General features: G+C 41.4%; 1 protein-coding gene and 3 long non-coding RNA genes across 8 annotated transcripts; 2 read left to right on the top strand and 2 right to left on the bottom strand.

Moving 5' to 3' along the window:
* Nucleotides 1-72,945: 72,945 nt before the first annotated feature.
* Nucleotides 72,946-78,053, bottom strand: LOC138066293 (uncharacterized). Its single transcript, XR_011139578.1, has 3 exons — nucleotides 77,686-78,053; nucleotides 75,794-75,962; nucleotides 72,946-75,520 (listed from the first exon to the last, which is right to left on the bottom strand). It is a non-coding gene; the product is annotated as an uncharacterized lncRNA (long non-coding RNA).
* Nucleotides 78,054-83,460: 5,407 nt separating this feature from the next.
* LOC138066292 (uncharacterized) lies at nucleotides 83,461-86,629 on the bottom strand. Of its 2 annotated transcripts, none has more exons than XR_011139577.1 (3): nucleotides 85,976-86,629; nucleotides 84,679-84,765; nucleotides 83,461-84,116 (listed from the first exon to the last, which is right to left on the bottom strand). It is a non-coding gene; the product is annotated as an uncharacterized lncRNA (long non-coding RNA). The 2 variants fall into 2 exon arrangements; XR_011139576.1 differs by lacking the exon at nucleotides 85,976-86,629 and adding an exon at nucleotides 85,395-85,478.
* On the top strand, nucleotides 84,747-213,731 carry ZEB1 (zinc finger E-box binding homeobox 1). Of its 4 annotated transcripts, XM_068934429.1 has the most exons (10): nucleotides 117,352-117,372; nucleotides 177,975-178,041; nucleotides 186,735-186,935; nucleotides 192,854-192,916; nucleotides 194,659-194,820; nucleotides 198,056-198,258; nucleotides 204,704-204,809; nucleotides 206,292-208,102; nucleotides 209,612-209,792; nucleotides 211,270-213,731. In XM_068934429.1, exons 1-10 carry the CDS (start codon nucleotides 117,367-117,369, stop codon nucleotides 211,806-211,808), a joined length of 3,339 nt encoding a protein of 1,112 aa, XP_068790530.1. In that variant the 5' UTR covers nucleotides 117,352-117,366; the 3' UTR covers nucleotides 211,809-213,731. The 4 variants fall into 4 exon arrangements, with proteins under 4 accessions (XP_068790531.1, XP_068790533.1, XP_068790532.1 ...); XM_068934430.1 differs by lacking the exons at nucleotides 117,352-117,372; nucleotides 177,975-178,041 and adding an exon at nucleotides 84,747-84,956; XM_068934432.1 differs by lacking the exons at nucleotides 117,352-117,372; nucleotides 177,975-178,041 and adding an exon at nucleotides 85,951-85,971.
* A 46,544-nt stretch (nucleotides 213,732-260,275) lies between these two features.
* LOC138066291 (uncharacterized) lies at nucleotides 260,276-278,668 on the top strand. The gene is made up of 3 exons (XR_011139575.1): nucleotides 260,276-260,688; nucleotides 275,534-275,651; nucleotides 278,530-278,668. It is a non-coding gene; the product is annotated as an uncharacterized lncRNA (long non-coding RNA).
* The last annotated feature ends 9,690 nt before the right edge of the window (nucleotides 278,669-288,358 follow it).

Raw genomic sequence — 288,358 nt, 5'->3', positions numbered from 1 at the left:
TAGGCCACCCACAACACATTTGCCTCAACAGGCGAGAAAGATAACAACTGAATGGCCGGCCGTCCCTGGGAGGTTGGGGAGGGGCTGTCCATCCCAGCTGTCCACCCCAGCCCCTCAGGGTGCTCCTGCAGGGCGATGTCCCCTGGCTGTGCACATAGTGACTCACTAGGGGCAGGCATCGGTGGCTCTTTGGTGGCGATGGCCACTTGCAGAGCAGCTAGCTGTTAGGAAGTGGCTTTGGTTGGAGTGCAACTCTATGCCAGCATGTGCAAAACTGGAGACAAGCAAGTCGCACATAATGGGTACTGACAGAAACAGCATCATTACACTCACAGAGAGAAGGAGGCTTCAGTGTAAAGTCACGGGTGAAAAATAACCGTATTCAACAGAAAGCTGAGGCCTTGTTGGCTGACCATATGCCATTATCTGAAATGACCTAGTAAATCGCCTATAAGGATTTGGAGCTTATTTTTACAACTACAGTTATCTGATTTAAAATCAAACAGAAAGCTGGGAATGATTTATAGCTGCAAATACATTTTCTATGCCACAAAAATGTGCAGAGCAAAATCCAGAAGTAAATTTCTCATAGGTCAATCTGATAAAACAGAACAATCTGGCTTCAGGCAAAATGATTGCCAGAAGCTCAAGTACATATTAGGCAAAGTATCGCTATACTTTTTTTATATACTCTTCTCTAAGTAATCACAACTGATATTTGTTGGTGGCAAGGTACTTGGCTAGGCAGACCTCTGGTCTGGCGGTTAGGTTGTTCCTCTGAACTACTGATGAGAACAGGGTATATAGAAAGTAGTGAAATATATGAGCAGTGGTGTAGCTGGAACAGCATACTTCTTTGCTCTGCTAAGATGGAGTTGTCACTCACCGGCAGGAAATATTTCGTTTAAAGGCACAAAGCTAGTGATTCCAAAGGCACCACAAAAAATGTGCTTAAAAGGATACATGAAAGTCGACTGAGGGACTGAAAAATCTAAGAGAAGGCCAGGGATGTTTTATATTGGTCTTAAATAAACAGTGACATTGTGGGAAGTTAAATACGGTAGCATCTGCCAAAAATACTGTTCAAGCAAAAGAGCCTGTGTTGGTAGCAAAAGAAATATCATCCCCTTCTCTTCTTCCCTGGCATGAAGCAGGCATAGGTTTGTTTATGTTGGCTATATAAACTTTGTTGCTCCAAGAGAATTACTTTCAGTTCCTGAAATAGCCTCATTTGTAGATATTAGGATAAAAAAAGATGATCCCACGTAGCAACTTTGTTTCAGAGCGGCTGACTTCTCCGTTATTGGACATTGCAGTTAAGCTAATCTGGGTGTGTGACTGACCCAGATCTAGTACTGAATCAGTCATTTTCCAGGAGTCTCATATAGGCAGCGACCACAGGAGAATGAGAAATTTGAACAGAACATAGTATAAGCAAAACAAAAAGGTTTACAACCAACCTGAGAATATGAGACTGGTGGAGTATGATTTGTCCCTCGACTGAGTAAACACAGTAGCTGCACTTTACAGCTCTGACTTCAAGAGGTCATTCCTGCCTGACAGAGTACCAGCTTGTGCTTAATGTCCATTCAAAACCACTGTAATCTGAGCCTTAGCCAGCCCAATAAGCAGGTCACTAAGGAAAAATATCTTCAAAACACACAGAGATTTACATGCAGAAAGACAGCGCTCATGTGTCTAGAGAACCACAAAGGGCAGAAGAGGTGCAAAGAGTTTGCCTAATGCAAGTGCATTTGAACAATGACTGTGAATGTGCTTCTTAAATAAAGAACAATTGAACAAATCGCATTTTTTTTCTGTCTGGGAACTAATAGTGCAGTTGAGCCAGCCTCCTGCACGTGTCTGAGCTGGCCGTTTGCTGCAATGGAAGCATTACATTTAATAATGCTCAGGGATATCCCCATTCAGCTCTCTTCTGAATGCTGTCTTAAGTTTAATGTTAGTGTAATGATTCAAGCTGCACTCATACCTTTATGAATGTAATACGAAAGGGTTGGAAAAGAACTATTTATCTGTGAGATTCATTGCTATCAGATGAAACTATGATATTTACGTGATGTACGATAATAAAGAAAATTATTCTACTGAGCAGAGCTCAATGCTGGTAAGAATCATGCAAAAGGAGTCTTAATTTTTGGAACTCCTGTGAAACTCTGAAGAAATTTCTCATTTTAGTACCATAATGAACAATGTAAATATTTTAATTTTATTCCATTAAAGCCCGTCCACTCGCATTCAATCAATAAGCCCTTTTGTTTTTTTTTCCTCCAAGCATTTTATTCAGGTCGCACCTCAAAAATGAGCAATGAGAACATACAATTTAAACTTCTACATTAAATTACACAGGGGCTGAGCAGATTACGTGTGAGTTGGAAAATGCAAAAGATCTTTTCTCCCCTTAATCAGTCTGGTTATATTTTTCCATTGTTCTGACTTAGGGATGTGGAAGAAGCAAGCAGTATTTGTAGTGCAAAGTAAGTTTCACTTGCCATCCTTTATGTTTGCAAATGTAAGATGTTACGAAAACACCACAGGTTGAGATTTGTATTCTTGTGAAGATGAATCATTATGTTTCAAGTGTTTTTCACACTAGCAGAGTATAAAGAACTGAGCTTGATGGTTAATTTCTAATCACCTCCTTTATTATCCATTGCAGCCCAGTAAAAAAATTCTACTTCACCTCTCCTTTGGACTCTTTTCATTCTGGTCACTGTGTTTCTAAGGCTGCTATTTCCATACCTCAGCCTGCTTTTCTGAGCTGTTATGCTAGGCTCTAATGTGTGCTTCCGAATCCAGCATCAGAACCCCACTGTTCTGCAAAGCCCACAAGCTTCTAACATTTAGAAATATTACATTAAAGAAGGGAAGGATGCTTGTAATTGGATTTTTCTCAATGCAGTCAGTACATTTGGTGATGTACCTCCTTTTAGCATGTCTTCTTCTGGCATGATTCACATGAGAAAATGCAACTAACAAAATAAGTTGGTGAGACCTTGTCTAGAATAGCATGTCTAGCAGTAGCTCTCCAGGTCAAAGATGAATGAGAACAAGCACAGAAGGAGGTAGATGGTGGTGAATGGAAAGCCTACTTTGCACAAGACCAGAAGAGCTTGGCTTATTTATTGTAGCGAAACAAAAGCTGATATGGAATGTCGTTGCTCTCTATAAATACAGCAAGAGCTTAAACATCAAGGAAGGAAAAGATCTTTTGAAGATAAAGTACAGTGTTGGCAAAAGAACAAATGGGCATAAACTGCCCATGAATGCATTTTAACTGGAAACTGAAAGAAGTTCCCTAGCCAGTTGAGCAATCACGGCTGGAAAGAGCAGGCTTCCAGTACAAGTATGGGGGCACCGAAAGGGTTGTGAGATGGAGCGGAGCAGCTGATGAAAGGCATTGTGTGATGTGGTGCTGGAGCTGGCAGGGGACTGGGCTCGGAGACCCAGGGGGTCCCTTCCACTCCTATTTTCCTTTGTTTTAATTTTCCTTAAAGGTATTTGGAGATTCTGCATGGTGATGTCTCGCAGCTGGTAAAGGATACGGCTCAGAGAAGAAAAAGAAATAAGCAATATGTCTTAGCTCACCAGATGTATGTTATTACTTTATTCCCAATTCACAGGAAATGAACAATCATTTAGTACTGACAGGTACATACTGAAACTTACTATCTTTCTTTTAAACCTCAAAATAATGTACTACAGAAGTTTAGCATTAACCTTAGAGTAGACTGCACATTTTTGCCAAGGTTACTGTGATATCTTGTGAAGCCTTTTGGGGAAACAGAAGAAGAAGGAGTAAGGGGGCAGAAACAATATTAATTGCTGCCAGCGAGGCTGAAATGTTAAAAAAGTTCATAAAAAATCACCCAAAGCTCCTTCTGCATGTAGAGATACCTTAGTGAAAGGTCTCTTGTGAGCTGCAGAAGGTTAGGTATATCTGACTTTAATTAGGCTGCAATCCAAATTACCCCCTTAATAGACAATTAGACAACACAAAAGTGTTGGTAAAAGCAGCAAGTGCCTCACTGAATCAATGCACTAGAGTTTGTTAACTGCAAGAAGTAGGGTAGGTTACAGCTGTATAAGGAGAGGTCCTTAGAGATATAAGAAAAGGTCAAAATGTTTTGCATCTGTTTACTGTGATGATTCATCTTGGCTTTGCCTATAGCTTTTCAGTGTTCTCCTCCAAAGAGGTGAAGGTTATGTATGACATTAACTAAACAAAAAGTCAGGCCAGTACTTTCTAATATCAGTAGTGTGTTCGGCATGTCTTCCTCTAAAACCGAGAAGGGCTTTACTCCCAGAGGCAGGCAAGTATCCAGCTTCACCAACAGCCGGTGAGTCCACAGGAGTTTGAATAGCAGCTGAAAGCCAGCAGAGTGCTGCTTAGTGTACCAACATCCCATTTGGTCCTTTTCCACAGTGCAAGTAAATGACAGGCATTATGACTGGGAATCTTGGTACCCCCACCCAGCTCTTGAACTGGCAAGTCAGGGTGATTTCTAAAAAAGTAAATAGTTAGAAAGCTATCACCATTCAGGTTGAAGAGGACTTATGGAGGTCATCTTTTCCAACATCCTCTCAAAACCAGGGCTAATTTATGCAGCCAAATTTTGAATATCTCAAAGGACAAAGATACCACAACCTCTCGGGGCAGCCTGTTCCAGTGTTTAACTGTTCCTACTGTGAATTTTTTCCAGCTGGAATTTCCCTTTTTGATGCTTGTCTTACCTCTAATTCTTTTTCTGTGTGTCTTCAGGAAGAGTCAGCTTCATCTTCTCTGCAACGACACATTAGGTAACTGAAGACAGCAACAGGATTTGCACTTATTCTTCTCTTCTCCAGGCTCAACAAAGCCAGTTGTCTCAGCCCCTTCTCATATGCCGTGTGCTCTGGCCCCTGACCATCTTGGCAGCCTTCTGCTGAAGTGTCTCCAGTCAATGTCTCCCTTGTACCAGGGAGACCCGGATTTGGGCACATTATTTCATGAGGTCTCAGGAGTGCCAAGTAGAAGGGAGCAGTCACTTCCTTGGCCTGTGGACTTCAGTCTTGCTAATACAGCATAGCATGCAGCTGGCCATCATTGCCCCAGGGCATGCTGCTGACTCACGTTCAATGCGTCTGCGAGAGCTCCCGGCTCCTTTGCTGCTGAACCACTACCCAGCCAGTAAGCGCATGTGCTCAGCATCACAATGCTGCTGTTGCTCTACTGTCAAACTATAAGATCTGGACAGAATTCAGTGCATTGGACAAAGCAGCCTGTTTTCTATAACATCACTAATGTGATCAGCTTTCACTCTCGAGGCAGGATCATCTGCCAAAGACATTCAGATCTCTTTCTTCAAAACTCAGAAACTATCCTGACAAAGTCATCCTGATCTTAGCTCACGAATCCGTGCCTAACTCCCTAACATTGAAAGAAGGCTAAGCTGAGAGACCACATCCTTTCCTTTATGAATTCACTTTAGGTGAGCCAGGCTGAAAAAATTCAGGTAAGAAAGCTAACTTCACTTTTCACTTTCCATCGCTGTATTTGTCCCCTGTGTGTACTTACATTTATTTCACTAGCACCTATAAAATCTATTTTCCTCTTTTTATGTTGTGCTATGAGGGATATAAATGGACTAGCACCCTTTTTTTTAAGCATATGCACATTCTCATTTTCTTTTCAGGTTTTTCTAAAGAATATTCACATGGCTTTGACCGAGCTGAAGTCTTGAAAGTAACTGTAAGACTGAACTACCTGCAGGTAATTTTTAATACCCTCAGAGGAATGCAGTTAACTTCAACTCATCTCCAGTCTGAGTTGGTGCTTTTTGAAGTAGGTCTTCATGGGGTGAACAGGAAGACTATGAGGGTTTTATTATAGTTGGCTTCCTTTAGTGCATTAGCATTTATATTTTCCCAGTAGAAATCCCCAAATTGAAAATATAGAGGTGTCAGCTAGCACCACTTTAGTTAAGGTTGTGTCAACATTTCCTATAAATGTTGTTTTTCTAAGGTTTATAACTAGACCATAAAAATGTGCTCAGCACTGAAACTTGGCATAGAAAAGTCCAGCCTGGGAGAGAATTTTCACAATTAAAAATAAAAAGTCAGTTCAGCTGTTTTAACTAATATCCATGTAATTAAATGGAAATGAGTTAACTTAAAGATGCATTTTTCCTTCAGCATAATAATCAAAGCAAACTTCTATTTAAAAAGTAAATTCATCAAGGGATTAATGTTGTCTAGAAAAAGTCAAAATTACTGAGCTATTTCACACTAGGAAATAGTGACTACATCCACAAGTACTAGTTTGTATAAAACTCTTTGCTACACATAAGGAAATATTTTTTATAGGCGGGGCTAACTGTGCTACATAATATGGAGTTTGCCCAGTATTTCCTATTATGAAACCACATTTTCAGATTTTGCCAAACTTTAACCATTTGGGCTGATATTTTATACTGCAAATATATGCCTAGGGCTGAACTTTCAGAAAAATTTTAGTCAAAACAGCTTAACTGATTCTGAGAACGTGAATTAAGAAAATATTTTGTTTTTTTCATATTGCAAAAATTCTAACAAACTACTTTTCCAAAAGATCTCACTTCCCAGTGCTTTGCAGCAGTGACTTAAAACGCAGGAGAGGAGGCAAAGTGATCTTTTCTGTCACGATATACTTGTGCTAATGATCTGCTAGTGATCTGTCTTATTTCGGTCCTGTTACAGACCTAAATTTATTTCGAAATAAATCCATAGTTTGCCCATGCTCAGTAGAGACATTTTTATTTCAGCAGCAAATGTCTCCATACATGCCATCTTTAAGGAGCATGAACAGGCTTCTTAAGGCACCTAGAGCTGAAAAAATACTGTTCATCGGCACAGAGCTGCAGTTCATGCTTCATCCTCTGACAGCTCCTACTTGGGACCAACTTACGTGTGCACCATCTTTGGCAAGGGGCTGAGCATCCTCCAGCGCAAGGCAAAAGAAAGAGTGGATTTCTCCAGTTGCTCTAAGCAAAAGTAGGGAACAGTGCCTTTTCTGAAAGCAGTACTCTCGGTAACACCTGACATCCAACATCCAGTCTGTGTAAACAAGGAATTCTTCAGAACAACTGGAGAGGAGGAAAAAGTTTGTCCAAGCGAAAGGAAAAGCACATGTTATGATGAAGTATATGGTGATATCTGCAGAGCAGTGGGAGCAAGCAGAAGCAGTAACTGGCTCAGAATGGGACTTTACTTGCCAAAAAGTAAGAGAAGGAGGAGTGACTGGGGATCTGGACTGGTCAGTTAGGAAGACTGAGACTGGGAGCCAGGAACAGGATGGTGCTGGATGCTGTGAGACAACTGGGCAAGAAGCAAATACTCTTGCTTGAGAAGGCCCTGACTCTCCCTAACACTTCCCTTGCCTTGCCAGGCAAAGTCTCTGTGGCCTTTCCTCCTTCCCCAGGCCATTCCTTTCCAGTGTTGAAGCCCGGCCCCTGCCCCTGCTCCCTGGTGGAAGCGTGCCAGAGGGGATGGTGTCACCCCACTGTCCTCTACTTGGCTTATAAGCTCTGATCTATTGGGGTTAGGAATACAGAAGACAATACCACAAATGTGTTGGCTTCATCCCAAACCTGGACTCACCATGTTTTGTGTGTAGCACTTAGCACTTTCCTTTACTTTCCCTGAGATGGGAGCAGATGTTGCTACCTATAAGCCTGCCCCTTCTTTATCTCTAACTGTTGCAAAGCTGAAGGAAATGTCCCTAAAGAAATCTCTTAGCTCTAAATCCTGGGATGAAGGAGAGAGCAATTCAGATCCAGCCGGTATCCTTGAGACATGGCTTATATCTCTCACAGTCAGGCAAAACCAAACTTCTAGATACCTCCACATTTCAGGGAATGAGTTGTGGACTTTGAGTATTGAGACAAACAATGCTCAGGACTGCAGTTCAGCAGGTTGTAAATAGTGACTGTTAGAGCCTGCACTGGTAAATCCAAGAATTCACTGGCTGGATGGTTTTCTCCTTCCCTCTTGTGTTGCTTTAAAGATGCCAAAACTATGTTATGGTCTACTGTTAGCATCACTTCTTCATATAGGCAAGTGATGTTCCTGGAGTTACCTGCTATGTTCAGCAGAACTGGAGGAAGAGCCGCTCCATGCAGTTTTGAAGAGAGAGAGGATGAACTGAATGCAGAAAAGGGATGAGTGTTTAGAGAGCAGCCACCCTATAAAGGTGAAGTCCATATTATGGATAGTTTTAGAATCCTTGTTCCAGATGAAACACTAAAACTTGGTGTCCTAAATGTGTGTCTGAGCAAATAGCAGAGCAATGGCAGAGTGAAAGATCTAAGAAAACCCCTCTTTGGTGTTGAGCTCTACAGGATGGAAATACTGTATATCCCAATTAAATACAGCAAGGCTGTTTGAACTGCTATGCTTTAGAAAGCAAGTAGTGTATCACAGCAACACCTGAGGGTGCTGCTTTGATCTTGGCCTGTCAGCATTTCCGTTGTGAACTCTGTTTATTAGAGGTTGACTGCAAAAATTCCCTATATGCTGAAACTTCAGTGCAAAGCCTGTGCCAGTTACCAGTTAAGTGAATCAGGAGAAAAGAAGCTCATATAATAGTGCAGTACATTTACAGACTGTTTTTGTTTTAAAATCTGCAGCTTTTTTTTCTTTTCTGAAAACTAAAGTTTCTGTATTATCTCAAAAGTGTGCGAATCCATACTGCGTGCTGAAGAAAAACATCAAACATCTGAATTATTAAGAAAGGTGCTTGAATGGCTGAAAAACTTCTCATCAAATTTTCATCCACTCATTTTGTACAGTTTTCAGGACACAAATGAAGCACTCCTCATTCTGTCTTCCTGCTGGACTGTACAGTGGCTAAACCACATCTAACCAGCATAAAAGATTGGGTGGAGGAGAGAAAAGAAAGGAGGTGTCACATCCTCCATTATGAATAGCTAAAACACTAGCAGCCGTGCGGAGATGAACGTTCAAATCCTTCATGGGCCTGCTTTGGAGCAGGGGCCCGGGATCAGGTCCCTCAACAGCATACCCTAATCAGTAGGTCTCGCTCTCTGGGTCTCTCTCAGGCTTCCCTGCTGAAACTGCTCTACTTTGTATGAGCTAATTAAATATTCAGTGGATCCGAGTGAAAAGGACTCTGCAGCTTGAGGTGGGGGTGCTCATCCAGGAGGCCTGCGTCTAGTCCCCTCTCCAATGAATATTTAATCACTTCATACAAAGCGGAAGGGTTTCAAAAGGAATCCCTGAAATTTGTAGCTTGGCAGTTTGGGTATTTAACAGATGAGAGTCTTGGGTTGGAGCCCCTTTTCAATATTACGCAGGGAAAGGATTTAGAAGCAAAATCCTAAAAAGTGTTTTGACCACCAAACTCTTCTGGACACAACTTCATTGCAGCTATATGAGCTAATGCATTGGCCTGGCTTAGTTCCTCAGCTAAGTGGAAGGAGGAATATCCTTCCCACGCAGAATTAGATGTCCAATGTGTGTCTCGTGCCGGCTCGCTTAGGTAGTTCTTTGGTTGCTTTGCTAACATCTGAGCGCAATGCTTCTCTGCAGGCGACGTATAAGGGGCACCTGGAGCTCACTCGGGGCTCTGCATTGCATAAGGTGTGGAGGGGAGCTAAAACTTAAAACTGCAGTCCTGCAACAGCTAAGTCCCTCTGTGACTTTTGCTTTGGGGCGTTCACTTCGCGAGGTAGCTTTGCACCTACGTGGCAGATGTTTAGGTATTTCCTTTGACATCAGTGAGATTGCTTTTTTGCTTCAGGTAATGCAATACGTGCTGAAAAGACAGAGCCTGAGTGGCTCCTCTCAAGATCAGCATGGCAACATAATGTTGGCCAGCTTATGTTGCTGTTTCTTGGGCTGTACTTGTCGCTAGGAGAAGAGGATACTTCAGATGACCCGGCATCTTTCATCACTACAGTGATCATGGAAAAAGAAAGAAACATAATTGTAGAAGTTTGGCATCTTGTTCTGTGTTCACAGCAACCTTCCCTTTGTATTTTTTATAACTGTATAGGAAAAGATAGCTATATTATTATGAAGATTGAGTCAATTTATAACTATATCTACCTTTGTAATATATAGATACATACATATGCCTACATATATCTGTATCAATGGAAACTTTGCTGTCCTCTCCAAGCTTCCTATCAAACATTGCTATGGCTCATCTCACCCCTTCAGCAATTAGATTACAATTTTACTATGGACGAAACCATAGCCAGGGTTCAGAGATGCGCTTCACTTTCCCATCCCATCCCCACTTAGTGACACATTCGATATCAGGAGGACTCAGAGGCTGAAGCAGGACCCACATCCCTGTTCCGGTCTTCCTCTGAAGCAGTCTGGGCACATCAGCACTCCTTGTCAATTCTTGATTTTATGTTGAAGCTCAGCAAAAAACTATGGCAGATAGAAACATCAAGAATCAAACCTGGTGCAATCCAGTGATTCAAGCACTTTTCTTCACATTAAGGGTCTCCCTTCCTCCTGCAGCTGGGGGCCCTGCTCAGCCGCCGCAGGGCGCACACTGCTGCTCCTGCTGCCCACAGCACCCAACCCACCTGGGTTCACACCGCCGCCACAGGAGAGGTGCACGGGCCAGGGGCTGCGGCGGGCCACCGCCAGCCGTGGGAGCCGTGTGCCCGCTCCCTGCCCCCCCGAGCCGTTCAGCGCCCAGTGCCCTTCCCCAAGGCGGCCACGCTCCTGCTCCGGAAACGTGAAAGTCGGAGAGCTTCGTCATCTGCTTTTACCCTTCGTCTGTCAAATTAGAGTTTTAATGCGAGAAAGCTGCCTGGGCTTTTTGAGTGAAATTAGACCCTGCACTCTAAATAAGGTGAGCAGATGTCGCGGCTGAGCCGGGCAGCGCTGGTGTTGCGAGGTGAACCATCAGGACACCGAAACGCCCCGCGCTGCCAATCTCCCTCTGTGCAGATGGCCAACTTGGAAATCCCGCCCCGCCTCCATCGCGTGGGAGATGCCGATCTGCAAAATCTGCTGCAATCAGCAAAGGACAAAACCTCTGCCAAGTCACGTGCCTGGCGATAAAAGGGAGCGCGGGAGCGAGCGGCCCCGCAGAGGGCCCCTCGGCCACAATGGAAATCCTTTAGGGAGCCAGCGCCGAAACGCCTGACAAAGGCGCGCGCTGCCCCCAAACTCCAGCTGCTCCTTCAGCGCACAACAAGGGAGTGCAAATTTGGTTACTTTCATCTAAATCCGCTTAGGCAGTGTGACTGCAGGGAGTGGGTGTTCACCCTTTTGCTTCGCGCTCCCTTGCTTTGCCATCAATACGGTTAGTCTCACGGGCAGGGCGACAATTTATTGTAGGTTTATGTGGCCATTTCACGCTCTGACTTTAGAGAAACAAGCCACTCTTTCTGGAAAATGTGGTGGGGACGTAGCGATGCAGCAGGGAAGGAGGCAGCAGAGTGGCACAGGCAGAACTCTTCTTGCCTTCCTTGTGGTGTTTTGCCTGGAAGACACTGAACTTTTCATGTTCTGAAAAGCCAGATGAGCAGCACAAGTCATTAGTCACCCAGGTATTTACAGTGTTTTTCCTATTTCCTTTCTCCCATGGCCTCTGTGGTCAGCAGTATAAAATTCCTAGGCACTCCCACCTAAACACAAGTTTCCTGTTTATGCTTTCAGTGGCTTTTATGTTTAGCTGTTAAAACCCGTTGTCTAAAGTACCATAAAACAATATGAACGGAGACTGCAGGTGAGCAGGAAAAAAAAAAAAAAAAGGCAGTGTCAGAGCTCCGCGGACGTTCGCTGGATGGCGAAGCCGGGACAAAAGGGAACAAAGGAACAAAGGTAGCGGCTAGCAAGTGCGCGGCCCCTGCGCGTCGGCTGCCGCAGCCGCGCGGCCTCCCCGCCGCCGCTGCCTCTGCCGGCCGCTGAGCCGCTCAGCGCAGCTGAGCTGAAAGCAGCTGATATTAAAGAGGGAATTTATCAATGGCTAGGGACAGCGAAGCAAGTTTTGTGCTATTAAATAATCTGGAATAGCTGCACAGCTTTTTAAGTGTTTTCATTGCAGTTAGCACTCGTGCTGCTCCCCTTCGGTCTCTGTCAGCATTTATGCTATATAAGTTCCTCTTCTAATGTCAGAAATATCTGCTTTGTGCCAAAATCTAGCATAAAAGGTGTGACTAAGAACGATGCTGAAATTCTTTGCACCTGTAGGAATAGAAAGTCCCAGCTGATCATCCTATTTATCCCTGGAGCCAATGCAAATTTGTATTCTGCCGAAGATTTGTGGTCACACTACACGGTCATTTTAAAGTCATGCTGACATCAGTAACATTCAGTTTAAGATATTTTGTTGTGATTACATCAAGATAAAAATGCTGAAGACACAACATTTCACAGCAGTCACACCAGTTTTAGACAGCTCTTCCAGAGCCTGAAGGTAACTTAAAACAAAAAAACCCAGAAACATTAAAAGGTGGTATTACACATTAATCAATTCACTTCTGTCCCCCCCCCCCCACCCCCCAAATATGTCAATAACATTCTCATGGACTTTTATTGCAGTGGAAATTAAAATAAATGATCACAAAAATCTGAAATAAACTTAAATGTCCCAAATATTCATAATTAAAACTAATATGATTTCTGGGAAAACCTTTTATTCACAACAGTGTGATGTAAGGGCAAAGTGTCAATATTGTCTTTGAATTTTTTGGTTGATTTGGTTTAGCAAGGCACTTACAGCTATTTAAACATAGTTCTGTGTATTTAATTATATCATACATGATGTCATTTTTATTACAGACACCCTTGCCATTTAATTTATTTCAGACAGTAATTAGTAAAGAATAATTAAGCTTTCACTGCTATAACTGCTTTTCATGGTCCCGGTATCCTGTAAAGCAGGATACAGCAGGAGCAGCGGTTTAGGCTGCAAATGTTAATATTTATTTGCTTTCAGGTTACACTTGCTTTCAGGACCCTAACAACATGTTAAAGAATCTATGTATTCCCTTCACAGAGGTAAGTGTGAGCAAGGAATAGATCGACTGTGTTGATATTCACAACATACATAGGGAACTCTCATATATATATGTTAAATATGCATTATCTAAATATTATTTCTATATTACTCCTACATTGTAAGTTAATACATAATATTAGATATTAATATTTTATATATGTATGTGTGTGTGTATATAAGCATACACACACACACACACGCGCACGCAAAAACTAAAGGAGTTCTAAAATGTGCAGAATGGCCCATATACAACGTATGTAGCATCTTCCAGACAACTGCGCTGGTAACTCTCTCATATGAGTGACATGTCACCTCACAAACTTTTTGTTTTTAACGCACTTACTGATCACAGATATTCTTATTCCCAAATACTGTTAGATTTTCTGTGTATGATGCATAGGGCAGCAATGGTAGTTGTTAGCTCATGCTAAAGGTTTGTTCTTCTGCTGTCATAAGCCTAAAATTCAGCGCCCTAGCAGCCTCCCCACGGACATAATGCATGAGCTGAAGCTTCACATTCACCCCAGAATACTCTTCTGGAGATGTTTGGAAGCAAAGGCTACATCCGCATTAGAGTCGTGTCGACCGATAGGAGCCGATCAATAGGGCCAAATAGCTGATCCCAAGGAACTCTCATCTCTGCTGTGCGCAGCGGGGTTTACTTTATACTGATCCTATTTGGTTGCATGGACTGAACGCTCGGTTGTAGTTGGCATGCAGCAGGTGGGCTCCTGGAGCATATTTCCAAGTTTGTGTTTCATCTGAAGGGCATCAGGTTCAAGCCTTCCAGATCTGCTCCACAAGTCAAAACAGAGCTCCGTAAGTGGGAACAATTGAGAGATTTGCTTTGAAAGTGGACACCCGATCCAAAGTAAAACACTAAGGTAAATGCACCAAAAGTGTTCAAGTTTGGACTTTACTTCACAACGATCTTTTTCCAAACTTAGGCTTTTGATACTATCTTTATAACCCTGAGCAAATGAGTTTCTTCCCTGTCTTCCCTGCAGTGATTTCCATATGGCCCTCCTGGACCTACATATTCCCTAGAGGGACCTAGGGAATCCCTCCCTCCCTCCCATTGCATAGAGAGGTAAAAAAAAAAAAAAAAAACTATTTGAAAGCACCTCTCCTTGGCCTGGCCAACAATGTAAGACAAATGCGGAGTCTGCAGGCCACGCTAATTTGTAGATGTGATGAATCATTAAATAAAGAGAGACGGGAAAAGAAAAAGAGACAGGAAATCTTTGAAAAAGTCAACAAAAAGGAAATACTTTAACACAGTCTCGATTCAGCAAATCACTTGTGTTGTGTGCTTAACGACCCAGCGAGGCCGTCAGCACCTGGACTGGAGGTAGACAGGGAAGTGACTCACTGAAACGGGAATACAGAGGGGAAGCCACGGGAAAGCGGGTGTGGGAACTTTTGAAGGGAAAAGAGCGTCTCTTGGTGCATGGAAGGTTACAGACCTTCATGCCTGCAGAACAGGCCAGCTCTGGATAGTTCAGCTAATAATCCGGTGAGCGAGCAGCTCCGTATGCAGTAATACGTACAGCCGTCCAGCAGCACCATTCTGAGAGCAACTAAGAAAGGAGGAAGGGAAAAGGTTACTTTCAGAAAAGTAATCAGAAACCTTTATTTAATACTACAAGCAATAAAACTAGTCCTGTACTGAGGCAAAAGCACACCTGATAGAGTGTGATCTTTGCCTTGCTGTTAGTTCCCCAGCAAAAGCAAACAGGAGTTTCCTGCAGAGTGCATTTTGCTTCCTCTACAATTACAGGGCTGCTGCGCAGCAAGCAAGGACCCTTCCTGTGGCTGTCATCCACAGCTAGCAGTGACGATGTATGAGTATGTCCTTAAGTTCTCAGTCTCTTAAAAATATATGACCTTCCCTTTCTCCTGGCACAAAACTCCTAGTGCCAATAAAAATACAAAACGGGCATAAAAGAATGTGTTGTTTCTTTGTCAGGTTGCTAAAGACTGCGTTCCTGACAGCGCGGGCATCGAGGGGGCTCTCGGCAGAGCCCCCGTGGGAGCCAGGGCCGTCGCCGGGCTGGCGCTGCAGAGGCACCAGCCGGGCAGAGGAAGGGCAGAGCAGGAGAGCTGGGACGGCGCAGTCTCGGCGCGCCGGGTGCTCCCACGAACGGCCGCAGGGAAGAGGCGCCAGCAGGTCCCACTGATGGGGCTGTCAGCTGCGCTCCAAAGCGGCATCAGCTTGAACCAGGTCCTGGCTGGAAAGCAGGCAGTTGGGAGGGAAAGCAGCATCTTTTCTCTAACCTGTGTTCCCAGCTGGGCTAGGGGTTACCTCAGGCGAGAGGTTTGTGTGTGTAGGCAGGAAGGAGGTGAGGGGCAACTCTTAAGGAAAAGCCCAGCTAGCGCTGCAGTGAAGACAGACCCTGTACCCGCAGATGGGCTGCAGCTTCCCTCCAGAGACAGGCACCTTCATAAAGGGAGCATTCATCCGCTGCCTCCCGCGCCGCGCGATAATCCACAGCAACTCCAGAGATTTCCTCCCGCCTCGCTCCCTCACCGCAGCGCTGCTCCCCGCAGCCCCACAGCTGGAAGTTAGGCACTGGAATTAAAACATTGCTTTCAGTTCTACTCACTTCTAAAAACGGAATCACCGAGATGGGTCTGGACACAAATCTGATCTTCCCTAGAGATGCTTGAGCTGGGCCCATTTTTAGATGTAAAAAAAAAAAAAAGAATAAATACATGTTCCCTGTAGCACACAGACACACTCCCCTTTCCCTCCTGAATTTCCCAGATCTCCTGTTTTAAGAGGAAAATACAGATTTTTTTTGCTATTTGTTATGATTATGGCTACTATTTTCTTGTTTTGACTCAACCGTTACCATGGGTGGTCCAGCTCATACATGAAGCCTAACGTGTTCTAGCCCTGAACTACAGCTGCATCAGTCTTTTATAATGAGACACGAAGCCAGGTGAACAGAAATATGGAGCCCAGGCCAAGTTTGACTTCAGTTTGCAGAGAGTCACAAGCCTTTCAGAAGATCTGGCCCAATTTCTGCTTCCAGGTGGGAGTCAGACAAAACTCTGGCTTTGTCTTTTTTTTTTCCAGTACCCCAAAACAAAGCGTAACTCAGCTGTTGGAGGCAAGTTTGGCTCTGTCCCTATGACTTTAACAGGGAACAAATCCATGCAAACCAGAACTGCGCAAAATAGCTTCAAGAACCCCTGAAGCTAAGACTGCCGAGATTAATTCAGTGTCCCAGATTACTTCCCTAGTGTAAGCGTGCAGGGATTGCTGCCGGCCTGCTCCCATGAAGTCAGTAGGAGTTTTACAACATGTTCCATTGCTGCAGTCACTTTCCATTAGCCATGGGTGGCTTCTCCGCTGGCAGATAAGCTGCATCCCATGCTGGAGTCAGCCCAGCCGGCTCCATGCAGCTCAGCCGAGCAGGGCTCTCAGCTCGGCGCACGGAGTCAGCCGGCGGCTGGGCTGCACCTGAGCTGGCGAGGCCTCCGGGTGGCCGCGGTGCAGGCGCTGGACTTGGCTGGCTCTGCTGCGAAGACGAGAGAAACCTTCAGAGAGTCGGGAAGGGGGAGGGAAGGTGGCAGAAGGCAGCTGTAGGGTTGTGCGCAGGAAACAGTTGTAAGTCTTTGAAAAAACAGTTAGAGCTGAGATGTGTGTGCGAGAATTCACTGGCTTCACTGAGGCTGTTGGCTGCCCTGTTTTTTAACCGGAAGAAGAAGATCTCTGCTGCAAACTCTTCTCTGTGCTCATGAGTGCCTAGGCCCAGAGGAGCAGAGGAGTACTGCAGACTTGTACCTCCCAGAGGGCACCAGCCAGCCTTGGCCTGCCTTCGGTGGGGCGCTGCCCAGACACGGGACCTAGGCAGGCATTGCACCCCCTGCACCCGCTCCCAGCTTTTGGCAGAGTGCAGCCACGGAGGCGCCACTTCTGCGTGGGTCTTGTCTGCAGCCTCCTATTCGAAGCAGTTCAGCCTCGGCCAACTTCCTGTGCTTCTGCTGGCGGTTACCACCCAGTCCTGTTGGCCTGGGATTTTGGCTGTCTTGCACACGTTGCCTAGTTTACACAAATGCAGTAAACTCAGGTCTGAGCTCTCATTTGCAGTTCCAGAACAGAGAAAAGAATTGATTCAACAGGGATGAAACTTGCTCAAATGAGCAGTTTGTAGTTAGTCTCCTTCTGGTGAAGAAGGGAGGGAGAAAATGAAATGAAAAAAACATCTGTTGCCCAGGCTCAAGCTGATGCTAAACAGCTCTAATGTATACAGACCTGCCTTTATAGATGACACCTCATACACTACAGATCTGTATATATATGAACACACACAGCCACATGTTGCATGGCAAGTTATCTGTGGGATGCTGTCTTGGAGCTCTGTCAAGTCAAGGAAGGCTGCAACTACACATATTTCTGGAGCAATTTGGTGAAGAGATTTTATTGATAACTAATCCAAAGAAAAAATTGGTAGCAAATACTTGAAGTGTATATAGTGCAGGAGAGAAAAACAGCAGGGACAGAAAAATAAAAGGAGGAGTTCAACCTGTCAAAAGCATATAAAATAGGTCTCTTTAATCAACAGACTTTTTATTTCCAAGCAATGAAACTGTGTTCAGGAGCTCTGCACCTTCTAGCCTCAAGTCTCCTTGTTTTCAGTGAGTTTTTGGGTGGCTAGGGAGCTGTCTCTATCAGTACAGCACAGAGACGTCTTTAATGATTGCCACAAGCAGCCTTACCCCAGTCCCCCAACAATAACAGTTTAATATTTTCTCCCCTCCAGATTTTTATATCACACAAGATTTCCCAAAGGTGCATAACTGCTCTGAAAGATATAAACTCACTGCAAGCCAGTTTTCAAACGGGACCGACCTCAGAATGGCCTCGGCCAGGCCATCTTTTGCTGTACGCTATTTCGCTAAGCATATAGAAGCCCAGAATTGTCTCCCACTAAATTCAGAGCTGAAATGCCAGGTCTGCATAGAAGTCCATTTTAGGGCCTGATCTGGCACTTTCTGTCTATCAGTGACCAAGGGCAAGTGATGTTAGCTCCTTCTCAAATCAAAGGAGGTAAAAGTCTGCTCCAGCTGGTTCAAAGCAGAAAGAACAAACCACACTTAGCAGTGATTTACAAATACCTCTGGATCTTCAAGATGCCGCTCAGATCAGCTGCCTCCTCCCAACGCTGTGCGGGGTAGCACCCTCAGGGCTGTTCCCCTCCGGCTGCCCAGACCGGGGAGTGAGCTGTTGAGAGGCAGGAGGAAGGGTCTGGACATGCCCTGCAAGAGGGCACCTGTCAGCAGCGTGAGCCTTGCAAGGGCTTTTTCTAGTCAGTGCTCCACAAAGTTGCAAGAAATTGTGAAATTACCTGCAAGGAACCAGCTCACATTCATAATCAAAAATACCCAGAGGAAGACAGAGAAGTCCTTGAGGCTCTGTAGCAATCTCACCAGCACGTCCTGGGAGCATGTTCTGCAAAGTACTCTTGAGCTACAGAGCTCTTCTTCCTTCTGCATGGGGACAGGCAAATCCCAAGAACAAGAGTGAACCAAAAGTATTCCTGAATCACAGCAGTAAAAACCCCTCCTAACAAAACTGCCCCAAACTGAATAAGCGCGCAAAAGAAAGCTGCAAACCTTCAGAAACCTCATATGGCTGAGAATGCACAACGAATGTCAAATTTTTTGAACAGAAAAATGGAAATCACTCCAAGCTGAAAACTTCATGAAGGGTCAAGGGATAGACAGAATCCTTGTTCTCTCCTCCCAGATAAGTGTCTCCTTAATAAATGGCTCCCAGGGTATCAAAAGCAAGAGGCTGCACAAGTAACAGTCTGCTCAAGGTGTGTGGGATGAGAGGAAAAAGAGTCTCAGACACAGATACAGCAAGAGATTTGGCAGTGCATTGTATCAAGCAGAGTGAAAATTTCAGTTATCAGCAGTTTGGTCTAAACCCACTGTTTCACATGCAGGTTTTACAACCCCAAGCTTGTACAACAGATGTCACAAAACGTCCCCAGACATGTCTAAGAGATGATTCGCAGGCACCTCCTGCCTTCCTACACATTTTATGGATATAATCCATAATCCAAGAGTTTGATCTAAGGCATGTAAATGTTTGAACTAAATGCTTGATTTGGACCTGGCTCCCCATCCTGTCTTATTTCTGCTTGGATTTGTTGGGAATACAAACCTTCAGACTGTGGATGTGTCATCTATTTTGTTTCTACTGACTTTGGCATGTGAACATATCCTGCTTGTAAAGACGACAAGGCCAGCCCCCGCTGTGGCCAGCTGGATGTATCTCATAAGGGACTACCTCCTGTTGAAGTAAATTGTTTTTTTTCTCAAACAGAAGCCAGGAGTCTTCTATGATAAATTGTCAGAGATACTGGAATGCCTGAAATGTCAAAGAAAACAGGTTATCAGGGCACTGCTTGTTGGGTCTGGAGAGTAGTGACCTGCTAAATTAGTCCTCACTAATTATGGAGGACCCAGAACTTCATATTACACGTTCACACTAACTGTTAGGGATAAATTCGACAAAACCCACAAAAAGCAAATAAAATAAAATTAACTGTCAGCTATTTTGTATGCACGGATCTGCTGCAAGGGCTGGCTCTACATGGACCTCTTGCAGAACAAATAGCACACTGGAAACCAGGTAACTGTTGCTTTGGATATGGTAAGTGATAGCTACCTCTGAGCAGTCCTGCACAAAGTCTCCATGCCCAGAAATAACAGTGGCCATACTCAAGCCATTTGTCACTGCTATTTCTAAATCCTCAATTGCTTTTTCTTAGTAGAACCCACTGTTGTGCACTCCAAACCTGCATGTTTGACACCTCTGCCCATAAGGACGGTGCCTCTAAATTTTGGGGTGAACACAGCCCTGTTCTGAATGAGGTTTCGGAAGGGGTTAGTATAATCATTTTACATGACAAGGGGGGCCAGACCACTCCAACCAAGGATGTGGGGAGAGCCGAGAAAGGGCTGAAGTTTCAGGACAGTTAGTTAAACTCTGTGTGAGTTTACACGGCATTGAAAAAGGAGAAAGCTGCTCTGCCTTCATGTGGGTCTGAAAAGAGAGTAAGTGTAGAATAGCTACCGTAGTGCAGATCTACACCATATCTCCCTGTGCTTTCAGTTCCCCAAGTCCAGAGGAGTATGGCCACATGTCAAATGAACACTGTATTCAATATATTCACAGTCTCCTCTTGTTAATTTTTGTGCTAGACATAAAATGCAAATGGCCCAACAGTAATGGCCAGGAGAGAAGGTAGATGCTTGCGCCCATGTGCTCTTCAAGCCCATCATTGCTCTCTCGCGTGTCAGCTTCATTAGCAGTTAGAGGAGCTCAAGAAGGATCTGAGAGAGTGCAAAGGAGACAGATGAAATTTTACTTACAACATATTTGAACAATTATTTGTACAGCAATATGATTCACTTTTCATTCCTTGTAAATTCCTCCATGATGTACTCCTAGGAGTCCGTTATCTGTTCCAAAAACTTCAGCATCCTCTTTTTAATGAGTATCAGATGCATTTCTGTAATTTAGACTAGTTTATTCAAGTTTGGGCTGCTGCAACCCAGCTTTTAGAAATACGTTCTACATTCATTTGGGGAAAAAATGACACAGTAATCACAAGCACAAAAAGAACTGGGCCCACAGGTCCAGTGCCGTTTTTGGAGTAAGATGCTATTCATCCTAAATGCAGCAGAACAGAACCCTAAATGGTTTTGTTTCATCTGAAGGCAGATGGTGTCTGCCAGAGCTACATATGTTTCAACGTATGCCCATACTCTGAACTAGTCCTGTCATATTCTGATCTGCTCCACCCCAGCTCCTCTTTGTCTTCTTTTTCCTCTCCTTGGAGTGGAGGGGGTCAGTGCAATGGATCAGAGTCCTGGAAACCCAGATATGTCTAAAAACAAAGAAGCCTTTTTTGTCTGCCATTTTGTCTCTAAATTCCCCTTCTGCATTCTAGCCCCGCTGTGAATACAGACATATGTTTTTAAAGAGACACAGTTTTGTCTTGCTGATCGCAATGTAATTAGAAAGCTATTTGGCACATACAGGAACTTCTGTACTAATTTGGCACTATCTCATCCCGCTACCGGCAGCATCGGTTTTGCTCCCCTTTGGCGAGTCTCCTAGATGTCTTACAGCTCCTGGAAACATCAGCCATGCCTGTTCAGGGAATAACTCTGGCAGGATGCTGACACCTCGTGCGGTGCATCCAGCAGCAATATGGCTGTGTGATGTTGGCTCATTATCGGACTCCACCACTGTATCTTCTGATGGGGTATGGCATTATAAAGACAGGTGCATGGCTTGCATTATGAAAACCAGCATGACATTTCCCATTGACTCAGCTTCAATTACAAGGGTTTTATCTGTGTTATGCTTCAGAATGCAGTCCTATTTCAAATCCTCATCGGGTTTTTGCTGAGGAACTTGAAGGCAAAGGCAAGCGTTTTCCCCTCAGTTCTCTCCTGCTTTAATAAGAAAGGGCACATCCAACTCTCGAGTTACGATGTTTCAGATTTCAAAGGTCTCAGATATCCTTGTTGATCATGTGGGGAGATAGGTCCCTCAAACCTAACACAGTCTCCAGCAGTCCCTTATTGCTTATACTAGAAATGAAGAACCACATATTGCTGGTTCCTCTCTGGCAATTCTGGAACAGAAGAGATCATAACCTTTACAGAAGGATATTCTTATCATGGTAACTTGGCCACTATTTTCTTCTTGCTAATCAGATATTTCAGCTGTCCCACTAAATCAGAAACTCCATGACCTTCAAGTGAATACAAGTTCAAAAACTGAATTAATCCAGGATGCTAAAGCCTTCGCCTGTCCTTCTGCAGGGCTAAGCCCTCCTTCTTGGGGCTGTTGATCTTTGCTCCTAACAGGCCGCAATCTCCTAACCCCCAGCTTTAGCACACAAGAAGTCGGGGGCAAACAGAGGCTGCTCCCTGTATCTGGCCCTAAAAGTGAGCTAATATCAATTTCTCTGTTCTGTCACTGCTTCTCCACTGTCCTCTAGGGACCTGGCTACTATTCTCTGACACAAAGCGATACCCTTTCTGGTGAGTCTTCCCTTGTTGTTTGGTAAGATATTTGAGCTTCTTCCTGAGCCTTTCCTCTGGCTTCCTTAAAGAGTATGAGAACAGGGAGATGTAGTGCTACTCTGTCTTTCCCAGCTCTTCCCTCCTTCAAAGTCTCTCCTTGTTCTTATCGGCTGTTCGTACCTCCTCACACCATGGAAACACTCCTTGCAACTCCTGTCAGCTTCAGGAGCTATTCTCATTGCCATTACCAACATTTTACAAATCATGACCTATCAAAACCAGCACATGCAGATTTTGCTAGATTTCCTCTCTGCTTTTTTGAGACTTTTGGAGTTAGATGTTCAAGCTTTCTTCCACGGGTATGAAAGCTAGCAACTTACTTTCTTCTTTTAACGAAAACTTTGATTCTCACACAGCGTTATCACCGGTAGCGCAGGCCACAACAAAAGACAGGGGGATGAGATTCATAATAAAATGAGGAGCATCTTATAGCAAAGCGTACCTACTTGTGCTCCCCTGGCTTAAACAGAACCCAGCCCATTAGGCCAGGCCAGATCAGGCCCGTGCTGTCCTCAATGGAAAGCATTTTTGCTCTTAACATCATTTGCAGCCACTGCTACCTAGTGCAGCTGTAAGTGTTATTTGTGTAAATGGCTGGTTCTTTTCTAATCTCACAGAAGTCTTTGCACCCGTAATAACTTTCACCAGTGAATTCCACAGGTTTGTTATACCTCACTTTATAATGATTCCCTTTCTTAGCATTAAACGTGTTGCCTTTTAAATGTGATTGTCCCCTTTTCCTTTTCTAGGACAGGCTGAACAGGAGTGTCTGACTGGCAAAGATGCTGATCCTCTGTGCTCATGAAAATGTGGGAGGAATTAGGTCCTTCCCGCAGATTTGACTGTGTTCTCCAGAACCTAATCTTTCATTTAAAAAGCTAATGAAGTATTTAGCCCTTCTGGTTGCAAAGATAACCATGCTTCAGTTTGCATTTTGTGGAGGTTATCTTGCTGTGTCAAAGCCAGAGAAACTGCAACAAAACCACTGAGTTATGAGCTTCCTCTATTCATCTTAATAGCAAACTAACTGTAAAACAATATGTCAGGGACCACAGACCTGGAGACAGAAAACAACTTTTTGGCTGAAGAGAGGCTGACTTAGAGGTTGTCCAGCCTGGCTGGGGGTCCTCTGTGCCTCTGCCACTGCCTTCCTCCTCTCTGCTCTTCACTCTTCGCTGGCACCGCTCTCCTCCGCCTTCACCCCTCGGCTGGGTCTTGCATGGTTTCTTCATGAGTCCTGGCTGACACTGTTTCACTTTTCCATAGGGGTTTAATATGACATTAATTAGTAAATATGAGAGGCAAGATAGGCCGTGATCCCAGCTGGAAAATGGCAGAGGCAGAAATTCTGGCTGAAGCAATGGGAAATATCCTGAAAAAGAGAAGCAGGGCCAATGCTAATTACGAGGCTGAGCGCTGAGGCACCCCTTATGCCAGCTCAGATCTTTCCAGGCTCCTGACTTGTGGCTCATTGCCAGAGGGACTGACGGGCTTCTAGATGCAAGTGACCAACTTCATCGTCCTCAGACCATTTGCTCCCTTGGGAAAGGAGAATAATTCAGATATTCTTTTGACAAGATCACATTTTACATGCATTATCTAAAGTCACATGCAATAAGGAAGCTGAAGAGCCACCACTGTGTGTGCACATGTGGCTACATGTGCAGCCAAATCTACGTGCGAGGGTAGGTAAATTCTTATTCTCTTCTTAACGCATCCCCCACTTCAGCATCTCAGGCAAATTTTTTGCTACTGCTGCTTAGTATCTTCACTGAGCTGTTCACAGTAATGCTTAGTTCTTTTCCCCAGAGATTACAGTTAATTCAGAAGCCATCAGAGTGTCACAGTAGTTTAAATTATTTCTTTCAAATGCATTACCTTTTATTTCAAGTTCATCTGCTGTCATGTTAGGACAACCACTGGAGGTATTAGAGTTGTCTGGTGCTTCAAACAATCCTTTTCAGCTTTTCCTTTTCTGATCAAGCTTCTCTCAGCAGCATATTTTGACATGTCATTGTTCATCTAATTCTTAGAGTTATTAGTAAATGCAATGCTTAAGTGAATCCACAGAAACTATGATCACAGTCTTAAGACATACGAAGTAATTCTAAAAATCTCTAAAAAAATCCAGTGTGTATGTATGTTCCTTCTCTGAAAGGTCCTATTCATCTCCTCTCTGTCGTGAATAGATCTTCACAGTAACTGAATAAAATTGCTGTGTTGCATATGTGTACAACATAGGCACCCACCCATGGATAGATAAAAAATAGTCCTTATAGACATCCCTAGGGCACTTCACTCTTAATATTTTTTTACCTCAGGCTTCAGACATTTATTCCCACTGCCAGCTCGTCTCTTCACCAGTTGTTAAACCAGGACAAGACTTTACCTCACCTTCTTGTTAGCAGACTTCTTTCGGAGTCTCATGGGCAGAATTCTATCCAAAGCTTTTCAACACTCTAAATAAATTATATCCATCATCTCGCCTTAATGTACTATTTTTTTAACTCAAAGAATTCTAGGAGTTTAGAGAAGCACAATTTACTTTTACGTATGTCATGCTGATATGTCCTTATCAAATTATAAGGATTCTTGCATTTTATTACTCTAATGATTTTTTTCAATCTTCTACACACTGAAGTACCTGATTCACAGAATTATCCTTAGCTCCTCTTTTAAATATGGGCTCCATAGCGAGCGTTTCTGCTACCTTTATTAGTGCCTTAGCTTCTACTTAGCGTGAGAGAAAATTCTCTCTTTCAGCTTTTTAATCACTAACTGCCTTCAGATATTAAAATGATCTGGTCAACACTTGGAATTCACTCGGGTAGAGAAAACTGCTTATCTTGAAATGAGAGCTTTAAATATTTTTTTAGAAGATCATTTACACATAACTGTTTTACAAAAAATGTTCTCCACAGTGTTAACAAATCTTATTATAATAACTCACTGAGTGTTATGCACAGGCTATTGTATTGTGGCACAGTCATTTTCATAAACTGGTTATATTGGGAACATTATTGCAAACTGAGAAAAACAAAAGCTCTGTGGGAACTTTAACTACGTCGTCTAGAGTGTGCTGTACTTAGCTATGAGGACTATTATTAACCCAGTTACAGAAACAGTAACTTGAATAATGAATGAACTATTACTGCTTGCTGTAGGCTGTGAGATTTAAAAAGAAAAGTTGAAAGTGTTCACTGAGAGCAGTAGGAGAAAAATAAGGAAAAAAGAGGTCTGGTATTTTCTTCTGTCAAATAGTTAGTTTGTCTTCTAGGTTAGTTTTGCAAAGATATTAACATCTGAGGACAGTGACCTCCTTCCCAAAGACTATGATGAAAACTAGTCTATTCAGGGAACTGCACTTTCCAGAGGCTGGGAGGTGAGTTTGTGCTCAGACACCAAATTTTTCCCTCCTGCTGAAGTGGGCCCACTTCCCTCTTCCTGACTACTATCCCACACAACGCAAAGCTATCTTTTCTCCGTGCCTCCAAGAATGCTGCAGTTGGGCAGTGCCAAGGCAATCGCCAAGCAGTCCTGTACTCCACCTGCAATTTGAGTACCTACCTCCCAGAGAGATGCCCAATAGCACCAGAGTGTCAGAAATACAGGAACCTCTGCACCTCACTTAGTTCTGGGCAATGCAAATCATAGAGAGGACTCAGTGTTGTCATGAACTCTGACCCTCAGCTACTCACTCCGGGCTATTTCCAGTCACTTCTGGTTGAACTTTCATCACAATCATCACTTAGTATCATGGCCATCCTGGTTCTCTTTCTGGAACTCTGCAAAGGCTATATTTATTATTTAGTTCTATAAACTCCTTCACGTGCAGCTTACAAAAGAGGAGCAACGCCATTTGCACTATTTCCTACCATGCATAAATAAACTCTCATCAGAGGATTGTAGGTACTGATGTGTCCTCCCATCAGGAGACATGGTTGTTTGTGTATTTTGTACAGAGTAAATTGACTAACCCATTGGGGCAACAGCACCCTGCCCCAGCCATCTCCTGGGCAGAGAGGAAGGTGATCACAGAGGAAGTGGAAGACCTGCATCAGATCAGCTCCTGGTCTGATCTAGACAAAGGAGGTCTCCTACGTTGCGGGCTATAGCCCTGCCCAGGGCTACTCTGCTACAGAAATGGTTCTGTTTAGTGCAAAATATTTAAATTATCACTGAGACAATGTGAGAAGAACTTGCTAGCTCTCTGGTCAGATACCTCCTGAGACCTCATTTATCTTTTAACAAATGAAACTGAGAGCTCCATGGTGTACTTTAGGGATGTCTCTTTGGGCAGTTCTGTGAGGTTCTGGTCCTTTCAGAAGGAGAAGGGATTTGAGACTGGGTCTCCCAGGTCCCAGATGATGGCCAAGGTGACACAGGAGAGGAAGGAGAATGAAACCACCCCTTCCCCTTCTGGGTCCTTCCCTCCTTCCTTCCACCTAAAAAGAAAGAACCAAAGTGAAACTATTTGGGTGCTTCAGGCTGAACTCATAAATAGTTTCAGGACATTCAAAACCACATTTCCATGTAACTCCCTCTTCCCATAAAGATTCAGCTTCTCCCGCACTGCAGGTTTTATTTTCTGACTGATTATGGTGCACCAAGAACCCAGCCATAAGCTCACGTTGTCAACACTGCTTGGCCCTGGGTTCATCAGGAATAGCTCACCTCCACTGTTGGGCTGCCCATTAGCTAGCTTGCATTATTTCAAGATCCTTGTAAGCCCATCTAAACCCTACCTGCTTTTTACTTTTGCCATCTCCCTAGTCACATCATTAATATACATTTTAATTATTCCATTTTCTACCACTGTTATCTTCATTTACCCCAGCAGTTAAGCTTTTAACAGGGTGAAAATTAACCATTTATTCCCATTTGTTATTTTCCAGTTTGCTGAATTCACACATACCAGTTTTGCTTTGATATATCTGTTGGTTAGGAAGAAACCACAGGTACAGTCATCCAAGTAGAAGCCCTAGTGTGGACCTATTTATACTGATATTAAAGTGGCTGACAGTAGAATTTCTGCCTCTGCTGTCCACATGGTAATAAGCTAACCTGTTCACTTCTCAGTGGATTCACTGAATCTCTTGAAGGCAGACTGTTGCTAACACACTGAAACATTTTGTTTGTTTGTTTTTTATTTCTAGGGCTCCAAATGCTGCAAACACTCCCTAGAATCATTTCATGTTTACTGTATTTTTATCTGACGCAGTTTATGGTTCTTTCTTGTGGATTCACAAAGGAGAGTTTTCCATTTTCTGAAGAATATCTGGTTGGCTCAGATAACCTCTTCAGTATTTCTGTTTAGCCATCTGGCAGAGGGAGCTGCAGGAACCAGCACTGGATTGTGTGTTTATACACCGCCAAATCTAGCGCCTGTTTTTTTCAAAGTGAGAGCCCCGCTGCCCTGTCTGAGGGCCAGCCTTACTTCATAGTTATACTTGTGTAGCTCATTCATGTGATGAGGCTAAGATAAATAGTCATCAAACAGGATGTGTTGGAGAGCAACTCTAGATCAGATCAAATGTGCTTTGGAAAGCAAAGGACCTGCACTGCACATCCTTCCTTGGTAAGACCTCATTGCTTTGAAACTTCTGACTTTAATATACATTTTTACTGACTTCACTTGCCAGGTTTTTCTCCAGTCCCCACTCATTTTCTCTCCCAGAAAAGAATCCAGAGTTTATACAGTGACACAAAAGTCATTTAAAGCAAGCCTAGATTAATTTTTATATTGTAGTCATTCCAAGAAAGGGCATAGCTAATATTATGCCTGAGGATAAAACATATTTGGGCCTCTTTCATATTTTAATGAAAAGTATATTCCACTGAGTATTAACACTAAACAACATTACCTAGAGATATGTTAATAATAGTTTTGTAGCTAGCTGGAAGATTAAGATTTGACAATTCCCTCAGAAGCACAGCATTCTATGTAAATTCCTCTTAAACCTTGACAGCAATACTACAGAACTGATAATTTATTTATTTAAAAATGTCAGCAGGGTATGACCACCGAGATGAAACATCTCATTTTCAAGAACATCTTCAGGGATGATGGCAAATTACAGGCACTCACAGCAATGCACTTGGCATTAAAGAATACAGTGGATGATCAAGTATGACAAGTGGAGGACTTTTTTTATATAAACAGAACAATTAATTTTCTTAAAAGGTGGATAAATTGTGATAGAGTGGAATATTCTGTACTATGATGTTCTAGTCCAATGGCTCAGAATAACTAAAGAATCTTATTTGGTTTCTGCTTTAGAGAATTTAAACTCTGTCATCTTCACAACTCTGAGCTTGTGTTAGTTATAAAACAGGACCTAATTTTTCACTAGACAAAGAAATAATAACCTAATAAACAGCAAAATAGTTTTATGCAACTGGATTTTGTTCACTCCTCCCTCCCAGGGAAACTGTCCGGGAATTTCCTGCTGCTACTTTATATAAGATACTGCTGTGGACTTTATGTTTTCTTTCTTATATAATAAGTTCTTTTTTTATCATTTTATCATTCATTTTTCTTTGAGTCTTTTTTTTCACTTAAAAAACTCAGACTTTCCACTGTGCTACAAAAATGATCCTGTGATCAAAAATATATCATTGACATACATAAAGTTTCATTTGCTGAAATAAAAACAGGAACACTTTAATAAAAACATTCCGCTTTCCATCAGGGGATATCTCAACAATAAGCTGGGAATTACCCCATCAGTGAATATGCGTCCAAAGATCACAGAAGATATGGAAACATTTTAAGAGCTTAATGTAAGGTTTTTCTTATTAAGAATGGCAGGCTGTGCTTTTTTCATCCCTTTTGTCAGCATAGACTTTGTAGAAAGATGCCTTTTTACAAAAATTTAGATACAGAGGAAGAAGGGCACAGTGCTGCACAGCTCCCAGACGTAGACCCAGTCACCATATTTAGAGGCTCTAGGGCCAGACTCTACCCTGGTGTGGCTCAGCATGGCCCCGCTAACTTCAATGCCAGTTGGTATCAGCTGGCACTTTAGCTTTGAACACCTTAATGAAGCCTCCATAAGTACTATATAGTAAGTTACAGCTTAGAAGTATTTTTCGTGTTTCGCAGGTGCCTGACCGTGAGATACAAGTGCGGTGTCTACAGAGTAGATTGTACCTCCATTTGGCCATCGCAGTGACCCACTGCAGGCTGCCAGGCTACAGTCATTTTGCCTTCCTGACAGCTGGTTATTTGGGAGTATCTAAGCCTCCTCTCACATTTGGGGCTTGAAAGTTCCCTGCCTTGCTCCCTGCATAAACATTTTCCCCATGCAAAATGGGAAGCAATCATCCCGCTTGCTTACTCAGGTGTAGCTCTCCTGCGTTCAGGAACGCCATCCTGGATCTACAGGGGAAATGGTGCTGCAGCCCCCTCTGTGGCACCAGAATGACCAACAACATGTGTAAGATCTAGTAAAACTGCGTATGTATGCCAAGTGACACAACCAGCGATTCTGCAAAAGCTCCCGCATGCTCAAGTGTCACTGCTTCAATGGGAAACTATTTCTCATTGCTAAACTAACAAGGGCTCCATTGAAGGCAGTGACAGGTGCTGACTGCAGAGTGTCTGAGCACAGCACAGCACCACGGCATCTGCAACCTCTGCCGCGCAGCACTTGCCTCCCCTCTCCCGCCTCTATTCCTCCAGCCGTTTGTTACCGTACACTGCTAGACAGTCCAAAACCCCAGAATTAAAGTTATCCCAGCCCTCAGCTGCAGTATAAGTGACTCAAATGCTGGAACAAAAATCCGGCAAAGGCTCAAATTTGTCACGCTATAGGGATATTTTGTGCTGCTTTACTGGGGGAAAGTTTCCCCCTAGTCCTTTCCTTAAGTCTCCCCAGTACTACCTTCTGTAGGGGAGTTATTTAGTAGTAAAATCCATTTCTTTACGAGCTCTGCTCCCAGTTCCAAAAGAGGGGTCATGATTGAGGAAAGGAGATCACGACAATGTTTTTATAATCCGTCCAATGTCTTGCCCCTACCACTGGCCTCGGGACATTCAAAGCTACAGTAAGACAGTCTCAGGACTACTTTTACATGCACCAAGAATGGCACCAGGCTTTAAAATGGGTATGCATATAATATTTTCTTCCTTGTCTTGGGCTACGCTGGGTGCACCTTGGCCACTGCTGAGTTTTGGCCTGCAGCCTGTGGGGTACTGGTTTGGCAGGAACTCCTGCTATCTTCTCTGGTGAGCCCAAGATGATCATCTGCAACAATCCTTGCAAATAATATGATATAAAAGGCTGTGACTGTTTTGCGCCTCGTGCCCATGCTACAGTTAGATGAACATTGTGTGCTCTACCCAGTTCTCACTTTCTCTCACACCAAAACACACAGCACCAAGGGCTGTGAAAATGCTCTGCCAGGGCTTCTACCTTTGTTTCAAAGCAAAGGACAGGCAGGGACGGTGCCTGTGTGCCAGGGAGTGTGACAGAATCACAGAGCAAGGGCTGATTCCTCCACCAGGCAGCTGCACAAGCAGCTTCATCTATAGAACTGCTTTTCTGTGCTACATGTGCACATATGCAAAGGCTGTCTGTCTGTAAAATACAGCACTTTCAGCTCCTTCGGCTCCAATACGCAGTCAGTGTGATTCACAGTGGCAGGGGCTTTTTGTGTAAAACTATGTTTATTAAATTGACAGCAGAGCCTGCTCTGCTTCTGTTTCCAAATGCACTGCGGGAGTACCTGCAATGCTCAGCACCTGCACTTTCAACCAGGGGCAGACAGCAGAACATGTTTGTAGTTGCAGCAATTGCCTTGCTCTCCAGCTACTGCCCATGAGTCTCAAGCCTGCAGCTGGCAGTCCAGCCCGAGAAATGCGGGTGCTCAGCAGCCAGAGTGGAAACATTCACAACTGTGGCCTGCAGCTGCATCCCACGTCCTTCAGCAGGCTGGTGCACTAGGCTTAGAGACTGAGGCTTGAATGTGCAAGAGCCTGGGAATTCTTTCAGGACAAACATGTTAAAAGACTATATAGATCAGAAGTCTGTATCCTAATCAGAGTAAAATCCAAGAGGAGAGACCAGATGGGAAGAAGCTGTACAAAGCTGTACAAAGAACGGAAAGAGGACAGATATGCAGAGAGGAATAGAGGTAATCTGAGTACTACCAAAGGCAAACTGAGAATGATCTCACAGAGCTTTAAAGAGCAAAAAGTTCTTCTGCAGCATAAAACAAGGAAATAGAAGTGAGGCACTACGGAGTGAGGACAGAGCTGAGGTTGACCGTCTGTATTCTAGCACGATCCCAAACTGATCCAGACTTTGCCTCAGTTTCCCACAAGGGTGATGATCTCAGTCATGAGACCAAAAGACAGCTGATGGGAGCAAGAGCTGGATATCGTGGTGGAAACAAAACTCAAGGAGTTCAGTGCACTTGCTTCAGAGAAACTGGATGATCTCATCGCCGCATTCTGAAAAAAAACTGGCACAAAAAATGGCAAGACGGGTGCTTCAGAAGGAAAACAAAGTGCTCAGATTGAGTCTAGACTCATTAGTCTGTCTCAGTGGTATTCAGGGCTTAAAACAGATTCTGAAGAATATCATAATTAAAGATGTGAATGTGAAGGGAAAATGTGATAAAGCACAACAGGAGTGTTTTTAAGGTAGCTTCTGCCAGATTGCCTTTGACAAGACACCAAATTTGCCTAACAAAGAAAATGTTCCAGACAAGCTTTCTGGTCTTTAGTAGGATATTTTGCCATGGGTCACATGGAACTGGAAAAGCTGGGGTCAATTGAGAAAGTAAAAGGTGAGTAAGAAGCTGGCTTAGAGATAGGAGCGTGGAAGGAAAAGGAGGCGATGAGTAATCCTGCAAGAAGTATGTGGCTGGAGGGAGGTTACTAGGCGAGACTCCAAAGGCTTAGTATTTTGATAATGACCTTGTCAAAACCATTAGAACTGTGCTGATAAATTAGCTGGTGACCTAATGTGAGGGAATATCCTGAATACAAAAGAATAGCAGAATACCATACCAAAAAGAAGTGAATAACCCCAGGGGCTGAAGCAAAGGAAAGGGATGAAATCCTATTGTACGAAAGATGAAGTCACGCACTTGGGGTGTAAGTCCTCAAAAAATCTTCATACGGACCCAGTGCTAGCCTCAACTGAGGGCCTAACACAAGAGTTACCTAATTCTCATTGATATGAGCAGGATGGAGTCTCCAAAACACCCTTAAGCATATGGAGCATAAAGCAAACGGACAACAAAACCCAGTCCTTTTCCAACTTTTCTGAAAGACCTTTTTTATGTGCATGTTGCATGGGCAAAGCAAGAAGAGAGCACATGCGGCCCTGTGCTCCAGTGCAAATGGATGCCCCTGCAGCAGCAAAGCCTTCTGTGATGTCTTGCAATGTGCTGATGTCAAGCAGTTTCATTAAAGCCTCCTGTGGATCACAGCATCAAAGGCAGCTGAAGGAAGGACCAGTACGGCCACTGGAGCTGCATGTGCTGGCAGGGGCACAGCCATTGACTACCGATACACGGAAATAAGATAGTCTTGCACCACGCTCAGGCCAGGGAGCAGGCAGTGCGGGGTCATGGGAGACTTGAGGATGTTGGGTATTGCGAGGACTGTCTTGCCACAGGTTTCTCAACAGTCATTGCCTGGGAACAGGGGGTTTGGAACAGAGCAGATGGTCAACCTCAAGGGACAGGTTTTGGAGAAGAGCTCCCCCAAATCCCGCAATAAGAAATAGCAGTAGGTATTTTTCCTCTGAAGTGGATATAGCAGCCTTCATTGCTTGGCACTTTGTTTTTGCCAGTTTTCGCGTGCCATGGAGGGCATGAGCACAGATGATATTTTGTGGAGCAGTTTCTCTGGCCCTGCAGAGCCTCAAGGAGCCACTTAAAAACTCAGGTAGAGGCAGGCTCTGAATTTGTTCCATTGACATATTGCTCTGCCACCACATAGGCAAGCCATTGAATCCAGATCTAAGCAAACGCGTTTGCAAAATAACAAATGCATTTCCCAGAGCCAGAGTTACTTTGCATTAACTGAATGGAGGCAGTTTGGATTAACTTGGCTATAGATTCACTACAGAGCCAGAATTTGGGCTTTTGCACTAAATACGGTAGAAGGAAAAAGAACCTCATTTCTACTTCCTAATAGCCACTAGATAGTATTCTAAATAATCCTTATAGAGCATCTTTAATGAGTAAATCTGAATCTATAAGCATTGGATAAAGACATCTGAAGGATTAAAAAGATAAATGAATATGAAGTTCTAGTAAGGCATGTAAAGGGCCAGTTCCAAACAGAAATAAACTATTAAGGGATTTGTAAAAAGTCAGAAAATAAGCCAACAAAAAAATTCCTTGGTTCAGAAAAATAAATATAGTGGATGTTTTTCTGCTTTGAAGGAAAGAGCATCATAGCTCTATCCAATTTCCACATTTTAAGATCTCAAAATTACAGTCACATATGACTTCACAGGCATTACTGCTGCAATACCAGGACTTGCCTATGAAAAATGCACAGTGAGAGTTTCTCTGGAGAACAGGAATTCTGATGACATGATATCAGGAAGGAGCTTGGTAAAGACCCCAACCACATTTATAATACATGGGCTGAAATCATGGTTTAAATTTATTATTCAATTACAGCTTCAGGCTCTTGGAATTCACTGCTGCCAAGAAATATATATGACATTAAATTATGGAATATTTTGTTAAATATTTTAAGACATTTGAGTACTTGTAACATTTTATTTAAAAATATTATTCAGAGAACAGAAAACATTGCTCTTTCCTAATTAAAGGTGTGAGTCAGCAAAAACAATAAAATGCTTAGTCCACTGTTGGAGGAAACTCTGAAGATGGAGAGAAATCCCATTAGAAAGTCTCCTATTATCGTGGCAATGCCTGCCTGAGTGACATCTCAATGTATTTTTGCTGAGTTAAGCCTTACAAGCACCATCCACTTCTGGCATGAGATTTCATTTTACCATTAATTTATTTGATTTGTCAAGAGATTAATAGGCTCGTCAGATGTTAGTTAAAATTTCAGAGCACGCCATGAGGCTCTGTCAGCTAGAGGAAGGCTATATTAGCAGGGTAGTGGATGCTCTTTGAAGGGTGGAACGCCCTGAGACTCAGGTGGGACTGGCTGCTCTTTGTGGGAAGGGCCAAGTGGGCAGTTGGCAGCATCTTCTTGCAGCTCTGGCAGAAATCCTGCAGCTAAGCTCAGCAAAGAAGGAACCTAATAAATGAGAGATGATGATTCACAGAAAATAGTCCACCAGGGTTTGAGGGTTTTTTCTGCTTTACCTTTTTTTGGTGATCGCACAGTCAGGCCAGACTCCAGACCGCACCAGACCATATCAGGCCATGTATCTCTGGAGAAGATAAGAAAAGCAGCACACTAACAGTTTGATCTTTCACTCATAAGGTTGGGCCTGTACTTGCAGACCTCAGCAGTTGCAGGTTGGACAACTACACCCAGATGAGACAGATGTGCTCCTTGGTGCACTCATGATCTATTGCCCAGAGTGCTCAGAACCACCATTCTCTTTTGCCTTTTCCTTACTTGAAAACCAAGCTAGAGGGGGCTTGTGCGTATCCAGGTCTCACCCTCGAATACGATCAGGACACCAACAGGCCCAACAGGCTGTAGCTAGGCGTGGGAGATAGGAAATGCCCTTGATCCTGCAGTTTAGATGGAGCGCTGTGGAGCAGCCAAGACGATGCGCAGGATTACAAAAAGGTTTTCACTTTTAATCTACCTGTTTTAATTATTGGACGAACCATTAAAGCAGCATGGATGAGATTTTTCAAATGTTAATTTTAACGATTTGTGAGCATCCAAGTTCCTTCACTGCATTCAAGGACCTTTAAAGTGGCTATCTCTGATCTAAGCTCTCTTAACAGGAATCTAATCTTTAAATTGAGATCCCCTCTCAGTTGCAAATTTTTAATAAAATTTCTAAATGGCAACATTACTGTCATTAGTAATGAAGTAGATACAATTACTGCTAAGTGAACAGTCAATACATATTAATTGTGTCTCATTCAAACATGCAGGAAAATTACATTAGTTCCAGAACATATCCTGCAGAGAACAATCTCTCACTGCCAGAAGGCTAGATTCCCATGTTGTTCAAACCAATATGAGTAGAGGACTAACTTTACTAACTTCCGATAGACTTGACATGAAAATATTTTCAACGGCCTTCCCCAAACTGATGCTCTGACCCCTGTGGGTAGACAGGTCGATCCACAATGGAGCATTGTTATTGCAGTGCTCAGCATCCCACATCTCCTCTGCAGGTGCCCTAATGCACTCTGTAACCTGTCAGCCTGAGTCAGGCAACCAGGCAGACTTTAAAGCAAGAGATGATGGCCAGAACCCCTTTAGACAGAGATAGCATCTGAAACCAGATTTATCCTTTCTGTCAAGGCTTCCAACCACTAAAACATCACGTAAAATCAGGCGTCACAGGGCAACCCAACCACCTGATTTTCCTGAGGCTCAGCACCCTGCCCAGCTGGGTGCTGAGCCTCAGGAGAAGACTTCAGCCTCTGGACCCTGCTTGGGCAGAGACTCTTGACACGAAGCTCTCAGCCAGGCACTAACCTCTAGAGAGCAGTGGCACTAACCTCTAGAGAGCAGTGGCACCTCTACAAACTATTTTCTATTGCTTTGTTCTAGATTGCTCCCTCAGCAGCAGCCAGGATTTTCTAAGGACCTAACCCTCCTATACACTCTCCATATGTATAAGCAGGTTACGTAGGTATCTAACTCCTGCTTCAGCATCGTTTTCCTAGTCCCAAACACCTTATTTTAAAGAACTGCCTGAACTGGGGTCACCTAAAATGGCTTCAGTTGATATCGCCATAACACCTCACTGCACCACATAGCTTTTTGCATCACCTTCCTTGTGCTTCACCTTCCTTGGAGGAACTGAACTCAGCTCCTCCACCTGCTTTCAAGGATTGTTTGAACCAGAGCTATGTTCTTTAGTTGCAGTTACAGGTATCTCTTAATGCAATAAATGTCTGGTTTGTGTTCAAGATAGATAATCAGGTTTTGTGGAACAGTACGTAACTTCTCCCTGGGCTTCAGTTAATTCTCTCTTGAGCATGAGGGCCATGTGTCCTTGACAGATATGGTGATATCCTTCAATTTAACCATCCTTCTAGGAGATTTTCCAGAGTCCAGTGGTGTTGCTACTGTATAGATCTCCCAGTGAAAATAGCTGTTTCCTGAAGTTTGCTGCATCTTGAAGTATTTTACAAAATCCTTAAAGAAGCTGCTGCTGAAATTAAAGCTGCTAGAAGATTTGAAGCTGCTGGTAGGATTTGAAACGCACAATTCACTGGGAGTTTTGAGAGTCACTTGAGGCAAGCCTCTCTGAAGTGGATACAGTCATCGCTCTGGGTGAACATGTTTGTCTTGTCCCTGTTAGGAGCATCACGCTTTCCCCACCAACGCAGAGTCCCCTTACTCTAAAGAGGGATTCTCTGAACACCAGCTGCTTGTCCAAATGCTAATCCTTAAATTACTGAAGCAATTCTCTGAAGACTGTTATTTTTCTAATACATGTTAGAATATTATCCTGAATACTGTTGTTCTTTTTACTTATCCACAAAAACCTGCATGAGATTTTCCTATTTAGGGCATGATTCTGCACCTTTGAATTAAGTAGGAATTTTATTATTGAACTATATACATCTAAGATTTTTTGTACATAGTGCATAAAATAGGCCATTTGCAATATCCATGGCTTATACACATCATATGTTTTCCCTTTTTGGATGGGAGCTGCATGGCAGTGTTGTCAGAAGAGAAGTATTCCCCATTCTCTTTCTGTTTCTCTCTTACGCACACACGTTCGTAGTGCACATCCACTAAATTATACAGTAATAAATGAGAGTATAGAAATTGCCTAGAACTACAAAAATGTTGGATTGGGAACAGGCAAGAAGAGGTTCTGATTTGCTGAACACTGACCTTGAGTGCTACAGCGAATGAAGATGGACATGGAGCTTGCAGCAGGAGACGTGCAGTCTCTTTAGTGAACCTCATTCACTATAACAGAAGATATCCCGGATAACACATATCCCCAGAGCCATTTGGACCGAGATACAGATCTCTTCCTAGTACCAGAGTGGGATTTCTGTGCATTGACAACATCAATATCAGCACTACCAGCCACCATGCTTAATTTTTTCCCTTCTAAGGAGGTACTCCATTAGTATAAAGCCATATTTTGTTTCTGAAGAAGATCATTTTTTATCTTACAGTTTAAGCACTCAGCAGAATGTTTTCAGGGGATTGGAAAGTCCAGGATTTATCTGGAATGTGTGACTGCAGACAGAAGAGCTGACGGTAAGTGCACAGGACTAAGCAGACAGTTCCAGACATCAAGATCTTCCCTGTAAGCATGGGAGCTCTGCGGCTTTGATGTCATGGCTCTCATCATGCCCCACATTGTCGCTTTGCACCATGTCTTCCTTTCATAAGCTCTCTTGCCATCTTTGAACATCAAGGTTGACCTGACATGGAGTGATTTTGAACAGTCCTTGTAATTTCTCCATTAGGGGAATACCAACATCAGCACATTTCTCCACAAGGGATTTTCTTAGGCTTTTCATCAAAGACCATCCTAGCTATATGGCCAGACATCAGACTTGAGCTTCTCTGAATCAGAGCATCAGTAGAACATACAGAAATATGTCAGGGAGACTCTTCTGCTACCTTACCTGCATTGCTTTTCAAGATATTGTGACTCTTGATCGTTTGCAAGCAGAACTCTATACTTTTTGCCCTTCCATTTCATGAAAGTAAAGTAATGCCTCCCTTAATCCTGAAGATGTTCACATAATCTTCCAAATGTTGAAGATTATTTTGAAATGATAGCAGTAGTGGGAATTTTGTATGAGAAAGGGTTGTTCAGTTAGGTGAATTTACTTACTGCTTGAAGATTACACTGGTCAATGTGGTTGTTCCTCTGTAGGACTCACCAGGAGGAGGATGCTCCACACCCCCACTCTTTGAAAAACCACTACGCAATTCTAAAAGTGAATGTGTTGACTGCAGAGTGACCCATAATGATTCATAATTTTCTGGGAATAAGCAACCCAGGACGAGTAATAGGCATGGGCAAATACCTCAGGCACAACAGTTTTGCTAGTAGCCACCTGATGTTAAACACTTTCCGTCAGTCTTGAACCTAATTCAAACAATCCTGCTATGACCATGAAACCGCACTGACAAACGAGACGGTACGGTGTGAGTCCAAGGACACAGCTGTGCTTTACATGCTTTGTTACTGGAATTGAGTTGAAGATATTCCTGTCCTTTATTGATCTTCTCATTATCCTAATATGAAATTGTTTAACTAGTACAACGAATTTGTTAGAACAAATGATTTGAGTGAGGAGCATTCATAGCCCTTCTTAGCTGATGGGTAAAAGGCCTCCGCAGATTTTCCTATGAATGTACTGTTTAGTCATTTTTCTTTGAGCTTTTCCTGGTATCAGAAAATGGAAGTGTTTCCTGGGAAAAACAAGGCTCCTAAAGGGAAGTAACTATTACTTCAGCAACTGAAACCTTGGAACCATCCAAAAACGTTTTCAAAGGCTGAAGGGGTAGCCAGGCAATAGGCATTTTCAAATTACTGCTATCTACCTTAAATCATCCGGCCTCCAGAGCAGCTCTGTGTACTCCCAGCCTCAAGTTTTTGGCCTGAGGTGCAGGTTTCTTGGGCCTCCTGGAGTAACTCCAAATTCTAACCGAGCCGACAGTGCCAAGGCCTTAAGTGCTGCAGCCCTGCATCTATCACCGCACAGAGCAGAGGAAGAAAAGTGAGCTCGATCCTGCCAAGCAGACCACAAACGACTTGCTGAGCCCATTGTTGCTTTGTTTCCCTGAAAATAGGGGATCTGTTATTTTCCTGACTGTGCTTTGAGGTCGTATGTAACGTTGATTTGTTTTCAAACGTGAAAGGAAACCCGGGGTGCTCTGAAACTCTGGGGGCAGGAAGCTCGTGAAGCAAAAGGAAAATCTCACGCTCCCCCTCCTCGGCAGAGCTGGCGGCGGTCTGTGGCGGCAGGTGGCTCGCCACCCCGCTGCAAACAGAGCCGGCGTCCACAGCGTTTCAGGCGAGGCCAGTCTGGATTCTGTCTTCTTAGTGACCGAAACGACAACAGCAAGAAACACTACCTTTAGCTACGCTTTCCTCATGATCCTTTTCTTCACCCCACTCTCCACCTTTCCCTGCAATGTGTCAGTGGCACAGGCTTTGCCAGGCTGGATGTAGCCAAAGAGAATAAAAGCATTAGGGGCAGTAAATAAGTGCATGTTAAAAGTTAACACAGTCAGTCAAAAACCTCAGACATGGAACATTACCAATCTCTAAAAGTTATTACGCAGGAGCAAACTGCTGAGTGCATAAATATTTTATAGACCTTAAACTATTGAACACTTACTGGAGCTAGGATTTTATCTCTCTCAGCCTGGCTTGACAAAACAACTAGAAAAGGATCACAGCAAGAAAATAGACTGCAAACTGGTATGATGAAGGCCTGGAGTCTATCCAAAGAGCCCATTCTCCTCTCACACTGGTCATTGTTATCAGCATAATTCACTGACTTTAATGAAGTTACTCTTTATTCACACCCAAAATAAGTGGGAAAAGATTAAAGTTCTAAGGTTTTTACTAATCTTCGAAAGATGCAATGAGGAACATTTGAACTAAACATGTAAGATGATAACTAAGCACACCTTCCGTATGGTAAATAATCCCAATTCCTTTTTGCTGCAGATTTGGACTGTGAAAGATTTTTCATTTCATCATAAAACTGAAGGACTAGATCCAATATACTTTTTATTCAGCCTAGGCTTTAAAATTCTTCTCACAGATGCACAGGAAAATTCCCAGTGTTTTCCTGAAGGAATGAGTTACACTGTTAGTATAACCTTTTCCATCACCATAATAGCCTTATTTGCTGAGTAAGTTCTAAGAAATGTTGGGAAACATCCCAACGTGGCTTTCTACCTAATACGATCGAGCTTCTCCTAGTTGCGTAGAAAAACCCATACAGTTTCGTAGCTGAACAAACCAACGACAAAGCCACTGATCCTCTGCAAAATCTTTTTCTGCTCTTTTCTGAGTACCTCTGAACTAACTCCACTTACTGACTCCAGACAATTAAAATTTGTTCCCTGACTCAGGAACAGCTGCTAAAGTGCTTCTGCCTCCCACATGTAGCCCATGCTGGCTGCCCGTAGAAGCTGCATTCCTGGCAGGGCCGGGGTGCAGAGGGAATCGGCCGGCACGAGAAGGGCCCGGCGCTCTCTGGTTGCCCGGCAGGTGGAAGGTGGAGGCCCTTCAAATGGAAACACAACGTCGACCGCTTTCCAGAGAGCAGGCATGGCTCTCAGCCTGCTTGCAGAGTTTCCCTGGAAAAGTCTCTCTTTCTGGGAGGGAGGGGAAAAAAAAGCTCTGCCAGTCCCTTTTCCTTTAATCAGAAGTCCATTACTTTTTTCTGCCGTGACTGAAGCTTTCGCATGCTCTCAGCATAGAAGGAAGCTACAGTGTAGAAAATGGCCTGCCCTTAAACATAGGCTTCTATCTTTTGTTTCTTTCTTCCCCTGCCTTTTCTGTTTTTACTTTTGCTTTGTGTGCGTGTGTTTGTGTGTGCGCGCGCGTATGTGTGAGCCAGAAAGGTTTGTTTTCCTAGAATCACTCCATAAATGAGTTGACAAGATCTGACCCTGTGGTAGAAAAGCGAACTCTTCTACTAATCTACTAGAAAAGGATCTCATTCAAGTTGAAGGGAGGCTGATTTCTTGTTCCTGTTTTCACTGAATAGACAGATCATGTTTTCTAATGCAGTATACTGGAGCAGATTTTGCAGGAAAGGTTAAAAATATGGGTTTTTTTTTTAGAAAAAGTGCCCCTTCTTAAAAGTGCCCCTTTTAAGTCCTATCAGCCTTGGTCCTGTTGAGGAGAGGTGCCCAAGGAGAGCTGTGTGCCAGTGCTACCTGCAGAAACGCTGGGCAGAGTTAGAACTTCTGTGTACGCCAGTAGTGTAGCTTAGACACCATTACACTAAATTAGCCCCCCCCTTACTTCTTGGGCTCTCCTGACAAAAACAAAGTTTAATTTCTGTGATTTACATGCTGCTTTGACTTGGACCTTCTTTCAGCCTCTTGGCATATAAGATACATGCAATGTAAAACCATGTAAAATAAAGTAAATAAAGCTGGATTTAAGCAAACCTAAAAGGGATGGGACTTTCACTATTCTGCACAAGGTCTCAATTTGGCCATGGGTCTCTCAAAGAGGCCTGATGCCCCTGGCAAAGGGGAGAAGCTTCAGAGAGTACAGTATGATGAAGTCCCCTTCTCCATCGCTCCCCTCCCCAGGACATGATACCTCCTTGCCCTTATTGATAGCTCTAGCTCCATTGCCACTTCTACATTTCTTTGGTTCTTCCTCATTTCTTCGAAGGGAAAAGGGATAGCTTTTATATTCCTCACCTCTCATTTTTCTCTTTCCTTACCTCTACCCTTATGACAAGCCTGGAACAACACTTCTTTTATTATCACTAGCAAAAAAGATTTGAACATTTCTTTACTTATTACCAGTTTTTGGTGTTTTTTTCCTTCTTGTGTGTCTGTGAACCTGGATGAAGACTGAGACTACTTCATTTTGACTTTCTGCCTACCTAAGAGTCCTTTCCTTTTCTTATGCAATAGCACGGTATTGAAAACATTATTAAGAAATATTTTCTACTGAAAACAGAAAATTTTCTACAGAAAGTAGCAGAAATATTCTGTTAAATTTAGGTTTTGTTTTATTTTTAAAGATACTTTTACAAAAAGTAAATTTAGACTCTGGAAATTTCCTTCCAGTGTTTAATCAGTCCTTGGGAAATGCACTCACAGTAACTAATCTTTTGAAGCTGGCAAACCAGATCAAGCTCTATGTTAGATAAAGTTCGTTTCTCATACCTCCATCCAAAATAGTCAACACTGAAAGGCTGAGTTAGATATCTCCCAATTTCAGCAGTGGTAACAGGAGTCCCCTCAGTCTATGCATTTAGGTATATACATTTATCTTCCTGAACTTTTCAGAGCTCATAAAACTTTAGAGGTTCAATGTTGCATCATGCACAAATTTTAAATTTGGCTTGGCCCTATTTGTCCTGTCCAGGTTTTTCTTTGTGTCTAATTTTCCCTTCCTTCCTTCACTTCCTTCTTTGTTCAAGGACATCTGCTTGCTAATGTCTACATATCTGGGAGAGGGAGGGAATACCGTATTTCCTGTATGTCACCTCACATATGTTCAAGAAACATTCTACAAGATGCTGAAGTTCTCAAAAACCTCAGCCTTGGACTAGGAGAAATTTAACTTTAGCTAAGAATCCTGCTGAATTAAGCTCAAAAGTCCAAAATGTTGGAGGGAGTTCAGTCTTCTTCAGCATAGAGCCCTCCCTGTGTAGGGTACTGCTGTGAGAGGTGCTGCATGCCCACAACCTCCGACTCTGCCGCAGAGAGCTGATGGCACCAATCACATCACAAGATCCTTTTTACTATAGATCCTCTAAGTCACTCATTTTTTATACGAAAATATAAATAAAATATAAAACATACACCCTTAAGCATGCACAACACTCTCCCTCCTTGTGCATTATGCTACACTACCTGTTGAATAATATTCTGTTTTTATACAAAGCAGCATAAGGCTGGCTTACTTTTTTCCGCAAACTTAAATTCACGTACATTGTGGCATTCAGTAGTCTTACAGTTATATGTACTGCCATTTCAGTATCAGAACAGTTCAGTCTATCTTTATCAGCAAAGGCCAATGGTTTTGTTCCTAAATGCAACAATATGAATAAAAACAGCTTTACTTTCAGTGGTGCAGAGAACAAAATGCCTCTCCTGGGAGTCCCCTGGAGTGGAGATGTCCAGCAATACCAGGACTCAGGGAGTTTTAAGACTCTCTGTGTTCCCTGTTGGATGTCTCTTTCAAGACAGATGAATGCAAGTGGACTACAGATTCTAGCAAATGTTAACTAGTATTTAAGGCTTAATTTCTACTTTGCTGCCGAGCTGCAAGGCAACCGGCTGATAACTACTGTCTTGCTCACATATGGTCCTGCAGATAATTAACTGCCGTGGACGCTGCATGCAGAAAGCAGAAACAGAGCCCCTTAGTGCTGCATGTATAAAGGAAGATAAGAGCAATGGCTGGTTGAGTATGATGTCGAGGGGGCAGATGATGCCACAGGGAAGATAAAAGTGTGGGACGCAAGACCCAAAGGCCAAAACCCCATCCCCATTTTATGATTTCTGGGGACATCAAGAAAAGTGTCCTCATATCCAGGGCATGCCCCCAGGAGGCCCCCGGCCCCCTCCTTGCTGGCCAAGGCCGAGAGAACCTATCCTTGGGGTCAGTCCTGGTGGAAGGCCTCCCTGCCTGCCGTGCTACCACAGGGCAAGGTGGGATCCCAGGAGAAAACCTCCAGCTGTGCCCAGCGCTGGGGTGTGTGATCCCAATGCCTTTCCCACCCACCAAGCTTCCTGGGACTTGGCAAACACTCGGGTTTTTCTCCATTTCTTGTGTGGCGCTCCATAAAGCTTGGGGTTCTTCCAAGGGGAAAAACCTCCAAGATCCTTTCCAAGACCAATGAAGCTCTACTGATTTACAAAATTTTGGCAACAGGATTTGATTATTTATAATCGTAGACAAAAAGGATTGGACTAGACCCTACCAAAATGTATTGAATAACTTACATCGTGCTCTTTTTACTAAAGAAAATCTTCAGGGAAAAAGGATGAAGACACAGCCCAAAACGCATGGTAGCCTTGCTAAAATGGCTAATAAAGGTTTTTGGATTTGACTATACATGTCCTCATAAGATAAGGTAATAATGTGACTCAGATCAAGAGTATGAGGAGAAGAGAGCAGAGCAGAGGAGAGCAGAGCAGAGCAGAGGATGGAAAAAAAACATGCATAGGTGGACGGTGCAAATGGTAAGATATCTACTGAGAGTGCAATTAGTGAATAAATGAATTGTGACTTAAAACATAAATTGGAGCACTGACCTTTGGGAAATAAAGACTCTGGTGACTATTAGGTGACAAATACGGAACAGTTTGTTCTATATCTCAAGAAACTATACATAAAATGAGCTGAGCTGGAGTCCTTTGATTCAGTCTTTGTGGACTACCACAAACACACATTTTAGGGCTCATCAACTTACAAAGTGCCTAAGAAGTCTTCCTTTAGCTTTTATTTCTCTTGATGCATTTTCAAAGTATAGCCCGTGTACTTTTCACTCAATCCTTTAATACCAAGTTGTAGTACATAGTTTAAGAAACTTAATAGAAAATGAATATTACATGCTAATCTTGTGATCTTGCACTGCTTAGGAGGTTGGAAAAATGCTGTTGAACATATGCTTTTAAAGACTCCTAACTTGGCCAGATCAAAGCCAAGGATGTAGCTCATGAAGACACTCTTAAAAAGCTTTGTTGTCACTACAGCGTGTATTTTAAATGGACTGTAGTGCCCAGTAATCTACTTTCTGGTTCCCTTCCAGGCCTCTTCATTGCTATCTCCACTTGCTGCAGAGATCGAGTACTTCTGTATGTGGGAGGTACGGTGTAGCATGGATTTATCACGGAAAAACAGAGCACTCCTTATTGAAGAGACACTGCTAATGCCTCTGAAAGGCTACAGGGCCTGTTGGAGGGGAGCTAAATCATCCCGTGGTATTTATTTCAGCTGAAAGTTATGCATGCAAAATAGCCATAAAAAGGGTGGCTTGATGAATCTTTTCTGCACTGAACTTGCACTAGAGACTTTTTTTTCCTTTCCCTCTTAAGCGATCTGCTTTGGAATGGAAGTTAAGACTGGAATAACTGTGTGACTTGAACACGACCCGTTAGTGAAGACATCTGATGCTTAACTTCTTTCCCTGTCCTGCTCTCTCTCATATTCTCCTGGGGAAAGAATGACGAGTGGAAGGTTTTGGTTTCAGAGCCGCTGGCTGCATCCTTTGAGATTTCCGCTTGCACAACCCTCTGGAAGCGAATCAGCGATCCAGTAGCTTTCGGGCAGAGCAGAAGCCCTCTCCGCAGCTCAGCCTCCTGCTTCACGGCTGCTCCAGCCCCAGTGCTGCAGGGCCCGCACCAGCCAAGACCCCACAACAGGGTCATGGCTGCTGCTTCAGGAAATTTAGCTGAAACTGCAGAATGGTAACCGTTCAAGCATGCTCTATGAATTTTGTAAATACCCCTAACTTCCTTTACTTTGTGAGTAGCAATGGCAATTTTTGCTTCTAGAGTCTGTTACCTACGTCTGCAGGGCACATCCAAGGTCAGAGCCATGGGATCTGGATTACAAAATCAGAGAAAAAAGCCAAAGAGCAGTGCAACTGGAGGGTCTGGGCCAGAAGGCATCTTTGGAAGGCTCCCAGGTGCTGCTTTGACTGGTTCTTCCAACTCCCTGCACAGGCGGGAGGCAGAGGTAAACTCAGGAGAGAGGCAAGTGCTTCACTCCTGTGGGGCTTGAGGAGATGGGCCAGACACCAGGTGGGGAGGTGTGGAAATGAGAACCAGAAAGCTCTGAATTACTGGGAATTTTGAAAAGTGCCTCAGAAATGGGAGGTGCCCAGTTGCCGCCATGAAGAACCCAGGCTGCTGCTTGCCCAGATGAGCCATCACCTCACAGATGTGCAAAACGTGTGGAGCATGCAAACCCGACAGTGGGAGAGGCTGCACTGGCATCTGGTCACCCTCCACAAGCGAAACAGCAGTGCCCAGGGCATTGCTGTGGGCCCCAAATCTTGCAGAAGTTTGCCTTGGCCACCACAGACGTGCTCAGGGGAGGAGGCGCAGGGGCCACATTTTGACGGAGGTGTGAATTTGTAATCCTGGTGTTCTGCTGAAAGCTACGGGTACTTCTGGCGGATTCAGGGATGCACTCATGTACCCAGCAGCTGTGATAAACACAACAACATATGGTGGTCAAAGGGAGAGAAGGCAGAGAGAGAGAGAGGTGGGGAATGGTTGCCTACTTATCTCCCCTGTTCATGGAGTGCGTGTTTGTCTCCAGACTGGTGGATGCTCTTTCATCATTTTGACATCATGTCCATTATATCCTGTGTGAAGTGCTGCAAGTTTACAATCACCTGCACTCACATAGCCTGCCGAGCACGCTTTTGACTTCCTTGTGGGTGGAGCGATATGGGAAGAAGCATATGCTAGAGCCTCAGGCAGCCCAGCCAGGCCTTGAGCTTAACACAGGCGGTGTCCTGCCTGCCCTGCCACATGGTTGGTTTTCGTAGGAAGGCATCTTTTTGCCATTCATGCCTTGCTGCTTGAAGCACCCATGCAGCCCTGCTGCGCCGTCTGAAACAGTTGTTACATTTCAGCCCAGATGCTTCATTTCAGAGGCAAATGGTGTGATTCCTGTATACATTTGCTTTCTCAGTTTGTCAAGCACTTAAGTGCCTTTCATCTTGAAGTATCCTAAATGATAATATGCACTTATATAGCTCAAGCTCCTCTAATGAATGAGGTTCTTCATAAACACAAAGTAATTAGGCCTCACAACAGCCCAATGAGCGAGGAACAATTCTTCCCAGTTGCGCAGAGGCATAAGCTGAGGCTGCTTAGAGACAGGCAGCAAGAAAGCAGACACCTCCCGGGCTCGAGTTGCCAGCTGTACACACACCAGCACGACAGCCTTGTGTCCCACTAAACAGCAGAAAACCCCTTTCCCTCTCCCTGCAGCTCTTGTAAGCCCACCATGAGCTGACCTGGGGCCCAGTCAGAGTTTGCTTTTAGGATGTTCTCATTTGCATCCAGCTAATTTGCTTTTCATCAGGAGGAAGCCTGGTCCTGATGCAGCCCGGACCTGTGTTCCTACGTCTAGATGACCAGCTTCAGATACACATTTTTCAAGGAAATAAAAAAGGGGGGGGCTTTCGATTTAGTTGATTGAAAAACATCAAAACCATCACAAAAACATCACAACCAAAGAAAGAAAAAAAGTCCTAGGCTGGCCTGACTGCAGACTTCTTTTTCTATGGTGCTTTTTCTACCTTTCTCAGCACTGCTGTCATCTGTCACTGGCAGCTCTACTGTGGGAATTTCCTTTCTGATTTTTTTGTAGCACTTTCAGTGGTGTCACAATCAGGATTTGTATGTATCACAATTGTAGCTTTCAGCTAAAGGAAAGTACTTCTTCTGCAAGGTCTTTCTTTGTGTCTTCTATAGTCTCTGTTCCAAAGACATCATGAAAACTATTTTCTTGAATCAAAGAAATTGGCACAGTTTAAATGCATGCAGCTGTTACTTTTCCTCTGGTGGCTTCTCACACAGTTTTCAGATACTGCACTACCTTTTTGCGCATGATCTTCCTATCTCCTTGCTTCTGACACTTGTTTTTTACTGACCTGCAGTATTCAAGCCTCCTGCTGAAACACACAAAGACCCAACCACAGTCTTGTCTGCCTTCCCTCCCTTGACAAGCGTGAAGAAATAAACTTATACATTTCTCAATTTGCAAAGCCTCAGTGTTACCCCAGCCCAACCAGTGCAGCAGGAGTATGTTTGCCTTGCTGATTTAGCAGCAAAGCTAAGGCACCAGCGAGGCACTGAAGGAATCCTGTCCCCATTCATTTCCCACCTTCATTACATCTTTACAGCCTGGGTGCCTTTTGGGTGGCTTGCTCCCACCTATGCTCCTGCCTGCTCCCCTGCCCTACGGAAATAGTCACTCCCTTGCTATTTGAGAGCTCCTTGCTGCAGCTTTTAATTGAGTTTGGTCTTTTGGTCTTACGCCAGCTCCCTGCTTTGTCTCCTCCGCTCCAGGCTGGAGCTTTTCCGGCCCCCCAGCCCTGCACACTCTCTCTGTTCAGCTCCATGAGCCCTGGGACTGCCCTGGCCTTGGCCATGGCCCTAAGGGACACCAGGCCAGCTTTTCCCCTGCTCCCAGCACACACTCAGCAGCAAGCTTGCACTAATTCTTTTCTTCGCCTCCTTCTCCTTTATTTCCGTCTCTCTCCTGGGGTGGGGTCTGTCTTTCCTTATAGCAGATAGTGTGAGCAGAGAGAAACCAGACTCAAGGCAAAATTCCCATTAACTTTGGTGGGGGCAGGATTTCACTTCAAGTGTTTCATGTTCTGGGCACTGGACAACGACATGAAAGGACTCCACACTTGTAAAACCTGAACTGCTGCAGCCATCCGAGCCAAGCAAATACAGATGGAGTTCCCGGTGCCCCCTCTAACCCCTCGCCGCTGCCACGCATGCTCCTTCCAAGACCTGTGAAGGCCGTTAATCTCTCCCTCTAGCTGTTTATTGTCACCATGTTGCCAGCTCTTGCTGAGTGCCTAGTTACTTTTGCATAGCCTGAGCCAGGATCTGACTTTTACTACAGCCATGCTGCAGTATCTAGAGCTTTGTTGTCTTTCAGGTGTGCTCCCCTTCAATCCAGGCTTCCACATTTTGTTTCTGTTATTGTTGCTGATGGGGATTTACAAGCATCTCTGATTGCTTGTAGTCTGCTTGTGCCCTGTTGCTCCTCTGGCTTCCTCAGACACCTCATTTCTTCAGCATTCCTATGTCAAGTTTCTTAATGCCTGAGATCTTGCTATGTCTCCCTTGTTCTCTATGCTTGCCAGCTGCCTTCAGCTCATCTATCTTCAGTTTTGTCTCTACTGCTGCCCCAATTATCTAGCCCCATGTCCTGCTGCAGACTCTACCGTTTGCCTTTTGCCTGCTGGCTGCTCTTACACCCAGTCACAGGCTTGCGGCAGCTTCGTGCCCTCAGGTCCATTTCTTGTGGCAAGGTACCGGTTCGTCTCAGTCCCGTTGTGCCTGTAAGTCCTGTCATGCCCGCTGACATCCTGCCTGTCACTTGTCTTGTGGCTTGATTCTCCTACGCACCAGTCTCTTGCTGAACTAGTGTTTGGCTCCTGGGAGGGTTGCTGCAGTAGCATGGCGTTTCCAAGCTGAAATCTTTTCTTGTCTGTGCAGGTTTTGCTCCTGGCTCTTTACTGTTGTTCCTGCCTTTCACTTGTTTTGTAGGTACCCAGGGGAAGAAGTATTGTGCTCAGATTCCCATGTGGTACTGAATCACCTGAATTTTATGCAGTACATTGCAACCTATTGTCTGAGGATAGCGTGTCAAGCTCTGAGTGTGTACCTTGTGTTTCATGATCTCAGTTTATGCTTGAATGCCCTCTACGTAGTCAGACTCCTCTTCAGAAAGAGGAGTAACAAATTAATATGGCCATGTAGCTCCTGTCTTTAAGATGGTATGAGTCAGTTCTGACCCTTCTTTTGGGTTAAGATTTTCCTGAGCTGATCACTCAATGCATGCACATCTCAAACTGTTCGATGTGCATCAGCCGAGCTCCCTAGCCTGGCCAGCAGAGATACTCACTGGCTTGTCCATCTTCTGATGGCTGTCTGCTGGAACCACAGCTTCGCCTGTTGTCCATGTTCACGGATGGTTTCTTATCAGATAGTAGGGGTAATTTCTTCGATAGTGTCCCCTTGCAACTGTACATGAGCAGCCTACCTATCTGTAGCACCCTGGGTTCTTGAGGGCTTTGTCAGATGCCTAGCCATTCCCAACACATTGTCATCATATGTTAAATACTATTTCTTTTCCTCAGAGAAATGCATTTTGGATGTTGTTGTATGCCACAGGTACTGGCTTCCCAGAGCAGGACCTTATTTTCCACTGTAGTACGAGATCTGCACTTAGTTGCTTGGTGCTAAGTGTGTCATCAGTACTTCACCAGGATTCAGCTAAGTGTCTACTGACCAGGCTACCCACCTGCCCCACGCCCAAAGCTGAGCTAATAGGCCTCAAAGAAGCAGCCAGGAGAGGTTCTTCTCTGTCTCTGGCTCTTTTCCTGGGTTTGCTGGGACTCTGCTAGAAAATGCCCAGTGCTGCTGGATTTTGCTCTGCTTTCCTCCCAGGTGTAACAGACATCGAATGCAGGGATTAGCGTTGGGCTAAACCCAGTTCATCTTAATATTCCTCTTCTGACTCTTGCACTGAGGTGTCCAAGTGCAGTGACACGCTCCTGACTGCATCTGCTGGCACAGCAGCCTTGGCTGTAATGAGGATCGCACCCCGAGGCCTGGGAGCCGCAGGTGCGGTGTCAGTCCGTGCTGCACCACCTTCGAGCCCGGCTGGCTGCCTGGGGCACCACTGCCAGTGCCACTTGCCAGGAGCCACGCGCGGGGCCGGTGGGTGGCTGAACGGCTCGTCAGCGTCCGGAGGCCAAAGCCCTCCGCTGTGCAGCAAGTGGCAAACACTAGTCCACTGGCTATGAGGTAGCCTTTCCTCACTCATTAATACTTCTTCTCAGTATTTAGTTTGCCTGCTTTTGGCCAGTGGAGATGCTCTGCTTCCCTGAAGGCTTTCTCACCATCTGTTCTCTGCCAACTTTAGAGGATGGATGATGCCTGTTTCTGCAGACCTGCGTGTCCTTTTCCACAATTTCACCAAAACAAATGTCCTGCAGCCTGGGAGGCACCAGTGCGCCTTGTAGAGCAAGGGAAGGCTATTTGCAGCCTCAGCATGCAGCTTAGGCTCTCAGGAGACGGCTGTCCCAGGGACCTCCTCTCCCGCGGAGCTGCTTTGACACTGCCCAGCGATTGCCACAGCCGCTCTCCCAGCTCCTGGGTGCCAGGCACGCCAGCCTCCCGGTGACAACGACGCTGGCTCTCGATTTCTTAACCACCACCTGCATTTCCTATTAGCCTCAGAACAGCTTTATTGCGCAAACTGGCTCTTGGTCACTTTTCTCCGTCTACTCCTGCTGTTCGGCAGTGCCCAGCTTGGCTGGCCTCACGGGTAGCCACAATCATCAGGTGTTTCTGACGGCACTGGAGAGGGGCAGGCAGCTTTCCCCAGCACCCAGTGCCAACAGCTCCCTCTCCAGTGGCTTTTCCTTTTTTTCTTTTTTTTTTCTTCCTGGGATACCTGCTGCATCAGGATATAAAGGGGTCTTTTTTCTCCAGCCCTTTCACCTTTACTTAACAGCTAGGCATTAGCTTTTGGTTTCTTTGCTGCTTCCCACAGCAAATATCCTGGATCCATGATACTTAAAATCTCCATCTGTCTTCTCGCTGTTTCCTGGGGTCTTTTAGGATAAGACTACCTACTTGTTCTGCAGTTAATGTTGTTTTTGTTCCCCCCGCCCCGCCCCAAGACAGTTTTGAGGCATTTATTTACAGCTTAGAACTGTTTCTCGCAGTACTGACTCTGATAAACCAGAACAGCATATCTCATAAATGACCCTGTCATTAACTGGTGAATCTTTAATGGCTCAAAATTCACGTAGGATGCCAGATTTCTCATCTGCTTAGTGTATCTCTCTGTTTTCCTATTGGGCAGTCTCATCTGTCTGGGCTCCACTCTTGCTGTGTTTTAGGCCTTATACTGAAGTCTCGCTCACTTCTTGTTATTTCGTGTGTGCGTTCAGAGCAAGAGGTAGAGAAATAGAAAGAAAGAAAATTTTAAAAGCTTTACTTTCGGTTTATTATTTTCATGACTGTGGCCATGACTTAGCACATAGATTTAGTTCTTGCTCCCGCTTACCCCACACTCTAAGTATCTTTTGCCTGCAAAACCACCATTTATGTGTCCTGACTCTCTCCCTGCCTATTTATACTGTTTTATCTACTTCTGGAGTCTGTTCGTTAACCACATGACTAACAGCATGTTTCACGTATCAAGTACTGGGGCCAAAGCTGGGAAAACAGAGGGAATGATATACAAAGATTTGCACCTGTGGCTAACACACAGCCATGTGCACCCAGATTGACCTTTCAGTGCCTTCTTCAAAATATTCTGCCGTACAGGCTGTTTTCCTGCCTCCAGCTTCCGTGCAGGTTCGTATATCCAGAGCCAAGCTCAAGACCTCCTACCAGGATGACCTCCTGCCTAGAAATCCCTCATTTTATTAAACTGAATACCTCCAAGCTATTTGGGGTCTATTTCACAACTGGTTAACCAAAAACTCTAGGAGTTCCACTGTTTTCTCAGAAAAAAATGAAACTAAAAATGTTTCAGAGAGTGTTTTACTCATATACTGGTATAAGAGCAGAGGAGAGAAAGCAATAGATGGCCTGGTGCAATGGTAGAGTGGCAAGTCAGACATTTCTGATTTCTAGTTCATCCTCAGCGAAAAACAAATATCCTCGTACAAATTTCTTAATACCTAACAAGGATAATAATATATCCTTATTTTGGGTGGGAAATTCTGAGATTTCAGGAAGTTTGGCCTTGGTAAATATAATGCATTTTGTAAAGTGAAAACTATTTCCACTGCACGAATTGCACCATCTTGGCAATACAAGTGCTTATAGGTCCAGCTCAAAGTGTATTGCATGTCTGTTATTAGGGCAGAATCCCCTCTGGTATCTTGAACTAATAAAGTTCTGTCTGTCTTCTGCAATGAGGAGAAACCACAGCTTCTCATAAGCATATTTTGGAAAAGTAAATAAATAAGGAAGGAAGAAATTGTGGCCTCTAAGGGAGTTTTAAATTTTCAGTGAAGGAGAAGGCTGGATATAGAGATTATTTAATTTTAATTTTGTATTTTCTAAGTAGCAAAAAAAAAAAATCCAAAATTAAAATAAAAAGCATCAATAACTTAGAGAAAGAAACAAGCTTCTGACTTCCTTGAGACTGAAGGACTTGTATCAACATCTGGACCTGGGGCTTGAAAACTAGGTGGCTGAGGTCATTCCATCTTATAAACCCAGCATATGCACAGTATACACAGCATATGAACAAGTGCAAAGCCTAGAGTCACATAAACAGTATATTTCATTCCTGGACATTGAAATAACAAAAAGGGCAGAGTCAAAAGGCTCCTCTCAACATATACGCTTTAAATGTATGTGAAGGGCTCACGTGACACTGAAATAATAACACTGGGAACATGGAAAATGAGACTAAGCAATATTTATATTACCGTTTCTTTTTTACTGGGGTGAAGGGTTAAACGTGGTTAACGATAGGCTGATTGGGTCAAGAATATAGGCTCTATCACCTTTCCAAAACTCTCTGAACAAACAAAGTGAATAAAATGTTTTCATAGGATCAAATTCTCATTGTAACCTGAAGAAAACACATGTTTATGTGTTAAAGCAAGTAAGACTACTAGAATTCACTTGCTTTACAGTACAAGGGTCCACTGATACAAAAGCTTGAATTGAATTTTCCTTCAAATCTTTGAGATCCTTCTCTCCCATGCAAGGGGCATGTCTCACCCAGGAGGTCCAAATTACCCGCTATTGCACGGGGATTAATTGTGACAGCTGTGTATTTCACCTACAACTATATTAGCAAGAAGCCAGCTCTAGTCTAAATACGACAGTGGAGAGCAGTATATTGTCTGCTGAATAAGACGCATGTTATTTGGTTGAAATAAGCAATCACAGGAGGTATAAGGGCAGATTTACATGCAAAAAAGCTCTCCGCAGTCTAGAAAAAACAGGCGTCTGTCAAAACCAGGGATGTTTCCGAGAGCTGAGTCTGAATATGCCAGCTTAATGCTCTGCAACAGTCAGAAATACAGACAGCATGTAAGAGTTATTAGGAAAGAAACAGCAAAGTGAACAGAAAACAGTGCGCCGCTCCGTCAGCCCACTGCGCTCCTACACCTTAAATACTACACGCAGTTCTGGTTACCTTGTCTCATGTAGAGGAATTAAAATGGTTAGAAAGAGAGTGATGAAAATTGGAAGTACGGAACAGCTTTTATACAAGGGATCTACAGTGGCTAGGGCATTAAAGTTTAGAAAGGAGATAACTCCTCTTGCAAAGGGCTGTGATAGAGGTATGTGAAACTCTGAATGGTTTATGAAAAAAAAGAGATGATTAGTCATGATCTCTCACAGTAGAATTAGGACCAACCAACGTAATTATCCAACTGCAAGTTTAAAACAAAAAAAAAAGTCCTTTTTCTTGTGATTCATAATTAATCTCTGCCATTCATTGCCACAGGATATAGCCAAAAGCATAGCTGAGTTCAGAGAAGGAATTAAACACAGTCACAGAGGTGTCCATCTATGGGTGATAAACACAATACTCTACACTGATTTTCTTGCTGTAAGTCTTTAAAACACTAACAGTTATAAACTGAGAGGGTGCCAGGGATGACTCATGCTATAGTTGCCCCTTTCTGCTCTGGGCTCTAACATGGCTCTTAAGCACACTAGAGACAGGATAGTGGGCTAAATGGGCTGCTTCTTATTCAGTTTGCTCTTTTTTATGTTCTGAAGAAAGCTACAGATAGGTGGCCACCTCATATGCAATCATGTGAATGTCTTCATGGTCAAGATGTGACCAGACAGACTACAGCCATTGCCAGTCCGGAGGTGTGAGGAAGGAGGACAGAGGAAGAGGAGGGCAGGTGGTTTGCCCCTGTGCCACCAAGCCTCTTCACTACACGGTTACCCATGCTCCTTGCCAGGGCAGCAGTGCTACCCTTCCCATTCGCTGACATGCATTCAAACTCAGCTTAACTCATTCTGGTCTAAATAGAAGTGAATTCTGCTGATAGTATCTCTGGGAGATACACTTATTACCTTGGGGTAGCTGATGACCCAGACTTTTTCAAAGAACATGCCAATGATTTAGATGAGTCACATCACAAAGTGTCTGTTATTGTTTCACTGAACATTGCTACAAGGCAGTTTTTAGCTGAGGCTGCTTTTAAAATAAAAGTGACATATTTGCTCACTTCGACCTCAAAGCTTTTTGTCAACTTTGAAAATAATAATTGGAAGCTCTCTTCTTCCCTTCTTTGATCGATGCTTATTTGCTTTGCATAAAATCATTCATAAAACAGTGCTGTCTGTTGGCCGTGTTGAACCATGGTTCAGACAGCAGCTCCATAACAAACAAAACTGAGAAATCATGAACTAGAAAGCAAATGAAAGATCCTATGTAGGTAATGGATGAAGGTGTGCTACAAAACCATGCTAGCTTTTGATCCTGGTAAAGCCCTTAAAACTAGCTAGCTGACATGATCTTAAAGGTATGCCAGTCTGGATCTGCAGAGGATGTTAGGAAGTGAGACAGTATTTGTAAGATGAACTAATTTAGTTTACAGACACCATCTTCCCCACCCTCTAAATAGGGCCAAAGACAAAGTGGAAGAATTGGTTGGCTCAGGGGATTGTTCAGCTGCTCACTTACAGGGGCCTGGTAATAATCAAAAGCCGTTCTCATTGGAGGGCTCTTCACTGCTTTATTTGATGGCACATGCAAACACAAGTGTGCAAATGGCAGCAAGCACAGCCCAGATGGTGTCCTTTCTGGACGTCCTTCTGGATAAAACCAGAGATTTACCAGGCCCTGAAAGGCACGAAGCCTCCATGCCGGCAGCACTGGGTCTCTGGGCTGGAGCAGATGCGTCGTTGGGGGCCAGCGAGGAAAGACTGGGCCCCAGCTGCAGCCGCTCAGCAGAAAACTCTGTCTTCCAGAGCACACTTTCCAGCAATGTTACATGACCGCTAAGTCTAGAGAGGGAAAAGCCTCAGATACAAAAAGAAATATTGTCCAGTCAATCCATTTTCTTCAAAATGTCAAGCCATTTCCTTAGCTCATTTATTTAAGGAAAAATTTCCAAGAATGCTGATGACAGTTTTTTGTGCAGTTTGTCACTTGAGACCTATATTCTCACTCTTTGAATTTTGCCAGTCATTTTCAGGGTTTCAGCACCGAGAAAAACATCTCGTCTCCATAACCACAAACAAATAACATCACAACAAAGCAGGTATCTCTTCCAATTTCAAACTCAGTCTAACAGTTTATCAGAGCTTTTAATAAGATTTCTGAGAGATTTGTTTTTAGCCTTTGCTGCCATGAAAGCATTTTTTTATTTAGATTCACCAGTTCAGTATTTCTGCTAACATTACCTTTCAGTCAGGATCTGCTAGGTGCCTGCTTCTGCATCTTTTTCCTTCAGGGATGAAAATTGGTGGCAATCGTCGCTTTAGCTACATATGTTTTCCAAAATTGTACCATTTCAGAAGAAGTGGTCCCGTTTTTCAAATGTCAAGAATAAACATACTTGCTTAATATTTGCCCTGATTGTGCCCTTCACTGCTGAGAAATAAATAAATAAATAAATAAATAAATAAATAAATACAAGTGTAATCCCGCACTCAGGAGGTTGTACATCATTGTAATGCTCCTGAATTCTCTAAGTGTGCAATGTATAATTCTGGCTCGATGTTTTTCCTCCATTTAAAAAAAAAATTGGATAACATTTTTTTCTTTGCCCATTTTTCTCCCCAATTTCTTGTTGTGACAACTTGCATATTTTAATACTAAGATTTGTTTCATTCCCATTTCCTAATGTTCCCCAAAGACAGCAGAATGGTTTGACTATCAGCTAACATTAGTTTTAAAATTGAGTCCAAATATTTAATTGAATTGGTTGTGTCAGTGACTTAATTGCCTAATTGCTAGGGGGTTTATGCCTGTGATACAGACTGGCAGTGAATTTGGAAGATCAGTTATACTGCTGGAGACTGGAAATAATCTTCTTCCAAATGACATAAATAACTGAGCAATACGGCAAAATATGCCCTGAATGTACATCCAAATGCAGCCTTTGGCTTAAACAAGTCAGCATACCATATCTGTTTTTCTTTAAACTGAATTTTATAGAATGCTAGGTGTCTATTTGAGTTAAATATTAAGATGATGGTATTATTAACATTGCTATGTTGCATGCATGTCCTTAAAACCACATTCATGGTTTGTTTCCCAAGCATATTTTCATATTATTCGGACTAAAGATATGGGAGCAAACGATTCGTTTTTAAACACATGCAACCAATATCATGATCTTCAACCATCTGCAGTGCAGAAACACGAGAGAACCTGGAGGGCTGAGGCTTTTTAATTCCAAAAGGAAATGTCATAAGATGAGAGCAAATTAATCTTTGGAAACTTTACATCTAGTATCCTTGCCTTGGAGATGGTAAATAGCAAGAGGATTCTAGACAAAATCTCATTATTCTTTCTATTTTGATTTAAAGAAAGCATGTTCTTTACTGGTTAATAACAGCATCTCTCAGAGCCTATATATTATTACTGTTATATATTATATGCTGTAAATTGTTTTTATAATTGCCTCTTGGTGATTCTACATCACGTCTCTCTGGCAAAGTCAGCTAGTGCTCACTCCAGTCCTCAGCTGGAGCGGGGATTACAAGAGAGCCAAACCACGTTCGTGAAACGAGAGCAGAAAGACTCGGGCATGACACTGAATAAGAGCAGGGAGTAGATGCACTGAAGAAAAAGGTGCTGTGCTTGCTCTTCTAATCGCAGTCACAGTTTAACACAGTAACGTCCTCGGGAACGATAACTTTTGGGGCAAACGTTAAAGACGTAGACTTATCCGAGCTGTGTTCCAGTATCAGCACAAAGAAGAAAGGCTTGTGATAACACCAGGCGGTGTGGTGGAAAGGCTGAGCGGCGACTCGGAGTGAGGAACAGCTGTGAAAGAAACGTTTTGCGGCCCGGTCACCAAGGCGCCGCTGCCCTGACCTCCCCTCAGGGGCTCGCTCTGAGGAAGGCCACCTGGACTACGGGACTATAAAGTTATAAATTCTCAACAAGTCCAAGGGGAGGACATGGCAAATTTAGTTCCTAAACGTGAAACCTGATGACTTAACAGCTCTGCTGTTTATGGAGCCTTTTGCTCCGCGACCGCTAGGAAATCAAAGGCAGGCCCCGTCTGCCAGGGCCCCGCGCCGCTGCGGCCGTCGCAGAACGAAAGGGGGCCGCGCGCTCGGCCGGGCTCCCCCCCGGCACCCGGCACCCGGCGGAGGCGGGCGGCGCGCGCCCCTCTGCCGCCTTGCGCCCGCTGGGCGTCGCAGCGCAGTTACCCGCCTTGGTACGAGTAGAAATGAGGGAAGAATCAGCCCTGACACGTGCCGGAGCGGGCCGCGCTCGCGCTCTGGGAAAAAATGAAGGTATACACGTAAGTAAAAGCAGGCATCGTTCCTAACCATCGGAAGAAATCCTGAAGTTCTGGTTATGAAATGATCCAAAGTTGCTTCAAAGCTTAATTTACTTCTGCCCGCGCTGCAGTCAGAAGCAAACCCGATGCAGACCCCATCCGACGTGCTGCCCTTCGCGTTGCTCTTACTGCACGCGTGCAAAGCTTCACGAAACGTTTCAAGGCTTCGACACACTTGCGTTTTACTCACTTGGTGACCTTAAAAGTGAGAGGCAAGAGAAACGTATCAGGCATGCGGATACTTTGCAGGCCTCTCTGTGTAGGCCTACTCCTTCACCGAGAGCCTAAACAATTTTAACTTTAATATGGTCAAACAGATATTGCATTGTTCTCACATTTTGTAAAATAAATTCATTGCCAGACTGAGACCTTGTGTGCCAAGTTTCAGACTGGAGTGCATTTTACGGCTGAGTTATAAACCCCTGAAAGAAGAGGTTTATAACATAAATGCTGACACAGCCAGAGCTATAACAGAGTGAACGGTATTGCTATGATATCTTATTTACCTCTAGCAAGGGCAGCACATAAGGAAAGTTGAATCACATATTCAGGCTTTTACAGACCATTTCATCGGCAAAACTTATCTCAGATTTTATTTGGTAGGTTAAAACTGCTAAGTTTATGCACCGATTAAGGAAGAGTAGCAATAGTCTGTGTGATTCTATGCATCATAAGATTTGTAAATTTGTAGGTGATAAAGCTCTCCTGTAGTTATTTAAAAGTGAAAACTTATTAAACAGTATTTTATAGAAAAGGACAATCCCAAAAGAACAGAAAGCCACAGCACAGAATAAGCAGACCTGCAGCAGTTTATTACAAATGACTACAGCCATTACGAACGGGACATAGAGATGCTGCTTCTTTTTCGTGTTTGAATAATTTACAGCGCAAACCCCAGAAATACCTTGCTCTAACACGGCATCTGCATAACTGAACAGGAAAGCGTCGCATTGAGTTAGCAAGTTAAAAACAGTGGGACAATCATTCACAGGAAATCTGAAGAGAACAGCCTGGAAATTAGTGCCGCTGACTGCCAGTCTTTGCCACTGCACATACAACACGTGTGTTATGGGTGCAGAGGGTGCAGAATTTGCTTGATCCAGTTCTCTCTAGGTTGGTCCTGTGGAAGAACCAACACCTATGCTTTGGCATTTCAGTACCATGACCACTCTGATAATTCATTACAAATCTACGTTTGGCCAGCTGCAATACAATTCTGAGAAGCGGTTTTTCAGGTGTAGCTGTCAATTCTGGATGAAATACATTCAGCTTTGCAGAGCAGACAAGTAAGTCTACCCATGTAATGTGTAATTTTTTTTTTGTCCTTTATAAAACTGGAATGACTCTGAAATAATATTTCAAGACAAGATTTTGATATCCTTGCTCCAGTGTGCCTTGGCAGTCCCCACTTTCTGAATAGTCTCTCCAAGTTTAGTGGAATAGTTTCTCCAAGTTTCTTGGATAGAAGACACTATTTGTGGTGAATTTAGCTGGTCCTCTGCTGCAGGAATTCAGAGGCATGCTGTTATACTTTATAAAGGAAAAATTACAAAAATATGTCCAATGACAAGTGTATATTCTTTACAGTGTATCCAAGAAAAACTATTGCATACATTAAAGAATGTGTCTTTTTGGCATTTACTGAAATAAGAAGAGTCAAGAGTTTGTGGTTTCGGCTTTTTAAAAATCTTAGTATGATGAGACAGAGCAACAGTTTCTGAGCATTTCTGCTGTGCTTCCCAGTATCAGTTGCCTTCCTTGCTCCCATCGCCAACAGTTTTCTACAGCTTATGAGTGTTCACTTGAGCTCAATAATTACTGATAACCCTTGCACATTTCTGCCTCAGCCCCATTTTGCTTATGCACAGGAATCAAACTGAAAAAGCCAAACTTATTTTCTTTCTTGTAGCTTGTTTATTTCTCCACCTACAAAGCAAAAGCATTCTTTGCGCTGTAATTTAATGTCTGCCTCTTTTTCCGCCAAGGTTGGTTTGGTATTTCCTTTACAAACCTCAATTGTTGGCATTGAAAACTTGGCCATTTCAACTCTCCTGGACTAAAACTTGGCAAACAAATTGTCAGCTAGCATTTAAATTGCTTTACTAAAATGTCTTGCTTTTTATGAATAATCTGTGACCAGTTTTTTTCTCTGTAATCCCCACTACACTCCTAGGTCTCCTGAAGGTGAATCACTGGAAGCAATGGGCTTGAAACCGCTGCTGACTCCACTTACAGATACTTAAATCAAGTGGTTGCAGAGCCCAAACTCTGTACTAAATGCAGTTATGTTTTTGGCTGTCTACCGACCTATCTGCAGATAGACAGCCTTTCTTAGGCTTGTCCGTATCAGCGAAAAATCTCTCAGAAAAAGCTAAAAGTTGGATAGCCCTTAACAAAGTATGGATGGCAGAGAAGCAAGAAGGCACTAGTAACTCTGCCTTCATGTCAGGGCTGGGTTTGGTAGACCTGCAGAAGTGCTGAGGAGCATCACTCAGGCAGAGCACCAGGAGGAGTGACAACTGGTGGCGAGGAGGGATGGCTGGCGCAGAGGAGGCATCAGGGAGCCCGCACCTGATGCGTGCTCTCTGCCGGCCACTGCATGGCCCGTGGCATTGCAAGGCCAGTGGATGGCTCCTTGGCAGTCTATCGCTGGAGAGGAGGACTTAATTTGTTGTTTATCTTGGCAAAAAGATTATGACACTATTTTGCTTCCCTTCTCTTTTTCATTTTTTTCTCCCTCCCTCTAATAAAACCCATTGTAACATCACTGGCAGAGGCTGAACATCCCCTTTCACCCCCCCAAAGCTGGGGGGCTGTGGCAGCTCAGCGAGGATGGTGCTCTGGGGATATGGCAGAGAGACGGAGAGAGAAATGAGAATGATTGATGGGCTAGCTGGAAACACAGTTAGTTATGTGTCACCCCAGCACATGTGCAAGTTAGACCTTGGTAGAAAGGGAGACATATAAAGAAGAGTTTCTACTTGCACTAGTTTAGAGAAGCCTGTACCAGGTAACTGTGCCTAAAAATACTGCGACCATGGGGGAAATAAGCCAAGATCAAACGAAACGAAACCAAAGCCCAGGAGGGTGTTCACCCTAGCCTAAAGCAATAGCTCCCGACCTTAGAGTACAAAACCTACTGACTAGAGAAAGGGACAAATGAAAGGGGTCCTTGTTGTAGGGGCTGCTGAGAGTTGGGAGGTGGGAAAAGCTGTGTACAACTGTCCGAGCGGAGCGATGGGATAGAGAGAGGTTGTGCAAGAAGCTCCTGTACTCAGCCGCTGCGCTGCTCCCCAGCGCTGGCATGCCCTGCGTCCTGGGACCCTTAATTCACTCACACCTCTGGGCAGGGTCTGCAACAGCATTTCATTGGCAACCCCTTTATATTAGAGTTGAGCCCTCATTGCTACCAGTCAAGTCCTGATAGAAGGATTACATTTTTTATTTTGTTTGCCTTTTATGCCTGGAGAAATAGAGGTACTGGTTGCTCAGCCAGTCTGGCTTGGCATCCCCTACTAAACATGGGAGCTGAGCCTGGTATTTTAGCAAACATCCCCAAGATACCGTACTTGGCCTCATTGCTAGTGATTGAGGCCTAGCAGAGAAGTAACAACAACATTTCAGCCCTTTTTTTATTTGAAATAACAGTGATATCACAAAAAAGACTAGGTAACTGTAATACAGAAGCATATTTTAATGGGCTTTGTCTGAGGCTCAGGAAGTACAAACAATCTGAATATGATTCCCTTCCCCACCACTGCTCTCCCCTGTGAAGTAACAGCAGATGTTGGCCTTATGGTGGAGGAGTGTTCAAGGAAACACACCTGGGAGATGGCTCCTCCAGGGGAACACCCTTCCAGTGGGGCAGAGGGAGAGCCACCCTTGGCAAACAGGTGAACTCAGCTCTAGGCAATCGTTAGGCATATCTAAATGCTTGAATGAAGCAGAATATACTGCTTTTTCACTCCTGCAGGAAAAGCTATGAGTCATAGAAATATACTCGTTTTAACAAAGATTTAGCCCACCTCAAATCAATTAGCTCACAATGTAGACTAAAATTCAATGGTGACCATCATCTTTACTAAAAGCCCACAACCACTCTGAGGTTTTCTGAACAACTTGATTTGCTGAAGAATTAACAGAGACACTCCTCCTTCCGCCCACCAGGCTCAAAATATGCAACATGTACAGTCAAGCTGAACCTGTAAAATCAGGAAGTTTAAAAATAATGGACAAAAATGATCTGATTTGAGATGATTAAGTTAAATGAAATTTAAGAAATGCTTAATCTTGGTGAAAGTGTGTTTAACCTATTTACACATGACTACTGAATCCTTAATACACTGATTTCTAAAGGATGACAGAGATCAATCATCTTCTTTGTCAGTTGTATGGTAAGCACCATTAGGTTCAAGCCTCCGTCTAACACAGACCCTGAAAACTCTAAAATGTCTATGGAAGGAGAAAAACTTATGCTTAGCTCTTTAAGCTCTCTAAATCTTTAACCCATTTTGATAGTGACTATTCAGTGAAATAATAGTCATAACATATGACTATCCTGTAAAATATTTTTCTGATGTCAAGGTCATCACTGCATTTTCTTCAGAGAAATGCAACTGTTTCCTTTTTTAAAGCCACCAAAGAAGCCATCAGAAGAAATGATTTCTGCTCATCTTTCCTTAACCTTTCATGTCAAAATAACTTTGATATTAGGAATAAATTTACCTGAAAACCTCTTATTACATAAATATTTATTAGCAGGTTTTATCTTCTGAAAGCCTTCTCTGAAGCTTTGGGAACTGTTGATCCTTGGCTGAAGACGCTAGACGGAGTGAGCCATTAGTCAGACTGAAATCATAATTCCTGCTTTCCTGTACAGTGAATTCAAGGGAAAACATAATTCAACTTTCCAGCCATACTCTTTAGTAGTATGCAGTACTGATACTACAGTTCAGAGATGCACTCTGTAACTGAATGCAAAGTAAACCCACATCTACTTCGATGCTGGTGAGAGACAGTCCTGGCCTTTCCTGATGACTAGATGAAACCCTGCTACCTGAAACCTGTGTTGGCGCTGACCAGGTTGTCTTCCTGAGTGGGCACATCAGAAGAGCATCGCATCGACGGCGGAGTTCCCATGATGTGGCGAAACCCTCTGTCAAGAGCCAGCAGCCCGCAAGAGGAAGAAAATGAAAAGGTTTGGCCAAAAGCAGCAGATTTACCCACAGCCAGCTAGTAATTAAAACCTGATCCTAGGAAAGAGAAATAAAAGCCAGGAAAAATAAACCAAGTGCTTGTTTGTAAGAGAACCATGGATAGAATAGAGTGGAGTTGCTCACAGAGGCAAAGTTAAGGATGATAATATTCGGTTCTCTACCTTAGAAAGCTATGGAAAGGCAACTGCAAGTCCCATCCTGCCCAGCTCTGATTTTTCCTCCTACCTCACCGAGGCTATGCAGTCTGTGGGAGCTGGATTCATTTTGGAGGAGCAGGACAAACAGGAGAGCGACTTCCTTGCTGTGATCAGGTACAAGATTCCCAGGGAACTGTGGCAGAGACTACCTGATTCCTGGCAAATCCACTGACAGAGGTAACTGCATTTTTTCAAGGAAGGCCTCTTCCATAATTGCAAATTTTGGAGGGGAAGGAGATCTTAAGAGGCCTGTGGCTTAACTTCTGCACAGCAGCTCCATTTTTGGTCTGCTACCAATGATTCCTAGTCTGCTAGCAATGAAAGGTCGCTTGGGTCTATGGTGCACCTTAAGTTCTCCCTGACTGACATGGGAAAAACTATTCAGAGCCTAGTATGCCGGGATGGATGACATTATTTTTCTGAACCCAGTTGCAGCATGTACCCTTGGGATAGGTGGCATCGCATCTGACTCATCTTTTGGTAGGAAGTGCTGCTATGTGACCACAACTTAAATAAACTTGCATTCCTCAGTCATGACTGAGGGATAATGAGGAAAGTTCCCTCCTAGCCCTGCAAGCAGCTTCTGCAGGTGTTGGACATCTGGAATTCTCTCAGCCCCCAAGCCCTATTAACTACAGAGAAGAGAAAGGACTGAGTAGATTATGTGCTTTTACCAAGACAATTTGGGTGATACAAGAAATCCAGAGACCTTTATGATGAATAAACCTCAGGTTTGTAAATGCTAGCTATAATCATTGTTCACAACTTAAATGGCTTTTCTGTAAGTGTGTGCCACAAAGTCTTTGGTTCTTCATGAAGTGCACATAAGCTGAATAAATTACCTGGTCAGGACTGTCCACATAAAACACCCAAATGCACTCTCAGGCACATGAGTCATTTATTTTATCATATGTCAGAAACACAGAATATATGTATAAAGCCACATAACTCTGTAAAGATAACTTATGCTGAAATTTAACAAAGCATGTTATTTTTAGTAGTTGCAGATCACAAGTGGACATTTTACAGAGAAACCTACAAAAGTTGGTTGTACCTTCTGGTAGTAATTACCTCCCACAAATATGACTCACTTCTGCAGTTTAAATGCAATGGCTGAGTGTCCCAAAATCAACAGTTTTATAAATAAATCTCTGAATCACAGACTGAATGCCTGAAGTGTTTAAATATTTCTTACTGGTCTGGGAAGTAGTTTTCACTTAGGCTTTTACTTCAGAACAGATTCCCAGTGAGCAGTACTGATACTAAAAGTGAGTAAATACAGATAAAATGGGTAGGTTGCAGTGAGATCTATGTAAAGATCGCATAAACTAACTTTTTCCACTCTTTAGTAATTCTGTTAACATCAACCAGAGTTGCCAAGTTGGATGTGACTAGGAGTCAAGATGGAATTAATTTTCTTGCTTCACTGCATGCTCTTCTATAGAAAAATTATATTTGGAGCTGAGAGTGTCTTGCGGTATGCCTTTCCAAGAAGAATTGTGTGGGGTGGTTTTGGCCCTTCTGGGGAGGCATGCATATCACCTCGGTACAGAAATTCAAGCTATGTCGCTCGAGAACGCTAAGAAAAGGAGAGGCCTCCCCTCAGAAAGCCAACTCGCTCCATTCTACAGGGTTAAAGAAAAATATCAGAGTTTCAACTTCAGGTCACTGAACTGTAACGTGATTGTAAAAAAAACAATACTACCTTTACAAATATGACATGAGGTGCCTGAGGAGTTTTTCACCTATTCATGTGCAGGTGAATACATTAATGTTTGGTTCTTGACATTTCCCACAGAAGCGTTCCTGCAAAGGGTTAGGTACCGATGCCATCGTGTTACACGCACTGTCTTGCAGTGAGTCTGTCACACAGTCTAGAGAAGCCTCAAATCAAGCTGCGCGCTAGGGCTGCCCGCTCCACGAATGAGAACACAACTTCTCCTCTGGGCAGCAAGCGGCGTGCCCCAAGAGAGGGGCCGCACCGAGCATCCCCCGTCCCGGACGCTGCTGCTGAAAAGCGTTCAGCTCTTTCTGGGTTCGCTTCCTGCTCTGCGGCTGCTCTCGCTGCTGCTGCGGCTGGCAGGACGCAGGCAGACACATCGGCTCGGCGGCCGCCAAGGCTGCGGCTCCTGCCAGGGAGCCGGAGGGGCTGCCGGAGGCCGGCCGAGCTGGCAGCGCGCTGCGCGGCCCGGGAGCGCCGTGCCGGAGCTCGGCTCACGCCGCAGGGCCACCCTGGCTCACCGGCGCGCTCCAGGAGCGCCGGCTCGGCTCGGGCAGGAAGTTTGCTGATAGGGCTGTCTTGCTACAGCCATGCTGGCAGCCTTTCCTAATTTAGAAGCGGCGTAGAGCAGATTGAAGGGGGAAAAAAAAAAAGTGATTTTACCTGTAGGGCTTCACTCAAACAAAAAGAAGCTCTTCCAGCAAAAGTATGAATTTCTGTTGATGGTCTGGTGGGGATCTTTCTAGTTTAACAGCACATTAAACTTAGCTTTTCCCCAGTGAGAAAGGGGGGGAAAAAAATCATTCCCCTAGCTGATACTGTTTTACCAGCACAGCCTTTTAGAGTAGATGTGACCTAAATAATGCTAATCTGATCAGATGTAAAAGCAGAAATATTTATACATGTAATGTATTCACTAATAAGCTTGCAAAAACACCCAAGTGAGAAGAAGTGTAGATACACAGTTGAAAGCCATAAACCTTCCATCTTCATTTAATTACAAACTGTCAATTAATATTATTACTAAATCTGGAATTGCTGGTGAAAAGTTATACACTGTAAGTGACAGCACAGAACATGCAGTCCTTTTTATTTATATTTAATTAGAGAAAAAATTAAAGAGAAAATGAAAAAGGCAAGGGAAGAGAAAGCTAAAGAAACAGGAGCTGAACAAAAGAAGGGGATGAGAGGAGCAGGGACATTTCAGATGTCATCCTCTAGCAATTAATCAAAGATTTCTAAAAAGTTCAAGCTTAGAATCTGCAGCCTTATCTTAGTTTCTAAGTCTCAGTGTGATCTACAAAACAGCCCGCTTATGACAAAATGCATTCACCTCTTGGCTGACTCATCCTCAGACATTTGCCTTTCTTCTTTATTTATATTTCAGCTACTATGAAATCTACTGCTTCCTTCAAACCACCTTTGTGGAGACACATGTATCACTGTTCTTTCTGCTGCAGGACCACAAGAAGACCTGCTGTACCAGTCCTATAAGCAGAGTCTAACAACAAATCCTCCACCAGTGATTTTACTTTTTATATTTTCTTGGGAACAGGATGGGGAATTTATATTCTCTCAAATTACTTCCATCAGTTGCAAAGTCTGATAACTTAGGCTCAGAGTTATCCCATTTACATTTGTTTTATCTAGGAATAAATGTTCTGCTGATGCTAAGCAAGTAATCATTACAGCATATCACTACAGATATTATGAAACTGTATTTTTAAGCACTGTGCACAGCACCATGTAGTCAATTGCATGAAAAAACTACAATGATTCCCTGCATGTCGTGGTCTCTATACCTCAGACTGTAGCATGCGCTGCAGACTTCAGCAATGCCTGCCTTCCAGAACCTCTAAGCACCTACGCAACCTGCAAGCACACTGTAAGAGGATTTGAATTAATACAACTCAAGAAAAAAATACAGAATCTTGACTCTCCTAGTTCTACTTAGAATTTTCCATTATTACTTTACATAAAATATAAGCAAAATTTTTTTTTTACTGTGAGGGTGACTGAGCACTGGAAGAGGTTGCCTGAGAGGCTGTGGAAACTCCATTCTTGGAGATACTCAAAAGCCGTCTGGACAAAGCCCTGGGTCACCTGCTCTAGCTGACCATGCTTGAGCAGGGGGGTTGCACCAGATGTTCTTCAGAGGTGCCCTCCAGCCTCAGCCATTTTGTGATTATGGGATAAAATACCAGTGCCTAGAAGTAAATGATTAGACAATAAGGTGGCATCATCAACAGAGCATATTTTTTCAGAAAGAATCAGAAGGAAGGAGTGAAGTAATAGATATGAGCTGGCACTTAAAGGTAGAAAGAGCAAGATGAAGAGCTTCTGCTAACACAAGAATGAAATAGGAACGACAGAGGAGGGGAGAAAAACATTACTGTGCTAGGTGATCACAGGATTACCATGGCCTACCAGACAAACATGACCATAGGATGCAATCAGTAAAGTGCCAGGAGAGCCTAGGAAGGATTAAGGCCCTTGTACAGGGTGTTGCTGAAACCTTACCTGAAATTCTTTGAATAACTGGATCACTCAAGTTCAGGAAAGAAAAAGTCAAATTGAAACAGGTGCAGATGAAGATTATGAGGTTAAGCAGTTTATATTATGAGTAAACTCCCCTATGAGACTAAAAAACCTAGCTAGATAAAGCCAGAGGAGATATGGTTGCTTTCATTAAATCAGAGGGTAAATATTAGAAAAGGAGGAAAGCTTTTGGTGCTAAAGAAAGAAACTGTCACAAATCTAGAAATACAGTAGCAATGAAACACATGTGCAGAACTAACGAGGTTTGAAATCCCACATGAGTTTTTCTGAACAAGGTTTTCAGGCTGCACAGACGCATCAACCCTCTAAAAGCCAAGTCAGAAATCTTTGACCCTGTCTAGTTCACCCTACTGCAGGGTGCAGACAGGCCCCATTACTTGGGTCTAGAGGCACGGGATATGGAAAGAACAGGTGTTAGATATCCAGCGTCTGCTGTGACGGAACTCCCATCCTTTTCTATTCCTCCCCCTTAATCAGTCTTCCAGTCTTACAGAGTCTGAAGTCAAGGAGGCCTTTTCATAGCGTACCAATGCGACCCAGGTGCTGCTGAGACCCTCTTCCAGAGGCAAGCAGGGGTTCTCTTAAATAGCCCTGGCAAGGACTATTCATCCTGTCTCGCTTAATGATTCCAAGAGCAGGAGGTGAAGGGTGCATCAAATATAAACATCCCAAGCCCTAGCCCTTCAGGGAATAAGGGAAGCTCAAATGCTGCCTTTCCCGCTGCTACTGCAATTTTTTGTTGCTCTACCATCCCCTCCGTGACCAAAGAAGTTGCCAAAGGTCACATTTTCATGGGGGACTATGCGTTTCTGCACAGGTTGTGCCCTAGGCAGTTCAGCAGAGCACCCTGTGTCCTTACCTGCTCTTATTTTCCTGCAAAGAGGCCAGAGATAATCTGGTCCCTATTTTTGCTTTTGCTACAGTGTGCCAGAAAAGGAAGAACATTTTCTTCAGAGTGAAAACAAATTCAAAAGAGAAGAAACGTTTCCTGAGTCTACTGAGCTTTATGACTATAGTGAGCATACTATACATTTTTAGATGCTTAATGTAGATGCTCCAGGTCTTCCTTCTGATATATCTGCCTCTCCATTGCCATATGCAGAACTGGGTCTCTTAATCCCTTCTGCTTGGAGTCACACTGCCACAAAATGCTTAATGAGTGTAACTATCCCCAGCTTTGGCTGCAGTGAAGTAGGGTGGTGAGATGCCTGACTGACTGGGGCACCAGGCGTGCATATCACAGCAAAAACGGAATCCAAAGCGATGAAGAAAATGTAGTCTGATTAGTGCATCTGCAATATAAGAAATGGACAGTGATTGTCCTTTGTTTCTTTATTTGTGACTTTGCAATGTGGATTTTATTACGGCGTTCTGAACTCAGCAGATTTCCTCCCTGCAAACAGCGAAAACACTGATGTTCTATTTACAAAGAATTTCTGGGAAGCCTGTTGCACATACGTATCAACAACTACTTGGTTGGATGGTTTTTATTTAATAGGATTTTGAAAGGCACATGGGGAAAATTTCTACACTGGTACATTTAACTTCGAAATGTGTTGTGCCTGGAGGAATAAGCTTTTAGGAGTTATAATGCTTGTGCATCTCTATAGAGTGTCCTGGTGTAGGGATGTGTATTTGGGCTCTCGCTTTATCATAACCGCTGAGGCCTCTGGCTGGATTGTACCTTGCTGGAGATTTCAGTTTGTGTGCAAGCAAGCCTGCGTAGAGCTTCTGTTTGCTACAATTTTTTGCTCAAGGCCTTGAGTTTTATAATATTTTTCTGTGATGTTTGCTCTTTGGAACAATATCTACAATATGTTCACTTTCCTTTTGCTCCAAGCTCCAGCAATCACCCTAAAATGGTGTTACATAACATACCATATCTGGCCTTGAAAAGGACAGGTCAAGTGTTCTATATTTGGTTTGTGATCCTTATTTTAATGTAGGTCTTCTGAGGGGGATTTGAAAATAGATAATATCTCTACAATTTGAAAAACTCTCTTATGTCCTTTTATGGTATTTATTTTTAAGTAACTTATTTATTTCTTGATCACAGTAGGAGCCTTTCGGAGCTGACACATAGGAGCAACGCAGAGTATAAGCAAGATGTGCTATCTAGAATCTGCAAGGATGCAATGTATCCTGCACTCCTGGTTAAATGCACGGGAATTGCAGCTCTGGGGATCCCACAGGATTGGGTTACGCTGCAGTTTCTGGTGATGCACTCCCTTACAAGCAGCTTCTAAATTTGCTAGGATATAGTAGCAAGCTTGAACACACAAAAAGCACGCCACTGATATTCGGACGTTTTTTATTTCTAAATAATCTGGTATCTGATGCAATTCGCTTTAAATGGTACATCCTCAAATTACTGTTTTAAAAGCTTCCTTAAAAATCATAAGGGACTTTTCTGTTTCCCTGTTGAAATTTACAGCGGTCTTTTCAGTAAGGAAGAAACTACTCAAGGCCCCAAATCTAAAAAGTCTTTACACAGACTGTTAACCAAAATAAAGTCAAATTGACATGTGAAGTCTTTGCAGGAATCAGGCTTAGCTAACCATAAAAGAGAAGTTATAAAAACGGACTATACTGTCCGAAGCACAGAGCAAACCAAAAAAGGGAGACTATTCAGTAACTTATTTCAGTTTCACGAACTTGTAAGAGCATCGAGTACTAAGTTTCTCAGATAGCACTGTGACTTTCAGGTGGAAGTCAAGCCTTCAAGACAATTCCAAACAGGTTTCACAGGATATTTAAAAGTGCAGCATACCTTATTTATAACTAAAGTGTTTCTCTTGTTTCACTTTCAATGGAACTGATGGTTGAAATTGTTATAGGCTTAAAAAGTCTTTCAGCCTGGTTAAAAAGTTTTCATTCACAATGCAGAATGGAAAACATAATGCATCCATGACAAAGCAGGTAAATATGAATGGAAATTGCATACATGATATGTGTAAGGCAGCATAAGTGACACTGGGAAACAAGAGCGGGAACTGAAAGAGAAAAGACTAGGCAGTAGGCAGAAGAGGAAAGCAGACAAGAATAAGCACTTACAACCTGAGTCAACATTAACAAGAAAAGACTCCCTGAAGGGAAGAGGTCCCTTTCTCATGACTTCTCTGTTTATTGATTCAAATGGAAGAAGATAGATACCACATTGTGAACCTGTTTTCTAATTAGAGAACAAACTAAAAAAATATAATTAAAACATCTGATTTTAGGAATGCATGACAAACAACCTTATTGTTTTGACTATGACCTGTTTAGTCTGCTTTAAGCTTTTTAGAACCTAATATCAGAGGTTTTGGAACAGATGGAAAAAATAATGCCAACACAATTTTTTTTCCCCTTAAGCTAAGTAATAGGATACACAGTAGGTAGCTATCAAATAAGAGGTAGAAAAAATCCTTCGTTAGCTTCTATAACTTGCAAGCACCCTATACACTGTCATTTTTAGCTGCTAAAAATCAGTATTATGTCTTTAGTCTACAAAAAAAAAACCTTAGCTGATTTTAAGATTGGTCCAAAATGAAGAAACACAATTAAACTTGCACATCAAAAATGCCCCAGTTCTCATTGTTAATTCTACTATGTCCTATATAGGAGGAATGATTTCAGCACACTATAAATAATTTGAATATCCGTTGTCATTAGCCTTAACGTAGTCTTCAAAAAGGTTTTGACGCTCTGCTATATCCCTAGTCATGCTCACAGCTTGCAGCAATTACAAGTGAGTTGCATACATATTCCCTTTGTATTTTCTAAGTCCAGTGGAGCCACACAAACACGTCTGTCTGCACTGATCGCATGCTTTAGCTCACCGCAGGAAAAGCTCACAGGCTTGTTCTAAGCCTGAAGTTAAAAAAAAAGAAGACAGATACATCCAGGGCCTGATCCAATATCCACCAAAGTCTCTGAGAGTCTATACAGGGATTTCTTTCGGCTGTCAGTCAGGCCCCTTACTCTTTACTATATCATATACTCAGATCTAAAAGCTACTTCCAAGAGAGAAGTAGTATGTCTCGTTTAAAATCTGTTGATTTGTGAACTTATCTCCAAATACTCCCACAGGAAAACACTGATATATCATAACCCGGCACCTTAAGTGACTGACATACAGAGCACCCTGCAAAGGAAAACAAACAGATTTGCTCTCCTACCACGAAAATAAAAGATTGTCACTGTTGCTATAAATAACAACATGGAGGTCTTTTTATACATACATACATACATATATATATATATATATATAGTAGCAATGCAGATTTCACCCTTTTTTCTAGAAGGGTTTACTGATGACATAAAAACTAACAGAAGGAGGATATCTGGAAGGAAGCATGTATAATTAAGAGCAGAAGGGATTTCTACTTTGGTGGACCCTCTCACTGTAGCACATCAATAACATCCGTGTTTGGTGGCAACACGCTAGATACTAAAATGAGAGTTAATGGAGAATGGAACTAAAAATGTATAGTCATATACAGATAATTGATTGATTAGTTGATTGAGGTCCAGTGATCATGATCCATAAACTATGTCATCTTTGCACATCACATGTATTTTTATTGATATGATTAAAAATGTCAGGCCCCAAAGAGTATTTGGTAAGGCCTTCCAGAAACACACCTAGGAAGAAGTTAGTGAATCAGAGGGTCATGTTTTTACTCCTACAATGATGCTAAAGAAAAAATTTACTTGGAAGACGGATAAAAATCTACACCACTGAAATCTTGTCTATATTAGGGAATTTTACTGATAAGGCAAAATAATGTTCCACCAGCTAAGCCCCACTGAAGTTAAAATTGCTGGGAAGTTAAATATATACATATTTCTGCTGCCTTTCAGCACTTTACTGGTGGATCAATCAAAAGTGTTTCTCAGTAAGCTAATTCTGTCCCTGCCAGTGTGCTTTAGAGCATGTTCAAAGTAAATGGAATTTTTTTACGCATCCTTGTGCTAAATTTTAACAAATTTCTACTACGCATCAACTGAGATTTTTTGCAGAGACCAGAAAAGATATTCTGACAAGAGGGAAACTTCTTTCCCAAATTTTAAACAAGGAGATTAGAGCTTCTCTATATGGTCAAAATAACGCAATTTTGCTTAATGCCTTTATGGAAATTGATGAACAATTTGCTGAACTTCTCATTCTTTCTCTAATGCATTCCTTCCAGAAAAGTCAGACTGCAAGAGATATCCAGAAAAAAGAAACTTCTATCTAAACAGTTAAGATTTAAACCACCAGCTGAAATTATAGCCAACTCAAAACTGCCTCTTATAATGGAAATGTCAGACATCCTTACTTATAGGTCACCACCAGTTCTGCCTACAACAGAGTAATTTTTTTTTCACTCATAAAAATGAAAAGAGTTTAGGAAAAAAAAATCCACCTATTAAATCCAAAATCCAGGCTGTTCCTTCACTACCACTCTATCTTTGGGCTAGCCCTGCAGCTACAGAATTCCCACCCCACTTGTTTGCTGTGGTTACACAGTCCTGTGTTATTTCCACTATCTCACATACGGAGCCAAGAAGAACTTGGAAGATGAAAAGACTTTTACTTTCAAATATTTTCCTTTAGAAAGCAAAAAATTAAGTGTAATTCTATTAATGCATTGTGATTTTGGAGAGACTGCTAAAGTCAGGAAATTCCAAGTCAATGCTATATTATATGCATTGTGCAGATGTACCACTTTCTATTCCTCTTTTCCTTGTTAAATATAACCTGTTGTGTAGTACTTGTATTACAGAATGTGCAATGTGGTGGTTTCTGCAGCAATGCTGGAACCACCACCCAGAGGAGATTAGTTATATCTGAAAGCGGATAGACAAAGTGTAAAAAAATGGCTGAAATCAAGCCAGTTTATGCCAGAAAAATGAAGATCGTATTCTGTTGGACCTTAACTTCAATAGATTCAAAACACTGCTCATTTTTAGAGAATTTCCCGGGAACTCTCACTGATGTCATACCTCAAGTAGTTTTGTTTTTTGTAAAACTGTATCATAAAAATTAGTAACCAAAATTCGTAATCAAAATTCTAGTTCAAATATAGTTAAAACATATTGAAGTTTTCTTGTTCTTCTTCTGTCCTTCATTATTCTGGAACGCTGCATTCCAAAACACTAAGAAATATAAATTAAGCACATTTAAAAATGAAAAAAAAAAAAAGTTCTCAACCTACTAGAAGTGGTTTAAAGCTTATCCTAGATGTAGGCCGTCTTCCTCAATTATCAGCTGGTGCTTTCGCAGGTCTTCCAGTCTGATCTTGCTTCTTTGTTCTGCTCAATAGCAAGATAATGGGCGATTTCCCCAGCGTGCAGAGGTGCGGGAGAGGCAGAGGTGTCGCGGCCGGTCCTGCCTTAGCGGCCGCGAGTGAAGGGCAGAGGCGGCGGCAGGTAACGGCGTGGGAAAGTGCGCCGGCGGGAGCCGGGCACGGTCCCTAACCCAAACCCCAGGATGCGCTAATTAGTTCTTGAAGCTGTTGGCTGTCAAATGCAAATGAGAACAGTTTTCAGAAACTTCTGGTTTGTGGTTCCTTTAACCAAGCAGGAATTACACACTAGGAGGCAGTTTCTTTGCTTGCAATTTCAAGCCTGGTTTTAGCCAGCATTTTGCCAAAAAGCTCATTTGCTGCGTTTTCACCCCAAGTCGCACTTTTACTTCTTCTCTTGTTGGCTTTTGGGCTCTTGGGTTGCCTTTCTCTGCCTTTTCAAAAGACGCTTCACAAACCATCTGTGACACACAGTTGCACACATCTCTCCTTTCATCTACAGAGGTGACTCCAGACAATATTGTCTATGGTTAAGTTTTTGGTGATTAATTGTTTCAGCTGGGTCACTCCAAGAAAGGAACTTAACTGCTTTTTACTTTCACTGGCCTTAAATGAATGCAAATACAGGCTTTCAATGAATTTCATTGAATCGATCTCATAAGTATATAAAATGCTACAAAACAGGCATCCAAAAATAATCAGATGCTATGCATGGCAATTTAAGCAAGGAGAAATGGAGGTTACTCACCAGTAACACCCAGTTACAAGAGATGTGGCACTGATACTGTTTTTTAGTTAAGCCCACCACAAGCAGCTCTGTAGAGACTTGCTAATGATTAATAGGTCACTCTAAAACTCTTTCTCCACTAGAAATCCTTCTATTGCTATGCAAGCAATAGGGATGAAGCTGGATTTTGCCTGCAATTGCAGCTCTCAGGTACCGTGGGGTCATGGGTCTCTCCTTTCATTTTTCTGAATATTCGAAGGAAGAGACTATGAAAGCACTCCTGCCCTCTTGTTTCCTTCCATAACTTCCTCAGATCTTCAACTGTAATTAGGACTCCCAAGGGAGAATTTGTATTCACTTAATGCTGACTTGACTCTGCACAATGTGGTGAGGTACCAGCCAAACACCTCCTTCCATTCGTTGCAAAGAGCACTGCTTTCAGGTCACGGCTTCCTCTTCTCTTTTCTTTAAGTGCCTTCTCCACATTCTCACTCAGGGAACAGTTTGATAAGCAGCACTGTCAGGTGAGGGGGGACTATTCTTGGAGTGATGGATGTAGCACTGTCACAGCTGCTGACAATTGGTCAGATGTACTCTGTTGAGGAAAGATGTGGCTAGAGCGCTACAGAGCAGCCCTGAGAATTTCATAACAGAAAATGAGAGCAAGGAGATTGCCTCTATCCTTGCGCAATGTGATCTAATCCTTAATGAGAAAGGCGCAGGGACAATCCTGAAGCTCTTTTCAGCACATACCTTAACCCATCTAATCTTCATCAGGCACATGACAGCTCCTTCATGTTGTGCGTAACACTAACCCAGTAATTTCTTAGACTCTTTGACTCTCTTTAGACAGGAAGGTTATACTCACTTAGTGTCTAACGCAGGAGTTGAGCTTTCATCTTGTGCCACTTAGTATCTAGCTTCAGTATATCCTGATTCAATACGGGCAAGTTGAAATACTCCTTCCAGCACTGGAATGATGTTTTTCTTATAAAAGGACCCCAGATGGTCAGACATCAGAAAAGAGGTCTCTTAGCCTGAAATGGATAGAAATTTAAAAACGGGAGATTGCTAGTTTCTGAAATCAAATGGCATCTTCTAATGTGAAAGATGCAAAAATGACTGCTAAATGGTCATCTGAAACTTACGTGCTCAGGCTTCAGATTAGTGTCCTTTTACCGATCCCTACGTTTGCCTTTTGAGAGCTTATTTATAACTATTTGTAGGAAGTCTGGTGATACATTGCAGTCCAAGGAGCACTGGATCCTCACAAGGAAGCCTAAGCCTTCCCATGACTTTTAGGAAGTGATAGATCAGCACATTTACCTTCCATAAACTGCCTAGGAAAATACAGGGAAAGCCATACGGCCCAAGGAAGCATCTCCTAAAATTAGATACCACTTAACATAGTACCTAATCGTAACGCTACAGACCCTACATCTGTTGGAACTGGGCGTAGCATGAAATGTCAAATGCAGATTTAGATGCGAGTAGGACTGCAGAAGGGAAATTAGTGTCTTTGGCATCTTTTAGTACTGAGGAAGAAAGATATAGCTTCCTGATGAGTTTGCCGAGATTCTGATGGGGAGGAAGGAATTAAAGGTTTGGAGAAATCTGAATCTTTTTTCCAGCAGTAAAGTGGAATAACAGTATTGAAAACTTTTCCAGCTAGCCACTTCTGTATATTACTCCACCCTAGAGATTCAAAGATTTATACTCCTAGCTGGTAATTATCATTATAGTAGATGCTGTTTGAATAGAAACATCAAAATACATCCAGAAATACTCTTCTTGAATAAGGATTTTGCCATGTTGTGATTTTGGCTAGTTTCTCAAAGTGTTTAGGAAGCTAACTCTGATGAATCAGAAGTCTCTGACACGATGATGACCTCCCCTACATTGTATGTCGAATAAATCAAAATCAAAAGTAAGTATCTGCCTAGAATTTTCTTTTGTGAAAATTCTAAGATTGTCTTCATAGTGGGGTTCACATAGCTTGCATAATTGGGGAATATGTGGCCAGGGAGGAAAAAATATATTAATAAATCACTGAGTACGCAGCTGCTCAAGGCACAGAAAGGCATGGAGGTAAGGTAGACAGAACGATATGGGATCAAAATTAAAACTCTATGGCTGAAAAGGGAAGCACCAATATTTCCATTGTAATGCTGTCATCCCTAGGCTGAAAAGGGAAGCACCAATATTTCCATTGTAATGCTGTCATCCCTAGGATCTAGGTGTAGCTGCTGAAAACAACATTGACTATGCAAGTGGAAATGGTAACTTCTTCAGGCACTTCAAATAAACGGGAAAAAGACTGAGTCCTCAGATCCTGGTCCAGCGTAGTACTTTAATTTGAATTACTTCTGTTTTTAGTTTACTAATGCACCGGGACTTGAACTACAGTCTCTGCTGTGGTGGTAGAGAATCTCTTGGGGAGGGATGGGGCAGGCAGATGTTGGTATAACCAAGAGATTATGAATCCCAGCCAGATCCATGACTTTGTGACCTTCCTAATCTTTAAAAATAGCTTTATGCCCGTGTGTGTGTATATACAAACATATGCTACGTAATAACAGATCTACACTATGTTATATAAAATTGTTTTGCGTATTTTGTAATAATCTGAAATGCAAGAAAAGCTAGTGAAAGAAAGGTACTGAGCGCTTGCCAAGTAGCACATTAGAAGAAGCATCGAGTAGCAAGAGAAAGAACACACAGTTGAATTTACATAAAATATTTCTATTTCGGTTTAGTTACCTGTTTCGCTGTGGCCCATTTGGTGATCCCTGGTTGGTGGATGTTCTGTCTAGTGTGTTCTACGTACGCAGAATGGCTTGTTTGCTGAATTTGGCATTTAAGTCTGGGTAGTCTACGGGGATGGACAGGTCTGTCTGGTTGCTTTTTTTTTCTCCAGTTTTGCCCAAGTCAACAGAAAGGGTAATCCATCACTATACCACAGAAAAATGGCTGGGAAAACAGTGCCAAAAACGTTTCTTTAGGATTCATACCAGTAGACCTCAGTTTAGGGAGAATGGAGACCCAAGCAGTGTGCATGTTCTTAAAATGCAGTTTCAGATGCTGTAAAACTAATGAAGTACATTACTACTAAAGAGAAAATGTGATTGCAATTTAGTCTGACTCAGACTAAGACCACACTGTAGTTAAAACGTCTTGAAATAGACTTTGAAAAACAGATGTTGCATATAAGTTCCTTTTTTATAGGAGAAATTAACAAGTAGTTGCAAATATAATTTCTCAGACCTTCTGGGACAAACACTTAGGCAAGGAACAATGTTAAGATAAAAATGCCAAAGAACCTATAAATACGGTTTAGGAGCCGAGTAGTCCTTGTGAAATAATCATCAACTACAGATAAAGCAGTCTAAGGTTAAATATGCAAGTGAGTGCAGTAGTCCCGAATTCATGGTGAAGAATGCTATCCTAGTGAAGAGCTTTTGCACTTTGCAAATTAATCTCACACCTAAAATTAGCAATGAAACCCGTGAAATCCTTGTCATTATTTAGAATAGATGTCATTGCGTCAAAGTACTATTGTTAATAACGATTAAGCCATTTCTTCTGTCCTCTTCTTCAAGATGCTGCAATGATGAATCCAAATACAAGCATGCCTGGTTGCAGGAGCAAACCTCAAGCTTTTGAATAATACATCTTTGCAGAACAAGGTTTTTGCAGTTAACCTCTCCAAGCTAAGAATGCCTCTCCTTTTATAAACATTTGGCTGAATTACAAATATAAGATGAAAGAGCAAATTTTTTTTATGGCACAACAAATGCTTTTTTGGCATAAGGAACTGTGGGTTTTATGGCACATTATAGGAAAATCCAGAGAGCTGGTATTGCCTTATGAGAAAATGGTGCTCAAAAGCACTCAGCAAAAATGACACCAGTTGCAAGCCAGGCAACAAATTCTAGCATTTTTTACCCTCCAAAGCTGGGAGTAGAAGTTACAGCTAATTGCACAACACAGAGAGATGAAGAAAGTCAACTCCACAAACTCTTAACAACCTCATGACAGGAAAACACCTCATACTGGTCTGCTGTGGTCCTTTCCAATCCTATAGCAGCACCTGGACCTACACGGAGTGAAAAAATCCCTACCACACACAATCCATCCTTGCACTGAAATGCTCTTCCCTGATCCAGTAAACTAAACTCACAGACACTTTACGCTAGATTTTAAACAGCTCTATAATGCCAAGAAATTTGATCTGTGCACCCGACTTGCTATTATACTATTGTCCATTTCATACGATATGTTTGTATCTACCAGACAGATTCTTTTTATCGCCACATAGGAGAATCAGGCCAACTATGTTGAGTGCATCAATGCTTCAGCTCCCATCTCAGAAAACAATCATTACAGTATCTGTGTGTCTGCTTAGGTTTGCTGAGATCTCTTAAGCAAAATCAGATTTCTAGTTGTATTTATTTGTTTTGGTAGAAGCTTTTTTTTTTTTGGTTCTCCTTACACTAATTCTGTATATTCAGAATACAGACTGCAAGCTCCAAATCTATTACAGCTCAGACACAACAGCTTTCCTTTACGTGTTAACAAACATTTCCTGCAGAAGTGCTATGCACTTTACAGCAAGAAAAAACAAATGACAAACAAGAGATAACAAATGAATAACATCTAACATTAAAATACGTTCCAGCAATACAAAACAAACATAAATGAGAAGACTATGCAATGAAATAATTAAGAAATGAATTTGAAGTTGGGATTTAAAGAGCTGAGTGAGCCAGCTGTACAGATACTATAACGAAGAGAATAATTCCAAATGAGAGCCAAATGAGCGGTAGCACAATACTGGGAGAGAGCAAACAGCAAGAGGGGGTGGGGAATAGAACTAAATCAGAAACAGAATGCAAGTTACAGAAGGAAACAAACATGAACCATATGGAAAAATATTCACAACACATTAGTGTTTAATTAGATAATATAATGGATAAGGACACTTATGCAAAGTCATCATAAACAAAGATGAATGAAAATGTGCTACTAATAAAACCGGGTAATCTATCTGAACTACAACTGTAATTTGATCATCACAAACTCAGATGTAATTTAAAACGAAAAATAATATTTTGATATGGTATTTTGCTACTGTATTTAGTAGCAGGAAAAAAACTATCAAAGTAGATGCTCTCTACTGAATTTACAGTACCTTGAAAACAAACCCCAAAACACCACAACTATTTGCAATCTAACGCTTGTACACAGATTTACATTCCAATTTTATTTTGAACACCCAAAAGAGGCCTTTTGGATGAAGAATGTGGAATGGCCTTTTCAAATTTTTCCTTTACCAAAACGGGGGTGTGTGCGTGTGAAAGCTGCTTCCATATTTGCTTCTAAACCCCACAGAACACTTTCAAGACTAAAACTGGCATAAGAAAATCAGTTTGTAGGTCCTACTTTTTTTTTTTCATATATTTAACTTTATAAAGCCTACCCAAGTGACATAAAGTATTAGCATAGGTCAATTGCTCTCAAGAGAAAAACAATATGCAACAGGTAAGGCAAAAGGAGAACAAGAGAAACAAAATGGTTTTGAAAGCCTTTGTGATCTTCAAAAACACTTTTTCTTAGCAAGGAAGATTTCTGAAAGGAAAATACATATATGCAAGTCATTATAGCTAAATATAGGTATGTACACATTGATGCTTGATGGCAGTTAACATCCCTACACTTAGGATCTTTCAAGAGATACAGCTTTTTCAAGTTACATAAGATATATGACAATTTATCATCAGAAAACAAAGCTTCAAGTTTTCAATGAACAGATAAATTCATGGTAAAATACAGAGACAGAAGATACTGTAAGTTGAGAGTTCAATAGGATCATTTCTCCCAATAAATATTTACAAACTCTACTCTAAATAAATGTGCAAATTTCAAGGGGTTTTACCATTTTATGACACTGTATAACATTGCAGGGTACACCTTTCAAACTTATCAGATTCACTTGGAAGCAAAAATAGAAATCAAAAGACAATTTGGAAAGACACTAAAATGGTATGTTGATAGCTCTGAAATTCCATTTTTCAGAATTAGTTCTTCAGATATTTGCAGTCAAGCAGCATGCTTATGAGTCGTTGTTCTCCTGCTAATCTTCCAATAACAATTTCTATAGAGAAGCAAAAATATATCTCCAAAATAGAAAAAAATTGCCAATTAATACAAAAAGTAAATGTTAGGGAAATGAAATCCCCAAAAAAAGGATGGAAGTGAAAATAGTTTCACTAAAGGAAATTAGGAAAAAAAAACAGAAAATCTGCATAAACAAGAAACAATTCACTGAGTCATTCTCCACTGTAATTTTAAAGGGATTCAGCTTAGTGAATGAAAATCTAGAATACTCAAGAATGAAACTCATTTCATAAACATGCATAAGGAGTAGGCATACAAGTCGAGGACTGTTTATTTATATTTAATCATATATTGAAGAGATTATAAACTGAAATACAAGATACACGACCATTTTTAAAATGGCAAAAGCCATCTGCAATAATCATTAGCAGAAAACATTCCGGGATGATGTGGTTTTCCAGCATCCATACTCCAGTGTGAGTATTAAACTGTTTTAATTGCTATCTGCAGACAATGTAAATAAAGTTAAAAAAGATGAAGTACAGTAGATACACAATCTAACATGTCAACTACATTATGCCTATTTAAATAGCCTAAATTCCTACAGAAATTATGTCACTACAGACAAGGTAATTGTCATGGATAACCACTGCCTTAGAACTCTTCCTTTAAAGAAATATATTTCCAAAGCTGCCACGTTTAGGAGGATGCACAAAATATACCGTTCTTCCTAGATTTCACATGTTGCTGCAATAATTAATTTCTATTTCCTTGCTTTAAAAGTCAGACGGAAAGCTCTGCCCCACAGAGAAAATAGAATTTTTGATTCTTATTTTTGCAGCACAAAATATTTCAAATCACATACGTTGTATTCATATATTGCAGAACACTATAAAGATAGTAATAATGTTAATAAGTTGGTTTGCATCCAGATTAGAAGAATTTATTAGGCCAATGCTATATTTGACAGTGGCTGCATCCCTTATTATGATACTTTTTAGTACAGTAAATAAAAGGAACTTCTTACACAGAGATGCAAGGTGCCTAGGTGCATAGAATAAATATATCACAGTGCAAAAATCTATTTGCAAGTTGTGAATGAGAAGCTTTCCACAGGCATAGTGTCTGAGGTAATTGATAACTGATGCAAAACACTATCCTCTGCTTGGTTTGGTTTCTAGACCCCCTTAGTATCAAAGACAACATATACAGTGATTGCTTTGGTTTTCTCATTTAATCAAAACCATAGCAGTGCCGTGCTAGGAATCCTCCTGCCAGTTTCAGTTCTGCTCCTCAGAAACTAGTGGGCAGTAAGAGTTGCCACTGGTTTCTTCCAGCTGCACAGAAATCTCAAGAGACTAACACTCAAATAGAGGCTACAGCTACTTGGAAGAGAACAATAACAAACACCAGGAGACTGTTTCTCTCCTCATTCTCCTAGGAAACCCAGACTGCTCAAAATGAAGAGACAAGACTTTCTATCCAGAGGTGAAAAGTGACAAAACTGAATGAAAATAAGCTCTCTGAAAGTTACTTAAAGGGGAGTCTCAAAATTGTCTGTGCATGCAGGGGACAATTGTCATAAATCTCCTAATATATTTATAAGTCAATTATTTTTATTTTTGTGACTACATTCTAAAATATCACATTTTAAGGAACTGAAAATTAAGCATGAAAACCTGTACATGACATTTCGGTTAACACCTTAAGCACTCATTTGCAAGCAGTTTCACAGGCATGGATAACTGCTATATAAAAATTGGACAAACCAGGATGTTGATATTAAAGGAGATACAAGTAAGATTTTTGTCTCACATTTCACCATTTATGTTGCTTTCCACTTTGTAATTAAGTTACTTAAGAAAATTTTACTGACGAGTCTCATTTTTATCTCATAGTTGGTTTCACGTGTGGTTCTAAGCTACTATTGTATTTGGTTTAGCATCAGCTGGGAGTTCTGAACTCCAAAGAGTTGTACTAGTCCATGAGAACACTTCCACTGTTTGACTTGTTATCCTTCCTTAAAAAGTATCAGCTAGATCCTCATCAAATTGGGGAAGTCAACAGCAGATTTACACTGGCTAAAGAGATATATCTAAACACTGAACCTAAACTTACCCTGTTTTCAGAACTGTTACACAAATGATTGATACCTATAAAGACAGGCAGCAGCTGTGTTCATGTGAATACCCAAAACCATAACTCATGTATATTTTCCAGAATACAATTAATTAATTTTGAAAAAAACCCTTTAGATCTTTACCTAACTCTACATCCAACTCAAACCTATACTCCTTTTTCTAGGGCTCAAGCCACTATTTTTCTGGGATCAATCATGCAACTGTATCCTTTGAGCTTATGATTCAGTTATTTGCGTTAAGCATTTCCGATTTTACTGGTTTCCAAGGAAGCTTCAGCTGTAGGACAATTCTGCTAGTATTTTTAAAAGTTCATTTTCTAGACACGTGCTACGCTGTTTCTCTGAAATGAGATGACATATTACACTACGAGCATACAGCACATACAGAGAGACAACGTAGGACAGTTAAGGGCCCCAAATTTAGTAATGTTCATCAGTAATGTATTAAAAATATCATATTAACAGAAACATTCTCATTGACATTTGATTTATTTGGATAAAAGCATTTCCCAAAAGCAAGGAACTGGAAATGCTACAGAATTGTCCCAGGATAGGGAAAAACATGGATGTAAGAAAGACAAGGAACAAAAAGAAATTTAGTAAATTATTTTATTGCCTAGCTAAGTGAAATGCAAGAGTAAGTAAAAAGCACAAATGTCTGATGATAGATAAGAATTTAATATTTTTATTTTTAATACATTAAATATGTTTATTAAGCCCAAATAACATCCGGGCTGCCTGTTCATTAAAAAGCTATTATCTATAAAGAAAAGGGCTCCCTCCCCTCTTTAATTTTTAGAGCATGTAACTTTTTATACCTCTTCAGCTCTTCATAAAAGGAGTAGGTATCGTTTATGAAAACACAGGAACGACCGCTTCGGCGCAGGCTGGGAACAGCGGCACTCTCTTCCAGCGGTGTCTGTCTGCATTAGACCTGGAAGGTAGCACGAAGGTGAGGCACGCCGGTGGCCCGGCGCTCTCAGCCCCCCTCCCTCACGGGCTCCGCGGGGCGGTGACGCTGCAGCGCCCGAGGCACCGGCCCGGCCGGGGTAACGCAGCCCCCGCGCTGCTCGGCAGCAGGGGACCCCCCCCCGCCCTGCCCCGGGGCTGTGTGGAGGGGGGGCCGGGCCGCCCGCTCGTAGCCCCCTCGGCGGAGCCCGCTTTCAAACTCGCCAGCTGAGCGCTGCATGGAGCGCGCCCCCCGCGCTGCACCGGGGCTGCCGGTTCGCCCGTGCCGAGCAGGCTGTGGGGAAAGCGGCCCCGGCAGGCGGCGGGGGGGGAGGGCGGGGGGGTCCCTGCCGGGGCGGGGAGCGGCGCCCCCTCGGTCCCGGCCGCGGCCCCACGGCCGCCGGCGCGCAGAGGCAGGGGCGGGCCCGGGCTGCCCCCCCGCCGCCACCGCGGGGATCCCCCCCCCCCGCCGCCGCGGCGGTGGGGGGCGCTGCCCGGCCCCCGCCCCGGCCCCCGCCACCCCCGGCCGCGGCCGCCTCTGCCGGTACCTGCGGCCGCAACTTTTCCCTCGCCGCCGTTCAAACGTCCTGCCGTAAAGCGCCCGTCTCCCCTGGCAACAAGGTTCCGGCCGAGAACTAGGTGTAGGAAGGTGATGTAAAAGTAAAACCACCCAGTGTCGTAAACCAGGTCCGGGGGGGAGGGGATGGGAGGGAGGGGGGAGGGAGGGGGAGGAGGTGACTGGAGCATTTAGACACAAGCGAGAGGATCATGGCGGATGGCCCCAGGTGTAAGCGCAGGAAGCAGGCGAACCCGAGGCGCAATAACGGTCAGTCAGCCCGCCGGGCAGCGGCCCGCTCCGCGCCGGGGCGGCCCCGGGGCCGGGACGGGGGCCGGGCAGAGCTGTCTCGGGCGCGAAGGGGGGAGGTCGGGAGAACTAGAAAGTAATTTCCCTGCCGCTCCTCGCCGGGAGCCCGGCTCCCTCTGCACCGTTATATCCGCTACCTGGTGCCTCCCTCGCTCCCTGCCTCCCTCCTCCGCCTAGTGGTGCCTCCTCACTCCGCCGCCTGTCCGGGACCGTTACACGCTGCCTCCCCCACACGCCCTGCCGCGGCGCCGCCGCCGCCCGCCCCGGGCAGCCGGCTCGGGCCCCCCGGGCACGCTGGCGCCCGCCGGCCCGGGCGGGGACGCCGAGCCGCGCGGGGAGCGGCCGCGGGGGCTCCGCCGCCCGCCCGGCCTCGGCAGCCCAAACTCCGAAACTTGTTACCTGCGCGCCGCCGCCGCCGCCGCCGCGGCGGAGGGGAGCGGAGCGGAGCGGGGCCTCGCCGGCCGCGTCCCCCGGCGCGGGGGCGGGCTGCCGCGGCGGCGGCCGTGCCGCTCGCCCTGCCCGCAGCGCCTCTCCGCCCCGCGCCCGCCGGACTTCCCCGCGCTCGGCACCGAGCTGCCTCCTCTGCGCCCTCCCCGGGGCGCTCCGGGCGGCGGCGGCGGGGGGCGCAACTAGTTCCGCGGGAGGGGGCACAGGCGGGAAGCGCGGCGTGCCCGGGCGGGCACTGTTGCGTGCTGCAGTGGGTATCGATCCGGGCGGGCGTGGGGGACAGGCCCGGCGCCCGCCCCGGGCCGGCGGGAGGGGCGCCCCGCCGCCCGCTCGCCACTTTGGCGGCCGCCTTCCTGCCGCCGAGGCGCGGGCTGGGCTCGGCCGGAGCCGCCGGGCTGGGCCGGGCCGGGCCGGGCCGCCGAGCGCCGCCGGCCGCCGTGACGGCCCCGCGGGGAAGGGCGGGCTGCTCGCGGGCGGCGGGGTGGGAGCGCGAGCGGCGAAGTTTCTTCCCTTCCCTTTGGCTGCGGAGGTACCTGTTTGTATAATAATGGGTGGTAACGGTTTGGCCGGGGGCCCCCTCGCTGCTCCGTGTGCGCGTCTGTGAGACCAACTGCTGCAGTCTATATAAGGAATTACACTTACATTTCAGACTTAAGGGCTGGGTTTTGGGTACGTGTGTTACTTTAAGATGCGTTTGGAAGGTACATGGCGGGGGGAATAAACGCTCACAACACCCACTCTGTACTTATTTTCTGGAAAATGGAGAAGTAGTTTGGTTCTCGTAGCAACTCTTCGCAATAGGATGCAGAGCAGGAGATTTTGTAACCTTCCTTGGCAATTTTAGGTTTTATGTGGCATTTCCTGTGCAGGGTCACAGATAGGAAGGCTTACGCCTGCGATCCGAGATGTTTTCTTATGTAGTGAACTGTCTCTGAAATATATTTGAGTCACGATTAATGTTTCTGCTTGCTAGTTCTAACTGTTTGGGCATAAAGTGTTTATAAATAACGGCCTTTCCAGGGGCTGACGAGTTGATTTGATTGCTTGGAACTTACGAGGGTTTCTTTATTTTATTTTATTTTATTTTTGCTCTATGTATTTTGTAGCAATTACTTTTATTTATGCGATCACATTACTGATTCCTTGTTCTAGTGTAAATGTCTATATTTCGCTGGTGATTTGACTCTGTTAAAGGTAAGTTTGGAAAGTGCTTTTCTCTTTACCTTATTTAAAATGTTGATGATCGGAGAAAAGGGGCTTTTCTTATTGCTGACGACATGTGTGTGACATGTGAGTCTGAACCACCCAGTGTCTGTGCAGGAGCTGTAAACATGTTTACCTGCACAGGAAAGAAAATGGATTTTTCTCTTAAAGATCCGGTGATGTGAATATCTTACTCTTAAAACATATCAACAGATGACTTGAGAGAGAAATTTTCTGAAAACCTAGCTTTTGAAATCGACGGGAAAAAGAGATTCTCGATCGCTGCAGCAAATGGCAACTTGTGCAGGTAGAAAAAAAAGATGGTGTTTAGTTTTCTCCTGCATGCATGTCAGCCCCCTCCTGTCTGCTGCTTTCATTCTCAAGGGAGGGATTTATTTACCACGCTTGCTGTCAGTGTTTTTCCTTTGTGCTTAATATGAGAAAAATGGATTTTAGGCTGTTGAGCACAAAACGGTTTGTCTGCAGCGTGTATCACTCATGGAAAACAAAAGGTGTATAGGACGTGGTATCATTCCAGGTATCTTTCATCTTCATCACTTTTGGACCTCATTGTTGCACCCTTTATTATAAAAAGCCTTTGAGTCTGTATCAGCTATTTCTGCTACATAGAATGTATGTCTTGTTTTAGGCTGGTTTTGATTCTTTTCTTCCAGAATTAAAACCAACTTGAGTCATTGTGCATTGAAGCATCAGGATCGGTTAGATAATAGATCCTGGATAATAGAGATTTCTCAGCTGTGGGTTTATGTTCGGCTTGCAAATGTTTACTGAAGAAAATTGCTAGAAAAATGTTAACCCTTTAACCTTTAAAATAAATAGACAAGAGACTTATTTTTCTTCTATATCTCTAAATTTGCTTTACTCTTACAGATTAATATTTTCTGTTAATCAAAGATCAGCATACAGTAGATGCTTCAGCAACTGTCTTGCTCATAATATACACTAATTTTGTTCTATTCAAATTGCCTTTTTTTCCTCTGCTTTATACAGAGCGGGAGAGTATTACAGAGACACTATACTTGGCATCCAGTAAACCAGTTCCGTAGTACTGGGCTATGGCATCAAGTAAACTTTAATACTGTTGTTTGTATGTTGATAACCAACTTAACACAGCTATTCTTGTAGTGCAAACCTGTATTTCTTCCCTTCCCCCGCTTCCCCCCCCCCCCCCCCCCCATATCTGGAGCCAGAACTTATGGCTGCTATCCTGATAAATTAACTGTAGATTGAAAGGCAGTCTTAGGTTAACTCTAGAGCTGGTCCCTTTTCTACCTTCTTTATTGGCCGCTGTAGGAGACCAGCAGAAGAGTTGATTGGTGCTACCGTTTAAGCCTTCACTTGCAGGAAAATCTGGTACTTCAATTCATATATAAAGAAAACTATTCAAGGTCATCCTCCTATCCCTATTATTAGGTAATATATGAAGATGTCCAGTGCACTGATGGAGTTAGTGAAGTGTTAAGACAGTGACAACATTCTGATAAAGCAGAAAAATAGTGCTGTTAGGGAGTCTGTCTCTTCCCCTCTACCATTCTCCCTTCTTTTTTTGATAGAGGAAATGGGGAGGAGAAAAGAGGGATGGGGTCTTACTGGTCATATGCGTTCTCACACTATGCAAATTCCTTTTGAACTTAATAGCTTCTGTATCAGCAAACTTTTTTTTTTGTTGTTGTTGTTCCGTAATTATGGATTAGCTTTCAGGATCAGGATTAGTTGTTTTCTTAGTATTTCCTGTACATATTATTTGGTTGTCTTAGTTCTTATTAAACACAGCAAAACTAAAGATAACACATCTTGCTATTGAGCAATACTGTGAGTATTGTTCGCAAGTAAAACAAGCAAAATATTTAAAACTTCCTTAATTGGAAGGTCAAGAGACTATCAACTTGATATATCGACATTCTGAAAATATCTTAAATGTGCCTTCAGTTCTTCACATGCATTTTAAATGGTAAAAAGAAGAATGTATGAAAAGGAGTGACTGCTGCGTACTGTCAAATATGCGTGAGGAGATGGTAGGGGGTAGGGTGTGCCTCCCCCCCCCCCCCAGTAGTAAGAAGGTCATTACTAAAAAGTTATTTAGATTAATTTGTTTGAGTGCTGTTTAGTTACTTTACAATTGGATTTTCTCTCTTTAAAATTTTATTATATAATCATTTAATGTATACTCCTGCTACAAAGCTAAGGCCTGTAAGATTGCAAGTGCCTTCGAATAAACCAAAAGTATAGCGTATTTGTTAGCTCCAAGGTGTTAACTACTGGCAGGATATCAGGTGTTAGTGGCACTTGGGATATAACATTCCATGTCATGACTTTCTTCTCTTGTCCCCCTCCCTTTCTTTTTCACTAGGTTTCGTGTTTTTACTCCAGTATTAATTTAAATTTGCAATTTGGGAATTGAGGAATGTAGCTCAAGTTAAAATTCCAGGCACAGTGAGCAGGTCTACATGGACAACTGAGTTAACTGTTTGAATCCAAGTAAATCTTGTCTCTCATATAAGCCAGTAATGCTTGTTTTTTAATTTTAACCAATGAAATATAATGGGAGTACGTTCAAAAATATCATATTCTTTTCATTTTTCTCTCAGTAATCAGTGCTTCTTATTTTAATGGTTCTGAAGCAGGGTACTTTAAGATAATTAGCTACCAGAAACAGTCTGCCTTACTTATAGGACTTTGATAAATGTACTACTGAGAGGGTTGATGGAAAAATAGTGAGTAGATGAAACTTTTACTTGGAGTATGGGCTTCTGTGTCACAGAAGTCATTCAGAGGAATTTTCTTAGCATGGTATTAGTTAGAAGTCTGAGGACTGTACTTCAGTGAATTCAGCTCAGAACAAGAAACTTTCAAGAGAAAATCTATCGGGTACTTCTATTAAATCTTTCTGTTGACTTTTCTGGGTTTTGTAACAGGTCTTGTTAGGTACTTTGACTTTCTGTAACTGAAATCTTTTCCTTGGTAGAGCAAGGAGAAATGAATTCTGCGGCCTACACTTCAGTTATCTGTCCTCTTCCCAGTCATGAGTGGAGTGATGGTATTATCAGTTTATTCCTGTGGAAGTCTTACAGTGCGTGTAGGGGAGGCTTAAGGTAACTTAAAGTAAAAATATCTGTGCGCTGTCTTTCTTCATGTGGAAGCATTTGTTTTAATAGTATATAAAATGCCAGCAGGGGGAAGGTAGATGTTTTTAACATGCATAGGACTATATTGCTATGGTAAAGAAGTAAACTGAAGCTTCATAGAAGCTTTTTTTTTTTTTCCTGATTTTGAGCAACTCCTCTCTATTGCAAGAGAAACTGCTAGAACTATAGTATGTAGCCACATGGCTCTTAAGAATTTCTGCTTCTCAGTTCATTCTTATTTATCAAAAATATAAGCTCATTGCTTTCAACTCTGTAGCTGTTTTGAGTCACTTCAAAAACTGAAACAAGTTAATTGATTTTTACAAGCTGATTAGTACTGAATGTGTTATATTGACTGTAAATCCAATATTTAACAGCACATACTGCATCTCTGAAGGCTGTAGAAATTCTAGATGGGATAGGTTTCATGCAAATGCATAAAATGAGAGCCTGAGAAACAGACGAATTCTTGATTTACAGAGACTTTCCTACTTATTTTCAAATACAGCTCTATATGAACTTCCAAGTGCTTAATGTCAGTGAGGGGAGCCAAATTCTTGAAGTTCTGGTCCTACTTGAAAACGTACATTTTCAAAAGCTCTCACCGGTGAGGATCTTCCCAGTTATGGACAGATAAGCAGGACCTGGTTCACAGCTATGATCTCAAAACTTTGGTACTTCATCCTGGCAGCTATAATAGGCCTGGAATTTTCAAGAACTAAATTCCCAAGTGACTTACCCAAGGCCACATAGGAAGTCTATAGCAAGAACTGAATCTCAGTCCATTTTTAGTCTTCAGGACTTCCCTCTTATTTGATGTGATCGAGAGCCTTAAGGAACAGATTTGTCATTTAAGCAGTTATTATTCCTTTCAGTTGAAATGTTTTTAACTTGTTCGTATTTATTGTCGTGAAATACCTGTAGTTTCAGCAATCAGGCAGCAGTATGCAAAACTCAATACAATCAAACATGACTAAAGAGAAATTTAAGATAGTATCTTTGTTAGTGATATTTCCTGTCTTTAGTCAGGGTGGAAGTAATGATGAGCCAGAGAAGTAGAATTTTGTCTTTTAGTATTTTTTTTTTTTTTGTATTCCCAAAACTTAAGTGGAATAATGTGGAGGTAGACACAAGTAAAATAAGAGGAGAGAAGCTGTTCGTTAAGACCTACGCTGTTAACATGAAGATCCCCACTCTGATGTGTGAGATGTTTAAAAGGGACTGTTTTAGACTGGGCAGAGGCAATTTGACCAACCATTGGTTTTGCTGGGACAGTAATGGCTGAAGGAGAGCCTCGACGTATGGCTGGTATTTCTAACACTTGAAGATGGTTGCTAGGTAAATAAGAAAGCAGAACTCCTCCTTAAACAGAAATTCCCTAACAGCATGCAAATAAACGTCAGACTTAGAAGGTGTGCCAGCTTAGAAAAACACACGGCAAATCTAATTTTTACCTCTGCTGCTGTTTGTTGCAGGGGGCTGCTTCTGTTAGGACCCGGTAGCGTGGAAAGTGGCTTCTAGTGCAGGTGGTGACTCCTCCTACTTGAAGGAGTCTGAGAAGTGAGAGGCAAAGTGTGTGTGTAAAGAGATTACTACTACACGTTAGCTAGACTGCTATAGTTGCAAGACAGTGCAGTGGATAATTATGACAGAGACTGTTTCTTGTTTAGGGAATTGTTATTTGAAATCAAGAAAAAAAGGCACAGAGAGGAAAGGAATGCCTGTATAAATGGTCACCCGGAGAACATGTGCGGGAGGAAGGGAGAAAGGAATAAGGTATCAGGCCTTTAGTGAAAACTAGGCTACTTCCTTCCCTATGCCAAACACATCTTGGTGATCTTTCAGGGAAAGATGAATCTGGTCCCTGGTTGGCTGAGTGAGAGAGATCACAGGGGAAAGTAGTTTTGACCTCAGTTGGCCACTTTATGCCTTGACTAACTCAGAAAAGCCCCAACCCACCAATTCTAGCGTTTCAATTTCTGGAGCTCGTTGTCAGATGCACAGAAATATCTCATTGGCTTTTGCTTGCTTTTTTTGGCTATCCTATTTCTAGTGTATTATGTTTAAGTTATTGGAAAGAGTAACAGGAGTTTGATTATTTATAAACTGTTCACTGCTATATATTGTAGCTCTCTATCCTTGCTTGCTGTCCTCTTTTAAAGAAAGACTACAGTTATTTTAAGTTTTCCTTTTGTGTTGAGCTTCAGTTTGTTTATTTAATAATCTGCTTGGCCCTTCTTGTCTAGATTAGTAGAATTTCTCCGTGACAGCCCAGGAAGACAGAAAGCCCAATCAAGAAGAGTGAGGCTTGACTGATAAAATAGTGGCTGCAGTGAAATGCAGCACAGCTTTATAAATCTGTTTCAGTACTTCTGAGGAAAATGCTACCCACATCACCACATTATCTAAGCACCTTTCAGGTAGTAAAAATATATGTACTGAGTCTTATCTTCTGGTAACTGTGTCTGTACATCTGATTCTTTGCGTAAATGTCTTACGTGACAGCTTGCTTTCATGTGCTATGGAGATAGGTGGTAGAGCTGAAAGAGGAAACTTATTAAGTTTGAATCTTTACATATTGACCTGCTGGGCAGTGATTCAGATGTTCTAGATGGTTAGTGCTAAACATGTAAACCAAAGTTGGTGAAATTGTAGGTCTGTCCCAAAAGGAACCCCTGATGGGGGGGAGAGATGCTTTTTAATTTTGCCTCTCTTTACGTTTTTCTGATGTCATTAGTCTAACGTAACTGTATCTTTTATTTTAACATGCCTTTTTTCAGCTCAACAGAATATGCATTCTCATTTTTGAGATGTTAACGCTGTTCGAAAGTAGCGTTCCTCGGTTATCTCCTTTTCAGCTGTCATTCCCAGCTGTCACAATCTGCATCACATAAGGACTTTACCCCTGTTGCTGCAAAGCAGCGTGGTTAACAACTGCTGTCACCCAAAGTTTAAAACCTGAAAGTTGGTATACTTTGTTGCTTTCCCTGCAAACGTTTGCTTTCTGTGTGGTATCATCTCTCCTTCCTCTGCCTTCCATGTGTTCCACCTGCCCTACTTTTGAAAACCTACATAGGACAAATGGGTGTGTCTAATGGTGAATGTATTCTCCCTGAAGTGTTAGACTCCACCTATCATAATTGAACCCCCTATCTTGTGCTTAGATATCACTCTATTCTCTCCAGTTAGGATTTCTGAGTATGATTAGCAGTCCTTGAGTAGAAGGACATGTAAAACTAGTTCTCTAAACACTAAGAAAACCATATCTCATCATGGAAAAAACTTGTGTGAGGTGTATCAGAAGGAAGAGAAACAAAACTCTTCTTCCTTAATTGTCTCTTATTTACTTTCTTTAATATGTTTTTGGACTTGATGCAGATATCCTGCATCTTTGTGCAAGTTCTTGTGTTTTTTAGCTTGTCACAGGTCAAGCGTTAGAGCAGGAACATTGGAGGAGCTGGCAAGAGCGCTGGAGAGAAATGTCTCGTAAACCTGGCCTTTCACTGTGCTCCTGAGCAGCCACTTTCCTGGAATGAAGCGGTTATAAAAAAAAAAAAAAAAAAAAAAAAAAGTGATGTAATAGAGATAGGTATAAGTACTCTCCTTGTTAGGATCAAATGCTACTTGGGCCAGTGATACCAGATAGCACTTTCAGTTATTGTGATGTGAAATGTTTTTATTAGTTCAGCAAATATCTCTTTTCAAATTCCATCTGACAGACAGCTGACAGACACTGAGGGCAATTTTGTCTGTTCTGTTTTGTAGAGCCATTCGTCCACAGGGTATATATGGGAGAGAACAAAATGAAATCACAAAACATTGCAAATGTGGCATGATTGAAAAAGGCCTGGAGAAATCCATTTCATATGAAAAAAGTGCAAACTAAAGAGCAAAAACTTACAGCTTAATTACACAGCTGAGATTGCTTTTAACTAAACTGGTAGAGTTGACTTAAAGGAGCAGTTAAGAAAAAAAATTAAAAAAATTAACCCTTCCCACCACTCAAACTCAGTCTAATATGTTTTTATTTAATATCCAAAGACATTAGGGGGACAAGTTGTCCCTCTTTACCTATTCCTAAAAGCACTTGTATGTGAACACTTTTTCTCAGTGTCTTTAAGAATTTCTGTTCTTTCGGGTATATTTCAGATTTCTCTTCTTCCCACTCCCTATTCCATTTTATTCCTTCTCTTAAGCTCCTGCATGACATTTATGTAAGTGATGTAAGGTTTCAGCCTTGAAAGGAAGATACTGTTCAGAATCTGTAAGCTGTTTAATCTTCCATCCAGTGCGGCTGATGTCTTCCCATAGACTTTCCTCTATTACTATTATTTACCAAATGGCCATATTGGGAATTAAAGCAAAACAGAACTAGTGACAGGCTGCTAGATTCATTCTTATGTTACTGTTTACAGACCGAGATAAAATTGGCCCTGTAAAAAGAGTGAGATGGTAAATAAGGACTTTAAGGCATATTTGACATTTTAATGGCTGGTTTCTTTCCCTACTGTTGTCCCTTCCCTTCCCTTCCAAAGCATTTTCATTTGAAAAACTAAGGTGTGGTCATCAGGCATATCTGTTCTGGACTTCCAGTAATTTTTTGCTGACTGCTGAGCTACACCATAATTATATATGCCAGTGCTGCAAACGCAGTATTTTTTTCTTTTACCTTGGACATGTGGGAGAGAAAGATAAGGTTGCAGAGAACCACTAGGGATGGTGCGGTAAAAGTAGAGAAGTACTCCTCTTCTGTGAGTTTTGTCCTGAAGGGGGATTTCAGAACTTCTTTGCCTCAAAGGTATCTAGAAGACGCAGTTCTTGCCAACTTTAAGCTCTTGAATTGAGCAGATTTTTGAATGACTTGTTAAAATAATGTGTTTTTGAACTGTGAATGTTGAGAGTGAATTTGTGTTTACCTTAGGAATTCCTTTTGTAGATATATTTTTTTATATATCTTTGAAAATTATATTCTGCATCTTAAACTATAAGATTGACTTAAATACTCCCTGTAGTAATGCAAGGTAAACATCGGTGGTTCATAACAGTAGTAATACTAAATATACGGAGACTTAATTCCCTGTAAAAGACTATACTAACAACTTCAGCTCCTGTAGTAAGACTTACCTTGTCATTTTTCCAGATTTTTAAATTGAATAACGTATCATATTCCCAACACTCTTAATACGTCTCACAAAAAAACTGTGCCAGTATGACAGAATCGGGTATATATTGCAATCACAATGATGGGAAACTGTTTCTCTATAAAAGTGGAGAAAATACCTGAACAGAAATAAGAAGCAAAATTGGATTAGTTGTAGCATAGAAAAAGGAAATAGTTCCAGTGACATATAACGCAGTATGACATGACGTAGTTTGCCCTGTGTGATTAATCCTTGAGTGATCAGTCTGCGTAGCTGATAACAGTAGTTACATGATGAAGAGGGACTTCTGGAAAGGTGAACCAGCTTCAAACTTAAACGTGTGAGTCTAGCGGCAGATAAAAACTAGTAGTGTATTTTCTGTTTCTGTGAGCTAATCCAGTTCACACAAGAGTGACAATTTTAGCTTTCCAGTTGCAAAGGATACAAATAGACGTATTTGAATAAAAATCATGATGCTCAGCAGACGCTTATGATCCTGACAGGGAATTCAAGAAAGTGATGAAACTGAAAATTTGCCAAGTATCTTGTTCTAGTAGGTTACTGTTGCTTATATTTAGCCCTCATATTTCACCTTTCTAATTTCATCCAATATTTTTTAAAGCATTTTGAAGGTCGTATGTAGTAAATTCTCAAAATAAAAAGTCACAAACGTTGTCCTTGTAAGTAAGCTGATAACTTGTAAAGTGAAGCCTTTTAGGTTTGTGCCTTAAAAAAAAGCACTTTAGTGGAATGCCTGTTAAGTTTACATTAAGTCTACCCTGCCTAGTCACCTTTAAAGAATGGTTATGTCTTCCTTCTGCAGTCAAATGTCTGTGTATAACTCCTGTTGGTTCTTGGGCCTACTGTCAAAATATTTGGTAGCTGAAGCGTGTGTGGGGAAAGTGCATGTGTGCACGCATGCGCAACCACGTGTGCTGTTTTCCTGCCTTTTCCTTTTGTCTGTCAAGCTTCTGGCTGATAGCAGATTAGCCATCTGAATGTGGGCAGCAAAGAGTAATAGGCAGAGCAAAACGCCTGAGGCTTCTTGCATACAATAAAATGACTCAATTACAAAGCAAAAAATGACAAGCCTGCCATGTAGTATATCTGTACTGGGGAGATGGAGAGAATAGCCTTTGGTTTGTGATCATGTTAATGGCTGTAAAATAAACATTTTTTTTCCCAACTGTCACAAGTATCCCTTCGTGTTTTACAGACTAGTGCTGAAGATCCTTCTAAGAGAGTAATACCTATGAGCTAAGTGGATGATATACTTCTTGTTATTCCTTATTTGTATGTGCGTGTGGAGGGAGGAAGGGCATAGTATGACAGTTCAACTTCTTCTGCACCATGCAGGTGTGTCTCTTTGATTTTTATTTCTAGTGTTTTGATTAGTTAGAGGATTACATAATCTACTCTGCACAAGTGTGTTGGGTTTATTAAGTCTTTTGGAAGATGTGCTTATACCAATTTAAAGGAAACTGGGCCAGAAACATGGCTGGATGAGACAGGGGATCCAGATGTTGGAGGAGGATATAAAACATGAAGTTGTAGTAGCTGGGTAGAGCAGCAGCCCAAGTCTGTGTACAGAAGCACAGTAGCAGGAAAAATAGCTAGGATTCCTATCAAGGTTTTGACAGTGCTACTTAACCCCACTATAAAAATATGCTGTTTAAAAGGACTCTTGTTTTGTGTGCGGTTTTCTTTATCTATGAGCTGCTGTTGCGCTCCTTGCCTCCAGTTACAGGTCTCAGGAAGGGGATTTTCTTTATTCTGTGGCAAGCACACTGCCACAAAAAAAGGTGCTCTACGTTCATTTGCTCTAAACAGAGGGTCTTTCTGGATTGCATCTGCTCAGGAAATGAGAACAGTTTCTGACACCATTCTGGGCTTCCAAACTAACTAGCAAGTCGGCATACATCAGTATGTAGAAGATGGAGAAATTGTTAAAACTTTTGAAATTTGTCCTAAAATGTTTTACAGAAACTCTTTGCCTGGCACTTGTTTTAATCTTTGTCTTGACGATTGGACTCGTCTTTTTAGTACTTCCCTGTGGATAGAGTAATTTACCTGAGCTAACTCTGGTCATCTGCACTTTACTTGGGCAACTTAATATACAGTCTACAACTATAATAAATAAGATGGAAATATCACTTGAGTAATCTGTATTTTCCTCAATCTGTCTGCTTCTGCCTGGGCAAACTGTAGCTGTTCAGGAGGTGTACTTCCAAGTGCATATGGACTGTGTCCCTTGAAGATCTCCTTTTAGCTGCACTTGTATTTCCGTGCCAGCTCTTCCCCAATCTTACGGATCCCTTTTGTTTAAGGGGAGCCTTCCTCAAAATGTTTGTGCTTCTTTCTTCCCCTCTGCAAATGAAGTGCCTCTCACCCCCTAAAAAGATCCCAGAAACTCAACAAGGAATTAACTGAGATTAAATTTGGGATTGATTATTATTAATACAGGATCTATGAGGTCTTTTTCCTCTTCACTTCTCCACTTCCCCTGCACCATGGAATTGCTGTGATTTATACTGGGAAGTGACTAATTTTTGCAGTCGCAGGTGGAGGTAGTCACAAATAGGTTGTAAAGCTTTCAATGTAGGTAATGCAAAGACATTTGAGTAAAAATATGAAAGTCAACTTGGTTATGGGGGAAGGGAGTAATTACATATTTTACAAATTCTCCAGCATCTGTGATTTGATTGGCACTATTGAAAACAGCATATTGCACATAAATGTAACTGCCCTAAGCTGCTTTAATAAACACGAATAGAAATTCTTGAACTATTCCTGTCTTCCATATGATCTTGTAAATGCATACCTTGTAGAGAAAGGTGTTGCTGACCTGGACAGGCCTGGCCTGAAACTGCTACGATGATGTGCCATGAGGGTGGGTTGTTTTCAAGACAAATAGGGGAAAGTTAAAGAATACCGAACGCAAGGAACGGTAAAGCAGGTGAAAACTCACTTCACTTATCCAGGGGAAAACTAGGAAATATAGTTTTCATTATCTTAAAAGTATTTAGGTAGTAGAGGAAGAAGTTATTCTTTTGGCAGACTTGCTATCTGCCAAAACTATCTTCTCTTAAGTCTAAAAACTGGTATTTAGGCTAGAAGGAACTCTTGCTTAAACAGCTAATAGCAACAGTAGAGTAACTAATTAAAATACAGTGTCTGAGGAAAGTCTGCGGGTTTGAGAGGATCTGTTGAATAAACTTGTGTATGTGACATCATTCCAGTTATTCATAAAGAAGCCTTATGATAAGTTATACCCTATAGGAAAAACTTTATTGTTCTTGTTTCCTAAAGTTGCATGATTGCTCTTATCTGATGTAAGTAATACAATGTGTCAGTCCGTGTCATCTGAACAAACTGCAGTCTACTTCCAAACATCCTTTTTGGACAAATGCACTGCAACTAGAAAAGTTTGAGAGTTTTAACTGGGTCTTTGTCCATGCTACTTAACTAAATCATTATTTTTCAAATGAGTCCTGCTGAAGTACTTTAGTAAAGGAACAATAGTAAAATATCTTCCCAGTCCTAATAAATAGGATTACCTTTCAATTTGAACAGCTCTTGGGCTGATACTTAAAATCACTCTGTCACTTTTCAGCAGTTAAGTATTGATAGAGCAGCATTGGGATCCCAAGTTTAGGACAACATAATTATTAGATACAGAGCTCTGGGATGTCTGAGATGACATGATGGAGAAATGGGTTTAAAAGGTATCTAACTGAGAATATTTATCATTAGATTTAATTTGAAGTATAATGCATTTTAAAAGTTTCCATGAACAAATTGTATGCCTTTTACTCACTGTACTTTGAAAAGGGAGGCAAGATCTTAATATGTCCTGCGTAAAGTATGTAATGTATAAATTATCAAATTACAGAAGGCATTGTACAAGGGAAGGTGCAGCACTTGACACAAAATGAGATGTCTGGTATCCTTTCCTGTGGTTCCCCCCCATTCTCCTTTCCTGTACACGACATCTTTCTACTATTAGGTTTCTTTTTGTAAAGAAAAAAGCAAAAACAAACAGTCTTTTTTGTTTTATATATATATATATATATATTTTTTTTTTTTTTTTTTTTTTGTATTGCATGCAATCATAACTTGCTACTCTGTATTCCAGGACTACATGTGAAATCCTGATAGGCACACCTTACCTTGAGCTTTTACAAATGTAGTCTTGTTAATGCGTGGGAAAGTCTTAGGCTATATGGTGATCAGCTAGTGGCCTCTAGTTCAGTCCGTAACCATGCAATTATCTTAATTTGTCTACTGTTTTGCATGGGTAAAACACTTGCACGTGTTTGTACTGTAGAATTATTATGGTGCACTGTAGTTAGCCTGTGTGACTGAGATGGGGAAAGGTTGGGTACTTTCCCCACAGGCACCTGCCAACCGTACGTTAGTTCCAGACCTACTTCACAAACAGGTTGGTTGCAGGTTTGAGCCTACACTAGAAGAAATAGGTTTATTCTTATGTGAAATCTTGCCCACTACAAATGGAGGTGACTTTTTTTTAGGGATAAGTTTGACAAATAAAACTATCACCTCCTGGAGTAATATCTTTATTTTATTTACTGGAGTACAGGTGTACTCTTTCTTTTATGATCTCTCTGGGATGTGGGGTTATGTTGCCAAATACGTAGAGACAAAAAGAAAGTTTCGATGATGACCTAAAACAAGGAACTATTAGCAGACCTGTTAGCAGAGTTACTAATCTCTTAATTGTATTGATAACTGCAAGTACTAGATTAACCGTTTTATGAAAGAGAGACTGAGGCTTAAGAACTATAGTCAAGGAGATGATCAGATGTTATTGTGGCCTAATGGCAGTCTTGTCAGGACAGATAATTGTTCTGGTCAAGCTATCACTTATATTCTTTGTAGATAACAGACTGTACTGGCAGATGTCATTCATAATTAGGAATGATGGTATGGATCAACTTTTCCTAAATTCCAAATATTCTGTACCAGCCTGAAATCTTCCCCCCTGCCCCGTCTCCCACTTTGTTTTACAGAAATGAGAATTCTGAGAACTGTTTTTTGCTTTGAAAAATAAAATAGCATCTTTTGTAGTAGTTTGTTCTTTCTTGAGAATTCCACTGTGCAAGGAGTATTCAAAATCCTAGTTTACTTATTATCATTTTTGGTATTGATATTCATGTTATTCAGCTATATTATTTAAATCACTTCATGGTAGAATTACTCAAGTCCTTATGCTGGTGAAATGAGTGGATGAATAGTTGTTCTTTGGTACCACTGCAATACAAAAATAAAGTGCTAAAAATCAACTTTTTAAACACTTTATACTATCTGGAAAGCAGTTCCTAGATAGTTAATAAAGGAAGGGTGAACCCCATGCTACTACTCTAACCAGCTTTATGAGCTTAAAGTGGGAATTCAGTAAAGATTGTTAGAGGAAAAACTACAAGTAATACTGACTAGAGCATGCATGACACACCTTGGATGGGTCATATTCTTTTGAATGCTTGTCCATGTTGTCACTGGTTTGATGAAGACAGGAGTCACTGTTATGCCTTCCCTGATATTGTCCCCTTTCAGTTCTGGCTCCAAAGCCTCTAACATAGCATTCTGGGGAAATCAGGTCCCCTTTAGTTGCAGTTAAACAAGATGTTCAGGTGTAAGTGTCTGCTTACGTTACTTTTGGACATATGTTACATCCAAGGACCTAGTCTGTAACTTTTTTTCAATTTGGAGCACTCTAAGTTTTCTTCAGACTTGCAGGCTGAGAATGAATCTGGATCCCCCTTTTATTCCTGAAAGGTCTCTTCTGTTTTGGTTGAGGTATTAAATGTACAAGTCAGGTGATAAAAATTACGTTATCCTCTGACTTGTACATTCCAAATTTTTTGCATCTTTTCAATGTGCTGCTGGGCCTTTATGCAACCTGAGGACTCCAGTATCGTGAGATTTCTTTTCTGTGTATAGCAAGAAGGTTCTCTTAGATGTGCTTCAGAGGCAAATATTGCAAAGCCCCATATGTTTCTTCCTTATCCTTGAACTGAGTGGTTCTTATGAGATGCTAGAGGCACCAGTGCCATACTGCTGTCCCTCCTGGTTGCAGTACCAAACTGTCGTGCTGTCTCATCCAGCTGATTGAAAACTTAAAGGAATTAAGGGTCCAGATCTCTCTATCCTATAGCAGTGGCTTCTGGTAACTTGATTTAAGTCATACTTTGTGCTCTTTTGCCAGGAAGATGCTGCTTCCTATTAATAAAGCCATACCAGGTTTTGCAAAGAGACGACTTCTCTGAAGCTGAGGTATCTGCTGCCAGACTTGGCCAGAAACTTGAGATTTTAGCCATGATTCAGTTGCCTAAGTGTTCATGTTTACTGTTGTCTTACGCAGTGGATGGAATCCAAAGCCACATCACCTCTAGCTGCTGCTTTAAAAGGATGTGGCTTTCTTTTTCATAACTGTGTCATGAAGTACCTATGTCATGGGGATCCTTGTCTGATATCCAAGAGCATCTCAGATGGCATTGGACTCTTATGTCTAGCAACTTACTATGTTTCTCTCTATCATCTATATAAGTAAAATACTTATCAGGTGGTTAGAGTTACAGAAAAGTCTAATATTGTAAATTAATCTGTGCACAGACTAACCTACCCCATGCTGATGCAGACTTCAGGGGTTTTTTTTTGTTTTGTTTTGTGTTACTTTTCCCAAGTCTGGAAAGCCTATGTGAATTTGCAAAGCACATCAGTCGACCTTTTTCTCCATATGTTGTAGTCAGGAACTCTCTAATTTGGGTAACTTGCAAAGATTGAAAAGTAATCTGTCAGCAGGCTGATTGAATGAGAACAAGGAGCGTCAAGTTCTGTTTCGGAGGAAGCTTGTGTACAGTCTTTCAAATCCATTCGTATATCTTCTGAACTAGTATGTGCTTGCCATTAGATTTCCTTTTGATTCATAAGGGTATGCTAGAAAATTGGATAACACAGCCAAAAGTATCTTGATGTTACTGCCTTTAATGCCATTGATAACTTCTAGTCAATACCTGTGATGTTACTTTGTATCATGTTTTGTTCCTCTGTACTTTACCAGTTATTTTCTAATGAGTGTCAGATCATGTTCAGGATATTACAAAAGTCCCACCTACTCTGTCAAGGTATGCAAGTGAAAAGACTCATCATGTTGGTGCAGTTGCCTAGTAGTTTTAGAGCCAACCACAAAATTCAAAATACTCTGATGCCTGCCAGATAGTTCAGTAGTGAGCTTTGCTCCCGTTGGAGAGAAGTGAGGCCTGTCTTGCCTTTTGATTTCTGTGTTGTCATCCTAATAGGATAACATGAGGAAGAACAGGGTTTGTGGTGTATTTTGTTCCCCTCCTCCTCCCTCCATACCTCCTGTCACAAACCTTTTAGCATTGTGCCCTTACGTTTAATGTGTTTTTTTTTTGCCTTTTCCGCAAGTTGGACGCTCATGGAAAGCCTGTTACATATGGGTTTCCATTTAGGCATGAGGGCTCTGGAACAAAATAGTCAGTCCTCAGATGACATCAGTCTTCTATTTAAATTGGACTCCTCTTTATCCATGGGAAAGGGTGTAGATTAAAAAACCCTATTAGACATCTGGATGTTCACGAGGACCTAGTTCCTGAGCCAAAAAGAACATGCAGATTTTTGTGCTTCCTTGAGATGTTTTTCCCTATTTGTGAAATGGATAAAGACTGTGTTTTCTGCCCAAAAATTATTTAAATTGATGTCCGAGTATATTAAATGAGAGAACTCAATGCAACTAATTTGTATCAACTAATGGAGCACATCCCACTAAATACACGCAGTCTTGCTGCTTTCTTGAGGAGCAGCCGACTGTGGTTCTGTGCGTGTTGTTACCAAATTGTATGCCACGGTAGAAGCCTCAAGGAATAAAGGCTACTTTTTGGCAGATGCACTTAAAATGCCTCAGCGTAGGAGATAAGAATGGTGGTAAGAGAGGATGATGCCATATCATTCAGGTTTACAGAAGTCTGGATTGAGAAGCAAAGCTACAGCAACCTGTGTATTTGTCAACTACAGAAAACTAGCATCCTTATGTAAAATCACCTTCTGCAGTAAACTGAGGCTTGAGACTTATACTTAGTGAAGAGTCCGACTTACTGATAGTCTACTGGCAGCAATGTGCTGTATTGTATATAGTACATACAGGTATATATTCTTGGGGAAGCACTGTCTTACAAATGCTACTTTTTTTTAGTAAATAGACCTCTTCATCTGGAATAAAAACAAACAACTTGTTTGCTGCACTGTGGCCCGTTTTGGAGGGACGGTCTTGCAGCTTGCTGAATCGACAGCTGGGCTTACCACTGTGCCGCTCCTAGTTGTGAGCGCCCTTCACAAAGGCTTTAGAAGAATACATTTGTTTTCCTGTGCTGCTGTTATTTTTCAGCAGGTTTTCAGTTGCTACTCCCCCACTTTTTGTAGCTCTGAAGCTGTCCAGCCTGCTAGTGTTTTATGCTAGTTTCTAGCATGCTTGCTTCAAACATCCGTAATGAATGTTTGCAGAATCAAGCAATATTTGATAAACTGAGCAAATCAATGAGAAGTTATTAAATAAGGCTTTCTGAGCTCTTTGGTGTAGCAGAATGATTTAAATTTTTTTTTTTAATACTTGAATCAACTGACCAACCTTTAATTAGGCAGAAAAATATGTACTTTTAAAAGAGGGAAGCTATATAAATGCTTTATTCAGAGCTTCTCTCTATCAAATAATGACTTAACATTCTGCAGACAAATTATGTTAGCTGAGATCAAGACTCCTGCTAAAGAGCAAAACTATTTGACTTTTCTGAAGAGTGCCAGTTGTGCGGATTAAATATTTGTCCAGAAGCTATATTCTCGGAGTGAAGTTTTGCTGCACATGCTATGGAATATTCTTGGCTGGCACAAAATACATGTCAGTGTCTGCACTGTGTGTGTGTATGGTGGGGGGGTGGTGGGTTAAACTAGTTCATTCTAAATCTTAGCAAGCACCAACTGAAATGCTGCTAAGTGACCTTTGACATAGGGACCCATGAATGCCCCAAGTATGATTTCACTTTCAGCACGTTCTTTGTGAATCTGAATGCTTGTCAAATCAGATGTGTGTTTAGACCTTTTCACTGAATGTGCTTGGAGGGGGAGAACAAAGCCTGGGGTCAACTTGGCATAATCCCTGCGTTTATCTTTATTCTATTATAGTCGCTTGTGGGGGATGGAGTAACTATTCTTCCTGAGGTGAAAGTGCAAGTAGAGTGTAGGTAGGCTATCCGTCTTTTCTTCTAGACTTTCCCAACAGCCTAGCTGGTCTCTTGTGATTTGCTTACATTAATGTACGGCTGACTAGGCAGATTGCTGGTTGATCCATGTGATTTGCTATTCGTTCTATGCATCAGTGTTTTGTAGCTGCTGCACCTTCTGGCTGATGTAAACAAATGTGTATAGCTTGTCTTGGATAACGCGTGCAGAAATGGTTCTGTTACATATCACTTTGTTCTTGGCATTGGAAGTAGAGAGGGGAAATAATAGTATTTTTACACTACAAATGCTTTTGTTGCAATGTAAATGATCTTTTTTTTAAAGAGATGAACAACTTATATTTGTTGCATGATAGCTATGTGTTGCTGGCTTTTGCAGGCTCTTAGTCATACTCAAGCAAGGAGTGACCGAGTTTTTTATTACACATTCAAATTGGGAAAGCCTTTGTCTCTAAGGAAAGAGTAGTAGAGTTCTACTAAAATATTATATAGTTTTTGCAGTATTTTTAGACTTCACTCCTGTGCTAGATTCACTTCACAATAAAGGATTGTTTCTGTGTAGAGCTAGAGCAGTCTGAATCTGTAAACGAGCTATTGTGTGGTAAAGTACAAGTGGGTGGAGGAACTGTATGACAAAAGGCCTAGTTACCTTTACAGTTTGTTCGCTGTACCTCATACACTTTGTTTCAGAAGAAAAGCACTATTCAAAGACTTGAGTGCAAGGAGGCAGGCTTTCACGCAAGGCTTATGGGAAATTTCTCTCCAACTTGTGGGTTTTCAGCTTGTGTAGATTTACCCTGCAGGTTTGAAGCTTTGGCTGAAACAGTTCAGCACTTCTATATTTAAAAAAAAAAAAAAATACTCCTGGGGTGAGCGTTTCCTAATCTAACACTTTGACCAGTATTTTCCACCTTACATGTGCACTTGTTTGGGGTTTTTCTGTTTACTACTTAATCAAATTTCACAAAGTTTATTTCAGTGAAGAGGTGGGTTTCGGTTGTTTTTTTTAAGGGCTTCCAAATTAGGAAATAACTTTCCTTCATTAATTTTAGAGTTTTGAAGGAATATTGAACAACCTTTTTTTTTTGTTTGTTTTTGTTTCCTAACTGAAGAATCTAATAAGGTTGATTCTGAAAGCGTTAGTGTGTGTTTTATTTTTTTGAACTAGACTTTGAAACTTTTTTGTGTGTGTGCGCTAACTCTGCTGTTCCCTTCAGTTTCTTCTATGTAATTGGGTATGGTATCAGGGTACTTAAATGTGCTTCAGGAAAAAAAATGTCCTTTTGTCAGGTGAGTACTTAAAAACCTGTTCATTGTGCTTGAGAACAAACATGCTCCACTTGAAACATCCAATTTTCAGTTTGAAAACACTTTGGCAGCAATATTTGCAGGTGAGTGGGTTTTTTTGTTTTGTTTTATTTTTGGGGGGGGGGGGGGGGAGGCATTGTTCAAGTCCACCTAGGAAGATGTGTGCGCTGGGGAGTCTCTGACTCCCTATTCCTGTCCAAGTCTAGCTGTGCTAGCTGAAGAGATGAGGGGTTTCATTGGCCTGCTCTGCTCCTCTGCTGGATGTTAACGCCCGCAGCAGGCTACTGCCTCCATCCTGGGAGCAACTGAGTGAGGTCTCCAGCCTCACAGTGTACAGCCTGGCGTATAAACTGAAATCAGCAGGCCATAGCCCAGCACAGTAGTTTTAAACTGAAGAAACTGAGGACTGGAGCTGTGCCTTAGCTGTCCATACCATGAAGGCAGTAGCCTCTGGCAGAAGGGCGGAAGGGGCATCTGGGGTTAGTAAGCAGTCTGATGGGGTTTCAGAAGTAGCCTTCGTTCTTTGTTAGCTGCATCCTTTTGTTTTGTGCGTGCTGGAGAATTTTTCAGGCGCTCCAAGGGAGTACGTCTGGGGAACCTAGTCTAACGGTCACCTCCTGCTGGCTTAAGGAATAAATTTAGAGTCTCTGTTAAACAGTGTCAAAACAATTTTGGTTAGTATCTCAAGACAGGAATAGCGCTGTGGAATTTGGGGGAGTGGGAAGGAGGGGGGCTATGTGTTCACCCTCCCCCTTCCCATTGCAACCTGCCATTCTTTCTTTTCTTCGGATCTTACGTTTATGTACCTGAGGCTCACAAACATGCTTCCTCCTACAGACCGGAATATAGTGTCTTTGTTGCAGGCATGGCTGAGTTGGATAAACGTTAGTGATTGTAATGTTTAAAGCAAGAACTTGCATATTAAAACTCACTACTCTTGCAGGATGTAAACTAGCAAGCTACAGTATTTTTTTTATCTGGGTATTCTCAAGATTTGCTGTAATTTTTTCTATTTCACAGTGTAAATAAACTCAGAAAAACTCCACCATCATTTCATGAAACTGAAACATACTTTTCAGAGCTGTATGAACTCTTCTCTCCTAATCTTGGATACTTAATACTTCTAAATAATACCAGAAAGTTCTTTGCCTTTTAGTTCTGAGTAATACAAGCAGCAGTCAAGTGTTCTCTTTTGCAATATCAGTGCATTTTAAATTGCTAAATAAATCTCCCTTTCTTAAAATATCACATATACTGTTATTTAGTGGCAGATTTTCTCTTCTGCTTCTTCTATCAAGCTATAAAACTACATGCTATGTAAGAGTTTCTCTCCTCTTTGTTTCTTTTGTCCAAACTGTTCCAGTTTTGAGATGCCAAGGAAGGATTTCCGGTAGCTAATGCTCCCATGGCTAGTCCTTGTGACAGCCAAATCTAGGGTGCTCTCTAGTCTTTCACCTCAAGTGATGTGAAGGCAAGATTTGGAGAAGCAGTTCTACTGGCTGTGAAGAGAAAAGGCTGAACTGTAGGGGAGAAGGAATGCTAATGGGAACAAACTTGCTGTTACAGATCTAGTTTGTATATTCTGACCAACTAGTTAAGTAGTGTTTGTTTCCCTTCTTCCCCCCCCCCCTTCTTCTCCCCCCCCCCCCCAGCCAGATTTGCGTGGCAAAACATGCAGTAGAGAAGAAGCTAGGAAGTAAACTAGTGGGAGAGCAGGGAACAGTCTGTCAAATATTCTAACTATTAAGCAACACCTTCTCTAAGTGCTATGAATACTAAGGGAGTAAGAGCTCTCATTTTTAGAACTTCTACAATGCTAAAAATCCATCACAGAAACAACAGAACAGTATAGCGGTGTGCTATTGACGTAATTTAACAGTTGATCAGAAATGCCATTTACAGGGGCAGTTATATACTGTAGCAATACCAATAGTTGATAATTTGGGAATGTAAACCTCACATGTCTGATCATACATTCCTTTTACTGTCCTAAGCAGAAGTGTCTGGGGGAATAAATGTACTGTAATGTGCCTTGAAGGCTGTCTGATTCAGAATAGGTCGAACCGTAAAGACATGGGCAGAAGTGAATTCAAAGCCACAGTTCCTGCAGAATAGCTGACCAGAAGCCTGCTATGTCAGGGGTCTTTCAGCTCATTTGCCCCTGCGACTTGCCACATTGCGGGAACTTCTTTATTAATTTAGAAAGCCTGCCTGCCAAGACTTGCAATTTACAGAGGTAGAGCCTTTTTTTAATCTGTAGTGAAAACTGTATTTGTAGTAAGCCACTATATGCCTGCTATAATTTTAAGTTCTTAATGTAACTGCGTTGAACGTGTTAACGGCCTAATCTTAACATACGGCGACATGGTTGCAACCTCAGGTTTCCCTTTGTCTGGGGAATGGTGTTGATCGCTCTGCCATGTCTGGCTAGTGACAGGCCAAGTATTTTGTTCTGACTTGGAGTTTATACTAAATATTATCATGTGTTTGTATTGTAAAACACTCTTCCATTCCAAAAGTAGAACTAGGAAGTTATCTAACGTGTTGATTTAAGATGGAATTTGATCCTTTTTAAACAGCAACTATTGAAGACTATTAAAAGAGCTGACTGATGAGCTCTGCACTGCTATTGTGGAATTGTTTTGGGGTTATTACCCGTTTTTCCTTAGAGCCAGTATTCTCCCAATAGTTACTTAAGAGGGGGATACAGGACAATCAAAATAATCACAAATTTATCTACTCGGACTAAATAATGGGAAGGTTGCTACTGAGAATGATTTAATAAAGAAATAAATGAAGAAAATGCAATTCTATTAAATATAGGTTTATGGAAAACAGATCAACTTCTTGATGATGTCTTAGTAGAAGTGGGGAAATGATAACTTTTGTGAGGCTTTAAGAAGACAGAATATTTTATAATCAGTGTTGCATGCCTTACAGTTATTTCCAACAATACTTCTTTCAGATCCTCTTACAACTGCTTCTTGAGTTTATACTTTTATGTTCTAGTCCTTGATTAAAAATAACTCCTGGTCAAGTTTGCAGACAACCCAAAGACGGAAGAACTAATGAATTGTAGAGAGGGTTACATCAGTTACACTTGGAGAATCCTGATCACTGAGAAGGTTGGACACTGATGAACAGCTAAATGGGCCAACTGTTGGTGCCTCGGAGAACAAGACCGTAGCCTGTGCTTGTGGTCTTCTGTCCTGTTCTGATAAGGTGTGATGCCAAGGGGCTGAGAGAGACGGATGTTAGAATGTATAATTGTTGAGCATGTGGTCCCAGCATTATTTTTTGGCCAGTTACTGCCATCCTTGGCCTTGTAAACAAGTGGATCTGTGAAAGGTGCAGAATATGGAGGTTATACTCTGTCCCAGTTGTGAGATAATATAAATACAGATTAAGAACGTGTAGTCAACTTACAGCAATTCGGGGAAGTGGTGGTACCTTGTTCAGATGTCAAATACTGTAATGTCTGAGCATGCCCTAACTCAAATTCTCCTGGATTTTCTGGTGCAGGTTTTTTCTTTTTTAAAAAATTGACTATTTTCTTTCTCCTAAACTTTATTTTGTTTTCTAGCTTAAGTACAAGGTTGAACATGTTTGTGCAGAAGCTGGTGAGAAATGTGGCACATTTCTAATGCTAACTGATTAAAAAAGAGGAGTCCTTGTCAGCCCTTCCCTGTTCACTCAGCTCATGAATGAGGGATATTTTTCCTGAGCAGTTGTATGCTGAAAATCATTAGGATGCTTTGCTGCTTTTTTAAAAAGAACTTTTATAGAGCAGAATCGGTTCCTCCCTATGTATATCTAGAAACTGTTTGCTTTTCATGATAACTGAAACTTGAATTCCTAAACTATGTTTCATAGAACTAGTTCCCTGTCAGCAGACGTCCTTATACTGACTCTTATTTTCACATGAGAATCCTTGTTTGGAAAATGGGTTTTAACAGACCGCTCTCCGGCAGTTGCTTACAGCATATGTATGTTTGGCCTATCAACATACCTATGTACTTTGGCTTTATAAATTGTAGGGTTGGCTCACAGACTGAAGCACCTAAATTTAGATGCCAGCATGTGAGCTCATTGTTTATGCTCCCATTATAGTCGGTGGAGACCTAGTCAGACCTAATGAACTTGGAAGAGCTGTTCAGCTGACTAAACGTAGGTATCTACTTTAGGATGAGCAGAATAGTTCTTTAAACACCACTGGTTATAATAGGAACTTAGGCGGCTAGTTTATTTATAAATTCCTAAATCTAGGTGTTGTAATGCATGTGCTGTATTCCATCCTAATGCTCTCTTTATCTTCTGTCTCAAACAAATGACAGATTTTGAATAATTATTTAGTGTTCGTTCTGCTATTAAAACTCCTTTATGACTTCTCTGCTGTGTTACGTTCTCTTGAAAAAGATGATGGTTGAAATTACTGAATGATACAAACTATGCCTTGGACATGATCTGTCTCAACTCATTCTGCCACTAATGGTCTGATTTAAGCCTCTCTTAGTTCTCTGGGCCTCATAGACTAGTAACAGCTGGAAGGTAGGCATCCTTCTTTCCCCTTACCCCATGTACCTATAAAACATTGAGATGTTGATCTGCATCTGGAGATGCATCTGACTGAAATTGTTTATGCTATCTCTTAATGGAAAATAAAAATGAATGGGCTTCTTGCAATCAGTATGTTGTCTTGAAGTCTTGTTAGAAAATAGCAGTGAAAGTGTTCTCTTTATTTCATTTGACTATGCTATCAGAGTTGGTTGCAACTAGTTTTTAAACTTAAAATGTTGATTTCTGTTGATTAGTTTCCTTCCATCCACAGTATGTGTCAGTGGATGGAAAATGTTGGATGAAAGAGCTACCTGAAAGCACAGCTGGACCAAAAGTGTGTAATCCTGCATGAAAGAAGTATAGTCTGTCTTCACTTAAGATTTTGAGGTCTAGAAGACATTTTGAGAAGAACTTTGGTGAGGAAAACTTAGATTACTTTTCAGCTTATTTGTTTAAGGACCAGATGCTAGGATGCACTGGTCTCCTACTGAACTGATGGTCACAGCTGAAATTGGTCTGGGGGAGTTTCAGGGGTTGGGTTTTTATGGGGGGGAAGGTAATAAGAAAAGCTGCTTTGGAGTGAGAGATGTCACTATGAAGAAGTAGGAGTTTGTTAAATAGCAGTGAATTTTTCGGTGCAGTGGCCTTAAGTTCAATGTGGTTAGTGTAATTGATAGTTGTTTCAGGTCAAGGAAGAGTTAATTGTATAACTGAGTAACTTAGACACAGAAATGTCTTTTCTTACTCTCTCTTCCTTTCTTCATAGTATATTAATACTTCCTTTTTAAAGGTTTCTTCATCACCAAATACCATCTCCCTGGATATGCAGACAGCTTGAATTTTTACTATGACCTTAATATTGAGCGTATTTGCTAAACCACGGGGTACATTCTGTACTGAATTAGTTAAGTTGGGGGAGAAAAAATTGCAATCAAACACCTGAAGAATGGTGCTTACACAATTTAATGGCTTTAGTTAAGTGTCTTACTGTGCAAAGCTTCAGTCAAAATCCCTCCACGTTAATGTTCATATTGTAAAATGTTCTTCTTAGTCTTTGTGACTTCATTTATAGAGATGAAGAGACTTGTGACAGAACAGGAGTAAATTTTGTAACATTACAATAAACTAGTGGTCCAGTGAAATACGTACTAGATCTGTTGTAGGAATTCAGCTTGTAACAGTCTCTTGTAAAATCTAGATTCTGAGGTGACGTGATTGGATTGTTTGAACCGTTCCTTCAGAGGTAAACTAAAAGGGGACTCTGACTCCCTCCTCTCTCAAATGTCATGCTTTTTTGCAGTGTTTTGTGCAGCGGATGCTCATCATGTTGCATGAATGTATATCTTTGTCCTTCCTTCTCTTCCATCCTATAGCTGTATCAGAGTAGTGTCTGCCAACCTTCAAAAAGCAGTTTATATCTGGTGTTTGTTTTGTGGCTTTTATTTGAGAATTCTCTTGTGATTAAAATCATTGAGAAGCTAAATCTGTTTGCTTACTTGGCAGGACTATGTCAGAGCTTTTGAGTTTTCAGTGGCAATTTGGAGATACAAATGTAAAGAACTATAGTTTAATTTCATGGACCTAAACGATATCTTCTATCAGTCTAAACTGTTAAATTAGTTCTGTTGAAATTAAATCCCTTAAAATTATATGAAAAGATCAGTTCAAGTTACTACATTTTTTTCAGTAGTCTGAAAATGTGATGTTTGAATGAAAATGGCTTATGCAGTGTTCTCTTCTGGTCCTTTTATGTTAATGTAAATTTTAAGAAGCCTTTAAGAAATGTATTATTTCTTTTCTTTCAAAAACTATATTTGGAACAGCCGAAATGATCAATATCCTTTGGAAGAAAAATCAACATACTTGATAGATAGCATCTTACACTTAGTAAGTTTAGCTGTAAGAGAAACTGGTGACCTGAAAATAATTTATATAGCATAACTATATGAAATTATCTACCCAGAAGGAGTCTTCACTCACTAGAAGTTACTTTTCATTTTGACTTTTTTAGAATTTAGTTCTTGAATTGCTAGCTTCGACTAGAGTTTATAAACTCTACGTAGTCCTTGGAACTGTAATTGCTCACTCGGGTTAATATGTGCATACCTGGTTCTCAAAGATATTAAGGTTCATGGTGGCCTACTGAATATGAGCTTCCAGGACTGTGAGAATGACTGCTTGTTCGCATGAAAAAGCTAAGAAAATGGTGCTGCAGTTGCTGATGTCAAAAGTTACTCTTGCAATGTTCATAACAGCATCTCTTAAATCAGCTTAAAATGCCTTTTGAAACAGTAGGTTCCAGATTAACCAGAAACTGTCGCCTTCTGGAGTTAGTGGGTGAAAATTCTATTATCTGGGCTCTCTGGAGATCAGACTAGAAAATCATAATGACATTTTATTTTTAGAGGGGGAGCGGAGCACACCAGTCTTTCCACACAGGTGAATAAACTATGTTTGAGATTCAAAATTTCTGGTATTTGTGTTCTGAGAAACTTTTCCAAATAGTGATTTCTTAAGATAGCTTTAAAAAAACCAAACAAATAAACTAAATGATTGTTTTCTTAAAGATAGTGCGCATGTACTAGATCTCTACATTTGGAGAATACCTGCAGCCTTGGGTGTCAATGTCTTCATTTTGAGCAGACTGTTATCTGTTAAGAAGAGGGACCCTAATTTCAGTTTTCTTCCTTTCTTTTCTACATCCGTCTTTGTTGACAGGCAAATTGGGAAGTGAATTGGTAGCCATTTCCTAAACTGTTTCTGCTCATGAGTTGTGTGTTGTCTAACGTTGTAGGCGGCTGTCTGGATTTTTTAGGTTATATCAAGAGGGCAGCGAGTGAAACTTCTACTCATGTAGAATTGTATATGTAGAATATTTGAGTTAATTATCTGTTCAAATATTAGATCTCAGAATTTTGAATAAGAATCCTGGTCCTACTTTCCTCTATAGGCTAGAGAGCTGACAGATTCTCTGTCACGATGTCCGTCAGACTGCCCTCAGTCACTTGGAGACGCTCTTAGTCTACACACGGTATCTCCATTTTCTTAAAACCAAGTTGTAGTATTGGGATGAAAATGATCACTGTGTGCTTCTTGAGGCAATGTTTTACTGACTATTGGTTGTGTAAAAACTCAGAAAGGAGTGAGCGTAGTCTTAATGTCCCTCAGAAAAACCTCATGAGATGACTAAGATGTTTCTGAGCGTTTTCTGAAGCCAGGTAAATACATGGCATGCTGTTGATGGGGAGAGGAGGAATGCATTGCTAAAGCTGCAGCTGGTTTGTTGTTGTTGTTTTGGTGTTTTTTTTTGTTTTTTTTGCTGCTGCTTATTTAATGGAATAACTGATGTAGGTGATTGTTTGATTCTTGCCCATGTGTCAATACACCTTTTAAACCTCTGCAGCTATTGAGATAGGCTGCATTTGCACTTTTTATAGCATTGTGCATATCTAGTACTCTTTTTTTTTCAATTGGTTAGATACTGCATCTTCCAGAAGTGTAGAGTAGCAGTTGCTGTGCTTCAAACACATCAATAAGAAGAGAGGAGTATGCTGGTAGTCAGCATCCTTGCACCTCTGTATTTGCCAACTATATCGCAAAATGATGATAATGTGAAATCGTCATCTCTTCCACTTCCCCTCTTTAGTGCGCTATCTGTGGTCTGTTGCTAGTACAGTCAGCTGCCAATATAGTGGAGGTAACCAGTGGGATCAACTTCTGCAACGCAGTAGATCCAATATGTTTGTTTTGAGCTGGTCTTCTGAACGTGTGCATGCTTCAGCTATGTACCATGTGCATCAGCTTGTCTAACCTCCCTAGCCTTCTGGAGGCACAACCCAACCTGACTCTGTAACTGCACAGCTGGCGAACGGCACTGATCTTAGCCAGGATCAGCTTTGAAATGCTGCCAGCCCCAAGAAGCTGTCTGCTTTATGTACCATGAGGAGTTGTCTGAGGGACTTGACTTGGTGGCAGAGTTGCTAACAGTGATGCTGTATGAGAGTGCTCCCCACAGATCAACGAATGTCTGCTTTACTGGATGTGAAGTAGTAATGTTTCATAACTTTACTTAATAACATCCTTTTATAAATGAAATAGTTTTTAAGAGGGAGTGTTACCTCATGAGGGATATCCAGAGTAGTGTGATTCCATTTAATGAAGGAACATCAGCTTTTTGCAACTCTTCACCAAATTCTGCAGTCTCAATTGCTGGTTGCGCCTCCAGGAATTTTACTTTGCCACAAGAACCACAGTTATATTTCGCTTGGTTCAGGAAATCTAGTTCTTCTTTCTCAGTTTCACAGACTATTGAGATCTAGTCTGATTTACACAATATATGCCATAGGCTTTTCACAACTATATTTTGTTTAAACTGGAGTCCACCTCTTCAGAAATATAGAAATTCAAGTAAGATGCTTCTGAAGAGGGTTCTTTTAACTTTTCTGCTTAAAAAGAAGCAATTTCAACAGCATTAATCAAAAATATATTCAAATTCTGGATGTCAAAGTTTTTTATATATATGTGTGTGTGTGTGTGTTCTGTCCCCAGTATTGGCCCATAGATGACAGAAAAGATATTTGCGTGTTAATTAGACTTGCCACCCTTGTTTGGGGGTCTGGTTGTTCCAATGTGTTTTTGTTGCAAGAGCTTATAATAGTAGTTAAACTGTATACTAGCAATCTCTGCTGGTAAAACTTTGTAGCATTAAGCTGTTAATCACCTGTAATTTATTTATTTTTTGGCAGTGTTTTCTGGATCCTGAGCCATAACAACTTTGCAGTCTAGAATGCAAGCAAAGTGCCAGACATCGTTCAGAAAGTTCATGGGTATTAAAGCGAGAGGAAAAAGGGGAGAAAAGTTCTATTCTGATAAGAATCTCTTATCCTAACGCTTTTGACATCATCATAGATCCAGACCCCTTTGTAACTAGTATAAGAATCATAGAGCAAATACATAGGTTTTGCCCTGAGCTTACTATATGTGGGTATATAGGACTTTGGAAAAAGTCCCATAAAGAGTATGTCTATAGCCTTGACTTTCCAAAAACAAAACACAAAACCACCACCTTAAAATGTGGTTGGGACAACTGAAACAAACCACCAAGAAATCTAATGCAAACGTGTTTGAAAGTCTATTTTGCAACTCATTTCCATTGAAAATGTGTGGAATTTAGCTGGTGGTAAAAAGCTGTTCAGCCTCTGTTTCCAGGTTTCTGAATCTAGGTATTTGCAGTTAGAAATAAACGTCAGTGATAATAGTTTTGCTATTTCTGATTCCAGGTTACCACATGGTATTGTTGTTTTACCGAATATCTCGGCCAACTTTGTATTAGGTATAGGAGGAACTATTAAAGATTTCCTTTGTTATCCATGGAGATGAGTCAGAGAAGAGATCAGTTTGTGTTTTGATCTTTGCCTCTGTACTTGCCGTGATCCAAACCTGACAAGTGTTACCTTGTTGAGTTAGCAAGTTTGTTGGAACTGCAATGCAGCATACTAGTAAGTTGCATTTAAAATGACTAGAATTTTTGAAATGTTGTGATGCCCCTAAATCACTTTACTATATGAATACTTTGTGCTGTCTCCTTCCCCTCTTTCCGCTCTCCCCCTCTCCTGAGGGCAGGCAGAACCAGTAATTGTCTTCTATGAAACTGTGCACCTGACGAGTTTCAGCATAGGGGACTACTGCAGTGCTGATTACAATATGGAGAAAATTGGTATGGTTATATTTTTGCACTTCTGCAGAGTTTGGATACCTTTTCTGCATGCACAGAAGATATTGAAGGATTATGTTTTCAAGATGATACTAATCTGGACATAAGGGTCCCATTAGACCTTTTCTGCTCTTCCTCCACCTTCTTCCACCTCTAGAGTGTTAAGAGGGAGGAAATGGCTAGAAGCATAGCTAAGCTATTTCTGCTTTAACTGCTGTACTGTTCTCCCCTTGACATAAGGAGATGCTACTTAGCCTTATTTTTAATGGTGCTGGCTGCTGGAATGGACACTTCTGCAGTCCTTTTGTCTTTCTCTAAATGCTTTTAATGGAATATTTAGCAGCTTGTGACAAACCACTATGCAGAAATCTCTTTGGAAGCTTAGTTTCATTATTTTTGTTAGTTCATCTCAAAGCTTTCCCCTGTACGTAGCTACCCTTGGGATTGCTTAACCTATATCCCAAGCTGAGAGTCCTTTTCTACAAGTGACTACTTGCTCTTGTGTCAGGTGAGGAACCATCTCTTGTACAGAATCTCAGAACTAACTTTCGACACGATCAGCAAAGCAGAGAAACTATAGTATAGTCTCCTTGTCCAAATAGCATTATAGAGTCACTTGGATTAAGAGATTAAAAAAGGAGTAGGTAAATAGGTTGTAAATCCAGAATCTACTGCTGCATACTGAAATAGCTCATTTTTTAGCATTTATATTGCCATATGCATTATGATCTCAAGTCGATTTGTATTCTGAAGCTGTTAATGTATTACATTTAGTTCTATTCTTTCAAGCTTTAGGCCACAACTGTATTTAGACAAAAGCTTTGAGACACTACCACCTGTTCACAAGTTGCTTTATGAAACCAGTATTTCATATTTACATGTGTAGTCATTTAAGCAGATCTCTGTGCATCCTATTCTTGTAATGTGTTGTACTTAATTATTATGATGAATTTTGAATTCGGTCAGTATTCCTGTAGCTCATTCCATTTACTTCTTGTCTCTGTATTTGGTCATTTCTAGATGAATTTCCATATTTCCGTACTGCTGCAATACCTGCCCCAAATAGACACACCTACAGACTTCCCTAAATCGCAATTACCAAGAAAATCCATAATACTAAGTATGGTCATTTATTTTTCTTCTCCAAAGGTGTCTGGCTTAGAGATGAAAAAGTTCAAAGTTCATATCCTCTTACGGAAGTGGTTATTGTGAAGGAGGTGTTCTCTGACCTGTGTGAAACAAAATGGTTATTTTGGTTAAGCTCTTGGTGCAAACAGTTCTCTCTCATGATTGGCGTCTATTTTGTTAATATAGAGTTATTTTGTATGTTAAATGTTTTTGGATAAGATATTTCTGCTGTTACATGCAACTAATTTGCTTTAAATGCCCCCATTTAGAAGGGAAGAGTTTTGCTCAGTAAATGCACTGAATGGTGAAGTGCAGAAAGCTTGTCTCTGAAGATCTGCATGGTGGAAAGAAAGGATGGCTGGAACGTTGGCTTCGATTTCTCAACCCAGAGCTCTACTGTATTTGAGTCCAAGATGCTAGTGGACTAAAAACTCCTGGTTACAGCGATTTTTGACTATGCTGGTAAGAGGTGTGGCAGTGTGACCTATGACTGATACAGCTATGGCAGTAAAAGTTCCCTAAATGAACTCTTGAGTTTTTATGGACAAAACTTTGACTTTAGTGTAATAAATTTGGAGGTGCTAAGATAAACTAACAAGGAAAGGACAGTTCTACTAGTACTTCAGTGGACAATATGGCTCATCACTTTGCTGGCTATGTTGCCCTGACAAAACCTTTTGGTTATAAATCTTGCATTACAAAAAGTGGAACAGGGTTCTTAGCATAAAATACATGATTCCTTGTCCACGAGTTTGAAGGATAGCATAGTTTGACCTCACTTTCTGTGCTGCTCTGGGGGGGGGGAGGGGGGAACCCAAGCCAGCCTTGAATTCTAGTACTTGTCTAATGGGCTCCCTGAAAATAAGAATTAAAGGCTGCAGTTTGATTAAAACTTTTATTTTGGAAAACCAGGTTTTCTTCTCATGATCAATGAAATGTTAATTTCTATCCATTTAACTTTTGTTATGTCATGCCTATAACTTTAATAGCTGTATTTCAGTGTATATACACCAGCATATTTTGCTAAATTAAAATAATCGTCTTGAATCCGTCATGGTTGCGCTTCTGTATCTAGCTCTAGTTAGCTGTTAGCAGCATTTGGTTACTCATGAGAGGAAGGGCGTGGAGGAAATGTGATATAGCTTGACAAATGATCTGTAACCCTTTTAGGCTGAACCTGCCAGAACATACATGCATAGTCAGGGCCATATGCTGCTTGAAGATTATTTTATATATGAAAAGAGAAGAGCAGCGGCCATACGTAACTAATATAAGGTGGTTTGTGGAGCTGAGTAATAAAGGTGTTCCAGATCTGAAGCTTCAGGCTTCTGGAAACCTGCCTAGTAGCTAGAGAGCTGATATGACTTAAGATTTTACTTTGATTCAAAGGGAGAAAATCGATTCCAAGTTTCTTAAAACCTACTTAAGAAAAACAAGAAAAATTACCAGGAACTGTACTTTGCTAATTACAGGTTGTGGACATGGTGTTTTTCTAAGTGAATAGTAGGTGCTAAAACTAAAATTAAAACACTCACGCAGAAGTTGAGGAACTTTTTTACTGTTATTTATGACACCGTTTTTAAAGCTTGAGTGCGGGGAGAAACAGCTCTGAATGAGAAGCAGGTAAAAGTGTTGAAGTAAGATATTTGTTCCCCTGATACTTGGCCTGATTTTTGTTGTGTTCTTTTCCCCAATAAACTTCATAGTTTAATATTTGAGTATTGTGTCATTTGTTTTCAACTGGTAGCAAAATAAATTCAAGCCAAGCAGATTAATGCTCTTAGGCCTCCTCCTGTAAGATCTCCCGCCTCTGTGATGCATTGAAGAAACGATCCCAGGCATTATGGCAACATAAAAAACTTAAAGGAAAATATGTATATAATTATCATTAAACACTCTTTTGAGAGACTGAAGGCTTTATTAAAGTCTTAATTTTTCCTCTGGCAACGTTGTTTGCCATTGCGCTAGTCAAAGAGCAATGAAGTGGTTTACTTTATTAGGGTATGACCAAAAAAAAGCACTGTGACCAGAAGAATACTGGAAGAAGGAGCCATGTTTTCAAAAACATTCATTGCATGCATTTTACAACTGTTTCCTTTACACTTCTGGGCAGAAAACTTTTTCTTTAATTTTATAACTCTTGGCTTGTGGCAAGTTCATCCCCTACCAGCCAAAGTGGACCTTCTCCTCATCTCCTTCTGTGTCCTACATCTCCTTCTGTGAGTGAAGAGCAGCATGAAGATTTTCCAGTATTTAAGGGTAGATTCAGCCAGGAGTGGCCTTAAGTTAGGTTTCGGAGCTTCTGCACCTCTTCTGGGAAGGTGGGTTGTAGTGGGATCGGTGCCCAGGAAGTAAGTACAAAAGGAGACTTGTCAGACTTTTGTGTCCTGTGAGATGAGGTGCATTACTTTTATCTTCATTTAATGTGAAGTGTGGGGGCAAGGTGTGAAGGGGGATTCTAAGCACTTGTTTTACATAAAGTTATAAAATTCTGGAATTTAGCTCTGTGCAAATGAAGCATTATATAACAGCATAAAATATATTAATATAAGATTTTCAGCAAGTGTCTACAAATTTGAGATTTAGCACAACTAACACTTAGCATAGTCAGCTGTATTAAAGCAGCTGGGTTTGTATGATTCAAAATCTAAAAACTGACTGTTATGTTCAAGGGAGGCTCTTCCTGTGTGTCTGTACTTTAATTTTTTCATCTCTTAATCTTTTTTGTTGTTATTGTTTTGTTATATATGTGACTTGTGTATTTGAGATTGGCTCAGTATACTTAGGTTTGCAACAAGTTTTTATAAATGTTAATTCTTAACAATGTCTTCCTCTGCCTGCAAATATACTTTAAGCTTGGGCAATTTGTGGAGAAAATCACTCAAGTTTCCCAAAAGTGATTTTAATTCTCAGTTGCAGGCTGGGGTGGATCAGTCTGGCTGGAATTTCCATGCTGAATCTGTTTTGATAGCAAAGGTCAATGGATACATTTTCACTTGAAGAGAGTTTGGAGCTTGTCTTTGCTAGGTGTCCTGAAGAAGCAGTTTGTTAAGCTTCACTGCCTATCGAGTAGGATTTTATTGAATGGTTAGATTGTTTTGTATGTGAACTATAGCTTTTTATAACCTATTTAAAAATAATTAGTGTGACATACTTGTTGGAAGCAACATGTGAGTTTTGACTTTGAAGAAAACAAAAACAACAGAAAACCAGCAGGAACTAAACTGACTTGCATTAAACTTGAGTCCACTTCAGAAAAATTCACCTCTGAATCAGAAGTGCGAAAGCAACACCTTCTACTTTCCTCTGTTATTTCATTCATCCTTTTTTCTCAGTGGCAGCCAGTCACGTAAAATACATTATTACATTCTATCATGTGAGGGATGGGTATAGGAACCCATGTGCAAGAGGCAGAAGCACATACAGTGCATGTGCAGGCGTATTTCAGGGCAGAAGCGTATACAGTGCTGTCTCCTAACTCATGTCTAGAATAAAATCCTCATTCATACCTAAGGTCAAAGGCTTAAACTTTAAACAACAGATTGTTTTGTAAATCTTCCATACTTCTGTGTAAATGACTTAGATGCAATTTCTATAAAAAGGAGTTAAAAAGAAAATGGTATGATTTGTCATATTTAAACATATGATTAGGAATGATCCCTTTGTGCTGCATAATTCTCCTATGGAACGGAGAGGGTTTTTTGTTTGTTTTAAAAAAAACCTTTTGAAAACTTGTTAATTATTTGATAGGTAAATCATAACCAGGTCCCTGCAGAAAGAGCTTGGAAGAGAAGAGGAGAAAGGAAAGTATTTAAAAAGAAAAAAAAAAACAACTTCAAGTTATGCTGCTGTTTTGGACACACCATTCTTTAGTCAAAGATTTTCATAACATTTCATAACATCTGGTGACGCAAGGAGAGATTTAATATGGAGCAAAAAGTAAGGGAAATATTCTTACCAAACTGGAAACTAAACTGCATCACCTGTAGTTTCAGTTGCTATGTTGGCTTTTTATTTGTTATACTGACCAGTTCTGTGAGCCATGCATTACATTTTAGGAGCAGTATTAAAATATATACCTTTTGGTTTCATTATTTAGAAATGTCGTTCTTTCCTTTTGGGTGATCCTTTGCCTACTGAAAGCCTGAGTATTGTAGTATCAACATAAAGGATGCCTTACCTCTTCTTTTCCCTATGTCAATGCCTGTTAAGGACATGTAGTTGAGAACAGAGCTTTTTGAGAGGGTTTTAGGGCTTTCCTAAGCTATCTCTCTATACTAAATATTGAAGAGTCAATTCTAATCGCCAGTATTAGTGGGCAAGCCCAGTCTGCTTTATGTTCTAGAACGTGTAGTTGTGGCGCATACTGCCAAAAAGAAATCTTATTTCCTGTGACTGGGTGGCTAAGTGAAGAAAGTGATTGTTGAGCCACTCCAGCTACAAATCAGAGAACCTGTGGGGATGAAGAAAATGGACTCCATTATGTCTTGGTGTTCGTTTCTCAATGTGGTTCTGTCAAGAAATGAACATAACTTTGGGAAAAGTAAAGCTGTTTTTCCCTAATGTTGAGACTTGATTCTAATTTAATATGCAGCGCTTAGATCTATCTTCTGCTCCTATTTCATGTGAAGCACACAAATCATGATGTCATGGCATATAACTGTGAATTCTGTTTTGGATAAAATTCATTTTAAAGCGTTTATTTTGAAGATGTGATGAAGGATCACAATCTCACTGCTCTTCTCAAATCTGAAATGGTAAGTAAAAGACACTTGAAGTAGAGTACAAATATCTACATCTCTAAATAAGAGCCCTCCAGTGCCTAAGTATATCTTTCGTTTATGCAGATAAAAACACTGTGGATTACTGATTTATAGGTGTGGGACTAAATAAATTTATAATATCTTCCTAAAGTTAATTTCCATTTAGATCTTATCCTATTTCATGCTCTGTTGTATTGCAAAAGAAAAAAGCAGTAGTAGTATATATATATATATTTTTTTTTTTTTTTTAAATTCAAAGATTTACCAATAGAATGGTAGCATTTACCAAAAGCCAGTGAGTTTTTTGGCTTTTAAAATAGTGTCTTGCATGTATTGTTTCCTTGATGTCGCACTGGAGTCATGATGGATCTCTTTACGTAAGAGTACTGCTGTTACTCGTCGAACAGGGAGTTTTTACTGTGATCATTACTTTAGCATTGTAATATGGGGTAAGGCTCCCACTCCTCTTTTTTAAAGGTGTGAACAATAAGAAAACTTTAGTTGCCTGAAGTTCCTGACAATTTTCATGTTGTTATTCTTTTATCTTCCAGTTATCACATTGGGAATAGTGTTACATTCTCTCTGCTTTGGTTTGGGGGGGGGAGCTGGGGACTTTTGTGTGTCTTTCAGGAACTTCTCTATATTAGAGATCGACAGTACAGACAGCTGGCTTATTGCTCATGTGTTCTTTAGCAGGCAGATGGAGCAAAAAGCATGTCAGTCTTTTTGGCACTAATTCAGCTACACTTGCCCTCTGCACAAAGGACTTTTGTATTTTCCATTGCACTGAGGATCCTTGTATAGCAAAACAAATCATGACAGGAAAATTAAGTATATGGGGCATTTGTACCCCTTGTGACTCCTCACTAATGTAATCCTTCTGTTCAGCTTGTGATAGACTTCATGTTGATCTTTTGTTCTCTCCCAGGGAATATTGCAAGGCCTCATTTTGCATCTTATAACAAAACATAAGATCTGGAAGCCTAGTGGTCTAGAAGAGCGTGCTTCTTCCTGATGGATGCTGGGGATAAATGTACTTTTTAATATCTATGAACAAAACCATGCAATAGCATCCAAGAACTTGGAAGCAAGGGCAGTATGGGAAATTACATATGAGACTACTCACGTATAATAAAAAGGAGATCGTTCCTGTTAGATAGCAGCCTCTTATTTAGGTTACCCCAGGAAAATAGCTAGAAACTTTTTAAAGGTGTGGTTTTTTTTCCTCCTCTGGCTTCTGCTGTGTTTTAAACTCTCAAGACTAGTATCTTCAGGCTGACAAGGTAAATTTAAGATAGCATCACACCTTGAAAGTTGGGACTTCAACGTGTGGTCTTTTGTATGTTTGTTTATCATTTAAGATTAGAAATTGTGCCACAGATATGCAAGAAGTGGGTCAGTGTTCTCTGGTTACTATAGGAAAAAATTAAGGGAAGCGATGCAGTTCCAGGGTACTATCGACTATATCAAACTGAGATTGGAAGGCCGTTTGTTAGGCAAGATAAGCTCTTTTTGGCTGCCATTGCTGGATTCGTGTTGCGTTAGAAACCCTTAGCAGGGCCGTTGACTACTCACGCTTTGCTGAAAGCTTGCCGCTTTAGAGCTTAGAGCGGTGATTTCCGTGAAAGGCGCGGGATGCGTCCAGAAACACTTTTTCACCTGCTGAGTAGTTGCAGTGTTTTCTGAAGAAATGGCTTGGTTTAACGTTTCACAGGAGGTCATGAATAAGAAACCCAGAAGCAAATGCTTCTCTTTTTGCATGTTAACTACATCTTTGTCTCCTAAAATTTATCTACATGAATGCAGTGAGAGCAGAAATTTAGTTTAGGAACCTCCATCTGGCAGGCAAAAAAGCATCTTCAGACAACCGGAGTTAGGTTTTCTTGTTTGTTTTCCTTCTCATTTGGTTTTGAAATTCTCATTAGAAGAAAACTGATATCTAAAAACTCATTTATACTTAAACATAAGGTCTATATTTAAATATAAGATATAGACTTTTATCTAGACACCTCTTTGCATACCAGTTGCAGAAGTTAACCTGATAGTGATTTTGCCTTTCACTTACATTTCAAACTTGAGTTCTGGACCTGTAAGTTTTAGGACTGAATTTGGGAAACCATAATAGAGCAACTCTTTTATCTATTCTCTGCACAACTTGTGGCAGAAAGTGCATTCAAATTGTATAAATATACTAACCTGTTGAGAAAGGGAATGTTTTAAATGGATTTTGGTGTTGAATTACAGGGCCACAGGTGCATTGTTCCTAGTCGTCTAGAACTTCACCACTGTGGAAAGTGTCAGATATATTTTAATTGATCAGGTGAACTGTTCTTGCAGTACAGCTTAACTGAGTCTTTGGACTAAATCAACGTTTTTCTTTTGGTAAATAATTGAAATGTGCACACACATTCTGTTCATCAATTCTGTTGCATGCTTTTTACATCTCATGCAATGTAGAGTGCTCCGATATTTATTAAAGTAGTTTAATCCTGTTCAGAAAAACTAATTTAAATTGCATTTAAGAACTTGATCTTCTATGTCAGACTAAAACTAGACTTAACTTTTTCTTGGAGGAGTTGTTTTTGTTCCTCGCATGTTCCTACAGTCCAGCAGGTTTATGTGGAACTAAATAATTGTGAGCCTCGACTTTGAGGGGGGCTACCTGTAGCCTGAGGATGTTGTATATGAAGCTGTCCTTATGTATGGGGCTAGGGGTGGGGCTCTGTGTGCCCTTGTTTGGGAAGGGGTGGTATGGCTCTCACCTGTGTGTGTGCTCCTCTGTGCTACTTGTAATCCTTTCAGCTGACCAAGTTGTTGCTGCTCGTCAGTAAGCTGCTGAGGATGGAGAAAAACACTTTTATTTGTTAGCCTTTGCTTTGTGTCAGAAGCCTGTCTCTGAGTTGAGTTGGACAGCCACATACATGGGGAGTTTAGACTTCCAGTGGCGTACAACGCTCGTTCAGATATGCCAAGCCGAGCAGCTTTTGCATCATGAGCAAGCATATGTGGAAAAAAAAAAAGCCACCTCTCAGAAAATCCTCAGTTAAGTCACTTTTGCTCTCAAGTTGAAAGAAATAAGCTAGTTATCTATGAATTACCCTTTCTAATGTTGAAAACATACCCTATCCCTGAGCAACAAAAACTGCTGTAGTTTTGGAATGAAGCATGCCATGGCCAAATCAAATCTATAGATTAAATTGACCTTTTAAAGCCATGGTTTTGTGAAAGCATCAAATGTAGTGCATAGTCTGATCAGGAAGAGAACTTAAAGTGGGTTTTGTTTTCTTGTGCAATGCTGCCTCAGGGAATTGAAGGACGAGTGTTCTTTTAAATTGGTCTTAACCAAACCTAGCTTTGAGTAGCTTTGATCTACCTGGTGGAAGAAATGAATGCCTCTCTGATACTATATTTTTTATCAAGAAATTTCCCAAAGTGCAGAAGTTGCACTCAATTTAAGTAGCTGTAAAGAAGTCTGGCCTTTTTCTACTAACTGCTTCAGTATTTCCACACTGAATCTCACTGCTGTTTCTTGTAGTCCTTTTTCCACATCTTTTTTTCTTTGCTAATGTGAGTGTGGGTAAAGAACTTGCTGACAAAGTAAAACAGATGACTGTTTTTAACCTTGCTGGAACTGTCTAATTTGAAGGAGTTAAAGGTTTGGTGCATGTCCTTTTTAAAATGAGCAGTCGTTGTTGCCTCACAAATTATATATATACTTGCTCCCTTATTCTGTAGGAACAGCAGTGAGGAAACAGGAAGAATCCCTCTTCTGGAATAAAAATAAATCTTATCTTCTGCTTCATTTTTCTTAATATCTTTGACTTGTATGGTGTCACCAGATTCAAATAGAGTAGTTCTGTTAAGGTGTGTGGTTTGTTGGTTTGTTTTGCTGCCATTAAGCTCTTGTAATCGGTGACTGCAGTCTCATATCTTCTTCCTCTGAATGACTTTCCAGGAAAATGGTAGATGCTGTCTTTGGGGTTGCTTGGTGGTAAATGAAAAATGTATTTCTGTTTGGCCTTCACCTTTATTTAGAGTATTTCCTATTTTTAGTGACAAAGTTGTAATTTACGGAACAGTAGAGTCATGTAGGTACCTTGCTGTCCCTGAGTTTTGTCAGCAACTTCAGATTGCCTTCCAGCAGGCTGGTATTGGGCATTAAGTTACTATGGAAAATTCTATATGCTAATGATTATCTGCTGTCTGTATTTATCAAGACTGTACAGCCTGGGCAGTGTTTAGGATATTACTTACTGCTTTTGACTGCCATTTCCATAATCTTTAGAAGTATAAAGTAGCTTAATATGGACTCACTTGTTTGTTCTGTTATTAAACAGACATAGTCACCAGTTTCCTGCCTTAGTATAAATGATTAAGGATGTGGCAGGTGGTCTATTTGAGGTCAAGTTTAGGAACTTCCCCTAGAAATACTTAGCTCTTCTATGGCTTGATCCAAAGGTTTCGTTTAGCACTAGACATTTCCCCACATTAACTTGCATTTGGGTTAGTATCCTCCTAAGTAGCTCATTATCACTTTGACTGTACTGCTTTTCTGTTCCATGGGCTATGATAATAACAAATGTTATCACTGCAATTTGAAGAAGTAATATGGCCCAAATATCTTTCCATCGAGAGTCTCAGAAATAGATGGTAACTTCCTAACAGCACTTGGCTCCTGATACCTTTCTATGTGCTTATTTTTAATTTCAGATCAGGCTTCTTTTAGGAAAATGCTTTTAGGCAAACACAGAATTGGAAGCTGAAACTTGTCTTTGATGAACTGCTTTTTCTAGGCAACCTTTGATTCCCTCTCAGTGTAGAGGTATCCCTCTCTTAGGTTCTGAGCAAAATCCTAGGACTTGTTACAACTCTGACCTACTTAAGGAAGTGTATGTAAGAAACGGCAAAAATCTTCCTAGGCTATAGAGAAAATTCTAGCTGCGTGCTAGAACGTAGGTGTCCTGTTAGGTTCAACTCAAACTGTCATAAATTTAAGGGAAAATTAAGCTTTAAAAATATAGTATTTAAACAGCACAGTTGCTGTTTATTTAAGGGTGGTGATGGACTGGACCCATAGAGAGCAATCCCTCAAGCAGAGACATTTGGAAAATTGATTATACTTATTTTAAGCTTTTTGCCAAGGCTGTTCTTAATTTATTTTGTTTACCTAAAAAATCAAGGTTAAAAAAAGCACTTGAGCCACCAGGTTGTTTGGCAAATGAAAGGCAAAATGCAAATTCTGAAAGACAAAATTTGAATGATATTTTTTACTGGTATTAAATCCAGTTGTGTCACTCCAGAGATGTCTGATATAACAAGGACACAGAATTTATTAGAACACACATCAACTAATTCCCTGAATGCAGTTTCAGACAGAAGTCAAAACTACTTATATTCATGATTTGAGTAAATGCTGATTTGAAGTGAGTTTCTCTGAATATTATAGAAGTTTTACGAAGCACTGTATACCAAAAGTAGTGTTCTTGATGAAGAACTGTACATCAGTGGCCTAACTAAATATGGTTGTATGGGTAACTGTGGACACATTTCTAATTTAAATTGTTTGTTAGCAAAAAATACTTTTGGAAAGTACAAATTACAGTAGTTTCTGAACGCAGTGAATTTGACTTAGAAAGGCAGCTTTTGCCAATATAATTAAGGCTTTTACCAGCATCAATATAACTAAATCATAACTGTCAAGATATTAAATCTAGACCTTCATACCAAGACCACATCCAGAAGTGCTGTGACTTGAGCCATATGAAAATGGGCTTGTGTATAAATGCATGCCAAAGTTGTGTGTTAATAACCTCATCTCACACCATGCAAGGTGTCAGATAATGAGAGCCTACCCAAATTTCTGGAAGTAATGATGAACAGAAGTTCAGATACTAGTGCTATCAAATCTGGCAGCTATTAATCAGCTTTTAGTACATGTAAAGGTCATTAAAAGCTGAGCAGTGTAGTTGTTAAGAAAGTTACACAGAATAATCAGCTTATCCAAATTTCTCAAGCTGTAATAGTCTGTGCTTGTCAAGCTTTCAAGTACCGCCATGCTAGGCACTTCAGTGCAGGAAAGAAAAAGGCTTCCACGGTAGGCTGCACAGTCTCGCAGCAGAATCGCATTCATCTGAGGCGCTGCTAGCAAAGGTGTCTGCACAGGCCCCCTAGGCCTTCGTGTCCCCTGGCTCTTTGTTGTCCTTAAGACTCTTGCTTATGAAATTAATCAATGGTGGTGGTTGGCAGGGAAGATCTGAACTAGTAGCTCATGATTTTTCCACCAGTTGGTCTTCTGTTCGTAGAAGTTGCAGTTGCGTTTAGGAGTCTGCTTTTGAAATGCTGGATGAACAGTAGCCAAAATAAGTTTCCAGAAGGTAAGGGAGCTCTTATTGACACAAGAGGCAGAAAGTGTATGGGGTGCAGTGCCCATCTAGGATGGGAGCGGAGTTGTGAAGCAGGACGCATTAAGCCATGTTCCCTGTGCTGAGGGAGGGATGAGGGCTGCTGAACTTACTACGCTAATCTGTGTCCTACTGCGTAAAGGCTCTTCTTCACTTTGAGTTTTGGGAAGATAGCCCCACTAGTAAAATTAAAATAACATTCTGTAGATCTTGTGATGATGTTCCGTGAGGTAAGTTCGAAGAAAGAGAGGGCCTGATGTAAAGAAATGGTGATAAGGCTCCTTTTCTGGGGTAAGGGATGCTGTTGAGGAAGAAGCCTCCCAGCTAGTATTGATCTACTAGCTCTGTCTCTCCTTGTCCTTGCATATCCTCTTTCAGTGGTTCAAGCCTAATAACAGCCGCTTGGACTGAAAATGTGTTGTTTGTGATGATGCTAGAACCACGTACACTAGATCCATGTTGGCCGAATGGTGACTGTTTTGCACCATACTGAAAGTGTGAGAAATTTGAAATTTGACTCATGAAAGTGTAATGTTGGACTGCCATTCTGGTTACATGTGGAAATGATGTCAGATCTCTAACTGGATTATCCTGGGTGTTGTACCAAGAGGTCTGGTAACTGATAAGGTTATGTGTAAATGCCAGTAAGGGAGTCCTTCATGGTATTTAGCTAGTGCAGAAGAGCATGTGTTTTGCAGTCTGAAATAATTAACTGTTTTTGGATTTGGTAGCTCCATTTTAAATAGTGATGACCAGTGTCTCCTAATTTAGATGACATGCAGGAATGAGAGGGTAGAATGAAGGTTGATACTTAAATTTAGATACTGAAATTCAGACTGATATCTGACCTTTCTTTTGGGGGGAGGGGGGGAGGGAAGAAGGGTGAGAGTTTCTGTAAAACTGATACTGGATTCTCTACAAAACTTCCCTCATCTCAGTTGATACTTATCAAACACTGTGATATTTCTGTTGATACAAATGGGAGTTAGTATTTAACTTGGGATGCCCATTTGCGCATTTAGAAATATCTGCCCAGATATTAACTAAGTTGCATTGCTCACAGAGAAGTTAAGAAGTAACAGGATAAAAGGTAATTCCAACATTTAATCAATTCGGAATGGGTTTTTAATCTTCGTGTGTGGTATTTGTTGGCAGTTGGTGTCAAATTTTGGTCAACAAAGCTAAGTTGCCTAATGTACTTGGGGAAGTTGTTCAAAGGGAGGATTGTTTGGTTGCTGGAATATATATGTAATGCATGTTGCCTTTCACCATCCCTCTAAGCATCTTCTTGGTTTAGGATATCCACACCTTCTAACCATTCAGCCATTTCCATATGTGTTTGAGTGTCTTTTTACAGCTATTTAAAGCTAAGAGCATCGTGATGAGAACAGTGTCCCTCCTGAAGCCTGATGCATGAGTTTGACCCCTTAAAAAGCAGTTGCTCTTGCACACAGGAGTGTAGAGCTGCATTTTCATCACAGATAATAGTTGCAAATCAGCTTCACGACGAATATGTTACAAACTACAGAAAGTGTTTATATTTTAGTCAAAAATGTTAAAAATAGTGCAGAACAGAGTTTGGTATACTCCCTGAGCACTTGCACCCACAGTACACAAGCAAATGCTGTTGCCCTTCTATCACTTGAATGGAAAACAAGTTGAAATTACTCGAAACTCTTTACTTGAAAAAAGCATGACTAGTTTCCATTGTAACAGAATAACATAGAGCAATTGCAGTTGACTACACTTTACAAGGAGTGCTTTATTTTCAATGAAGCAAAGGAGATGGGTGATAAAACATAGCATGTAGTACCTATTTAAACTTCAAACACTTTATATTACTGCAATATGTTGTCCCACACCTTGTAAAGATACTTGTGTGGTTAGTTTTTTTTTCTTTTGCAGCATTTTTGAAAATCAGTGTCCTTTGTTACTCTTTAGCTGCCTGTGGTTATAATTTTTCCTCATCCTCACGTTTGTGCCTCTTTCAGCATAAGCTATTGCTCACCTAAAACCTTTCCAGATATTGTCTAACTAATGAGCAGCTGCACTAAACAAAACACAGATTTTTTTTAGAGCAACTCATAAAAGATAAGTTAAAAGAAGTGAAAGTTTAAAAAGTTATAATTATAATTACAAAGTTACAGTTATGCTTAAAAGTTACAATTAAATAGCTAAAAAGGAGTAATGAGATTTGGGTTAAGAATGAGGAGCAGGTTGAAAGAAAAATGGCACAGGTTCTTTTGCTTGTATACAGCTTCATTTTTCATTTTAAGGGGCGCAACAAGTTAATCAGAGGTCTAATGTAGATTTAACTGTTCAGTGCTTTTCTTCTCAGTTTGTATGAGTATTGCTAGCACAAACAAAGTGGGGTAAAGCTAGTGAGCCAAAATAAAACACTGAGTTCTCTTGGGTTTCAGTGAACTTATTCCTTTATGTAACAGTTGAAGACTATGACTGCATGTTGCTCTGAATCAGTGATGTAAGTCTGTATTAGGTACGTTCACTGTAGTACAACGAGGGATTTAAAAATCCTTTCAGACTATGAAATATATTTCTCAGTGTAAACTACCATCCCTTGTACTAGCCTGTTTTTGTGTGCTTGCTTCTTCCTCTTCAATGTGTAGAACAACAGGAGGAAGGAGGAGAAAAGGAAGTTAGATGCCTCTCGGTTGCTTAACAAGTTACAGCATGTCCTTGTAAACTATTTAAAGAGGCTCTGCTCTTGCAAGATGTGAGCAAGTGTCAATGCTGATGGAAACTGCTGCATCATGCTTTCTTCCGTGCATAAGCTGGGGCAACAGTTCTTAGGTTTGACTTTGTAAATGGTCGCTTGCCCCTGACTTCTGCAGGAGCAGGTTGCTGAATTTTTGCTTGTGGTGTTTTTCTGTGTATAATTGGGTGTCGCTTGGAATGGACCAGGTGTCTACTATGAACACGTAATCTTAGATAATCTTAAATTCAAATTGCCATCTACATATAGTGAGTTTTTAAAGCTTACTTATTTTTCACTAAACTTGTGAGCATTTTGTAATAAACTATTCTTCCATGAAACAGACTTGCACTCATGGTTAGCACACAGGAATATTTAAAATGCATAAACTAGTAGAAGTAAAGGTCTAAATTCAATGTCTATAGTGAGGCAGAAGTTTTTATTGCATATCTGTGGCTTAAGTGGTTCACAATTTAAATGACAGATGGTAATTAAAGGGGAATATTTGACTGGATTTTTATACGTTAACTGGGGATGCTCTGTAATGCTCTTGCCATACTGAGGTTGAAGTGTGTTGAAATAAAGTCATTCCAAGTCCAGCTCAAGGATGGCGTTAATTCCCATTATTCTGCTATGCAGGACAGCAATAAACGCTGCCAGTCCCCTCTATTTGGGAGGGACAAAAGGGTAGGGAAGAATGTAAGGCTGTTAGCGTATCTTTCCAGCTCTGTTTCAGATATTTATTGAGCCTGCTAACAGTTAAAAATTGGCCAGAGTCCCTATAAAAGAGAGGGATTGATTCCTTTTGTAACTCTTGTGCCGTTATGTAATGTTAAGCTACACAGAAGAGGGTCAGATAGCTGACTTTTATATAGTGCTGGTTATGATAAGTTTAATGCAATATCTTGTACTTAAAAACAAATGAAAACTCGAAAAGATTTTTTTTTAATCTTAAGCTTTTGTTAGTGTATATTATATCTGTTTTCATCTGTTCTTGGTGGTAGTCTGTTCCTGATACTACATTTTTGTCCTATAAAGGACCTAACACACGTACTAAAAATCATGGAAGACTTCTGGTGATGGAATTAAACAGTTCAACACTCAAGGCCTTGCTCAGATTCTTCTATCTTTTATCTTTAAATACTATGTCAATATGCCTTGATGCCCCTACTTACCTTTTGTATTTTCAATTGTTTCACAGCATACTCTAACATCCACTTCTAAATTTATATATTATGTGAGCCTATTTTGTGAGCCTAGTTATGTTACATAGAAACATTGTTTTTCAATTATTTGATCTTATTTTAATGACAAAAGCACCAATATTATTGTAGTCTGTGTCTTGCTGTGTAAGAAGAATTTCTCTTTTGATGCTATCCCATGGGAATAACATGAAAATAGGCATCATGTGAAGAGGGAGAAGAAGCCTTAGTTTTTCATATATAACTCTCTGCAAAAATGTACACAGCTCTTTGGCTAGCACTTCTGTGATTTAATTTTAGTAGGTATGATCAACAGAGCTGTTCTGTTTGGTCACCTGGAAAATCCTTGTAGTTCTAATTCTGAAATAAAGCCTACCATGTAAATTTCCAGTCTGCATAAAGGAGAAAAAATTGGGTACGTTCAGATGTTGATGGCTCACTTCAGCTGGATGGGCTCAAAAGGTTAGAGGGTTGGTGAGAGAAAAGCAGAAGAGGCTGAGAGTGAATTGCCTAGGTTGGCGAAATGTATTTCTGCTGGTCTTACTCAGTAGAATGCTTTTGTGTCGCAAGAAATGGAACGAGTGAGTCCATGTCATTCTTATCTTTAAAAAACAAAAACAAACAAAAAAAAACTTACTCCGAGAGGACATCTGCTTTCTTAGTAATGGTGTTGATGGTGTTTCAAACTATAACTTCACTTCTTTTTGCTTGGAGTCCAAAAATTCCTAATCCATTTTTGTTCTGAAAGTATTTTTATGCATTTTAGTGATGATGCTCACCTTGCTGACATGAAAGGTCTGCTCTAATTCCTGTAGATATGCTGTAATCCTTGATATACCTGCGCAGTGTAGCTTACCGGGGAAATGTTTTGTGGCCCCAAGGACTCTTTAGGTTGGATATTGAACACTTTAAGCCAGATAATAAACTGAAAAGGCTACATTTAAAAACCATAATTTCTCCATCATTTTTCATATTAACATTATTTTGATAGCTTCTCCTTTCTTGTCGAAATATCAGCCTTAGTTGGTAAAGTTTATGGATTGATAAAAGGCTTGGAACCAAGATCAATTTGGATTAAAATTCTTGGTTATTGGTTAGGGAGAACAATCAGTGAGGCTGGACCTTCTCCCATGTTACTGCCATACAAAAAATAAGCAATCCATCTTTCCTTAAGAACATTAGATAGTCAGTAGATTCTGACTGACTGCGTAGCAAAAAATATTTTTTTCATAAATATGCAGCAATGAGTGGTATCCTTGCCGTTTCACCACAGTGAAACATTCCTCTCTTTTGGAGAATGCCTGTAATCTATGTGAATGATGGTTTCTGATCTTCTCACTCTGATCTTCTGGTTTTCTACTGTCACTCTGGAGAGGTTTTTTTAAAAAAAAAAAAAAATGTGTAGTCTTGAGTCATGCTGCAAAGCTAGTGCAACAAATCATTCTATCCTTCTTCACAAAACAATTTGCAATCTAAGACAGACCTCTATACTGTGTTGCCAGTCTTTATATATATATATAAAAATATAAATATATATGTCTATAAAGAGAGAGAGGCGCCCTTAGGAAGGCTACCGTATTTCTAAGAAAATTTCAAATGAAGCTGTTGCTTAAAGAAAATTCTCAAATACTTTACTGTTCTTTGCTGGATTAAAGGTTCAAGAGATCTGTTTTTGTTTTCTCTTCTAGATAGCAAAGCAGGAGAACACATGAATAGAGCCATATTACTGAACATGAGACGATTTGAAATTTATAAATTTGAAAATAAAGATTTGAAAGTTATAAAGTTCACGTACAAATGTAGTAAATAGAATTGCCAGAAGGTTGCCTGTGCCAATTAAGCCAGAAGACCGTGAAGGAGAAGGACCATGAGCAACCTGTGTGATCGATTTCTTTTCTGATTAAAAAGGCTCCGTTCTTGTCTGGATTGGCTTCTGAGAGGTCTTAAACTTGGAGGTCTTAAACTTCTGAGAGGTCTTAAAATGGAGACTTTTCTGCTACAAGCTGTCTCTGTAAATATGTATATTTATATATTAAAAAAACTTTTTATTTCTCCATTTTGATCATTTCATCTGTAAGGTCTTGTAAGGCAATATCATTTTTCCTTAAGTCCTGTTTCATAATATGCAGCTTTTCAAAGTGTAGCTGTAAAGCATCAGCTTTCTGTAATCCCCTTCTGGCTGTAAGCTTCTTGTGAATGAAGGTTATGTGTATGGTGTGGGTCCGTGTGCATCATGTTGGCATGACTTAAAAGCATGGTACACTACTTAGACTTCTACCCACCACTTCTGCCTACTTTTATGCCTTTAAGAGCCACAGTAGTCTATGCTTGTTACAAAAATGGATACTAAAAAATGAACAGTGAAGTAGAAACCATGAATGTTTATGCTCAATATTGGAGACAGCACAAACTAGAAACAGATTTATATTGAGAAATCTTACCAGCATTACCAAAATCATCAATGGTGCACTAATTAGCTTCAATGTTAAGTCTAGGCAGTTGTAAGAACATTAAGTATCATAATATGCCAAATAAGATTGTATTTATTTATAGAAGAAAGATGCAGTCAGACTATTTCAGCTGTATTTGGGTAAACAGGTAGAGAAAGATCATTTTCCTTGGAAGGCTGAAAGACAGCTGAGGACAGGGCAGAAGAAAGACTGTTGAAAATACGTTTCTTGAGAGGTAGATTAGAAGATACGTATCCTGTGATTTGGTGTCTCTACAGGTGCATGTTTACATGAGTTGCTTTTTCTCACACGCACACACGTGTGTGCACACGGTTTCCTTGCTACTTACTTTTTCTTTCTTAATAAAGAGCACTAGAGTTCAAGCTTATCTGATCTTGAGTTAAATAAAATAAACCTCAGAAAAATGTCATTTTAGGGTATCCTACCGTATCTTTCTAAGTTTTAGCGGTAAGTATCATAAGAAACTGGCATTTGCATTCAGTGCACAGCTAAGCTATTGGTGACTGTGAGCTGGAGTTTCTTCTGGAGTTGTGCAAAGAGCATAGCTCTTGATGCTCTTTGTACTTCTTGAGATGGGAAAGTTACTGAGGGATCAACTTGCATCAGGGAATAATATTTTAGGATGTAATTTAAATGAGGATTAGAGATATTTAGCACTTCATCAGTCTTTTAACGTAGCACTACGAGCATCTTCATTTTCAAAAGATGGAAAGATACTGAAAAATAATCCATACTGTTTATCCCTTTATTCAAAGTAAGTTCACTATGGCTTGGGTTTTTTTCCCTTTTCTTTTTTTTTTTTTTCCTCCTCCCTCCTTTCGGATACTTGTTGCAATAGCCTGTACTTAAAATCTTTTTGTTTCTTTGTATCTTTGATTCATCCATTATAATGAAAGAATCTTGTTTTGTTACTGATGTTTATACCTTTTTGTCTAATCAGAGTCTTGACCTAATATTTTCCAGATTTACGTCAAAAAAAATCTTTTGTGCTGCGCTCCTTCTCCCCTCTTCCCCCCCCCCCCAAACTCAGTAGTGCTCTCTGTATCTTCGTTTTGCACATTAAAAAAAACACCGCATCCATGTGGATAAATTTAAAAAAAAAAAAAAAAAACCTTTTAAAGATGAATTCAGAACTCCCACACTCTGTGCCTGAGCCTTCTCTGTAAGCATAAAGGCTTCATCTGTGAAAGCACTGCAGGAGCTTGCTGTGCAGAATAGTCTTTGCTGGCCCACCCTTTTTGGATGTCTATTTTCTGGCAACCTGGCAGAAGGTATGGAACTCCTGTATAGCAAACGGTATGGCGAGGATAAATTATATTAAATTATTAAGGCTCCTCAAACTGCAAAGTCCTACTTACCTTCTGTTCCTTCAAAAGAAAGATAAATTTGAAGATTTTTTTCAAAACCACTGTTTTTTGAGAAGATGTGCCAAGGGGATATGTTCATAAAATTTATCTGTAGTGAAAAAGAACTCTAGTGCAATATAATTTTCTAAGCATGTTATCAGAGATGCTTACGTTTCTGCATTACCAAGTTGAAAGCCATTTCTTAGCCATAGAAGCAACTTGTCAATATATTGTCAAGGTGGTTTTTATGCTGATCACCTTATCTTCAACGAGCTGTTCTAGACATGTCAGATTAGAACTAAAATATCTCCTACATCACTTGTCAAGTAGTTTTTTGGGTAAACAGTATTTTAACCCTTCAAAGGCTGTAGTCTTTATCTTTACACTAAATCATGAGCAAAGTTTAGGCTATTCAATACAAGCAGTTTGTTGGGAGAAGGGAAAGGTGACTTATTTATTTTCAACCAGATTCAGAGCTCCAGAACTGCAAAAGGGTTCACATGCTTATTATACGGAGAAGGAAAAGTTGTTTGTGCAGGCTTTAGGTTGTTTTTTGTTAGTCAACAGCTTGCTTGAATGTAATTATCTTAAACATTTTGTGGCCTAGTTTCAGTTTTGTTTTGTTTTTTCCCTTTATTTGGTTTAGATGCAAGTTGTATTCACTGTTTAAAATTCTTAAAAATAAATAAAATGAACAACAAAAAACCTGATTCTTAAGGAAGTTTTAAGCTGTTTCCAACTGCAACTGTACAGTAATTGATCAGAAATTTGTCTGCCTTTGACCTACTTAGAGAATTGCACGGAAATATGCATGTGTGAGTCATTCCACAGCAGCCAGCTGTGCCACTGTATGGGTTTGCATCCGTGTTGAGCCATTTTGTAGCATGTCACTCTTGGGAACTTCTCCTTCTTGTGTTGGCCTCTTTCATTGCATACTGAGCAAATTATTTCTTCCTACAATTTATTTTTTTAATTTTTTCCCCAAATTTAGTATGTGGTTTAAAAATAAATATTTTGGTCTCAGCTGTCACTAGCGGCCTGGATTTTTTGCACCAAATACTACTTTTACCTTTGAGAAAAATTTGGTGATGAGACTTTCAGTTTTGATTCCATGAGCAGAGTGAAATGCGTAACAGCTAGGAATGGTAAACCTTAACAGCACATGTCTTGCCGTTATGTATAACCAGTGGCTGTCTTACTTTGAATCACGGAAGACTGTTTTATTTTTCTTGTCATGATAAGTGAAGCCTACAGACTAGAATTAAAGAACAAGCGCATCTTGTCCCGCTATGTGCAGCCTTATGATGCATTAAATACACAAATGTAGCAGTAAACGTTAGGATGGTTCTTGTCTGTGGCACTGCTTACGTATAAGTAAGGCAGTTTTTTAAGCTGATGTTTGTTAGGTGATTCAGCAACATCTAGAAGTTGCATCAGAAAAGCTTTTAAACTGATCAGGCTTTGGCTGAGCTCTAATATTAAAACATTAAAAGCTTACAAAAAACAAAACCCCAAAATCTTAATTTTTTTCCTAAGACTTCATCCTCTTGGAAATTCACTTAATACTGTTTGTGTAATAGTACAGTTTCAGGAGCTAAGCTATTAAGACCAATATCTAATGCAAGTTTACCTTATATGGGGTGCAGAAGTTTTGCTATCATGAATTAACAATTGCTGTGTTATAATGGAGAAGTCGCAGGTGTTTGTATGGTTCCTTTGAACTTCTGTAAAATCTTTTAATAAATATTGGGGTCTTGAATTCTGCAAAGAGAGCAGTGTATGCACTGTTTTATTTAAAATTTGTGTATTCTATTTTTCCTATAAATTCTTGCATCCTTGGTGTGGCAGACGCCAAATATATACGCCTTTATAAGAAGAGCTTGTACACACATAGTACCTGTATTTCAACTGTCACTTACATGTGTGGAATAAGAACACTTTTTATGGTAATTAAGTAATGTCCTGCCTTTTATTATTAAAGGTAAATTAAAAATTTGAATATCAGTGTTACACTTCAGTATGTTTCAATGACCTACATACTGCTCCCCACACAATTTTTTTGTAGAGACTGTAGACATTTAAAATAGGCAATTCAGAGGAAGTTAGAAAGGTCAGCTAGAGAATGGGACTTACCACTCTGTTGGTAAAGGATGCCGGAGTGTCAAAGATTCTTTCATACGTTTATGAAAATGCAGATTTCCTGTAGCAGATGGATGGGTTTTGGTTGTCTTAGCCAAATGTGTTTCTTCTCAAAGCATTTCTGACTTTATTTCCTACCCTTTCCCCTCCCTCCTATGCCCTTTTTGAAATTGTTCCAGATCTGTGGATGTAAAATACTTAACTGTATTGACTTGTTTTCAAACCTTGGTTAAAAACACCTTCGTAGAATGTTCAGTCACTACTACAGGTGCTTGGAAAAAGATCTCTTCGTTAATTCCGTGCAAGTTGAACGGGGGGAGGAGGGAGACCAGAGTAGAATGGGCCTGATAATTCTTCCTCTTCCATCAAATTCATCCAGAACAAATCATGAGAACTAACAACTTTGGTTTTTGTTTTTTTTTTTAACCACAACATTTTTATTTCTTTCTTGCTTTCAGGTTAAAGGCGAAAAGTAACTCTGCGCAGCTTCCAGGTCTTTAGATAGGAATCAACAGAGTTAAAGGAAACCATTATCAAAGAGACTAGGTGTTCTTGACAGTAGGTAGGAAGAGTAAACTAAATACATATGTATGCACATGCACTACAATGAGTAATAATACAAGTGGGACATGTTTTGTGTGACTGTTTTCAATGATATAACTCTACGTAGTTGTGTGGCTGCTAAATGAAAACAAAATATAAATGGGGAGGAGGAAGAGATATAGAAGTCAAAAGTAAGGGCTTTTTCTCATTCTGTTTTTTTATATAAAAGGAGCTGACCTGTTTCCCTGAGCTTGGAGACAAAATTTTCACAGAGGATTTGGAACATTTGGGAATGAGCAAAGGTTCAGTGCCAAACTCTTCAGGATATTTTATATCAAAAATTAAGGATCATAGAGTATGATCTTACTGTCTTAAGATGGTCAGGTGTCGTATGATTATAGGGCAAAATGTATAATTATTGCCTGTTTGTGAGCAAGAGGGGTCCTTTTGACTTTTTGTCAGCAGGAAGTCCCGGCTTATTTGTCCTGCTATCTCCACTGTTCCCTGGTTACTTAACGCCTGAAGTACAGCAAAGTTAACAAATGTTAACAAAATTAACATTTACTCTAATATCCTAAATTTCAGTTTACATTCTTGTATATTCTGTTTTTTTGATAGTGCTAAATACTACACATAGTCCTATCAAGATTAAGTAGCAGGTCTACAACAATCTTTCACTTTCTGTCCAGAAATACAGGATATAGCTAACTCTCTTGAGTGCATGAATCAGGTGCATTTAGGGGTTTTTTTTTTTGGTTTGGGCTCTTTTTTTTTTATGGTTTGGGAGAAGAATTGTAAGTAAATTGTTTCACCTATTAATACTATATCAAATGTCTTGTGGCCTAATTTCAAAACCTTAGAGCCGGGATCTTTTGATTACTTGTGCAGAAAGGCCACGAAATGGTTTTGTATAGGTGTTTGTGGCAAAGTCCTGGACCTACCCAAAAGTGCTGTTACCTTCTCATTTTTGTATTGGCTTGCTATTCTGAAGTGCAGCTGTGTCAGAATGAGGTATGCATTGATCTGCTACTAACTAGCTACTAAGACTTTTTTCTCCTTCAATCACAGGTGAATCTCTTTATTTTTCTCCCCTTCCCCCTCCCTCTAACCCCCCCCCCCCAAATAAAACTGATGCTTAGTAATTTCCAGTTAACCGTCTTTGACAGCCTTTCTGTTCTATCATTGCAATAGTTAGTGAACTCTTGAATGTCATGTTGGAAGAATACACAGTAAATTTAGATTAAAATATTAGTCTAAAATGAATAAATTCAATCTTTATGCTCATGAGAAAACAGGAAAAAAGATAACCCGAGTGGCAGGATTGTTCTAAAGCAAAGCACTTGGAGATATACAACACAGTTAATAAACTTTCAACTTTCGAGCTTGCCTTTTGATTTTTTTTATTTTTTATTTTTCAGAGCTACAACCCAGTTTTCATAGATGGAGAGTGCTTGTAATTTCCATTTAGACTGAGGTACCTGCTAGTATTTATCATCAAGCAGAATCAGCTTCCTTATTTAGTGACTTAGGTATAAGTTCAATAGACTTTCCTTTCAACAGCTCACATTTATAAATGCCCTAAACTAAAATGCCCATTTCAGAGGTGGGAGAAAAGAAGTAGTACAACTTGATAGAGTCAAATCAACCTGAAAAAGCTAATAGAATGATGTTCTCCTAACCTTTTTACTAGTTAAATTCTTTTCTTGGTTTGGAAATCATATTAATGTTCCCTGAATGATGAGCGTTTCCCGCTGCTAATATGCGATTGTTGAATGCTAGTAGTTCTGATAAAGAATACGGCTGCCGTCGATACTTCCCTGTCTTTGAGAATTCAGTACAGTATTAAAGTCTTCATGATTCAGACCAGATATTTGAAAATCTCAAATTCAGAGGTTCTTCAACTTCACTATATCCTGTCAAAATGGCTGTAAAATATTGGCTGTAAAATATTCATTTATATATGAATATTCATTTATATAATGCACATACATGTTTGTATAACAAACGTCAAGATTCTGAATAATTTTAGTGATGATTGCCTTAAAATTGCATTGAGGATCTTTTCCTGCTTGTTGAGGGTTTTGTCGTTTGTTTGTTTTAACCTACTGGCTTCAAGAAACCAAAGGAAGTAAGGAAACAATGAAATATTCATGGATAAGAAAACCTGAAAACAAAATTCTGTAAAAATAGCAGTAATACTGTTTTGTTGTTGTTGTTTTTAAATTTTAAAAAGTTTAAATAGAACTGAACCTAGCAGGCTATTTGAGTTACAATTTGTTGTCTCAGTCAGTGCTGCTGAGACATACACAACTGATTCTTGTTTTAAGACTACAGCAACTGTGAAGCATTTTTCTTTAATACAGTTGTCCCTAAAGATTTTTTTCATGTATACATGGACACTTACGTATCAGCCCTACTAGCTGACGTGACCTTATACTTTAACAGTACAGCCTGATACTTGTAGGATTCATGTTAAGCACAGACTTGCGATGTATTCATCTTGAAATCAGACATAAAGTTGTGTATGTGATAATGCAATTATTGTAGGGAGTTTATTCCTTTAAAAAATTAAATTTTAATCATTGTGGCTTTGCAACAGTCTGTGTTGTCCTGGATGATATTGAAAGGAGATGGTCCTTCTCATGGATATCTCATCTCAAAGTTAACTATAGTTGCATATCTCAGTAGGAGGCCTGACCCAAAAAAAAAGTATATTAAGATAGCTGAGTTACCATATGGAAAATGAACGAATAAGGTTTCCTAAATGACATGGGAATGAAACGTCTGAACTACCGACTGCAGCATATGTTGTATTGCCTAGAACTGCTTCAGCATGAGGCAACTGCAGAGTGATGTACGAGTGCCAGGGGAAGTCCAGGGGGCTTCAGACTGGCAGGTGGATGGAGAACTCTTGTTTTCTATGAAAGTCGAGGTGCAGGTGAACAAGGAGGATGCAGTTTGAACGAAGACCCTTGTTAAAGGCTCTTAAAACCTAATCCACGGTAAGATAAGAGAGGAAGGTCTTTGGGTAGATAAACTGGTTGAAAGTTGAGGGGAGTAGAAGAAGGGGGGTGGTGATAAATAGTTCTCTGCGTTTGGGTGAGTGCCCCTTATGGAATCTCTGCTATTCAATATACAGTTAATGGAACAAAGGATCTGGAAAAGACAGTGAATAGCAAAGTGATTAACTTCTGGTAAAGATACAAAGTTATTCAGGGTCATAGCAACAAGAGTGACTAGGAGCTGCAGAGAGATTTCATGCTAGAAAGACAAAAATGACAGATGAAATTCAGAGCATTTAAAAATTATAATACTGAAGCTGAGTACTTGCACTATTATAAAGGGCACTAGCTGATCTGTGAATCCAGATACATGCCTCAAAACAAGAGAGAGTTATCTCATCTTTGAGAGAGACTAAAATCTAACATGGTCAATACCATATCTCTCAACAGACCTTCGTATAATGAAGAAAGGTGAGCCAACTGCTGCAGCAGTTGATCAAAAAAAAAATTAGTACGTGTGGTAGTTACAACAAAACTTTTTTTTTATCTCCTTACAAATTAGGTACTGTTTTAAGCAATACCTATATGAGAAGAGGCATCGCAGTTTGAAAGAGGTGGAATGACAATCTGAAAATTGGAAAGGGCAAATAGACCACAAATACAGACAAAGACAGAAAGCAGAATTTGAAAACAGTTGGGCTTAGACCTAAGCAAAATTGAACTTTCAGGAAAGTTGGGTTTTTTTTTCCTCAACTTGAAACTAATTACTGCTACATTCGAACAGTTGATTGAGAGATCAAGTATGCAAAACCTATTTTCAAAAATATGAAATCAGCTCATGTAAGTTGTACAGCACTTGCCAGCACATCTGCTGGCAGTCTGAAAGCTTCTGTTAAGAGAAGTTCCATAAGCACAGAAAGTCAGAACTGTAGAATCAGAGGGAACTGGAATGAAATGTGGAAGAAACTCTGATGGGTAAACACTTCTCATAGTGTCTTGATATATGTTTTAAGCATCTATTTGGGGCAAATAATTCTTGATTGCTATGGCTGTGATTATTCTCCATCTCCAACAACATGGATACCATGGCACTAAGCCAAAATTGTAATTAGGCATCCAGAAAAGGTTTTTCTAGTTCAGTAGATCACATTTACAATATGATCATATCATATCATATAATATCATATCATATTTACAAATGATCATATTTACCAAATTACCTAAAGGGAAAATATCAACAGTATTTCATCCTATTGATGAAGACTGTAGCCAGCATAATCTAATTTAAAATGAGCATAATATAAAAAACAATGCAGAACAAGAAAGAACAATAAAAGGAAAAAAAATTACAATCTAAGAGGCAAATGGAATGCAAAAAGGAAGAAAAAAACCTCAAAGATAGTTGCACAGTTGCTGCTACCACAGAATTATTTGACTTGCAAGAAGAGCCAAAAAAAAAGATTAATTCACAGCTGAATCAAATTTTCCCCTTGAGATTACACATAACATAAAAATGGGAACAATGGATTTTTAAGCAGCTCTTCATCTGAGCCAGAGTACTGCTGACCCAGAGTCCATCTAGTTTCCATAAAAAGTTTTCTTTTTCAAGACCAGTAAAAGGTACACTTATCCTCTTCTTCAGATTTCCCATTTTTATTACCTCTTACATGAGAAGACTTTTTTTTTTCTCATTTCCTGTAGACAACTAGAGGAATGAGAATTTTTTGTTTCAAGTGAAGCATACCTACTCTACTCTAAATATGTACTGCAAGTTGTATTCCAGTCTAGATTTCTTTTTTAGGCTAGTTCAAACCTCTAAGACTAAGTCTTTCTAATGCAGTTCAAAAGAATGCGTGTAGCAAAGGAGAGAACCTGTCAGGAGTGCTGTTAATTTATATTTAGTCCCTCCAAATGATTGACAGGTGTTGAAGTTTATTTTGGACAAAGGGCTACTACGTTTTGCAGGGAGATTCAACCTTACTCATGCCCTAGATATGCATATAAAGTGAGTCACTATCACCTGTTCTTTATTCATAGTGTAGAGGTAGAGGACATGACCTATTCCCCATGTGGTATTAGCTTCTTCTCTGTTTTTGGCAGATCTGTGTGTATCCTAATCAAGGAACAAATGCTTGCATCCAACCAGAAAAGGATCGCTCTTCGAATCTGTGGCTTTTTTCCTGTAAAATTTTACTTACTAAACTTCAGCAGCAAAAGGTGCTTTTAATGTTTTAAGTGGGCTGCAAACAACTTACTCCTTTGGGTTTAATTGATTGTTGATATGCAAATCTTGTCAAATATAATTTGCTTTGAAAGAAACGTTGCACCAAATGGAGTACCTGGAGATTGTATTCTAGGACTTGAAAGCTATGTTCTATTAAAAAGGAAAAGAACCCCTGAAACAAGACCCCTCTAAATTCCTGTCCTTTGATATGCATACTTGTATGTTTTAAGCATCTTTGTTTGTTTGTTTGTTTAAGCGAGTATTCAGAACTTTAGAAATAGCAAAGTCCGCATTCAATTTTTATCCCACATTTTTTTCCCTCCATTTCGTCTTTCTCCCCCACAGATGCCTGTATTCTCTTGCATGTGTGTGTTTGCGTGTATGTATTATATATAATACATATATATATAATTACATACGTATATAATTACAGTAAATTTCATGGTTGCTTGTATTTTTCCACAGGGCTCCTGTCTCAGTGCAGATGTATGATGTCTATTTAATAGACAGCTAGCCACATCTGTTTTCTGCTGTATTGTTCAGTGTGTTGCCTTGTGTCTCACAGTATGCTGTTCAGCCCTGTTTTGAAATAAAAGTTACTTATTTTTTCATTGATGTTCCTCAGACTTCACAGGTCTTGTCTCTTTTCATGATGCTTCTTGGATATGAGATTGTAAAGAGGTTTTCCATCAATTTTGGGTGCCCTTTTTGCATCCTTAAACTTTTGGATACTTAAGCCTGCTTAACGCTACTTAAGCACAGAAATGCTGTATAATACCAAGAACAGCTCCTGCTGACTGTAACTGCAGCTGATTATTTAGTATCTGTTTGCTTTAGGGGCTCTATAAAATTAAGCTGAATTTCTGGAAAATGAGGAAAGTAGGATAAATAATAAAGTCTACGAAATTTGATTTGTATGGCCTGCTTGGCATTAACAGAGACTCTAGCAAAGCCGGGGTAGCATGCAGCTGCATCAGCAAAGAGACTACCTTGGTGTCATTCACAGCTAAAACATGTAAAACACAAGTTTCACAAATGAGCTGGAGGTACTAAAGTCACATGCAGACCCTTGTTCTTTCCCAATGGTGGTGCATCCTCTCCACTGAATAATAAATATAGTTTTGGCTGGCAGGGCCAAATAAATTGTGGTTTCATATTACTTTACTTTCATGTAGGTTGGGAGAAGTGGTTTTTGACAACCCTAGCTTGATATCTTTTCACTTTCATTTTCATTCTGTTAGCAGGTTTGGAACCCTAAAATCCCACAAAAAATGATATGTCTTGAGCTATCGCTACTAGTTACTTGGCTCTCCCCAGAACAGGAGTAGGAGTGTTTTCCTAGCAAGCTCTGCGTATGTGTTTGGTGAGAGAAAAGAAAGGTAAGGCTTAGGAATCAGGCTTTGGGGGGAAGTCTTTCTAGCAAACATAGATGCTCGTTTTCCTGCACCTCTGACCATGAAACTTTTCTTTCTGTCTTGCTTTAATTCCCTTCCACCCCATCACTGAATGCTTCACTTGGTCTTGTTCCGGATTACCCAATTGCATTATTCAGACTTCATGTATCAGTCACATTTCTCTTGCTCACTTTATGCCAGTATCTATGTAACGGAAACTTACCTGATGCTGCTCCTTTCCCTTGTTTTCTGACTAACGTTCTTTGCTTCCTTCCCTGGAAACCACCCCGCTCCTTTTTTTCTCCTTTTTGGATCTATTCCTTTTCATTCTCCCCTCTCCTCACATGTCTCTAGCAAAACTGGACAAAAACTACGTAAGATCTTTCTCCTTCCTGCTACCTTTTCAGCTCCAGCAATAGTTCCTCCTTATTCCTTTCCTTCTATTCCCAGTTTCCCGCCTTCTCAATGCCCCCTTTCTCACTCTTAAGCCAACTGCTTGCTAGTCCTTTATCTGCTGTTTTCTTACTGACTCCTAGTCAGTCTCCTCCTCTTCTGTCTTCCATCCTCTTTGCCCAAATGATTTGGCTTTTCACTGACCCTTTTTGCAGTTCCCACTCCTCTTGCCAAGTAGGTTCAAATTCCTCCTCTGCCAACTTCCTGCAGCTTCCCACTCACCAGATCTATTACAATCTACTTTCCTTTTCCTTACTTCACTCTTGCCATTTACATTCTAGTCACATTTTCCTTTCTATGTTGCCTAGGTGTCAGCACAGGGTAGTTGAAAGCACAGGGGAAGCTCATTTCTCTGTTGTATTTTCAGTGCTATCCTGACCAAAGGACTAAAACAGTGAGGAAAATGCATTTTTAAAAAGACCAGTTTTATCCTTGCAGTCAAGTTTTTAAAGGATAGAATTCTAAAACTTTTTCTAGTTAAATATTACCATGGCATTGCTCTTCCAGATCATATAATTGCAGAAAAGATAGTCAGCCTTTGGAGCAGTGTCTGCATACTGCATTACTGTTTGTGTACTATAGCTTGGAAACTTTGGAGAAAATGGAGCGCCATGGAATATGCTGTGAGGGTTTCCAGTTTTTAGTAATTTCAGCTGGTAAAGTCCAAGAAACCTACTGAGACTTGTTATGGGATGTTGCAGATCTCAGAAGTTTACATGGACTCAAACGAGGCAAGTTCCTTGAAAAAAATATTTAGGACTATTAAATGCAGGTGACAACTCCAAGTCGTAAAATCCCTAAACTACAGACTGCTGAAAGCTCAGCTGGTATCCAAGACAGCACTCTACTTGCTGCCTTCTTACCTGTGGTTCATAGTCATTAGATAGAGGATATTGGGTGGGATGGATCTTTGGTCTGACCCAGTACAACTATTTTTATGCCGTTGGTAAGTACAAAGTTCCTCTTCCCACGCTCCCTCACAAGTGTATTATCGGGACAAATTTTGGGGCAGAGACAGCAAAAAGCAAATTCCTGCCTTATAAATTGCATGCTGTAAACATATCAGGATCCCTATGCTAAATGTGGATGTGCCCAGCTTATCGCAGATGACGTTTCTGTGCACACGTGTGGATGTTTTCTGCTCAAATTCAAAAATATTTTTCCATAGCCACACTTATTGAAATGGTTGAAGCTGTTTTACGTCAGATAACCTCTGTGTTGAGTACTTGCCTCAAATTGAATTATACGTCAGAAATCTGTAACAGAGTTGGCTGATATTACTGTTATAAGCAACTGAAAATAGGGTATTTCAATAGCAACTTTGAGTACTGAGCAATCTTTAAATTTCTTTCTTCCTGCATAATCTTTAACAGGCAATCTTGAAGTAACAAGAAATGCCTTAGTTCCCCTGGTCTGTTAGAATAGGGAGCTATCCCACAACCATGATGACAAGGTAATTAAAGCTTCTCTTCTGCCTCTTGACCTCAGCTTTTCTTCTTGCACTCTTAATGGTGAGAGAGCGCAGTCCAACCAGTCAAACTAGTAAAGCCTGCTCTAGGACTTAGATTTTTAGTCTTGGAAAGAATTTCCTAAGACAAAAATTATTCATCAAAACTTTTACCTCTTTTTTCTTTCCCCCACAACTTAATCATCGGATCTGGTTATAAGGGCTATACAGAGTTAAACTAAGAATCTGAGTCTCCTGCTCTGATTCTCTGTAGGGTTTTTGAGTCTCCTCCTAAACAGGGGATAGGAACAGGACCTGGTCTGCATGTGCCTTCTGATTCATACTTTCTGTCTCCAGGCTCTGCAGATACGCCTGTAAGGTGCAAATCTTGCAAATCTTTTCAGCGTGGAGCATTCTGGCATGGACCTTTCTCCATCTTCTCCGAGCGCTCCAATATGGCTGGTAGCTCTTCACCACCAAAGCAAAAGATCTCCAGATCTCTCTGAGCTGTTGTTTTTCTAGCAAAACCTTTTCAGAACCTGGAAACTTTACAGAGCAACTGGGTCCCCCTTGATCCTCAAGAGGATGGGGGAATCTCCTATCTGAGCCCTTGCTGCATAGTCCCTGCTCCTGTGTGCAGACACAAATGCCCTCTATCCAAACATCCTTTCCATTAAAAGCCCACAAGGCCACAAGATCTCCTTCTGTCCCTGGCTAAGCTGGCTGTTCATATCCATCAGCAAGAAGTCGTCTTACATGCTGGTCTTGGCAATCATTGGGCCTGCTGCCCGTCTCTCACATCTCTGAGCTGAGCACCACTAGGCATCATCAACATCTCCTTGGACATCTTCAAGGAATAGGTGTTGTCAGGGCTGCTCTGCTTGGCATCTCTTTCCTGTTCTGATCTGTTTGTTGTTCCCCAATAGCAGTTGTATGGTTTTTTTTCTCTTCCCCCCCCCCCACTTTTCTCGTAGTCTTTCTGTGCACGGATGTGTGTGTGTCTTCCTTTTGCTGTCCCTTCCCAGGGCAAGCTGTTAGATTTTGTCAGGTTTGGGGTAATATTAAACCATAAAAGGTTGAAAAACAAGGTAGTAGCAACTAGCAAATGCTGAGGGAATTGCCTGAAAAAGGGAGAAACTTCTAATCATCTAAACAGCAAACTGTTCAAATTCAGCACTGCATGCCTCCAATAGCTTCCTGAATCAAAATGTCTACATATATAAATCTTTTTAGCCTAATTTTATGTATTTCAACTCCAAGGAATGTCTTCTGTATGATCCAGTATGCTATAATATGTCGCTCTGTGAAGTTTTCTCATCATCCCTGTGTAAAGGTGTTGTCACTTTATTTGCATCTTCCAATCTTTTCTCTGTATTTCACTTTGCTTTTTCTGAAATATTTGGTTGTGCTGGGAGAAAGAGAGATTTTGTAGTAGCAAAACAACAGTAATAACAGCTATTATGTGTAGTAGTAAATTATCTGAAAAGCTACCTCATTGTATAAGAGATACTAGCTGATAGTCTACCTGCATTGTCACACACTTCATAATTGTTTTGCTTCATATGAAAAAATAATACAGTGACTTTAGGTCTGTTTTCACTTACAGTTCTGTGAACATGAAACAGCCATTGTGAAATGCACTAAAAACATTCTCAAAGAATTAAGAGCTGAATGTTTGGATGCTTGTAAAGTTTTTCATTTTCTATATTAATGTGGGTGTGTGAAAGTTGATTTCCATGTCTAACCTTTTGTTTTAGAAATTTCTTTAACATAGTTTTGCTTTTTACCAAAAGACCAAATCAATACTTGAAAGGTATTTGATGTGGTTTTTACTGTGTACCTTTATTGGAATTACACTTACTTTGCCTAGGTTTCACTATGCATAAAACCAGTTTACCATTTCAGTGTACTGATTTTTAGGTTGTCTCCCTGCTCTCGCACACAATTGCATGTGTGTGTATAATATTTTTTTTATAATTATGGGTCTTTAAGTACCTAATTTCCATAAGTAAAACAGTTCTCCTATGATTGAGATAAACCAGTAACCTGTACCCAGAAAATACCTTATCAAAACTTAGTATCTTCCAGCTTTGATTAGATGTATAGGAATTGTTCCCCTTCTGGACTGCTCTGCCTTCTTGTTAAAACTGAACAACAAAACGTTATCTCTTTCAGGCTCTAGAAAAAAAATTGACATATATCTTGATGGTAGTAACTTAGGATTTCCTAATGTGATACACTTTTTGGCTAGGATTGGATGTGACAATTGGTGTTACAAAAAATCTTAAGGAAGCTGATTACTTGAGTTTGCCATTTACCAGTTTAATGCTGTTTTAAATTGGATATACCTGTAAAACTGAAATTGAATATATTTTGGTGCACTTAGAGAAAATATGGAACGTTTTTAACTGACTATTTTAGTGACTGATTGACTTAATCTGTTTTGTTGCTTGGAAAATTTGCTAATTTATATTTTTCTTAACACTGCTTATTTTTTCTTTTTTGCTCATCATTTAACCTGTAGAAACGGCTATTCCTTTCCCTCTGTTTTTTTGATGTTTAATATTATATGACCCTTTTAGATCCTTCTTGGCTTGTATGACGTTATACGACATAGACCACTTGGGCAAAAGGGGTTACAAGGATCCTGTTTGGTCTTGATTTTGGAACAGCTTTAACTTGTGAAAGTTGCAGCCTTACCCTGCCAGTGGCACTTTGATTTAAACATCACAAGTCTGGAAAACAGCAGGAAGCAGTTCCTAAAAATAGCTGTAAATATTTCCTGATCTTCTGAAGTATTAATTGACAAAAATCTATACTGCCCTCATCTGTTCTTTTGCTTTCAATCTGAAATATTCTGCTTAACTGGCTTTTCTTTGTAACAGGAGAATTCCGGACTCTGAGATTTCTAGCCACAGTTTAATCTTGGAACCAACATCTGACTAATATTTTTAAATGTGTTAAATGTATGCAGCACCTGTGTAGCACTTAATTTTGTTAAAGATGGGTTTTTTTGGTTACTTAATATTTGCCAAAACTTCATTTTTCACACCAGAGTTTATGCCACATATCCATGTTATTACGCATGTTTCAGTATTAAAAATTCTTGGAACTGTTTTCGGTCAAAATAGATGTAGCATCACCTTATCTTCGAAAATTCTTAAGGCTTCTTGCTGTGAAACAACTTGGCAGTTCAGTGGAGATCAAATGAAATTTGGGCAAATTGTTTGTCTTAAGCTCTGAAAGCAATAATCTGTAAGGTTTAATTAAGGATTTTCATTTATTTTTTAACTAGAAAAAGTCTCTAAAGAATCTGCCTGCACTTAAGAAGACTTTCTCATCGGTTGTCGTTGATCATAGCTCCTAAGTTTCTAAGCTCTCAATTCTGGTGTCAGGCATTACAGCAACTATTTCTCTGGTGTTTTCATTGAACCTTTCTCTCTTCTGACTCCCGAAAGACTCTGGGGCAGCCTGACTTGAGTGTAGAAGTATAAAGAGAAAGGAGGAGGATATGTTGTAAAAGGAAGGCAAAGATAAGATCAGGAAAGAAGGCACTAAACCGGCTAGGAAAATGCACTTCTGTGATGAAGCTTTCTTTGAAACTTGGGATCCTCAACTGCAATCTAAAAATGTATGCTGTTGTTAAGATGCAGTTGTCATCACTGAGTTGTGAATTAGGATATATTCCATGGAAGAGATTGATGGTACTAATCATAGTAGCTCTTGTAATTGAAGATGTCCGCCAAAATGATCATTTTCAGGTGTCTTTAGCATCTCTCATATCTCATCCATGAATGAAAAAACACCTGTCAAAATTCTGCTGACACTTAGACATGGATATGGTTCTATTTAATGTGATTTCCTTAGCTTCCTATAATCTTAGGATATTTTTTTAAAAAGAAAAATAATTAATAGTGGTTTCAAAAGTTGTCAAAACCTACCTGCAAAACCTTGATTGGGCTTAATTCAGCCCAATGATGCATATACTCCAGAAGAAAAAAGGCTTTGCATAGTATTTTTTTTTAAATATATTATTAAATTTTGTATGCCACTCAGGTTACTTTTGTGATTTTAAGACTACGTTAATTTGTTTGGTTTCTATGGGTTAAATTAAAAGCAGCTGTAAAGAGAAAACCTACTGCAAACTAAACTGGCAAAGATAAGGCTCTAAGGAAACAACCAAGGAGCAGGCTGCTTCTCCTTGCCTGGGTTGGTATCAGGTGAGCTTGGGTGCACAGGAGGAGCATAAACGTTGGCAAACGTTTTAAGGTATAAGAAGATCTTGTACACATAAAGCCTTGTCTTTTAAACTTCTGCTTTGGTTCACATACCTCTTGAGAAATTAATTAATAGCATCTTTTGAAGATGTCAATGCAAGATTATTTCGGGTTTCTGACTGAAAACTGTTGAGTGCCAAAATAAAACTGCCGACGTTATCAACACCATTGAGAAGAAAGGAAAGGTGCAACTTGGTGATTCAGTCTGAGAGCTGAGTTATTCTAGCCGTTATTCAAAGCAGCCAAGATCCAAGAAATCAGGCTGGTGACCAGCCGAAGGAGTATTGCATACATAATGGTATGTGAAGTATGGCCACTCCATACCTGGGTTAATAATTATGATGATGACCTTTAATTACAGTCATGTAATTTCCGTGGAATCTGTGCCTCTTTTAGTCCCAGCGAACAGAAATTGTTCTGGTAGTGAACGAGAGTTGTGTAGCTGCTGCTTAGATCACGCAGGCAGAAGCCCTACTGGTTACAGGAGTAACTAAATTTTGTTGAATTTTTGATTTAAGCATATATCTGGCTGTGAAAAATAACAAATACTTGTAAACTTTTGGGCCTAGGTGTCTCAGGTTGATCTTCCAAATTAGTGGGCACTTAGTTTTTTGAATCTAGTCTCAATTTCTCTGTAAAATGGAGACCATTGTTCCTATTGTCAGAGGGGTGTTATGAAGACTGTTGTTTAAGTGCACAGATACAGGAAGGGAGGGTGAGAAATTTTGCAATAGATGAAATGAGTGAGCGCTTGGAGTGATGCATGTGAAAAGAAAATTGAATAACTGCCTCTTGAGTGAGCATGGCCTCTCCTGTGCACTGAATGAGGCACAAGTCATGTGGAAAAATACCAGGTGATCATGTAAGTGAAATCTCCCTGTAGTAAAACGTACGGAGACTCGCGCTGGAATTGTACAGGTAGCCTTTGTTTTCCTGTCAGCTGACTTGACTATGCAATCTTCTTTGCTTTATTTCTATTTATTCCTGGATGTAATCTATACAACATTGTAGTTTTTATATTTTGAGTCCGCTCTTGTCTCTTCTGCAGGTCTCAATGTTTTTTTAGATAACGTTTACAGTGAAGTGGTACTCAGAATGCTCATTGTATAACATGCCATTGAGCCTCTGTCTGCCAGTGGCTTCCAACATTCAGTTTGCAGATCCCAAAACTTTTCCAGGGACAATGCAGACCACCGAATTATGGATTCAAGTTCTTTGAAATACTTGCTGCAATACTGTTAGCATAATTCTTAAAAATGTTATTGAGCTATAAAATAAAAATGAATGACTTTACTCCTTCTAATTGTCTCATTTCCATGCTATGAGCTTTGTTATACACCTTGTAAATTCCGCACTTGTAGAAACAGTTTTCTTTTGTTGAAAGCATTAATTTGTCCTGCAAAAAAGCTCAAAAAATCAATTTCTAAAGAGTTCTTAAGTAAAGACAAGAAATGAAGCATTGACCAAAAGAGAACCTATTTTAAATAAAGTGGAATTCAAATCCTTTTTTTAAACAAGAACTTAGATTTCCTTTAACTTTCTTTTCTTTTCTTTTCTTTTAATTTCATGAGCATGGTTTTGTGCTTTTCATCTCCCAAACTAGCAGTTATACCTTGTCACACTTTTAAAATTAGTAGTCTAGTACACTATCAAAATAAAAATACAGGTTTTGAGAGATAAAGCTTTCTTCTTCACAAACTAAAAATTGTTTAATACATTTCACTTTTAATTTTTGCTTTAAATTACTGTTTTCAACTTTTGAAATTTCAAATCCCTTCATGTCCTTTTGAGGTGGGCGTTATAAGACTTTCATGTAAATACAGCATTTTTGAAAGTACTGCATAAGTATAAATACATGATCATTTTTCTTTATAGCATAAATCTTGGCAATGTACATGCCTGCCTTTCAACTTCTGTACTTTATTCACCTGTCTGAGGTGGATCATTTCTACAAGTGCAGCTGACAAAGAAGGGCACAAATACTTATGCATCATTTTGTTGTTGAGACTCAGTCTCCTGATCTGCCTGAAGCACGGATGTCCTTGGCAAAATGCAGAATTACTGGATTTTAGTAATGCTCGTGCTCTACTATTTTTTGCTCCTTTAGTCTTGCCAGCTAACTTTTTTCAGTGTTGAAATAACTTCTCTGATACCAATGTACATTGTTACTCTTAGATACAGTCTTTGCACCGCTTGCTTTATCAGCTGAAGCTACTGTCATAACTGTCTTGCTGATGTGATGCTATCACATCTTAAGAGCTGTAGTGTGAAGGGTTTTGTTTTCCCTGTTGTTAAAAGTTTAAATATTTCTTGTTTTTTCTATTAACTGTGATTAAAGAATTATAGCTACTACCATGCTTTGTTTTCTAAATTTACAAGCACACCCATGCACATGTACTGCATATTCGGTGGGCGGCTTGCGCTACTAGTACAGGAGGTCCTCACATGAGGAGAGAACCTGTACTGGATCAGCCACCGCTAGAAAGAAGCTCCCTATCATGGAGTTACTATTCAAAGTTAGATGGAACAACAAAAGATCTAAAGCTTAGATTATGGTGGATAATACTTAGCTTGGAATAGTCTACTTGGCACCGTGTACAGAAGGCACGTTTCTGGGTGCTGATCTGTTAATTGCTCGTCACTTTGATTCTAGAGGAAAAGAGTATTTTTTGGCATTTCTTTTTAACGTTTGTAGAAATTTTCTGAAGTTGGAGAATACTCATTTTTAAGAGCTGAAGTTAATTTGTAAGCATTTCTTAAATAAAGCCTTAAATTCCACATAGTCCAATATAAAAATTACTTCTCCTTTGCCTTTTCACTTGCTCTTTCTTTAATCTCTTAAGACTAGTTTGTAGTTCATAGTTTAAAGTTGACTTTGTGTTATGGGGATTTTTTTTTTTCTTACTTTCACACCTGTCTGTCTGTCATTTGCTTAAATATGAATGTTTCAAAGTTGCTTTTATAAAACATTCTGAGTGAAGTTTTTCCGCATTTTACTTAGATACAGATTTTGGTGAAGTAACTTGTGGCGGGGACTGTTATGTAAGTACTTCATGAGAAAAATTCCACCAGAAAAAGTAAAAGATTGAGAGGTAAAGGATAGGTGAAGTAGACAGGGCTACCAAATTTGTACAGAACAAACTCTTAAGCTGCTAATCAGTAAAGTAAGCATAAATATATGTCTACAGAAGTGGCTTCCACACTTTTTTTTTTTTTTTCCGTCTGAGTCTGTCTGACACTGCCATCTCTATGCTGTCCTGGGATCTCCCGAGCTCCTCACTTCATTGGGAAAGCTGCCCACTTCCCCCTCTCACTTCTGGTTCTCGTGTCCCCGGCAGAAGCGGGGGTGCCGCGGCTTTCGACAGCCCCAGCCTCTGACCTTCGGCAGAACTGGCAGCAGTGCTGCCGCTCTCCTTTTGGCCTCTTACCCGCCACCTCCCTTGCACTGGGTACGCACCCACTGCAAAGAGAGGTCGTGGGCTCATTACCAGTTCCCTTTCTTGTTATTCAAAGGAGATGACTTACATATGGTAACATGGCTTTTAAAAAAGGAAGATAGGAGAAGTTGTCTCCCTCTGAAATGCATTTTTCCTATGTTCTGAAAATAAATGCAGCTTATCATTATACCCTTACAAGCCTGGACACAGTGTAAAAATAACAAGGAGGGAGCCTGGGAAGGTCTGCTCAGATGAAGTAGTTTCAAATGTGGTTGACTGTTTAAAAGCTAGCACTCCAGGTTTATGGTCTAAAATATTTAATCAGGTTTAACGAACAGATTTTTTTTTTTTTAATTGGTTGTTTGAGGCCCTGGCATAAGTGTGGAGGTGAATCTTTGCCTAAAGAAGCTGTTTTTATTTTGCGGTAGTTTGCTATTCAGAGCAATGTGTGGCACGGTCGGCATGTTTCATGTTCCTGGTGCGATCGCAACGTATGGATCCTAACAGGCTTGCTTACCCTGCTCAGTTGCTCTCTGGTAAACAATATATTAAATTCAGGAGTATTATGTTAGTTCCCTGATGTTTTTGTTACTAATGATAAGCTGTCTTCAGGGCATGAGATCATAACGGTTTCAAAAAAAAGGGGGATGCAAAAATCACCCTGTGATATGTTTTAGTCTTGTGCATTGAAGATAGTTGAAATATGGATCTGAGCATACATAAACTCTAAGATAAAGATTTGGAAAAAACTGTTTTGTGATATTCCCTCTCAACAGACCTACCAACTGCATGAGTGTGTAGCTAGTTCAGAATGACTTTAGAAAGCCAAGTGGACCTTTCCTTAGATACTTTCTGACAAGTGCCTCATCTTTTCAGATGATTGCCAAGAACCGCATTAAGCCATTCTGTCACTGAGCCTTTTTTCATCATTCTAATTCCTTTACTCAGCAGAGTAAACTGCAAATTCTCTTGGAAATACCCTGCTGGTAAACTGATAGACTGTTACTCTGTATGACAGGACAGCTGAACATGGCCAAACATGCACATGGGACTGCCCATTTTACTGGATGGCTTCCGAGTACCTCGGATTAGCTTGTTTCTATCGTAGAAGAACAAAAATCAGAATTGAAAATTAGGTCCCACCTTTTTGTTTCCTTGTACTTATCAGCAAGTAAAAGTTATTGTAAGATTAAATATATGCCTCAAAGTTATCATTTGGTTATCCTAATTTGGTTCCTCAGGGATTTGATACAGCATGCATTGTGCTTGATATGTGTATCTGACTTGAACAGTGTAGAAGACAGGAAAGGAAAGACAATGCTCTCTAAACCTAAAATGAATTTGAACAATTTTTAGTTAGTTGCAGCAGGGAACATTGAAAATAAGCAAAATAAATTTTAGAAAACAAGAAAATGAGATTAAGGCAATATTTCTGACTTAAGAAGAATCACTCTCCTTTGATGCCTGTGCTAACGAGTTTTTCAGCTGTCCTGCACCATGTTTTTCTGTTTGTGCCTCTTTGGCGTGTGTTACTATACACAAGTATTCCTGCAATCCTTGATGCAAAATGCAATAAGGAAGCAGTACAGACTTCCTGAAAAGAAATGTTGAGCGGTAATGATAGATGATGAAGAAAACTTTTTTACATGTGTGGGAAAACTGAAATTATAGTCACTGGTACTGTGCCATGCAAGTCTGTGTAATAGATCTGACTGTGATCTCACAGGTCAGACTTGGACCAAAGACTCACCTAAATTAAAACTTCCAAACATCTATTTTCTGTTTTTATTCTAGCTAGATATTAAAAATAAGATCTGTGTTACTGAAGAGTAATTTCACAGTTTGCTCATGTGTAGTAGGATGGTAAAACTAACATCTATGTGATCTTGTCAAAATGAGGAAAACTGGCTTTACAAAGAGCGTGATTTTTGTTTAGTGACATAATTTCTAAATACAAGTTTTGAAGCCTACATTCACAGTTCTACAACAGGAGCAAAGAAAAATGAGACAAATGTCTTTCTGTATTACATTCACACTAGGATGCTCAAACCTTCAATTTTAAACATGTTCTAGACTTTTTATTGCTTCTCCCACTTTCTTTTTTTGTTAACAGTCCCTTTGGCAGTTTAGGAACCCTAGCATACTGGTTAATATACTCATGAAAGATGATGGAGGACAAAACTGTGGACAAAATTAAGATTCTTCCTACAATAGCAACCCCATTTTTGAGAGAGATAGGAAAGGGAAAAAAAGATTGAGCACTCCTTTCATGTTGGTTTCATCTCTTTCAGACTGTGAGTTTATCTGAAGAGGAGGATTTGAAGTAGCAAATCTTGGCTTACCAGGAGAGCCCAGAGTACAGCACCTGCTGCATAGGAGCGGCTGCTGTTTGCTAGCTTTAGGAGTTCCCAGCTGACCTTTCTGGCTTTCTTTTTTTTTTTTTTTAAGCTTATTCTTTTAGATAGTTACAATTTTTTTTGTGTATTTCAGTCTGCCTGCACTACTGCTCTGAGTTGGTTTGAAGTAGATACTCAGTATCTCTGTGGCATCATACCTGAACTAATAAGCCAGGCTAAATAGCAAAATAGGTTTGCTTGGACTTGGCTTGGACTTGGCACAATACTACAACACCTAGGAGGTGTCTGGTCGGAAGCTGGCTTTATCAGGCCAAGTTGGAACGCAGGGAGATAGAGCTTGCATCTGCTTGCGAAATAGTCTGTAGTTCTTTTGTAGTTCTTAATACCTTAAATGAGGCAGGATTGCACTCCTGTGATGTTGTCCACCCTCGCACTTTCTGCAGCTGCACTCGGAATCTCTGTACAGTTAAGGGAAGTTCAGCTGTCTCTGCCCAAATATATTGAAGTTAGAATATTACAGTTAGTTTGGAGGTTACATATGGGAAGAATCACCTCTTTAGGAGATAGGTAGCTATGTTTAATAAATAGTTACCTATCAGAAGTACCGTAATGATGATAAACTCCAGCAAGTCAGAAAATCAAGGGTAAAACTGAAGCCATGTGGATTTTGTGCAATGTCAGTTACCTCAGCTTGCTCATACATATTGTTTACTTTCTGACTTCTGGGCACAAGTTCAAGTATAGCTTTACTCTAAAATGTGTCCGTTTCCTTCCAAGTGATTACGATGTATGTTCTTCCTTAGATGCTAGACAAGAGTCATCTGTGCTAATTGGTTCTCAGTCTTCTAGATGCTGAAGTCTGAGCTAGTCCTGCTACTCTTCGTTCCCCTTGCAGTCCTAGAGGGAAACAAGCACCCTCCTTTCTCCTGAAGTGGGCATCTGTGACAGTACAAGATGTCCACTGAAGGCACCTACTTTGCTCTAAAGGCTATCAAGGTGACCTTGGGTGGCTGTCTCAGATTCAGACATCTAAAGTTAGTTGGAAAAAAAATTGCACTCCTGTGATAAAAACTTTCTTATTATGGCCTGAAAAAAAGGTGTGGAGGAATTTGCTAATAGAACCTTTCCTCCCTCCTGCTCTCCTCCAATCTGCATTCCTAAGATCAGTCTTATCCCGCAAAGCTTGTTTTTTCGTCATCTACTTCTACTTTCTACAATATTCCTTACTGTTATATTCTGCTGTGATCTCTTCATCCTGACCTGGTTCTTCGTATAGTCACTCTAGGCTTGTTTCTTTTTTATTATTTTTATTATTATTTCCTTATCCTCCTACTTATTTCCTGAGATCCATATTTTCTGTGAATTCTAGGTCTTCTTCCTATGCACCATCACTTCTTGATCATTCTATATGTCCTGTACAAATTTCTACTAAACCCCAATCTTCCTGTTCTGTTCCCACAGTGATCCTAGTATGATATTTATCTTTGCCTTTGGGCTGTGTCTTTTGCTCTGTTATATGTTCTGTGGTCTCTGTTGGGTATGGGTCTCTGTATGGGTTCTGTTGCCTAAACACCTAGCTTTAGGAGTGGAGAGTTTCTCTCTTCTTTCTTCTTCTTGTCCTCGTATATAGTTTGCTTATATTTCTGTCTGTGTTACCTTCTTTCTGCTTCTATTTGTCACTGTGATAGAACTTCCTTTCTCCCCTCATTTTCCTTTCATTATTTTCCTGTCTCACACAACCTTTATTATTCCTTGTATCCTGTACATTTCTTTATCCTGTAAAAATTCGCATCTTCCTCTGATGCATAGATACACTCCTTAGATCTTTTCCCATATTCTGTTAGACATACGGTTGTACTAGATATGATGTAGTATAGTATATTATGCTCCTTAGACTTCAGCAACAGTTGCAAATTATGTCCAAATGGAGCTTGTTTCTTTATTATTTTTAAAAAGCTTTTATTTCTGGAGTAGGGACAACTTAATTGCTTTTGTGATCTCAAGTTAGAAGTGGATGGCAAAAACCCAGTCTTACTGGGTGCTTCTCAGCTATGTTTACTCAGCAAAGCTTTTCCTGAAAGGTTGTTTGTATCTCTGCTATAGATTAAATACCTTTTACTACAGAGAGGCATAAGAGAGGAATATGAACTTCTTACGAACAAGAATGGTAAACCTCAAATACTATAGAGGAAAATACTTCTAAAAAGTAAAACTTTGTTAATCAGCTTATCTCTTCAGAAGTACATTAAAAATGATAAACTGGTCTTAGTATCCTTCTGATTTCAGATGGTTCTTGAATGTTTTGTTCCGTTTATATCTCAAAATGAAAAAATGTGGATTAAATGTCCATTTACAGGAACCGTATTATCACAACATTCAGTAAGTATTTATTTATTTATATTAAAAGTACAGATGGTGAAATCAGAGGACATGCTTGCACTATTTTCCTCCTTGCGCAAGAGTTAGTAATTAAAAATCTGCCAGCTGCAGAGGTGCATCGGGGCATCTGTGAGAGATTTTTTCTGTATTATGGCTCTCCAAAATTGCAGTATCAACTTCTAAGATTCCTAAACTTGCCCCAGTTTTCTGAAATCCAGTGGTCTGTTACTCTTTGAGGGGAGTGGTTCTTATTTCTGGAGAAAAAAATATGCCTCAGATTTGCCTCAGGACTGAAAATCTTAAAGAAGAGAACAAGTTTACTCTGTTATAACAGTGTGAAATTCTTTGTTTGCATAGGTGCTGAAGAGGAAAATGAAACAACAAAACACTATTTTAGATGATATTTAACACTGATTCCTCTGATATCGTAACCAGTGGAGCAGGAGCACGCGCAGGTGTAACTGATAACATGCTTTGCCTCAGCCTGAGGATTGTCACTTTCCTGGGAGATGCAGATCTGTCCTAAAGTTTTAAGAGTTGCCTAGTCTATTTAATATATTCCATGTAATTTGCAATAGTACAATAAGTGTACCGAATGAGTTATAATAATGCAGGTAGGTGTTTAGCAAAGCATAGGTAAGTGTTACTGATGTTACAGACCCAGCTTGGCTTTACCTATGCTATCAGCAAATAAGATGACTGGGAAAAGTTTGAAGCAAGAAGAGTCAGAAGTGAGCAGCTTGCATATTTTATCTTAAATAGGTTAGGGTAATTTATTACCACTGCTTTATATACATAAAATATAATTTTATTTTAGTATGATAAAAAAAGAGCTCTGCTTTGGGGCAGTGCTCCTCTTTCACTGAACTCTTGTTCATGCGCAGATTCCTATTTTCTTGTGCCCCGAGATCTTTCTTGGAATAATACCTCTGAACTTCAGCTGAGTTAGATGAGATTTCATCTCTTATGGACTGCCCACCTGTTAGTTTTTAAAGTTTTTAAGGTGTAAGTATTGGTTTTCATTCTCATTTACGGTTCATATAGGCGTAGCCATTGTGCTACTTTCATCTGTGCATGTGTATCACAATCTTCTCTAGTTACTGTGTGGTGTTCATACTGAGTAATGTTCTTTTATCATGTGTGAGCTGGGTTTCTGTGGGGTGGGTTCTTTTAACTCTTTTGGTTCTTAGCTAAATTGCATTTTTTCTGTTTCCTTTTCCTCTCCTGCTTCCATTCAGGTCGCAGCTTGGTCGTTCAGAATGCCGACATAGCAAGGAGTGGTCTTGCTTGCAGGCTTCACAATAATACTGTGTTCCCTCTGCGTTAACCTAACCTGACTGTTAAATAGGTCACAACACTTTTTCCAAGGATGTTATGCACTTTATAAATACTGTTCTTTTATTGATACATATATTTTTTTTTCTAGATATATATGTTTCATAAAACTTGAGCTGCATTTTTCTTTTTACTCTTCATAAAGGTTGCCTCTGATACTAATGAATATAAATAACAGATATAGATTTATAGTGTTTTGTGCCTTTCTCTTTACCACTTTTTGTTGGTTTTGAGGCTCATCCTGCTCTAGGCCCCTTTGTATTTCCCGGCTGAACTCACTTTTTTGGTATTGGGAATATATATCAATTTTAATGGTACTAAAAGATCCGTGATCGTATGATATGACCAACTTTATTGGCGTAATCCTCTCATACTTCCCAGTGGAGTGCAACCAAGCGATCGCAGCTTTCTTGATCTGTGAGAGTAGTGCTGAGTAACTCTGTCCTGCAAGATCTTGGCAGTTTAAACTCGTCACTTCCTCAGTTCATTGTGCTTTGCGGATTTGAGCCACACTCTTTCAATATGTCAGGAATAAGTCAGTAAGTCATGATATTTTATTTTGCTTATTGGAACTTTGTTTTCTTTCATTGCTTCTCCGAAGTTGTGAAGCATCTGAAAGCAAACTAGTATGAGACTCAGAGTAACCACTGAAACTGCTAGAGGCAATAATTTTGGCTTCTAACAGTTAACTGGTTATAAATCTAGTTTTATACTGAATGAGAAGAAAGATTTCTATTTTATTGCAGACAGTTTGGTGAAGATGTCCTCTCAATATTAAGAAGAGCTTGAAAAAAATTTCCCAAAAATGTTCCCACGAGTAAGAAATCGTGTACTGAAAACTCATTATTTTTTAACTCTGTGTTTCTTCCATAAAACTCTGATTGTGAATGTATTTTAAACAAATATAAGAGGTTTGGGCATTACCAGCATAAGTAGTTAGGATGGGAGCACAGAAAAGTGTCTTCTGCCAAAAGAATGGAAAACCTGGAATGCTTTGCCAATGAAAGCGGAACAACAGAAGATGATGTACTTCAAGCATATAAGATGGGGAGCATTTTTGGAGAAAAAAATTGAAATTCTAATGCAAACATTCATCAGTTTTCCTGATGGAGGTTAAAAAAGAGGGCGATTAATTGAACCGAAAGGTATTAGAAATGCTTCCCTACATATTAGAAATACACTGTGGAACTCAAGATAGACAAAGGGCATACACTTCAGAAAAGGTATTTTTTCAAGCTTTGGGGCATGAACAAAACTTCAGTGCTGTCAAGGTTAAGAAGGAGCATTTCTTTGGGTATGCTGTAACTACTGGTTGGTGTGTTTCCTTTTTTAAAGCATTTAGTAGGAGCTATTGTGAGGGAGATGACACCAAACTAGATGAAAAAGTAGCGTGCCTAATGTGGAAATGGGCATGTTCCTGAGATGCCTGCTGACTTCAGAACCTTTGCAACTCCTGCGTTATCGGGAAACTGAAATAGCAAAGTTTTCTACCTAAGATCATGCCTGTCTTTTATATGTACAGCCACAATTTTATCCCTTTGCAAGTTAAGCTGCTGTAATATCCTTTATTCAAGACATGGAAATCCATCTAGAAGCTATAACTGTGTAGAATACAAAAACTGCCTTATAGTGGGACTAGACTGAGGGCACAATACCAATGCATCCTTTATACTCATTTCTAGTATGTATCGGGGTGTAGGTAAAGGTTTTAATAATTATGAAGTTCTTACTGATCTGATTGCTGTTTATCTGGGAGGTCACTCTTACTTCACGGTGGCAATGTGGATGGGATAGAAGACTCAGCACAGCTATGAGATTAGGCACAGAGGCCAGCAGATGCAGCTTCTGGATGCGGCCAACTTGGAGCATAATTGGAATGGACTTGTGCCTGCCTGTATCCATCCAAATATGTGAATGGTTAAGACTGACATTGTTATGTATATCATTTAGGTGTGTTGCTGGCCAGGAAGATTTAAGTGTGTATGCTACTCATGTGAAGTGTTACTTTTCTAAAAATCAAGTGCACAAAAGTCTGCAAACTGAATAGGAAAGCTGGTAACTTTGCTAATAGGAAATGCAAAAGAGGGGGATAAGCTCCATCCTCAAAATGTCTTTGAGCTAAATCTAAGAAATAAGTGAGTCTTAGATTGTAATAGGATTAAATACCTAGTAAAGGTTTGATGGGGAGATGGAGTTGGGGTTCCCGTTCCCCTAATCGTGGAACCTCTTTTCCAGAATGACCTGTCCGTTATAGAGCAATAAGTACTATTGATAATTAGGAAAATACAGCACAGTATTTCAGTACTAGTTTGTTTCTTGACTTTGGAAGACTGTATATAAATATCTACAAAGATGAATAGCGCTTTACAAAAACAAAAATTAATAGAAATGAGCTTTACAGTACCTACTGTAGTAACAACTTGGGACAATATCATTAAGATGGAAGCTATTTGGTTATTTTTTTCCCCTAATTCTTTCATCCTGTCGTTTCTCTCTAGTGCTAAATTCACCCCTTTAAATTGCTGTGAACTTATCATCTACATTTTCTATAATTTACTTATGACAAAAATGCAACATATATATTTATAGTTTTTAATCTCTTTTTTTCCTAAGCAAACCTGTAAAGATTAGATTAGATCATTATTTTGGCATATCCTTTTATCAAGTGTTCTTGAACTCAAGAAGAATTGGGGAAGGGGAAAAAAAAATAAGAACTAATTCCTACCTGTGTAATTTTTTCCTGGTTTTGCTTAATGTGTACATAAAGGTCTTACCATGAATCAGGGCTCTGCGTTTGGGCAAGCACAGAGGAGCTGTTTCATACTCATATAAAATCTTTGCATTAGATTTATTCGGGTAATGCATATATTGCATTAACTTTATTTATGTTACTATATATTTATAAATAATGCTTTTGGAGCTGGATTTTATGTGTGAGTTTTAATAGTCTGACTTCTTTGAAATCTCTGTTTGCAAACTACCACATAATTGGGCTGGTTTATTGATCTCACAGAGATTACGCGTCTGACACTGTTTGCACCAGTTAATAAAAGGTTTTGTTGGCTTTCTTTAAACGGAATATTTGAGAATGCACAGTGCTGTTATGCTGTAGAATTTAAATTGCTTATGTACTGGAATATTTACTACCCTCTTTGTTGTTTCATTTCAGAATGACCTTATTTAAAAATGTATGAGGCTATTTATAATCGACTCTGTGGCAGTGATTAAAGAGGTGTGAATAATAGCTTATTGGAAGTTGACAGCTCCTTGTTTGCTAAACCACTGTTAGAACATTTATGCTGCTCAGTTGTACCTCATTTTTCTGAGGGGAAGCTGCATTTTGACAAGTGCATAGAACAGGTATATGTGGCTGACATTTTTATTAAAAAACAAAAAAGAAAGCATTTGATTTGTATTTCTTTAACTACATAAGGTTAGTTAATTGCTTACTTTGTGTCTAATGATCTCGCTATAGTGTATTATTAAAATAAGAGTGAACAAATCCGTTTTTACTTGGCAAAAAACAGACATTGTTCTTCCCAAACAGAAATCGTTGCTCCCGACAACTTCAATCAAGCAGTCAGAAATCTGCCTTTATGATAAAAGTAATACTTTTCAGAGTGATCTCTGATATTTTTGATCTTAGGTGAGGGTTTTAAATAACGCTAGGATGGCAATCAGCTACCTCTTTCACTGCAGTTCAAAAACAAGATTCAAGGAAAAATGGACTATGGTTTATTTTAGTCACAAATCATGTCTAAGTAATTCAGTTTTGGTAACAACATGCGTAGATACCAATTAGCTTGTAGATAAATGTAGAGTATTTTCTGATTAATCTTATCCATACAGCTGATAAGCACAGATAGCTTCTTAAGCCTTATACTCCTCTACTACTATCATCTCATTTGACCTAGTGAACCCATTGTAAAGGTGAACAGTAATTAAAGCCCCTTACTCAGTCTTGTGTCTTGGTTTATGGGAGTAAGTGATTTCTTGTAGGTCTGTAGTCTCCATGGTGACAGTGTAAAACCTAAGACATTTAAAATGATTTTGGAGAGGATACATTAGAACTTTCAATGGCTTTCATATGCATCTTGAGTTTCTTGTAACACAAAATTGGTCGTTTTCATTCACCTTCTGCACTTTTTATCAGTAAGCTGAACATAATTTAAAAACTTACTGCGCACATCAGAACTGTTTATTCAAGCTGTTTAATATGTGGTGCAGAAATTTATCTTGTTCCATGTTTTCATACTGGTCTATTACTAAGAATATGTTACTAATAATACTGAACTATCATATTTAATGGAACAAATCACAGTAGCATTATAGAAAGAATTTATAGTTTTTACTAGATCCTTAACAAATTGTTAATAGAATAAGCCGCTACTAGCAAAATGCTGTCTATCATCACAGAATCACAGAATGGCCAAGGTTGGAAGGGACCTTTAGAGATCATCTAGTCCAATGCCCCTGCTCAAGCAGGGTCATCCAGAGCACATTGCACAGGATCACGTTCAGGCAGGATAGATCCGGGCGGGATATCATACAGGACAGCTCTTCTTAAGTGTTAGCTCATAATTTCATAGAATTTACCCCAGGTAGCACTAAAATGAGAGACTACAGAATTTGTATTCTGAGTGCCATTCTGAGTTAATGAACTGCTACAGGATCTAGTTATTAAATTGAGTTACTATAAAATTAGCCTACATTACTTCTGTTCTTAAGAAGTTAATTGTACTTTTGCAGAGTGGAGATGTTGTTTTCTAGGTGTATTCAGATTACAGCAATATATTCTTTCAGCTGTTCTAGCTGATTATGACACTCTTTGCTCAGCTTCCTCAAAATGCTGCTCTGTTGTAGCTGGCCCAAAATGAATGTCACATCCCACTCTTGAGTTGGTTATTTTGTGGCGTTGAGTGTTTCCATGTTAAGTAGTCAGTCAAAATGCCTAGGAATTCTTTTAGAGAAAGGAATCTGAATATAATGTGAGTTAAAGAAAAGTGTATCTAGCTCTGCAAAACACACAAAACTTCAATTAAAAAAAAATCTTTGGAATAACAAAATTCTGGAACTGCGTAAGTTTTTCTAACTACCTGGAATATAATAATGCTTTATATTGCATTTACATTATTTATTCACGGTTTATTCTCATATTAATTCTTTAAGATTACACTTTTTCATCTAAAAATATATTACCTGTACTTAACGTCCTAGGATGCGATTTTGGTACATACTCTTATGTCTTTTTTTCACTTTTTCAAGGTCCTTTTCTTTCCTGACCTCCTCTTGTATGTTTGACCTCACTTACTTCTGTGTTATTTCTGCATATGGTACTGCTGTCCTTTCAATACACCATTTAATGATGCTCAGCAGATATATTATAGTTTGATTAACTAGTGAGTGAATTTACCTCAAATTCTTCATGATCCTACCCAGCCTGAGAGTTTTGTGTCAAAAATCACGTCACTGAAAGGCATTCTGATTTTTCTATATTTATAGTTTATTATTGCTCAAAACTCCTAATCATAGATAATTTAAAATCAGTTTTGTGTTAAAAAAGCTCAGGTCCTTTTATAATTTTTAGCAGGTTTTAAATTGATGTGAATGGTAATACAGCATTTTAATAAGTCAAAGAAGAATTCTGGACTAAAGCCAACATGAGGAATGTTCACATGTGTTTCTCTGCACTGTGTAGTGATGTTGAGGTTGGAAAAATTTAATTACCCACTCTACTCCCTCTTATTTTTTTTTTTTCTTTCCTTACGGAATACTTGTGTGGCCTTGAGTTTTTTAATCAGCAGACCTCATAGGTGAGCCAGATGATGTATTGTTACAGTACCTTTTTACAGCTACTGGTTTCCGGAGCACAGTGATTACCTGCAGTGGCCAAAACTGGTTGCTTCCTATTAGAGTACAGTGGTCACCTAATTGGGCTAAATTTAGCTGGTAAAATGAAGTTGGTTTTTGCTTTTACACTGAGGAGTTTTCGAAGTCATGCAGTATTTAAACGATAATATATGTTAGGCATTGCTTTGTGCGTCTGTTCTTAATTTTTTGCTCATCATCTCCCTAGTTTCCTTATCCTCCAGAAGGAATCAATATGTCATTTATTACAGCTCGTAAAAAGATGGGTGTTCTGAAGGCAAGGTTAAATTTACTAATTCATATTTTTATGAAAGTATATGAAGGCTTTAAAAAAAAATGTAGGAAGAAATTTCCCTAGGAGTCTCTTTCCATTCTTTCCAATCCAGAACAGATGCCTCAAACTTTTCAACAGTGTCTGTAGTCATAAATATTTGTCCTAGTATTTCCCATTCTCAAACATCCAGGAGTTGAGAGAGGCTGTTGATATGACTTTGGATCCCAGAAGCAGTACAGATGTATTTGGTTATTGCTGATATTTACCATAATATTTCCAACTATTTTGTGAGACTTTTTACCAACCAACAATTCAAACTGGCTGTAATACGTTTGAGTTACACTGTGTGCTGTGAGGGAGGGCTAGGATGACTGTTGGACATGCAGTCTTTCCCATTAGATCCTTAGCGTGGTAAAGACTGATCTTTTTCCCTTTGCCTCTACTTTTCCCAGCAGTGTCATTTTTTTCATATTTTTAACCTTGCTCATCTCACTCTTCTAACCTTCATTTTGGCAGTTTATCTTTCGTGGGCCTATTGATTTCCCGTTCAGTGACTTTTTCTCCGTAGCCTACTCAGAAGCTCACTGGAGCCTCTTCTCTCTTCTACCCACTTCAAAATTATGTGCTTATGTAGTAATCCTCAGTACACTTGCTCTCCTCTAAAAGCGTTGTGGCATTCTAAAATCTCTATTCCCCTCCAGAAGTAGTCAGTGGATGACTTAGCCCCTTCCCTGATCTTGATCATTTTAGGAGATCATAATCATTTTAGGATCTTGATCATTTTAGGAGATCATAATCATTTTAGGAGATGCTGTCACCTGGTCCTACTTAAACAGGCTCGTAACCGTAAAGATGTCTCAGCTATTTGTGGGAGAAGCAGAGATACATCTTAAAAATGAGTGTGTGTATCTTATTGGAAAAGCTATCAGAGATGGGAAACATATTTCTCATATTTCAAAAACACCAAAAGTCAGACATGATCACATTTCAATGCTTCAGTCATCTTTCATGTCCAAGGCTTCCTTGTATTTTCCCCCTTAGGAGATAAAGGATGTTAAGCCTAGAGATGCTTGATATCTGAGATATCAGTTGGCAACTATCTGTTATTATGATTTAAAAATGGAGTAATTAGATTAAAGTTTCCTATATTTATTAGCATTGCTGTTATTTCCTTTATTCCTTCTTGTAGCATTTCAATGAAATGTAATTGGACTGATCTGACTGAGCACATGAGACTCTTAAAAATTAAAATCTCCTATAGAAAATAATGCATATAAAATTAAAGTATTATATATGCTAAAATAGCTACAGCATGCCTTTGTTGTCTTCAGCATCTCTCTGGCTTGTAATTTTAAGCAGGCAGCTCTTAGGGTATTTTTAAAATCCTGGCTGTGAAGCACTAAAAACAATTCACAAGGTGTTTGAAACTTTTTCTTTCTTCTTCAAATGTACTCTCTCTTCATAACCTGATCCAAACCCACGCAGTTTGTGTGGAATGTCTCTTGTCTTTGGACTGAGCTTCCTATTCACAGTGTGACAACCAAGAAAGGAGGGTACGATGGAGGAATCTACCCAAAAGAATATAATAGACATTTTTTTCATCATTCCATAGGTGAAAGAAGGTTCGGCTTCCTTTCAGGGCGTATTACTTGATTTCATTGTCTGATCTAAGTAATGGAATTCTTCCTTAGAATAGGACTCCAGCCTCAGAAAATGGTTCAGTGAAATAGATAGCACAGTCAAAGATCATATACAGTAAGCTTGAAGATGATTTGCCTTCTAAATAAAACAGGGTTTTTCTTTGTTTGTTTTGAGTTTTTTATTTCTTTTTTTTTTTTCTTAAGCCAAACACTCCTGTCTTGGTTTGTTAGTGTTCAACTGTTTCTGAAGTGGTCTTTTAACAAGCAGAAAGTCTTCATTACTTTCTTACTGTCTTTCACGTTCAGTTAAAAAGGGTGGCCGAATTAAATTTAAGACTGCCTGTACTGCAGATGAGCTAATTTATATGAATAAATGCAGGTTTGGATATTTCCCACTTTTTTTTTTGAAAATAATCTTTTTATTTAAGCTACACCTTAGTTGATCCTTTGTTAGATTCTTCTTATCACTGTTCTTTCACCTTACATACGAATTTCAATGTCAAATGGAACAGATAAGCTCCTTTAAATTAAAGTCTGAAAATATTTAACTTCATCCTTGTGTAGATGGTGAGAATTCAGGGATGTTGGACTGAATTGAATACAGTTATTCATCACCATTAGCAAGTCTTGGGACATATTTGCTGTGCAGTAAATTCTAATAGCACAGTTAGAATCTCTCAGTTATCTCTTACTCACTGATACTTTAAATCCTTTTTCATTTGCTATACCATTTTTTAGCATATTTGTTTGCAGTGAATGTTTTACAGTCTTTAATGTGTTGTATGTTGATCCTGTACAAACATAAGTGTATGCTTTCTTGGCAATTGAGTATATCATGGAGCTGCATGCCATAAAAAATAATGAAGAATATTCAATAAAGGGTTTTAGCATTTGGTTGTTAACTAGTATTCATTCAACTCATATTATAGTAATGTTATGCTAACTGAAGAAGATCAAAAAAAAAAAAAATTCAAAGCTCATTTCTCACTTCCATGATGTCATACCAACCCTTTTATTTAACACTTCAAATAATAATTATAATTCATCTTCAGTCTATGTCTTAAAAAAAAAAAAAAAGGCAACAGCAAACTAATCAACCATTTAGAAGTATTTTTGCCTATGTTTTTTTGTCACCTGTGTGACAGGTAAGACTAAAGAAAATCTGAAACATTACAAGGAGTAATTCACTTTGGATCTCATGAGGAAACAGACGTGTGACTGCAAAGCAAAGACACAGATGGCACTTCACCAAAGGCACAGTAGAGGCTGCTAGACAGAATAGCTTTTTATGAGCTCCATCACAAATTATAGAAATAGTTACTGTTGTTTTGTTCAATAAGGAAAGTTATTTCTCTTCTGATTGGAAAAAATGCTCTCATGGCAGGTACTTCTTTAATCAGTAGCTGGATGTTTATGTCCCATTAGATAAAAGTGTTGGGAATCCTTGCACTTGTGCCATTTATAATCCCTTGTTTCTCTACTAGTTTTCTGTGTGAATTTCTGTGCATTCTTGACAAGAATGGCAGGGTCCTGCACTTAATAACCCCAGAATAACCCCAGGCACCAGGACAGGTTGGGGGTTGACCTGCTGGAAAGCAGATCTGCAGATCTGCCCTGGTGGACAGCAAGTTGAGCATGAGCCAGCAGTGTGCCCTTGTGGCCAAGAAGGCCAAGGGTATCCTGGGGTGGGTGCATGAGGCAGAGTGTTGCCAGCAGGTCGAGGGAGGTGATCCGCCCCTCTACTCAGCCCTGGGGTGAAGCCTCAGCTGGAGTACTGTGTCCAGTTCTGGGCTCCCCAGTACAAGAGAGACATGGCACTCCTGGAGAGAGTCCAGCGGGGGGCTACAAAGATGATGAGGGGCCTGGAGCATCTCTCCTGTGAAGAAAAACTGCGAGAGCTGGGCCTGTTGAGCCTGGAGAAGAGAAGACTGAGAGGTGATCTGATCAACGTGTACAAGTATCTGAAGGGAGGGTGTCGAGAGCATGGGGCCAGTCTCTTCTCCGTCGTGCCCAGTGACAGGACAAGAGGCAACGGGCACAAACTGAACCACAGGAGGTTCCATCTGAACATGAGGAAAAACTCCTTTCCTGTGAGGGTGACTGAACACTGGACCAGGTTGCCCAGAGAGGCTGTGGGGTCTCCTTCCCTGGAGATATTCAAAAACGGTTTTGAATATCCCCCAGATCTGGAGGCGATCCGGGGAAATATGCTCTAGAAGACCCTGGTTGAGCAAGGGGGGGACTAGATGATCTCCAGAGGTCCCTTCCAACCTCAACCGTTCTGTGATTGTGTGGTCTCAAAGCTCTGTGCGAGCATGGTTTGGGAAGGAGAGGGGCAAGTAACAATGCGGGAGCAACACGGTCGGGACTGCCTACAGAAGGCAGTTTGTATTTAAATCTGTGGGGCCAAATGGCATGCACTATGGTGGCTGAAGAAGTTGACTGATAGGTATATCACCTATGAAAAACTGATAACTGAACTAACATAGCTACCCTCGAACCCCTCTGTAAGGCAAGTATTAGTAGGACCTGAGAAACTGTAGGCCAGTCAGCCTCTTTGCAGTCCCTGGGAAGATCACGGACAACATCATCTTGGAATCCATCCTTGTCCATGTGGACAAGGAGGTAATCAGGAATAGTTAGCATAGATTCAGCAAGGGCAATTCAAACTTGTCCAGCTGATTGTCTTCTATGACCGAAGGACTGCTATGTGGTGACTTTAGTACACTTTTCAGTGGAGTCTTGCAGCGTTTTCATTTGGAAACTAAAGAAATGAGGTAGGGACAAGCAGACGGTGAGGTGAGTTAAAAATTGTCCACACTACTGTGCTGAAAGCATAGTGATCTATGGTACAATGTCCAGGTAATCACCAGCTGTGGGTAAAGTACCCCTCAACTAGTATTGACATAATTCTGCTTTTAGCACAAAATTGGATCTGGTAAAGATGACCTGTGAGGGTCTCTTCCAGCCAGTGTTTCTGTAGTTCTGTTGTTTGAAGATAAAAACTTCTAATGGATTGGGAGGGAGGGAGGCTGTTGTTTGGGAGTCTTTCATTTTGTTTCATTTTAATTGTCTCTAGAACAGGAGTACTACCTTCAGGCAGCTAATGATCTTAGTCAAGTCATGGGACACCAGTGCAATAGAAAGTTTCATAGGTGTCGTGTGTGTATTGCTGCAGATCTGGTCTTGTACTGTTTCACAGTTGCTCAACGTAATTTCGCCTAGATGTTGAGCAAGTTGGGGAAGAGAATGGTTTTAGAGGAAGCCGAGAAGTTATCTGTCATGATTCTGGGAAGGAATCCACGTGAAGTGCCTGAAATCATATAACTTTGGGTTCCCTGCAACATCCCCCAGTCAGGATAATGAAACTCTGTGACTGGACATACCGTATGCTGTTGGCAGATTTACCAAGATAATATGCATATATAGCCCTTTAGCAAAGGAGATGACCTACGAGTGCTACCAGCGCCATAAGCGTATGCATTGGCCTTAAGCCTGTAGTGAGTCATTTCTAAAGTATTAAAAACATGTTTGAATTAAGATGGGTGGTTTAAAAAAATGCGGTAGTAGGGATCGTATATACACTCAATAGCACATAGTTTTAAGTAGGTGAATTTGCTACTGTGTAAGTAGTTCAGAGTTCAGAAAGAGATAACGTCATCATGTTACGTCTGCTCTAAAGTTTCTGGCTTTGCCAGGTATTGTCTTATTTATGAAGACTTTTTTTGAGAAATAGGCTATCATTCTTCAAGGGCAGCAGTGCTGATTTCTCAGGTCGTTATCCCACTCTATAAGGAACATGACAGTCTGAAATAGTTTGTTATGACACAGATAGTCTGAATAGTTCCTCTCTTGAAAAGTGAATGAGGTTTTTTTCATTTATGGCTTGTACCTAAATTTAATATTTTTTTTTATGTTGGTGTGCATTTGTGCACCTCTGTTCTTTGTAACCGAAGGATCTTGAATGTTTTCCTCTTCACTCTTGCAGTACTTTATCAGTGTTGTTTTGGATCTTCAGATCTCTCTGATAGGGAGCAGATGCATTGTCACAACATCAGCCCTCTGTGCAATCGTGGAAGTTCGTTGTCCTCTTATCATACCTTTTGGGTGAAACTGACTTATTCTGAAGGATGTTTTAAATGAAACGATGACATTTCATAAAAGATAGTTGAGTGATTGTACTTCAGTATGGAGCCTGAAGAGCTAGATTTTCCATTTGTCTGTGTTTTAAATATTCATCTCTGAGTCCAAAAATCTGAGTATGACTGCCTTTGCGGGTAGATTCAGCAGCTATGTGTTAACAATCTATGCAGAAGAATGTGGCAGTGTATATTCAGATTACAGTTTTTTTAAAGCCTTAAAAAAAGGACTTGCTGTTCAAAGCATCTATCAAAACTCGATCTGCTGGTCTGCGAAGAAAAAATAAGATCTTGATAAAATGTATTGTGGACTTACATTTGCAACCTCTTAAAGCAAAGCATGGCAAAAAAGCATTTCCCATATTCTTTTCAGCAATGTATATTTTCCTTATGGAATGCATCTTTTGAGTATTAAACTTTTTCTTGAGCTTCATATTGTTCCATTTAAACAGGATAAATGAGACCCTTCATAATCTCAGGTATCCACCTGTTTAAACAGAACACCAGGGAATGTCAGCCCTTGAAATCCAGTAAAATACTGTAAATCTTTTGCATATTTTTTGACTGTCTTTTTATTCATGCTCTTATACTGCGGTAGATTTCTGGAAATGATAGCTGTTCATTATGTTGCAAAATAATCTACACTTAGAATTTCAGTAGTGTTTTATTTGCTACTTAACACGAATAGGTTATATAAATGACCTATGATATAATATTTTAAAAGAATTGAAAATCAGTAATGTGAAAAATGTGTGACTGAAAAATCAGTATGGTAAAAAATACAGTAGATAATTAAAAATTGGAGATACTTGTAACTCGTCATACCACTCCCAGACACTAATTTTTTACTGCAAAGGTTTCGGTTGATTAGCTGCAAATTTAAACGCAAAAAAAGTGTACATATCATGTATAATATACTTAATAAACTCATGTTATTTAAGATGCAAAGCTACATTAAGAAAACTAGATTCTCCAAAATACATCCAAAAACCGTGCTCATATACATTTGAGTATTCTGCATCTCTTTGTATTCTTTATTTCCAGGAGAAGTAAATTAGGAGAGTTTGGCATAACAATTTGCCTCGATATTAACATAGTCTGTACAAATTGGTTATCCTTAATCCAACAATCAGGATCTGTATGTTGAAAATTGAAGTCTAGAACACCAGCAGAAATATTCTTCTGTTATTGTCAGAAATCAAAGTGAAAGACAAAATGTGGCTTGTTATCTTAAAAGACATTTTAAAAAAAAAATTCCTCTTCCTGTGTCCTGCGTTGATTGCTTATACCTATAAGTGGACCTGAATAGATTACTGACCATTATGCAACAAACTGACTTTCTTTCCATGTGGAGAGTACTACATTCAAGAGGTTAAAAAAAATTGTTATATATTTGTTTATGCAACAACTGTTTGAAGGTGGTACATGATTCAGCATTCTGTTAATTTAGGAATGAGTGAGAGGGTAAAGAAAAAGGTCAGAGCTTAATAAAAAGTGTGATTAATTACAGTGCTATCTCTTCAATGCTAACAAAAGTGTATACATGGTAGACTTTACTAATGTCACTTTATGACAGCTGCGTAACTTTGGGGGCAAGGGAGAATTGCCATAATAGGTTATTCCTATACATAAAATGTGGCATGTGCACTATCATTCTTCTGCCTTGTATCTAAGAGAATTATTTAAATTGCAAGAACTTTATGAGCCAAACTAATACTCCTGTATTGCAATTTTTTTATTATCTGTGAAGTGGATATTTATTGCATATAAACCTAGGTAGTGGTGATATATAAAATCACCAGTAATATCAAATGTATGTTTTTCTGTAAACCTTTAACCTATGTCTTCCCTGAAAAATTAACCTGAACTAATTTAACCTGAACTAATGCCACCAGTTTCAGGCCAATTCAAATAAGAGTGAATAGTCTGTAGTGTGGGTGTGCTTTATGCCTGCATAGCTCTTACAGTATTTCAACCTGACTGCAATCAAATAAATTCCCATAGCTGACCACATTCTCCCAAATGAGATACCTAGTACCAATTAATGATCAGGCAGTTTTTGTGACTCGTCTTGAACGTGATGACTTTTATCTACGTACAAGAGTTACTTTTTACTATAGTAATAAATTTACTTTTTTAAAAAAATCAGTCTCTGAGAAAATAATTCATAATCCTTGCCTTTAAAATACTTTTTTTTCTATTATTATTTTTCTATTTTTTTTTCCTATTAAACTTTGTTCTATATGTGAGGAGTTTCATAAAGGAAAAAATTTTCAAGCATCTTCAGTAGGAACTGTGTAGAAAGAGTATGGTCATCTAGAGGATTCTGGACATACTACAAAGTGGTACAATTACCAAGGGATAGATAATTTTTGAAAAGTAGAACAGACTATATGAGGACATAACTCATGGAAATATTCCCTGCTCTCATCCTCTCCTCAGTTTAGTTAATCGTTTCCAGTTTTTCAGTGACTGGAGGTACTAAAAAATGAAGTCTCGTCAGATATTTATACATCTCATGCTCAATTTTAATGATCACCATGCTCGGTTGCCTTCGAGGTAGTAACCATTGCTGCCCTCACACTGTACTTGGCTGTGAGGAACAATAGTCAAACATGAAGATTGAATTTCCTCTCTTCTGAATAAAATGATAGACTATAATACTAAGACTGGTCACCGAAAGGTAAACTTACCTGGGATAAAATAGGGCATGAGGGAATTTTTGCCTCTTTAATTTGGAGCTGAGAATGATTAGATCACTGTTCTCTACTCAGAATTGTTCCCCACAGTGTATTCTTTGAAAATTCAGATTTAAAAAAAAATCATAAACAGCAGGATTTTCTCTATTTCATATTTATGTTAGTATAATTTTACGGGAAACTTATGCCTGTTCTTTAAGAGAAGCATAATGCTCAGAGAACAGAAGGTTTAGTCAGAAGTTTCTGCTTGTAAATCACATGGATATCACCACTTCATATTTGATATTTATTTTATGCATATATATTCACAAATATAAATACCTGTAAAAACTTGCTTGTTGCATAGGATATTGTTTTCACCTGTAATGAATGAACTTTTTATGAGACTACCTGAGGGAGAGCATATAAAATGGGGAAGCTGAGAGGGAAAAGCGAAGCAAGGCCTCTCTCCTGCTGAATGTTTAAAGCAGCAGTGAAGTTATTGGGCACTGTTTTTTCTAGCAGATTACCGAAAAGAAAGAAAGAACAAAAATATCATGAGGGAGAAAAGATTTGATTCTTTCTGTTCATTGCTGTGAATTCTTGTGAATATCTTGGTTTTTTGACAGCAGGAGCTGACGTGGAATTATACACACAAAAGTAAATTCATATTTGTAGAAAGCATTGTATAACCCTGGGTTATACAATGGTGGTAGCTGGCAAAGGATGCATTTAATTTTCTCATACACCTTCGGCTGTCTTGTTTCTGCATGTTATTTTTTTTCCTGTTGGGATCATTTCTAATATTTCCAAACCTAAAAGCATCTTCTCATAATACCTTTTTTCAAATTGTGCTACCACTGAGAATTTTCTTATTTGCATGTAGAATTTGCAAGAATCCAGAGAATTTGGACAACAGCTAGCTTTTTCAACAGAAAAAAGGACCATCATTTACAAATCCAATAGAGAAATTACCATTGCAAGTCTTTCTGTCTCACTGAAAGACTGAAAGTCTTCCCTGTGTAAAGGTAAAATGCTCCCATTATTAGCTGGAAAGAGCTGCAGAGTAATGAAGATAAAATTCTCAAAGTAGCATGTTTTAAATGAAGTAGCCTTAATAAGGCTACTGAAGTAGCCTTAATAAGGGAAATATTTGAAAATCAGATTTTTTATATATAGTGGTATAAGTATATATTTCAGTATCTAAGTTTCGGCATCCCATCTGCATACATGTAGGAAAACGTGTGTGTGTACAGTGTCCGTTTGCTGTGAGCGTATAGCTCAGATGATGGACAGCTAGTTCAAACTGTAAGGTATGTGGGCTACCCTAAGAACGCCCATTGGGTGACCCGAACAGTCCTCTGAGAGGCCTCTTGTGGAGAGGTCTGCCTTCACAGTATTGGTAATCCTTCCTTCTGAGTGTGAAAACAGCATTCCCAGTTGAGCTTTTCTCATCGGCAGCCTCAGGGGTTATCTAAACATATATGATTGCCATGATCAGACCAGCTTGCTAGATAATACTTGGTAATGTTCAGTACTGCAAATGAGAACAACCGTGCATATGATCTTAAGACCAATATTTCAAGACACTGTAAGAAAAAAGGTTTTCACTCAAAATTTTGACAGTGTAAACGGAGGAGGTGGTATCATTCTTTCTTTTATTCAGCTATGCATAGTACTTATAGGGAACCTGTTGACAGTTTTCGTGCTCCATTGCCATGCACTCATCTTTAACCTCGCGCTATAGTGCAGAGTGATTCAGATACTCGCTGGCATGCATGTCTTCTGCACCGTCATTCTGCCATCTCCAAAGGCTCCTTTCAGGCTTTGGTTATGCTGCTACTGTGTTTGTTAGCAGTATAAATCTCGCCTATTTTTGAGGAGAACAGGATTCAATCTGTAGAATTTGCTACACAACCTTATCCAATTTCATCTCTAACATACAGCGGTTACTGGTTTAGGCTGGCATCTTTCACCATGAGCTCATGTTTGTATGGAAATACAATCTATAGCTTTCCTTTCAACTGCTGACTCAGGAGTCAGTCAAGAATTTGCTTGATACCTACAAAAAAGTAAATTGTGAAAGGCCATATGTGACCTGGTTGCCTGCAGTAGTGGGGGACTGGAGGAGATGGCCCAAGAGGTCCCTCACCTCTACAGATAGAGATTCTGGTGCCAGTTGCGTTCAATCAGTTTTACCATGGAATAGGCAGTGGAAAGTTTTATCCTTCAGACTCTGAAGGCAGGAACTGTACATTCCTTCCAGAGATGTTTGGCTGGAGGTACACATCCTTTAATGTCTTAATTCAGATCAGGGGTGGGTTTTTGAAGTGAATCTCTTGATTGTCCTTACTGTGCTTTGATTCATCAGGGAGCGTGTCTTTTGTTTAAACTAAATGAGAAGATACACTCTGGGAGCACTCCAAGTGTTCCAGCCACTAGTGAAAATGTAGTCCACAAGACCAGACTAGAGCTAGTTTTAATTAAGAGAGCACTCTGAAAGACAAAGAGTGCAAACATTAGGTCTTCAGCATCAACAGTTCCATCATATTTCTGCTTCTCTTTCACCATGCCACCTGCAGATACAGACGCAGCCTCGTTGTCCTTGCCATCAGGACCAGAGAGATTCTTGTGAATCCTTTACCATTGGTGAGATTCAGTTTGTTTTAGCGTCCTTCTCCTGATACTGGCATCCAGCAATAATACAAAAGTAACATTTGATGTCTGTAGTATGTAGTTTGAGTAGTCTGGGAGGGACAGAGGGAGTAAGTGTATTCTTCTGCCCAGAACTCATCTTGGTTATCCTAGTTATCAAAGTAGGCAATTGACCAAGGCAGCCAAGCGCCAGGAGCAACTGAAGAAGCAGAGATTCTCCAATTGCTGTCGCTAAAGTAGTGGGGGGGAGGTGGCAGCAGCAGGCCTGGCTCGCTGGATAACTGCTTTTATTCATCTTGGTGGCAGAAATTCCATACTTTCTGTCCCACTGAGAAGCCTTGAGCTGCTTTTGCTTCTGGGTTTCTAAATAGTAAAATACCAAACTGTCCTGTTCCAATATAGTTGTGCGTAAGGGACTAAGTTAACCCTAAATTGAACTAATGACCAGATGAACAAAGGCAACAGAACTGAATCACTGGGGCTGGAATATTTGCCAGATTTGCTCTAAGTATAGCTTATGTCATCACAGAGTCTACTGCCAGAGCTCTAGCTATTAGCATAAGTCGGAAGAACTGTTTGTGACTTAGATCATCAGGCTTTGTTCCAGTTTTTGCCATATTGATAGAAAAATTCCACATTCCGAGTCGGTTTGCTTTTAATGTCAAGTATTCATTGATTTTAAAGCAATGATCTAAAATTGACAAGCAGAAAATTGTTGTTTAAACCATCAATTTTAATGTGTTGCATAAGCACAGCCCAAACATGCAGTCTAATTTTTAGTGTTAACGCTTAGAGCACATTATTGTATGCAGTCTACTTGCAAAGTGTTTTTCCTAAACTCAAAGTTTCTTTGAGTTGACCTGAAAACCAAATAATCGAGCACACGCATATTGAGAGGATATATACACCTTAGTGCATATTGAGATTCTTTTACATTTTTTGTTGTGTCAGAACATTCACTGAAAATGTGTGTCAAGCTGCATTTGACTGGAAATTGGCATTCAGTTAACAGGCATAAAAACATCGTTTTGAAATGGATTTTTATTGGTTGAACAAAATTACCAGGAATGGACTCGATAGATAAAAATATTTAGACTTAGATTTTTACAAATATTCGTGTATTTGTATAAACCCATATGGGAGATGTAAGTCTGATCTGTTCAGGCAGAGGAAGGAGCGTAACCCAGTTCCCCTTTTCCTGGGCGAGCGCACTCAGCCCTGAGTTAGTATTCAGGAGGTCGCTGGCAGCTCTTTATTTGGAAGCTTTTTTAAATGAAAGCAGCCATGGCTGTTGTACTTTGTGCTAAAAGTCAGTGCTGTTGGCGAGTATGCACGCTCTGAAGTGCATTCGGAGCATGTGTCTCGGGGGGTGTTAGGTCTTAGGATGTTTAATTTATGTTTTTCAGATATAGGTAGAACTAGATGTCAAGCTCTGATGAGAAAAGATATGCTTCTGGGTATCTGCAGTAGCAGCTTTTAGATACGCAGCTACATTTTCTGTGGAATACCCGGATTCTTACAGTTGGTTTCCCAGGTTCCCAAGACAGCAGGAGGAGAAGGTGGTGAAAGGGAGCTTTAGAATCCCGTTCTTAAATTTTGGTGTCCGTATGCTTCTTAGGATCTTGTCCAAGCACCTAGCTTATTTTCTTGTTTTACTAGAACATACAGCAGATTTGGAAATATATTTTTGTTGTGGCAACACCACAGCCACAAAAGACCAGAAAAAAGAAACGACCCTCAAACTTGCTTCAAACACAAACAGCTTTTTCATGCATTCATTTTATATGTATCTGTAGGTATGTTTGTGTTTTGTATGTGTGTATATATAAGGCGACTCAAGCTTTTCTTTATGGTTCTGTATTTCTCTACAAATACAATTTTCTTCTACACAAAGTTATCATGCATATATTATTTTTAAAAGCAGAATGACTTTTCTAAAAATCGCAAGTATGTTTTTTAAGTTAAATTCAACAGGGATTATGTCAGAAACTAACCTCTGGTAGATTTTTTTTTTTCCTTGAATAATGTAATTAACAGAATAATACGATTTCTTCACACTTCCTACATAACTAGATCTCACTGAAATCTGTTCTTACCGAGTTCAACAAGCTGCCTACTGTAGTGTTGTCTGCTGCCTGCACTCCTCTCTGCAGCGCTGCTCTCTGTGCTGGTAGTCACCCTGCTGCCTCATAGAAGCTGTGGTGTGATTGGGAAACAGTGAATGTTTTCTCTAAGTGGAGCTTGCACTTTTTTGGGGGGTAGCAACAATGTTTCCAAATAACCAAGCAGTAGTGTGGCAGGTAACATTCAAGACAGATAAAAATAGAGCAATGTATGTGGAGGGAGGAGAAGAATCCTATGATGGTTTTAAGCAATTTGTTACCATTCAGGAACAGGACTTTCGGGGTTACAGAAAATAAGCCTATAATACTGTCAATGTAATGACCAATAGTAGTCCAGAAAATTCCTGGCATTTTATTTGCGTTATTAGAAAGGATAGAGAAGAAAACAGCATATTGTCAGGCTGCTGTATTAATCCATGACGCGTGTGCCTCCTGCAATAATGCATGCAGTTCCAGGCCGTCATCGTCCCCCATCTAAACAGTGATACGGTAGTATCACTGTATAAGTTTGCAAAATGTATTATGAGAACTTGAAGCTTTTAGAAGTAAGTATTTCTAAAAGATCAGAATCACACACACCTTTTCTAGCTTGTTAATAATCTTCATTCTTTTCAGTGCTGAGATGCTGAACCCAAACAAACGTGTTGGTTACGTCTATCCAACTTCTTTAAAAATTCTAGGGTATTTGTGTTAACCCACAAATTCCAGAAAACTTATCTTTTCTATGAAAATAGATGGGATATGGCATGGTATGAAAGCAGCAGAGAGTAAGAATGTTGGATCATATTCTGCGTAAAAAGAGAGTGACCACTGGCAAGTGTTTAAGAAAAAATTGTAACAGCTCAGGTTCAGTATGTTCCTTCTCTATATACTCTCCCAGATCCTGGTAAAAAGCAAATTATGGTTTAGTCCTGTTGAAGTCGGTCCGCCTCTTTTCTAGTGCAGTCCTGTGCCATTGCTACATGATCTCAAATTGTTCCCGTACACATTCTGCTGCTTGCGCTCCTCCTTGCTGGGATGAGTAACTTCCTACCAGAATTTGAGTGCGACTGGGCCATTCTTCTTGTTGGGAATGGTGAAGTAGGCTAACTGTTAACACACATTGTCTGCTGGTTCTGAGGGCAAGTCGGGATGGGTGAGTGGTGAGCAGGTATCTGCTGCCAGCTTTTGGAGAAACTTTTCCAAGCATTGTTTTTTAGAGCAGAGAACTAAAATTTATTTTCATTTTAAGTATCAAGTTTGAATTTTACTAAACAAAAGTATTTTCATTTCCTAGCTGTATTCAACCAACCAAATAATACATTTCCTGCTTAGCACCTTAATCAATATTCCATTTGAACATAATTTCTTTTTTAATTAGAATTATGCAAGGTTGTACATCTTTTCTGCACTTAGGACTTTAAAAAATGAAAAAGTGAAGTCCATTTTCTGCAATCTGGCAGTTACTCTAAGAGCAATGAAAGCTTCAACTGCAGATACTCACTTATTGTTTAAGAATCACGATACCATAGAAAGAAAGTGATCAACAGAAAAAAATTGTAATTACGGTTCATAAGATATATTTTTCATGTAGTCAATTATTATTTCATCTTTATTTCAGAAGATATGTAGTGATGACATTAAAATTGATTTTTATTATATACATATTTAGTCTTCAGTGCTCTGTATAATATATGTCATGTGGAAAATGGGGCTTGTTTTCTATTCATGTGTGAAAGCAAAGCTGAAATTAATAATAAAACTGCTTGTTTAATTAAAATAGCAGTGTAAATTTTTGTGTTAGGGTGCGCACATTATGAAGTAAATGGAACAGGCTCGTACGACCATTTACATTGTAGGGGCTTCTCTGGTGATCTTTTCTGAGAAGTTACAGCCCTGGTTCGTGATCTGAGTCAGACGTAGCCTTTACAGTTTAAGATAAGATTGCCTTCAGTTGTCCGCTGTTCTTCCCTGCTGCTGATAACCACCCCTGTGGCAGTGGTGGCAGAGGATGACGTAACCTGCCCATCAGTTCTTGCTTTCCACGGATCGGTGTATCGTATTACAGTCATTGATTGCTGCTGGTGCTAGTTTTTTAATGATTTAGGCTGAATTATTTTGCTTAGGCAGTTACCACTTCTAAGTGTCATTAGCTAGTACGTGTTGCTGAAGTTCTGAAAGACTTATAGTTGTTTCGTTGAAAGGCTTTAACTCTTCTACTGTTCAGAGCAAGGGTTTCTTCTGGGTTGTGTATTTTCTTTTCTGTATGGAACATTTGGCCAAATTAGAAGCCTCTTGAAATCATCATTGATATTGAATTGAACTTGTTTCAGAGGTTGCGAGCGGTCTCTAAATATTGCTTTTGTACTGAGCGTACTGCAATCTCCGTCCAAAGAAGTTTAATTAAAATGTGCACCTCCTAGCTGCCCGCAGCTGCTGGGATGCCAGGCATTGAAATGAGGCAAGTGAGATTGTTGTTCTCGTCTCTTAGTGTTATGTATTCAACATAGAGGATGAAAGGAGGAAACACCCAAAATGGAGTGCAGATAGGGGCGGCCTAAATTTGGCGATAGGATTGGACAGGAGAAGAGGCAAGAGCAGAGGGAGGGCGGGCGGTGACTGCTGCAAGTGAATGCAGGATGCCCTAGTTCCTCTCTGCCTTTGATGTGTCACCAAGCTGGGGAACATGTTGCCAGAACGGGTCTGAAGCAAATGAAAGACAGCAACCTGCTACTACCATCGCTTGGTCGCAGACAGCCACAGGAAGGGATCTGCATTGCTAATCTAAACTTTGCAACCATGTAGGCCTCGGTGTGGTACCATGTAATGGGATTTTAATTAGCTAAAAATATAAATTACAGGATTTGATTGTTTTTGACCATCATTCCCATTAAGGAATATTAAAGTACTCTCCGAAATCAAACAGTTGAGTTCGAAAGTCAGGCACTCAGAAGAAGGTGGAAAACGCCAGAGTTAAGATTGACTTTGTCGCTTGTAAGTACACATAACGATAAGATCTTTGACTATGCGATCACATAATTTTTCGCAGGATGAATGGTGCCCAGAAAATGAATCAGGGATGTTTATTACAGGGAGCTGTTGCCTCCAGAACCCTTGCCTTAGTTGGTGGAAAATGTAGTAATTTAAGCAGAGGACTGCAGGAATCAAAAACTCATGCTCTAAGGCATGTTGAAAGCACCACTGAAAAGCTGAATTTTATTCTATCTTTTCCACAGAGTTTTTATATGATTCTGGAAGGTCACTTATTTCACTCTGTGTGTTGCTAGCTGCTATGGCATGCAAGCTGAGATACCTGAGCTCTGAACGCAGCTGCATTTGGAATGAACACAAGTGTGCTTTGAATATATAAAATGCTGTAAAAATGCAAAGTCCTCTGAAAAGTAAGGCCCTAAACACCTTGCGCTGACATGGTAATGCCAGAATTACCAAAAGAATCATCAGTTTTTTAAGTAGCAAGTTTGTTCTCTGTGAAATGGAAATACCATCACCTCGCTACAGTTTAGCTAATGAAATGTTTTGAAGTATTCAAGTCAAACACCATATAGGGAAATGTGTAGTATATATTCAGGAATCTGATTTTGGCTCATATCCTATAAATGAGGCTTCGGGAACAGTACTGGCTGATGAGGATAAAAAGGAATGCTTAATAACTTCATAATTTAAAAAATGGCACAGGATCCTATAAACATGTTTATTCACTCTGTGAAACAGTGCTAGCTGCACATCGGCTATTCCTGCGCTAGATGAGACAAGGATCCTATAGAGGAAGAACAGCATGGTTGCTTAGTTAGAGTAGTATATAGCATATGAATGTTTTTCTCTAGTTTTAAGTGCTTGACTGTCTTTTGTGTTTGTTGTTGCTTCATCATCCAGAATGCGATGAGCCCTTTTTGATGCAAGTTTTGCCGTTTATTTCTCCCAGATTACCCAAAGCTCTCAAGAAAAAAAGAAAAAAAAAAAAAGGAAAACAAGAATGTTAAAGCTAAATGTCTTTCTGATTTTATTTTGTTGCCTTGTTGACAACTGGTCTTCAGTGGAAGGAAGTTAAATCCCAAAGACTGCTTCTTTCTGACTTTTTACGGCACTTTGTTAAGCTATTCGGATATTCTAGGATGAGTCTTTAAGTTTGCACTCAGTCAGCCCATGAGTGTAGTGAAAATGCTTCAGGGTAAATAGGGTTATAATGAGTGGTTTATATTTAAAATTAGAAGAAAAAATAGAACAAAGAAAAGCAGAGTTAGTTTTTCTCTGTAAGTGTAGGTCTTCAGGACAAACTTTCTGATTTCTTTTGCATTTCCTGTATGAAACACTTTAATGTCAGGGATTCCACTTAATTACCCAATCGAAACAGAGAGTAATTTATATATTAAAAAGTATTAATTATTTAAGCAACTGAAATCTGAACTTTATGTATTAAAAAAAAAAGTGCATTTATGTATTGTGGTTGAGTTTTGACCCCTGCTCATAGTGAGCTCCTCTGCATGTGGTTGAGGTAGATACAGTGGTGTTTTATATTAATATTCCTCTGTATCTGAGCACAGTAAAACCTGGTTAAGACAACAGACTAAAATAGTTATTCCATTTCCTTCTCCTATTTTGTGTCTATTCAGGAACTGTGAAAGTAAGTCAAAAGACAAATTTTCAGGCAGATAAATTCAGAAGTTCAGATGAGGGAATGCGTACGCATCCTGGCTTTACGCTGTCTTTTGCATAAAGTTGCAGCAGCCCTTACAGTAACTATTTTACTTTGCAGAATGTGTTACAGAATATTAAATGAGTATCATTTTTCCAAATGAAATGGAGCAAACACTAGTATTTATGCAATCCTCCTAAATTTGTTGTCTTAGAAAAGGTTGATATCATGAATAGTGGGCCATATTACATTTTTCAAATAACTGTGTGTGTATATAAAGTACGGAAACATGGAGCGATCGTTTTAAATTCAAAAGGGTCTTTTGTCATGCTTATGCATATTTTACATGGGACATTTTTCTCCTGAATTGGGAGGAAATGAGATAGTAGCTTGCCAATTCATAATGTTACTCACTTTCCCTGCTTAAATGCGTTTTTTAAATGATTCGAATACCTACTTAAAAAAGAAAAAGAAGAAGCTGATTTCAGAAGAGCGGAAATACAGTTTCCTATTTATCTACCTTAATAGGCAGGATTTTACATGAAAGAATCAATCTATCTTCTGGTGTGCTAACAGTAACCGTATGGAAGTACCATAAAGTAATGTGGTTATGTGCGTCACAGGTATGAGTCTTATAACCACTGAAGGAATACTGCAGCCAAGACAAGTCTTTTTAGTTTATTATCTTAAACTGTATTTTGAAGGATTTCAGTAAGTTCAGATTTGGCGTGAATAAGTAATATACTTATAGATCTTACGTAAGTGTTTAATAGTTTGTTTTAAGTAACTTCAGTATGAGTAATAAGACATTTCAATGCATTGTGATAATAATTTTTTCTTAATACATAATGCGTACAGTTTAAATTGAAACAGTTAAAACTGATCTTTTGTGCTTACAAATTCAGACTGTTTTAATAATAAGCTGCTTCCACATGAAGCATTATGTAATCCTTTGTCCGCAAGACTGTTACAATATGTCCTCGATGCTGAAAATTACCTTTTCATGGTAGGTGGAGAAAATGTTTGGCAAGATTTCCTTTCTAAGTCAACTCTGAGATTTCTCGTTTCGTATTAATTCTGTTGAGTCTTTAGTGTGATCTCTGGGTGTATCTCTCTGAGCGTTCTAGCTTGGATCGGGAGCTTTTTAGCATTTGTGAATCGGCTCTCCTTGTTGTCCCTGTTTCTTGCTCCTCGGTTCACATCCCCAGAGCACGGGTGTGGAGATCCTTTGAGGCAAAGCTAAAGGAGAAGGCGCTCTGCAGGAGCGGAGCTAACGCGCTTAACTGCTAATGCATGCTCGCTCTGGGGGACCGGACTAGACCAAGTGAGCTAGCGATCTCTGCTACATGTTCGACATGGAGTCGCTTGCTCTTCAGAACCAGCTGTTTCACTCTATGACTTTGTCCCTGCTGCACCGTACTGATGGCTGTGCAGATACAGCCCATGCTCATTATACACCTAAGTCTGTAACAAAATGTATGTAATTGTTGATTATCAATATCAAGTATTTTGTAGACTACTGGGCGTTCTTAAAGGAATCCTATAATAATGCTGTTTTCGAAATTGGAATGATCCAAATGGAAGCCAGATGCCTAAATGTGGCCCAGAAGACAACTCTAGAGTTGCCACTGCCTTTTTTTGTGCAGCCTGATGCTGGCCATGGACATGTGAGAGGAATGGTGGTTCCTACCAGTGCTGGAAGCCCAGCAGCTGTCAGATGTCTGCTGATGTGCCACCTTGTCTCCCACTGTGCCGCCACATGTCCAGGTTACTCAAAAGCCACTGCCATGTCCACAGGTGAAGAAGGAATAATCAGGTGTCTCCAGAGATGCCTCAAGTAGAGCATCTGGCCACAGTACTGAAAACTTCGGACCTGTCAGCTGTAAATTAAGAGTATGTTGATCTGCATTTTACTTTTTGTCTCTCTGCAGTTACCAATTACAATAATGTGGTAGAAGCCAATTCAGATTCAGATGATGAAGATAAATTGCATATAGTGGAAGAGGAAAGTGTAACTGATGCAGCAGACTGTGATGCTAGCGTGCCAGAAGATGACTTGCCAACAGACCATGCAGTATTACCAGAAAACAATGAAAGAGATGGGAGTACAAACAGTTGCTGGGAGGATGAAGGTATGTTCATTTGCACTGATGATGCCATGTAGAAAAATGTTCCTAAAAAGGAAAGATTCCATAGAATCTTTTGCTCACTTTGTTACTAAAATGAATCAAAGCAATAAACATCTAATATTTACAACCAAATAAGAGTCAGATTTTCTGCTTATAACAAATATATTTGTTATAAGTTTTTTATTTAATGTTTGAGGCAGATTCCAAGATGCGTTCATTCCATTTCTGTTGTTAATCAAGTGATCCAAATCTGTGGATACAGCATTCTCAAGTGTGATCAGATAATTTTCAACTTTCTTTCAGTTTTTCCATGTCCTTTTAAATGGCAGGCCTCCGCCATAGCTTCCAATAAGATTCAGGATTTGTTCAAGTGTTTCTTGGGGAGTAAGCAGTAAGCAAAAAACACAACACAAAGTAGCACTCAGATGTAATGTTCTACCTGGGGGCCGTTCCTGCTTTTTCGCCTGCCACACAAGGCCAGAATAAAATATATAGCACCTGAAAAAGAAAAAGGGTTAAGAGAGCAGAGATGATGGAAAAAGTCTTTGAAGAAAGTAATGATACTGTTTGAGGTAGAAAGCATCATTCATGTTTATTAAATTTTCAGGTTATTAGTTTTAGAGTTGGATATCTCATTCATAATGAATCTGTGTTTTTAAAACACTAGAAGGAAGGCAAATGTTGTACATCTTATGTGACAGCCTTAGAGGCAGCAAATTTGAAGCAATCGGGAAATCAGCCATTTTTCTGTGGGATCTGATACTGAGTTTAATAACATCACACAGCATGCTTACATTTGAGCTAAATTGGGGTAAGTGGATGCATTTATGGAATGCCTTTATCCCATGAAAGAAACAATGTTTTCAAGTATGTCCCTGTTTGTGTCTGAACTCGAACCACAGTTCTTTACCGTCCACCGTGTTAAAGCTGGTGATTTAAGACAAATTGCATGACTACACATCAAAACAAACTGAAAGCATTCATATGGTCAATAACTACAATCCAGCTGAGCGACAGCAGCTGAGAGTTCAAAAAATAGCTTCAACTCAGCCAGTTTTTATGTAGCTGCTACTGCCAAGGTATACTGTGCAGTAAAATGAACCTTTGGAACTAAATTATTAGTTAGGTGGGTAATTTTCTGAGTTCACCTACAAAATCTTTGTTCTGCTGCAGGGTGTATATGGGGAATTGCAGTTACATAAAAATTGGCTGGACATAGCCTGTTTCTGGAACCGCAGACAAGGGTTTGGGAAGCCTGAAACAAGACATCCAGCCACAGCCCTGGATAACAGAGGTGCTGGATCAAGACCCCTGTGTACAGGTCTAGGCTAACCGTTTCTCACAGACATACCCACAGATAGTTACAGCACAGCATCTTGCCTGAGACAATTTGTGGAGTTTTTCAGAATTCTAGACATGCAATGGCATGTATTTTGACTTCTTCTTTCAAATGTATCATTTTAACCTTTTAAAGTCTGTTTGGTAAATTGAAGCATTTGAACTAAATTCCACTTTCATTCTGTTGAGAGCATCAGGCAACCTTATTTTGTGAAAGTGATGCCAGATGATGTCAGCCTTTTGGGGGGCAAGTTTTGTCAGAAAGTCAGGTGACCTGACTGTTAAGCTTATTCTCTGTATATATTTCCAAATACATAAATTTATGGGAAATCATAACTTTATACTGGGCGTTATGTGATAATTTCTCTTCAGCAAAGTTTCACATACCCATTATAATCTATAGCGTTAAGCACTTAGCAGATGCTTTTCTCTGCCTTGGCCGTGTTTTATTACGACAGGCTTTCATTACTGGTTGGTCAGACGAAAGATTTAAACAGTTGTCATACATGCTTGCTAAAAACAGCATCATTTCATATGTAAAAATTATGGTTATTCTGAAACTTCTCTTTGCAGCAGTGTGGGGATTTTTCGTTTGATAGCAAATTTTTTTAAAAAATTTGATTTTCTGGCAATGGCTGCATGAGAGAAGTAAAGGCTAACTTAGGCTTCATGGTGCTTTGATTTGCTGTAGCAAAGTTCTGCTCGCTTTCTTATGGTTTTCATAGAAGAAAGGTGTTAGCTCAAAAGCATATCATTAGTCTTGGTTGTACATTGCAAATCTTAAGAAAAGGGTGTTGGTATACGTGATCTTTGTCTTAAAGAGAAAGAAACTGGGGCAGATGCCTGTGCAGCATTACTACTATCTTCAAAGATGGGTGATTATTTTTAGAAAACATATACTGCAGTAATTTTAATAAGTTGTGTTTCATGACTAAAGTAGTACTGAAAGTTACTGATTTTAGTTGAACTCAACAGAGTGGGCTTTTTACATATTTATTCTGTTCAGAAACGCACAGGAATAGAAACAACATACGTAAAACTTCTTTATCAGATGAGTTTCCTTCCGTTTCCAGTCATTCTAACTGAATTTCTAAAAGACCTTCAGAACAGGTGTTTTAAATATAAGGTGTGTATCTCAAGAGGTTTAACTGAAACAGTCATACAAGTTTGAAGAAGTGAACCATGTGTATCCTGCACAAGTTGTTGGCAGTGTGCCAGCATTCATGTGTGTAATGATTCTGTAATATGCTCTTTTTTCTCTTTAGTTTAAACTAAAACCTATACTGCAATTAAAAAAAACAAAAGCTAAAATCCTATTGACTTATTATATTTATATACTTGAAAAATTATTATTTATGTATTGTAAATATTTAGGAAAACGAGAGATCTTAGACCTTGAGCTAAGATAGTTTTGAAAAATTGAAAATTTAGAAAAATTGTCCAAACCCTGTAGTAACCTTTAAAAACTTAGTGAAGTTATATTTTTAGTGTAAGCTCCTTTTGGAGCTCAATAATTCCTTTTAACTCATAAAATTTTAGATTGAGCCTACATGGTACAGGTGGATTGTGTTCCCTCAGTGTCCCAAGTTGCTGAGGAAGGTTGCTGCACTATTATGTATTGTTTACGTTTGGGCAGGGGATGGGGAGAAAGGCTAAAGAAGCGTAGCATCTTCTTGGTCAAATTTTTATCTACAGGCACAGATAACCAGGCATAGCGGTAAATAGCGTTTGCTGTGTGCAAGTTCTGTATCCGAAAATTAGCTCAAAAAAATTTAAGTTGGAAACTCTTGATGGGCTTTTGAATTTATTCCCATCTCTGACGATAACACTGCGAAAGAAACTTTAGTAAAGTTTATCTTTCTGCCTCCAACCAAAACTTCCATTTTGCTAGCGGTTAAAATTTGATCAGGTATCTTATCCGTGCACAGATCTTTACAGTCAGCCTATGACACAGTGGTAGTGTCATTCATATTCGCTCTTAGTACACTGTCACCTGAAAATTATTAACATTTGATTCTAGGAAGTCCCACCACATCTCTAAGCAGCTGTTCATAAGTAATGGTTAGATACAGAAAAGAACAGATTTGAGTAGTACTACAGTTCAAGAATTGGCTGTTGGAGGTCCAGGCGCTCATCCTCAAAGTGAGGCCTTGCTTTATGTGATTTTAGAGTTTCTGAATGGCTGGATGGTTCTAATTTCATGACAATAACAAGTGCTGTAGAGATTTTTAAGATTATGGCTATTAGTCCTTACTTCAAAATAGCAAGCGGGGCTTTTTCAGCGTTACCACTACTATTCCTCTGTACATTATGGGAATTAAAAAGAGCAAGTAGAACAAGTCCAAGAACATCCTGGGCAACGTGCCCTAGGTGACCCTGTTTGAGCAGGGAGATTGGATTAGATGATTTCCAGAGGTCTCTCAAGCTCAGCCCTTCTGCGATTCTGTGATCCTGGGCAACATGCTTTATGATGATCTATGACCAGGTATAATGTGAAGATGGATATTCAAGCCCCAGATGCTACTGAGTGGAGAGCTGCATTTAAGTGATCATTCAGCAGAAAGCTCAAAGTGTTTCTGAATTCAGAGCTTTGACTTCTATTTGATGGAAAAATATCTTAAAAACTATTCCCCCGCCACCATGTCACTTCACAGAGGCTGTATTTGCAGCGAGGTGATTGGCTTCTGAGGACACAAATGCAAAGTTGCCTTCTTATGCTGAACACACTTTGCTATAAAGATGGAGCTTTACTTGACAGTTACCACATTATTAACTATCCCTAGAGCATTAAGGAAGATCTAGAAAAGGTCCCTGTCTTATACCCCACTTTCAGGTAATGGGAAGAGAGAGTACCAAACAAAGAGTTTGTGATTATTAGATCTGAGGTTGTTTTTAATTTCATTGAGATTTCAATGAAATTAAATTCATTTCTAATTTCATTGTTTTCATTTCATTGAATACCATAAATTCCTTGGCATTATCCTGGGAAGTACAGCTTTTATTTGTTCTGAAGCCAGAAGACTTTGCTATAAACACTATAAATTAAATTTCTGTTATTCATAATTTACTAATATTCCCTCCTCCACTTCCACAGAACCGATTTTATAAGGGAGAAAAGTCACAAACTTTTTAAGAAGAAAAATAGTGGAGTTTTGTGTCATAAATATTTCTAAGAAATTGAGTTTCGGATTTAAATTTACATTGCATATAATCAACCCTCTTACAAATTCTGAACAAAATCTGTGGTGTTATGAGCCCAGAATATGACTGCTTCACAATCCAGTGTTCACCAATAAAATATGTATTGATTTTTTTTCTCAATGGTAATTAAAATTTGAGTAAGGCTTAAGTATTACAGTTCCTTTTAAGCATATTTCTTATTTATGATTGCATCTGCTTCCACACCTTTTGAGGTCTGTTGGATTTATCACTTGAGGCTTTTTCTGCAGTATTGCTCCGAAGCATCTGAAGTCTTCGAAATGAAACTATGAAATAATGCTTTACTTATTTGAAGTAATGCTTTCATTTCCATTGATACATAGCTGTTGTCCCTTAATGCATACACATATCCTACCGTAGTATACTATTAATAAAGGAGTCAAAAACTAGTACTCTTTACAATTCTAGTACCACATGAAATTCCCAGCAGAGCTTTTCTGTGCACTTCTGCCAGAAGCCAGTTACTGACAAAAATGGCAGCAGGAGCGTTTCCAGGATGAATTTGCCTATTGCTATCAGCTTGCTAGTACAAGGCTGCCCAGCACTGCAAGTTAGGGACAGCGTTAGTCATTTATTGATTTGAGCCAATAATCTGTAGTGAGTTAAAATGTCTGTGTCCCATGCTTGACCGTTCCGGTTGTGTGGCTCCCCGGTGCTGTTCGGGGGCTAGCAAAACTTGAGCGGTGGGCGCTGTAGAGTTGTGTGGAAGTCTCCTAAAAACATGCAAACTCTTCCTTGGTGTTGCAATCAATATATGCTCTTTTATGAAACATTTTTCTAGTACGCAGGTGAAGTGAAGTAGGGAGCGTGTGTTTAAAGTCAGTGTTTGTTTAAACCACCACAATCTGTGAGTGGTTTCTAGAGAGATTTCAAGAAAGAGAAAGTATTATGCAGCTGTTTGCAGACAGTACCGGCAAATTATCAGTTGTTTCCCAGACTGCTAATTGGAAAAAATAAAGATACTTAATCTTATGATACTCTGGCTTCTGGAAATAATATTTTGGCGTATCAGGTAGCTGCATTTGTGGATAGGATTTTTTAAGTAGCTCACTTCATATTTGCTGGAGAAACACACTATAAAATGTGGACGCCTGACAGCAATCCTGTCCTTATTTTTGCCTGTCTTCAAATAACAGTGTTTACTGTTGCTCCCTCTTAAAATTTTATTTCTTTAACCGAGGGAAATCTTTGTGTGGCAGCTGATTACACGCTGCTGTAATAAAGAGAAATCTGTATTTTTGCAAGAATGTTATCCTTTGAGTTCAGAACGGGAAACAATTGCTTAAGAGGCACTTCCTCAAATATATTAAGATGATTTCTTTTTTTAACGTTCATTCTAATTTTTGTGAAATTTCGTATTTCAGCTGGCAAAGAAACAAAGGAAATCCTGGGGCCTGAAGCTCAGACAGATGAAGTTGGATGTACAGGTACTTGTTTGTTAATCTGCGTCCCTTATGCATAAAGTGCTATTGACTTTTGGCTAAGTAAGTATCCTTGTGAAATCTTTGAGGTTTTCCCACTTTTCTTTATAAACTGCTTTGCTCTTGCACACTTGAGGCCTTAAATTGTCCGCACTGTTTCAGCTGACAAAGAGTAGGCTGGACTCCTTTCAGACTTCCTCGGGCCGGAGGTGTAGCTGACAAGTGGCACAAAGCAGCCCTGCTGCACGAGGGCTGCCTGCCCTGGCCCTGCAGCCGCTTATCTGCTGATGGCTTTAGGAACAAGAGCAAAATGAGGAATATCACTGATTTTATACGTAGTTGTTTAGAAAACAGCTGCAGGTCAAGAGATAGTGTCTTAAGCTGCTGAAAGAATATACCAAAATAACCTTGAGTTAATACTGTATCTTGTTTTCACCTCCTCTATTTGTAGTATATTACACAGAAAGTAAAATAAAATGTGTATCTTCAGTTTCAGAATCAGACCAAAACAGATGCTTTGTTATTTTGCTATATTTTTCTCGATAACGCTGAAAAAATTTGTATTGTATAGTTTAAGGATTGTCATGCAGCTCTTTTGAAAGATTTCTATACATTATTTTTTAAATCCTTTAACATTAAATAGTTAGATATTGTAGGGGTACACCCTATTTTAAAAAACTGTAGGTAGATATATTTACAACTGTAGACTATCAAATTCTTTTTAGTTGCTATAAAGTGAGGAACCCACAAAAGAGGACAAGGAGCTACACTGTATGTTACGATACAGTCTTTATGAGAAGGACTGTCTCATGTCATAAAAATCACCTGAACGTGTCAGATTGCAAACTGAGTATGAGACTTCACACGGAGAGATGAATGGTAAAGTTTCCCCTTCGTATTAAAAATATACTTCACATTATTAATAGGGGAGGAAGTCTGTCATGATTCAGTGTGCCACAGCCAAAGCTCTCACAGAACGTTTCACAGTGGTGAAAAGTAAACTCTGAAAAATGTATTTAAGCAAATACTTGCTAGTAAATATTTGTCATGTGAGATATTAAGTAAAATATTTAACTTCTTGTTTGTTAGCATTGAAATACAGTTTTTAAATGTTGTTCTTTGGGGGTTTTTCTTTTTTTAATTTTAATTGAGAAGATTTTGAAGGATGTTAAGCTGGTCTGAAGCGACCTTTTTGATACCCATTTCCAGCTGTGGAGAGCAAGCCACTCAAAGCTCAGGCTTGGTGCATTTCAGCCAGCAAACTTGTTACACAAAATTTTAATGTGTCCTCCAGGCTTGCAGTAATGAACAGGTCTTAAATAACATTAAAAAATATGTCTTAAAGGCAAAGAGTTCACTCTTAAAAACGTAGGAGCGAAAGGACCTGAAACTGTAAGCTGTCCTTCAAAATACTAGGACTGAATCATCATTAATTGTATTCAGGATTTGTAGGGAAGTTGAGGGGAACAGATAAATCTAAAATGATATAAATGCACTAAGTTAAAGAGGCAAACTATGATTTTAGTGAGCTTCTGTAATGTCATTAAGCCACAGTATCTCTGTTTTAAAACTTGGCATATTGCTGCAGCCTAGAGGGCTTGGCCTTAGGAATGCTGTACTAGTATTTGTAAAGGGCTTTGAAATCCTTAGATGGTGGATCATTTGCAAACGTGAATCCCTATAGATGATGTATATATTACATTTTAAAGGTTTCACTTGATGTCTTGTATCTTGTTCTGTACTCTTAGTAAAAGAAGATGAATGTGATTCAGATGCAGAAAATGAACAAAACCATGACCCTAATGTCGAAGAATTCCTTCAGCAAGAAGATACAGCTGTTATTTACCCTGAAGCACCTGAGGAGGACCAGAGACAAGGCACACCAGAAGCTAGCGGTCAGGATGAAAATGGTAAAAATCTCAGCAGTTTTTAAGAAATGAACTACACTAATTGCACTTGATCCCTAAGTTCTGTTTTATTTTAAAAGACAAGAATGCACGTACATGTAGCTTTTGAAAAAAATGAACTTCTAACTTCAATAATTATGAGATAATGGGATCATGATTCAAAAATAATATTTATTTTCTAAAACTAGACATCCATAGATTTAAAATCCAGTATTTTATTTTTATTTAAGTCATCAGAGAATTGTTTGATATATTTAACCAGAATTAAAGTTTGACTTGGTAACTGGGATCAGTTATATAAATGCCTAAATGATAATCTTCAGTAATGGGGAATATATAATCAAACTGTCCTAAATGCATTCAGTAGCATTACATGAAAGAACAGAACACAATGTGGTATTAAATATAATTGGATGGAATGAAGAGAATGTGTTTTTTTTTTTTATTTAGGGGGTTTTATAATGTCTCTTTTTTTTTTTTTTTAACATTTTTAAGCAAAAAGCCAAAGCGAATCTGTTAGATAGAGGTTTTTTTATTAGCTAGCAAGTCTGTGACAGTCCTTGGGTTTCCTCCTGAAAAGACAGCAAAGGAGAAAGAAGAAATACTGTTTACAGAAAAATCTTTATGTGAAATAGAATAATGACTTGCTATTTTTCTTAATGGTAGCCCGTTATGAGATGCTGACTTTCCAATAGACTTTGCAAATATTCAACATGAAATGAGAACATTTTTACTTTATTGTGACTTATATTTACCTTTAGTTAGCTAATTCTTCCAGTGTTATGTATTTGTATTTTACAAGTCATTGTTCTATATCTGATTATTTTAAAACAACTAGGAAGCAAATTTAGTAGTAGAGTTTTAGATTTAAATAGAGATCTATTTTTCTCTAAGGAAGTTTCATGCTTAAAATCTTATTTTGAAGTGAGAAGATAAGTCATACTTTACTCGTTTATTCATCATGAGACACAGATTTGAAAACCCACCTGTTCAGATTGCATTTGTAATCTGTGCTGCTTTCTGAGGTGTAGAAACACAGCAACTGCAGAGTTTCAACCAGACCGTTACTTGATTGAAGTTCATTGCTATAGAGGAAGAGATGTAAGCTTTTCAAAATAATTGAACTTCCTGCATAAAGGGATAGGAGACTTTGTGTTCTAATTGTTTAAAAAATGTAAAAACATGTATTTGATGGAAGGCAAAATCTCATTGTAGCTGTATTATTGTATTGAAGTCTAAGGGAGGACAGTGAATGGGGTAATGCTAATAAATTTGTTCTGTTATTTCAGAGGTTTTATGCTATTAGAGATTTTAGCAAAAAATTAAGTCAATGAACCTGTGAAACTTAAACTGTGTACCTGCCTATTTATATACAGAAATAAGGCCTAATATTTTGTGTTTTCCATTAGAAGTTTTCCAGAATTCAGGTAAGATATATGCTCAAGAGTGACCTCTTAAAATTATAATTTAAATGATTTAAAATTTTAAGCTATGGTTGCAGTGGCATAGATTGTCAAATTAGTTTTACAGACTTGCAATATGCTTTCCATGTAATCATTAAAAATACACTTTTGTAGTAATAATGTAAATTATAGCTCGGCCAGGCAATTCACATTGAAGAATTCTGAGAATCACGATGTCAAACAATGATGTTCAATGTTTTAATCATTTAGAACAGAAAATACCAAGAAAATAGTGATATATGCTCATGTCATATACTTGCAAACCTGGCAACTGGTGAAATGAAGTGACGGAGAACTAGGGTCTTTAATAATGTGTTTTGTGAAACTGCCATTTCCTCATTTGCTTCAGTGGAAACAGAACTTAAGCCAACATGCTTTTGAAATTTCCACTGAGGTGTATTTGTGCTGAAGTGAAGTATTCTTTTTGTCATGTAAAATGAATTGTTAAGTGAAAAAAAAATGAATTGAAGGGAGCATACTCCATCTACACACATTAATTTTTGGACATCCTTCCTAATCCAGGAAAAGCAGAGACTTACAAGGCATAGAACAGCACAGAAAGCAGAGAAATAGAGCATTGCCTAACCTGTTACTGTGAAGAGTGAAAAAGAACCTACTTGAAAGGGAAGGGGTTATTTTTTGATAATAATGAAAACTCGTCTGGCTCTTCTCATTTGCCTTGTCCGCTGTTGCAAGAGCAATGGCATGTTCAGTAAAAAGCCAGTAAATTCCCACAAACAAAAGGAATCGCTACTTCATGGAGCATATAATCAATCTGTGGTGATAACTGCCAAAAGAGGTCATCCAGATAAATAATTCAGAAGTACTTTCTAAAGTACTGGTTAATTTTTTTAGTATTAGCAATGCATATAGTTCTGCAGCTTAAAGTGACAGTCTGTACAAATGTGCACCTTACGCTTCAGGGCATAAGGTGATAGGTAACCTGTGAACCCATTCCACCTTCCCCTCCTACTCTTAACTCAGCACAGTTGGATCAGTGCATTTTTGCAGAATTTGCCTTCCGTTTCCCTTAAAGCATGAAAGATCGGAAGGGTCAGAGGAATGTATCACACCTTATAGATTGATAGCCTGATCAAATACAGCAAACCATGCATTTATGTAAGCACACCCTTGTTATCGGTATAGAACTCTCTATCTATTTAGAATATTATCTGTATAACACACTTTTGTAATCTGTAGAGAAAATTTTTTAAAAAGCTTTTGAAATTTGTTTTTCTAAGCATAGGACAAGTTACTATTTGTGGAGGATAAATATATGTTGATGGGAAGAAATGAGTCAAAATTTCTTGAACAATGACTTCTAATAAATATTCTTGTCAGGATGACTGTTAGATGTTTCAAGGACAAATTGATTTGTAGGCATGATTTCAGGATTGCCAGTGGTTGGGCTAACCAGATCTAGAAAGACTGAAACCACATTTTACAATTTTCAGACTATATTTTAATCAAAAATACATATGCAGATACTGTAGAACTGGTTTTGAAAGTCTAACAGACTAACTGCGAGAGAGGTAGTTTTGGGTAATAATATTGTGCTGGTGTTCTCCAATGTACGCTGAAGCAAGCGTCCCATAAGTAGTAACTTAATGACTGTGAAAAAAGTCTAAATAGTCATTATTCCTTTCCTAAAACACATATGCAGCTTCCACCAGTTTTCTTACAGTCATATTGTCTATGTAAAGTATGCTTATTGATGTTAACAAGCTTGGAGTTTACAGCTTATTTAAACGTGGTATGTTTTCTTTGCTGTGTAGGAACGCCAGATGCATTTTCCCAACTGCTTACTTGCCCATATTGCGATAGAGGGTACAAACGTTTCACCTCTCTGAAGGAACACATTAAATATCGCCATGAAAAGAATGAAGATAACTTTAGTTGCTCCTTATGCAGTTACACGTTTGCATATCGAACACAGCTTGACCGCCACATGACGTCACACAAATCAGGAAGAGATCAAGTAAGTGGCATTTGAGTTAAGTATTCATCGTCCTCTGTAACAACACTGCAGTTTGGTATGTAAGCAAAAATACGGAGCACATAGGATGTTACTATCAGATTGTCCATATGCTGAAGTCCCAATCCTGTAGCACCTACTGGACAAACTTATTGCTGAAGTCAGACTTTTTCCCTAGCTAGCGAAGGATGAAGTCTAAATTCTTTTGCTTTCATTCATCTTAGTAGCACCGTTGCATATAAATGTTTGGTTTTAGAAGTACTTTATTGCACTTACAGTTAACTGCTTTTTTCTGTCCATTGGCTAATAATACATGAGTTGCGCCTCTTGCAAATTTAGTCTTAGATCTTACCTGAAACGGTTAAATTTTTATTTCATAAATCCTATTTGGCAAATACAGAATTAAAGGTGTCCATTTTCACCTGAAAGAGACAAAACCATTGTGTCGATTCATTTGCTTGAACTGTGAAATTTAGTTTGTAAATGCGATCCTTGTTATAAGGCAATTTACAAATAATTATTTGTGCATAGAATACACAATGTTTCAATACTAAATAAGGCAACAGGAAGGGTTGAAGTTATTCTGAGCTTGTTTTTTGTGAATCATGGGTTGACTTGAGGGCATGGTCCATTGAAATGCCTTCCTTCTGTAAGTTAGCCAGTCGTTACTACTGAAAGTCCTGAGGCTCTGTTCCCCTCTCCCTATTTTTCTTTTCTTCTTTTATCTCCATTATTTCCCGTCATCCCTCTCCACTACCTGCTTCCATAGCTTATCTGAGCCACTCTCAGGCTCAGGAACCAATTAAAATCATTGAAACAGAGAGGAATTATCCCAGGGGAAAAAAATTTTTTAAAAGACTATATGGTCCACCACTGCTTTAGAGAGATAGGTGAGAGATAGTGATCCCTTCTGACGACAGACTGAAAAGATGGAGACTCTTCAGAGAGGAAACAGGAGAGAAACGTTGCAGAAAGATACAAAAGGAAGTAAATGGAAAGTTCCTTTACTGTTTCTTGCAGAAGAGCAGAACTTTCATTAAACTGAAAAGCTATAACTTAAAATACAGGAGATACTCTTTTACATCTTGCATGTTAACCTCTGTTCTACAAATCATCATGAAGTCCATTTTTAACAGGCTTTAAAATGTGCTGTGCAGTTTTATACCTGAGTGTTCACACTCACAGGTAAATTAAATTAGGAAAAATTATTACAAGAAGTATCAACCATCCTGCTGCAAGGATATTACTTTCTCACAGGGTCTGGAATAACCTCAAACCAGATATTATCTGGCAGGGTGGTTCTTGTTTATTTAAAAGTATTTCCCATCCGTGCCTGTCTCATTCTCTTACTGGTTTGGCTTCCACTTTAAAGGTATTCTCATCTTATATATAGCATATATTTCTACCTATGAAATCTATGAATGCTTGTTGTATATTCTGGTCACTGTAAACTACCAAAATTTATTTTAAGTAGTAATCTGGGTAATTTATTTTCAATTTTTTTCAACTAGAAGCCTAAAACCAGAAGAAGAAAGAAGTTGGAAGGAACAGAATTGCTATTTTTGCTGACAGTTTGAGTGAAAGGAGAAAAAATATCTAGCAAGTAAACAAACTCAGAAAAATTAGTATAAAGGGATACTTAAATTTTATTGCTGCAGGCGATGTTTAAGATATATTAATAGCCTTACACTTTTGAAGACCCATGACTATATTCGATAAACAGGAATGTCGTTTCTATGGAGTGTATGGAACTCAACATTGCACCGGTTTACGTGTGATTTTCTTTAAAATATTCACCAGAATCAAAACTACAATAGTTCATATTACTTGCAATTGAAATAATTATTTGTTTATGTTATTGACACAAAGCTGTCATATGTCCAAATTGGCTGCCTGTTCATATACATGATCATGTCATTTGTGTGAAGGAAAAACTACTTTTTATTATTAGCGAAATGTAGACCGCCTGTTTTTGAATCTTAGACAGCTACATCTTCAAAAGTTAATGTTTAATGTTTTTTTTCCTTAGATAACTTTCTGTTAGCTGATAAATGACCAGCATGTGATAATTTTGTAGTTGTTCTGTAAAAGGAAGCGGTGAGTCAAGATGGTTTCTAGTGCAGGAAAGGTGGTGGAAGAAGGTGTGCCCCTGCTGAACCTTCCTCTGGGGAAGGGGGGAACATGCCAAACTTTGCTGCTACTCTGCTCCCGCAGAGAGCTGAAAGCTGTTGCTGCACCTTCTCCTGCATCCCTCCCTCGCACCCTTCCCCGGCTTCCCTGGCAACTCCTCCGGCTGCTGGTAGGGCAGCTCCCACACCAGTTCAGAGTTGGTAGGAGTCAATGGTGCCTGTGTCATCTGCTTTCACATGTAAAGCATCAGAAACGGTGTTGCAGTCTGAAAAAGTGTTTTTATTTTTTTTTTCTCAACAATCAATGAATGATCTAGTCTATTAAATGAATGATCTAGTCTATTAAAGTTTCACATTGCCATGGACATAAAGATGGGTCTTGAAGACCTTGGCACCTGTAATTTCTGTTTTCCAACAAACTTAGCAAGATTACCATTCATTAGTTACAGTTCTCTGGCATGAAACGATTTAACTTAAGTCTAAAACCCAGTAAACATTTGATGCAGAGCAGTATCAGTGGCTGGTAACAGACCGTAATGCTGATATTACTTACTTCAGTCCTAAAAGTAATATGGAGTGTTATTCTGGGAATGCTGAGGTTAGTTCTTTAATGTGCAGAAAACAACAGCCATATACAGAAAATACATCACACATCAGAGGCACGAAAATGTGAGTTTAAGAGTACTGAAAGAGAGAAAAACACTTGAAACTGAGAAGGAGAAAGAGTATGGAGGATAGTACTTTAGAGAAGAGGCATTTCTCAGTTATTTTTGAAGAAAATGCTGGAGAGTAGCTCTGAGGATGTCCCAGATTAATTGTTCTCTTACAGTTTTTTCTTTTTAAAAGAAAGCTGAATAAAGAATTACAAATATGATATGTTAAGGCAAAATATATGGAAATGCTACCTAGCAGAAAGCTCAAAACAGCTAATAGCTATGAAAAACTCATTCAGAATTTGGTAAGAGGAATGTGAGCTTCCCTGCCTTGGAAGCAGAACACTGGAGTTTTGAGACGGGAACAAAAACATTTTGAAAGATTGAATGCATGCAATAATATTTAGTATTAATATTTATCTAGTCTAGCATCTGCAGTAGCTGTATGTATGCTGAGATCCTTTAACTGTATAATCTCAAGTCAAACAGCAGTATCTGATTCTTTGCAGGCTTAAGTAAATCCTAACGTGGTTTTCTCGACTCAGTGAAGTTAGCTCATGAAAGGAAAATGCAGTCAGACAGGCACAGTCTTCTAGAACATCATCTTCAAGGTACTTAGTGAAGCAAAGCTCAGAAGATGTGTGGACTAGCAAAAGTTAGCTGATAAACCCAAGCAATAAGGGTCAAGTGCAAATGAGGGAAGAGTGGAGAGCTCACTGCAGAGATTTGAAGGAAGATAGACAGGAGACAATGCAGATTGGGACTGGAGCTGCTCGAAGGTAAAAATATCAACTTGAACAAATGCTCGTCCCAAGGGATGTGAACTTCTTTCACCCACTGAGGAGTTTTGCAAGTGTGCCTGTTCTGTTTAAGGACTTACTGCATTTGACTAGAGGACGGGAAATACTTCTTTATTTGTATCAGCAGTATTTGGGAGTGAAGACAGGGTGTTGTGGTAGAAACAAGGAAGAGTGTGCTGTGCTAGGGATGTTCTTTGAGACACTGCCACACTCCACACAAGGAATTTTCTGCTTAGAAAAACTCCTAGTATGAAATAGCAGAATATTTCCTTAGCCTTATTTGTTATATAGTGAAAAAATGTTAAATTAGAGTTGTGGTTGAATGTATCTCAGAATCTAACGTGTGAAAATGTTATAGAAAAGTACATATTTCAGAAAGAATAATTAGAAAATTCAAAGCAAAGTTAAGGTTGAACTTAACAATAATCTAAATCATGGTAAATTGTAGTTCAGGTGTAGCCTTATCTTTGTCCTATCATTATGATCAGCTATGGAGTTTCTAATTAGAAACACGGACTAAAATACAATTTCCAGTTCATCAGTTTTAAAGTTACTTTTAAGGATATAGTTTTTTCTTTTCTTTCTCTCTCAGGGAGTTATTAATGTTTTTGGGAGCCACAACTACATTTTCTTTGAGGTTGTGTCAGAATTAAGGTCAATATTTAGATCAGTATAATGCCTTTGCTTCTACAAAGAATCAAATATATTACTGTCCTTAGGAGCACTGATTCCATTGTTGCTGCTACTTGGCATCTTCTTTCAAAATACTTGCTGTCACTTACAGTCCCCAGTGGAAAATAAGCTCTCCTCAAGAAAAATTTTGCGCCCCTTTGTTGCAGGGAAGGAACAAATGTAGACAAGATACTTAGTTCCCCACATTTAAGATCAACAAGAAATGGACCCATTTTAAAAGTAGACAGGTCTGCCCTGGATTTGCTATGGAAAAACACGTTGACCTTTGCTGAAAAAGGCTCAGAGGAATAATGGTAAAAGAGACCATTTGTTAAGTCTTCAAATATGGTATGTGCAGGAAATACCATGAAATCTTTTATGAAAATAGTAAAAATGTCTACTGAATGCTTAATAATTTTGCAAAACTTTGAAGATGCAAAGATTAATCACCTATTTATAGGTGATTGTCCTTTATAAAATTCCATGTGCTAAATAAATATTGTTAGATGTAGGCAGAAGCAGAAACAGGAGTAGAGAAGGTGCTGGAGGAAAACAGTGGGACCCTTTTTCCAAGTTACTGTCTCTCCTGCAATGTGCTTTGCTGTCCCGTATTTAAGAGCTGCGGGATATGGACTTCTGCTAGCAGTCCTTTGTTGAGCTGACTGGGAATTTGGTTGATCCTGTCTCCTAACCCTACCAGCCTGTGTCATAGTAATGAGTATTATATTTAGAGTAGTTAGAAACGATTTAGATCATCTTATTTCAATTTCTGTCATCCGTTAGCATCTGTAACATATAAAGGAGTACAGCCTATAAAATAGGAGCTTTGATGATTTGGACGGTGTATCTCATAGCAGAGTGCTCAAGCTTGCCGACCCAGTGAATTGCATAGCAAAATGCTCTTAGGATCAAAAGTCATAATCAGAATATGAGCATCATCCTGCCTTTTTCACTCAGCCCCACTTCTCCAACACAGATCTCAGTCTCCAGTCGAGATGCTTTCACTCAGAGAATAGTCTCAGCGCTCGGTTTCTGCTCGGCGTGCTGCCCACTACAGCAGCCTGGAATAGGTATAAGAGCCCCGCGCTACAGTTTCACGTATGGGGAAGTTCACTTACGTCAGCCGATCTGCGGTAACTGCCTATATGCAGACCGTTTCCCCAGAGTACCTGAATAGCTCTATTAATGAGTGTATGAAAATATTTGCCACAATTACCAAAAATCTGCAGCTGCTTCCAAATGCGGGTAGTATAAGCTTTTGCAAAGCTAGCTCGACTTAAAGAGGAGTTTGAACCTCCTTTTCATACTGGTAACGAAGCAGCTCCAACTTTTTTAAAGTATGTAATTTTTGACTTTAAAAATACACATTCATAGATCTATGCAATTTGTAATAAAATACAGCAGCATACATTTAAATGTGTTTTTCTTAGCTTTTGCTGTTTTTTAAAGCTAGTATAATGATAAAGCTAAGTTAAAAATAAGTTGGAACTTAGCAATAAAAGCTCTCACAAGGCAAAATATAGCAAAAATAATTTCAGAGCTTCAGTGCAAATAGTGAAAACGTGTGATGTTGTGTACTTGAGAAATCCCTCAGTATTATTATTTATTTTAATTCAGTATTTTACATTCATCTTGAGAATTAATTGTGACTGGGAGTGCCTTTGTTGTTACTGAGCCATCTTCTCTTGAGCAATCATGTGCCACCATTACATAAAGGAATTGGAGGCCAGCAGTAAGAGCTGGAAGCATGCAAATGGAAAAATCAAGCGAACTGATTAAACTTTAAACAGGCTATTTTATGCTTTAATGTTTCTTTGTTCTGAGTGCCATACTCTTTGGGTGGTGGTTTGCGGGACTTTTTTTGTTTTTTTTGTTTTCACAGGTAGAATTAGCGTTTATTTTGGAACTTCTTACTCACATAGCAGTGCAACCCTCAGTGCAACCCTCATCTGAAGTTAGAATACAGGTCTTTTTAAGCGCTAGATTTATTCAGAAGATACACCTGGCTCGGTTTTAATCTAACTTCTAATTTTTTGCTTTTTCATGCGTAACACATACCACCTTCCAACCCATAAAATTATGACTGATATATTCAATTTTGTGTTGTATCTTCTCTGTTCCAATGTGAAAGTACAAGGTTTTCTTCCAATATGCTATGCTGTTCTGCACAATAATTATGAATTCTTTCTTACAGAGACATGTGACGCAGTCCAGTGGTAATCGAAAATTCAAGTGCACTGAATGTGGAAAAGCTTTTAAATATAAACATCATTTAAAGGAGCACCTACGAATCCACAGTGGTAAATAAACCAAGCGTAGACTATGTAGCTAATATTGTGATTTGTACTCTTTATAACTTTAGTGTGATATCACTCTTTTAAGTCTAAGTTTAAAATGCTAGTACTTTCCTTTTTCTTCCTCTGAGACTCTTTAACTACTGACTGAAGCCTCCAGCTGACTGCAGGAAATATGCAGGATAACTCAAGTGGATTTACAGCTGTGGCTTAAGCTCTGATACTTACAGAAAGCTTCACTTGTGCAGAAGAAATAAGGGCATCCTTCCACTCCTTTTTCACTAGCCTGTTCTTTCTCAATTGTTCGCAGAACATTCAGCGCGTTATGACCTTTGTTAGAAAATTTTAATTGATAATAGTAAGTATACAGCAACTGTGCTTCCAGCTGTGCCTGTGATTTTCATCATTCAAGACTAAATTGCATTAAGGTAGCCTCAGGATACAGATCTGAAATTTTGATATACTGTCAGAACAGTATATGTTTCAATTTATAAGAAAATCTAACAGTTAAGGTGAGAAACCGAGAACCTCTTTTAACCTGAAGTTACCCATCCACAGTAAGTCCAAAAGCAAGGTTCTGGACCATCTTTTCCTGTTATATCTGTTCCTCAGCTGTGGTAGTAGCAATTAAGTTTACTTCATTTGGATGTCCTACTTCAGCAAACACCATCTTCATTTCCATAGGGCAGCAACATCTGTGTCTGTGAGTGGGGAAGTTGCAGTCAACATACTTTTCGGTCTGAAGAAAACCAGTTGTTCTGGCTTTTTCCTTTTCCTCCATAACACAGATGCTCTGGAAAGCCAACACTGTCTACAGGTGTAACAATTGCATAGTTGCATGCAGCTTCCTGACATTTTAACCCAAGATTCATCTCTGAAGGCAAACGTACATCTGCCTTCTGCCTGTCTGGCTTCCCTTTAGTTAAACTTTGTTTGTTTTTATTTAGCTGATGGTTATTATAAGAAAATATTATACTGGATATACTGTATTTGAGTTTCCAGCAATAAAATGTGCATAGTTTCTTATATCTTTATGATGTGCATTTATGCCATTTGTATTTTTCCTTTAGTTAATCATGGTCTAATTTCTTTCCTTACTGTAATAGTTTCTGCTGTTTCTGAAGTTAGTAGTGTTACTACTTGAATGGAGTTTAATGAAATCCACAAGTAAAATGTAGAGCTCATTTATGTGATAGTGTAGACAGTACTGGGAAATAGAAGAATTTGTTATGATTATTGAGTCCCATCCTATATTTACTATTGGATCATGATGAAACTTACGAAAGGATCCTAGGATCGGCGTTATAGATGACATAATTACTCATACTGTTCAATTCATTGGAAAGGATATTTTTTTCCTCTGGAGCTCTTTGAGGGGTCAATTTGATGTATTCTTTTCTAGTTACTATCACTTGATAAAGTTACACTGTAACCCGGTAAACTATTTGCATATCCCTTTCTTTCTTTTTTTCTCTTTTTTGTTTTTAGGAGAGAAGCCATATGAGTGCCCAAACTGCAAGAAACGTTTTTCTCATTCTGGTTCATACAGTTCACACATAAGCAGTAAGAAGTGTATTGGTTTGATGCCCGTGAATGGTCGAGCTCGATCAGGGCTCAAGACGTCTCAGTGCTCCTCCCCTTCCCTTTCCGCATCACCAGGTAGCCCAGCAAGACCACAGATACGACAAAAGATAGAAAATAAACCCTTGCAAGAGCAACTTCCTGTTAACCAAATTAAAACTGAACCTGTGGATTATGAATTCAAGCCCATAGTGGTTGCTTCAGGAATTAATTGTTCAACCCCTTTGCAGAATGGGGTTTTTAGTGGTGGTAGCCCATTGCAGGCAACCAGTTCTCCTCAGGGTGTGGTGCAAGCTGTTGTTCTACCAACAGTAGGTCTGGTGTCTCCCATAAGCATCAACCTAAGTGACATTCAAAATGTACTTAAAGTGGCAGTGGATGGTAATGTAATAAGGCAAGTATTGGAAAACAATCATGCTAATCTTGCATCCAAAGAACAAGAAACAATCAGCAATGCATCTATACAACAAGCTGGCCATTCCCTCATTTCAGCTATCAGTCTTCCTTTGGTTGACCAGGATGGGACAACCAAAATTATCATCAACTACAGCTTGGAGCAGCCAAGTCAACTTCAGGTTGTTCCACAGAACCTAAAAAAGGAAAACCCTGTTCCTGCAAACAGTTGCAAAAATGAAAAATTACCAGAAGATCTTACGGTGAAGTCTGAGAAAGATAAGAACTTTGAAGGAGAGACCAATGATAGCACTTGTCTTCTTTGTGATGACTGTCCAGGAGATCTTAATGCACTTCAAGAATTAAAGCACTATGAACCGAAAAATCCTCCTCAGCTTCCTCAGTCCAGTGGAACAGAAGCTGAGAAGTCCGAATCCCCTATCCCATCAGACACTGGGGAGAACAACTTATCTCCTGGTCAGCCACCTTTAAAGAACCTTTTATCGCTCCTAAAAGCATATTATGCATTAAATGCACAACCAAGCGCAGAAGAGCTTTCAAAAATAGCCGATTCAGTAAACCTACCACTAGATGTGGTAAAAAAGTGGTTTGAAAAAATGCAAGCTGGACAAATTTCTGTGCAGTCTTCTGGACCATCTTCTCCTGAACAAGTTAAATTAAGCAATCCCACAGATAATGATGATCAAGCAGGACCTACAAATGTGAGCGAACCCCAGAACAGCACAAATAATTCACAAAATCCTGTCAGTATAACAAAATCTCAGACTGTATCAGGGGGATCCACTCAAAATGATTCACGCAGTAGCACGCCATCCCCATCGCCACTAAACCTTTCTTCATCAAGAAATTCACAGGGTTATACGTACACAGCAGAAGGTGTACAAGAAGAGCCACAAATAGAACCTCTTGACCTTTCGCTACCAAAGCAACATGGAGAATTATTGGAAAGATCTACCATAACTAGTGTTTACCAGAACAGTGTTTATTCTGTCCAAGAAGAACCTTTGAACTTAACTTGTGCAAAAAAAGAACCACAAAAGGACAACAGTATTACAGACTCTGATCCTATTGTAAATGTAATCCCACCAAGTGCCAATCCCATTAATATTGCTATACCTACAGTCACTGCCCAGTTACCTACAATTGTTGCCATTGCTGACCAGAACAGTGTTCCATGCTTAAGAGCTCTCGCTGCCAATAAGCAAACCATTTTGATTCCACAGGTGGCTTATACATACTCTACTACAGTTAGTCCTGCAGTTCAAGAAACACCACCAAAACAGACCCAAACCAATGGAAATCAGGTACTTCAGTTTCTTTCTGTTCCTGGATGTTATATTTGGCATGTTCATTCAGTATCCTTACTAAGTGAATGGAAAAATGTCAAGATTAATTAAATACAAAAAACTAGCATGTTTATTTGGCTTGGCTGTTAATGAGTAATGGGTGTTACTGCTAACTCCCCTGCAAAGCTAGTCAGCTTGAGTTCAGACTGACAAACTGTATAGTTTTGTGCCTACACAGGTCAGTTCTTCACTATATTCAGTCATTCCGAAGTGTCTTCCGGAACATTGGTGCTCAGTGTTTTAAAGCCAGTTCAATCCTAATCGAAAAGCAAAGTAAAGCCATTGCTTGCACATTTTGCTGGCTCCATAGCTCCTCCTTTTCCCCACATCCAGAAAATGTGGAACTTCTTGCTGCTCCCTCTGCTCTCTGCTGTGATATTTTCCCATATTGCTTTCTGGGTTTCAGGAGTAGCTGAACTCATCCCATACAATAATGACACAGTAATAATACACATATACATATACACATACACACATATACAATAATGACACAGTAATAATGACATTTTCAATTGGAAATAGGACAGGTATTTATCTTCTGCACGTGCCATTCCTGTGCCTTGTTCTTTTCCTTCCTGGGTACCTTCACATGTGACCTGATCAGAGTAGAGACAGAGCAGAACACAAAAGGGACTTATGCAAAGATGTAGCATTTTAAACTGAATCTTAGAAATGGGCTGTTCAGCATGTTACGCAGGCTTATTTACACAGGCTGGAGACTGAGAAACCTTGTTATATTCAAATTTGAGCTGTGATAAAATTAATTCTATGTTCTTTGATACTGCTGATATCAGGAGAAAATACTTTTATGCTTCTTACGGGTGAATTTCAGCCCTTGAAATGCTTAGAAATAGACTACAGAGTTGGGATTTTTGAAAAACTGTGTTCAGTCATGAAACATTTGAAATCTCCAAATTTTTCATTTAGATAGGATTTGTGGTAGATTTGTGAGGAAGAAGGTCAATTTTGCAAATTTGAATTTAAATAGTTTTGTGTGAAAACTTCCTCAAAAAAGAGGAACTTGAGTTAACTTTCATAAAATCTGTGAAATAGCAAGATGTGGATGGCAAACATTACTTTAAAAATAGTTAGGTATTTAATTTCATCTTTCAAGTTCCTAACACTGCTTGAGGTACTTTATAATCTTTCTTCTCTCCTGAACATCGTGCTTAGTTTATAAACCTTAAAACATGGCATATCAGTATAGCTTAGGCCTGGCCAACAGGCAAATTTGAGTATGGTTAAAGTCAGTCCCACTGAGAGTTCTGCGTGCATGTGGTGGCAGAGACCACCATACATACAAACATAGGCAGAAGACTTTTCTTGGCTATGTAAGTCCAAAAAATTTGTTTGTCTTTTACTGAATTGATTGAAAATAACAATACTGCTCCAGGTTACGTTTTATAAACTCGTCTACTGCACAGTGTGTTTTCTTTTGAGCTCAACCTTTTTTGTAATTTTTTTAAGGATGAAAGGCAAGACACTAGCTCAGAAGGAGTATCGAATGTAGAAGATCAAAATGATTCTGATTCAACTCCCCCAAAGAAAAAGATGAGAAAGACAGAAAATGGGATGTATGCATGTGATTTATGTGACAAAATATTCCAGAAGAGCAGTTCATTATTGAGACATAAGTATGAACACACAGGTAGGTAGTAGGAAATGCAGTTTCAAGTCATTAGTTTATTGGCAGTGGGTAAATGATAATCACAATTGCAATCCAATTCTCAGAATGTGCTGGGAAAGCAGAGGGAAGTATAATCATCATTCTTATCATTTGGGCTCAAAGGACTTCAGAAACATATGTTTTGTATATTTATTTGACAACAATGTTGTTTTATGTTTCTTCTTTACATTTTTAAGAACTAAATCTTGAATTGAAAAATGGTGTTTTCCTGCCATCTGGTTCATGCACAATCAACTGTGAGGGATTTCTTATTTCTAATTTACTTTCTAACTTATTTTGTTGAACTATAAACAACAGTTAAGAAAAAAGGAACATGTACCCGTATGATACTTTACATGAAAGGCAGTGTATCTAGCGTGACGGATTTTCAAATTGAGCCAAATTGGCAATCATCTGAAGTTCAGGGGCATTCATTAGACTTAGAATCTAATCCCACAAGAACACCCTTTCAGCTTTGACATTTATTTTTAATTTCACCTAATTTTTCCTTTTGGCTCCAGTTCTGGCATCTTCAGTCTTTTTTTGAATAGCCATTGCTCCCTTATGTATTTTAAAAAAAAACTTTTCCAAGATGTCTTCAAAGAATGTTCTCTTTTTCTTGATTTGTTGACTACATAATATTTCTGCATATTAATGTTGTTTTATTTCTTCTTATTTAAATACAGAAATACAGAATTCAAAAGATAAAGAATCCCCTTTTCTTTACCATTTGATCAAATTCTCACATTGTATTTAAGAGTATCTATTTTTAAATCTTTCCTGTTCTGAAACTCTTTTAGCTCCTTTTCAAAACACAATTGTTCTTTCCGTTCTCCTTTTAGATTAAGTGTCACGTTCAGACATGGGTGGGGGGAGTTGACCAAGTTAGTCGTGGAAGTATTGCTCTTCTGTATAGAGCAACCACAAAGCTGTTGTCTCATTGTGCGTATCTTTTATGTCTGGGCTCAGGCTATGCAAAGTTGTTTTGCCTAACAACTTTGAGTGTTGAAAACAAAATAACATAACTGGGTTCATGCCACGTTTACAGAGACTCTAAAGGCAGCAAGAGAAAGGCAAAAAGAAGAAAGCTGAGAAACAAAGCAGAAAAATAATTAAAAAGGTTTAAGTGGTTTTGAATTTGAATAACTTTTACTGCAAGAAAAAATGTCTCCCTTTTCTAATTCATGCATATTTACCCCTTTTTTGTGCAAAAAGTTGCATCTCAGAATCTTTAACCTTGGATGTACAGCTTTCCTAAAAAGCTTACAAGTTACTTTTGTTCTCCTTTGGTCTCGTGTGAGAATCCGAGCCTGATAATGGTAGGAGTAGAGCATCTAGTTAAATAAAATTATTAATTGTTGGCAATACGTTTACCAATAGTATTTAATACAGAAAACAGCAGTATAAATTTTAAAACTTAAGATACAAAAGCGCCAAATGCTTGTGGTTTATTTTTTAGGTAAAAGACCTCATGAGTGTGGAATCTGTAAAAAAGCATTTAAACATAAACATCATTTGATTGAACACATGCGACTGCATTCTGGGGAAAAGCCCTACCAATGTGACAAATGTGGAAAGCGTTTTTCACACTCGGGGTCTTACTCTCAGCACATGAATCATCGCTACTCCTATTGCAAACGAGAGGCAGAAGAGCGCGATAGCACAGAACAGGAAGAGACGGGACAAGAGGTCCTCAATAACGAGCACGTCGGCGCCAGGGCATCTCCGTCGCAGATCGACTCAGATGAGAGAGAGAGTCTAACCAGGGAAGAAGAGGAAGACAGTGAAAAAGAGGAAGAGGAGGAGGAAGAAAAAGAGTTGGAAGGACTTCAGGAAGAAAAAGAATGTAGAAAACTACAAGAAGTAGAGGATGAAGAAGAAGAAGGAAAAACTGAAGGTAACAAGAATGATGAAGCTGTAAATCAAGGAAGCAATGCAGAACCAGAAGTTATACAGAATAACGGGCAGGTATCAGAAGAAAAAACAAATAAAGCTTAAATGATAGTTTTTTCTATAAGGAAAAAAATTGGTAATGAAGTTCGTTCTATATTATACATGCTATTCATGGAAACGCAGTAGCCTGCATACTGTGATTTCTGTTCACTACTGTGTAAAAAAATATATATATAAAAAAGAAAAAAAAAAAGAAATCCAGGTGTGCCTGAACCTCAAACTTAGTAATTTTTCACACAGCTTTCAAAGTTAGAAACAAGTTTGTAACATGAAGCAGATTAGAAAAATACAGTGACTCTGGAAGCAAAGATTTACCAAGTTGTAGGAAGCCTGATTTATTAGACAAGCATCTGGCATTGTTTGTTTTGTCAGTATTAATTTTCATTCTTAAGTTGATTAATTTTTAAGCTGTACAATTGGGAGAGATTTATATGATTTTTTTTTTTTTTTAAATGGTAAAACATTTCCTAAATCCGCTTCAGTATTTTATTATGTTTTTAAAATGTGAGAACTTCTGCACTACAGAATTCCCTTTTGCAGAAACCCATAATGCAGTTGCAAACAGTGCTTGGCTACCTTTGTAAATTCAACCTAGAAGGTAGCAGTTTATAACATTAGATGTTGTAGTAGAGCATATTATCATTTAAAGTGTATTGTTAGCCTTAAGAAAGCAGATGATAGAAGAACTGAAGTTTCTTACTCATGTGGTTAAAAATGTAGTTGAGAAGATTGTTGTTGAGTTCTGATTGCAGGGACTAACAGTGTTAATACTGGAAAGGACAGCAAAGTCGTCAAAATCAGTGTTTGTAATTGTGTTTTGAGTATGTAGTAACAATATGAAGGATATGATATGAAGCTTTGTATCTCCTTTGGCCTTATGCAAGACCTGTGTGCTGTAAGTGCCATTTATCAGTATTATAAAGGCTCTAACCAGCCTTTATCCAATGTGTGGCCTACAATAACTAGCATTTGTTGATTTGTATCGAACTTCTAAACTAATCATGGGGAAAAAACACTCAGCCATCAGAGAAGTAAGAACACTGGTGTATTTCATTATTTAATTATTTGGTGGTATTTTTGTTTAATACCTGACTTGCAGAATTTCTCTACAATAATTACAAGGGAAATTTTCTAATCTGCTTTATTGCTTTATTGGTTTACTTTAATTTCAGACACATACATGAAATGTTATCTGGCTCATAAGTATTTTCAAATGTTAGTTATTATGGACCCCATTTATTAACAATGTTAGCTGATTTTTACCTATCAGTATTATTTTATTTCTTTTAGTTTATAGATCTGTGCAACATTTTGTACTGTATGTCTTCAAACCTGGCAGTATTAATACCCTTCTTACTGACATATGTACCTTTTTAGTTTTAGAAAACTTTTATATTTATGTGTCTTATTTTTATATTTCTTTATTTATTACACAGTGTAGTGTATAATACTGTAGTTTGTATTAATACAATAATATATTTTAGTATGAAAATTTGGAAAGTTGATAAGATTTAAAGTAGAGATGCAATTGGTTCTCTTGCATTGAGATTTGATTTAACAGTGTTATGTTAACATTTATACTTGCCTTGGACTGTAGAACAGAAGAATTAAAATGGGAATGTATTAATTTTACAATTGCAATCAATTCATTTTACCTTTACCCAGTTTTTAATATAAAGCTCTTAAATTTTAAAATTCACTGTGTGACTAATAGCATGATGCTGTGCAGTTTTATTAAGAGATTAGCCTAACCATAAAACTCTCATTTCCTTAGTAAGCCAAATTAGAATAATCTTATAAACAGTGTTGGGAACAACGTTTAACATTTTTGTGCCAATTTGTTCCTGTATTCATGTATGTATGTTACAAATCTGAAACTTCATTTTTAAGTTCCTTGTTACATCATGGTCATTTTCTAGTTTTTTACCAGACTCCCCATCTCACAATAAAATGCGTCAACAAGTCTGACTTACTGTCATTATTCTAGTAATTTTAAAAAAATGTTTTAAATTATTTCTGTGAGATGACATGCAGGCCTCGTTCTTGCTTCAGCATAGATACTCACTTTCAGTTGTATGTAAGGAGCATATAAATGAAATAGTGGTTTGACTGTGTGTAGGTGAAGGGATTCCTTGGTTTATTGTTTCTGCAAGCATTAGTAGAACAGCTAAGCTTTCAAAACAAACTGTGCGTTTTTATGATTACTTTTTTTCTCTTGCATCTGCCTAATATTATATATTATTGTGTTCTATTTCAATCAAACTGCTTTTAAAGGAAGTAATTCTGTAAGTGTTTTCTTGATTTAGCAATAAGCTGATGAAAAAGTTGATGTATATATTGCTGTTGAACTTTCTAAAGATCTGGCACCGATATTACTGATATATATAATTTCAGTAATGTAAATACAAAGGTTTTAAGGTTGTATTAGAAATGCATTTTTTAAATGTTTTGCAGTTTAAACAAAGTTTAGAGAATGTTCTTAAAACAAAGTTCTGCTCTTTTAATGATTCGTAAAAGGGGTTAACAGTTGTTAATTTTTAGTTTTTTACATGAACATCCTATAAGTTGTTTCATATTCAAATATCTTAAGTTTTGAATAATTTTCAATATTATTTTCTCTTCAGCATTGATACATATAAAAGATTTATCCTATATATTAAATGTTTCACTTTGTCTGTATTTTGCAGTACAGTACCAGATATTGCACTTTTGAATGGAGTAAGCTCCTAACTCAGTAGTATACCGTTGAGATAAAAGTGAGACGGCTGTTTTGAAAAAAAGAACTATTTACATTTATGTTACATCAATAAGTTTGCCCTTTGGTTATTGTTATAACAGGAATTGATCAGGTGGTTCAGGATTTGTCGCAGGTAAAATTGTCTCTGTTCTATGTAATTAAATGCCCTTTTTAAGGCTATTTTCAGATGGAGATATTTTTCATAACCAAGGAGCGTCTTATTTTTCTATAGTAATAAAGCCAGTGAGACGTTTGTTGAAAATATGATGGAAGGAAAGTCTGTGCTGTGTTTAGAAACAGAGCAAAGGATTTGAGCAAATGTAAGATCACTCACATAAATGCAAGCTGCATGTGAAAGGTCAGTACCTTTGATTGCCAGAACCTTAAATGAAGCAATAGAAAACTATGCTTTGATAGAGAACAAAGTCCAAGCAGTTTTGATTCAGGAAGCGTCATTGGTTTTGTGGAGAAAATTATATTCATTACTTAGACTATGAAACCATTATGGACATTTGTATCTTCAAAATGGATTGGTGTATTGAATTTTGCATCTGTTAAACTCAGGGATGCATCTGATGTTTGTGACCTTATAACATCGTTTTTTATCCATTTGAAAAACACAAAAACTGTGGTGCATCTTTATTTAGGTGAGTAAATTCATCTGGAACAAAGATGTGCTTAGGAGACCCAAGATTTTATTTCCAGTTCCATCAGTGAGGTGCGTACAGTGTAGGTAGCTGCGTAGTGCAGAGACAGTCAAGACGGCTTTAAGGGCATCCACTGAGCTTTGGGAAGCGATCTAGCGGCAGCAACACAGAGCTTCCCTATAAGTTAATGACAAAGCAGTTCCAAGGGGGAAAAGGTCTCACATGTGAGAAAATGTGGAAGTAAAAGTGGGAGGCCTTTTTATTCTGTCCTAAAAGAATAAGTAAATAAAAGTTGGAAAAGAGAAGGGAAAATATTTTTATAAAGCACCCTTGTCCTGTGACCTCCTCTGCGGTCAGAAGTTGAAAAACTCGTCAGTCACCTTGTGTGTCCAGGCTGCGGTCTGTGCCTTTGTCTTCCTTGTACTTTCCACTCCTGGCTTGTCTCAGCTAACCAAACGCCAGGCAGAGGACGGTCTCCAGCCCTCACTGACAAAAAGACAAAAGCGGCCCTTGGATATGATGTGGAATAGAGCAGTGACCTGAGACTCGTGCTCTGCTTTGGGTTCAGCTGCTGACCCATTTTATGGCTCTGGGTTGCAATTAATTGCTATGCTTCAGAATTACACTTATAAAATTGTGACACTGTTATTTGTCTCCTTTTATCATGTAGTTTGAGAACAGGAAAAATATTATAGAGTAACTATAACTACAGTGTTATAGAAGAACTAAGTTTTGTGGCCGAGGATGGGGAACACACTTCTGAGATCCTGAGAAAACAGGAGTAGAAAAAGGAGCTTAAGGCTACAGAGAAGAACAGAAAATACTCTGGAGAGAGGCAGATGCTTTGTCCTCTTCTAGTAGTATTTGTATGTCATCCCATTGGTTATTCTGGTGGCTTTGTCTCTTAACTCTCCACAGCGATGTCTCTGCCTGATTGCCAGTCATCTGGAGCAACCCCTATGTGTAACTGGTGATAGAGATGCTTAGCAGTATCTTATGCATGAGCTTGAAAGCATTTTGGAAATGGTATTGGATTACAAGTGATCAGATGAATTAGTGGATACCAAAAAAGGAATCAAGAAGTTTTGTTAGTTTGTTAGTAATTTCAGAGTTCTGGTATGTTTCAATAGCTCTTTTAAATTTTAGAAGAAGAAGCATGCACCATGGTATATCTGTCCAGAATGCAATATAGTTATTCTAAAGAGCATTATTCTTCTGAGACATGAAGTAAAAATTGCTTGAAGTGACAACCAAGTGTTATGTTCACACTCTCGAGTATAGTTATGCTAATGGAGTTACTGCAGTTGCTGCAGACAATGACACCCAGTCGTCAACTCTGCAAGGCACGCTTTGCTGATATTCATACTAGCACAGTGGGCCTAGGATGGTAGTGGCTACAAGGCACACCTGCAAGTTGAAAGCAAAGCCATTTACACAAGAGAAAATATGACACTGCTGACAGCACAGTTTTTGCCACTGCAAAATGCTCCATTAGGGCCTTTTATCATCAAAGCAATGAAGACTGGGCTTCTCGCTCCAAACCAACATAGAAGTCCGTATTGCAGAAATGGCCATAATGAAAGTACTCTAGAAGAACACTCGAGTTTAAGACAGAAATTTGAAGATGAGAAAAGTCCGTTTTGCTCATGGAGACAGTAGTGAAGATAGAGGATGATTTTTGAGCACTGAGTAGGAAAGGTAAAAGAACTTAATACGTGCTGACCTGAGCACTTCTTGAAAGTATGTTGTTCTTAATTTATTTGCTAGCAATTTATATGCCTGCATATAATTCTTTGTTCAGAAAGAGTTTTTTTCTGAGTTTGTTTTGCAATTCACATTCCAGTATTTAAATATACAAATTACTTTTTTTCCGCTTTCCTTGGGAGAGTAGCTTGTTTCATTGTCACTATAATGGTCTGTAAACTTCATGATGGAAATTCAAAATTGGAACCTTTTAAGTCTTTATTTGATCATTTAGTCTTCATGTTTTTCTTGGGTGTTTGTTCTAACACTATTCACACAGTTTGATTTTCACAAAAAGGAATGCAAAAGGGTGATGATCAAATGAACTCTCACATTTGAGTAAATATTTACAAATCTTTCCTTTTACACCTCTGCTCGTTATTAATCTGTGGTCACTGATCTGTCACACAATCTTCTGAACTATGTTGCTGTGCTTCTCACACGTATGTATTTTATCTCTACTGGAAGCCACATATTTTGATATATTTCATTATTTCACCGAAAAATCTATTTTTCTTTTAAACTGTAATTAGAAAATAATCTCATTGTTAGGATTAAGCATGGAATCTGCTGGTGTCAGGAGCCCTTTCCATGGGAAGATTTGGTCCTGTGCCATGCTGAATCTGAACATCATGTAGTATTAACCCACAGCTACATAAAATTCTCCAAGACACCACTTCTACACTTGCAAATCCCCCAAAAGATCTCTACAAATGATGGCAACAATAGCAAGGAATCTTTATAGAAGTAAATATATGAGAATGCCATGTTGGTCTTTCCTTTGATTTTTCTTGGTGAGTCTCAAATTCTCTGATTCTGCTTTTAGATTTTAACCTTTCTGTAATGGGGACTGTCCTTGGTTTTCATTCAGCTTTGTGTAAACTAGAATGTGTGTAGTAATCATGAGCTTTGCATTGCATATTAATTCAGGGATTAAGGAGGTAAATGCGTTAAACCTTAAAAAAAAAAAACTGAAATAGACATACACTAACTTTGCTTAATTCCTCATAGAGTTTCTGTTCCTCTTTTACCCGGAAGTCTGCTCTCTTTTAGCAACCATGGGCCCAAAGACAAGACAGATGTGTGTTTGAGCCGCTACAGAGCACATCTGACAGCAGTTTAAATGACTGGGGTTCTGTTTCAATCTCTTATTCTTTAGGAGCTCTCTCTTTAGGTTAAATCCCACACGCCTGTTGATGAATATCAGGGAAACACTTGAATGCAATGAAACGTTTTACATGTGGCTGGTGAAGCAATTCCCTTGTGTTTAATGACATGTCAGTAATGACAGAGGTATACAGTAAGCATTTTGCTCTTTCAGTGTGTAAGATTAAAATCTGTTTGTTGGACCAGATTGTTCAAGTTGGACCAAATTGTTCCAGAAATAGTTCACTGGAAAATCATGCAAAATTCAGAAAATAACAATGGCTGCCAGTTGAACAGCTCTGAAAGGTCACGTCTCTATACATGAAAAGGGTACTTGGAATTGTTTGGTTTTCTTTTTTTTCCTCCCAATCAAACTAGCCCAATTAAGGACAGCTGCCCTCCGTTCCTTTCACTCAGGCTAAATGTAATTCTGTCCCTGGTCTCCTCCCAACCAGGAGCAGAACAGCTATCACACTTCTCCATGCTTTATTTTGAGTCCTTGTGAGCAGTAAGTGTTGGAAGTGAGGGGGAGGAAGGTTTAACCTTTGCGATTGTTTGAACTGGCAATGCTGCCTGCAGCACCTTTCAGCTGGCTGCTGCTGCTAATGGCTGTAGGTTGTTTGAAGTGGTCATGGTTACAGCCTGACCAGGTCAAGCGATCTCAGCTGAGGTTGCAGAGATAACGGGGGTTTCAATCAAGACAAGCTGACTAAGTTGACCTCAAGTCAGCTTTCTTCCCCATTTAGCTCCAAAAATCCACTTGGTAGGAGCCAGCAACCATGTTTTGTAGGAGCTGCTCCTAGCTTGTACCACCTGGTGTAGGAGAACAGCGACCCCTCAGTTCCAGTCTTGCCACTTCCAAAAATAGTGACTCAGGTTCCCCAGAATGTAGCATTTCTTTATTTTTTTTTTTCTTTTTAACCAGGGGTCTTCATATTGGCATTTTGGTTTCCAAGATGATAAATTATGTGAAGTGCTCTTGGTAAGTCCTGAAGCTTAGTGAGAGGCACTCTGTAAACGAAGCAACAAGGAATTCTAGCCTTTGCATTTGTAATGATTGATAAATTTCTGTACCTTTCCCAGCCCTGATTATGAGGCCAGTTTTCCTGACTTAGGGGGAAAATGGGTAATAATTTAATTGATGAATGATAATATAGCTTGCACAAGGTTGTTGCAGGCAGAGTTAGGAACAGACCTAGGTCTCTCCCTAACATGACCAGATGAGCTGCCTCCTACTTTAGCCTGCGGTTTGTTCTGAAGGCATATGACAAACTGAGCCTTCCTGCAATTTTCACTGGCACGGCAGAGCTCACCTCTTGGTAGCTATACACTTGACAAGCTTATCCTGTTACGTTGCCGTCCAGAGGTCAGTTCTTCAGCTCAAACAGCAGAGGCTCAGATTTTCTATACAAGGGCCTGATTCAGGTCCCTTAGATGCCAAGAGAGAGGTGGTGGGACAATGGGCTAGATGGTCAGTGACCACTAGCACTTTACTTCCAGAACTATTTTCAGAAGCCAGTAATCTTTGTGTTTTATTGCTCCCTGCATGGGAGACACCCTACTATATGCAGGGTGGCAAATGCCCTGCCAGGCTGAAGGTGAGTTTGGGTTCCACTGATTGCTCTAACAGAGGTGAAAGAATAAAAACTTTGCTCTACATGATCTTACTGGCTCAAATCGTCGTCTTGTTCCTCATAGATTTTCATGTGGGCCACAAATCAGAGAGGCATTTTCTGCGTCCTCGTGACTCCTCAATAAGTGTTCAAGCTGTATCCTCTGAGGCAGAGAGGAGTGAAGGAAAAAACAAATCTCAGTGCAGCAAATTGTTCCATGTATGAATAATCCTTCTTTACTGAAATTGCTCAACTCATGTAAGTAATTACTTACTCATGTAAGTAAAATGCTTGTAGGATTTGCCTTTGCTCCTCTGCAGTTAGAATAGCCTGATGCTTTTTAAGATTAGGGGAAACATATTTAATTGCTGCTTTATTATAATTTTTGGGAGTGTTTCATCTAGTTCCTTACTGCGGCCCCACCATCTCTATTTAAAACTGACAGCACTGCATTACTTACTCTATAATAATGGAAATCTATTTGGTTCATTTAAATCTGAACCTGTTCAGTTCACTGTATCTGAAACTAATTGAAAATAGCTGGAGAATCTGATGCCAAAAAATGCAAATATTTCATGAATAGAACGATGTATAGCTCAAAGACTATTTATGTTTCTGATTTTTAAGCTATGTGTTTAAAAGCGCTGTTTAAGTCCATCCTCTACTCCTCCTGCTACCTGATTTCTACCAGCTGCCTCTCAGTTTTGCCCTATAGACCCAGTGCAAATGAGTGCATCCTTTGCCACTGCTCTACACAAATAAGAGTCTGTATGTGTGGGTCTGCTGTGCTCTGTTAAATACTGCTACTGCTTGAAAAGAAAGCACTTCAAAACCCCAAAATAGGAGGTAGCCTAGCTTGTCACAGCAGAACTGTCTTATGCAGTCAACCAAACCATTGCATTGAATTCACCACAGCGTATTCGTAGAGTCCTTCCAATTACAAATTTTAAACTTATATGAGATTTCTCATACTTAGCACCTTCATATTTTACATGCTAATTTTTCTTGGAATTCTACTAAATTAGCTGTCTCCTGTAGCTTCTGAACCGTGCTTTGCCCTTAGTTCTCATTAAGTCTTTCTCCATTACCTGTGTGATGTTACCTGTTGTGGAGTTTGCTGCCTGCCAGCAGTACTACAGCTCTCTTTGCGGAAAGCTCGCAGCGTATGGCAGTGCACAGAGATGCTCTGCTAAATTATAAGCAGTTGCAAGGGGTGAAATAACTCTGCTGTATGGTCTTTCGAGTTCTCTGAATTTGGGATGATGGCATATTCCTCAGTCAAAAAAGGGCAGTAATAAATTACATATCCTTGCAAAATACCATCCCTTTGCTATCACTGTCTTGTAACTATCTACCTTGTTTCTGGCCTTGGTCTGCTAAGCAGATGGGAGTTGTGAGCTTGTGCTGTGTGAGCTTCCTTTGCTCGCCTTGCAATATATTTTGCACCTGCTAACTATTCGTAAACAAATTTGACAGAGAAGAAGAGCTGTCAAATATGTTAAGTCCTTGCACATCTTTGCATCTCCTTGCATGACTTGGAAGTTGGCTGCTTAGGGCAGAGAACTGAATGAATGCCCCCACTAGGCAAAGGCAGGCATTGTTCAATCCCGTAGTATCCTAAGTGCAGCTCTGAACCACTCACAGCATGTGCCACTGCTTGTCCAGCTGAGAAAGGCAGGGAAGATGATAGAGGGTTTTGTCAGTTCTGTTGCTCTCTTGCTAATTTGAGAGGGCAAAAGAGAAAAGAAAAACTGCGCAAGAGCAAATATGAATCTCTAATTAGTAATGAGTTAGAGCACTCACCTGAAAAGGGGGACGTGAAATATGGTCCCTGTTCTAATATCTGGCCGTTATACATAGGGGACCTTGCCAGCAAGACTGACACCCTAGCGTCCATCACAAGGTAAGAATCATGTTTCTTTGTTCACTCCCTAGCCCAACAAATACACAATTATCTCATGCAAAGTAGAACTAACCCAGTAACAGAGTCTTTGTGTCCTCTAGAGGGCCGGAATAGAGTACACTGCCTTTGAACCTTTTCATGTAGACGAAAAGACTGAGTGCGAGTTTCACATGTCCCTCAGGAGTGCTGTAACATGGATATACTCCTGGATTAGCCTGTTATTACCCCACTAGTGTGCAGCTTGGTGCAAATGTTTTGAGTGGGTTTAGTCTCACTGTGCTCTCCAAGTGATGCAGATGAAACACCTGGTTTGTGCACTAGGATGGATTAGTCAGCACATAGATGCTAGAGGACTTCTGGAAACACCTAGAAGCAGATGTTTAAATATTCGGAGATCTGTATTACCACACACTGTAACAACACCCATATGTAGTCGACATTAGCAAGCGCTGCTACTAGAGGAGAGACTCCTGCCCTCCCAGCCGCTGGGCTGCCCCTCCGCACGCTGGCTCTCTCTCAGTCTGGTACAGCTGGGTCAGGACAGAGCCAGCTGACAAGTGACCAGTCATCTTTTCTGTCCTGCCATCTTTCCTGATCTAGCTGGATCGGTTCACTGCATAACACAAAAGCTTTTGCTGGGGCGAGAGAAGAGGAGCTTGAGGAGCAGGATTGCTCCTTTGCAGCTAGTATTAACCAGCAGTGCCACCGAGCACGTGTTGAGCTACAGCCTAAACCACTGAGGCCTTTCGTGCCTCCAGGGGAAGGCAGCGCCTGCATGGTGGTTCTGGGGATTGCAATTTTTTATACAGCTGCTGAAAGTAAGAATTAATTAATCAGAGCAATTTAGTAGAATTAGCTGAAACACTTTTTAAAGTTGTTTTATATTTCCTGATAACATTCATCGGCCTTTGATTTCATCTTTCTGAAATGTTGTGCTACTTTAATTTAAAGCAGGCATGGCCAAAAGTGACAAGCTGTACAGACTGTATTTGACCAAGACATGTAGCCCAGCAATCGCATTGGCAAAACTAGGGAGAGACTCTTTTTTTGCAGTCTGCAGTAGTAACAGTGCACTCAAACTGCTGGGTTTGCTCTGCTTTTAGTTCTATGTCGACATTTGATCCTCTGAAGTGCAGCGTAACCAGTAAACAAACTTTTCTTTGTTTCCTGTACATGTGGCTGCACAGGTTTCCAGCTCTTACTCAGAACTTCTTTATTTCTTTTACGGTGCACACAGGTCATTTTGGTTTTGAGCGGAGTTAAGAACCACCTTCTGTGCTGGCTGACTTGAAACAGGGCTTTCCTGCTCCTTAGCCCTATGTCTGTGCTCTGTACGATGCTTCTTTGGGTCAAAATAATAAATAGGAGGGCTTGATTACCAGCCTTAAATCTTTCTGGTTTTGTTTCATCCATCACAGGGTTTCTATATGCTCTGATGAGGTATAAGCTCAGTCAAGCCATGCAGGATGATGTTTAAGATCATTCTGATAGCCAAAAACTAAAGTAAATGGCAAAGGCAGGCAAGACCATAGATAACGTAGATAACTTGGTTTGTTGGCAGAGCTGAACTTCTGTCAGTAGTCTCCACAAAAGCACCGGGCTGGTTTAGCCTAGGCTGTTGAGTTATTGTCAGAGCTAGACAGTATCCTTTGCCCTATTGCGTCAACACCTCTCTCTCACTTTCAAGCTGTTACAGGAGCAGAGGCCACAATTAGTGCTATTAGTCATTTCGCATATTCAGAATTAGAATAGGTTGGTTTTCCCTTGCTTACAAATGAGTTGTTGGCAGCAGGATGTCATCACGCTGAGCTGAAAGGCCAGACACAATAAAGACTGGAGGGCCTGACCCTGGAATAAAGTCTGGAGATCTCTACTGGGAAGCTACACAGTGCAAAGGGAAAATCGGGTGCACCAGCACATGACCCAAACCAGCTAGCGCTCTCTGGGTTCCAGGTGTACTTGGATCCCTCTCCCTACTCACAGTCCAAAGTCTGGGTTTTTCCCTGAGAAACTGCTTTTCCCGGATCTGCACTACGCAGGGCTCACGGCTTTCTTTCCAACCGCAGCACCTACTGCTGCCCATATCCCACAGGTAAGACTATTCCTGTCATTAGGAGGAAGCCAACATCCTAATCTGTCCATCACCGAACCGACTAAAACTGTTCCCCAGCTGCTACAAGCTATTTCAGGGCAAGGATTGGGCTCTCCTTTACCTTTTATTGAGGATGTTTTCCTTTTATTGAGGATATTTTCCTCTGTAGGCAGCAATTCAGGGCTTGGGTGAAAGGAGAGCATGAGGAAGGTAGAAAAGAGCAAGACGAACAAGCTCGGGCGCCAGAAGGAGCGCATCCGTGATCCCACAGGAAGAGCAGTGTGCACCCAGTAGTGAAGGTGCCTGTGTGCTACCCATTGTCCCAAGGACTGGTCTGTGCAACTTCAGGAACCCCGGGGGCATAGGAGATAGTGTCCTCGGGGACCATGCTAGCTACAAGCTGTTGAATGAGGGACAGATACCTTCGTTACCCAGGTATTAAAGGAAAACAGTGGCTGTGGCGGTGTTTCACAAGGAGGTGGAAATCATCAGCATGCTTGAGAGGCGGTCTGTGTACCCCCAGCAGGTCAGGCCCCTCTGGAGGTTTTGGGATCAAGAAAGCAGGTGTCCTTCACCTTGCTGACTTGGGCAGGAAAGAAGTGTTAGACCACTTGCAGTGGTGTGGTCCTGGACCTCATGGCAGCAGGGTCCCTGTATAGCTGGGGTGTTATAAGAACCCAAGAGAAAGGGCTCAGTGCAGGTAAACCCAAGGTAACCTTGAAGAATACCTCAGCAGAAATCTGTTAGATTTGAGTTTTAGACTTAGCATCTCAAATCTAGCTGAGTCCTATTACAGGTGCTTTCTGTTATGTTAAATCTGGCCTTTGTTATCCAAATCATACCAGTGAATACATGAACTCACTGTTTCTATCAGCCATAACAACAAAAAAGAAATGCATCTGTAGTCATTGCCCTCACTGGTTTTCACCCAATCTCTACATGAAATCTCTTCTATAAAGAGGATGGCCCTGAAGTGTTTTCAGACCTGACCCCACGTTAGCGGTTATTATATCTACCAGATGACTGTCAGCACAGCTTCTAACAATCCCAGGTCAAAGCCCAGCCTCACTGTCTCTACCTTAGCATTAGCTGAGCAGCCTGTCCTGAGCCCTTACAAACTCATGTATGGCCAGACTGCCTGGCTGATGGTAAGCAGTTGGTTTGCCCCTTCAAGGGACTAGGGCCAGCTGTCTGTGCTTGCCCAGGTCCTGTTGGACCCGGATCAGGTGTTTCTAAAACAGCAGGAGAGAAGCAAGGTGGCTGGTGGGGGGTGGACCTGCTGCCCTCTCCTCTTCAGTAGTTTGCCTGTTTTAGATATTCCATGATAACGTTCTGCCTGGAAGTGGCTTGGGTGTGTTGACTCTTCCATGGACCAAAGAAACTGGCCTGACTTACATGTGGCCATTATTTGTTGTCCTGGCTTTGTAGTGGCTTGCTTTGCTCCGCAGCAAGCCCGAGTGGTAAAATCTGATCCTGTAATCAAACTACCCTTAAGAAAATTTTCTTGAAAAATTCCTTGTTATTTGGAAAAACAAAATAAAATGTAATTTATGGCACAAAGACAACCACTGTATTTCCATTTCTTTTGAATTGCAGACAAACTCTGAAGGACGGGAGAAGGGACCTCTTTAAAGAGCTCTGAGCCTGTCTGATAGGCAGCCCTGAAACAAAGTTAAAACTCCCTAGTATTGCAGATTTCTAATGGTTTAATCTAAGCATTTAATCTCTCGCAGTTTTTGCTCTGTGCAAGTTTTCTTTGATCTCTTTATATATTTCCTGGATCTGCACTGTGCTGCCCCACTGGAGAAGATATTTCAGTTTTCATGCAGTGGGCTTCATTTTTCTTTTTGTTTATTTTTGTGAACTGAGACCCCAAATGGGACTCCGAATGGGGATAGCTTTGTATCTGTGTTCTAAACAAGTGCTGGAGTAATTGGAATGGAAGGCAGAAATCCTGGACCACAAACACCACATTCAAGTATGAAAAAAAATGAAATTTCTCTACAGCAGAAAAAACAAAAATCTCTTTCTCTGCTTCGGTTTCCCCATCTATAGAGGAAAGGCATGCTGTGAGATTTAATTTCGGTAATGCCTACATGGTAAAGCACAGGAGCTCTCGCAGTGCGGGCACGGCTGGGGCATCACCTCCAGCATGGAGGTTGTCTGCCGTTCAATTGCCAGATGCCCTGTGCAACATGGACCGTCCATATTTAATGCTCAAATCTCAAGCCTCATCTGAAAAGCATGCAAGGCATGACTTTCCAGCATGTTTGCTGCGACAAGTTCAATCACACACGTGCTATGCAACTGTCTCTGTGCTTGCAGCAAGCCCGGTACTTTGGACTTGAAGACCGTGCACAAACCCGTACATGTATCTCTGGGCCTGGTCAGCATTAACAGCCTAGCAACCCTGCTTGACTCTTTGCCAGCCAGATCTGTTTTGAGTTGCTTATCATTTTTACAAAAGCAATTTTTCCATGTGGGTGTTGCCTCTGGATTACTTTTTCATTTGACTTTTTTTTTTTTTACCAGAAAAAGAGTAAGAGAGGGAGAAAAAAGTGTGGTGTGCTTGGAGGAGATCGGTAGGGTAGGAGTTTGAGGAGCACCCTCGCTGCTACCTGACAAGAGTCCCGCAGATGGCTGCTGCCAGCCTCCTTCCTCCTGTACCAGGTGAAGGGGCCGCGGCTTTGCTGAGGTCAGGTCTCTCCTGGCTCTTGGCACAATGATAAGGTAGAGACCATCTGCAAAGAAAAGAGGCACCACAAATCCTATGGAAAATGTGCAAGAAGTAGGGGCAGACCAACCAGGCCAGTGGGTTGGTAATGCCGGCGCTGTAGGCTCGAGGCTGGGGCAAATAGGGGCTCGGGGATGGGGTGTCCTGTCACTAGTGCTAGCACCCTCCCACGTGTTCCCCGCGGACCTTTCCTCCTTCCTGGAAACCGGGGCTGACCACAGGTGACATGGGAAGGGTACGTTCTGCCATTTTATTAAACCAAATGTATGGTTACTTATACAATTAGTTCAATAAGTATTGCTTGTAGAAGTAAAAAGTTGAGTTCAATTTCAAAGTTGTCTTCAATTCCAAATGCTATGAGACCAAACATTGTGAAGAATGACTTGAATATGTACTTTACATGCTTATTGCTGTGTTTGGTGAGGTGCGAGGGCCTGGGTTATATGCAAGTGGACTGCAGCCCTAAAAGTGCTTTTTGTTCCTGATAACCAACTTTCTCCGAGAAACAATGAGTTAAGGAGAAATATTACAGGCAGATAAAACCTGAGGCAGTTACATTTCGGAATAATTTAAGAAGACTGTTGCACAATAGTAATATCACTAGTCATAAAGCAGCAGAATTTTTTACCTTCATTACACAAAAGAAAATCTGGCCTGGAACCACACTGGTACTTCTCTTATTCTAATAGTGCTTCCCAGTGAGTCACTATTGGACAACTTGTTCTATAGGCAGGAAACTGCTTTTGAAAGTAACGGAGCATGCTTGCGATGGTCACAGTGAAGGAGTGTCAAGCTCTTTGTATAGCTGTTTCCTTAACTGATTCATGAAGAAAAAATCTCACTCCTTATAGTCTTTCACTTTTCAGTGCCGGTAGTTGAAATTCCAAGCCGTAAAGACCTTTGCCACTGGCAGTAACATGCTCGCTGAAAGAGCTTCCACTAAAACCTCTGCACTTTGGCAATCAGGCCACAGGATTATCTTACTGGCCTGCAGCAACGCTCCCAGGGCCAGGCACCTCCCCTCGCCTCCAGCTCCTGGTGTCGTTCCATTCATCAAGCTGTATTTGTCTTCTTCTGTTTTCAAGAGGGAGCCAAAATAATTTTAGTGTGATAACTACAGAGACACAAATGAAAATAAACTTTCCAGAAGTCTCACACTAGAAATGGAGACAAAGGGTAGCTGAAAATCTGGAAGTGGCCCATGCTGCCTCACAGATCGCTGCCAGCAGCCTGCATCTGTGCGCCACGTGAGCAAGCGAGAAAGTGTCTTTGAGAAGGGTATGAAGTTGGTTCTGTGTCAATAACGGACATAATCCAAGGTACTGAAGCATCTGCTATATATTTCAGTATTTTATTTCTTGCACTTGTAAGGACATTCAAGTAGGTGAGCATCCATGCCTAAAAGACTGCATTTGAAAGAGACGCTAAGATGTGGTCACCACCAGCCAAAATGCTTGCTGCTCTAGAAGGTACTTTGAATTCTCCTTCACAAAACATGTCAGCATTAGAATCAAATGATCACCACATGTAGGTCTATAAAACTTCCTAAATTAGCAGGGTAGAGAGCAGCTCTGCAACAGTTATTGCTAGATGGTTGAGCACCAGCGCAGGTGAATTAAATTATTATTGGCTCCAAGTATGACTCCCATATGCTGTTAATTCATCACCTGTGACTGAATTGCCAGCAGAGTGGTGCAAAAATCATTCTCATCTCAGGGAGCATCACCAAAAAAGAAGTGGTTTGTCAATGGATCTTTAGCAGAGGCCTAGAGGCCATTTGAGATGTGGTATAAGTACCTGTGAGAAGTAGCATTTAGAAAGCAAAGGTTTAAGCCATGTATTATACACTCACCTCAAATGAGAACAGAAAACGTGGAAATGGAGGGGAAGTTATTTCTTCCTCGTTTGCACTGCAGCCGCTTACTGACCCTGAGAGGTGAGGCTTATTTTCTTACTTTCACAAAGTAATTTGCTGTGCGTTGGAAGGGGTGAGATGATCTTTTATGTTGGGGTATCCCCAGAGCAGTACTAACGGAAGGTTATTATGGGTCTAATTGTGCTCTCTTCTTCCCTGAAGAATTAACAAGTTCTGTCCTTCTATTGTTGCTGAGCTGGGTTTTTTCCCTGCCTTGGGCAGGGTTCTCTGTGCTACGTAAAGGGGTTTGCTCCCTGGTAACAGGGCAATCCATTAGCAAGAGCTAATGTAGCTGTTGTTCCTCAGCTTAAAGCTCTATGCTCTAAACCCCAGCAGGAAAAGATAATTAGCACTAAATTGTGTATTCTGGGCAAAATCCATCCACTTCGGCCAAGACTACACAAGGCCTCAAATACAGTGGAAATATGTGTGGGGTGGGTGCTTTTAGCATAAATGTGGAAGGAAGTGTACATGATAGTCTCCAGATCCTGTTACTTTACTACACTGATCAAGAGCACAATGTGGGCCTGTGCCAGCTCCATACCTGGGGGAAAGCAGAGGGCTTGGGAGCAATGAATCCAGTGAGGAAAGGGAAGGCAGTGCCTGTGAGGATATGTAACGTGCTGGGAAACTAGCCCCCATCCCCCTTGGCTTGCTGCCTTCCTCAGCTTTGACACGTGCATCCTGCTGCCACCAGGCACTGTGTTGTGGCTGGTCTCAGTACAAGTAGAGCCAGTATGCCGCAGCCTTCAGTTTAGGAGCCTTTGAGTTGCAGGATGGAGGCGAACCGCCCCCCCTGCCCAGCAGTGTCACTGCATGGCACTGTGTGATTCTTCATCCATGCACTGAGTACCCCACTACAAATGATCCCATAAATCTGTTGCTGTTCGGATGTTTCTTTCTCTGATTAGACTATGGGCTCAATTTAGCTGCCTGAGCACAAACAAGTTGTTGTTTTGTCCTACAAAGTCCCACCTGATCTCCACCTGCTGGTCCAGAAATATGTATCTTCTGTAGGTCCTGTATTGTATCTGCCAGGCCCGGGCAGATGCCTTAGATGCACCATTTGAGATGTGCATGTTGCAACTGAATCATGCCCAGTTTGCATTTTCTAGAGTAGGTATTAATAGGCAATACTGGTGCTGAAGGGCAAGAATCATAGTGTCTTAGAGCTCATCTTAGCCAGATGACAGCATCGTGTAAAAAAAGTGAACAATCTCCCAGACAACTGGATACTTTTAAAAACAGTTTATTTTGAATCTTGACCCCAAAACCTAATCCTGAGGGGAACCCTGAGAAACTTTAACACGAAGAAGATCTGGTTCTCCCAAGGAGAAATTAAAGCTCTGAAAATGCTCTCACGGGTGGTCTGAGTTAGCACCACAAAAAGCAGTCCTGCTGGGCCCGGTCCATCAAACAAAGGCAGAAAGTGGAAGATTTTACACCTCCCATCCCCAGTTTATAAAGAGCAGAAAGAAATCTGTGTTGCTGTGGAAGATTTCAGTCTGGGAAATGTGTGGAAGAACTCGTGTGACCACTAGGATTTAGTATGACTTACTGAAAATGATAGTAGCTTATAGAAACACAGGGCCAGGAGGCTTCTCACAAGATAGACTCCCATAGCAGAGGATGGGCTAGACTGACCTGAGTATCCCACCCCAGCACATGTTCCCAGTTGCTCCTAAACTGCTCCGTGGCAGATTTCACAGCCTCTCCAGGAACCCTGTTCCAGTGTTAATCTCGGAGGATCCTTCCCTCTTTTTTCCTGGAAATTAAGCTAAGTGGTTTTCATTCTTCACGTTCAAAGTTAATGGAAGGGAAGATAAGAAAGCTATCTGTCCTCTAGATGACAACTGTCATGCATTTAGGATTGTTGTCAGGTTTTCCCCTCTCCCCTTTTCCATACCTAAGGTCCCTACTCTGCCAGCCTTTTGTCACAGGCTGCACCTTCTAAACCTTTTGGTCTTTCTGGTGAGCTCCTTTGGACCTTCTCCAACTTTCATTGTCCTTAAAACATGGTACTGTGAACTGGACACTGGTCTCTAGCTGAGGCTGTACTAGTGCCAAGTAGAGCACAATAATTTCTTCTGTGTCACACATAAAACACTTGCAGGTATGTCTCAGGATAGCATTTGCTTTTTCTTGTTTTGCAGGCACACAACATCAGGAACTCCCACAGCTGCTGGTCCTCTCAAGGTCATGGGCCTGTCTCTTCATGCTGCTGCCTGGCAGGTCACTGTTTGTGAGGGCTGCTGGTTGGGCTCATTTGTTAGGGACTTTTTGCATTTGACATTTCCCTCTTAAGTGCTTTGTCCTATAATCTATTTGATTTTTGACTATTCGTTAGGCTATTTGGGATCACTTCGAATCCAAAATTTGTTCCCCTAAGGGGAGCAGTGTAAACGACTAACGGACAAAAGGATCATATATCTTAGTTTGTGTGCTAAAAAGGTAGCCAATCTACACTGGCTACATGGAGTTGTGTTTGAGCGGCAGGATGAATTAGTTTATCTAAAAGACCATGTTGTTTCACCTAAATTACTATTGCTATCCCCTCCGTGTTAGATGGCATAACGATTTGGATGTTTAGCAGGCAATTCCCTGTTAAGAAAACTGTAAGGGCCATTTACTGCCTTTTGTGCTGCTCCTCCTGATCCCTGGCTACAACTGGTTACTCCAGAGCTGTTTGTTATTTCACTTCTGCTAAGGACCAGATTTGGCCACAAAGCTCGTTTCAGTACATCAGGTTTGCATGCAAGTTACTGGGGCAGTAAGGTAGGTGGTGAGCAAAGCTCCGGTCCTGGTAAAAAGCAGGGTGCAGTGGGATCCAGCAGCTGGAGTCCTGGGGCTGTGCACACTGGTTCTCATTACATGTGGGCAGAAAACGTCAAGCACAAGACCATCTGCCACCAGCCAGCCCCCTCCTGTGGGGCTGCTGAGCCAGGTAGGGCACTATTCCTCCGTTTCCCGTTTCCATACTCCATCACATCCATCCGCTATGTAAGCTGTAACCAGCTATCTCACATCCAGCTTTCAACTGTATCGTCATTAAATCACAGCTGAGCTGTGAGATTTCATGTTTTCTTAACTGACACACCCTGTCATATGCCAACCTTGCCTTTAATAATAGCATTTGGTCTGCCTGTGTTTGCAGGCTCTGCCTTTGCCTACTCTGCACCAGATTTGTGACAAACCTGTTTGTTAGGTGCATTACTTGATCCTCCTCCTATGACAATGAAATGTCGTATAGATTAAAAAACGCACAGACTTTTTTCCAGCTACCTGTGCACCTTTCTTGCTATTTAATCTAGACCTTTTTCCTCCTAGTATGCATGTGAGAATGTTTTCTGGCCTGCACTGAGGAAAAGGAGTTTAAGTATGAGGAAGTGCAAACATTAATCTCTATCGATTTGTTGTTACTTCAGTCCCAGCAGGACTGGTTGTATAACATTCCAGCAAAGTTAGACTTCAAGTTTATTATGGAACCAGATTTTTCTATTAAAAATAACTTTAAAATGAAGTTATAGAAGAGCTCACTTGGGAAGAGTGAGAAAGAAGTAAAGAAGCTTGACGGCAGATATTTCAGGTGCTCTAGGTCTGGGCGCCGGTGTTAGTTCAAAGAACCGGAACGGTACAAAATGAATAGTCTTTCAGCAATGCAAGAGCCAGCGTGACTCTTAGAGGTATTACTGGGGAAAAGCTGTCATTGACTTCAGAGGTGCTGACTGGACTTGTAAAAGGTTAGCAGGGCTTCCTGTGGAGCATCAGCTATGGACTTCTGTTAAGCTCACAAGGCCAAAAAACCTCACATGCTTTTGAAAGTGTAACCCTAAGTGTGTATGTCTGTCTTGCTCTCTCTCTCTACACATATGTGTCCCTAACTCTCTCCAGTTACCAGTTGCTTATGATGCTGAAAGGTTCCGGGTGCCTGAAAAGTAGCAATGTGCTGATGCTTTATGAGGATTTTTTATTTATTTCCGCATCTATGCGCAACTTCCTTCTCCTCCCCCAATCTCCTACAAGAATTCCTGTGGATTAACAGCAGCTGCCCACTGGACAGGCAGCAGCTGCCCTCACATGGGCTGGGAGCATGTTTTGCAATGTAAGAAGTGATTCTGCAGCAGAAAGGGCATGGAAAAAGTGACTTGACTTCATCCTTCAGGGCTGGTGCATTCTGGAGGCACCTTGGGTCTGCTGAAAATAATCCACAAATGAAGGGGGATTTTGCAGCACTGGTAGAGTTACCTGCAGAAGCCCTACTTGGTGTGAAAAGTAAGTAATACTTTCCTCCATCAACGAGATTTGTCCTTATTTAATCGACAAATCTTCATGAATTAATGTGTGAATAAGGAAAGTGGCAAGTCACTCTCGAGCTTCTCCTCTGTGCCCTGATATCTCAGGGCTTCTATTTTCCCCATCTCCTGCGACATGTCACTACACAAGTGAGCACTCGTCATGGGAGAGCGTGCGCAAGAAGGGCAACTGATGACATATGTGCCAACATGATGGCCTTTCGTGCCATCAACGTCTATATGAATATACCCCGAAAACACAGAGATCTGCAGAGATCACAGAATCACGGAATGGCCAAGGTTGGAAGGAACCTCTGGAGATCATCTAGTCCAACCCCCCGGCTCAAGCAGGGTCACCTAGAGCACATTGCACAGGATCGTGTCCAGGCAGGTTTTGAATATCTCCAGGGAAGGAGACTCCACAACCATCCACCATCATATACACCCCCATTGCACTGAGAGGAGGAAAATCAGTGGCTTGGCCTCTTCCCACCCCTCAGTCATCAGCTCCCCAGGCCAGCACAGAGATTGGGCAGGGTGTTTACAGCCTAACTGTGCAGTATAGATATAATGATATTGGATTGCAGGCTTGGTCTCGGGTCTCTTGCTTGCAGACCTCTGAAGCCAGGATGCAAATACTGTGCCCTGAGTCACCAATCACAGGTTTGGGCTGCTGTGCACCCAAACAGCGAGCTCTGCTCTGTGTCCCGTGGCCTCCTAGGGCCATCTCTAGTGGGATTTCAAACTGCACCATCCATCCCACATGGGGAGAGCTTGGCACAGGGGCACAGTGATGTATCCTTAGCCCTGCAAGAGCCTAGGCTGTGATATTGCAGCGGGCCGTGTTTTCTTTCTTTTTTTTTTCTTTTTCTGGAAAGTTATCTTCTTTTCTTTTTTTATTACTCTAAGGCCGAGGTTATTTGTGCATGAGGGACATCCCTTTTTCCTGTCTGCCTCCTGAGCTCCCAGGCAAAGCCTCGGTGCAGAGCAGGGCAACCTGCCTGTCCGTCCTTCCTTCCAGCTCCTTCCAACCCCCGTGGAGCTTGGGACTCTTGGAAGCAGAGGTGCTTTGCTTAACCCTCATCACCCTTTCTGCCTGGAAATTAAAAAAGAGGGGGAGAAAAAAAGTTAATGTTTTGAGTAAACACGTTAAACTGTTTTGAACCCCTGGAGCTAAGCTATGGCTTACAATTAATTATACTTCTCTACAAAGAAATGCAAGGGGTTATAGGACACGGTGAAATCATACATTACAGGGAGGCTGACAGGAGAACAGTGAGTTTGGGCTTAAGTGAAAAAATTTTTGCTTTGCTGGCTCTTGGTACGTAGCCAATAACAACAGAGCAGGAGCTGGCTTGAAATGACCACAGCTAGCAGGTGTGCTGCAGACATCGTTGGAACTACTGAAAATAATACCCTGAGTTAGTGCACTTCTGCTCAGTGTCTTTAAGTAATAATATTATTAAGACTGTCTCATGGTAAAGATTTGCCCTCTGCGGGATTCATGAGCACTGAAATGCTTTTTTATTAGTGACCCTTTTGCATCCCTGAGAAGAATCATATGGGAACTCCTCCACACCACATGGAAACAAAAAAACTCTTCAGTTTAAACGTAACGTACAATGTGCAGTTTGTTGAAGAAGCAGAAGTCCAAAGCCATCTGAATTAAGAGATTTGCCTCCCTCCAGAGAGCCATGCAGGCATCTGCTACCTACTAGCTTCTCTAACAGCGGGCTCTTTTTATTCCCCACATCACACACCATTTCACTATAGCAAGTCCAAAATCAGCAACATATTCCCAATACCAGGAGTCATGACCTCCATTTCCAGGGGAACAGTTACTACTGTTACGAATCCCGATCCATGCTGCTGCTGCACAAATCCAAGAAAATCATTTTGTTGTGCTCAAAAAGCTTTTAATCTCTGCTCAGTCAGCGGAGACCTTTTCATTAAATAAAAGTCTTGTGGCCAAATCCTGAGGGGAGAGGAGTGCCTGAAGTCCTCTTGAAGTCGATAGGAGTTGCTTGCAAGGGCTTAGGACCTTTCAGGATTTGGCTGCGTGGGCTTAACAGTCTACCCACCGATATGCTTTTATTTCCCCCTGGTGTCTATTATTTTAGACCCTTTACTTGCTGCAGCATGTGTTTCTGCTCTGGAGTCAGGGCATATAAAAATCACTTTGATTCCTGATACAGCTTCAATTGATTCTTCACCACCACACTGTTGACAGATGAATTAAAAGTGCTTTTTCCATATTCCCTGCCCGACTGCTCCGGGCACTGCTGCGAGCTTCCAGCTCACTCCCCCAGCAGGAGCAGGCCCCAGCCCACACCATGCTGGAAAAAAGGGAATCAGCTAAAAGCCCCACAGCACCAGAAACATCAGGGATTAGGGAGAGCTTTGCAGTGAGGGTCTAGCGGCTTTTTCAACAAAAAAAAAAACAAAATAGAAGAGTCCATGTACTGGTAACGGTAACAGCTGTATCTGTAGTTGCACTAGGGGCTGTACAATTATGTAAGAGACGATCTTCCTCCTTAAGCATGCAGCTCTATTGCCCACAGAGGCAGGAAAAATTTGCCTTTGCTCATGTAACTGAAGCTTAGAGCTTCCTCTGAAACGTCTAGCATTAGCTACCACTGGAGAAATACTCCTGGATTGGGTTATTCTGCCTGAGTATGGCAAGCTATTATTTTTGAAGAAGAAAAGAGCTCACACGTGGACTTGCTGCACTTGTCCTAGGTTATATAGCCAATGACTGAAAAGAAAATAAGATTAATTGGTATCTTGATGTTGGGGTGCTTAGTGTTTTTGCTACCCTGACCCGTTTTCTAGATTATAAGGGCAATTTCTTTCCCAATATTAGATTATTAAATGAGCACAGTGCTAATTGTGTGGCTGCATCGTAATCATCATTACAAGCTTTTCTGGAACTTTTTTGAAGTGCTCTTCAGGATGGAAATACAAATATGTAAAAATACAAAAAAAATACAAATATGTAAAAGAAAAAAACCCAAAGTGATTCACAGTTTCTTTTCACCTCTGTTTTCTTTTGATTGAAAAGAGAAGCATGACGGTAGAGACTTATGGAGAAGTACCAGCTTCTGCTAAGAAGGGAATGGGAATGATCTGCTGATGTGGAGGCAAGGGAAAGGGCATGACAGTAGAGATGTGGTCAGTATCGGAATAAAAAGATGTGAGTGGATCTTACATGGGGTAAACAATAAGCCCAGGGAGTCACATGGCAAGAGTAATTACGTCCAAACATGACGGCGTTCAAGGCACACCACAGCTGAGGGCAGGGCCCAGAGTGCAGGTGAAGTGCTTTGGCTTTCACTGAAGCCTGCTAAGATGAGAGCATTGCTGAAACTTGAACAACACAGACTTCCCCAGGTCCTCTAATATAAATATGCCTGTGAGCTTAGGATAGCAAGAGGGAGAAAAGGAATATGGGGGGAGTCCTTGAAAAGGCTAGTTCAGAGATGGACCGAAAAGCACCAGCTGGGGAGAGCTGAAAAGGTTTCTAAAAAGGTGGCAAAGTTCCTGAGAAAACAAAATCAGTCCAGATCAAGAAGAGGACTGAACTGTTGCCAGGTGTCTCGAGTTGAAAAAATGTAATTGAAGAAAATTTTTGTTTGATTGAAAAAACAAAATGGGTCATGTTAACACACAAAATTTGTGATGGAAGGAGGGAAGGTGGGAAAAACATATGGAGAACCTAACAAACAGAAGGCCGGGGAGCGATCAAGGATAATCTACTTCCCTCTATTTTCCTGGCAATATCCCACCACCTTGACTGGGAAACCTAAGCTGTCCGTCCAAGTCGGAGAGCTGCCAAGCTCAGAGCATCCTCCTAAGAAATCCCCACCACCACCTGCTTCTTCCAGCTTAATAACCTGACATGCAAGAGGAGCTGAAACTTTCCTAGGACTATACAGGAACCATTCACGCTTCTGGAAATGGAGGCCAGACCCAGTTTCCCACTGCTTAGCCAAAAGCTTGATTAACCCAGTCCCCCTGCACTGGCTTTTCTTCCCTGTGCCCTCTCCTTTATGAAATAACCCACTCGTCTTTCAGTCCCATGCCCTGCCCAGGTTGGTTTGTACCTCTGTCTTTGTCTTTCTCACCCCCGGGTGTGCTGAAGGCAAACGCACTTGGAGCCCGGGGGGAGCAATGGTGCTGGTCACCAGCCCTGTCCACTCTGCATCCCAGGGAGAAGCACAGACAGTCACGAAATGGGCAAAGCCTTGGGTTTCTGCCGCAGAGCTGGCAGTTGAGGGAAGGAGAGGAGATCTGGACAGCTTTCAACCTTTCTTATTAGGGACATTGTAGCAGATGTGAATGAAACAGTGATAGGAGGAGGCAAATGTGAGTGTCAGCTACGGAGCGGTGCTGGGCAGGTGCAAAGGATGCTCATGGACACAGCATGACCATGACTGAAAGACAATGATGATGACTATGACTGAAATTCAGTTGATGCTGTTACTGTCAGACCGTATGGTGACCCACAGAGACGAATATGACAAACCATGGGCAAAGAGCAAGGTGGAAGGAGAGCAGGAGGATGAAGAGGTCAGCAGAGAAAGCCATTTGTACGAGGGGAGCAGCCAGGGCAATTGTCCATGGCTTAAGGCAATGGAGAGGTCCTAGGAGGTCAACTTAAGGGGTTTCTTCCAATCTGCAGAGAGCAGAAGAAGAATACTCAACTCTCAACATTGCCTCATGAATCTAATGCTATCCTCCAGAAAGCTGGAGGTTTCACTGAAGGAAAAGCAGTTATAGGAAGACAGGCCTGATTGATGGGACTGGACTCCAGTCTGGGAGGTGAAGGCCCTGCAACAGCCAGTACCATTTCCTGGGACACAGTATTTGGGATGGGAATAGGGGAAGACAGCAAGCGAGAGATAGATAGAGATCCACAGGAAGGAGAAAAGAAAATATTGCTAAGAAAAGGAGGAAAAAGCCCAGGAACTGTCCCTGTGGCAAGAGCAGTTGCAGACTGCGAAACTGGAGGGGAGAGGGGCCTGAGACATGAGAGGTGGCTGGGGGGTGGTTCAGCACAGACTTTACGGCAGAGGCTGCTGTGAAGTTTGGGCAGATACTATGCCCCGACAGCCGGCTGGTGCCACAGGCCGCTCTCCCTCCCTTCCCCGTGTGCATGCGCTGTGTGTTGCAGGGACAGGGCCACCTGCAACCAATATCACAGCTCAAGACTGTCATGTTTTGTTTCACTTTTAAAGTTTTATGACGTACCTGCAGGAATGTGCTCAAAGCAGCTACTTCTTCCAGCGATGCAGTCACCAGAACTCATGGTGGGATCGAGAAAGAACCCCTTTGGGACGTAGGGGTTAGGTAGCAATGTGTACCCACACATCTTCTTGTGAGGCCTGGCTACAAGAAGGGGGTAGGAAAGGCAGATAATAAAGACACCTTCCACTTTAAGTAACTCTGCATGCCTCTTTCCTTGGTGCTCAGCCCCTCTGACCTTTCTCACCCGTATTCCTCTTACTGAAACAAAGTTCCCTGTTGCCTGCTAAGCCCATCTCAGGGTTATGGTGGTGGTCTGACTGACCTACTGACCAGCAGGCGAGAGTGGCTTTAATCCCACTCATTTGTGTCTTCAGTAGTAGTATTTGCAATGGCAGAATAGACTTAAATAAGTGTTTTGGACAACGTGGCCTTTTTTCTTGGTACTTTGCACAGTGCAGGTTGGAGAGCAACAGTTTCATTTCTGCTTTTTGCCTCTTTTGCACTTCAGACTCAGGCCTCTGGCAGGCTGCACAGGAAGCCTGTCATTCGCAGGCATACGTGGGCAACTCTCTTACAGGAGTGAGATTTTGCTTCTTTCTTATGATACTGTCCAATAACTTAGAAGTAAAATTCATTTAAGTGATTGCACTCATCATAAGTAGCCCAACAGGAGACATAGCCCTAAATCTTCAATTAAAATTCTTTTTCTACAGAAAATAACCTACGGTTTCCAAGGGGAGTTTAAAATTTTGCTAAAGTTGTACTATTTTCACAGTTCAAAGGTTGCTAAATAAAATCCCCAGGAGCATTTAGGGGCACCCCCACACCTCCCACCACTTACAAGCACTTGACTAACTGGTGGGAGGAAGAGTTTGAGATGACAGTGCATCGGGAGAGTTGCTGCAAAAAGCACAGAATAAGGAAAAATAGTGGGAGAGGAGCTGGGAGGGGGTACAGAGCAGCTCCTGGGGCAGAGTGCTCCTCACTTTTGGAGAAGCAGAACATTCTTCAACTTCTGCAATGGTGTAAGTAAAACATTCTAGTTTGTTCCCTGGGGTATTTTCAGTAGGTTCCCTCTCCGATTCCCCTTCTGTACTGGCCACCCTGCTTCATGTGTTTGCTTCTGGACAGTCCTTCGAACGGGCTCCCCAGCCAGGGTCGGCTGCTCTGGCGTTGTATCGTGGCCTGCAAGAAGAAGACCTCCAGAACGTGGACCTCGGAGCAGAGCCAGAAATAAGGAAGCCAGTTAGCTGAATCACAGCATCCCAGTTTAGCCTCCCGATCACATGCCGTCTGCTCCCTGACAACCTTGTGCTAATGTTACAGACATCATCAGAGCTGTGCTTGAAGACTGCCACTTCCAGTCAGAAGTGGAGTCATGAGCTGGAAAAAAAGCAAATACAAGCTAAAATTGCAAGTTCTTAAGGAGAGGGAGGAGGAAAAAAAAAAAAACACCCAACCTGATGAGATGGCTGTAATGCTTTACCTCAACTTACGTAAAAGCTCTTTCTCAGCTGCCCCAATTTAAAAGTGTGGGTGAAGGTTTAGTCACTCTGTAAAAATGACATTTCTGAGGCTCTTTGTCATGCTGTTAAAAAGAGGCACAATGATAATAGAAAGGAGACACTGATAACAATTGGGATCTAGATTATCGTAACAGAAAAGATAAAACACTGTTGAGAGAAACCACATAGATCCAAACAACCCTAATCCCGGCATCAAACTCTAGAGTAGGTTTACATCACTAAATGCTTTATTGAAGGCCCATACATTCTGACAAATGAGCAGCACCATTTCCAAATGGTCTTTCCTTGCTTTCTAGGGTGACTTGTGCTCGGTGCCTGTCCTTTAAATCCAGCGTTGGAGCTGGAAATATCATGGTACCAACCTTCTCTTCTGGCAGTAATGCTGAGCCCAAACACCAAAGGTCTGCTGTCTTCCAGCCCTCGTGGGCTGGAAGTGCTGCAGGGCAAGGTGATGGTGCAGTGCTCCCCAGATACTGGTTCCCTGCGACTCACCCTGCCTGCACCCTGCCATCACGCTAGGACATTTCCCCTCCCCTCCGTTCCTCCGGGATCCCTCCAGAGGGAAGCCAAGGCACACGGGCAGGGGCAGCTGCCACAGGCTCAGCAGATGCTGGACCTCCGTGCTGAACCAAGGCTGTGGGCATATTGCAGGTAAGCACAGCCTTGTCCACAACAGCCAGACACTGGACCCCAGAGGTTCTGCTTTCTTCCAGCGGGGCTGCTTCTTCCCCTCGCTCCCCTAACCACAGTGAAGGCAGTATAGCGTTTCCCACAGCACTTGGTCACGAGTACGGGGCAGCTCTTCAGAACTTGTTCTTTATGGTAAAGGAGCAGGAAGTGGAGCCTGCAGTGGGCTAGTCTCCCGGGGCTAAAATACCCAGAAACCCAAAAAAGAAGTGAAACCATCCCTTCTAGCACATGGAAATGCTGAGGCCGTGTTTCATGCCCCAGCAGCCAGAGAAACTCAAAGAGCAGCAGAAATCCCCTGGTGCTTCAGACAACACAAGAAATAGAGACAGGAGAAGGGACATTGCTTCAGACATCAGAGAAAAGTAGCTGGCAGGTGTTTGAGGTGATGATGAGAGGAGCCATTAAGTCTCTCCTGGCGCTAAGGAAGGCGACAAGGGATACAGTGTCTAGGGCACTGAGAAAAGCAGTAAAGTACCAGTGTGTCAGAGACCAACCCACTGCTGGTTGCAGAAAAATAGCGAGCCACACAACAACTGCTGACAGTGGCTGGGACGAGCCCTGGTCAGGAATCCTTGTAGCAATTTTTCCCCATTTCTTCTGCTAACCTACTTGTAAACTCCCTGCAAAAGTGACTCAAAGCAATACTACACAATAAGTTAATGAGGAAACTCTTTCAACACTGGTCCCTTAATCAATGTTTCCTAAACGTCTGAAGCTCTAATGTTATAATATTTAGAAGTGAAGAGGCACTGAAAACATAACAAGGCTTTTGGTGAACTGACCAAATTATGATGGTTGCAAGGGTGTGGGCCTGAGTTCCTAAGACAAAACAACACTCAGTAAATCCTTTTTTTAAAAAAAAAAAAGATAAGAAAGGCAAGGAAAGGGGCCTCTGGAAGGAATACTTTTTGCATTAAGAGATTATAAGTAATAGCAACCAGCTGGAGAACGAAAGATCTCAAATTTATGTAGAGATTGTCGAGCTACCCAGACACAGCATGCCAAAAAGATAGACCTCCCTCTTCCAGGTCAAGTTACTGCCAGGTAAGTTATCTTTAAGCTGAATTTATAAGAAGCAATAGTGACCTCACATGGCTTACTAAATTATTCAGCAGATTGTGATTCCAGACCTTGTTACAACCCTGACCCTAAATTCAAAACAGGCAATCAGTTCTGAATGCCAGGGAGCTCCCATCTCCCCTTCTCCTAGACATGAAACTTCATTACATGATGGGAATGCTGGTGATACAGGACTGGAGACTGGGAATGGTGTTCAGTCCCTGAAGTAGCCTGACAGGCCATGGATGAACTCCTCGGGTCTGATCCAAGGATGTGATGCTTATTTTGCATCTACTGTTTACATTATCAATGACCCCTCATAGCTAACTTGGGATGGAGGAAGGAGGGATATCTACTTATCCAGACTTTGAGGGTTCTCCACTGACAAAACACTGAGGAGAAAACAGTTATTTTCACAGCTCTTTTGACACAGCAGCCGGACCAGTTTGTTTCTGAGACGTCAGTTGCCATTCAGTCCTAGGCAACAAATATAAGAATGCTTGGGAAAACTCTCTTTCTGCTTCTATCCTATAACAAAGCTCTTATAGGGTTGGAGCCTGGCTCCCATCCAAGAACAATGCAAGCAGCGCAGCTTTGTCTACCTGTGTTCCCAGACTGAGAGAGAAGTATTTTAACGGGTAGCGGGCAGGTGGCTCTCTGATATAATCCAACCTCACAGTCAGAGAAAGTTATTCAGATTGACTTTTGATGATGGTGATGATGTAGACAGTACTTAAAGCTCCAGCCAGGAAGCCAGTGGACATGGTGGAGTTTGGTTCAGTACTACCATGATTAAAGCCATCTCAGGGTTAGCCCTAAACCCTTCTCCAGCTTCTGTTTGGTCCTGAAGCTGCAGATCTGAAGGTGGTGCTTGTACAAGGGATACTGCCAGATCAGTCCGTGTGCCGTGTCTGACACAAGCTCTGAGCAGTTCGCAGCAAAGAGAGGCAGAAAACCTGAGAAGGATTTGCAGACGCTCTGATTTATTCACAGCTCTTCATCCAAATCAGCACACATTTGAGTCATAAACCCACCTGGAGCAGGGTGCCTGCCTGAGAAGCACCTTTCCAAAAAACTGTTCACATTGCAGAAAGTGTGCATGAGGTTTTAGTTTATAAGCAGTCACTGTGTGATTGTCTGTGAAGGAAGAGGAGCGGGCCTAAGGTCACACTTTATTCAGAAAGGAAGCCGCTGAGGAAAGTCGGTGCTGTGTGTGCAGCTTGCCGCCACCTCTGCTCGTACATTCCTGAAAGCTGACACCGCCAGTAATTTTTTGTTTTGTTCCAAGGTGCTCATACTTCAGATGGCGGCATCTTGACATTCACATCCATTATGTGAACGGATTGCGGAAATAACTCGGCTCTCACTCTCTCTGTGATATTAATCCACAGCCGCTGTCTGTAGCCCAGAGACTGTCATTCCCGTCTATGACAGCAGGTACCCTGAGCAGTCCACTGGCTCCTCAGTCTGTGCCTCACTTGGCCTCAAGTAAGGTAGAGGAGCATTTCCAAAATCAGGTTTTTCCTGCTACAAAATCTGAACCCAAGCTTGCGCATTAGAGCTTTCCTCCTTGCTGAGCAGCCACAGGTGCTTGGGGTGAAATATAAGATCTTTAACATGAGCATTGTGATAATATAATATCACATTATGGGAACCAGGCTGGCTTCATTAAGCAACAGCTGAAATTTGTACAAATGAGAAAGGAGCCAGTAAATTAAGATCCACAGCTCTTGTTCATACAGCAAAACATCATTAGCTTTGAGGTGGGGGGCTCTGTTACCTTTTACACCCTGTTGACTTTTAGTGCTTGTGTTTTTAATACACACTGACTGCAAGCTGGTTGAGGCAATGCAAGCTGTGGTAATTGCTCCAAATCTCAGTTCATCGTTCCTTGGAACAGATGTCACTAGGGAAAGAACCTGCAGAAGGAAAAGGGGAGGAGTAGTGGAAAGGAGAGGAGAAGAAAAATCAGAGTAATTTTGCAATAGTGAAATGGGATACCCATCTGGACACATGGAGATGGCTGGCAGGGTGCAGTTTCTGCACACGATTCTGCCATGACGTCTTGCACTTGCTTTTACCAGTAGGCATTTGTATGATCAACAACATTTAGGAGAAAACACATCAGATATAGATAGGAGATGCATCAAAGGCTGGAAAACAAATGCTTCCTTTGCTTAACCATTCCTGGAGCTTAAACCCTTGCCTAGCTATAAAAAGTAAAAGTTATTTATTTTCTTTTTCTTTCTTTCTTTCTTTCTTGGTAGCGGGGGGGGAAGAGAAGACGGGAGGAAGACCTGAAGTGGAAAAACAAAACCAAAAAAAAAAGGAACCAGGGAGCTGCATGTGCAAACGTTGAAGAGGAAAGCAAAGACGCGCTGACAAAACAAGCCAGGAATGCTGAGGCCTGGGCTCTGAAACACATACGGTTTCTGTTGTTCTTACCACAAACCAAAAATATGTTCCCATTTGAAATGGTTGAATCCACAGCTGTTTTAAAATCCCTTGGTACTTCTGAGACAAATGATCCAAGTCAGACTGTGCTAACAGGGTCAGTTTTAGAGCCAAGCGAGAGCTGTGACTGATGCAGAATCACTGCAGTTCCATCCCTTTCCGCATCAATCATTGCTCAATGAAAATCCTGTGGGGCTGTCGGACTCTCTTACAATATTGTTTACATTAGAAGATGATGTAAAGCTCCTCCAGCAAAACTGCTGCTGGATTATGATCCTCACTAACAGCAGAAGAGCTTAAGTTGCAGCTGCAGGACAGCACTGGGAGATGCAGGAACATACCTCCAAATTTACATCTACAAAAGCAGTCATTAATGTTTCATAAAATACACCCATTGATTCATCTCTGCAGGCAAATTCTCTCCCTTTAAACCGATGATTATAAAGCACCTTGGGGCGAGTCTACATCCTAGCTGCTCTATAAAGTAACTGCGTTGATATTGTCATAAAAGCTGAAATGGCTTTAATACATCTCCTCACAATAGCAGTTTTAATTCACTCTGAGAGGGTTGGCTGTCAGAAAAATAATATTTTTCTCGGATTCACACCTGAGGTCAAAACCTTGCCCTCTATGCCGAAGCTAATAAATCACAATTTTTTTTTCTTTTCTTCTGCTCCTTTTGAATTGCTAGGACAGTATCTTACAGGAAGACAAAAAGGGATCTTTGAGGGACTGTGCAGCGCAATGGGGGAGGGTCGTGAAAAAGGCCTCAGCAATACACTGTACTCCCGTATTGGGAAGGGAAGGCTCACAGCTGTTCCAGGCCCCGAAAAGAAAGCCTCCGCACCTGTTTAATCTTGACTGAAAGGTCTCAAGTTATGGCTGTTATGCTCTAATACACCCCATTAAATATTTGCATATTAAACATAAAAAAAAGAAGCCTTTTTGAAAGCGACAGTGAGTGAATAGCGTTGCAGCTTCTCTCACTGGCCACGGGTCCCTCTAATTGGTCCCTCTTCACTTGATCGTTTTCGAGCCATGGTCTTTTTTAAGGAACAAAATCCCCCAGCATGCCAGAGGTGCAGAGTGGTCACCATTTAAAGACAAAACCCTGGCAGTTGCCACCGAGAGGTATCTGGGAAAAGGCAGTGTTTTCCTGAACCCAGGAGAAGGGATTAGGTGGTGGGTCACACTCGGTTAACAAGAGTGAGCACAATGGGCCAAGAGCTCCTTTTCAGCTTGGCTTTCCCAACTTCTGCTTCCCTTCCTCAAACCGCCCTGATGTGAAGGAGAAGCCTGAAATCCAGCCCCGTTCCTTCCACTTGCAGCATCCGCTTACATCCCCAACGTCGCCGAAACCCCTCTCAAGGGCTCTCCTACCTACCACAGGCCCTGCTGTAATTTGACCCAGACAAAATCGTTTGCTGTGCTGCTCATCGAGAACCCAAGATGCCCTCAGAGCCTGCTCCCATTAGCCAGGGTGGACTGCTAAAATGCTTCAGCTCATCTGCTGAGCACACTCGTTTGGAACCATTCCTCTCTGTCTTTCACCTTACATGGCTAGCAAAGTGCCCTGCGTTCACCACAGCAGCCAGGCATCAGGCCTTGCCACACTTCTTCATTCGCTGTTCGGGTGCTCGGGCAAGCCATGTCCTGCCTCCTCTGCCGCCAAGGAGCAGCTATGCAGCTGAGCACGTTGCTGCAAACATGCAGTGATGGCAGCCACTGTGCAGAGGCAGCCGAAGCTGCACTATCCTTGAGGCAGCGCTCTTGGCAATGAATGCTCTGCTTCAGGGCAAGGCAACGCTCGAGTTCAGGGGACAGAAGGAAATATGGTCACATGAGCCCTTTGGCCATGTACATTTGGCAGATTCAGCTTAAACTCAGGTCTTATATGTGGTTTTAGAGGTAGCCGATGCCTGGTTTGATATTCTGTTGACACGGTCTGTTTTTAGATGTGGTTTCGAGCGCAGGCTCCTCCTGTCTTTACAGAGTGCTTTTCATTTGGGAAGGAGAAGCAGCAGGGGCACCGTCAGCTCATGAGCTGGATCTGGACCAGCATCAGAAGTGCATTTAGGCACAGGCATCTCTGCAAAGGCTTTAAGCACTTGCCTGGGGCTTTCTGTATCTCCAGCCATCACATCAATTACAACCCTGGCCCTGCTGGGTTCATGTGGACGGGATTACAAGCTTCTGGTGTCCTGACCACGCCTGCATCTCTGCCAGAAAGTCCCAGGACAGCATTTATATTTGCATCAGTTCCCAGCCTCCCCTCACCCTTTATTTCCGGAGACAACCATGCCTCAGCAAAGCCTCCACATGCGTCCGGTCACATGCCACCGTGTGTGGAAAGGGAAGGTCACCAGGGCTCTCCTCCCATGGCGTGTCACGGCAGGCACCCTGGCTGTGCCTTGGCCAGCAATGCAACTGCTTCTAGGCGACACCCTCTGAATTCCCTCCCACAGCAGCGTGAGCCACACGTATGGCCTTGACGAAGTCCCACCTCCTGCCTGGGGCAAGAAGTGTGTGCACAGGAAGGCCTCTTTCAGTAGCTCCTTTCCTTGAGTTCAATGCAGGTATCTATTTTGGCTAGAGGAGGTGACATCCAAGAAAGATGCCTTGCACCGGGAGAGGAAGATGGTGAATGCCTGATGCTGCCCAGTCTCGACGGATGTTCCTTCCACTGCATCACGCTGGCCCCTGAAAATGCTCTGTTGCCTGTACAAAGGAGCTTTATTCCTATGGCAGAGACTTTTATTGTGCCAAAGGAACTTGTCAGTACAACAGCCCTCTTTGTGTAGCTGCTTCACCCATAAGCCATATGCAATCCCATGGCAAGACTTGAATACTGTAGAGGGTATTACATGAGCCCTCTGTACAGAGATACATTCAGCTTAAACAGTATTTTTTTGTTTTGTTTTTTAATGACTCTTTGGGATGGGGGGGCAGATGAAGACACAATGGCAGGGAAAGTTATCGTGGACTCTGGAGACATTTCATGTCTTTTCACTCACAGACACAGAGAGGAAAAAAAAAAAATCACTGAGGTCCTGATGTGCCTAATTGCTCAGCAGTGGCAGAAAGTGAATTGGCAATGTCTGCTTCAACCTGCGCAGGCTGGTTCTTCACCTCACCATATGTCTGCTCAGACACTCACTACTCACCCAAACAAGCCACATGGCAGCTTGGAAACTCCATAAGGGCTGTGCATGCTGTTCTAGAGAAGTAATCAAAAATAACTCCAAATGCTCAGCATTTCTGTCCTTGCTGAAGACTAGAATGGGGCTGGTATGGTGCTTTTCTTTCTTCTTACTTCATTATAAGCATCACAGATGTTAGGAACGTAATCCTGCCCTCTTACCAGGCACAATTTTAAACAAATGGTTTACTTACAACGACCAACTAGGTTGGCATTTCCTATTGCTATTTACTGGCTGGATTATCTTTCAGCCTCAAAACATCAGCCGTCACATGCTAGCTTGTAAGAAATGCCCTCTCTGTCCGTCGTTATTGCTTAATTACCCTGAACTGGAATGGTCACTGACTGTCAGAGGGCTGGAAGGCCCAAGCATTGCTGCCACTCAGCTGCAGGGCGATTTTCTGGAACAGCAGAGCCTGCAAATCCTTGCCTCCCATCTGGCTCTAGCCTTCATTGCACGGGTGGAAGACAATACCGCTGGGCATTACAGCAGTTGCCACCTCCAACAAATTTACATATTTCAGGATTGCATTCAGCAGTACTCTGAACTCCCATTTCAGAGCACAGGAGTACATGTTTGCCAGGATATTTGTATTTCCACAACCAACACAGAGGTCTCAGCTTCTGCTGGGGGAAGGAGAATGTCTGCAAAAGCATTTGTCATTAGCATATCGTTATCATCAGCATATCACCATTAGATGTTCCAGTGTGATGAAGGGTATTTCTGCCTGACCCAGTGGTAACAGTAGCCCAGGTTAATAAATGTCTTGACATGAGTATTGCACATCTCTCTCTCTTGGCATTCAGCCTCCTAGCAACAAAAAGTTGATAAGTGCCTTTCTCTAAACCTGCTGTCCTGTTTGTTACGGGCTCAGTCAGGCAAAAATCTTGAGTCCCTTCTTAAGAGAATGAAACAAACCACTTTTACTGGGAGGAGTACAGGTACAGGACATTTATGTTACTTGTTGAAGGCTCAACACTTTTCCTTGGACTTCTCGCCTAGTTTTACACCACAAGGTTCTCAGGTACATGGGCTCTTCTTTTTACTTACCTTCAGCAAGTAAACATTCCCTAAGGTCAGTGCAGGCTATGCACCAGTGAGAACTGCCTCTTTCTACCAGCTCTAGAAGTGTTGGGAAGGACTTGAAGTCACCAGCAAACCTGTTCAGTCCTGGACATGCCCCAGGGAGCGGTGAGGTACAGTGTGCTGCTGGCTTTCCCCATCTCTCCCAGGTCGTGTTCCTGCATTCAAGCAGCTGCACACAGCACACTCCAGTGACTGAAGCACAGATGGAAATATTTTCCACACAAGCATGTTGCAAACAACCACACAGCGGCCAGACAGCCTCTCCCAGTGTTCAGTGAGAAGGCAAGTACACCCCGCTACATGCATTTGATCAAAATGGAGGCTGGCAAAATACTGCTGAGACTGCATGTTGCTAATCAGCTGGAGAGGAGAGAGAAACCCTCTCAGAGATGGTGGAGATTAGGGCTTCGCTCTCTTCTGAGACCAAACTATCATTCTGCTCACAGCAACCTTCATGGAGCTGACTGTGTTTTCACCAGGTGGCCCAAGTCTTTAAAGAAATGGCTACCAGCTGAGGAAAAGTGAGCACTGGTGCAGTTTGCGGAGCTTTGGATCCACTTCCAGCACTTTGTTTGGCATTTCAGCCTCACTTTCATCTCTAATCCTCTCACAGCTATCTACTTTAGCACAAGGAGTTGCCCTGATTGGGCTGCATTTTTTAAAATCTTTTAAGGCTGCCAAAATCCAAGCCATCAAATACAAGTTAACAGATCGAAAAAACAGATGTCCGTTTTTGACTGAGTTTTCCTTGCAAACTGAATGTGCTCAGAACAGCTTTTAAGGTCAAAGCACTGGTCCCTTTTACCGCGCCCTCCTCCCTTTGCAGTCAGGCATTTAGTGCTGGTAACGTTCGCTGCACTCTTCTCCTCTGTGAGCATCACTTTTCCTACTCAATAATTTCATACAAGGCTGACACACACTGTACATGTTTACAATTTATTAGGGTCAGACGCAAGGATTTCATCACACTTATTCCTTGTGTAATATAGTGCAGTGAGGATCAAAGGTTTCCCCGTTTCCCTGAGGCAGGAGGGATTCAAACTTCGAAGAAAGTAAGTAGGTCTAAAGCCCCTTTTTCCTCACCTGAAAACAGAGATGTTCTGCTTGCTCACAGACCCAAAGAGGCTTGACCTCCACATGTGCACACAAAGATGCTGCATACTTGTACTATTCAGGTACTGCCCACGAAGAACAAAGCCCTGGAGGACGCTAAGGCTCTCTAAGAGCTCTTATTCACCAACCAAACCTGGGTGCTGAACGCCTTTCTCATCAGCATGCCCCAGAACCGCTCCAGAGGGCAGTACGTCTGGGCTGAGAACATCACTCTGTTTCCATGTCACTGAAATCTCAGCTTTTCTGCTGACACTGCCAATAAAACCGTACTTTCAACAGCAGATGATATATCCTATTGTTGTAGTGTGAGAGAAGCCCATTAATTTTGTCCTCATGAATATACTAGCCCACTTCCATCTTTCCTGCTTGCTTCCCAGTTTCATTCACTTGCCACTGTTTCTCTTCTGGACTGTCATACGCAAAACAGGCTTCCACATGTGCCAGCACAGGCCTGAGCGGGGTAACACAGAGAAACCTTACTACAGGATAAACTATGATAATAAAAGCCGAGTCTAGTTGTTGGAGTTAAACTAAGCCTACCAATCCATTTCTGTAAAAGCCATCCAAAGTACTGACCCCACCCTAGGGCACTGCCCACTCTCCCAGCAATTCATGCTGTCAAGCTGTAAGTGAAAGGTTGGTTTTGTTTATCAAACTGCCAGAGTTAAATCTGATTGATTTCTTAGAAGCTCACCCACCAGAATTACCCCTGAGAAGCCACAGCTCATTTTCAAGGGTTTCAGAGAAACTCAGAAACTGCATAAATATTAAAGTCTCTCCTAATTAGATGATCAATAAAGTGCAGTAAAAATTAAGTGAAAACAATCATTCGCTGCAATACTGTGCACAGTTATTTGGTTCTCATTAACTCCAGCCCTAACTATTTTAAGATGAGGTAAGAAGTCTGAGTTTAGCATTTGGGATGCATTGCAGACAGGTGCTTTTTTTTTCTTTTTTTTTCTTTTGTCTGAAGCGTAAAGAATGGGCCACTGCCAGAGGCAGGGTACCAGGCTTGACAGACCAATGGTCTGATCAAGTCTGGCATATCCTTTGTTCCTCTGTTCCAATTTAATGCCTGCTGGGAGTGAATTCCAGTCATGTGGGGATGTTTTTGCCAATGAATATTTACCAACATCCTGACTACCCTGGGAATACAGTCAAAAAAACAACCCCCAGTGAAGTAAACATGTACTAGAATTAGCATTTTTAAGTGCTAAAGATGAGTGTTTTTCTTTAACACTGCAGTAAACAATATATTGGTTCAGTTCATATGTACGTTTAGGACTAAACCAACCCAACAGCACATACTCCATGTGTCACTGTCACAAGATCAAGATTTCTAGCCATTTGTAAACCTGTTGTAATAACACATTAATGATGCACTGCGTCTTTAAAATCCAGCATTCAAATAAGCAGGCTGTAATCTGATTTCCTTAATTGCAGACAAGCTGACTGAATAAATACATAGAAGGTGTAGCTAACCCCCAAAATCCTAATCCTTGAATAGAATCATGAGCTCCTCCATCACACTGAGTCCAAGTGTATGTCAGAACATGTCATCTGTGTCAGATGTTTTCCCAGTTATAGTCTGAGGACCACTTGCTGCTGTCCTGTGAAAACTAGCTGATGATGCAGTATTTGTTCTACCACCTTTCTATCTGCTAAATTCCACTAAAACAAGCAAAAATCAATTACATTCTTCCCTGGTATCACACAGCAAAGTAATTGCAGCAGCTATGGGCATGGCATGTCAGCAGCTGAAGGAGACTAGATGGGTTCTGTGACCTTTCCAGTGGATGATCTCTGCCATTAAGATGTGCTCCAACCACTTAAAGTTTCAACCACCGCACTGGATTTTTTTCAGCTCTTGAAATAGTGCAGGAGTTAAACATGAACTTTTCCTGGCCTAGGATACATCGAGTGAGACCTGTGAAGCCAGAGGGCATCTAAAGCCTTCAGCTTCTTCTTCCCTAAATGAGGTTTGCAAGAAAAAACACAGCTGGATAGGAACTTTGTAGCTCAGTGCTGTTAATGTAGTAGCTTAAAGGACAGAAACGGGCATCACGGAGTACCAGAGTCCATGGGTTATTCATTGTACAGGGCTTTTTTTACTTCTGCTTTGTAGACTGGGCCAGTTCCACCTTTAAGTCTAGGTTAGAGAAGTATAGAACTGCTCTGCTGTGGGGATAGGGACATGCAAGGACAGGCAGACCCTAGGGATGCTACTGCTGCCCTCGTTGCAGGCAGTTGTTGAGGAAAGAGAGATGGCCTGGCTTCCCTTCCCTGTGGCGTGCTGCAAAATAAGACTGACAACGTCCACGTTCAGCATCTCCACTGGCCTAAAAATCTTCAGATTTTACAATAGCCCATGGAAAAGATGGGAGAGCTTCTGCATTTTAAGCCTTTTTCATTGCATCTGGGTCATCTTTTCTGGCACTTCTCTTTAAGAAGGGTTAGAAAGTTGGTGGGGAGTTCTTGTGTATATTTTTGTTTGTGTTATGCTGAAAATCTCCTGTAAACATTTGATTGTAGACTCTAAGACTTGTAGGAAAAAAATAAATAAATAAAGCTCACCATGAAAGCTCTGGTGCTGGCGGTGCGAATGCTCTGTTCTGCTCTGTGATACTGACCTGCTGCCCTGCACACAAATTCCCAGGCCCTCGAGGGGACAGGGTGTCACCTTCCTACTTTTATGTGCAAAATGAGGCCAGGGTAAGGATTTTCTGAGATGGAAGCTGATTTGGGCACAGAGCGAGCTCGTGTTGATAATTTCACCTTGACTCATAGTACCTGGGAGCTCTAACAGGACCCAGGCTCTTGGGAGAGCCTGCCTATTCCCACCTAGGTCCTTCTTGGCCTCCTCACCTCCCTTCCCACACATGGACAGCTCACTGCTGACCAGGAGAGAGGAATAGTTCTGCTGAGCTGCTGCTTCTTCCCTCCACTGGATTTGGCTCTCGTGTGCATGACTAGCAAGCATCTATATCTCATCAGCATGAGGAAGTGAGCAGCACAAGTGAGCTGGCATAGAGATATGCATTTGCACCTCTTCTAGTCCTAGCTAAGCTGGGATAACATGATTGTGATCGCAGTGGAAGGTATGAGGTAGAGCTCGGAATATTTATACAGGTCATCATGTGACTGCAAGAAATGTAGGACAGACAATTTACCATTAATCTGTAATGTTAAATACTTAATCAACAAGTTAAATGTTCTTCAAATTCCCATCTTGAGTGACAGCACCTGAATAGTTTTCTACAAATAAGTAGGCTTAAATTTAAGCACATTAGTATTTTCTAATTAGTATTGACAGACATAAGGAGGGTTTCAGCTATATATGTATGTCGCAACATAGATAGGGTGTTCAATCTAGATTTGGAGGATTTGGGAGTTTTAAGAGTTCCAAAAATATACGTAATGGACCAAAGCGTCAGAAATATGACACCTGCTCCAGCGCATAATTTGCAACAGACTGTGGATCAGTTCCTTCGAGAATGTTATTGCTAGAAAATGTTCACTCCCAACAAAAGTGTCAACTCTAATTTGTAAGCACTGAGACACATTCCTCACTCGGGGCTTTCCAGGGCAGCCTGTCTACTCTGTATCTATCTAGGATGCTTCTCCCTTTTTAGTGTCTGATAGTCTCACAGTCTTTAATGTATTTATCCTCAGCATCCTTGCAATTTAGCAAAGTGCTGTCACAAGCCTTTTAAAAATGGAGAACATGAGACTTTGGCTAGCACATGTTCTCTGAGGAAAAGCAGAGAATAGAAAAACACTCTTCAAAATCTGGTTTACCTTTCATCCTTCCTACTGGATGGCTCTGCTGTTTAGGCAGCAGTTCTTTAAAGCATACGTTTGCTGATGAAGAGTGCAGGTGAAAGCAGTGATTCTCTCTTCAGCCACAGCAGCCTAGCTACATGCTACTGGCTAAAAAGCAAAGTCTTGTCAGAACAGGCAGTGTCTGTTTTCATACAATACTCAGCAAATAACAGGCAACTTGAAAATCATTAATATTTTATACTTGCTATTCATAACTCCGCTTGTCATTTACTTGGGTGCCCTAAGTGTTATTGGTAATTTATCATTTCCAAAGTGATCAAGTCATAAGTCCTGTTTATAGGATGCAGTTTTTGGCACAGCTTCCACACTGTTAAGAACAAGACTCATAAGTAACAGCAGAACGGAACTGCGTGCAGGACTTTATAGAGCCTGTAAAGGCTGCTTTTAGTGCCTCTCACTCAGTTCCAGCTTGCTAGAAGATACAGTCCTGAGTTAAATACATTAAACACTACCTCTACAGTAGCTTTCAAGGGCTTTTTTTTTTTTTTTATGTGGGTTTCACCAGCACCCAAATGATAAACATTTGCTTAGTCTTTCTCTCCCCATGCCAAAATCACATCAAATATTTGATACTCATTACTTCTCAAAGCCTCAACTTCATGAAAACCCTGCCATATGGGACATGTAAGCTGAGAGATCCTGGAGAGAGCTATATGAATAATGGATTTTTTTTTTCTATCTGGTAGGCAAAACCGGTAGGCAACAAAAGAATGAACCCCAAAAATTTTGCTCAGGCCAGAGTACAAGGCTTTGTTCCTGAATCACCTGTCCTTACCATTGCAATAAGCATAAATGAATGTTAAAATAAGGATGGAAAGTGTTTCTTTAAAAAAAAAAATCAATTATCTAGAAGTTACAACATCTTCCTTCTGTTTTGAGAAATGGTTTCCATTTGATTTTGGCCCAGGCGCTTCACTGTTCAAGTCTGTTAGCAGACGCCCTGTGAACGGCTGGAGCTCGCAGATCGGGAAGACCATTCACAGGAGTTAGAACTGGGGCTGTATGTAACTTGCTCAGATACAGCCTCTGCTTGCTGGACAGTTTACACAGCAGTAGCTGTTTTCTCTTGCAGCAGTTCTTTTGCTAGCAGGGCAAGTTGCCTTTTAGGCCAAAGTTAGCTGCTAAACTTATAGCACCTTTTATCATGTTATTATATGGAGACAATTACACAGCAATACTTAAGACATAAGGCCACACTATAAGCCCTTATTCAGTGCATTTACTGAAAACAAAAGATTTTAGGGAAAGAGCTAAAAGATACCTTGAACAAAAACAGGTGTGCATTTTCAGAGGTGCCCTGTACCCACTCACCTACTGGGGATTGCTCTCAGCATCTCTGAAAGTGTAAGATATGTCTTTTTTTAATATCTAAAGTACCCAGCACACTGTGTGTGATACAAAAATAGCAAACTTAAGAAATCTCTGGAGGGAAAACAGTGACAAAAGAATTCAGGAGTGGCCTCCTTGGATGGCAGAACTGGTATCAGTGATGGGCAGAGGCACAGTGCAACCCTCACTCGAATCACGCTGGGACGAGAGCTCCGTGAATGTCTCACTCACAGTGGAGCTGCCTAGGAAGGCATAGAGATTTGCTAGAGAAAAAGAGCATTTACTAATGTTGTAGCTGCTAGCTGTCATTAGCAGGGAACCAGGTGTAGACTAGTGGAATATTTTAAGGCTAATTTAATTTAGCGCTTGGATTAGGTGTAGGCTATTTATAAGAAAGCAACACCAAATGATTCCTTGGGTCTTGCAGCAGGTGGGAGCCAATTTAGTGTGGAGTCAGTGATTGCTGTACACAATGCTGCGTTTCGTCTGTGCCCTGCAGGGTGAAGCTTGGAGCCCTGAGTGTCGGGCACTGCCAAAAATCAGTGTATAAAGAGGAGATTTAAGTTGTCTGACTAACTGAATGTTTATTAATAGGCAGCATGAGTGTGTCTCCTTGGCTTTGTAATCACATCCCCGGGAAAGAGCATAACCCTTTGTGCTGAATAACATTTGCATGAGGTAAGGAGAAGTGGTTTGTTCTTACTTGATGGCTCTCCCTTGTACAGAAGAGATTTTGGTATCTTCCACTGGACACAAAGAGCTATTTCCAAATGCCCATGTAGGAGGCCATGGTGAGGAGCCGTGCTGCACTGCGCTGTGTCACAGCAGCTGTGTTAAGTGTTCAGACTTCTTGCTTTCCCAGTGCAGTGTTTGCTTCACTGTCTAGACTCTGTGACTTTTATTAGATCAAATTCAAATCAGAGACATGGCTCTGGCAAAGTTACCGAAGTAGTAAAACATTGTCAGAGACAGGAACAGAGATTTTAGCCTGTAGGATTTGGACCAGCTGAAATCTTGTCAGTGCAATCAATGGAAGACAGCTAGTCCCAGCAAAAGAGCCCTAAAATCAGGATAAAAAGCAGGATAGGAAGCTACTGAAATCAAGGAAAACTGTCAGCTCAATTAGAGATTCTCAGCTACTTCTGATGCCCTTGATTGTTAAAAATTTAGCGGTGCAGTGTGATGGTAAAAGGATTGATAACAAACATGATGACGTTTTGTCTCCTACTTACCATCCTAATATTAACATTATTGCAACAATAAATTCTCTGGATGGAGCAGAACACATACCCAAGGCATTGACTCACAGCAATCCTGCACTTCTGAAAAATGACAGGCACCTAAGAAAGACTATCTGCAAACTCTAGGACAGTTTGCACCAGCAGACCCAGCACTATGAAGTGCTGAACGACTGAACCACCAGTTGACTTCCACGAGAGCTGTGCATAACCCCTGCCTATCACTGTGCAGAGAAGCCCAGAGCATGGCTTGCTTGAGGGGGTTGGATGCGCTTTGTTCCACTAATTAGTTCCTACACCTATCCTTGGCAAGTTTGCAGCTGATACCAAACTGGGGGGTGTGATCGATATGCTGGAGGGCAGAGCTGCCGTTCAGATGTACCTTAACAAGCTGGAGAAATGAATTGAGAGAAATTTCATGAAGTTCAACAAAGACATATGCAAAGTCTTGCACCTGGGATGGAATAACCTCATGAAGATGGACAGGCAGGGATCGAATGGACAGACAGCAGCTTGGCAGAAAAGGAGTGGAAGTCCTGGGGGACAACGTGTTGCACATGAGTCAGCAATGTGCCCTTGCGGTAAAGAAGGCCAGCTGCATATTGGGCTGTATTAGCATGAGAGTAGCCAGCAGTTTGACGGAAATGATTCCTCGCCTCTATTCAACATGTGTGAGACCACATCTGGAGCACTGTGTCGTCTTTTGGACTCTATAGTACATCAACATGTGGGAGCGAGGCCAGTTCAGGCCACTGAGATGGTCAGGGGCTGGAGTAGATAACGCACGAGGCGAGGCTGAGAGAGCAGGGTTTATCCGGCTAGGAGGAGCCATGAGCTGGAACATGGGAAATTCCAATCAGATAGCAGGAAAACTTTTTTCACCATGATGGCGGAGAGGGGGTCTAACACTGGAACAGGTTGCCGAGAGAGGTTGCGCAGTCTACAACCTTGGAGATATACAAATCCCAACTGGTCAAGGCCCTGAGTAACTTGTTCTACTTGACCCTGCTTTGTTTGGGGGTTTGAACAAGATGACCTCCAGAAGTCCCTTCCAGGCTAAATTTTTCCATGGCTCTGTGACACTCTCCTGGCTAAGCTGGCCAGCTGATCTCCTCAAGTCTCTTACCTGTCAAGGCAGAGAACAGAGTGCTCCGGAGTACAGTTCAAGGTTAGATTCTTTGATTTGTTCAGTAAAGAAGCCATTCTCTCTTTAAGGGGACCTTAGGGAGGTTATTCAGCTAAATTAGTTGTGCATTGTGGGATTGTGGGAGTACACCCTTTCATTATCTGAACAAAATGATGTAAGCCTTAAAACACCAATATAGCTGTGAATGTTTAATTCTGCTGAATGCTAATTCTGCTTTTTCTTGAAATCACAGTAGACTGAATCTTTTTGTTTCTCACAAAATTATCATATACTTACTTTTCAGCTTTTGAAAAGCCTAGGCCAAATACTGAAAACAGTTCATGTTGCAAAGCATTTAATCAAATGCCTAGCTTCGTTAATGTGGACATTATTGGTGAGAAGAAAGCATTTATATCACGTGCCATCTTGAGACAAGAGGCAGAAGTGTGCCACAATATATTTTTCACCGGGATTTTCTGTCCAGTGCTTGTTTTCACTGTCTTAATTGTGTTTGCCGCCTGCACCACTACATGATGAGATGTTAGAAATGTGCTGGTTTCAAAACTTCGGAAAAAGACCGCAAATGCAGGAATGGATAATTGTTTTGGATTTCTTAGCTCTCTTTTTTTAGCCTGTGTTACTTTCTTTTACTAGGCATTTTGCATTCCTTTTCATACAACTACTAGTGCATCAGTGCACAAGCTATCTGAGGGCCAGTCAACACTGCAAATTAGCTGAAGCCTAGGCCAGGAGCCTTCTTAGCCTACATTCATTTATATCTCAAATCCTAAACCAGGGCTATGGTGTCACTTGAGACTATGATCAGGAGCTTTCTCTGACCCCCTGGGTCACTGTTGGGCCTGTTAAGAAAACTTAAACTTTTCCTTTTAAAACTATTTATATGAGAGTATTTTTCCCTCCTGCTGAAGAGGGAAATCAGAGTTTGAAGCTTTCAGGTACCCAAAGTTATCATGAGCTTATAAAAGCTCTGGGAGATCAAGTTCCCATGGCTGCTAATAACCAGTTTTACGACACTATGTTGCACAGCAAATACATTTTAAGGCCTCATCCTATCACTGCCTTGCATGAGTGAATTTTATCTGCCATGACAATGTCCTGAGAGCCATGCTTTTCAGTACATATTTGCAGGCTCAGAGCATCCGAGCACAAAGTTATGCAAACTGCACATGTTTAGCTCCAGCTGAAATCAATTGAGGCTAGCAGGTTTTGCCCTAAAATAGGAATCCAGTCTCCTTCTGTAACCACCCAGTTTGCGTTTGTAGGAATTCATAGCTGTAATCAGATAGTAAAAGAAAAAGAGATAAAGTATCTCCAGAAGTAACCTAAATATCTGTTCATATCCTAGCTCTAATTGCCCTGAGGAACAGAAAATAACTTCCCATGTCCAACAGCTTTGGAAAAGCAATAATTGCTCTTGAAGTACCTTGTGTGCTATGGATGTCCTTAGCAGTGCTTTCATTCTTCCAGAGATAAGAGTTTGCCCTGAAATTAGAAAATTATAAGCCATAAAGGCCTGCTAGGTCTTTTTACCTTTTTTCCACTGATATAAGGTACAAGTTGGAGTGAAATAATAGCATACATTTCAGTTCTGTATTCTACACAGGGTTGAATGTAGCACACAGACTTTTCACTTTAAGTTATCCTACATGCTAGCAAATGCTGGAGATACAAGAAGTGGAAGGACTTGTCAGCTCTTCAGAGACACTTTCTTTGTAGAGGTGAACTTTTTTACTAGAGCATTTGACACACGCAGGGATGAAGGTGTTAATCTGTTCATGTCCAAGGCACAGGCTGCAGGCTGCTGGTAATTGCTGCCCCATAAATGTGCCTGTCATGCCTCCTTAGTCTTTAAATATCCAAACTCAAAATAGATGTCTGTGCAACACGTTGAGCCCAGCACTATTGTTTTGTGAGGCAGTATTATTCATTTAGCTTCAGCCAGCTGCTCTCTATATTCAGCTTAGAGGAACAGACTGGAATTTGTAACCAGACAGGCAGGCTGGGAAGCTATAACTTATTCCCTGGGCTGATAAACCAGTGCATCGAAAGTACAGTAAACAAACGCCCACTAGAAGCCCATTCCAATGCAATGTCCCCTCCTTTCCCCCTGCCACAAATAGCAATGATTGCAAAGGAACTTGCTTTCATAAACAAATATCCTAGACCTTCATTCTAGCATCAGCTGCATGACATAGTGTTACTGGTATGTTAGACACGGCACATAACAGCAGGATATGCTGTTAGGTCACACATGGCAATATAAAGTACTAGGTAAGGTCTGTGCCTGCTGCTGGGTGGGGGCCTGGAGCAGGTCAATTATTTGTAACTACATTGCCCTCTGCTGACAGATGCACAAAGAGGTTGAGACCCTAATTCTGCTAAACTCAATCCAAGGAGAGGCTGTCTTGTCACTTATGGCGAAACAGCAGCGTGAGATGGTGCCATGGCCCAGCCTGGCAGCGGATATATGTTTTCACCTCCTTTGGTGGAGGCACCACTTATTGCAGTCCCAAAGATATGTGCTTGGCCATGAATTGATGCAACCCACTGAGAGCCTCTTTTTTTTCCTTTTTAACACAAATAAACCATTGTCTGAGATGTTTTCTCCGCATTCTTCAACCTTTTGTGGACATTGGAAGCAACCATGTTCATTATCCAGCTGCAAGTGAACAATCATTGTGAGTGGGAGTGCCTCCAGCCCCTCTGCAGCACCCTGCAGCTGTGTGGAGGCCTCTGCACAGACATAGCCTCTTTACAGTTGTTACTGCTGCTTGAGGAACTTGAATCTTCAATCCTCCAAAGGGTGGCTGTAATGAACTGGGGATCTGCTTCCATATCCCCCTACATGAAACCTCAAAGCAGCTGATGGCTTCTCCTAGGCCAGCATTTCTCAGCCAATGTTTGTGACTCCACAGTTGTCTGTGGGAATTGCCAAGGCTGACAGAGCAGTGAGCTAAGCAGACTCCGTCTCGACTCCATCTGTAAATCAAAAGCACTCATTTGGCTTGTTTCCTGCCTTCAGCAGAAGTGGTGCTGTTCTGTCCTTCTAACAGGCCCTCGCTCCCCATATGTCTTTGAACCAACTCCAGCAACATGGGGGTTGCAGAAGAGACAGCATTCATCTGTAGAGATGCAGTTCAAAAGGCTGAGTTGGCATATGAAATTAAAAAGTTTGTGAACCCTTTTCTGGGATAATGGTATATTTTCTTAAGGTAGTTCCCTTTTTCCGGCATCCCATTTAGTTGAAGTGGCACGAAAGCTTTAAAGAAAGCAAATGCTATTCCACAGCAATGAGTTCAGGACAGCAAGGAGGGTTATACTGAATCATCTCATTTAGCGATCCACACAGTCAAGGCTCATTCATTCACGTAAGGAGAAAACTCAGGTGAAGTTTCTATCAGTGCTATTGCTGTAACAATCCAAATAATACCAACTTCTTGTTGGTGCTATATGATACTCTCTGTCTTGACAGACAGGTTTTGCTTTATACCAGGAGTAACCAACAGAATAAACATGGTATCTGTATGAGAAAACGTCTAGAAATGGATATGTGTGAAAAGGCTGTATACAGTGTGTGTGTGTGAGACCTCTTTAACAGGAGGCATCTGAACAAGACAAAAGGCGGTGTTTGGCTTTAACAGAATCTGACAGTGCTAAAGGTGCTATTCAGAGGATATGACACTGCCAGTTATATATGAACATGTACTGCTTCCCTTCAGTGAGCACACTCTGCGTGCACGCTAAGGGGAGTTAGGCCTTGATCCCTTCAAGGGAAAATAATGATGAAAATAATCACCATTGCTTGAGGCCTGAATTATTTTCATTCAGCAGTTGCGGATTTGAAATGTTTTCAAATATGCTGTGAAAACAAAACAAGTGGGAACATCTGTGAAGCTGATGCACTGTGGTGTGTGTGGGTTGGGGAGAGTTCAGAGGAAGGAAACCAGTCATTGATCAGCTCACCATCAGGTGTCATCGCTGGAAATGCTGGCAAGGAGGCAGACTGGACACGGGAAGGAACTGAGCAGCAAACAAGCCATGTGTGAAGCCCTGGACTAAAAAGTATAAAAACAGTGAAGCTTAGGTAACGGGCGAACTCCTGCTACGTCGGAAGAGGAACAGGCTGCAACTCATTCCAGCCCAATCACTCCAGGGCAAGCATGTAAATCATGTGAGTGAGCACACGAGATGCTATTTATAGCTGTTAGTTGAAACATTTATTATTTATCGTTGTGTTTATGCCTAAGGAAAACCTCCAGTATAGGAGAGATGCTACCGCAAGTCTGCAGCGTTTCCTGCTTTTTATATATATCTCTATCTCTCTATATATATAGATATATATATTTATGTAATATATGCTTTCCCTGGCTTTATTTAGGTTAAGGGTCTCTATGTAAAAAGCATATGGATTAATGGTGGCAGCGCTGATAAATATTTGTCGGGACTGGTGCGGTCCCCTACGGGGGCTGAGCCTGCTGCCGGAGCGGGCTCTCCGCCGGCGGCGCGGGGCGACCCCAGGCTGATGAGCCCGTGCTGTCACCTGCCAGGTCTTCCATTACCAACTCCCTGGAGGGTGCATGAAAGATTTAAAAAGAAAGCACTCCAGGCTCTTCCTTGCGAGAGAAATAACTAACAGGAGGTGGATGCGGCGGCAGGCCCTGATCGGCCGGGAGCGGGGAAAGCCGTGCCGTGGACCTCCACGGCGTTGCGCGCGGCCTGAGGAGCGCCAAGGGGGACACGGGGCACCCGGCCGGCAGCCTGCTGCCCGTGGCTGGCGCGGACAGCCGTAATTTCCCCCGACAGCACCCAGGTAAGAGCAGGGGGGAGAGAAGATGAGGAAAGGGCGCAACCGAGGGGGCAAAGGGAGCGAGGGGAGACGGGCAGCACAGCCGGGCGCTGGGGGGGAAGCCCGCGAGGCAGGCGCCGGGGCGGGATCCACCACAAGCTGCTGACAAGGCACCCAGCTGGCTCTGGGGCGTGAGCAAGGAGTCCAAATTATTCAGGTGGCCTCTGAGTCGCCGGTGGCCAGCTGGAGCCGGAGGCGGACAGCTCGGCCCGGCTCACAGGGGCACGCGTGCTGCAGGAGAGCAGGCCGAGGCTGCTGGCCCCGCTGCGGACGGCGGCGCGCGGGGGTGCGGGACTCCCCCGCGGCCGCGGTCCCGCCGCGGCCCGGCCAGCGTGGCCGCGGGGGTCTGGGCAGCGCCGGGCGCCCGGCGCGCCCCGGGGACGAGGCGGCAGAACGGCCCTTTGGAAGCGGGAGTTTCCTTTCTGCTGGCGATTTTTCCTGTCCTGTCTCTCCCCTGCCGAATACGCAAGGCCGTGGAGAGGTGACCCTCCCGCGGCTCGCGGCCCCGGGCTGCCGGCGAGGCCTCCTCCTGCCGCGGGGCGCCCCTCCAGAGACCCTGCGGCGGCCGGCCGGGGCTCGCCGGGCAGCGCGGCCCGGCGGGCGGGGGAGACGGGCCCCAGGCCTGCCCGCCTCCCGTGGTGCCCGGCGCTTGGGGACGGCGGAGGGAAGCGGCTGTGGTGCTAACGGGCATCCCTAAACTGCCCTGGACACCGAGGGCAGGTTTGCTTAGCTGTGGGGAGCTTCTGTCCACGGCGGGTGGCGGTCGTCTCCTCCGCCCTCCCTGTCGGCGGGACCCCCTGGTTACAGCTGGGGGGAAGGTGGGGAGACCTGAACAGTGCCAGCCTCGCGCTTCCCTTGCTGTGGGGAAAGAGGAGGGCTTATCCCGCGGACCTGCTCCAACGAGCACCTCTCACTAGGCTAACGGGACGGGGAGGGTGGTTCCCCTCTCCCGTGGAGAGGGGTCTCCTCGCACGTGAGCTGATTTGTCGCAACCGGCGTCTCTGTCCCGCCCGCGCTGCCGCTTCACCGGAGTGCTTTTCCCCCCCTCCACCGCCCCGATGTCTGTCCGCCTGCAAAGGCGTTTCCACAACTTGGATCACATCGTCCCAAATCGGAACCGGGGAAACTGAGGCAGTGAGGTGGTAGCGCTGAGCTGTATTAATTGCCACCTCCTTTGGGACGCAGGAGCAGTGCTGCGTGAGTGCCGGCTGCGCTGTAACCACTCACTGCCCTGTACTGGGGACGTGCGTTTAGCTCCCGCCTGGGACGCAGGCCCGAACGCTGTCCTTCCAGAAAGCATTGCACAGGTATCAGTTATTGACTGAAAGTGTCAGTAGTTCCCAGGTGACATCAAAGAGAGAACAGTGTTTGGTTCCAGAATAAGCAAACATTTAATACGCACAAAAACACTTTAAGTGCTATTTGGAATACCGGTGCTTTACGTTTAAACAAAACCCTTTTAAGCAGTAAATCCCTTGGCTTTTCTGCTACAGATTTTCTCCTTTGTTGCCATTACACATATTTGTAATGCAAGGTTACAACACACACTTCTGTACTTCAGTACATACATATAAACATAGTCCCCTCTGAATGTCTTTCAGAGATAATTTTTCTGTCTTTGCAGCACGACCATGATTTGTCGTGTAGCACCTGAATTCCTTAGACTTGGAACCAAGAAAAGCATCATCTCATTTATTTTCCAAACACTTCAAAACCCTTTCAACAAGCAGTACAGGAACCTTCGCAACCAGCAGTATTTTGCTGTTACTACCTGACCAGTCCCTTCAGCTCTAGTGAAACTCAAGCTTGAAGTAGTGCTTTTACACCTATACTAATACCAAATCATTTGGCCAATTAATGCACGCAGCTGAATTTAACTCCTACATTTATAACCTCTCTCCAGGCTGAGGCCTGGTTGGCTCAGCAGTACAGTGATAAACAAGGAGAGGACTCACTCAGCTACTTGTTTTCTGAGCAGTGTGAACTTCATATCGTTGCAGTGAGAAGCGGGTGAGTTCTAGCTGAACTCTGGGCCTTTCTAGCTGACTTATCCTGGAAACAGAGTAGTCAAATAACAATGTATCTTCTCTTTTTTTCTCTCACTTTCCTTGCCTTTCTCATCAAAATCTGCTGCGTGAAGCAGTTGGGTTGTTCCTTTTTGTAAGCATATCCAATTTTAGAATCATAACTCAGGCTGGCCCTAAGGACCCACAGGACTTCTCGTGGTAACCTCATCCAAACCCTGCTCAAAGCAGGGTTGTTATCTAACTGGAATTTTCCATGTGCCAGCCTGTGTCTGTTGCCTCTTGCCCCATTGCTGTGCACCCGCAAAAAGAGTGTGGCTACATCTTCTGTGTTCCTTCCCACTAGGCAGCTGTAGACAGTAAGAGGAGCCCTGACAGCCTTTCCCTTCTCTAGTTTGTACAAATGCAGCTCTTCAGGCTCTCCTGGTGCATCCTGTGCTCCAGCCCCCAGCCATCTTGCTGGCATCTCCTGGACTTGCTCCAATATGTCAATGTGTGTCTTGTACTGCAGAGTCCAAAACCGGACACAGCACTGCCAGTGTGGTCTCGCACATGCTAACAGGGGGGAGCAATCACCTTCCTCGGTCTGTCATTTCTTCAAAATACAGGAATACACCTCAGATAGTGGGAGTGAAAGCAGCCATCATTATGCTTCTGGGCATGGGGACATCACAAATAGCAATTTCAAAAAGGAAGTTCTCTCTTCTTTCCCTATTTCCAGCTGAGACTTTAGGCTTCCAGCTGAGCACCTGGGGGTTTCTCGTTAGTAGCAGAAACTTGCCTGGGAGCCACCTTTTGATTTCCAGTTTCCCCTCCTGACAGTTTAGGAGAGGATGAAGTACAAAGGGTGGAGGAAAGCTGCAACTTTCACTTTCCTTTCTTTACCTCATTTGTCCACGAAAGTCAAAGCAAGAATCTTGTTTGACTTCTTCGGAGCAAGATAACAGAGAAGGCATTTAGCCCAGGTGCTGTGTTCTGCATAAATAATATTAAATCACTTGCATTAATAACTTTGTGGTTATAAGGAATAGTTTGTGCAAAGAAGAAATTCAATCTGCTTTGCTCTCCCCTGAAATGAGAGCCGTTCCCTCTCTGCCGAATGCACTTCCCAGCCCTTTACAAACATATGGTCTTTTAGGTATAAGTGATGTTTACCTGCTTTACTGTCTTTAGTGGAAAAGAGCTAAATATATAACAGATGCTCAAGTACCTTGAAATTAATGCATGATGGGAGAGTGTGTCATCACACCGCTTGCAGTCACCTTTTTCACCTGTTGTATGGCTGTTTACCTGTAGCTTGTTTTGACAATGTGCTAGGTTTTTTTTTTAATAGTATGGAAAACTCCTAGTTTCAAAGTTGGCCTGGTATCTTATTTCCTGATTTTAGAATTTTCAGTTCTGGAGTGTTTAATTATAGCTTAAAAATCAGAAAAATGCTTTCCACTGCCCTCTCTTTTTTTTTTTAATTATGCTAAACATATGGTTGGTAACAGATAGACAGTTTGGCAGATAAAGGTGTCATCTTCAGAGAGTAGAAGACTTAGTCCTTTATGATTTAACTTGGAATGGATCCAAATACAAAGTCTGGGCCTAAATTTGAGTTCCCTGAATTTCAGAAACCCTCAGATCCGTCTTCAAGTTTAGATCATCGTGAAAACACAATCCGAAACATAAGTTTTGGGTCCTGACTCCGATTCATTTTCCTTGCTCCTCACCAGATCAATTTCAGGAAGCAGGGCTTGGATTAGGATTTTACCTGTTCTCCTGTTGCAGTGGCTTGGGAGGACCTTGCATGCAATGAATTCTTCCCGTTTCGTTAAATGCCTGGACTTCATAACAGAAGAGAATGAAGGTTGTCACTGCCTTTTACGGTCTTAGGAGTCCTGCTTCCTTCTCGTAGGTGGTTTGTACCACAACCCTCTCGACAAGCAGGAAGTTGACCCTTCTGTCTTTATCTTGAGGGTCTCTTTCCAAGGTCTTTAACATTGCTGGGAGGGTGGGAAGCAGCCTCAGCGTAAGAATTGGACGCATCCACTCCTGATCTGTTTCATGACTGCCTCACGTTCATAGTTGTTCGCTGTGCAGCATGCGAGGTGTGGCGAGTATAGTGCAAGGCTTACCTGCCACTGGGCTTCTCTTTGAAGAAAGAGAAATCATTCATTTCTCTGGAAATGAGGAGATGAGAAGATTCGTCTCCTCTCCAGGTGTATAAAGCTGTCATGGAAATGTGGGTTTACTACAGCTCTGCCTGGTTTGAGGGTACACTTGTTGTATTGCTGAACTTGAGCACAAGGATGTGAGCAGCCACACAGTGAAGCTACAGCCAAGTGATGAACCCCAGGAGGTGCTGTGCTGCTGAGGATTTCTGGGGCACGTCCCAGAGGCTGCCGAGCTGCTTCACAGCTCACACTTAAAGCAATAGCTCTGCCTGTCAGCATATCCAAGATGAACTGAGAGAAGACATGAAGGTTTGTTGATGTTCAAGGATTTTAGCCTCCATCCTCTCTGCAGCCTGTTTGAAAGCCTCTCTCCCCAGTTCAGCCAAGTCAGAAGGACCTGTGTTTGTCCTGCTGAGGCTGCTCATCATAGTGGTTGCATGGATGGAGGACAGAAGGTCTGCTTGAACTCTGTGCGACCAGCTGCAGAGCTGCGGTGCCTGACTTGCTGGGTCAGCTGTTCTGTCCCTTTGGACCACTTTCGCCCCAGCTCTCCAGCCTTGTCCTGTTTTTGTGCTGCAAGAAGCATGACTCCTACAAGAGGGGCTAAAAGAGCCTCTTTACCCCACACCTTGAATCCTCAGTGCAAAACCCTCCAGGGCTGGGAGAGGCATGTCCAAATCCATCCGGCAAGGGAGAGAGCTATGTTTAGGAGCAGGGCTGTATATAGGCTTTTTAGCTCTGAGGCTGTGACCCTCAGCTGGAGATAAGCCACTGCAGGACATAAATACACTATTCTGGGGTGTAGGGAGATGCGCAAGACAGACTTGTCCTGATTGTGTCTTATTTACTATGCAGGTAAGTCTCCACCCCGGAGGTTGGTTTTCATGGCTCCTTATGCATAGGTGCTTGACCCCCCCCTGTATTCATATATGCAGAGAGCTTAGGCCCTTAACTCTGGTTATTGGGTTCTAGGTAGCAGTTGAGGTTCCCCCCCTCTTTTTTTTTTTTTTTAATTTACCCCTCAGAAATGTCTTATTGACTACATGGTGTTGCTAGGAGTTCATTCTTCGTTGCTTACACACTACTGATCCATAGCCAACCAGCACTCTGTACTAATGGATTCTGGGATCATTTTTAAGCTCTGCTGCAGTTTTTTAAGAGCTGTTCCAAGGCATCAGTCAGACTCTGATGTGCTCCTTTTGGGGACTGCAGATAACATCTGTACTAGCAGGCTTGCCTCCTCCTGAACACCTATGATTGAGGCACTTAGTCCTTAGCACAGGAGAAGGCTGCCTGAGTCCTCCCCTTTCTGTTTGCCAGGGGGATGCCTCTTCTTCTGCTTCCCATTGGACACTTGTGGATTGATCAGCTCTCTGAGACAGTACAGTCAAAGGCAGCTCTGCATCAATACTGTCGCTGGGACAGCGATCAGATGTAAGAGCCTGACTGGGGATGGTCTTCTAACATTAGCACACCTGCAGTCCAGCTCCCCTCTTGTTACTTGCTCCGATGGTGTCATTGACTTCAGTGGGAGTATCTGTAAAGGTGAAGTGGGCAGAGTCTGGCGTGTTCCTGCGTGTCTACTGAGGCCCTTTAGGCAACAGACAAAAAGTCTGAATTTTACTCTGATGTGAGATGAATGAATTGCAGCTTAGATACTGCAAGTTTCTGTGTTTAAACTATGGTGAGTGTGTGTTGTTCTCATGGATTTTTTTTTATACTTTAAGAATACCTAGAAGTAATGCAATGGCTATCCAGTCCCCATACCTTGAAGTACTTCGAGGATAAGATGAAGTAAAAGATCCCATATTGGTAATGGGATACTTTAACGAGCTAGAAAATCTTTGGGAGGAAAATGAGGATACTTCTGTGTGTTTACTTTACGAAGACATTTTCTAAGAATAATTCACCTCTGCAAAAATATTATGCTAAACTGCTGTCACGGGTAGTGAGGCGTCAGCCAATTTCTTTCACTTCTGGAACTTCTGGGCACAAATTATGTCTGTTTAGAAACCCCAGTTTGGCTTGGCACTTGGCTTTCTATGTACTTTTCAATTGTTTTAAATTATTTACACACAACTTCATTAAAGAAAAAAGACTGTGAATGCCTTCTGATTTTGAAGAAGGCACGACATCTTGCTGCAGTCTTGTAAGCAAACAGAAATGTAATACTCCTTTATTGTAAGAACAGAACTGTGGAAACTTGGAAACATTTGTTAAGAACATTACATTCTCGTTAAATACAATCTCTGATGGGTCTTTCTAAGTTCAAATGATAATGATCTAAGTTTATTTGATTCTCCTTCTCACCTGCAATCCTTGCATGTATCCAAATGTAGATTCCTCTGGCTGTAGTTTAACTATAAATTAAGGCAAACTTTGGTCAACACAGGTTTGTATACTAGCAAAAATATACCTAAATGTACTTCTGATTGATAACCCTGAAGAGCTGCAGCTTGCAGGTACTTTACTCTGTTGGCTCAATGTGATTTATTGGCCTGAGAACAATTCCATCAGCAAGAAGTAATTAAGTCTGCTATTACAGTATTAGGAAAGGTTTGGCTAAGCATTGCCAGCCGCTGAAATACATAGCACCCTCTCGTGGAAACTGGCACTGCTCAGGTACTTCCTTCGAACTGAGCAGAACAATAGTCATTTTCCTTGCAAACCTGGAGTATGATTTTTCAACCGTAGCATGTCTAAATTCCAAAATCCATTATGGTGCACCTGCAGATGTCAGTATAGCCTAAAAAATGTATCCTTAAAAAGACGGCTTCCAATTAGTGAAGGTGAATGCTTTACTTCGAACTTTAGGCCATTCACAGCAAAGCTGTGACTCTGCTAAGGACTTGGGGTTTTTGTAAGGGAGTATTCTCCTGAGGTAAGTGACTGCATGTTTCAGCAGTATCTACTGCCAGCTGTGCTTGAAAGGGTCCAGAAAATCAAAGCAATTGAAATGAGACAGATTGGGGGGGTGGGGGGGGGTGGGGAGAGAGGTAGGGGAAACTGATTTGCAAAGCACAGGTAGAAAGGACTTGTTGCCTTTAAGCTTGTGGAACAGTGGCAGGTGGCAATGGAAAGCACAAGCTTGACTTCTCTTTGACATGAAGTTGTCATCCATTGCTCCAGCTAGTATTTCTCCTTTGGCCATATTTCTAATAGCAATACATGCTGCAACAGTATTTCAGGTTACATGGCATCTGTTTCTAGACTCTATGCCCAGCTGGGTCAGTCTATAGTATCTGAGCTCAACCTACATTTTGCAAGCATGCAGATATAACATGGGCTTTTTGCATCATCTTTTTGTGTTCATAGGAAGTTAAAAGTGTGGCTTTGGTGAGAATTCGGAGAATAGGATTTCTGCCCTAGAGGAGAAGACAATTACTGAGGTCAGGTTTCCTGCTCCACTCTGAACTTCTAGAAAAAGAATGAAAATTGGATAGTTATTCTTATTTTGTAACTCATGAAGTTAATCCATGATGCCTGAGGCTGCAAACTGCTTCTTTTACAACTGAAATGCAGCCAGCTTAAGGATGGAAGCGCACAGCATCACTAACCACAGCAGTTCAAGAGAGGAAGTGGAGACTAGCACTGCAATGGAGCAGGCAGAGGAAAGGAGAGGTCCAATGCGATTGCCGCATCGAAACGTGGTCAGGATGGCTGTGGCAATGCACCTCGCAGCAAGGAGGTGGCTGTGGCACTGCACCAACCGTGAAGCGTGAGGTTCAGGGTTTGACGATCTCAGAAACAGGGTCTTCCAAAATAGTGGTCTCAGTTCTGCGTGGCAGGGCAGAGTACTTCTAAGAGGGTTACAGAGGCACTTGCTGGGTTTCCCCTGCAGGCTCAGCTGTGGGTCCTGAAGCAGAGCTGAGCTAGTTCTGTAATGTAAAACTACATTTATTTACATAATAACTTTTCAGTCTATCCAGTGAAGCCTTCCTGGCACAGCGTATCAGACCAATGTCAAATAACCTTCTTAAAAGGGAAAAGGGACTTCACACTAAGCTTTACAGGAGTGTAGCTCATAGCAAATACCATTGGGATCTTACGCGGCAACAGTCTGTGCCGAAGAACTGGAACAATTCAAGCATGGTGTCTCCAGAGATTATTCAGAAAAAAAAAGAAAAAGACCTTATCTGCTTGAGCCCACGCCTGGAAAAGAAAATGCATGTGTGTGTCACTCTTTCCCTCCCCTCCCACACATGCTCCTTCCTGCCGCCATCCAGAGCCAGGTCGCCCACGGCCAAGGGCAGGGCTGCAGGTGAGGCTGCCCCTGGCCTGCTTTGCGAAGCGCCCCCAACCCAGCGTGTCCCAGGGGCCTGACCCAGCAAGGGGCTGCAGGCCCGGGCCAGCTGCCCACGTGGAAGAGGCCCTCTGCACCTCGTGCCTGCGGGCCCGAGGAAGTAAAATCATGGAGCTGTATAGCTAGTAGAGAGGCACCAGCCAAAGCTGGCAGTGCCGCTGCGCTGCTCAAGCAGCCGAGATGCCCCACATCTGCTTTCTTGGCAGAGAGGCAGCCACGGCCATGCAGGAGCATGCCTCTCATTGAGGGGCAGCGGAGAGGCTTTTATCATGTATATTAACCCATTAACAGGGAGAAGGGCACCATGGCCCCTCCACCCACAAACCTCAGATCAATAAAACTAGTGAACAAACAAGATTTTTTCTTTTGTTTAAAGATGGGGGGGGGGGATGTGAAAATAAGTATCAGCCAGTGCCCCTGATTCTGTCAGCAACCCATTATGACAGCAAATGGTCTTCATGCCCCTGTAAATCAGTGCAGGGATGCCCGTTAAGGGTTCGTTTCATACGTAAACTGTGTACCGTGCCAATCGCCTGCCATTGGCACGGTACACATGAAAATGTGTGACTAACAAATGCCTGCAAGTCCTATTTATAGGTTTATGTGTCACAGGCGCTGGGCTGAGTTCACCAGAGGCTTCTGCCAGGACAGACATTGCAAGCCTACTTGGTTGGGACCTAAAAGTATGCCAGGACATCACAGCGCAGGTGCAGAGAGAGACCAGATGGGACCACACTAACCTAGACCTAGGTGGGCCCAGCCAAATAGGCGGGTGGGTTTGTCTTCTTATCTCAGTCTGGGCAGTGGTGCTTGCCTCTAAATGCCGTGCTCCAGAGATGGCCTAGGCAAACTCACTGTTAGGCCAATGCCACCGTGGACTGTGAGGACAGAAATGCTCTCAGGTGTAGTGGCTGAGCTGGCAGTATGTACCGTACGGCCATCTGGTCCAGCCTGGCAGAGTTTGATGTCTGTTGATTAGTTTATTCCCTCAATCCGTACGTTTTAATCCAATAAGCTAGTACATGCAGGAGCCAAAGACAGCAAAGAAGTGAAACAAAAGCTATCTGCTCTACCCAGAGCAGTCACACTGAACAGCTTAAAGCTGACAGCATAGCAGCAAACAACCAGCATCTCCAGCTCTGAGAGCTTGCCCTAAACCAAAGGACGCTAAAGAAAATCCCCCAGGACTGAGTTTATTTTCTGCTTTGGCCATGACCTGTTCATGAAACCTAGAGGAAAAGCTTTTTGTTTTCTCTCAGTAACCTCTTCCCCCTTACGTGAGAGCCTACCAGCCCCTGCTGCTCTCAGGTCAAGTTGAACAATAAAGAAATGACTGTAGAAACAAGATCTGAGTCTGGCTGTACATGATGGTCTACTTCAGATCTCCTGGTTTTGCATATGAATAATACTGAGGAATGCATCAGACTCGGGTCATACTCCAAGTCCTGTGTCTAGATAGAAAAGCAACTCCTTTACTTCTCCCTAGGACCACCGCATCACTGCTGCAATGCTCTTGTCGAGAGCTTCTCAGTGTCTGAGACCGGAGCAAACAAAAAGGTGTTAGAGGAAGCTGAATCACCAGCGTCATGAATCTCTGACAAGTACCAATTTCCCTCTGGACGGTATCAAACTGCTCTTATTTCTATCACTTTACTGGCAGCCTGAAAGAGCTCCAGGGTGGTTTACTAGGCTATCGCAAAACTTTGAGCAAGGTAAAAACCTTGCAGCTAGGGCTGCTCCTGCACCTGAAATGACGGCTTTTCAGGAGTTGTCTCGGATTTATCTCTTTGGAAAGTCCCAGTTTGGGTTAAACCAATTGTCTGACTTGCCAGTTGCCTACAGCTGCTGGCTAATAGTAGCTGCTGAGAGAAGGAATATGATGAATCCATCTTTACTGTAAGTACTCATCATTCATTCCTACCCCTTAGTCTCTGTATTTTAGAAACCGTCTTGATATCCTCAGTAAACTTCAGTTAAGGGATGGACCCTGAGATCATTTTTTTTCCCCTAAGCAACGCAATTTGACATGCACTGGCGGTGTTTAAAACTGAGGTTTCGCTAGAAGTGTGGCAAATTAAGGAGGTGTGAAGGGCGCTAAGCTGTTGCATGGCCTCCCAAGCCTGGGCAAGCGTTCTGCAATGCTGGGCCGCGTCAGCCAGGCTGCTCCCTGGGAGGCTCCAGTCCTGACTGAACATCTAGCTGCGCTAGATCCTCTTGCAAAGCAAGCCTTCTACTAGCAAAGCTGCAAGCAGTAGAGAGTGAGACTAGAGTCCCAGAGGAGCCCTTCCCAGCATGGGGAAAAAATATGCAAAAAAGATATTTTTGACTAGAGTGCTTTCCCCCTGTTAGGTTTGGAATAGCAGATGTTTCCCTCTGACATTTCACAAAACCTCTTCTGTGAGGTTTTTGTTGCTTTCAAGACAGTTTCCAGTTAAAGGAAACTTAGAAAATGGCCTACTGTTTAACACCTGCTTAATATCAAGGAGAGTGGAAATTCATGAAACCTGTGGTAGCTCTAAATGACCACTCTCTAAACCTGTCACTTCCAGTTTCAGCTCCTGCAGTGCTGTGAACCAGGACCCAGAGCTGTCTTTGATCGGAGACAGAGATGGCATGAGTGCGGGGCTGTGTGCAAATACAGACACTTGCAAAAGGGTGAATTTGCTGTACTGAATGGTTTGGCTATGCCAGCGTGTGTCTGTAGCAGCAGTCAGTCAGAAGCTTTAGAGGAATTTCATAGTAGGTAATTATGGAATAACCTTACTAAGCCTTGTCACTCAAAACCTGTTTAGACCTTAAAATACATAGGCTTAAATACCATGAATGAAGTGGCCTCTTATTTCTTTAATGATATAAGTATATGGCTTGTTAACTTGAAGGCTTTTGGCACAGCAAGCTGAATACTTTGTGGGCTATGCTGCAGAGAACAGGAAAACACTGTATTTTCAAAATACAGTACTGGCATAAGAGCAAAATGACAATGTAATTGCTATTGTCTGCTTCAAACTCCACTCACACTTATTGACCCTTTACGGCTCCATCTGGCTTCTGGCTTTTTCCTTCGTTGTAACCATTACTTGCCCACTTTGATCTCCTACTATTGCTGCAATTTAGATACTAATTTCTAAGTAAAAACACGTCAAATCCTTTCTTCAAAACCTAATTTCTCAGGGGAGTTCTGCTGCGCCAACGTATTTTCAAAGAGCACCAGCACATGGGAGAAGACAAAATCCTTCTTAGCTAGTTAGTAGGTTGGCCAGTTCAGCGTTAGCAGCCCTTTTCCTTCTTTATGCACATTTCCTATGGAAACTATTGAATCCATAGCTCTATTATTCATCTTCCCCTCTTGCTTGTGATCTGCCTTCCTGAGGCTGGCTTCTGAGTACACACAGGCTTTTGCGGTGTTAAATCACAGCAAATGCAAAATTTCAGGGGTTTTGTATTGCCTGCAAGCAGACACCTTCCATTAAGAAAGCAGCTACTAGGCAGTGAGGGGCTCAGTGGTGGTCTCTGGAGCAGGCTGTTCATCAGACCTTTCTGCAATGCCCAGACGAGGCAGTGAGAGAGAGGCAAAAGATCACTGCAGTTCTGTTCTTTTTGTTTTCAATTTCAGCCTGTGGCTTCGTACATTGAGAGGCTAAAAAATGCAGGCTTAAAATCTGACTGTGTTTTGTTGAGGCTAATACTGAGATAAATTCTGCAGTCATCAGTCACATTTTGCTCAGCTGGATGCTGAAGACGTTGGTCTGCTGCATGCCTGCTCCCAGGGCACTTAAAGGGTTGTCTGACAACCTGCCATGTCTAGACACAATAAGGTGAGTTAAGGATAGCTTAAGATAAACTTCCATTTCCCTGTTCCCTTATTTGGGCTTACAGTGCAGTCTTAACTTTGTTAATTACTTTCTTTGGCTCAGTAGATTACTGTGAGCAGCACTGTGCTGGGATGACATTATAATATTAATCTCTCAGTGAAAGACCAATTTAGGGCCTTATGTATTTTCTGAGATGTTCCCAACATCTGTTAACAATTTGAGCATGAATGTACATTTTGTTTTGGCAGGGGGTACAGCCACAATTCCAGTAGCTGATAAAATTGTGATGGGAAGGGATGAGGCTGGGGATTCACCCCTTGCCAGCCACTGAGAAAGCCCTTCTAGTTTGATTTTTATTCCCCTGTGCTGCTGCTTCCTTGAAGGACCCTACGATGCCCAAAAGATTTGGATGCTGCAACGGCAGTCACTTCAATGCCCAGTCTTCAGCCATCTGAAATGGAAATCCCAGCCCTTGTTTAGATACCCTTTCCCTATAATGTGCATGTGTTTCCTATAGACTAGGATGTTCCAAGGGGATTGCATGCCCTGGCCACTGGGATACGTGTGGCTATAGAGCAGTGGGTCCTGCCATCGAGGGTCCATCGCCTGAGGTAGATACCGAGGATGCGCTGAGAGAACAGGCACAGCTGGAGGAGGACAGGATGGCTCCAGCCCCCGTGAGAGGGGAGCGCCGCTGGCCCTGTGCTACGGCTGCTGCGCGAGCCACAGCGCCCACGGCACAGCCCAGGAGCCGCTTTGGCCTCCTCAGGCTGAGGAGAGGACCAGACTCAGGCTTTGTCCACACCAGCTGTGTGCTCCGACTGCTGCAAAGCTGGGGGAAGGTGATGCTGCTCAGCAGCATCAGTGCTGCCACAAAGCATGTATTTGGTGGGAAAGGGGACTTTTGAATACTGGCATGTTTTCTGCAGGGTCTGACCTGCACACAGAGCAAGACCCCTGCGAGCGCTTCTGAGGAGCAGGGGCTGGAGGGGGGCAGCCGAACGCCGGGCTTCAGGTCCGACCATGCAGGGCTCGGGGCTTGGTGAAGGCCAGTGGGAGACGCTTCCAACTGGACAAGGTCCCGGGAGCCCTAACGCCACGGCCGCGGGTGCCTCCAAGCATGTGTGGCACCGTTCGCAGGTCTGGACCGCGGGGCTGCCTGCCCGCTCCTGTGGCTCTTCACCTGCCTGGCTGCCCGAACCGGGGACGTGGCAGGGGAGCCCCCCGGTGCCGGGGGAGGCCCCTGGTGCTGCCAGTGCGGCTGGCGTTTTCCAAGCAGCTCAGGTCAAAAGTGGCAGCCCTGGGTTAGGCACGGGGCGCGTGTTCAGGAATGCTGCCCTGGGCGTGTGTGTGCTCTTCGGTACCATCTACGATTTTTTGTTCCTTTCTAATTTTTGTAAAATGAAGAAAGCAAACATGGAAAATCTTGTTTTAGTGCCCAGCTTACTGTAAAAGATCAGGAATGTCAAGGCTGTACAGCTGCGGTTATTCAGAGGGCGATAAATGGCCTAGAGGAGTCTGTGCTCAGCTAGGTTTGGATGGGTTTGTTCTCTCCCTTTTTTAAGCTTTTCCCTTTGCTCACCTTTTGAATTAGGTAGAAATGAATTGGGAAAGGCTCTCTGTTAGCAAGAAGCACAAGGGGATATTTCCCTTTGTAGGCTTTCTATAAATAACCTTGTGTTAACCGTATAAAGTTTCTCCATGTTGCTGCAGGAGAGCAGCGTGGGGGGCTGTGGCTGGCGGGCCCCCGCTCCCCTGGATGCCCCCCAGCCCTGCTGGCCAGCGCGGCTCTGGGTGCGTGCGCCCAACATTGCAGGCAACCTCTTTCCCGGAGATTAGTTTGTCTTAGTCACAATCGCCTCTTTTTTGCAGGCCGATTTCTGCACGAGCCACTGCCTTTGTAAGCTGCAAAAGCAACCTGGTGCCCTTCGCTCACCTTGGTTAGCTGCGGTTGACGTCACGGTAAATGCAATCCTACCATGATCAATGCGTGAGTTTGTTTTCTTTGCTTTTTACTGAGCTGTCTTATCTTCAGAAACATTTCCTGAGTTACTCCCTCGTCCTGCCTTGGAGATGCATTTGTTTCCTGGTGTGGGTATTTTTGTTTTGTTTTCATTTTTCGCCTTGCTATTTTTATCCTTTGCTTCCCTTTTAGAAAGGGTTTTGCTGAGCCCTGTGTGCAGGCTGCTACGCTCGCCTCTCTCTGCAGACGTTCTCGCTTGCCCTTCTTCGCGTACCCACCCCCAGCGCTAGCCTGCTGGCCTTAATCTCCTATTTACTCCATATCCTGGTAATTTAATATTATAGACAATCTATGATAAAGCCCAGCCAAGATGAGGTTATGCCAATTACACAAGCTTTCTCTATAAAGATGTCTTCTCGCTCTTCCAGGCAGCTCTGTTATTCAAACAGGTGCGTAAACCCTGGAGATGCAATGCTGTGTTATAAATTAAACAATTATTTTGATCGAGAATGACACACTTCTGACATTTTTTGCTGACGTGAGCCATGTTTCTTAGAGCAGCCTTAATTTTTGCATACTTTAACTGTAAACACAGTTAATATTGGACTTCTCCAATGTCCCAGTTACAGTGGAAATCTTTATCTTGTGTATATGTACAGCTTCAGGTAAGGCTGTAGAGCTGAGCGCTCCAAGCCTGCTGCCCCTTGCCGTGTGTCCGTGTGTCACGTCTCGCCTCCCGGGGGGTGGCTGCGCTCCCGACGCCCCCTCTCGCTGCCGGGCGCCGCGAGGGGAAGGGTGGGCAGCTCGGCTCTCTTTGCTGGCCCTCGGCTCACGCACCGCCAGCACAAGGGAGAATTTAGCTGGCAAACCCAGCTAGCGTTTATTGCCTGTGTACAGTTCGAGATTTTTCAGAGGCTCAAAAATTGGCCAAATTTGGTCAGGCTGTGTGGAGATGGCAAAGGCCCATCACTAACATGAGGCTGATATCATAGTAGGTTTCTGAATTTCTGTTTCAAACAATAGATGTGCTAACGCTTTCTAATGAGTTTTCTGTAAACTAAATATCTTCCCTGACCTCCTCCTGAGGCTCGTCTCGGCAGATTTTGCAATGGCTCCTCTCAAAGATTATGAACCGGAGCAGAAATCCCACGTAGAAAAGCTTGCCAGACTTTTCAGCTTTTTATGGTTTTATAATCCACTGGAAAATAGTCTTATATTAAGGAATTTTGGACAGCTTGAACTGTAGATAGTTATAAATACAGAGATACTTCAGGAAAGGGGTGGAGGAAGGTGAGGGTTTCTTGCTGAAGGCTGGGAAGCACAAAATGAAGAGCGAGGAGAAAGAAATGGAAGGAAATGGAGCAAAAAGGGAACCATTAAAAAGAACTAAAAGTGAAAGCAAATTGTAGTGATTTCCACTTCGGAAAACACCACACCTGTGCCAAGCATTAAACTTGTTTGAAACACCCCTAAGCACCTGGCCTAGCAGTGTCCCGCTCCCTGGTCTTGCACCCATCCAGCTGGTGCCAGGGCTGCTCTATTACAGCAGTATTTACCTCCTCTAATGCAGGGCTCATTTGAAACTCTGTGAGCAGAAGCTGCTCAGTTACATTGAAGCAGCTCCTAACCACACACCTGCTCCTTGGCCTGAGACGGGTATTTTCTTCTGCGAGGGTGAGCTGGGCTGCAGAGAAGCTGCTGCGTGTTTTGCATGTGGTTTTACGTACGTGTGTGTGTGTCAGACTTGGACGTGCTTGGACAGGCATGGTCGTGTCTCTTGGCGTGCTCCTTTTTTCATGTCATGTTTGAAGGCACAGGGGTCTTATTCCCTCTTCTTCTCTCCCTGCAAGCTGGTACAATTTCGGTGTCTCATCAAATATCCCTGTGAAGACTGTGTAGAAGGTAGTGGTGGGGTGGGTTTCTCACTTTTAGAGGAGAGGGAGCTACTTGACACAAAATACCTTCTGCCCAAAACAGTCTGGCCAGCACCAGCCAGCGCAGCGCTTGTCTCTGCCCCAGCCCGAGACCTTGCCTGCCCCAGGTGGGCTCATTGGGTGGGCAATTGGGTGGGATGAGACACCTCCGCCAGCCCCCACAACCATCTGCAGCTTGGGACGACCTCAGCAGAGGCAGCCTGAGCCTCAAGGGATCCTTTCTGAGCTTGATGCAGCATCTAAATCAGATGATTCTGTAAAAGAACCACTTAGTGTTTCTGATCGGTGCTTACTCATGGATCTGATGCAATTCCTGATTTCAACCAGGTATGTTTTATCAGTCTGCCTTCCAAATAGATCTTTCCTGCAAAGATAAAAGATTACGAGAAGTAGATCTTATGGCTGCCTTTCAAACTCCACTCTCTCCTGTATTAAGCCAATAACATGTCAGATGATAGATGGGAATTCTCATGAGATGTCATACAAAGTGTTCACTTTAAAACCAACAAAAAACAGTCCAGTTTTAAAAATGAAACTGTCATAACTCATGCTGTCTCTGACTTCAGGAGCTCTGGCAGCCTAACTTCAGTAGAGATTTAAGACTAAACAGTGTCTAAATACAAACGGACAAGAGGTGCAAAATTGGATTGTGTGGCTTTCCAGACGCAGCACCCAAGCGTCCGACAGACTGCAAAATAGAGACTGGGTAGCTGTACTGAGTGCAATGAACCTGAAGACACTTTATCTCTTTCCAGATTTTGGGGGTCTTGAATCTATGCAAGCTTTTTTAAGTAGTATTTTGGAGTCATCATACCAGATTTTATAAGCTAACTAACTGGTGTGGTGGTTGTTTACGACATTAATGAACTCATTCTTAAGAACAGGAGGAGTGCATATGAAGCTTGAGACTTTTTGGAAAGGTGCTAGAAAGAATTTATTGGACTCTGTTTATTTTCCTTGTGTTTTGGAAGGGATGGATTGTGTCTTCAGCTGATCCACAGACTTCAGCAGCAAATTCCCTTCGGGCTCCTCCTCAACAGCGGCTCAGCAGGCAGCGTGAAGCCTCGGCACATGTGCACCGCCTTGTCTGCATCTGTCCCAGAGGCCCTCCCGCCAGCGTGGAGGCCCCAGAGCTCCACTGTGCTCACCAGGCTGGGCTCGAAGGCTGGCTCTGCCTGCCTGCCCCCTCCCGAAGGACCGCACGCACACAGATTTGCACACGCTTTCCCACAGTGGTGAGGGCACCAGGTGCTTTTGGCCCACAGTCACCCCCAAGCGAGGGACTGGGCGACCTCTCTGCTGCTGGAGGATGGAGGACGGTGAGGCGAGACATGGAGGGCCAAACCGCCCTGACGCAGCCACAGTGGCCCATGCAAAAACATCGCTGTGGGGCTATAAACGTGTTCGTGGCAGAGCTAGGACTGTGCAGGAGGGGAGGGCAGGTCCCAGGCAGCCAGTCCAAGATGAACCTCTCAGCACCTGCCCAGGGCAACTTTTAAAAAATTGTGGTGTTGTCCCTATGCTCTTTTTAGGCACTTGCTCAAAACCTGTGTCTCGTGCACCAAAAGGAGAAGGGGGTTAATTTTTAAAACATTCTCTATTCTCCGTGTTTGCCCTAGGAAAGGGCAAATATTTCATATTAACTATGTTCTTCTGCCAATTTTTGTCATGAGAACCCGGTCTCAGAACGGCAGAGCCTGTGAATTATAGTAGTAAACGCGGTATTGCTTTGACCTTTTGAAACGGCTCCGGCGCGATTGGCTGGCCGTCCTGCCCTTTCCCCAGAGGTCAGGCGCGTTGTAAATATAGGCGAAATGGAATAGCCAGATAATCAAATTGAACCTATTTCACTGCAGTGCGGCGCAATCACGGCGTAGTGAAATTCCATCAGCGTCGGCGGCTGCTTCGCGAGCGCCGCGGAAATCGCTTTGTAACTGTCCGCAGAACTTGAGAAGCAGCCGTTGCCGTCTGCCATGCTGCGGGCTCTGCATTTTTAAATGTCTTTTATAAGAGTAAAAAAACCCAAAGCTCAAAGCCAAATAAAAAGAGAACATGGATTTGGCTCTTATTGGGGGAAAAAAAACACATCACCCGAAAAAGCTGTCTTGACCTATAGGATGCGTTGATAAGACCTATTTGCTTTTTTGTTTGTTTTTCCCCTTCCCCCTCACCTTTAAAGACACTAACATGATTATCCTCTCTTCAGGAGCAGCTAAGCGAATTGCTTGCGGCGTCACCTGAGCTTACCTTCATCAAAGAGCAAGAAGTACTTTACACACTATTGTAGCAACTGCACTGAAGTGCAGCGCGTAACCAGTGGTACAAAAAGTGCCGTAACTGGAGCTATGCACCAGGATAATGTTCAGAAGCGATGTCCTCTGGCCAGGCGAGATGCAAATGTGGCCGTTGAAATCTGCAGAGATGATTTCTCAGCAGCGCGGGCCAGACGCAGCACTGTAGTTCTGCTGGTCGCAGGCGCAGCGATGCTAGCAGTGGGGTAGCAGGGCATAATTAATGTTTACTTATAATCAGCATCTTTCTGTGCCAGCAATCATGGCAGACTGAAACTAAGCAGGGGAACCAGAAACCCTGCTGCTTTCAGCTGTCTGGAACAATAATTACACAGTACCACGGCACCTCTGGGAGTCTGGCACCATTTATCCTCCCTGACTCTGCGCGCTGGTTACCTGCCACCGCGCAATCCCCAAAGCAACCAATCCTCGACATCATTTTCATACAAAAGGTGGAGAGAATTATAATGGCTTTGCTATTGCTCTGCCTTCAGAAAGCTGGGCTGATGGCTTAATTGAGGTTAAAATAAGCTCCAATCAGAGAGGTAAAAACCTAACAGGGCTACTTAATCTTATATAAATACAAGAGAGATACAAGTGCATGAGGAGAGAATAATAACTGACTCCAGTAGGGTTTCTATGGAGAATAATCATTAGCCAGGCAGTGAACAGATTGGACTGGGAGCAGGCTATTTAGCATTCATGCCCTGGTGGTAAAAGCTTTGAGTTGGAGGCTAATTTGAATTTTAGGGTTGGGTTTAAAAAAAAACAAAACAAAACAAAACCCTCTGTCTGGAGCAAAGCAGCGCTACCCTAATTTTTTTGCCCTAGACTGTGCTGAAGAAAATCAATGGACTTTTACTCTGCAACCTAGGTGCTGTTTGTCTAATAGAAGGGAGCAGTAATTGCAAGTCAGGAAGGCGTTCGGGTGTCTCTGGAGCGGGGATTTGGCTCCGCTGCCCAGCGCCGTTTCCCCAGCGTGGCGGCACCACTGTAGCCCGTGTGTGTGTGCATCCTCAGTTTCTCGCTGCAGAGGGGAAAGGGTGGGCAGGAAGGGAGAGAAGGCCGGCGTCCTGCCTTCCTTTCCCGAACTCCACTGGGAAGGCTACCAGAAAAATAAATGAAAGGAGAATTTAATTTTTGTCTTCCAACATAGGATCTTTTATTCTCATAGCTAATTCCCTTTCCTTTAAGAGCTTGAAACTAGAATACTGATTCTTTGTCAAATCACCGGGGAGGGTTGGCAAAACGCAGCTGTTTATATTTTTCCAGGCTTATAGACTGTTGGTCACTTGTTCTGATAAGTTAAATTGGATGCTATATTTCAGAAGTATTTGAAAACATTTCTTTTTCAGTTAACACGCATGCATTTCCAATTTGACATAAAATTTCAGCCCTTTGCAGTTCTTTTTGTTTACCAGATGCTCACAAGAGCGTTTTGTGTTACAATTAGTTTTCTTTTAAACTGACTACATGAAAAAAATGCAGTAACCGGATGGATACGTGCAGATCCTGCCAAAGTACAATTTCTGGGCTCTGTTTTTCTTAGTGTGCAGCCCAGAGATGAAGTTATTCCTTTCCTCCATCAGCAGGTCAGCAGACACCATTGCAGACCATCTACGGGGGGATCTGGCCTCAAGATCTGTAGCTGGAGACAGATAAAGTTAGAGGCATATAGGACATTACTGATTGTACTTGAGGGTTTATATATTTTGGTGTAATCTGTGATCCCTTCTCTTCTGTTACTTTTATTTAAAGTTTAGTATTTGATGAGGTGTATATTTTTATTGTGGAATTATTTACAATTTTTTGTGCATGTATGTACATTTCGTGTACAATTTTTTGTAAATTTATGTCCAATTATTTGCAGGGTTTTTTTGTACAAGTCTTGACAATTTTTACAATATTGTACAATTTCAAAATCATGTTATAGCCAACATATCCATCCATAAGACTATATGTTAGATTTCCTATTGGCTTCTGCAATAATTTGCAGTTAGTTTTCCTTACCCATTCCCCGTTTCCCTGTCTTAGCTGGTACGCCTTCAGCTGATGTCCATCGAGAGAGAAAAATAAACTGCAGGCTACAGCTCCATAGAGCTGAGCTGCTCCATTACTGTTGTGAAGTGCAAGAGTCCTCAAGAAAGCAATGAAAAATTACACCTGTCCAGACAATGAAAAATGCCTGGAACCTCACAGTTGCTGAGGCCTTAAAGGAGGATAATTATGCTGTGAGCAGACTGCTTCGTGCCGGAGACTGCACAGCCCTCGCAAAGGGAAAGGCTGCGAGACCCCTCTGAAAGGCAGAGCAGAGCCCCCTCACAGCACTTTTCGGGAGAAAGCAGATGAGAATAAAAAGGCCACGTGCCCAGCACCACTGGCTTCCTCCAAGTGATCAGCCCTCTCCCTCCCAGGAGTCCTCGCAGCCTGGAAAATAAACTTATGGCAGAAGGGTAACCATGGCCCAACAGAAAATTGGATGTTTATTTTTAATGTACTGAGCGGTGGTCTAAATCCTGCTGGGAGCCGAGTCCTGTGGGACGGCCAGACAGAGGTCAAAGGCCCGCGCGGGCTCAGGCCAGGGACGGCCTGCGGCACCCAGCACAGCGCACCACGGTTTACCTACCCAGGGCCTGGATGGTGCAGGACCTCCTTTGGCCCCAGGAGGGCCTTTGCCCAGGCAGTGGGTTGCCCCGAAGGTGCTGCCAGTCGAAGGGGCTCTAATGCGCCCACAGCCCTTGGGGCTCCTGCAGGCGGGTGCAGAGCAGGGCTGCGGGGAGCCTCGCCACAGCCCTTGGGGATCCTTCAGCAAGGAGCCAGGGTGCTTCGTTCCGTGCTACGCAGCTTCCCTTTTCAAAGAAAGGAGAAAGAAAAGGGGATTTTGTTTGTTTGTTTGTTTGTTTTGTTGCAGCATGGTAGCATCTGTGGCTCTGCTCTGCCAAGGAAAGGTAATGCAGAAGATGGCCGGGATCAAGGACAAGTAATGCGATCAGGGTCAAGGCAATTCTGAAGCAATTTGTGCTTAATGGGTAACGTGGACCAGAATTGACTAGATATTTCGCCTCCCTTGGAAAGAGCGTGACAGAGCCAGGTGTGTTATCTTGGGGGAAGGTTATAGCATTGCTCTGCCAGGTTGGGCTGGGGCAGAGGTAAGGTTGCAAAAAGAGGACTAGAGTCCTGCTAATTATCTATTCCCTCTCTTTTCAGTGCTTTCAATATAAAAAGTGACATTGTGGATGAGTACAAGAGGCCATTGGCCTACTTGGGGGTGAAACAGGGCTTTAGGGGAGATTTAAAAACTTTGCCAGGGTTTTTTTACAGGATAAGTTAGAGGGGAGGATGTATGGTCGTGCCAGAGGTCCAACAGCTCAGTCTCCACCACTTCACCATCTTCTGTGCCATGGCTGCGATCTCCAGCTCTTCTGGCTCCACCCAGAGTTTTGTGGCTCAACTAGGGTACACCGTAGCTGAACAGAAAGGGACTCCTAAGGCTCTGCTTTGTGGGCATTGAGCTGTTTATCAGGAAGGTACCTTGGACAAATCTTCCATACAGCTGTGTACTGAGCGGCAATTATTAAAAGCCACAACTGACCATTGCATGGTTTTAAAATATTTTCTTGTCAGAGTTTAAGTTGTAGCTTTTAGGTAGTTTCCAGGGGTGCTTGGAAATGAAAGGACGTTTGCGGTTAGCTACGTTCTCCTTGGTGACAGAGCTGTGGCGCTGACCACCAGTTCGGGGTAAAGTAATACACTGGTACAGAGCTGGGCCGGTACTTTCTTTTCATTTGTCAAAGCAATCTGCTAGGCTAAGCAGTACCTTATTTTTTTTCTTCAGTCATCTCAACTGTTAATATTCAGTGCCTTGGATTTTTTTTTTTGTACATAAATTCAAGCTGCTGAGAACCTATCCAAGCTAAACACTTCGTTGTCACGACAAGCTTTATCTTGAAAACGACAATGAAGCTACATCTAAATGTGTTCAAACAGTGTTTCCTGTCTCCAGAAACCTCTTCCAGCTGCCACAGCTTAGCTGGCGGCACAGTCGTCCAACCATTGATATTTATGCCGTACGCAGAAATGTTATCCAGCTTCTCTTTGTCATGCTGGAGCGCAGCCGGCGGTGCCACTCTTAACGTGCAGCAGGAGTCACAGAAGTACAGGTTGGGGCAGGACAGACCCGCAGGCCCCAGGGAGTAGCTGAGGGACGCTGTGCAGGCAGCGAGGGGCACCGCGGGCTCGGGGGACCTGCTGGCCAGTCTGCCCAGTTTGGGGCACCAGTTCTGCCCCAGAAGTTTGCAAGGCTTTGGGTGTGCTATGGGGGGGGGGAGGGGAAGGGAGGAGAGCAGCAGGTTGTGCTGGGGTTTCTGTTTGCAATGACAGATTTGAAAGCAATTCCTTTGCTTTTCCAGCTTTGCAAGCCGTGCCGTTGCAGCACCGTGGGCACGCGGAAAGGTGCTCGCCAGCGCCGTGGCGGCCGGGGGTGCCCATGCCCAAGGCCCAGTCCCCAGAGCGGCACCTTGCACCAGCGGTCCCTTCCCCAGTGCTCCGCAGAGCTTTTGTGCACACCGACAGCAACCGTTGCAGTTCCCTTTTTTTCTGATTAACGCCCAAACCTGTTGCTGTGGGAAGGCACGCGGATAGCACAGTCCTACCGCAGGCACTCACGAAGGTTTTCACCTTCCTCCCTCTTAACTTAATTACTGCTGGTTTTCGTTGCCAACACTTCTGAGCAGGCATGTAAATTTTGGAGCGCTTTGACGCATCAGGTCTTAAGCCCAGGCTTTTGCTTCCAGGCGCCCCTGCAGCGACCACCTCACCCGCATGCCTCTCGCCCGACCCCTGCCCGGGCAGGTGCTGAGCTCACCGCCTGAGGGAAGCCCGGAGGGGCCGCAGCTGCAGCGCTTGACCCCGACCCACGCTGCCGTATCGACAAGGACCGAGGTGCCTAAGTGCCGCCTCGTTGCCTGGGGAAGTAGGAGTCCGTGTCTGGAAACCTGCCTTGATCGCGGTCTCGCTCCCGGGGCGGTGCGGGCTGCAGTCCCTGAAGCGACTGCAAAGCAATAACTCAATTCTGCTGGGATTTGCAGGCCGGATCTGCTGCTTCTCCTGCCCGCGGGAGCTCTCGGGCTGGACCTCCCCCCCCCGTACAGCAAAGGGCCGTGCTGAGGCCGAGGCCGGCGGCGTGGGGGCGAAGGGGGAGGCAAAGACTACCTTGCAGCTTGCTTTTATGTGCCAGGCGAGCGCCGAAGGCGTCTCCTTGAGGGGAACGGGGAGTCGCGCTGCCCTGGCCCGCGCGCTCCTCAGCAGGCTGCGGGACATCCAAGGGAAGATTAAAAAGATTTGAGTTTGCTTAGTCTAGAGGAGGGAAAAACTGAGACGTGGCAACCTTTTATAGCTTTGTAGGCTGCTACTGCGTGTGCAAAGGGGAAAGGAAGAAAATAGCTCTGCGTATACACTGGAGACTAGGATAAGGACAAAGCAGGGAAAAAGACTGCAGTAAGCTGCAGCAAGGACTTCTTAGGTGGGCAAAAAGACACACTTCCTAAGAGGCAAAGTAACGTGCTAGGTCGGACTGCCCGGGAGAGCCCACCGTCTCTGCCAGCCGGGGCTTTTAAGAGCAGACTAGACAAACTGCTGCCGGGGCGGGCAGAAACTTGGCTCTGCCGTTCCCAGGCCTGGTTTCCGCCAGCCCCCGGCTGCCTCGGACGCGGGATCGGCCCCGGCGCCGGCGGGCGGCCGGCGGGCTCACGTCGGGTGGCTGGTGGCCACGCCGGGTCCGCGCCTGGGGCAGAGCGACGGAGCCCCCGCGCCGCCCGGCCTGGCAGCGCTGCCCAGGGCGGCCGGGGCAAAGACGCAGGTTTACCCCATCGAGCACCGCTGCTTTAGGGGGGGCATTTACGCCACTGACCACCATTACTTTAAGAGGGAAACGGGAATTAAACTGTGGCCAGGAGAACTACTTTCATTTGAGATAGGGCATGAATGACTAAGTAGGAACAAGGAAGCCAATGTCTAAATGGAAGGCTAAATGCCAGCTTCATTCATAGATTTTAAGACCATCGAGGACCATTACGATCATCCTGTCTGGCCTGCAACATACCACAAGCCTTAGCTCATCACCTAGCAAATTATAAAGGAAGCAGGAAGGAAGGAAACGCAGCAGTCCCCACCTCGCGCCCGCGCTGCAATAATCTCTCCCCTACAGTAAAAGACCGGCGCTGGCAAAACAGAGTTCGCTGCGCGCGCGGCGACGGGGCTGAGCGTGTGCATCGCACCGCATCCTCGCCTCGCACGCTCCAGCTTTCCTTTCGTCTTGGAGGGGGGTGCAAAGAAAGCCCAGAACACATTAGGACAACCACCTGGGGAGTTAGTTATGATTTTTAAGAGCTAATGATACTGCCCACTGTGCATTGTTTGTAATGTCTTTACTCCCTCTTAACTAAATTGTGTAAATACAGGGGAAGAAGCAGTACCCATGGACACGCCAAGCTTTTGGCCGGCTGTGGAGAGCTGTTGTATTCCATGAAATTAGCAGGCGAGGTGGACAGAAAGGCATTAGCCTTGTGCATTTGAACGGGGAGGCAGAAAAAGGGGAGACGGACGACCCCCCCCCCGTCTATAGCTGCAGCGTTGCAATGCAAGCCTGAAGGCTGCGCAGGCCGCCGACAGCTGGCTCACGGATCAGCCTACGCACAAATGATGCGGACGGTGATTAAACAGTAACATGGAATTACATGGCTTTGCCTCAGTATCATGCTCAAATATAATGCCTAATCGCTTAGTTTATATACGTTTCCGCAATTCAGGAGAAGAGGCGGCACTCTGGGAAACAGGGGAGCAGCAGGCAGTCTGCTCGAACTGTTAGGTGGGAGGGACCTCTCTTCTATCCCCCTAGACAGGGCTTTGTGTTTGTTTGTTTTTAATCATCTACATGACCATTTAGCATCAGCACTGATGGCTTCTTTTTAATGAAGTGTCTTAGGGCTGGCTTGCAGGCATTGCCCCCGCCTCGACGGCGCTCTGCACGCGAGGAAGCGAACGAGCCCCTTCTTTTCAGTACAGTAGAAAGAGCAGGTGGGTGGATGCAGGAAAGGGAGAGGTTAATAGGAAAAGCAGGCTTATCTTTAACGCTTCAAAGAGCAAACTCAGCACCGGACTGGTGTGTCAATGAGAACAGCAGTTCAGCTCGTGAAACAGGTATTTGGTAAGGGGAAAGGTGGCCACAGCCTTAGGCACACAGAGGGCTTTGAGGGAGGCCAGAGGACAGCCTCTACCTGTTGCACGGACATCTCTGGGTTTTGCTTCACCGAAGAGCGCTGTGCAGGTGAGCGGGCTGCCCGGGCACGGTGGTGGGGCCTTGCTGAGCCCAGCCCTGCAGGAGGACTTGCAGCTGCCGCGCAGTGCCCAAGCGCAAGGCACTCCCCAGCGCCAGCTGATGTGAGAGCGGCACTTGGACACACAAAGATGTTTAATTTTTCAGTTCAGTTTCTAGGTGAGGTACTTCCTTTTACCCGAGTGCAGTAGCTAGGCAAAGCATTCAAGAACCCCACACATAAGATGCAAGACCCCTGCCAACAAATCCCACCAGTGCAGCACTGCCTGCTTGGCACAGCAAACGCAGAGTACAGACAAATTGGTCTGGCGGACTATTCACCTTTAACAGTTTGATTTCATCTATTTGGCTGCACTACACGATGAACTCATCAAATTAGATGAATCAATGTTTAGCATTTCTCTTCCATTGTCTGATCTAACAAATGAAAGTTTTTAATTGCACTGCGTGGTGTGTGTATATATAGATACCTATTTTTTAAGAGGAAAGCTCTATCTTGTACACTGCAGATTAACAATCCATTCTGACTAAGCAGATTTGCTCTATATAAAAATAAAACTTTTAGATTTTCATGTATCACACAAATACCGGTTGTGCACTGGCTGCTTCTGTAATAAGAGGATGGAAGGAATAGTAGAAGAATGACTTACATTAGAAACTAATCTATCCTGTTGGATGGTTGTAGAAGGTCTCTAGAGCTGAAGTGACCGCTGATGTGATGACTATGAATTAAATTCACCTCAGTTAAAACTGAAGTGGCCAGTTTTTTTATTTTGGGGGGTTAGCACTGGTCATTGCCAATGGATGTATTTGCAAATTAACTGAATAGCAAGAACCCTCATTAGAGGGAGGGTTAAATGTGCTGAACATCATGTGGGAAGTCCTGGGTGGCAATAGCATCAAACTGCTTGACAAAACAGCACTTAAAATGACTGAGGGCCTGAGCCTCTTCCAGGCTTCGTTTTTTTTGTCCTAGCTGCAATACCAGAAGTTTAGCAAAAGTTTTTTTAAGCCATGCTCAAGACCAGTGCACTTTTGGGAAGGACCCTATGGAGTGCCTTCACAATTACGTGGGAGGAACATAGCTCCTGACTCTCATTAGCATTCAGGTGTTTGTCAAGTGAATTCAGACAAAAGCTAATAACTGAAACGCTAACACACACACAAACAGGCTGC

This window comes from Struthio camelus, chromosome 2 (assembly GCF_040807025.1).
Source record: "Struthio camelus isolate bStrCam1 chromosome 2, bStrCam1.hap1, whole genome shotgun sequence".
NCBI lineage: Eukaryota > Metazoa > Chordata > Aves > Struthioniformes > Struthionidae > Struthio > Struthio camelus.
The sequence above is the reverse complement of the archived record's forward strand: the minus strand, read 5'-3'. Positions and strand labels throughout refer to the sequence as shown.

What these genes read in the sequence shown, in the direction of transcription:
- ZEB1 (XM_068934429.1), top strand. An exon ending in TTGTGAATCCTTTACCATTG is followed by an intron (nt 178,042 to 186,734) that starts GTGAGATTCAGT and finishes GTCTCTCTGCAG; the next exon opens with TTACCAATTACAATAATGTG. An exon ending in CAGTTGCTGGGAGGATGAAG is followed by an intron (nt 186,936 to 192,853) that starts GTATGTTCATTT and finishes TTCGTATTTCAG; the next exon opens with CTGGCAAAGAAACAAAGGAA.